This window comes from Rattus norvegicus, chromosome 5 (genome assembly GCF_036323735.1).
Source record: "Rattus norvegicus strain BN/NHsdMcwi chromosome 5, GRCr8, whole genome shotgun sequence".
NCBI classification, from domain to species: domain Eukaryota; kingdom Metazoa; phylum Chordata; class Mammalia; order Rodentia; family Muridae; genus Rattus; species Rattus norvegicus.
In genome coordinates this window covers 131,905,215-132,180,737 of record NC_086023.1, presented here as the reverse complement: position 1 = coordinate 132,180,737, position 275,523 = coordinate 131,905,215, and the positions used below count along the sequence as shown (strand labels likewise).

Sequence of the window (275,523 nt, the reverse complement as noted above, 5' to 3'; positions counted from 1 at the left end):
CATTTTCACCCCTGAACCAGCATATCTCTATATACTACATATTGTGTCACAGAAACCTGACAGTTGAGCTCAGCCTGGCCTTCTACTCTAGCCACCAAGTATCCAGTAGGAGTAGTCACTATCAAATTTTCTCTAGAGAAAAACTAATTGAAAATCAAATCTGAAGCCATCAAGACTTTGCACCCATATATGGCTTAGAGGATCATATCAAATTCTGTGCACAAGGTCTAGTTAATATAGATATTCATCTTGAAATATATTTCTTTTCATCTCCCATTTTAAAAAAAAACATGTTAGTTCACTTTTTCTCTTTAAATGAACTCTAGTGAAGTAGGAAGCCCCAACCATTGAAAAACCCCCAGAGTGGGGAGAACCTCACTCAAGTCTCGGGATGATGTGCCCCCACCAAGAACTCACACAAGACCATCCTTGCTGTGATCACATGAGGTTTATCAATAGGAACCAGTGGACTGGGGTCGAGTCTCGTATCCCACACAGGGGCACAGGAGTTCGACCCCCAGTAGCTGGGAGAAGAGGTATTTAAAGGAAGAAGCCACAACCCAAGGGGGCAGGGATGGTATCATTGGAAAATGTGGAGAATGCCAGTGAAAAATCACAATGAGAAGCTTCCTGTCTCTCAAGATCGTTTTTAAGATTGTAGTCTAACTTTATGGTCAGCTAATTCCTGGGAGAGGCTTTCTGTTATCTTTATTGGTAAGGAATCTCGAATATCTAAGGGCCTTATCTTTAAGCCCTTTTATCTAGTTTCTGGGAGAGCAGGCTCAAGAAATGTAACCTTTTACCTACTTACAGGTAGAGAGCAGGATCTGAAATTTGAGGTATTTAGGGCTTCTTAGGGGTGAGATAACATTTCTAAACTTCTGACTTTTTGGATGTATTTTTATTCTTTCACCATCTCTCTTGCTACTTAAGAACTGTATAGAAGATTCTGTCTGGTATAACTATTTTGGAACTTTGAAATCTATTGAAGGCTATCAGTTTCTGTGATAAAATATGTAAATGATATTAATGAGAAAATATTAGTTTAACTCATAGTGGCAGAGCCTTTATTTCATAGTAGATTAAGTCTACTTTTGTCAGTTATACTAAGAAGAAATATGGACATGTAAATCATAGTTCAAATTTCTAGGAAGTACAGAGAGTAGAAGAAACTAGGATTATGTCTTTTCAATTTATTTTTCCCTCTAGTCTAATTTCTCCAACTGTACACTACTTTCTCTTTCACCCACCCAACCCATTAATGTTATAATATCATGAATTCAGTAAGGTACTGATACAGTGATAAAGGCAGAACAACCAAATTTTCATATTTTTCAATGGTTGAAGCTCAGTTTTAAATAGCAGTTTAGCTGCATGGTATTGGTACAGAGACAGACAGATAGACCAATGGAATAGAATTGAAGACCCAGAAATGAACCCACACACCTATGGTCACTTGATTTTTGACAAAGGAGCCAAAACCATCCAATGGAAAAAAGATAGTATTTTCAGCAAATGGTGCTGGTTCAACTGGAGGGCAACATGTAGAAGAATGCAGATCGATCCATCCTTATCACCTTGTACAAAGCTTAAGTCCAAGTGGATCAAGGACCTCCACATCAAACCAGACACACTCAAACTAATAGAAGAAAAACTAGGGAAGCATCTGGAACACATGGGCACTGGAAAAAATTTCCTGAACAAAACACCAATGGCTTATGCTCTAAGATCAAGAATCGACAAATGGGATCTCATAAAACTGCAAAGCTTCTGTAAGGCAAAGGACACTGTGGTTAGGACAAAACGGCAACCAACAGATTGGGAAAAGATCTTTACCAATCCTACAACAGATAGAGGCCTTATTTCCAAAATATACAAAGAACTCAAGAAGTTAGACCGTAGGGAAACAAATAACCCTATTAAAAAATGGGGTTCAGAGCTAAACAAAGAATTCACAGCTGAGGAATGCCGAATGGCTGAGAAACACCTAAAGAAATGTTCAACATCTTTAGTCATAAGGGAAATGCAAATCAAAACAACCCTGAGATTTCACCTCACACCAGTGCGATTGGCTAAGATCAAAAACTCAGGTGACAGCAGATGCTGGCGAGGATGTGGAGAAAAAGGAACACTCCTCCATTGTTGGTGGGATTGCAGACTGGTAAAACCATTCTGGAAATCAGTCTGGAGGTTCCTCAGAAAATTGGACATTGAACTGCCTGATGATCCAGCTATACCTCTCTTGGGCATATACCCAAAAGATGCCTCAACATATAAAAGAGACACGTGCTCCACTATGTTCATCGCAGCCTTATTTATAATAGCCAGAAGCTGGAAAGAACCCAGATGCCCTTCAACAGAGGAATGGATACAGAAAATGTGGTACATCTACACAATGGAATATTACTCAGCTATCAAAAACAACGAGTTTATGAAATTCGTAGGCAAATGGTTGGAACTGGAAAATATCATCCTGAGTGAGCTAACCCAATCACAGAAAGACATACATGGTATGCACTCATTGATAAGTGGCTATTAGCCCAAATGCTTGGATTACCCTAGATCCCTAGAACAAACGAAACTCAAGACGGATGATCAAAATGTGAATGCTTCACTCCTTCTTTAAATGAGGAAAAAGAATACCCTTGGCAGGGAAGGGAGAGGCAAAGATTAAAACAGAGACTGAAGGAACACCCATTCAGAGCCTGCCCCACATGTGGCCCATACATATACAGCCACCCAATTAGACAAGATGGATGAAGCAAAGAAGTGCAGACCGACAGGAGCCGCATGTAGATCGCTCCTGAGAGACACAGCCAGAATACAGCAAATATAGAGGCGAATGCCAGCAGCAAACCACTGAACTGAGAATAGGTCCCCTATTGAAGGAATCAGAGAAAGAACTGGAAGAGCTTGAAGGGGCTCGAGACCCCAAAAGTACAACAATGCCAAGCAACCAGAGCTTCCAGGGACTAAGCCACTACCTAAAGACTATACATGGACTGACCCTGGACTCTGACCCCATAGGTAGCAATGAATATCCTAGTAAGAGCACCAGTGGAAGGGGAAGCCCTGGGTCCTGCTAAGACTGAACCCCCAGTGAACTAGTCTATGGGGGGAGGGCGGCAATGGGGGGAGGGTTGGGAGGGGAACACCCATAAGGAAGGGGAGGGGGGAGGGGGATGTTTGCCCGGAAACCGGGAAAGGGAATAACACTCGAAATGTATATAAGAAATACTCAAGTTAATAAAAAAAAAATTAACTCAAATAAAAAAAATAAAATAAATAGCAGTTTAGCAAATTTGTATCATTGGAAGTGAAAATTCAAAACCAGATTATAATGACCTGAAACTTCAGTTGAAGGTTTACATAATTGTTATTTACAGTCACTTTCATATTATATAAAGGTACCACCAACCCAAGTCCATCATTTAGTTTAGTAGGAGCAGTTGTACTTGTTTCCCAGACCAGTCTGAGTAGCATGTATGAATCAGGACAATCACAAATACCTATATTTTTCAGTTATTAGAGAGATATTATCTGATGATTGATTATTACTTTCAACCCTATAAGTAGAGACAAACAGGTAGTTAGTTATTTTTGCAACAGCTTCTAATTATAAAAGCTTACCCTGTCCTAACAGAGGTGCCATGCAAGTTGCTATAAAGATTTTAATTTATTTTATTTTTGAAAGAAAACAGTCAAAACTAGAGCATTTAAAGGCAACTGTGTATATGGGGAGAACCAGAAGGTGAATATAAATTCATGGCCAAAGAAACAGATTCTGATGGCAGTCAAGAAGGAGATTTTAATCTTCTTACTGGTTACAAAGATAGATTACAGTAAGCAAAATCCAAAGGCATTCAATGAAAATAATTTACAAGCAAGTCTCCAAGAAGGAAAAAAATCGTAATTTTGAGAGTCTCTGTCTCTGTCTCTGTCTCTGTCTCTCTCTCTCTCTCTCTCTCTCTCTCTATATATATATATATATATATATATATATATATATATATATATATATATATCAGAAAATTGGACATTAAACTACCTGAGGACCCGGCTATACCTCTCTTGGTCATATACCCAAAAGATGCCCCAACATATAACAAAGACACATGCTCCACTATGTTCATAGCAGCCTTATTTATAATAGCCAGAAGCTGGAAAGAACCCAGATGCCCTTCAATAGAGGAATGGATACAGAAAATGTGGTACATCTACACAAGGGAATACTACTCAGCTATCAAAAACAATGACTTTATGAAATTCATAGGCAAATGGTTGGAACTGGAAAATATCATCCTGAGTGAGGGAACACAATCACAGAAAAACACACATGCTATGCACTCATTGATAAGTGGCTATTAGCCCAAATGCTCAAATTACCCTTGATGTACAGAACACATGAAACTAAAGAAGGATGATCAAAATGTGAATGCTTCACTCCTTCTTTAAAAGGGGAACAAGAATACCTTTGGGAGAAGATAGGCAGGCAAAGGTTAGAACAGAGGCAGAAGGAACACCCAATCAGAGCCTGCCCCACATGTGGCCCATACATATACAGCCATCAAACTAGATAAGATGGATGAAGAAGAGAAGTGCAGGCTGACAGGAACTGGATGTAGATCTCTCCTGAGAGACACAGCCAGAATACAGCAAATACATAGGCAAATGCCAGCATTAAACTGCTGAACTGAGAACGGGACCCCCATTGAAGGAATCAGAGACAGGACTGAAAGAGGTTGAAGGGGCTTGAGACCCATATGAACAACAATGCCAACCAACCAGAGCTTCCATGGACTAAACCACTACCCAAAGACTATACATGGACTGACCCTGGGCTCCAACCTCATAGGTAGCAATGATTAGCCTAGTAAGAGCATCAGTGGAAGGGGAAACCCTTGGTCCTGCCAAGACAGAAACACCAGTGATCGTCATAGTTGGGGGAAGTGCAGTAAGGGGGGGAAGCATGGGGGGGGGAACACCCATATAGAAGGGGATGGGGAGGGTTAAGGGGATGTTGGCTCAGAAACCAGGACTGGGAATAACAATTGAAATGTAATTAAGAAATACCCAAGTTAATAAAGATGGAGGGAAAAAGAAAATGGGAAAAAAAAGAAAAAAGAAATTAAATGATAAAAATTTTACCTTTTGAAATATGTTACTTAAATCATTAGAATTTTTTTCCATCTTTATTAACTTGAGTATTTCTTATTTACATTTCGATTCTTATTCCCTTTCCCGGTTTCATGACCAACATCCCCCTAAACCCTCCCCCTCCCCTTCTGGATGGGTGTTCCCCTCCCCATCCTCCCCCCATTACTGCCTTCCCTACAAGAATCACATTCACTGGGAGTTCAGTCTTCACAGGACCAAGGGCTTCCCCTTTCACTGGTGCTCTTACTACCTATGAGGTTGGAGCCCAGGGTCAGTCCATGTATAGTCTTTGGATAGTGGCTTAGTCCTGGAAGCTCTGGTTGGTTGGCATTGTTGTTCATATGGGGTCTCGAGCCCCTTCAAGCTCTTTCAGTCCTTTCTAAGATTCCTTCAACGGGGATCCCATTCTCAGTTCACTGGTTTGCTGCTGGCATTCGCCTATGTATTTGCTGTATTTGGAAGAGATCTACATCCAGTTCCTGTCGGCCTGCACTTCTCTGCTTCATCCATATTATCTAATTGAGTGGCTGTATATGTATGCGCCACATGTGGGGCAGGCTCTGAATGGGTGTTCCTTCTGCCTCTGCTCTAAACTTTGCCTCCCTATCCCCTCCCAAGGATATTCTTGTTCCCCTTTTAAAGAAAGAATGAAGCATTCGCATTTTGGTCATCCTTCTTTAGTTTCATGTGTTCTGTGCATCTAGGGTAATTAGAGCATTTGGGCTAATATCCACTTATCAATGAGTGCATACCATGTGTGTTTTTCTGTGATTGAGTTACCTCACTCAAGATGATATTTTCCAGTTATATCCATTTGCCTACGAATTTCATAAAGTCATTGATTTTGATAGCTGAGTAATATTCCATTGTGTAGATGTACCACATTTTCTGTATCCATTCCTCTGTTGCAGGGCATCTGGGTTCTTTCCAGCTTCTGGCTATTATAAATAAGGCTGCGATGAACATAGTGGAGCACCTGTCTTTGCTATATGTTGGGGCATCTTTTGGGTGTATGCCCAAGAGAGGTATAGCTGGGTCATCAGGTAGTTCAATGTCCAATTTTCTGAGAACCTCCAGACTGATTTTTAGAATAGTTGTACCAGTCTGCAATCCCACCAACAATGCAGGAGTATTCCTCTTTCTCCACATCCTCGCCAGCATTTGCTGTCACCTGAGTTTTTGATCTTAGCCATTCTGACTGGTGTGAAGTGAAATCTCAGGGTTGTTTTGATTTGCATTTCACTTATGACTAAAGATGTTGAACATTTCTTTAGGTGTTTCTCACCTATTCAGCATTCCTCAGCTGTGAATTCTTTGTTTAGCTCTGAACCCCATTTTTTTTATTAACTTGAGTATTTCTTATATACATTTCGAGTGTTGTTCCCTTTCCCGGTTTCCGGGCAAACATTCCCCTACCCCTCCCCTTCCTTATGGGTGTTCCCCTCCCCACCCTCCCCCCATTGCCGCCCTCCCTCCTCCCAGTCTAGTTCACTGGGGCTGAACCCCATTTTTAATAGGGTTATTTGTGTCCCTGCGGTCTAACTTTTTGAGTTCTTTGTATATTTTGGATATAAGCCCTCTATCTGTTGTAGGGTTGGTAAAGATCTTTTCCCAATCTGTTGGTTGTCACTTTGTCCTAACAACAGTGTCCTTTGCCTTACAGAAGCTTTGTAGTTTTATGAGATCCCATTTGTCAATTCTTGATGTTAGAGCAAAATCCATGGTGTTTTGTTCAGGAAATTTTCTCCAGTGCCCACGTATTCGACATGCTTTGCCACATTTTCTTCTATTAGTTTGAGTGTATCTGGTTTGATGTGGAGGTCCTTGATCCACTTGGACTTAAGCTATGTACAGGGTGATAAGCATGGATCGATCTGCATTCTTGATTTTCAGCCTTAGTAGTTCTGTAGTGGAACTTTTGGGATCACTTAATATGCTATCATATCATCTGCAAATAGTGATATTTTGACTTCTTCCTTTCCAATTTGCATACTTTGACCTCCTTTTATTTTTTTGATTGCTATTGCTAGGACTTTAAGTACTGTATTAATAGGTAGGTAGAGAGTGGGCAGCCTTGTCTAGTCCCTGATTCTAGTGGAATTGCTTCATGCTTCTCTCCATTTACTTTGATGTTGGCTGTTGGTTTCCTGTATATTGCTTCTACTAGGTTTAGGTATGAGCCTTGAAAGCCTGGTCTTTGTAAGAGTTTTAACATGAGGGGTGCTGAATTTGATCAAATGCTTTTTAGCATCTAATTTGATTAACATGTTTTTTTATTTATTTTGTTTATATAGTGGATTATGTTGATGGATTTCTGAATATTGAACCATCCCTGCATACCTGGGAGGAGGCCAATTGATCTTAATGGATAATCGTTTTGATGTTTTCTTAGATTCAATTTGCAAGAACTTTGAGTATTGTTGTATCTATATTCATGAGGGAAATTGGTCTGAAGTTCTTTTGGGGGGTGTTTGTGTGTTCTAGGTATAAGCATAATTGAAGCTTCATGGAAGGAATTTGGTTGTGTTCCTTCTGTTTCTATTTTGTGGAATAATTGAGAGAGTACTGGTATTAGGTCTTCATAGAAGGTCTGAAAGAATTCTGCTCTAAAATCACCTGGTCCTGGGCTTTTTTGTTTGGGAGATTGTTAATAAACACATGTTCCTATTTCTTTAGGAATGATGTTTAGATGGTTCATTTGATATTGATTTAACGTTGGTATCTGGCATCTGTCTAAAAATTGTCCACTTCATCCAGATTTTCCAGTTTTGTTGAAAATAGGCTTTTGTAGTTGAATCTGATAACTTTTTCAATTTCCTCAGATTCTGATGTTATATCTCCCTTTCATTTTTGATTTTGTTAATTTGGAAACACACTCTGTGCCCTTTGGTGAGTCTGGCTAAAGGTTTATCTATCTTGTTGATTTTCTTAAAGAACCAGCTCCTGTTTTTGTTGATTCTTTGTACACTCCTTTTTGTTTGTACTTGGTTTATTTTAGCTCTGAGTTTGATTATTTACTGCCTTCTACTCCTCTTGGGTGTATGTGCTTCTTTCTGTTCTTGAGCTTTCAGATGTGTGTCAAGCTTCTTATGTATGCTTTCTTGTGTTTCTTTTTGCAGGCAATCAGAGCTTTGAGTTGAAGGACCTGAAGTGGTTTGCAACCCCTTAGAAAGGACAATAATATCAACCATCCAGATACCCCAGAGCTCCCAGGTACTAAATTACCAACCATAGAATACACATGGAATGAACATGACTAGCCTCATATGTAGCAGAGAATAGCCTTGCCGAGATTCAATGGCAGGATGGGTCCTTGATCCCATGAAGGCTTGCAACCCCATTGTGGGGAAATGCCAGGACGGGGAGGTGGGAGTGAATGAGTGGGTGGGTGGGAGAGCACCATCACAGAAACAAGGTGAGGGGGTGTGATAGGATTTTTTGGAGGGGAAACTGGGAAAGAGGATAACATTTGAAATTTAAATGAAGAAATTAACCAATTTTAAAAAAGGACAGAATGTGGACTGAAATGGATGGGAAGAACTAGGAGGAGTCGGGGATAGGGAAACTATAATCAGGATATAATATATGAGAAAAAAAACTATTTTCTTTTTTTTTATTTCTTTTTTTTATTTTTTTATTAACTTGAGTATTTCTTATATACATTTCAAGTGTTATTCCCTTTCCCGGTTTCCGGGCAAACATCCCCCTCCCCCCTACCTTTCCTTATGGGTGTTCCCCTCCCAGCCCTCCCCCCATTGCCGCCCTCCCCCCATAGTCTAGTTCACTGGGGGTTCAGTCTTAGCAGGACCCAGGGCTTCCCCTTCCACTGGTGCTCTTACTAGGATATTCATTGCTACCTATGGGGTCAGAGTCCAGGGTCAGTTCATGTATAGTCTTTAGGTAGTGGCTTAGTCCCTGGAAGCTCTGGTTGCTTGACATTGTTGTACTTTTGGGGTCTCGAGCCCCTTCAAGCTCTTCCAGTTCTTTCTCTGATTCCTTCAACGGGGGACCTATTCTCAGTTCAGTGGTTTGCTGCTGGCATTCGCCTCTGTATTTGCTGTATTCTGGCTGTGTCTCTCAGGAGCGATCTACATCCGGTTCCTGTAGGCCTGCACTTCTTTGCTTCGTCCATCTTCTCTAATTGGGTGGCTGTATATGTATGGGTCATATGTGGGGCAGGCTCTGAATGGGTGTTCCTTCAGTCTCTGTTTTAATCTTTGCCTCTCCCTTCCCTGCCAAGGGTATTCTTTTTCCTCATTTAAAGAAGGAGTGAAGCATTCACATTTTGATCATCCGTCTTGAGTTTCATTTGTTCTAGGGATCTAGGGTAATTCAAGCATTTAGGCTAATAGCCACTTATCAATGAGTGCATACCATGTATGTCTTTCTGTGATTGGGTTAGCTCACTCAGGATGATATTTTCCAGTTCCAACCATTTGCCTACGAATTTCATAAACTCGTTGTTTTTGATAGCTGAGTAATATTCCATTGTGTAGATGTACCACATTTTCTGTATCCATTCCTCTGTTGAAGGGCATCTGGGTTCTTTCCAGTTTCTGGCTATTATAAATAAGGCTGCGATGAACATAGTGGAGCACGTGTCTCTTTTGTATGTTGAGGAATCTTTTGGGTATATGCCCAAGAGAGGTATAGCTGGATCCTCAGGCAGTTCAATGTCCAATTTTCTGAGGAACCTCCAGACTGATTTCCAGAATGGTTTTACCAGTCTGCAATCCCACCAACAATGGAGGAGTGTTCCTCTTTCTCCACATCCTCGCCAGCATCTGCTGTCACCTGAGTTTTTGATCTTAGCCATTCTCACTGGTGTGAGGTGAAATCTCAAGGTTGTTTTGATTTGCATTTCACTTATGACTAAAGATGTTGAACATTTCTTTAGGTGTTTCTCAGCCATTCAGCATCCTCAGCTGTGAATTCTTTGTTTAGCTCTGAACCCCATTTTTTAATAGGGTTATTTGTTTCCCTGCGGTCTAACTTCTTGAGTTCTTTGTATATTTTGGATATAAGGCCTCTATCTGTTGTAGGACTGGTAAAGATCTTTTCCCAATCTGTTGGTTGCCGTTTTGTCCTAACCACAGTGTCCTTTGCCTTACAGAAGCTTTGCAGTTTTATGAGATCCCATTTGTCGATTCTTGATCTTAGAGCGTAAGCCATTGGTGTTTTGTTCAGGAAATTTTTTTCCAGTGCCTATGTGTTCCAGATGCTTCCCTACTTTTTCTTCTATTAGTTTGAGTGTGTCTGGTTTGATGTGTAGGTCGTTGATCCACTTGGACTTAAGCTTTGTACAGGGTGATAAGGATGGATCGATCTGCATTCTTCTACATGTTGCCCTCCAGTTGAAAAATCCACCAAGATGAACTCTCAATCCTAAATATCTATGCCCCAAATACAAGGGCACCTACATACGTAAAAGAAACCTTACTAAAGCTCAAAACACACATTGCACCTCACACAATAATAGTGGGAGATTTCAACACCCCACTCTCATCAATGGACAGATCATGGAAACAGAAATTAAACAGTGATGTAGACAGACTAAGAGAAGTCATGAGCCAAATGGACTTAACGGATATTTATAGAACATTCTATCCTAAAGCAAAAGGATATACCTTCTTCTCAGCTCCTCATGGTACTTTCTCCAAAATTGACCATATAATTGGTCAAAAAACGGTCCTCAACAGGTACAGAAAGATAGAAATAATCCCATGCGTGCTATCGGACCACCACGGCCTAAAACTGGTCTTCAATAACAATAAGGGAAGAATGCCCACATATACGTGGAAATTGAACAATGCTCTACTCAATGATAACCTGGTCAAGGAAGAAATAAAGAAAGAAATTAAAAACTTTTTAGAATTTAATGAAAATGAAGGTACAACATACCCAAACTTATGGGACACAATGAAAGCTGTGCTAAGAGGAAAACTCATAGCGCTGAGTGCCTGCAGAAAGAAACAGGAAAGAGCATATGTCAGCAGCTTGACAGCACACCTAAAAGCTCTAGAACAAAAAGAAGCAAATACACCCAGGAGGAGTAGAAGGCAGGAAATAATCAAACTCAGAGCTGAAATCAACCAAGTAGAAACAAAAAGGACCATAGAAAGAATCAACAGAACCAAAAGTTGGTTCTTTGAGAAAATCAACAAGATAGATAAACCCTTAGCCAGACTAACGAGAGGACACAGAGAGTGCATCCAAATTAACAAAATCAGAAATGAAAAGGGAGACATAACTACAGATTCAGAGGAAATTCAAAAAATCATCAGATCTTACTATAAAAACCTATATTCAACAAAACTTGAAAATCTTCAGGAAATGGACAATTTCCTAGACAGATACCAGGTATCGAAATTAAATCAGGAACAGATAAACCAGTTAAACAACCCCATAACTCCTAAGGAAATAGAAGCAGTCATTAAAGGCCTCCCAACCAAAAAGAGCCCAGGTCCAGACGGGTTTAGTGCAGAATTCTATCAAACCTTCATAGAAGACCTCATACCAATATTATCCAAACTATTCCACAAAATTGAAACAGATGGAGCACTACCGAATTCCTTCTACGAAGCCACAATTACTCTTATACCAAAACCACACAAAGACACAACAAAGAAAGAGAACTTCAGACCAATTTCCCTTATGAATATCGACGCAAAAATACTCAATAAAATTCTGGCAAACCGAATTCAAGAGCACATCAAAACAATCATCCACTATTTTCAATAAAAATGAAAACAACATTTTGAGAAATAAAGGGCTTGAGAAGAGGAAATGAGAGAGGATGATAGCTCCATCAGCATCCTTGTATTTGTGCATCAACCACTGGACTCCCTAGACAACCTGTTTCTCCTGGCTGTTCACTCAAAGGGGAGTCATGATAATTCAGCTTTGTCTTCTTGAGTAAGCACTGATTTTTGCCAGAGAAATAATTTCAGCAAATAAATTTCCTTCTGTCTAAATGACTTTTATATCACAGTGGCCCATTCCAGGTGAGTTCAACACAGAGAACAGAAGGTTGGGCATTAGTCTAAGCAGAAAAGTGAAGGCACTTCATGCTGAGCATTTGACACTTCAATGAACATCTGACTTGGTGATCTCATGTTGTCACCTGCTGCCTGCTATGTCTCTACATATATCTATGTCCTGGCTGGTGAAAGACTAGCAATGTGTACTCTTCATCCTTTGTTTTTTCTCTTAGTATTTAAGACTAAAGAATTAAAACACTTTAAATTATTTGTTATCTAGAGTCATGACAAAGAAATGAGACTTAGTTGATGAAATGCTTCAATGAGATCTAGTTGTAAGGCATTTTTTCAATTAGTGATCAATGGACAAGGGCACAACCCACTGTAGGTTGGGCGATCCCTAATCTTGTGCTCCTGAATTATATAAGAAAGCAGACTAAAGATTTCATATGGATCAAGCCAGTAAGCACCACACCTCCATGACCTTTGAATTAGCTTCTCCTTCCAGGTTCCTTCCCTGTTTGAGTTCTGTACTGACTTCATTCAATGATGAACAATTCCATCGAAGTGTAACCTAATAAACCATTTCCTGTTCAGTTTGCCTTTTGGTCATAGTATTTCATTGCAGTAATAGAAATCCTAACTAAGACATCACTCAAAGTCTATTTTTTTATTTGGCCACTGACTCATTGCTGAGACAGCACACCAACGTCCAATAATCAAAATGCATTATTTGGCTTAAATGTTCAATCAGGATTTGCTAGCTCACTCTATATAGACTCCTTTTTCTAGTTATAAATGTATCCCTTCATAAAATGCTTCCCCTTGCTTTCTGCTTGCTATTACTGTTGCTAATGCTGCTGCTTCTGTTGCTGCTGCTACTTCTGCTTCTGCTGTTCCTGCTTCTGTTTGATGTCTTTTTTTTTGGAGTACTCCCTAACCCCCTTCTACTACTTGATTTTTCACAGTAATAAAGGTCCTTTGTGCTGAGAATTTGGTGTTTGGTGTTTTCTGTACTAACTCTGAGGTAACTGCTCTCCTTTACACCATTCACCCAAATTCTAAATTTGGACCATCATTCTGCAACCCAGAGGCTGAGGGGCAACATCTGGAGGCATAGCCATTGAGATGTTCCAAGGCTACAAGGTGTGCCATTAATTTCATAAACTATCTGAGCAAACTCTCATTCTGATAAAATATCAAGCAAATATGGAAACCTTTGTTGAGTCATACCCTGGTACTGTTCTATGGGATCAAAAACTGGCATATGAAAGGGGTTCAATGGGACTGTATTCTCACATTTAGGGAAAATAGTGAAACATTCGTGAAACCAGTTGTGCCTACACTGGTTCTGGTTGGTTGAAAAGCTTTGTGTGTCTGTTTTAGTATGGAAAGTGTTTTCTGTGCATTTTTTGTGTATAGATGAGTCTATGTTTTCTGGTCTGTCCAATACTTTCGTTGCAAACATGGAGCTAAGGCAGAAATGGTATAGGTTCAGTTGAAGGTATGAATGTGGGGTTGCCACTGACTATTTTGTTTCTGACTGTTCTTCTTTGATGGTATGAAATTTCAATATACTCTGTTTCTTGGTTTTATATTTGCTGACTCTGCCACTATCAGCTAACAGCCAATATGACTACCATGGCTAATTTGATGACCAGGGCTCACCATAATTTATCTCTGGGGTTTCTAGTCACTAGGATCAGTTTGTTCATTAGAGATTCAAATATCTTTTGAATGTGGATAATGTTAGAGTTGTTTTATCCTACTCTTCTTTATTGAAAATTTGGCATTGGAATTGAGTTGGGGATCTCTTGTTTTCAGACCCAGGCATGCTTTTAAAATATCTGTGTCTGTGATCAAGAGAGACACCCAATGTTATAATATTGAGAAGACAGCAAAGGACAGCCACGAGTTTGCACTCTAGGTTTCAACTAACTGGTTAAAATCTTTGCTGCATTTAAATCTTATCTCAAGAATTCTAAAACTATAATGTGAACTTTCTTTTCCTCAAATCTTGTAAGTTTATTGTGTTTGATTAAAAGTCTATCAGATCTGTGAAAAAAGTTAACTTCAAACTTGCAATATATAGTTGAATATAGTTTGACCTATGCATAGTTAATCTTAAAGGAACCAGGTGGCAGGACATTATTTGGGGATGTAAAAATATGTGTCTTGCTTCCATCTTTAGACAGCTATGTGGCTGGCATCTTTGTTAGTGTTAGAGAGAGCATTCATCATGTGTCTTCACTATCGTCTTAATTAAAGGTGACTAAATGGTGTAGGCCATCCAAGCAGACAATTACAAATTACCAAGATATTTTGGATTAGGTCGGAGATTTGTATGATATTTGCTGTCCTTAAAACAAAGTTTATGAAAGGTTGGATGTTTAAAAAATGCTTGTTCAATAAGGCATAAAACCTGAAATCCATACATTCAAACACAAGAGTAAGCCTGGTGCTGGCAGCCAAACTTTGTAGCATAAAAGTTGCCCAGGTGTTATTGGTTTTAAAGACAGGAAGGGGTATCTGAATGTTGGATGTTTGCTTTGCGATTTATAACAGTGATAAGATTGCAGTTATAAAACAGAAATGATGCTTGGTGGGGGTGGGGGGTCACCAAATTATGAAGAACTGTGTTGAAGAGCTTCAGCTTTAGGAAGGTTGAGAACCACTGACTTAAAGAGTTTCTCTTCTTACCTAAGGTGTATTTGGACTTAAGAATATATGTGTAGCTCTCTTGTCTCTGCTATATTTGTTAAGTTTTATCTATTTTGATAAATGAAATAATACAAAAAATTGTGATATTATATAATGGTATACTATGAAAGAACCTGCAATATAACTAATTTTTAAGGGAGAATATTATGCACCTTTTGCTCCTAAGTTACTGCAGGATATTTTTACACTTTATCTAGTTCATTCTGGCTCCCAAATAACTGATATTGAGACCTAATACTTCTATTAACAAGGTGAAAGTCTAAACTGGGCAGGTTCCATTTTTTCTAACCCTCTAAAGCTACTGATACCCAAATAAATGTTCTAAAACTTGTCATCTGGCTTGGCCTGGCTCCCTTTATCCATTTGCGTCCTCATAGCTGGTCTGTCGTTGTAATATCAAGGTGAATCCTTTGGAAAGTGCATATCATGACTCCTCCTGAACTCTCTGCCTCATGACCACCTCTCCTTTTCTCATTGTACTTCACTCCTACTTCTCTCTCCACCTGGAAACCCCTATGGGGATTAGAAGTTCAGCCTTTCTATCTTCTCTGCCCAAACAGTTCCTTACTGACCAAACAGAGACAATGGAAAATGATTTTTGTATAACATTGCAACTGGGGGTGCTTGACCATACCATTTTCTCGACTGTAATCATATGTCTTGGCATAGAAATCAGACCTCTGAGAACAGAATTCTGAATCTGAAGACACAGTGAATAAGATTGACCCCAAATTCTTCACTTTTTAGCCCAATAAAAGGCTTTCTCTTCTATTAATAAATTATAAACAATAATAACAATTATGAAGCTACCAGATAAGATTTATATTCATAATGTCCACTCCATTAGTATTTAGCAACCTTGGTCAAAGTAGTCAGTTATCTATACTATTCAGATTAGTCCAAAGTTCTGTACCTAAATTATTTTCTAAAAATAAAATGTATATTTATAAACCTATGAATATCTACTTACATCTTAAAATATTTTTTAAAATACTAAACAAGTTAAACTTAATTGCGAGACTATAGTATCTATTCTTCCATCCTATCAGAGACCTGATAAGGGATAAATATTGCCTGAGTATGCAGGAAATAAAACAAAGTAGCTTCTAAAACTATAGAAATGACAAAGAAAGGTGACTGCCTGGAAATTCACACAGAATTTCTCTGAGTCATTAAAGCATCCATGTTTGATACTCTGGTCCAGAATTTTGAGCAAACTTTCTATGAAGCAGAAAATATAAAGAACTGCTTACCCTGTCTTGGCAAAGCATGACAGCCAGCTTCCCTGCATCTTGTTTGTCCAGTTTAAACAGCATTTGTTCTGCACCTGAAGAAAGAACAATTTATTGCGTGGTGGCTATCTTGCCACATTTGGTACAGACTCCATAAGGAAGTTCTTTGATGCTCATCATATCTTTGAAGTAGAGTGAGTGTACTCCCAGTATCAGACCTGTCTCAAATTTTTAAAAAACGCCTTTTATTAACAAACCATCATTAAATGCCATATTCTGTAGGTATCTGAAGTTTTTGAAGACCATGTACCTATGTATATCTACACTTGTTTTTAGTTATTCTCATCTGCTTAATTTTGAAAACATCTTTGGAAACTAAATAAAGCTTGTTTTTGTATGTAACTAAACTAGTATCTAACATGACCATCAAATTTAATTAATTAAATATGAACTTGCATTTCAAAACTATCATAAACAATATGTAATAGCAGCTTTCATAAGGAATTGAACTTAATATTATATCTTTAAGAAATTCATGGTTACAATACCTAAAACAAGAGTTGAAACACACACACACACATACACACACACACACACACACACACACACACACATATATATATATATGTATATATATATATATATATATAGTATGTGGTAACAAAATATAACCTTAAACTGTATCAATATACAAACTCCATTTCAAACATAAAATATTTGCTTTATTGGTGTTCTTTGGTCTAAAAATAGATTCAACAACCTATCCTTTTAAACTATTATTCTTATTTCTCCCTTTTTTTCATCCATTTCTCCCCCTTCCCCTAACATTAGATAGGAGCAAAAAACATATAGATAGGGAAAAAAAGAAATAAAAAAATCTCCAATCTAACCCCCCTTAGTTTCTTCACTGGCAAAGACCATTAACAACTTGTAAAATAAACCTCCTTTACAAGATGACAAAGATACATCACCCTATAACAACCAAAAACCAGCTGACTGAATTTTTGGAAATGGGTCATGCCTCTCTTGAAATTGTGTCCTGCTGTTTAGAGACATGGTTTTTCTTTGGGGATACAGGGAAAATTGAGGTAGTTTCCAGTCTTAACAAAGCTGGCTGCAACACTTTTTGTCCACTCTCTTTGAGCTACAAATACGCAGGATTTAAACCAAGTCCTGTTTGGAAAACTCTTGAGAGATGAGACCAACTGGGGTTAACAACATTGAAGCTGTCTTGGAAGCAAGTTTTGATAAAGTGACTTTTGAGATATTCTCATGTTGAATGGAGCACGACAAATATACCTCAACATCTCGCATCTTTTTCAGCATCCTCAAGGTGAATTTTCTCAGGGTTGATTGTCTGGTTGTTTTTCTCTGTGAACATATAAACTTTCATAGGTAATAGACAGTTCTGCATTAATATATCTATGGAATGTGTAGTGTACACAATGAGCTAAGTATGATTTTCTGTTCTTTGAGCAGGCAAGTAATTTCTCTTATATGGTAAACTAGTTTTGACTGTATAACAAAACTGTAATATAAATTTTTATCTATAGCATTTAAAAGATAGTATGATAAGACTTGAGGATTCCATAGCCTGTAGCCAACATTTATTGGCCACGTATAGCTGAAATCCTGGATGGAGACATTTTCATGTCTCATCCAGTCTCTGAGATGATCCCATGTAGAGGGATCTTCTCCTGTTGAAATAAGAGAATATTATTATCCCCAACAGAATACAGTTCTTACCTTACATTCTGATGTTATTATATATTTATGTTAATGGATTCCAACAGTTCTTTCATAAATCCAGTCCTGTTCAGAAGCTGTGTTGTCTGTCTCATTGGCATTAAAATTTTTTAAATGAATTGAGCATTATTTAAGCTATGTTTGTGATATTCCATATTTCCTTTGGTCCTATGAGTATTTACTTTAGTATTCTGTTAGATTTCTCCATAATTCCATGACCTATAGGATGTTAGGATATTTCTGTAACATTTTCTATTACATAATGTGTAAAAATCTCATTGTACTCTAATGGATATACATGTTGAAGCATCATCAGCTTCAATCTGTAAAGGCATATCTTAGATAGTCATCACCTCTAATAAATATACAATTTAAGAATCATCTTTTACATAATTCAAGGTAGAATTCCATTGGTACCCTGAATATGTATCAATAGTATGATGTATAAACACATGTACATATTTTAGATTTTTTAATTTTACAAAACAAATCACATAAGCTTTTCTATAACTGTTCTAAGATAGAATCACTAAGTAGAATCTATATTCTTAACAGAATATTGCATTACCTTTCTAATTTCTCAAGTCTTTGTGGATTTTTCTTATCTGGAAGTACTATTTCTGTTGTTGCTTTGGGTTTCAGATCGGATTGGTCTGAAAATTCTTTATTCTTATTTAAAGATATTCTAGTCTTTGTTCTATAGCCTCTAATTTAGCATCCCATTTTTCAGTCCTTTCCTTATCTAAGCTGCTCGTTCTTTTTTGATGTTTATTCATTTATTTATTAAAATTGATTCCTCTAGCCTATCTCCTCTATTACAAACCCACAGGTGTCCCCACATTTACTCTGCTCTTTTGATTATTTAGGTTTTATTCCTCTGCCTCTTAATGACAGGATGAAATGACTCATTTCAAGCCACCTGCATTTCAGGTCGTGGTGTCCAACACATTTACATTTCATCTGTTATCTTCCAGGATTTTCCATTTAAATCAGAGCTGTGAATCTCTGGGTGCACAATTAAAACACCTGGCAAGCCTGTTACCATGTGCAATTTCCTGCACTCCACCAAGAGTATCTAAATCATTGCTTTAGAAAAATAGATCCATAAGTGTTCATAATAAGCAGCCAGTACTGAGAAGAAAAATGTCTTGAGAAATTACACTACTCTTGTAGACAGTGGTTAATTATTCTCTTCTTTTGCAGAAGTTCACAAAATCCTGAGTACTTATCCAGGCTAGGTTCATTCTGAATGTCTGGGTAGACAAGGAAGCAGAAAAGTGGGAATGCTGGCAATCAGCTAAATTTCTCCTTCTTTCTTATTCAGGTCTGCACCAACTATATGGTATACTGCTCCAGGCATTCATGTGTGTCTCCCCTCTTTAGTCAATCCTATCTGGAAATTCTTTTGTGTGTGTGTGTGTGTATATATATATATATATATATATATATATATATATATATATACATATATATATGTAATGTAACAATAATATATAACATCATATATATAATTATTTATATATTTATAATAGCATTTATTATTATTATTATTATTATTATTATTGATTTCATTCATGGAAATTCAATTATAAACAAACTTACTCCGTGTATCTGCTCATTAAGGCTGACTTTTTTATTGGATGTTTTTATTTACATTTCAAATATTATCCCCATTCCTGTTTCCCATAATTAAACCCTATATCCTATACACCCTGCCCTTACTTCTGTGAGAGTGTTCCCCAACCCATCCACCCACCCCTTCCCAACTCCCAGCCCTGACATTCCCCTATACTGGGGGATTCAAGCCTTGGAAGGACCAAGGGCTTCTCCATTGGTGCCCAAAAAGGCCATTCTCTGCTATATATGCAGCTGGAGTCTCTCCAAGTTTACTCTTTGGATGGTGGATTAGTCCCTGAGAGCTCTGGTTAGTTGGTATTGTTGCTTTTATGGGGTTACAAACCACTTAAGCTCCTTCAATCCTTTCCCTATCTCATCCAATGTGGACCCCATTCTCAGTTCAATGGTTGTCTTTGAGGATCTGCCTCTGTATTTCTCATGCTCTGGAAGAGCCTCTCAAGAGACAGCTATAACAGTCTTCTGTCAATATGTACTTCTTTTTTTTCTTTTTTTTTTCAGAGCTGGGGACTGAACCCAGGGCCTTGCGCTTGCTAGGCAAACACTCTACCACTGAGCTAAATCCCCATCCCACTTCTTAACATCAACAATATTGTCTGGGTTTGGTGGTTGTATACATATATTGATTGGTTCCCCAACAAGCCAGTCTCTGGATGGCCTTTCTGGATGGTCTCTGCTCCAAATTTTGTAGCCATATTTCCTCTCATGAATATTTTTGTTCCCTCTTCTAAGAAGGACCAAAGAATCTGTACTTTGATTGTCCTACTTCTTGAGCTTCATGTGGTCTGTGGATTATATTTTGTGTAATCTGAGTGTTCAGACTGATATCCACTTCTCAGTGAGTACATACCATATGTGTTTTTTGTGTGTGATTGGGTTACCTCACTCGGGATGATATTTTCTAGATCAATCCATTTGCCTATCAATTTCATGAAGTCATTGTTTCAATAGCTGAGTAGTACTCCATTCTGTAAATGTACCATATTTTCTGTATTCATTCCCCTGTTGAGGGACATATGGGTTATTTCCAGCTTCTGGCTTTTATAAATAAGGCTGCTATGAACATAGTGGAGGGTGTGTTGTTGTTATATGTTGGAGCCTTTTGGGGGTATATGCCCAGCAGTGGTATAAACTGGGTCTTTAGGTATGATGTCTAATTTTCTGAGGAACTGCCAGAATAATTTCCACAGTGGTTGTACCAGCTTGCAATCCTACCAATAATGGAGGATTGTTCCTCATTCTCCACAGCCTCTCCAACATCTCTTGTCACCTAAGTCTTTGTTCTTAGCCATTCTGACTTGAGTGAGGTGCAATCTCAGGGTTATTTTGATTTTGATTTCCCTGATGACTAAAGATGTTGAATATTTCTTTAGATACTTCTCAGCCATTCAATATTCCTCAGTTGAAAATTCTTTGTTTAGTTCTGTATCCCATTTTTAATAGGGTTATTTGACTCTCTGGAATCTATCTTCTCGAGGTTTTTTTTATATACTGGATTTTAGTCCTCTATTGGATATAGGATTGATAAAGATCTTTTCCAAAATTTTGGTTGCTGTTTTGTACTAATGACAGTGCCCTTTGCCTTACAGAAGCTTTGCAATTTTATGAAGTCTCATTTGTTGATTCTTGATCTTAGAGCATAAGATATTGGTGATCTGTTCAGGAAATTTTCCCATTTCTCATGTGTTTGAGGCTCTTCCCAACATTTTCTATTGGTTTGAGTGAGAGTTAGAAAGAACAATTATCAAATTCATCTGGAATAACCAAAGTCTCAGGACAGCCAAAAATCTCCCAACCATGCAGAGCAATAGTGATTTTTTTAAAAAAGTACATGTTTTTGGTACAGAGACAGGTGGGTATATCAATGGAATAGAATTGAAGACCCAGAAATGAACCCACACACCTATGGTCACTTGATTTTTGAGGAAGGAGACTAAACCATCCAGTGGAAAATAAAATAGCATTTTCAACAATTCGTACTGGTTCTACTGGTGATCAGCATGTAGAAGAAAGCAAATCAATCCATTCTTATCACCCTGTAAAAAGCTCAACTCCAAGTGTATCAAGAACCTCCACATAAGCTTGCTTTTGTGAGGATATACAAAATTGTAATCATTACCAAACATATAATTATTCTTATGTTGGCAGTCCAGAAAGAAATTATGTGGAATCCAAATATCTTTTTGTGCATTGCTTTCCAATTTTAACATGGAAAAATTTTGTTTCTTTCTCTCTAATTTTCCCTTTTCTCTGGAGACTTCACTGTCTTGGGAGATGTTGCCATATTTTTCTTTCTCTTTTGTCAAGAGACTTCACTTTGTTTTTCTTCTCTTTCCTTTTTTGAAGACGTTACTTTCTAACTGCATTTGTTATTGTCCCTTACTGTTTTCTAAACTCTATATCTTTTCCTGTATATGATTTTCTCTAAATTCTTTCCTCCAGAAATTTTTAAACATTATTTTATTTTCTTAAGGATTCCATCATATTAATTTTAAACAATTTTTATCTCTGTATGATGTTTATACCTAGTGTTTTTTTTATTTAGCATTAATCATATTTTACTTTATCAGCAGTTTGGCTGCATTTTGATTTCTTCTGTGTCTCTCTGCATTTGACTTCTGATTCCCAAGCTGTGAGTAGCAATAACTTTGCCCTTTTAAGTATTGAGAGAGGCAGTTATGCTTCCTGGCTGACAGGCCTTAGACTGACTCTCGTCCCTTTGGTTTTCCCTAGGCCCAAGTGGCAATCTGGGCTGACTCCTCACTTGCCAAATCATGCCAATCCACTGAATAAGGACTTGTGCTTGGCAGCAGCTTCTCCATCAGCCTTGTATTTTACCCAGCTCACATGATGCCTGTCCCTTCACGCACAGTTTGCTGCTGTTTACTTTGTGGTTAATTTAGTCTCTCTATATGTCCCAGCAATGGGTGAGAGCAAACTTCTTGGTTCCCTTGTGTTTTCTGGCATTTAGCTTCCTCTAGCAAACCTTGGAAAAGATTCCAGTGTCCCTATGGACATGTTTATGATTAATGCTTTATTTTAATCCTAAATGTGCTACAATTCAGAAACTTAAGGCTAAACCTAACAAGGGCACCAATGGGAGGAGAAGCCCTTGGTCCTGGCAAGTCTTGACCCCACAGTGCAGTGGAATGTCAGGGCAGAGAGTTGGGAAGGGATGGGAACACCCTCATAGGAGAAGGGGTAAGGGGAGAGAATAGTGGGTTTATGGATGAGAAAATGGCAAAGGGGATAATATTTGAAATGTAAATAAAAAGCATCCAATAAAAAAAACTAACAAGGGTAAAGAAATTCTAATCTTATAGAACACTATTAACTTACTGTAAATTGTTAGAGATTATTAAGAAATGCAAGTTAATGGTCAGTCACCTTTTAAATTAACAAATTATTTAATGTGTTCAGAACTACACTTGTAGTCATGCTAAATGCTAATATAATTCATTACAAAAATGCTTTATTTAGGCTCATATATGTTTGACATTAAGTCAAAATAAGTATCTAAAAACAAAGAATATTTGTTTAGCTTTTTTATACGTAGTAAATAATGGTCCTCAAGCTTCTTACAGAACTGATGAATATCATATTTAAAGGTTGTGATAAACCAAATCATCAGATTCTACCTGTGACTTCAAGGTCTCCAGAAGGATAGAAAGAGCACCACAGAATCCACCTGGATTGTAATAATGCTAACCACTGGCCATAACTGTCACAATGCCTTGCCTGACACCAGGACCCTGACCAAACTCTGAACAAGAAAGAGAATGGAAAGTTGATTGCACTACTTTTCCCTACAATATATGGTCAGTAACTCAAGTTCCTCCTGTAAAGGTAAATCTTTCAGACATGTGCCTGGCTACTAATGACTGATGCTGCTCTGTGTACTCTGCTCCCAATGAAGCCATGAGGACTGTGGTTCAGTAGAGTAACTGTCCACATAATAGGCAAATCCTTGCAATTTTAATTTCTATATAGACCATTTAAATTATACTTCCTACTATAGTGCAATAGTGATAAAAATTGAATGGTATTGGTACAGAAACAGACAGGTTGATAAATGGAATTGAATGGAAGGTCCAGAAATAAACCCACACATCTATGGATACTTGAATTTTTCAAGGAAGTTAATAGATACATATTTAGCATCATGCAGAAAACTCATGTCCAAAAAGATCACAGACTTCAACATAAAACTTTATACACTAAATCCAATAGAAGAGAAGGTGTGAAAGATACTTGAATAGTTTGGAAATCAATTTGGTGGGTTATTTTTTTTTTCAGAAAATTGGAAATAGTTCTACATCAAGATCAAGCTATAACAGTCCTGGGCACATATACCCCCAAACTGCTCCCACATCACAAAGAGACACTTTCTCAAATATATTCATAATTGATTTTATTCATAATAGTCAAAACTGAAGAAAAAACAGGTATCTCTCAACTGAAGAATAGAAAAAGAAAATGTGGTACATTGAAACAATGGAATACTATTTGGTTATTAAAAAATGAGGACATTGTGAATTTTGAAGGCAAATGGATGGAACTAAAAAATATCATCCTGAGTTAGGTAACCCAGCCCTAAAAGGAGATGCATAGTATGTCCTAAGTAACACGTTGATATTAGCCAAAAAGTCCAGAATATTTAGGAAACAACCCATAGACTTAAAATTTTTAATTTAATTTTACATGGATATTTTATGTATTTACATTTCAAAAGAAATTTCCCCTTCTCCAATACCCCCTCCCCTCGCACACTACTTCTATGAGATGCTCTCACTCCTACCCAACTCCTCCAAACTGAACACCCTGGCATTACCCTACATTGGGAAAACAAACCTTCACAGGACCAAGGGCTTTTTTCCTCCTATTAATGCTGAACAATGGCATCCTCAGATACATATGTGGCTGGAGTCATGGGTCCCTCCATGTGTACTCATTCATTGGTGGTTTAGTACCTGGGAAATCTGGTGGGGTCTGATTGGTTGATATTATTCTTCATATGTGGTTGCAACCCTTTCAGTTCCTTCAGTCTTTTCTCTAACTCCTACTATGGGGCCCCTTGTTTAGTCCAGTGATTAGTTGCAACCATCCTCTTCTGTATCAGTAGGATTCTGGCAGAGTCAGGAGACACCCATATCTGGCACCTGTCAGCAAGCATTTCTTAGAATCAGCAATAGTGTCTGGGTTTAGTGGCTATATACGGGATGGATCCCCAGGTGAGGAAGCCTCTGGATGACCTTTACTTCATTCTCCGGTCCACTCTTTGTCCCTGTATTTCCTCCAGTGAGTATTTTGTTCTTCCTCCTAAGTAGGAATGAATCATGCATATTTTGTGGTTTTCCTTCTTCTTGAGCTTCATATGATCTGTGAATTTTTTTCCTTAGGTTTCCCAAGCTTTTGAGCTAATATTCACTTATCAGTGAGCGAATACCATGTGAGTTCTTTTTAACTGGTTTACCTCCCTCAGGGTGATATTTTCTAGGTCTATCCATTTACCTAAGAATTTCACTAGGTCATTGTTTCTAATAGCTGAGTGGTACTCATTGGGTAAATGTACCACATTTTCTATATCCATAACTCTGTTGAGGGATATCTGGGTTCTTTCCAGCTTCTGGCTATTATAAACAAAGCTGCTATGAACATAGTAGACCATGTGTCCTTGTTGTATGTTGGAGCATCATTTGGGTGTATGCCCAAGAGTGATATACCTGGGTCCTCAACAAACACTAGGCCCAATTTTCTGAGGAACTCCCAGACTGATTTCCAGAGTGTATAGTTCTTTCAGTTTCTACTTGATGGATTTCAGCTCTCTGTTTGATTATTTTCTGCCCTCTACTCTTCTTGGGTGCATTTGTTACTTTTTGCTCTAGGGCTTTTAGGTGTCCTGCCAAGCTGCTGATGTATGCTCTCTCCAATTTCTTTTGGGCAGGACTCAGAGCTAAGATTTTTCCTCTTAGCACTGATTTCCTTGTATTCCGTAAGGTTGGGTATGTTGTACCTTCATTTTCATTAAATTCTAAAAGGTCTTTAATTTTTTCCTTATTTCTTCCTTGACCAAGTTATCAATGAGTAGAGTTTTGTTCAACTTCCATGTGTATGTGGACTTTCTTTTGTTTTGTTGTTATTGAAGACCAGCCTTACTCCATGGTTATCTGATAGAATGCATGGAATGATTCAATCTTCTTGAATCTATTGAGGCCTGTTTTGTAACCAATTAGATGTTCAGTTTTGGAGAAGGCACTATGAGGTGCTAAGAAGTAGGTATATTCCTTTTTTTATAGGATGAAATGTTCTATTCATGTCTGATAAATATATTTGGTTCACAACTTCTGTTAGTTTCACTCTGTCCCTGTCTAGTTTCAGTTTCCATGATTTGTCCATTGATCAGAGTCTGGTGTTGAAGTCTCCTACTATTATTTTGCGTGGTCCAATGTATGCTTTCCACTTTAGTAAAGTTTTTTTTTTCTTTTTATGAATTTGGGTGCTCTTGCATTTGGAGCATAGATGTTCAGAATTGAGAATTTATCTTGGTAGAATTTTTTTGATGAGTATGAAGTGTACTTTCACATCTTTTTTGATAACTTTTGGTTGAAAGACTATTTTTTTTCTATTAGAATGGCTACTCCAGTTTGTTTCTTGGGATTATTTGCTTGGAAACTTTTTTCCCAGCTTTTGATTCTTAGGTAGTGTCTGTTATTGCTAATGAGGTGTGTTTCCTGTATGCAGCAAACTGCTGGGTTCTGTTTACATATCCAATTTGTTAGTCTATGTCTTTTATTGGAGATTTGAGTACACTGATGTCAAGAAATATTAAGGAATAGTGATTTTTTTCTTTTATTTTTGTTGTTAAATGTAGAATCGTGTTTGAGTGGCTATCCTCTTTGTTCTTTGTTTGTTGCAAGATTATTTTCTTGCTTTCTCTAGGATGTAGTTTCCCTCCTTCTGTTGGAGTTTTCCATCTATTATCTTTAGTAGGGATGGATTTGTGGAAAGATATTGTGTAAATTTGGTTTTGTCATAAAATATCTTGGTTTCTTCATCTATGGATATTGAGAGTTTTGCTGGATATAGCAGCTTGGGCAGGCATTTTTGTTCTTTTTGTGTCCTTATGACATCTGTCCAGGATCTTCTGGCTTTCATAGTCTCTGCTGAGAAGTCTGGTGTAATTCTTATAGGTCTGCCTTATATGTCATTAGACCTTTTTCCCTTACTGCTTTTAATATTCTTTCTTTGTTTTGTGTATTTGGTGTCTTGACTACTATGTGATGGGAGGAGTTTCTTTTCTATTCTAATCTTTTTGGAGTTTTGTAGAATTCTTGTATGTTTGTGAGCATCTCTCTCTTTAGGTTAGGGAAGTTTTCTTCTATAATTTTGTTTAAGATTTACTGGCTCTTTTTTTTTCTTTTCTCCATCTTTTTTAAATTGGTTACTTCTTATTTACATTTTAATTGTTATTACCTTTCCTGGTTTCCAAGCAAACATCCCCCTAACCCCTCCCACTTCTATATGGGTGCCCCTCCCCATCCTCCTCCCCTTACCGCCCTTCCCCCAACAATCCTGTTCACTGGGGGTTCAGTCTTCACAGGACCAAGGGTTCCCCTTGGACTGGTGCCCTTACTAGCCTATTCATTCCTACCTATGCAGTTGGAGCCCAGGGTCAGTCCATGTATAGTCTTTGGGTAGTGGCTTAGTCCCTGGAAGCTCTTGTTGGTTGGCATTCTTGTTCATATGGGGTCTCAAGCCCCTTCAAGCCCTTTCAGTCCTTTCTCTGATTCCTTCAATGGAAGTCCTGTTTTCAGTTCAGTGGTTTGCTGCTGGCTCTTTAATTTAGGAATCCTCATTCCCTTCTATACCTATTATTTTTAGGTTTGGTGTTCTCATTGTGCTCTGGATTTCCTGGATGTTTTGGACTAGGAGGTTTTTTGTTGTTGTTGTTTTGTTTTGTTTTTTTTGTTTTGTTTTGTTTTTGTTTTTTGTTTTTGTTTTTGTTTTTTTTTGGCTTTTTTTGTTTGTTTTTTTTTCACTCCTTTGACTACTGTGTCAATGTTTTCTATGGTGTCATCTTGAGATTCTCTCTTCCGTCACTTTTATTCCTTGGTGATACTTGTGTCTATGAGTTCCGATCTCTTTCCTAGGTTTTCTATCTCCAGGTTTGTCTCCCTTTGTGATTTCTTTATTGTTAGATCCTAGATGTTTTTGCTCAATTCCTTCAACTGTTTAGTTGTGTTTTCCTATAATTCTTTAAGGAATTTTGTATTTCCTCTTTAAGGGCTTCTACCTGTTTACCTGTGTTGTCCTGTATTTCTTTTTTTTTCTCCATCTTCATTAACTTGGGTATTTCCTTTTTTTTTTCATTTTTCCTTTTTCCATCTTTATTAACGTGGGTATTTCTTATTTATATTTTGATTGCTATTCCCTTTCCCTGTTTCCTGGCCAACATCCCCCTAAGCCCTCCCACTCTGCTTCTACATGGGTGTTCCCCTCCCTATCCTCCCCCCATTACCTCCCTCTCCACAACAATCCTGTTCATTGGGGGTTCAGTCTTGGCAGAACCAAGGGCTACCCCTTCCACTGGTGCTCTTACTAGGCTATTCATTGCTACCTATGAGGTTGGAGCCCAGGTCATGTCCTGTATTTCTTTAAGGGACTTATTTATGTACTTTTTAAAGTCCTCTATCATCATCATGAGATGTGATTTTTAAATCCAAATCTTGTTTTTCCAGTTGTTGTATCCAGTATGTGCTGGGTGAGAGAACTGGACTCTGATGATGCCAAGTAGTCTGGGTTTCTGTTGCTGAAGTTTTTGTGCTTGCCTCTTGTCATCTAGTTATCTCTGATATTAGGTAGTCTTGCTGTCTCTGAATAGAACTTGTCTCTCCTGTGGGGCTGTGAGCCTGTGAGTCAGTGATCTTAAAAGGAAGAGCACTTCTGGCAGTCCAGCTCTCTGTTGGTAGGTTTTATGTCCAAGAGCTGTGGGATAACCCCAGGTCTGGGAACAGATGGAGACTGGAAGGGTCCTGCCCTATGCTGCCCTGTGGCTCCTATGCCCAGTGTGCTCCCAGCCTGTCTCTTAGAAAGTCAATAGAGAGAAAGTGAGGGTCCAATCTGTGGGCTATGTGCTTAGGAGGGAGAACAGGTTTTGTGTCGGAGGGCTGTGAACCAGTCCCTGCGCTGAGCACAGTTGGAGACTGGAAGGGTCATGTCCCAGGCCACCCTGAGGCTTCTGAGCACTTTGTACTACCAATGGGTCTCTCTTTGGACAGTTGGTAGAGAGAAAGGTGGGTCTTATATGTGGTCTTGGGAGGGAGAGCACTCCTGGCAGACTAGCAATCTGTAGACATGTTTTGTGTCCTAGAGCTGTGGAACAGCCCCAGCTCTGGGTGCCGTTGGAGATTGTAATGATGCTGTCCCAGGCTGCCCTTTGGCTCCTGAACCCTGGTCACTCCTACCTTGTCTCTCCTTGGACTGACCTTAAAATTTTAACAAGAAAGAAGGCTCAAGCATGGATGCTTAAATCTCACTTAGATAATCCCTGACACTATCAATGATGCTGAAACCAGTATATCTTGTTGGCTATCTAGTCCTCAGGACAGTCCAAAAGGATTAGTAAACTTTTATTCGTTTCTCTCCTCAAATATAGAGCAGAGAATCATATCATCTTTATTTGATACATGCACACTGAACATTCTGCACTTATGTTAATGTAAAAAATACATGTTATCTTTTTTATCTTTTTTCCTCCATCTTTATTAAATTGGATATTTCTTATTTACATTTCAAATGTTATTCTTATTCCCTTTCCCAAAAGTTTATGTGTACTCCTCCTCTCACACATTTAGTAAGACGATGGTCTTGAAAGTACCAAACGTAAAATTTTTCCTAAACTTTAACTTCTGTTTCTAGTCTTTATCTGCCACTTTGTCCTGTTAATGGTGTTCTTTGGCTTGAAAAAGGTTTTCAGATTCATGAGTTCTTGTTTACTAATTGTTGATCTTAGTGCCAGAGCTGTTGCTGTTTCTGTTCAAGAGTTTGTTTCCCATGCTAATGATTTTAAGGCAGTTCCCAATTTATATTCAATTAGATCTAGTGTGTTAGGATTTAGGTAGAACCTGTTCATGCAGTCACTCTATTAGCATGTGGGGTTTAATCAGTAAATTGATTCCATTGATACTGAGAGACATAAATGACTAATAATTGCTAGTTCCTTTAATTTTTATGTTGGTGGTATTAGTGTGTGTGTGTGTGTGTGTGTGTGTGTGTGTGTGCGCACGTGTGTGTATATTGAGAGAAACAGGGAGAGAGATTCTTTTCTTCTGACTTTGCTGTAAGATTATAAATTTCTTCAGTGTAATTATCTTTCTTGTGTTGAAGTTTTCCTTGTAGTATCCTCTGTAGGGCTAGATTAGTGGAAAGACATTCTTTGTTTCTCCATCTTTATTAAATTGTGTATTTATTTACATTTCAAATGTTATTCTCTTTCTCGGTTTCCAGGCCAACATCCCCCTAACCCCTTTCCCTCCCCTTCTATGTGGGTGTTCCCCCTACCCATCTGCCCCCCATTACCTCCCTCCCCCGAACAATCCCGCCGTTCACTGGGGGTCCAGCCTTGGCAGGGCCAAGGGCTTCCCCTTCCACTGGTGCCCCTACTAGGCTATTCATTGCTACCTATGCAGTTGGAGCCCAGGGTCAGACCATGTATAGTCTTTGGGTAGTGGCTTAGTCCCTGGAAGCTCTGGTTGGTTGGCATTGTTGTTCATATGGGGTCTCAAGCCCCTTCAAGCTCTTCCAGTCCTTTCTCTGATTCCTTCAACAGGGGTCTCGTTTTCAGTACAGTGGTTTGTTGATGGCATTCGCTTATGTATTTGCCATATTCTAGCTGTGTCTCTCAGGAGAGATATACATCCAGTTCCTATCGGCCTGCACTTCTTTGCTTCATCCATCTTATCTAGTTTGGTGGCTGTATATGTATGAGCCACATGTGGGGCAGGCTCTGAATGGGTGTTCCTTCTTAAATTTGTTTCAGTCAGTGCATATCTTGGTTTTTCATCTATAATGACTGAAAGTTTTGCTGTTTACAATAGTTTGGGCTGACATCCGTGTTCTCTAAGGATCTTCAATACTACTGTTTAGGCCCTTTTCATTTTTTAGAATCTCTATTGAGAATCACGTGTTATTCTGATGGGTCTTGTCCTTGTCCTTTATGTTCCTTGTCCTTTTTCCCTTGCACCTTCTAATATTCACTCTTTTTCTGTACATGTATTGTTTTAACTGTTATGTGGCAGGCTGACTCTTCCTTTCTAGTCCAATCAATGTGGTGTACTTTACGCTACTTTAACCTTTATAACAATCTTTTCTTTTAGGTTAGGAAAAATTCCCTCTATGATTTTGTTGAAGATAATTACTGGCCTTTAATACAGGACTCTCCTTCTTCTCTTCCTGTTATTATAAGGTTTGGTCTTTTCAAACTGTCACAAAGTTCCTGGATGCTTTATGCTATAAATTTTTATATTTCACATTTTTTGATTGATTTATCAGTGCTTTATTTTTTGTTGGTGTTCTTACTTATATTGTTCCTGTTTTCTTCCTAGGTTTTCTACCTCCAGGGTTGTCTCTGTATTTTCTTAATGTTACTATTTACATATTCATGTGTTTTACAGTTGTATTCTTTTCCTTCACCTGCTTTTATTTATTCATATCCTGTTTAAAGACCTGTACCTTTATTATTATGTTTTCCTGTATTTCTTTTTAAAGGATTTATTTATTTGTTCTTTAAAGCCTCTATAATTTTCCTTAGATGAGATTTAAGGTAATTGTCTTGTTCTTCAGGTATTTTAGGATATCCGAAGCTTGCCATAGTAGGAGATTTCAGTTCGGATGGAGAGATTTTGCACTGGCTTTTAGACATCTGGTTGTCTCTGGTTTTAGATAGTCTCAGAGTCCCTGGTGATATCAGTCTTCTTGGACTATGATGTTAGATGGCTAGTAGTCCCTAATAGCAATAGACACCTTTTCTAAAAATATGTTTTTATTGGATATATTTTTATTTACATTTCAAATGTTATTCCCTTTCTTGGTTTCCTGGACATAAGGATCCTATCCAACCCCTTACCCTTATTCTATAAGGGTGTTTCCCTCCCCATCCACTCCATCTTCCCACCCCCATGACATTCCCTTACACTAAGAGTCCAAGGGCTTTTCCTTCTATTGATACTCTAAAGGGCCATCCTCTGCTACATATGCAGTTGGAACCATGGGTCTTTCCATGTGTAGTCTTTGGGTAGTGGTTTAGTCCCTGGAAGCTCTTGCTGGTTGGCATTGTTGTTCTTATGGGGTTGCAAGCCCCTTCAGCTCTTTCAATCATTTGTCTAATTCCTCCAACAGGGATCCCATTCTCAGTTCAATGGTTTGATGCTAGCATTTGCCTCTGTATTTGAAGTGTTCTGGCTGTCTTTCAGGAGACATCTATATCCTGTCAGCATTCATTTTTAGCTTCATCTATCTTATCTAGTTTTGTTGGCTGTATATATGTGGACTACATGTGGGGCAGGCTCTGGATGGCTGTTCCTTCAGTCTCTGCTCCAAACGTTGCCTCCATATCTTCTCCGATGAATATTTTTCTTCCCCCTTTTAAGAAAGAGTGAAGTATCAGAATTTTGGTCATCCTTTTTCTTGAGCTTCATGTTGTTTGTGGATTGTTTCTTGAATAATTGGAGCTTTGGGCTAATATTCACTTGTCAGTGAGTGCAGACAATGTGTATTTTTCTGTGATTGGGTTACCTCACTCATGATAATATTTTCTAGTTTCAATCCATTTTCCTATGAATTTCATGAAGTCATTGTTTTTGATAGCTGACTAGAACTCCATTGTGAAATGTACCACATTTTTTGTACTCATTCCTCTGTTGAAGGGCATCTAGGTTCTTTCCAGCTTCTGGCTATTATAAATAAGGCTGCTATGAACATAGTGCAGCATGTTTCTTTGTTGTATGTTGTAGCATCTTTTGGGTATATGCCCAAGAGAGGTGTAGCTGGGTCCTCAGGTAGTTCAATGTCCAATTTTCTGAGGAACTTCCAGACTGATTTCCAAAGAGCTTATAACAGGTTGCAATCCCACCAACAATGGAGGAATGCTCCTCTTCCTCCACATACTCAACATCATCTGTTGTCCTCTGAGTTTTTATTTTAGCCATTGTGACTGGTGTGAGGTGGAAACTCAGGGTTTTTTCGATTTGCATTTCCCTGATGACTAAGGATGTTGAGCATTTCTTTAAGTAATTCTCAGTCATTCAGTATTCCTCAGCTGAGAATTGTTTGTTTAGGTCTGTACTCCATTTTAATAGGGTTATATGGCTCTCTAGAGTCTAACTTCTTGAGTTCTTTGTATATGTTGGATATTATCCCTCTATCAGAGGTAGGATTGGTAAAGTTCTTTCCCCAATCTGTTGGTTGCTGTTTCATCCTGATGACAGTGTCCTTCGCCTTACAGAAGCTCTTCAATTTTATGAGGTCCCATTTGTCGATTCTTGATCTTAGAGCATAAGCCACCGATGTTTTCTCCAGGAAATTTTCCCCAGTGCCCAGGTGATAAAGACCCTTCCCCACTTTTTCTTCTATTAGATTGAGTATATCTGGTTTGATGTGGAGGCTCTTGATCCACTTGGATTTAAGCTTTGTACAGGGAATAAAAAGGGATCAATTTGCATTCTTCTACATGATGACCTCCAGTTGAACCAGCACCAATTGTTGAAAATGCTATTTCTTTTTTACATTGGATGGTTTTAGCTCCTTTGTCAAAGAGCAAGTGACCATAGGTATGGGGGTTCCTTTCTTCTCAGTGTGCCCTGGATTTCTTGGATGTTCTGGGCTAGGAGGTTTTTGTGTTTTACATTATCTTTGATGGTTATGTCAATGCTTTCTATGGTATCTTCTGCCCCTGAGAATCTTTCTTCTATCTCTTGTATTCTGTTTATGATGCTTACATCTATGCCTCCTAATCTCTAGGTTTTTCTATCTCCAGAGTTATCTTCTTTTGTGCTTTCTTTATTGTTTCTATTTCCATTTTTAAATCCTGGTTGCCTGTGTTCAATTCCTTTACCTGTTGCTTGTGTTTTCCAGTAATTCTTTAAGGTGCTGTTCTGTATTTCTTTAAGGGTGTCATTTATGTCCGTCTTAAAGTCCTCCATCATCATCATAAAATGTGATTTTATATCTACATCTTGCTTTTGGATATCCCATGTGTTTGGATATCCAGTATTTGCTTTGGTGGGAGAGCTGGGCTCTCATGATGCCTTGTAGTCTTGGTTTCTGTTGCTTAGGTTCCTGCACTTGTTTCTTGCCATCAGGTTATCTCTAGTGTTAGCTTGTCTTGCTGTGTCTGACAGTGGCTTGAAACCTCCTGAAGGTTTGTGTCTCAGCACTTATGTATACCTGTTTTCTTTCAGCCAGATCTGGAAATATAGAGCTCTGCTCTTAGTTGTGTAGGCATTCCTGGTGACTGGCTTTCAGCTCTCAGTGCAGGCAGAAACCCAAAGGGTCCTGCCCCTAACTGCTCATATGTCCCTGTGCCCAGGGATCACAGATGGCACTAGGCAATTTCCTCATGGGTCAGGAAAGTGGCCAGAGAGTAGGTTCCTCTGAGTTCTCAGGAGTATATGCACTTCTGAGGGTTCAGCTATCTCCACCTCGGGTTTTAGGTGCAGGGAGCTGTGCAGTTCAATTCAGTTCAGTTCTGGGCACAGGCCTGACCCAAACAATAGACATTTTGTTGTCCTCAGTGGCAGCAGGCCTCCGGGAAGGCTAGATAAGCTGATTGTTCTATGTAGAAATAGTCCTCCAAGTATTTAGGCTGAGCTTTGGCCCAAGGAGTAAAGTACGGATTCACTATTACAGGTAGAGGTATGGACCAGAAAGATAGATTATAGAAAGGATGTGGTGTACCTCACAGAATCTGGGCAGGTTTATACGGAAAGTGCTCTTAGGTGGGCAAGTTCACTGGTCCCAAAGACCAAGGTAAGTTTTATACATTAACTAAGGAAGAAGGTTCAAATTAAAGGTTGTGATTAGAGAGTCAAACACTAAACACTAGACCACCAACGAAGGATGTGTAAATATCACTCTTAAGACTAAACAAGAGTAAACAAAATAATCCTGAGAGGAGGATGATTAGAGGTGGATGATAGAATGAGGAGGGGAAAGGGAATGGGAATTGGTGTAGGGGGAGGTGTTGTAGAAATGGGTTGTGAGTGAGAATGGAAATTGATGGGATACATCTCTGTAGCTGGGGACCTTGGGGATGTTCTAGGGAGCCTATGGTGATGACTCCATCTGGGATTTCTACAAGTTTTGGATATGAAAATTGAAGTGGCCACCACCTGTAGCTAGGTGGGACTTCCAGTGGAGGGAGGGGATATCATTCCACTCACAAAACCTTCAAAGCAAAATTTGTCCTGCCTACAAAATACACAGGGGGAAAGTGGGGACAGATATTGAGGGAATAATGAATGCCCCAATTTGAATCAGATCCCATGTAAGATAGCCACTCCCTGACATTTTATTTATTTACGTACTTATTAACTTACCTATAGACTTTACAAGACAGTATCAGCCCTTTCTCTTCTCCTAGTATCCCTTCATGAAAGTCCTCCCCTCATTTTACATTCTTCTTCTGTTTTGAGAATGGATATACCCTTTCTAGGTGTCAATCCCTACTTTATCTTCCTGTTCAGAACTTTTCCTCTTCAGGTTCCCCAGTTTTTCCTCCCAACTCTTCCATAAGACTCTCCAAGCTCCATTTAGTGTTCTCAGAAGATATACCTGAAGATCCAGCTATAACACTTATGGACACAGATCCAAAAGATGTTCTGCCATGCCACAAGGACACTTGAATAACTATGTTGATAGAAGTTTTATTTGTAATAGTCAAAACACCCTAGAGGTCCCTCAACTGAAGGATGTGGTTACATGAAGGAATACTTCCATGACTCTATTGACAAAACTCTGTTGTGCTTACAGATAGAAACCTAGCTTAATTGTCTTATGAAATGATTCATCCATGAAGGGATAGAAACAGTTCTTGAGACCCACAGCCAAGCATGAGACAGAGCTCAAGTAGTCTTGTGGAAAACTGGAGGATAGAAATGAACCAGGTAGCGGTTTTAAGGACACCATAAGAAGACCTACAGAGTGAACTAACAAGGATCCATAGGAGATTACAGAGATTCTTCCACCAAGCCCTGGATCTAGGCCCCCTACACATTGTAACAGGTGTGCAGCCTAGACTTTATATAGGTACCCTGACAAGTAGGGCTGCCTCCAAATTGGTTATCTGCCATTGGATTCTTTTCTCTTAACTGGACTACATAGTTGACCTTCAGTGGAAGATAATGTGCTTATGACTACTGTGACTGGATGTTACCAGGTGAGGTGTTATTCAAGGGGTGCTTTCTCTCTGAGGAGAAGGCAGGAGTAATTGGAAAAGAGATTTATAAGAGTTAGCTGGAAGAAGAAGAAGGACTGGGGATTCATGCTTATGATGTAAAGTGAGTAATTTTTTTAAGTTTGAGATACGGATCTGTGGAAGGACAATTCTATAGATTGACTAAGATAAATAGGCTCAAGATAAGAATCTTGGAGAGTTCATGCAGCTTGACCATACAGGCCATACCAGTTCCCCAGGCTACTAATCAGCTCCGCTCCCAGACTTCTGGAGAAAACATAGTATGCTTAACCTTCCCAGTTTCCCCTAGTATTTATCTGCAAGCAGAAGTAACTGCATGTCTCCTACATCTCTCCCATTTTAATTTTTCCAAAAGAAGATTATAGCTTTATTAGAGACCAATATGTAATGCTCACTACATGGCTAGTCTATTAGAGATATCCATAGGACAATTGTAAGAACAATTAATACCCTCTATCTGATGTAGATATGGTAAACATCTTTCTCGATCTGTGGAGTGTCATGTTGTTCTATTGACAGTTTCCTTTGTCTTACAGAGCTTTCCCAATTTTAGGGGGTTCTATTTATCAACTGTTGATCTTAGAGCACAAGCCACTACTTTTCTGTTCAGTAAAGTTTCCACTGTGCCAATATGTTCGAGGCTCTTCCTCGCTTTCTATTCTATTAAATTCAGCATATTTGATTTTATGTGGAAATTCTTGATCAACTTGGACTTGAGCTTTGTACAAGGAGATAAGAATGGATCAATTTGCACAGTTCTACATGCTGGCTGCCTGTTGAACTAGCACCGTTTGTTGAAAATACTCTTTTTTTCCAATGGCTGGTTTGGCTTCTTTGTCAATGATCTGATGACCATAGGGGTGTGTGTGTGTGTGTGTGTGTGTGTGTGTGTGTGTGTGGCTTTATTTCTGGGTCTTCAATTCTATTTCATTGATCTGCCATTCTCTGTACCACTCTTTACCAAATCTGCATTCAATAGAGGGCTAAGTAATTTCAAAAATATACAAACAACTCAAGAAGTTAGACTCCAGAGAACCAAATAACCCTACTAATACTTGGGATATAGACGACATCGGGCATGTTCAGAAGGAAAAGCTGGGGGAAGCTAAGAAGGAGGGCAACCTCTTAGGAGGAAGAGCAATCTCAATTATCCTGGACCCCTGAGATCTTTTAGACACTGGATCATCAACCAAGCAGCATACACCAGTTGAGATGAGGCCTCCAACACATAAACAGCAGAGAACTCTGGGTCTGGACTCTGTCAGAGAAGACCCATATAACCCTCAAGAAACTGGAGGCCTCAGGAAATTTAGAGTCTGGTGGGGTGGGTGGGGTGAGGACATCTTTGTGGAGATGTGGAGGGTGTAAGAGGGAGGTATGGGATGTGGAACTCTTGGGAGGTAGACCAGGGGCAGAATAGAATTTGGAGTATAAAATGAAAGAAAAAGGAAAGAAAGGAAGAAAGAAAGAAAGAAAGAAAGAAAGAAAGAAAGAAAGAAAGAAAGAAAGAAAAAGAAAGGAAAAGAAAAGAAGGAAGAAAGGAGAGAAAGAAAGAAAGAAAGAGAAAGGAAAGGAAAGGAAAGAAAAAGAAAACAAAAGAAAGGAGAAGAGAAGAAAAATGGGTACAGAGCTAAAAAAAAATTCTCAACTGAGGAATCTCCAATAACTGAGAAGCATTTAAAGAAACGTTCACTTTTGAAATCAATCGTGGGATTCCTCAAAATCACTGGAAATATTTCTAACTAAAGACCTATGTATACCCCTCTTGGGCATATATCCAAAAGACACTGCAACATATCAAAAGGACACATGCTCTACTATTTTCATTGCAGCTTTATTTATCATAGACAGACCCTGGAAACAATATGTCCCTCAACGGAAGAATGGATAAGCTTTTAGGTATCCATTTACAATGTGTCCCTCAACAAAAGAATGGATACATTTACACAATTTGATACACTTATATAATGGGGAACTACTCAGCTATTAAAAACAATGACTTCTTGAAATTCTTAGGCAAATGGATGGAACTAGAAAATATCATCCAGGGTAAGGTAACCCAGACATAGTAGAACATATAAAAATGTACTCAATGGTAAATGGATATTGGCCAACAACCTCAGAATACCCATGATATGCCACACAAAACCATTTGGAACTTAAGAAGAAGAAAGACCAAAATATAGATGCTTCAATCCTACCAAAAAAATGTAACAAGTTAATCGTAGGAGGTAAAGGAAGTGAGGTACCTGGGAGGGAAAGAAGAAGGGGAGGGAAAATATGGGTCAGGATCAGGAATTGGAAGGGATAGAAGAGAAGTGCAGAGGGCAGGAAATGAAATACAAATATGTAGTATGGTGAGATGGGGAACTGGTAGTAGTTACTAGAAAGTCCCTGATGGCAGGAAAGCTAGAGGCTTCCAGGACACAGTGGGGATGACTATAACCAAAATATCTGATGAAGAGGAGATAGAACCTGTATATACCACTTCCAGTAGATAGGCACGGCCAATAGGTGAGGGATGGGACCACACCTATCTCAAAACTGTTTACCCAAACAATGTTCCTGTTCACGGAAAAGACAAGGACAAAAAATGGAGCAGAGACTGAAGGAAAGGCCATCCAGAGACTGCCCTACTTAGGGATCCATTCCATCTGCAGACACCAAACCAAGTACTATTGCTGGTGCCAAAAATGCTTGCTGACATGAGCCTTGTATGGGTGTTCCTTAAAAGGTTCTACCAGCACTGACCAATACAAATGTTACAGCCAATCATTGGACTGAGCCCGGGGACCACAATGGAAGAGCTACAGGCAGGACAGAAACATCTGAAGGGCATTACAACCCCAAAGGAAGAACATTGTTAAATAACTGGGCCAACCAGAGTTCCCAGAATAAACCACCAACCAATGAGTATACCTGGAGGGATCAATAGATCCAGATATATATGTAGCAAAGGATGACTTATCTTACATTAATGGGAGGGGAGAAACTTGGTCCTGTGGGGGGCCTGATGCCCCAGCATAGGTGGATGCTAGAAGAGTGAGGCAGGAGTTTTTGAGTGGGTGGAGAAGCACCCTTATAGCGGAGGGGAGGAGAGTAGGGATTGAATGGGTTGTGTGCGGAGGGGAAGGGAGATATCATTTGAAATGTAAACAAATAAAATTAATAAGAAAGAGAAAAAGAATAGTTAATAGAGGACCACGAAAAGGGAAAGTCATTTTATTTTGTTCTCACTGTTTCTTCAAGGTCTTGGTTTAATGAGCTTAAATCTTAATGTTTCTCCAAGTTATAAGCTTCATCTTCTTTATTAAAGCATCTCCTCTATATGAGCTTGTTGTACACATTTGTATGATTCATTTGTCTCATGGTCTCTGGAATATTTTCTTGGTTGGAGGCATTGATGCAGGTGCCATTTGGGCTTTTGTTCATTTCCTGGAAAGACAAAAGTATAAACTTAAACTGAAGTTTCTAAAACAGGAGACACTTTCTATTGATTGGTTTTTAGAGCTCTTCACTTAACTTAAGGGTGTGTCTCCTTTGCAAAAAAAATGCTTTGGGTAGCAGAAAATATATTATCCTTTAAAGTGAAAACAAAGTTAACATAGATAAATATAGCATAGTATATAGGGATTTAGGTGGGTGTACGGATATACTTTTTATTTTTAAAACATGCTGTTAAGTGTTTGATGGTACCATTCCACAATAGTTTGATCCTGTGAAATGTAAGGGGTTTCAGTAACATGAGTAGAATTTTGTATATTGTAAAATGTTTCAGAGCATTTGTTAGTACAAGCAGAATCATTATTTGCATGTAGTTATAGTGAGAGCCTTAGAAAATTCATACATAAAGAGCTATTTGGCAAAGTTAAGTTTCACATGGGACACAATGGTATTCTCCTGAAGCCTCCAGTACTGCATATTATGCCTGGAACAATAATATGCATTTGATTATTTAGGAGGTGGCACTATGCATGCCTCAAGTGCATTCCAAGCACAGGTCTCTACACATCTGACAGTAGGGAAGTCTCCAGATATAGAGAGCCATAGTTCCAGATATTATGTGAGAACCACCCATTAATTATGAGTTATGCACTAAAAACTTGAAACCCCTTGTAAAATATGCCTTAGATATAGAATAGTCTCTTGTGAATATCCTTTAACTTTCTACTTTGCCAACATCTTATTTGTTCTTGTCAGAGATAGGGAAAGCACAAAAGTAAAATAAATAAATAAATAAATAAATAAATAAATAAATCGTCCTAATTAGCAAATTAATCAGCATTAATTTCTAAAGAGCTAAGTTTAAGCTTTTATATAACACTTAGGACTTTTAAAGTTTAAGGAAACTTAATTTTGACCTCAAGAATATTTCCTTCAAGGTAAAAGAATATTCAAAAATACCTGAGAAATAATCCCAGAAACTCCTGAAAGATTGGGTTCTTTTTTTATACAAGCATGAAAGTAAATTTTCACCTTATACTGTAAATCAGCCTTTTTCAACCTGCCCAGTGCATTATTGAATATGCTCAAAATGGCTCTGCATTAGTGTTCTTTTAATATAGTTTAAGTAGGAGTCTCCAGAAAGCAATTTAAAAAGTTGTGCCAAATCCTCAGTAATTACAGGCAAATAAGAATGAACCCAATTGACAAGGACCAATTTTTCTGTAAATACTTGAGGGTACATTGTAAAGTTTTAAGTTCAGAGGATAATGAAGAATTTGTTTTTTTTTTTGAGTAGTAATAAAACCTAAATAATTATAAAGTTATAGCTTTGGCATTTATTCTGGAGCTATATTTAAATTTTCTCTTTTAGTTTACTTACCAAAAAAAGCTAAACACTTATTTAAGTATTGATTGAACAACCAGGAGAGGAGAATGCTATTCAACACCTCAAGAAATTCATTCAGCACTGGCTTAAATACTTTATAAATATATAATATTGACAGATATGTGTGCTATTTTCCTTCTTCTATTTTAAAACTTTCAATTGATATTAGGTCATTGGTTGTCAATTTTTTTAAAGAGGGAACACAGAATGAAAAAAATATTCCTTACCCACAGAATGTGAAGAAATAGAGAAAAAGTCTTTTAATTTGAATACAATAATATAATGTCCTTGAGGAGTCATAATAGGAACAGAGAGCCTGCCCAGATTTTCCCCATTGTTTCCATACAAGTATTTATGTCCCTCAAACCATGTAATAAGGCAAAACTTATTCTTTATCTTTTTATTAATTACAAAAATAGGAAATTTCATGAACTAACTGAAGGTTCTTTATGTCCTAGTTGCAATTATTCCTGTAATAAAATAAATTATGTTTCAATTTTTTTTATATTGGGACCTTTGATCAATATATTCCAGAACATTCCAGCTGTGTGGGAAAACACAAAGCTAAGCACAGAGTCAGCTAAGCTCTGAAACTCAAGTGTAGGTTTTGGAGCCCCACTCACCATTCCCTAGAACTCAAGTGTTGCAACAGATGCTGATCTGGCTGGACCTGAACAGTTAGAAGAAAGAATGGGCCTATCAAGACTTGTCAAGATATATCTGAAAGTAAATTTTCTTTCTCATCTATCTTTTAAAATGATCCTTCTGAGAAGATCCAAGAAATACATTACTGTACTCCAGTTTACAAAATAATTGACAGGATTTTATCTCACTTTTCATGAGTTCTCTTCACATTGCCTCTATTTTGCTTCAAATTATCAACAACTATAGCTCCTTGTTTAGGAAACCAATGATTGAATTTAATAGTAACTTGTACAGAGTTTCAGAACTGTTGCTCTGATAATTTTGCTCCTATGAATCTTAACAGACATTTTGATAACTGTATAAAATGCTTGTTTCAATGTACTGAGGAAAAACTATGTTTATTTTGTTTTCTTACTTGTAGTTTTGATCTCTTAGGTGAAAAGAACTCCTATCCACTGTTTCTATTTAATGTCATTTACTTATCTTCTCTGAAGGTCCAGGTCCTCACACTGGGTAACAGATGTGTGTTGGGGAGTCTTGACTAACACTGTTGATGTGTATCATATAAGAATTTGCTTTGGTTCAACACAACTGAGTACTTGATGTTGGATCAATCTGAAACCATTTAGTTTATTTAATGCATGTGTAAGAACAGCTCAATTTGGAAAATGTCTCCTGGAGATAATGTGTCACATGTGCACAACAGAGCCTAAGACATAATTACATCAAAATTCTTGCAGTGTACAGGAGACATTTTCTATGAAGATGGACTATATTACTTAAACTAGGAAGTATGGTCTGGGGGATGATAGTGGTATGGATTGCCTGAGATAAACAGGCACAAGAAATAACTTGGAAAAGCTGGTTCTAAAACTATCATAGTTTTATATTTTAAAACCACATACATACTCTTAAAGGCCAGAACAGCAAGATTTATAAATTTGTGTCTAGGAAGGCTTTATCTTTGGGGATGACTTTAGCTATGACTCACAGCATTAGGGCTATCAATCCTGTAGCTAGGTAGAAACCCTACTGGAGTGATAGGGACACCAAACTACCCACAAAACTTTCAAGCCAAAATTTATCCTGTCTACAAGAAATGCAAGATCAGGGAATGGAGCAAAGCCTGAAGGAATGACCAACCAATGACCAGCTCAATTTGAGACCCATTCCATGGGCAAGTACCAATCCCTGGCACTGTTAATGATGCTCTTGTTATGCATGAAGACAGGAGTCTAGCATAGTTGTCCTCTGAGAAGCTCTACCAGGCAGTAGCTCAGATAGGTGCAAACACCTATAGCCATACAGAAGAGGGAGTTCAGGGACTCTTATGGAAGGATAGGGGGTAGGATTGCAGGCATAAGAGGATAGGAACTCAGCAGGAAGGCCAATATAGTCAACGACCTTGGATCTTTGGGGCTCTTAGAAAATATAGCACCAACCAAAGAACATACATAGGGGAGACCTAGGTCTCCACACACATGTGTAACAGATATGTAGCTTGGTCTAAATTTTTTAAAATTAATGTTTGTAGCCTTTAAATTTTTAATCTAAACTGTAATTGGTTAAATCTTTTAAAAATTATAAATTTCTTGCAAAAGCTCAATATACAGAGGCTTTCCAGGATGTGTAGATAAAATAACTGCCTACCTATATATGAGTGTTACCATAATTGTATATTAAGAGCTGAGATAGTCATTAATCTAAGAGACATTCACACCAATACCAGTAAAAGTCCTAATATTTCCAAAATGAAAATTACAATCTACCAGCCTTTATTCAACACAGTTTTTCATTTAGTTTTTCTTATAATTAATAGTGAAAAAGGATGAGAATTGTCACATTCTAGACATCTGTGCATTAGTCCCATGAAACAGATTTTCTAAGTTGCTACCATCGCCATCATATTTACCTTCTAATCTGAAGTAAATAAATGAAATGAGCTTGATGATAAACACTATCAGCACACACAGGATCACACTAATATCTTCAAGCCACAAAGTGTTCAATTCAAAGTGTTGATCTGAAACTTGGGCTGGGAAAAGAGTAAAGACTCAGGATAGTTGCAAACAATAATGGAACCATAGATTACATATTGAAGGTAGGCTTGCTTTCTGGTCCCATTGCTCCATACTTCCTATATATACAAGAACAATAGAGAAGAAATTGGCCTACATGTTTTTGAGATGAGCCTGTTTGTGTCAAGCCTAATAGAGGCTATGAGAAGGAAGGTACCCTTTCTCCTCAAGAAATATGACTCTTGCTCTTACTAATCTATCTGAAAATCACATAGGTATATTATTTGTTTACTTGTTTTATGAATTTTGACCCATGTAGAATCTAGTTAAACAGAACATTCTTAGATGATCAAGATGAAATGGAAGAGGTCTTCTACTGCTCAAGCATCATATTCCCTGTGAAATATTCTCTCTCCATCCTCATTTGTTTTGACAAAAGTCAAGACAAGATGAGAAATGATGGTTTTCCCAGTTATCTTTTGAGAAAAAACATAAAATATTCTAGATTTCTTCTGTTTGTCAATGTGTTTATAAATAATTTTTTCTAGCCTATAATGTTAGTTTTCATGTGTATAACAGACCCATTGTAAAGCTGAAATATATTGTTTTTATTAGTTTATTAATTTTATGATAAAGTTATCTGATATTAAATTACCACTATAGCCATTTTCTACTTTATAGTTTTATGACATTAAATACATTCATATTATACAACTCCCATCACCATTCATCTTTGTAAATGCTTTTAGCTCCCCAAATTAAATTCTGTATTCATCAAACCAAAATTCTACCTCTTTTTCTACCTCTAGCTCTTGCAAATTTCTATTCCACTGTCTCTCTCTCTCTCTCTCTCTCTCTCTCTCTCTCTCTCTCTCTGCCTCTCTCTCTCTCTCTCTATATATATATATATATATATATATATATATATATATATATATATATATATATGGTCTGGAATATTCAAGGGCTCTATATAAGTTAAAATTACATCTCATTTATTTTAAGGCTGTTGGTATGTTAATTTCACAGGAGGAAATGAATTAAAAACTTCTCTAAAATGTTCGATTCAGCCTTGTGATTCTACAGTGTGACTGGGAATATAGATCTGGCTTAAAATAATGCAGCAGTTCTCAACTCTTGGGGCATGACCATCAGAAAACACATATCTCAAGTGATTTAGGAACACATAATCATAAATTTATTTTTGTTTCTACTTCATAACAGTACTTTTGGCACTTAGTGACATCTCAATCCCTGAGTCCATGGGAAATATGTGTGATCCAATGGTCATGACTCATAAGTTGAGAACCTTTACAGTGAATAGAATTACTTCATCTCATTGATCTAAAATCCTAAAATAAATATTTGAACTTAAAATGATCTTTTTGCAATGAAGATTTGTTATAAAATTTATGTTTGAATCATAACTCATTAAACTATTTAACTTTGACAATTATTATGTGTACTTATTTTGCTTTTGTGAATATATTTTATTTTCACTTTAGTTTAGAAAATTCAGTTTTAATTGAATATACATCTTTCCTTATAATATATTCTGAATGCAAGTTTTTTGTCCTCCACCAACAGTTTTCAGCTTCTCATCTGACTACCAAATCTAAGCCTTCTTTATTCTCTCGCTTTACAAAAGTTCATATTTGATACAATCTATAATGATCATCCCCTTGCCCCCTACTTCAACATCCTCTGAGTTCTTGAACATTCTCTGAGTTCTCCAACATATCTCCCTCCAAAAATCATGTCCTCACTGTTTTGATTGATTGATTAGTAAACCACTGAACTTATAATATTGCCCATTTGTAAGGTTTCAGGTCATAAACTGAGGTATAGGCAATCTACCAATGATACCTGATACCCCCCCTACCACACCCCAACATCTTTTAACTCCTTAACTAGAGTTTCAGCTCAAGAAGCTCTTGTTCTTTTAATGCTAGGATTTTTAAAGGTTTGATCTAGACTTTAAGCCCTTAAGATACTGGAGTTAGAGAGATGTCTCAGCAGTTGAGAGGATGGACTGCTCATTTTGAGTACAAATAATTCACATGGTGGATAATAACCATTTTGAGGAATCTAACACCATCTTTTGGCTTTAACTGGGACTATACATAAAGACAAAAATCCCTATGCACCTAAATAATATTTTAAATGATAAGAAGCTTAATGTATGAACTATTGTATCTTTTACATTAAATGTATAAAATATTCAGAACAATTTACTAGGTAATGGTGAATGCTGAATTTGTGACAAAACACTATGAATTTGAAAGATTTCTTTCTCTGGAATAGAATAATTAGCTAAATCTACTATTATGCTTACAAAATTCAGGGCTCTGGAATCTAGACATTGTGGCTATTCTTTAATGGCTTATTAATGCTAAGGTTCAAGAAACAATCATTTCTTCTTTTACTAAATGTCTTACTGGGAAGTTGGGATAAGACTTTAACATGATGGCATCTCCCTGTATCATACATACCTCTTTGATCTCGGTGCAAAAATAGCATGACTCCTGTAACTGCAAGCACTGAAAATATGAGTACCATTGCACACTTTAACCAATAGCATATTTCCTCAGAGAAGCTACCTACAGAAAAAAAAGTTACATTCACATGATATTTGTATGGAGTTACTCTACATTGAAAAAATACAACAAGAAATCAAGATCTTGTGTGTGTGTGTGTGTGTGTGTGTGTGTGTGTGTGTGTGTGCATTTGTATGTGTGTGTGTGTACAGTACCTCATCAGTGTACAGGTGTAAGGGCTACCTTTTCATGCTGTCTTCTTATATTTATAGAATGAGAGATTTAATGTTAAAATAAAAGAGGATAGGAATAAAAGGAATAAAATTTTTAGGGTGTTGCATATTGGGGTTGAGACAAAACTGGCCAAGTGGAAAGTACCTAATGGTTTCTTTACTCCATCTCACTTGTCATGAGTATGCATTATTAAAAGCAAAAGATACAGTCATGTCTTACTGCCTATCATTTTTTCTCTGGTTTAAGGATACAGAAAAGAGGATAGTTCTGAAGACCTCTAAACTGTGCAATAGACTCTAATTTACATAATGTGAGTATTTACTGCCACAGGTAGTTTCCATTCTTATGCAAGAAAGTTTTAGTCACTGTGGTTGTTTGAAGGAAAATGGCCCCTATAGGCTCATATTTATTGGTCTTCAGTTGGAATTTGGGGGGAAGTATTAAAAGGTGTGTTGTTGTGTGAGGAGATATATCACTGGCCTTTGAGATTTCAAAAGATTCCCTCCATTTTCTCTCTGTCTCTATCTCTACCCCTGTCTCTCTGTCTCTGTTTCTGTCACTGTCTCAGTCTCGATCTGTGTATCTGTATATGTGTGTCTGTCTGTCTCTTAGTTGCAAGTGCGTATGTAAAAATCATGGACTATTATAAATAATAATATAATAATAATATAAATAATTAATAAAAAGAAAACTCCTGAAACTTGTGAGATTGTGGCTTACAAAAGTGTGAACACACATTATATCCCACAGGGGATGTTGAAAATGTCACCTGTTTCAGTCATATAGCAGTGTTCAGAAGAGGAGTTAAAGGAAGAAACGAAACTTCAGAGAAATGCAGAAGCATTCATTTCCAGATGATTAGGAGGTGGCCATACTCCATTCATTGTAGGAGATCTAAAGGGTGTTGTGAATGTGTTCTAGAAAGATAGAACTGTGGCAAAAATATACATGAGTTTGAGAATACTAATTTTATTGGCACATATCCATCCCCACATATCATCACCTACAGTGGTGAGTTTATTTGACATATTTTCATTCATATATGTATTAATCATTTGCTATATTGTCACCCCCCATAGAATCTTTTGTCTTCTCCATGATTCCTTTACCTCTCAGAGACTTTTTGCTTTAGCATTAATATCATGCATATTTTAATAGTTTTTGTATCTATATAAACTCTACCATCTACAAATGAGCAAAAGGGTGATAACTGTATTTCTGAATTTATTAGTTAAAATATTAATATCCTTTTATAACATTCATTTTATACTTTACAAATGACAATTTTATTCTTGATAACTAAATAAAATTTTACCATCAACATATATCACATTCTAATATATATTTTTATGCTCCTTTGTTTACAGACAAAATCTGATCTCACAGTTGATTGACTATTTTAAGAAGTGCCCTAATAAATCAGTATGTGCAATTATCTTGTGTATACTGACTTGGAATTTTTGGGAGAATCCACCAAGTACTAGTAACATTAGATACATCAAAGTTCTAATTTTAGATTTCTGACAGACATTGCTATATGTTTTGTCACAGGGATATATGAACAAATAATCCCATATACAACATCTATAATATAACTAAAAAAGAATTCCATCCAAGTCCAATTTGGTGGACCAATAAGTTTCTTGGAGTTACTTGGAAAAACATGCATGACTCAAGGACAACATTATAACTAAAAGATCATTTACAGGGTAGATGATGAACAATGAATATTGATTCATAGGAGATCTGTGCTCAACATGCAACTTCCACTGAAATAATCTTTTCCTCAAAAATATTTGTACTGATTTTATAAACAGTATTGAGAATGAGAATAATGAGTTACCTAAGTTGCATGATCTACTTGATCCTTTCAAATTTCATTAGCTTCCTCAAGTTTATGAGTCTTCCTTCAATCTCTAAGAAGGACTGTCTCTATTTAAAGGAAAGAACTACATAATCTTTCACCCTTTCACCCATATTTATATTCTTTGAATCATTTTGAAAATAATTTTGAATGTTGGAGAGAGTTGTATAAATGTATACTACTTTTACTTTATAGCTAATAATTGAGTCACTATTTTTATAACAAAAGTCACTTTTGTTCAGGAGCTTGAAAGGATAGCTAAATCCACATAGATTGAAGAAGTCAGAATTCCCTCTACATTCTGGTAGGTGAACTATGCTATGAGTAGAAACACAAGTGTTTTAAATGTGATTTGATGGGCACTCTAAAACTATTTATTGCATCTCTGGCACTAAGAAAGTAAGAATTATACCAGAGTTCTCAACAGAGGCTGTGGAAACTAGAAGATCCTGGGTAGATGTCGCACAGACCTGAATAGAACACAAATACAAGCCCAGGATAGTATACTAAGCAAAACTCTCAATTACCATAAATGGACAAAACAAGATATTCCATCACAAAACCAAATTTATACAATATCTTTTCATAAATTCAGACCTACAAAGGATAATATATGTAAAACATCAACACAAGGAGGAAAATCACACCCACAAAAAAGCAAGAAATTATACTTCTGTCAACAAACCCAAAAGATAGCCACATAAACATAATTCCATCTCTCACAACAAAAGTAGCAGGAAATAACAATCACTATTCCTTAATATCTCTTAACATCAATGGACTCAATTCCCCTAAAAAGTTTGTAGACTGTATACAAAAACAGGACCCAGAATTTTGGTGTATACAGTAAATGCACATCAATAACAACAACAGACACTACTTCAAAGTAAAAGGATGGAAAATTTTTCCAAGTAAATGGTCCCAAGAAACCAGCTGGAGTACCCATACAAATAGGAAATAAAATAGACTTTCAACCAAAACTTACCAAAAAGATAAGGAAGGACACTTAATATTTATCAAAGGAAAAATATACCAAGATGAACTCTCAATTCTGAACATCTATGCTCCAAATATAATAGCACCCACATTCGTAAAAGAAACTTTATTGAAGCTCAAAGCATACACTGCACTACACACAATAATAGTGGGAGAATTCAAAACCTTACTCTCATCAATGGACAGATCACAGAAACAGAACCTAAATAGAGAAACTGTGAGATTAACAGAAGTTATGAACCAAATGTACTTAAGGGATACCTATAGAACATTACATCCCAAAATGAAAGAATAAACTTCTTCTTAACACTTCAAGGTACCTTCTCTAAAATTTACCATATTAATTGGTCACAACACAGGCCTCAACTGAAAAAAGAAGATTGCAATAATTCCATGCATCTGAAGAGATCACCACACACCAAGGCTGGTCTTCAATAATAACAAAAACAACAGAAAGTCCACACACACATGGAAGTTGAACAATGCTCTACTCAATGACAACATGGTTAAGGAAGAAATAAAGAAATTAAAGGATTTTTAGAATTTAATGCAAATGAAGGCATATCATACCCAAACATATGGGATACAATAAAAGCAGTTCTAAGAGGAAAACGCATAGCTTTTAGTGCCTCGAAAAAGAAGCTGGAGAGAACATACACTAACAGCACAGCAGCACACCTAAATTCTCTAGAACAAAAAGAAGCAAGTACACCCAGGAGGAGTAGAGGTCAGGAAATAACCAAACTCAGAGCTGAAATCAACCATGTAGAAACAAAAAGAACTATAGAATCAAAAAATCAGGACTTGCCTCTTTGAGAAAATCAATAAGATAGATAAACCCTTAGCCAGACTAACCAGAGGACACAGAGATAGGATCCAAATTAACAATATCAGAAAGGAAAAGGGTGACATAAAAACAGAAACTAGGACATGCAGAAAGTCATCAGATAATACAAAAACAGCCTGTACTCAACAAAACTGGAAACTCTGGAGGAAATGACCAATTATCTAGACAGATACCAGGTGCCAAAGTTAAATCAGAATCAGATAACTGACCTAATAAGTCCCATGACACCTAAAGAAATAGAAGCACTCATTAAAAGTCTCCCAAGGAAACATAGCCCAGAACCAGACAGGTTTATTGCAGGATTCTATCAGACTTTCACATAAGAATAAATACCAATATTCTTCAAACTATTTCACAAAATAGAAACAGAAGGAACATGACCAAGCTTGTACTTTGAAGCACCGATTATGCTTACATCTAAACCATACAAAGACTCTGCAAAGGAAGAGAACTTCAGACAAATTCCTCTCCTGAATATTGATAGAAAAGTATCCAACAAAATTCTCCCAAACCTAATCCAAAGATCACATCCTAATAAACATTGAATGTGATCAAGTAGGCTTCATCCCAGCAATGTAAGGGATGGTTCAATATATGAAAATCCATCAACATAATCTACTATATAAACAAACCCAAAGAACAAAACCACATGATCATCTCATAGGTGCTGAGAAATCATTTGACAAAATTCAACAACCATTTACAATACAAGTATTGAAAAGATCAGGAATTCAACCATACTTAAACATAGTAAAAGCAGTATACAGCAAAGCAGTAGCCAACCTCAAGCTATATGGAGAAAAACTTGAAGCAATCCCACAAAAACAAGGCCTGAACAAGGCAGCACACTCTTCCTCTCTATTGATTATACTACTTGAAGTCCTAGGCAAAACAATTAGACAACAAAAGGACATCAAAGGAATACAAATCAGAAAGAAATAAACCAAAATATAACTATTTGCAGACAATACGATCATATAATTAAGTGATCCCAAAAATTCCACCAGAGAACTCCTAAACCTGATATACAACTTCAGAAAAGTGGTAGGATATAAATTAATTTACACGAATCAGTAGCCTTCCTCTAGTCAAAGAATAAACAGGCTGAGAAAGAAATTAGGGAAACAACACCTTTCACAATAGTCATAAATATTATAAACTACCTTTGTGTGACTCTAAGCAAGCAAGTGTATGACGAGTACTTCAAGTCTCTGAAGAAAGAAATGAAAGATCTCAGAAGATGGAAAGATCTCCCAACCTTACATATTGACCGCATTAATATAGTAAAAATGGTCATTATGCAGAAAGCAATCTACAGATTCAATGCAATCCTCATCAAAGTTCCAACTCACTTCTTTGTATAGATAGAAAGAGCAATTTGCAAATTCATTTGGAAAAACAAAAACCCAGGATAGTGAAAATTATTTTCAACAATGAAAGAATTTCTGGGGGAATCTCCATCCCTGACCTCAAACTGTATTATAGAGGAATCACGATAGGAACTGCATGGTAATGGTACAGAGACAGACAGGTAGATCAATGAAATAAAATTAAAGACACAGAAATGAACCCACATGTCTTTGGTCAATCGATCTCTGACAAAGGAACTAAAACCACCCAATGGAAAAAAGAAAGCATCTTCAACAAATGGTGCTAGATCAACTGGAGGTCAGCATGTAGAAGAGTGCAAACCAATTCATTCTAATCACTTGTACTAAGCTCAAGTACAAGTGGATCAAGGACTTCCACATAAAACCAGACACTCTGAATCTAATAGAAAAGCAAGTGGGAAAGAATCTTGAACACATAGGCACAGGGGAAATTTTCCTGAACAAAATACCAATGGCTTATATTATAAGATCAAGAGTCGACAAATATGATTTCATAAAATTGCAAAGCTTTTGTAAGGCTAAGAACACAGTCAATAGGACAGAAGGGCAATGAACAGATTTTGAAAATATCTTTAACAATCCTACATCTGATAGAGTGCTAACGACAAATATATACAAACACCTCAAGAAGATAGACTTCAAAGAATCAAATTACCTTATTAAAAATGGGGTACAGAGCTAAACAAAAATTCTCAATTGAGGATTATTGAATGGCCAAGAAGCACCTAAAAATGTTGAACATCTTTAGTCATCAGGGAAATGCAAATCAAAACAACCCTGAAATTCCACCTCAGACCAGTCAGAATGGCAAGACCAAAACCTCAAGTGACAGCAGATGTGAGGATGTGTAGAAAGGGGAATACTCCTCCATTGCAGGAGGGATTTTAACCTTGAGCAACCACTCTAGAAATCAGTTTGGTGGTTTCTCAGAAAATTGGACATAGTACTACCTGAGGACCCAACTATACCATACCTAGGCATATACCAAAAAGATGCTCCAACATATAACAAGGACACATGCTCCACTTTATTCATAGGAGCCTTATTTGCATTAGCCAAAAGCTGGAAACAACAAAGATGTCTCTCAACAGAAGAATGGATATAGAAAAATGTGGTACATTTAAACTATGGAGTACAACTCAGTTACAAAATCAATGATTTCATGAAATATATAAGCAAATGGATGGATCTTGAAAATATCATCCTATAGCAGATACAGGATTAGTAAATTTCTCTTCCCAATCTTTTGGTTGCCATTTTGTCCTAATGACAGTGTCCTTTGCCTTATAGAGGCTTTGCAATTTTATGAAGTCCCACTTGTCTATTCTGGATCTTAAAGCATAAGTCACTGGTGTTCTCTTCAGGAAAATTTCCCCAGTAACCATGTGTCTGATGCTCTTCTGCACTTTATCTTCTATTAGTTTCAGTGTATGTCGTTTTTGTGGAGGTCCATGATCCACTTTGATTTGAGATTCATACATGCCAATAAGAAATGATTGATTTGCATTCTTCAACATGCTGACCTTCAGCACTTTGTCTCCCTATTCCCTCCCAAGGGTATTCTTGTTCCCCTTTTAAAGAAGGAATGAAACATGTGCATTTTGGTCATCCTTCTTGAGTTTCATGTGTTCGGTGCATCTCAGGTAATTCGAGCATTTGGGCTAATAGCCACTTATCAATGAGGGCATACCATGTGTTTTTCTGTGAACCAGCACCATGTGTTGAAAATGATATCTTTTTTCCACTAGGTAGTTTTAGCTCCTTTGTCAAAGGTCAAGTGACCATAGGTATATGGGTTTATTTCTGGGTCTCCAATTCTATTCCACTGATCTACCAGTCTATCTCTGTACAAATACTATACAGTTTTTATGACTATTGTTCTGTAATACAACTTGAGGTTGTATTACAGGGATGGTGGTTCAGTCAGAAGTTCTTTTATTGTTGGGGATAGCTTTTGCTCTCCTGGGTTTTTTTTTTTATCTGGAAAATGAATTTGCAAATTGCTCTAACTCTGTGTAAAATTAAGTTGGGATTTTGACGGGGATTATATTGAGTGTGCAAGATTTCTTTTGGTAAGATATCCATTTTTAAAATATTAATTCTGCCAATTCAAGAACATGGGAGACCTTTCCATCTCCTGAGGACTTCTTCAATTTCTTCTTCAGCGACTTGAAGTTGTTTTCATAAAGGTCTTTCACTTGCTTCACTTGAGTCACATGGAGCTTTTTTGTATTATTTATGACTATTGTGAAGGGTGTTGTTACCCTAAATTCTTTCTCAGCCTGTTGATCCTTCGATTAGAGGATGGCAAATGATTTTGTGTGAGTTAATTTTATATCCAGCCACTTTTCTGAAGTTGTTTATAACTTTTAGGAGTTCTCTGGTGGAACTTTTGCGTTCACTTAAGTATATTATCATAACATCTACTAATGGTGATTTTTTTTACTTCTTTCCAATTTGTATCCCTTTGACCTCCTTTTGTCACCTGATTCTCTAAGACTTCAAACACTATATTGAATAGGTATGGAGAAAGTGAGCAACCTTGACTACTCCATGATTTTAGTGGGATTGCTTCAAGTTTCTCTCATTTAGTTTGGTGGTGGCTATTGGTTTGCTGTATGTTACTTTTACTATGTTTAGTTATGAGTCTTGAATTCCTGGTATTTAGAAGACTTTTAACCTTAAAGCATCTTAAATTTTTTAAATTTTTTTACATCTTTCTTAACTTGAGTATTTCTTATTTACATTTCAAGCGTTATTCCCCTTCCCCGTTTCCAAGCGAACATCCACCCTAACCCTTCCCCCTCCCCTTCTATGTGATGGCATTCACCTATGTATTTGCTGTATTCTGGCTGTGTCTCTCAGGAGAGATCTACATCCGGTTCCTGTTGGCCGGCACTTCTTTGCTTCATCCATCTTATCTAGTTTGGTGGCTGTATATGTATGAGCCACATGTAGGGCAGGCTCTGAATGGATGTTCCTTCTGCCTCTGTTCTAAACTTTGTCTCCCTATTCCCTCCCTAGGGTATTCTTGTTCCCCTTTTAAAGAAGGAATGAAACATGCGCATTTTGGTCATCCTTCTTGAGTTTCATGTGTTCGGTGCATCTCGGGTAATTCGAGCATTTGGGCTGATAGCCACTTATCAATGAGGGCATACCATGTGTGTTTTTCTGTGATTGAATTACATCACTCAAATTGATTTTTTCCAGTTCCATCCATTTGCCTATGAATTTCATAAAGTCATTGTTTTTGATAGCTAAGTAATATTCCATTGTGTAGATGTACCACATTTTCTGTATCCATTCCTCTGTTGAAGGGCATCTGGGTACTTTCCAACTTCTGGCTATTATAAATAAGGCTGCTATGAACATAGTGGAGCACGTGTCTTTGTTATATGTTGGGGCATCTTTTGGGTATATGCCCATGAGAGGTATTGCTGGGTCCTCAGGTAGTTCAATGTCCAATTTTCTGAGGAATCTCCAGACTGGTTTCCAGAATGGTTGTATCAGTCTGCATCCCACCAACAATGGAGGAGTGTTCCTCTTTCTCCACATCCTTGGCAGCATTTGCTGTCACCCGAGTTTTTGATCTTAGCCATTCTCACTGGTGTGAGGTGAAATCTCAGGGTTGTTTTGATTTGCATTTCCCTTATGACTAAAGATGTTGAACATTTTTTAGGTGTTGCTCAGTCATTCGGCATTACTCAGCTGTGAATTCTTTGTTTAGCTCTGAACCCCATTTTTAATAGGGTTATTTGTCTCCCTGTGGTCTAACTTCTTGAGTTCTTTGTATATTTTGGATATAAGCACTCTATCAGTTGTAGGATTGGTAAAGATCTTTTCCCAATCTGTTGGTTGTCACTTTGTCCTAACAACAGTGTCTTTTGCCTTACAGAAGCTTTGCAGTTTTATGAGATCCCATTTGTTGATTCTTGATCTTAGAGCAGAAGCCATTGGTGTACTGTTCAGGAAATGTTTTCCAGGCCCCATGTATTTGAGATGCTTCCACACTTTTTCTTCTATTACTTTAAGTGTATCTGGTTTGATGTGGAGATCTTTGATCCACTTCCACTTAAGCTTTGTACAGAGTGATAAGCGTGGATCGATCTGCATTCTTCTACATGCTGACCTTCAGTAGAACCAGCACCATTTGCTGAAAATGCTATCTTTTTTCCATTGGATGGTTTTGGCTCCTTTGTCAAAAATCAAGTGACCATAGGTGTGTGGGTTCATTTCTGGGTCTTCAATTCTATTCCACTGGTCTATCTGTCTGTTTCTATACCAATACCATGAAGGTTTTATCACTATTGCTCTGTAATACTGCTTGAGTTCAGGGATAGTGATTCCCCCAGTAGTACTTTTATTGTAGAGGATAGTTTTAGCTATCCTGGGTTTTTTCTTATTCCAGATGAATTTGAAAATTGTTCTGTCTAACTCTCTGAACAATTGGATTGGTATTTTGATGGGGATTGCATTTAATCTGTAGATCGATTTCCTGTATGTTTTGGACTTGTAGCTTTTTCCATTTTACATTATCTTTGACAGTTGTGTCGATGATTTCTATGGAATCTTCTGCTCCTGAGATTCTCTCCTCTATCTCTTGTATTCTGTTGGTGATGCTTGTACCTAAGGCTCCTTGTCTCTCCCTTTGGTTTTCTATATCCAGGGTTATCTCCCTTTGTGCTTTTTCTATTGCTTCTATTTCCATTTTTAATTCCTTCACCTGTTTGACTGTGTTTTCCTGGAATTCTTTTAGGGATTTTTGTGATTTTTCTCTATAGGCTTCTACTTGTTTATTTATATTTTCCTCCGTTTCTCTAAGGGAGTTCTTTATGTCTTTCTTGAAGTCCTCCATCATCATGATCAAATGTGAATTTAAATGTAGATCTTGCTTTTCTGGTGTGTTTGGATATTCAGTGTTTGCTTTGGTGGGAGAATTGGGCTCCGAAGATGCCATGTAGTCTTGGTTTCTGTTGCTTGTGTTCCTGCACTCGCCTTTTGCCATCAGGTTGTTTCTGGTGTTACCTTGTTCTGCTATTTCTGCCAGTGGCTAGACTGTCCTATAGGCCTGTGTGTCAGGAGTCTTGTAGACCTGTTTTCCTGTTTTCTTTCAGCCAGTTATGGGAACAGAGTGTTCTGCTTTCAGGCGTATAGTCCTTCCTGTCTACTGGTCTTCAGCTGTTCCTGTGGGCCTGTGTCCTGAGTCCACCAGGCAAGTCTCCTGGAGCAGAAATGATAGTCTTACCTGTGGTCCCACAGCTGAAGTTGCTCATGGGGGACTGCTTTTGAGCTCTCCTTGATGGCGCAAACCAGGAAGGCCTGTGCTGCCTTTTCACAGTGCCCCCATGTACCGGGGTCCCAGATGGAGTTAGGTGTTTTCTTCTGGAGTCAGAAATGTGGGCAGAGTGTAGTCTCTTCTGTCTTTCCAGGCATGTCTGCCCCTTAAATTTTATCAAATGATTTCTCAGCATCTAATGAGATGGTCATGTGGTTTTTATTTGAGTTGGTTTAAATGGTGGATTATGTTGGTGGATTTCCATATATTGAACCATCCCTGCATCCCTGGGATAAATCCTCCTTTATCATGATGGCTTTTAGTTTTGATGCTTTCTTGGATTTGGTTTGCAAGAATTTTATTGAGTATTTTTATGTCAATATTCATAAGGTAAATTGGTTTGATTCTCTTTTTCTTTGAAGGATCTATGTGTGGTTTAGGTTAACAATAATTGTGTCTTCATAGAAGGAATTGGGTAATGTACTTTCTGTTTGTTTTTTGTTTGTTTTTTGGTTGGGAGACTTTTAATAACTGCTTCTATTTCTTTATTTGTTATGAGACTATGGGACTCTTTAGATGTTTTATCTGATTCTGATTTAGCTTTCTTACCTGGTATTTGTCTAGAAATTTTTTCACTTCCTCCAGATTTTCCAGATTTGTTGATTATAGCCTTTTGTAGTAGGATCAGATGATTTTTAAAAAAATTTCCTCAATTTCTGTTGCTATGTCTCCCTTTTCCTTTCTGATTTTGTTAATTTAGATACTCTCTCTGTGTTCTCCAGTTATTCTGGCTATGGGTTCATCTATCTTATTTATTTTCTCAAAGAACAATGTCCCAGTTTTATTAATTCTTTTTGTAGTTCTTTCTGTTTCTACTTGGTTGATTTCAGTCCTGAGTTTGATTATTTTCTGCCATAACCCTTATGCATCCGGTAGAGGGATAAAATACAATATATACAAAACAATTTTTAAAAAGGTTAGAATCCAGAGAATTAAAACTGGGGTACAGAGCTAAACAAGGATTCCTCAACTGAGGAATATCAAATGGCTGAGGAATACCTAATATATGTTCAACATCCTTATTCATCAGGGATATGCAGATCAAAACTACTCTGAAATTCCACCTCACACTAGTCAGAATGGTTAACATCTAAAGCTCAGGTTACAACAGAAACTGGAGAGGATGTGGATAAAGAGGAACACCCCTCCATTTTTGTGGAAATACAAGCTGGTACAATCATTCTAGAAATTAGTCTGGAGGTTCTTCTGAAAATTAGATATACTGCTACCTGAGGACCCAGCTATACCATTCCTGGGCATATACCCAAAAGATGCTCCAACATATAACAAGGACACATACTCCATTATGTTCACAGCTGCCTCATTTATAAAAGCCAGAAGCTGGAAAGAACCCAGATGTCCTTCCACAAAGAACTGCATACAGAAAATGTGGTACATCCACACAATGGATTAGTCAGTTATTAAATGCAATGACTTCATGAAATTCATAGGCAAATGTTTAGAACTAGAAAATATCATCCTGAATGAGGTAATGCAATCACACTAAAACAAAAAACCCCATGATATGCACTCACTGATAAGTGGATATTAGAAAAAACCTCAGATCACACAAGATACAATCCACAGACCACATGAAGCTCAAGAAGAAGGGCCACCAAAGTGTGGATGCTTCAATCCTTGTTAGAAGTGGGAATAAAAATATTCATAGGAAGAAACACAGACACAAAGTTTGGAGAAGAGACTTGAGAAAAAGCCATTCACAGACTGCCCCACCTGGGAATCCAGCTCATATACATACAGTCAGCAAATCCAGACAATATTGCTCATGACAAGAAGTGCATGCTGACAGAAGCCTGATATAGCTGTTTTCCGAGAGGCTCTGCCAGAGCATGACCAACACAGGGAGGAATACTCACAGACAACCATTGATCTGAGAATGGGGTCTCCATTGGAGGAGTTAGAGAAAGGATCGAAGGAGCTTAAAGTGTTTGCAACCCCATAATACCAACAATATCAGCCAACCAGAGCTGCTACTAGGGACTAAATCACCTTCCAAAAAATACACATGGACAGTCCCATGGCTCCAGCTGCATATGTAGCAGAGGATGACTTTGTTGGGAGGAGAAGACATTGGTCCTGTCAAGGATCAACCATGCATTGTAGGGGATTGTCAGGACAGAGACAGGAAGGAGTGAGTGGATGGGTTGGAGAAGACCCTCATAGAAGAAGTGGGAAAGTGTATGGGATGCAGTTTTATGAATGGGAAACTGGGAAAGGGGATATCATTTGAAATGTGAATTTAAAAATATGCAATAAAACCAATTTAAAAAATTTAAAAAAATTCTGAGTGAGGTAACCTACTAATGAAAAAACACATATGATATGTACTCAATAATAAGTGGATATTATCCCCAAAGCTCAGAATACTCCAGAATCAATTCAGAGACCATATGAAGCTCAAGAAGGAAGACCAAAATGTAGATGCTTCAGTCCTTATTTCAAGGGGAAATAAAATTCACATGCTAGGATATACAGGGAGAAACAGTGGAACAAGGAGTGAAGGAAAGGTTATCCAGAGACTGCCCCATCTGGGGATCCATCCCATATGCAGCCACCTATCCCAGACACTATTGCTGAGGCCATGAAGTGCTTGATGACAGGAGTTTGATGTGGATGTCTTTCAAGAGGCTCTGTCAGTGCTTTACTGATACGGATGAGGATGCTTGCAGCTAATGATCAGACTGAGCATGGGGACCCCAATGCAGAAGTTAGAGAAAGGACTGAAGGAACTGAAGGGGTTTTCACCTCCATAGGAAGACACAGTATCAACCAACTAGATCCCCAGAGCTCCCATGGTTAAAGCATCAACCAAAGAGTACACATGAAGGACCCATGGCTCCAAGTGCAAATGTAGTAGAGGGTAGCTTTGTCTGTCATCAACAGAAGGCAAAGTCCTGGTTCTGTGAAGGCTTGTTTCCCCAGTCTAGGGAAATACCAGGGTGTTGAGATGGGAATGGGTGGGTGGAAGTGGAAGCATCTCCTTAGAAGCAGGGTCAGTTTTGGAGGAGGGATGAAAGAGCACAGAAAGGTGATAACATTTGAAATGTAAATACATAAAATATCCAATAACAATAAATGAAAAAAAAAGAAAGCCAAAACTTAGGCAAGGAACTTCCATTTTTCTCCTATCCTGATTTTTTTCATATTATATAGCCAAAGGTTGCAATGTACTTGGTAACATGCATTTATCATCAAGTTTTGGCACAACCAACAGCAGCAGAAATAATCTTGTGGTTTGTGAAATCTTTCGGGCATCTTTGGCCTCAGAGACATTCTAGAGAGTTAGTTCCCCCATTCATTAAGAATATCATCTACCATCCTTTTAGATCCTTTCAATGTCTTTCTTGCTTGTTTTTGCTTACATGTGTTGGCTTGACATACACTCCCTAATTATTTTCACAGACACAAATCTATTAGACACTTATGAATTAGCCTTACATAATGAACTACATTTTGCATGGGGTTAACAGGATCTTTAAATGCTCACCAATATTCACTTTAAGCAAGAGTCAATTGGTTTTGGAGGGGTAAAAGACTAGTAATAGAGAAACATGAACAAGAATGAATACTGCATGAAAAAAATCTCATTCTTTATATCAATTATTGATTATAATAATCCATATTTGTACAAGTGCATGAATGTAAGAGACTAATCATATAGCCATCTACAATCCAATCATATTCCATATTCCATTTGGCTTCCACATTCTGAGATGCCACTATGTCCCTCAGGCTGTTTCACATTGTATTTCTTATCCTAAGGAAGAGCAGGGTAATATTTAGCCTGTCGTGTTTACCACTTCACCTGGCTCTGTGGTTCTAACCAGCTCTGAGCCAACACCAAAACCTCTTTACTTCTGTAAGCCATATCTGGTTATTGAAAGATGATAAGTGAAAATATTTACTTCTCATTTACTTATTTGCAGGGAAGAAACACATATACTCTTCTAGGGGATAACTACCTATCTCTATAAAAAGCTCAATAATTTCTCTTTGTTGTTTTTATCATTTATGGATTCAATGAACTGTTTCTAAGGGGTAAAAGCCTGCTAGAAACTTACTGATACATAACATTTTATATTTTGGTGAAAAGGTCCCCTAGCATCCCAGTTGTCACATTTGTCTTTGAGTTAACTTAGCAGACCCTTTTATCTACTTTGCCCCCTATTAGTCCAATCTTGATTTCATTGGATTTTTAACAACCCAATCTAAATAACAATGTAAGTCACTCAAATCTATCAAAGCCTCTTCTATTTCACAAAGTTCTCATCCCACCATGGGGCTCAGGAGAGCTACAACTGTACCATACCAGGAATTTATGTAGTATTGTGTGTTTGTGTGTGTATAGGTGTAGGTGTACATGTATGTATATGTATATGTATATGTATATGTATATGTATATGTATATGTATATGTATATGTATATGTATATATAACTTAGAACAGTGGGTTCTAAGTTTTCTATTATAAGGGAGATTCCTTACTAAAGATTCAACTAGTTCCTCCCCACCAGCTGTGGGAAATTGCAAGTTGAGATATCCTTTTCATCTTCCTTTTGTTTCTCTTTTCCTGTCAAATCTGAAAGTAGTGTGAAGGATATCAACTTCCCTGTCTTTTTATATCATCACTCATGTGAGAAAATTCTTTCTAGATAAGCCTCAGTTTCATGGCATCATCAATAGACAAGTGACTGTTCACAGAGCTTTCTTATAATTTTCCATAATATCCGATATTTTTAGAGATTGCAGTATATAGTCACCCAGGCATTTGGAATTCATCTCCATAAACCCAGGAAACATACCATAATTACCAATGAAGCATTCCACTTGGTGCAATGTAAGGAAAAATTTCCATTCTAAGGCTGTCATTCTCAAATGATAATCTACTCTCAGATAACTCAATCTCTTCCCAAAGCACATCATCATTCTAGATTTCAGAGGGAAAGTGTAGATATGGTGTTTGGGTGGACAGCTGCGGTATCCTCAGATTGATTGATCAGACTCACATTGACCATCACATAGTGTAGGTAGCCCCTCCTCCCCAATTTTTTTTCAGTTAGACAAAACAAAACAAAACAAAAAATCCAAAACTAAAACAAACAAACAAACAAACAAAAGAAGTTTATTAATTCAGCAATGTACCCATGAAAAAGGATCAATGATTCTATCTAGGTCTATATTAGTGAACAAATGAGCTTATTTGGGATTAATTACAATAAACAGGAGTTTTGAACTTCCTAAAAGAAATCTGGCTTGGGAAGTAATGATTGATTAGCTTTAGCAACTTCCTTCCACTTATGCTTCCCACTCTCAAGCCTACTTACCATTTATGACATGACGCTGAACACAATAAATCATGCAGAAGACTATCAGCATGCATCCTGTTGTAGTCAGAATCATTATCCAAACAGTTTTCCATGAAAAGAGTTTACCTAAAAGTGTGAAGATGATATGATAAGTATATATAAATGACCCAAAAATATCAATTCAAGAAATCTTACAGCTGATAAGCAACCTCAGCAAAGTAGTTGGATATAAAATTAATTCAAACAAATCAGTGGCTTCTCTCTGCTATAAGGAAAAATGGGTTAAGAATGAAATTAGGGAAATGATGTACTTTATAATAGTCACAAATAATACGAAATATGTAGGTGTGATGCTAACCAAGCAAGTGAAAGGTCTGTATGACAAGAACTTCAAGTCTCTGGAGAAAGAAATCAAATATCTCAGAAGATGGAAAGATCTCTCATGCTCATGGATGGGCAGGATTAATATAGTAAAAATGGCCATTGTGCAGAAAGCAATCTACAGTTTCAATGCAATCCCCATCAAAATTCTAACTCAATTCTTCAGAGATAGAGCAAACTTCATATTTATCTGGGATAAAAAAAAATCCAGGATGTCAAAAACCATTCTCAAAAATAAAAGAACATCTTGGGGAAAGACAATCACTGACGTCAAGCTATATTACAGACAAATAGTGAAAAGACTATGGTACTGGTACAGAGACAAACAGATAGATCAGTGGAATAGAATTGAATATCGAGAAATAAACCCACACACCTATAGTCACTTGATCTTTAACAAAGGAGCCAAAACCATCCATTTGGAAAAAGACAGCATTTTCAACAAATGCTGGTTCAACTTCAGTCAGCATGTAGAAAAATGCAAATTGACCCATTCTAATCTCCTTGTACAAAGCTCATGTCTAAGTGGATCAAGGGCCTCTACATAAAACCAGATGAACTGAAACTAACAGAAAAGAAACTGGAGATGAGGCTTGAACACATTGGCAAAGGAGAAAATTTCCTGAACAGAACACCAATGGCTTATGCTCTAAGATCAAGATTTTAAGGTCAATTGAGACTTCTTAAAATTGAAAAGCTATGTAAGGAGAACACTGTCAATAGAACAAAATGGAAACCAACAGATTTGGAAAAGGTCATTATCAATCCTACATCTGATAGAGGGCTAATATCCAAAATATAGAAAGACTTCAAGAACTCCATAGAACCAAATAGTCCTATTAAAAATGGGCTGTAGAGCTAAACAAATATTTCTAAACTGAGTAGCATCAAATGGCTAAGAATCATTTAAAAAGTGCTCAACATCCTTGGTCATAAGGAAAACGCATATCAAAACAACCCTGAGATTCCACCTCACACCAGTCAGAATGTCAAAGATCAAAAACCCAGGTGACAGCAGATGCTGGCAAAGATGTGCTGAAAGGCAAAGACATTGCTGGTGGGATTGCTAGCTTGTGCAACCACTCTAGAAATCAGTCTGGATGTTCCTCAGAAAATTGGATATAGTACTACCTGAGGACCCAGCTCCTGGGCATATACACAAAAGATGCTCCAACATATAACAAGGATATGAGCTTCTCTATAGCAGCCTTATTTATATTAGCCAAAAGCTGGGAAGAATTCAGGGGTCTCTCAACAGAGGAATGGATAAAAAAAATGTGATGTGTTTCAACTATGGAGTACAACGCAGCTATAATTGATGATTTCATGAAATTTGCAGGCAAATGGAGGGAACTTGAAAATACCATCCTGAATGAGGTAAACCAGTAACAAAAGAACACACAGGGTATATACTCAATGCTAAGTGAATATTAGCCTAAGTGAGGCTCAGAATTTCCAAGATACATCTCACAGACCCAATAATAAAGAAGATCACACCAAAGTATGATTGCTACAGTCCTACTCATTAGAGGGAAGAAAATAATCTATGGGAAGTAGTGGGAGTGAATTATCTTGGAAGGAGAGAGGACAGGGACAGGAAAAGGGGGACGAGTTCAGATATGAGAGGAGATGGGGGAGCAGTAAAGAGGGTCAGAATAATCTCACTCTTTCTAATTTTTGTTTGTTTGCTTGTTTGTTCGTTTGCTTTTTAATTCTGGCTGGCTGATTTAATTCAATTGTTCTGCTCAAAACTTCTCTACAAGCTGATTGTTTCAAACTGGCTTCTCTCAGTTTCCTACTGAACTGATCTGATTCAAAAATCTGCCTCTGAATTACATGATCTGAACTTCAGTGACAGCAAATACTGAATGATACTGAATGGAACTGCAGGAAATCAATAGAACTTACTCTCTTCCTATGTGCTGCTTTCTAAGTCACCTCTTTTCAATGTCTCTTCTCATGAGAGTTGGGAATATACTATCTCTGACTCATTTTCTTAAATCTTTCTCTGATAGATTACTTTGTTTCCTCCTGAATTAGCAAACCTGGCTACTTCTTTCTACAAACTAAATTTACCTCCATTGTTTGGTATTGTGCTTAGGGAGCGTCTATATTTTAGAAAGAAGGATTAAAACTGTGTCATTTTAGTCAGATCATACATATCTAGAAGGTCTTTGGATGTGAACTCTTGCCAGAGCAGCCATATTCCTGGATTAAAATCCCTCTACAATATGTGACTAAACATGAATCATTGCTACCACCAGTGTCTGCGAACCTAACTCATACATCTGTCTTGGTACTCCAGTAACACCAAGAATCTGTTAGTGTTTTAAAGTTAGACTTAGCATTATTTCTCTGTATATGTGAATATGATAAAAATGGAAGTCAAATATGACTTTATGAGAAACTGACAATATGAAATTTTACCATAAAGCATAAACATTAAGCTACCTTGGAGTTAACCAAAAGTTATTGATATACTTATTTTATAATAATTATTAGACTTTTGGATTGACTTTTGAGTTTTTGGATGAGAGAAGAAGAGAGAAGTTATAACTCAAGCAAACCTTAGAATTCTGGTGATATTTAAACCCACGAGTTAAAAAGAAATCAATTAGAAGATCCTTGTGAATTTTAAAGACAGAGTTCCAGTTAATTTTCCTGACTTGACACAAACATGAGTTATCTTAGGAAAAAGAAAACTGAACTGAGGAATTGCCTTCATCAGATTGGTCTGTGGCCAAGTATGGAGAGCATTTTTTGATTGATGATTATTTTGGTAGTGGCCAGGTCACTGGGGGTATGTGGTACTACCACTTGGGCAGTTGATCCTGAGTTCTTTCAGAAAGCAAGCTGAAAAATCCAGAGAGAAAGCCAGTGTTCCTCTGAGGTCTCTACTTTAGTTTCTGCTTCCAAGTTTCTACTTTGAGCTCTTGTTCTGGTTTCCTTTGGTGATGAATGATGATGTAGTAGTATATTCCAAATAGACTCTACTCCTAACCCAACTTGTTTATGATCGTAATGTTTTATTAGAATGACAGAAATATGAATTACAATAGTCAAGGATATAGAGTGGGAAAATAAACACACCAAAAAAGTCAGAGACAACAAACCAAGTGAAGAGTGAGGTCTTGAGAAAGAACAAAGTCAAAGAAGAAGCTAATAATAAGTATATGTGACAATGATTGTTACAGAAGAACTAACACAAGATTTACCTGATAGAACAATGCTTATGTTTTCTTCTTGGTGAGTTAGACGGTTTTGAAGATAGCAAGTGACATTCCTGTAAGAGCTGGCTTCAATAAGAAGGGTCATTGTCATGTTGAACAATTTGTTTTCATCCTGTGAATGGGATTTCGATGCAGCTGGAATGACCTTTCCCTTGCTGTCTCTCCATTCCATATGAGGCTGTGGGAACCAACCTCCTGAATGACACTCCAACATTACACCTTTGATATTAGGGGGATGCATGAGAATCTGGATATCTGAACTTGTGGCTGGTTAAAAACCAAAGAGGATAGTGATATTATTAGGTGTAAGTGGAAGAGAAAACAACAGAATCATAAAAGCCCTTCTAAGTTTTAATCATAGTTTCAAAGGCAAATTAATAGTCAAAAACATACAAGACCCTGGTTGCCATAAGAAAGTCACAAAAATATCACAAACCAGGTGGAAATGTTATAATACCATTAGCAATATGTCTGATTTTATCACTTTTACTAGCTACTTTTCAGCCACAGTAAGTAGATTATAAATATGAATTTTATTGTCAACATTACTGAGAAACATTAGCTTAATAGACATTTTGTTTATTTCAATAGTATATATTTTCAAAAAATATGTATCATGTATTAATAGTATAAAAGTACATATTAATTTAGAGAAAATAATCATTTAGAGAAATCATTCAAGATCATAATAGAAATTGAGTAATATATAGGCAAAGAAATAAATATAGAGATTTCAAATATAGTATCAAAAATGCATCTATTAAAATGTTCTTGTAATAACAAAAACATTTTATATCTGTGCCACCATAGTTGTTGTTTGCTCCATAAGACTGCTAAAGATGACAGTAAGCTATATTGATTAGCTTGGTTTTAGACTATAGAGTTGAGTGTCATCTGACATCTAAAGAAGATTAATCATCAGGGTCTAGAGTCCTATACATATATACACACATTTATGGATCTTTTTAGTTCCTTTTTAACTCTCTACTTTCTCTCCACATATTTTTATTTGAATAATTCAAGTGAGTAAAGTAGCACAAAGGCCATAAAGTTCTCTATATTTCACTAGAGTATTATATCTGTATATAGTTATGATTGTATTTAAAATCCTTTGACAAAGACTTAGGAACATTAATTTGACACTAAGTAGTCAGTGAATTGATTTGGAGATAAATGGAAATAAGTATTACTAAAAAGGAATGTTTTTCTTTCTTTAAAACCTTTTTATACAATGTATTTAATCATTCCCCACTTTACATCCTCTATCCTATCATCTTGACCTCCCTACACACCCAATTTTATCGTAAGAAGCACATTTTAAAGATATAGTTCTTTATAAAAATTACTAAATGATTGTCAGAATTATTTAAAAAGATAATAAAAATCTTAAATGTATCTGATGATATGTTAGAAATCTAACATCACATGTTGACATAACAAGAAAATATTTATTGATATAGCCAATTTCTTCACTGTAGTAATTTTATCTTTTGTCTTTCACAGCATCTAATTCAGAAACAAAATTTGCAGAATTCAGCTTGCTATTTGAAATTTTCAATAAAAGTTAAACAACTAAGAATCTTCCAGTAGAAGAGGAAGCCCTTGGTCCTGACAATGTTGGACCTCCAGTGCAGGGGAATGTCGGGTGTTGTGGTAAGGGGGATGGATGGGGAGGAACACCTGTATGCGGGAGGAGGAGAGGATAGGGGGCTTATGGACAGGAAACCAGAAAAGGAAAAAAATATTTGAAATGTAAATAAAGAAATATATCTAATAAAACAAAAGAATCTTCCAACCAGTCAACCCTAGATAGACTTTGGATGCACAGCAATCTGAGAAGGACACATGCTTACCTGTGACCTTGACCTCTGTGATATGCTCTTCATAAAACTCCCCAACTTTGAAAACACAGTGGTATGACCCATCATCATCAGCTGTCAGTTTAAAGATCCTGAGGGTCACTTTCCCCTCTCCAATGGCATCTTTCAGAAGTTCAGTCCGCTCCACATACTTGGAGATAGTTTCCCCATGCAGGTCTTTACCATTCCTGTACAGGTGCACAGGCTCTGTATAGCGATTCCGAAACCAACGAATCTCCATATGTTGTGCTTGTTGTGGTGGAGACAACTGACAACTCAGGTCAACATTTCCACCCAATGAGGCCAGGACTGGCCTCTGTAAGCCAGTCACTGTGAATTGTTCTGTGAAGAATTACAATAATCAAAGGACAAGAGTGTAAATTAGTAAACATGTTCACACCATTTGTTAAAAATAATTCTGTTTATCCCATTTCTTTCTTCTTTCACAAATTTCTACATGTACTTCACTTAGATCACTTTATTCATTCTGAAAACATTTCAGTAATTGATACAGAAACATAAAGTGTTACTAGAAATGGTGAAGGAAATTTTTAAGGAACGATTGGTGGTTCTGAGGCTCTTCAAAACAGGCCCGATTCAAAATAAATCAAGGCAATGAGCAAGACAGAGTCAGGAAAATGTCACAATGTCATGTAGTGGGGGTTTTGATGAACAGATGCTTTAGGGACAGTAGAGAATCAACAGCCATGGATTTGTGATACATACAGTGTTTGTAGATGAGAGTGTGGCAGGCACTGCTGTCCCTTTGTGTTAAATCTCCACTGCTTATGTGATATAGATGAGTGGGGTGATCTTGTGTGTTCTATAATAGGCCTGGGTTTTATGATTTATTCTCAATATAACCATGCATCCAGATGGTCATGATCTGACATGTAGCTATTTTCTTTACATGTATGATTAAGTAGCAGACACAGAAGATTTGCTAACTGGACATGGAATGGATAGATGTGAACATTAGCAAAGAGTTAGATCTAACCATGTGGTGGGACATAAAGCCCAGACTATTTTGTTTGGAGTAGCTGAGAATCTGCCTAGCTAAAGGTCAATGCTATAATAAATATTATAAATCTATGTCATTATTTAACTGATTGAAAGTCCAGGAAGTACTGGTATATTTTGTGTACATTTGTGGGGCAGAAATCCAAATTTAGAACATTAGATTTAAGATTAGGCCAAAAGATCAGGATATAGGAGCCAGATGACATTTCTTAGGAACCATAACTCACTCTGTGAGCAGCTAATGCCAGAACTGCCGAGAGGCTTTAGGGCCTCTGGGTAGCTGATCCGGCACAGCAGCACATGCTTTGGGACATGTGGTGGTGGCCCAGTGCAATGTGCAATAATATTCAGCCTAAGAAATGCCAGCTGCTATGCAGGCCAGCATCATGCCACAGTGGGTGAGTAACAGAAACCATGGAGTGGCTGGAGTTCAGTTAACTACACAAGTCACTTGTAGCTGTAGGTGAGTGGTGCTTAAGAAGACCTGAACAGCAGGAAGTCCCTTGGTTCTCATAGCATACAGAAGCACAGCCCCAGTTGCTAGACAGAAGATGTGGCTCTGTAGTACATAGGAAGCTGAAACCTTGAATTTCAGAAAACAAACAAGCTGAGCTGCTAACATATGCTTATTGGCAACTCCCCAGAAAAAAGAGTTTAGAGAAACTAAGATAAAGAGAGAAGTATTAATTTTGAAAATAATAAGGTGAAGTCTCTGAAGGAAGGAGAGATGAGGAGATTAAAAAGAAAATATTTTAAAATGGAGAACACAATGGAAGAGGGAATTTGGACCTTATTTAACTTTGTTTTAACTCTTAACATGGAATTAGTGACAACATGTTTGGTAAGATTTGCAATGTTCTATGTCCTCTAAGAAAAATCAAAATAAAGCAGATTAAAGTAAGGGGAAGTGTCCCCAAGCTCGATCCACAATTTGGTTATAGAGGTGTGTCTGAGTCAGTTGTTCAGTCAGGCCTCTCAAAGGACATCCACGCTAAACTCCTGTCTGCAACACAACAGAATACAATTAAGAATATCAGGGATTGGGGCTTTTCAATAGGATGGTCTCAGTTTGGGTTAGTTATTGGTTGGCTGTTCCCTCAGTCTCTGCTCAATCCCCAGTACTTTAATTTTTATAGACAGGATAAGTTTTGGGTCAAAGTTTTGTGGGTGGTTTGGTGTCCTTATTTCTCCACTAGCGTTCGTACCAGACCAAAGGAGGCAGCCTCCCCAGGCTCCATATCTCCAGTGCTATGAGTCACAGCTAAGGGTACTCCCATTGATTCTTGGGCACCTCCACTATTTCACATCTCTCTTTCTTCTTGGAGATGCCCTCTGTCTTCACCAGATTTCCATTCATTCTTAAGGTCATTCAGCTCCTCTGCAAAACTGACCATGAATAGGAGGAAGGATTAAAACCCCTGAGCAGATTAAAACTCCACAGGAAGATCAACAGAATCAATTATTGGGGCTCTCAGAGATTGAACCACCAACCAAAGAACATATATGGCTGGACCTAGACCTTCCTGCACATATGTAACAGATGTGAAACTTAGTCTTTGTGATGATTTGTATATGCTTGTGCAGGGATTAGCACTATTTAGGGTTTTGACCTTGTTGAAATAGGTGTGTCACTGTGGACATGGGCTTTAAAACTCTTGTCCTAGCTACCTGGAAGGCAGCCTTCTCCTAGTGGCTTTCAGATGAATATGTACAACCCTCATTAATATAAAAGACAAATGTAATAAATGTTGAAAATTAAACCTTAAAACTAAGGAGAATTCCTTTTATTTTAACTCCCTTATAAAAACCCTGGAAACCCACTTGCAAGGAAATCAAATAGGAGCCTTCAAACTCCCAAATCTGACATCTATTCCCAGTCCTCCAGAATCACCTTCATCACTGTAACAGACCACTTGTTAGACCCTCACTTTCATCCCTACCCCTATACTTAGCAGGTCATGCAAATCTTGTCCTATAGCCTACCTGTGCCACCCCATCCTTTTGTTTCAACTTCCAGTTTCCACAGGCACCCACTGAAAAGAGACTGGAGATGACAGGAAATCAGATAGTCCATGTCTGGTCTCCCTTTTCTCTTCAAATTACAATGTCCGAGCCTTACTAAAATCTCTGCAGCAAAACACTTGTTACAGAAAAAGAGTCTATGCAGACCTTAGCATCATGTCCAGACTTTCTACCTCATTTGATAATTTCAGCTTTTCCCCTTCACCTTATTTACACTCCTAAGTTTCAGATTCCAATACTTAGAAATATTTTTCTACCCAAGAGCCCCAGCGACCATAAATGGAAAAATCTCAGAAAACATTCCAAACATCCAACTCACAATATGACACTCTCCTAAAAACCAGAGACAGCAGAAATCAAGGAATGGGACACAGATGCATTCCACAAAGACAAACCACATATCAGAAGCTACACTTACAATTATGCTACTCCACTGTCTACATATCAGCATAAAAACATAATCAATAAGACTCAAGACCATGTTTCCACTAGAGCTCAGTGACCCTACTATACAGGATGCTAGAATTGGAATATAACTGAGACACAAGACAAAAAAAGTGAAAATAGCTTTAATGAATACATTCAAGTTCTTTAGAGAAAAATGAAAAAAATCTATTGATGAAATCTATGAAGACTCAAACAGTGAAAATAAATAAAGAAAATACGTCAAGCCATAAGATGTGGAAACACATAAAGTGAGGGAAAATGGAAGTGAAAAGTTCAGGAGCTCAAGCATGAGCCTTAGAGGTAAGACTTGCCAGCATAATATAAGAGATAGAAGACAATTTTAGGCATTGAAGAGAAGATATAAGAGAGGGAAACTTCGGTCAAAGAAAATGGGAAATTCTACAAGAAAACTCTTATAGCTGATAAACAACTTTAGCAAAATGGCTAGATATAGAATTAACTCAAATCAGTAGCCTTCATCTACTCAAAGCATAAATAGGCTGAGAAAGAAATTAGGGAAACAACACCCTTCACAATAGTGACAAATGATATAAAATACCTTAGGAGACTCTAACCAAGCAAGTGAAGGATCTCTATGCCGAGAACTTCAAGTCTCTGAAGAAAGAAATGGAAGAAGATCCAAGAAGATGGAAAGATTTCATATGCTCATGGATTGGCAGGATTAATATAGTAAAAATGGCCTTCTTGCTGAAATCAATTTACAGATTCAAAGCAATCCTCATCAAAATCCCAAGACACTTCTTATGAAAATGAAAATGTTCTGCACATCAAAGGACATTATCACTTAGAGAAATATTTTTAGCTTTACATATTTGTAGAGGGTTAACATCTAAAATACATAAAAATTAAAAAGTCTAGAAATAAGAAAACAAGAGCCAAATTAAAAATAACCCATAGATCTGAGTATTCTTAAATAAAATACTTGAAGAAATGCTTGACATATGTCACCACAAGTGAAACGCAAATAAAGTTATGTTTATAGTTCATCTTAGACCTATCAATTAAAATTGCTATAAGAGAAATGATAGATTGTGCTGAGGAGAATGCAAAAAGGCACAAATATTCATTGATAATTTGAGTGCAAACTTGACTAGCCTCTAAAGAAAGAGGTGTGGTAGTTTCTTAGGAAACTCAGAATAGGTCTTTCTCAAGATCTAGCTATACTTGTATTGAGCATACACCCAAAAGACACTTTATCATAATACTGAGATACTTGTACCTCATGTTAATTGATCTTCTATTTATAATATTCAGAAATTGGAAACAGCCTAGATGTCTTTCAATGGATGAATGGATAAAGATATTGCTATACATAATATGATGGAATATTATTACCCAGTCATGAAACAGTATGAAATCATGAAATTCACAGGTAAATGGTTGAAGTGTGGGAAAAAACATTCTGAGCAATGTATTCCAGCCCCAGAAAGACAAGTATGATATGTATTAACAACTTTGTAGATGCTAGCTTTTAAGTCTTCAATAAGAAAACTATAATCCATATAACTACAAAGATTAGGTATAGAATAAGAATTTGGTGACCATGATAGACCTCTCTAAAAAGGGAAAATAATACATGTAGCTATGGATGTACAATTAATGTAAGGGGAGAACCAAACTTGGAAGGGGAGTGAAGAGGGCCAAGAGGAGAAATAGAGGGAGGGACAGCCTGGTGCTATGAAACCTAATATAGTAGAGGATTGCTAAAATTACACACACACACACACACACACACACACACACACACACACACACCATATATATTTCAGAACATTTTCATTTTCATAAGGTGCAAGGTTAAATTTGGTATTTGTTTTTCTTTGTACCTATGCTAATGGTATTATATAAGTAGCTTGTAGAACAAATAATGACTCTAACCAGAGTGGAACACAAGTAAATGTGAGATGTCTATCATTGGACAATCATTTATTGCTAAAATAATCTACACTTTTTACATAGCTTACTTTCTAAGCCCTTTCTTTCAAATATCTCTAAGAATCTATATGAATTTGTGCTTCGTACAAAATGTTACTACAACGTCAAATTCCCCCTCACCTATCCTGTTTCATCTTCCCTTATTTTCCCCTACTATATTTTAACTCAGACAGTGTAATAGATATCTGCAGCCTATGCAATTCCTCAGTTTAAAAATGCTATATATGTCCTGTGCATTTAGTATGAATATTGGTTCCTGAAGGCAAACATTTGATCTCTTTCATTGTACTCTCTTCATGGAAGCTGGAACAAATCCAAGGAAAAAGTACTTGCTGATTAGACATTATTATTTGTTTCTCTAAGCTGGGTACTCTTATGACAGTCTTCATTTCATTGCTACATCCAAACGTTAGGAACAATGGTTTCAGTAGTCTCTTATTTGTTTTATACTTTCACTTTCCTGGGGTAGTTTACATTGCTATGACTTAATAGCAGTTACAAGATTCATACCTGAACTCAGTGCTTCCTTATGAAGGAAGCACAAGATAACACAGTGTGTAGCAAGTACTCCTGTAGCTCCCATTATACCTGTGACGAGACACAAGTTAATGATCAGTGAAAACACAAGTAAAAGATACAGAAATCAAATTACTCCCTTCTTTTCTACTAGCATCCAAGTAGAGTTACTATTAGGCCACAATTTCAGACAATGAATAACTGCACAGCAACATCATTTATCGAATGATATATACCATCCTTAAATTTGTATTTACGAAATAAGGTTGTCCTAGTTTTAGGAATGTTCCATGTAATGACTAGATTACTCCAGATATTTAATCCTCGTTAAAAGATCTCATCTTCCCAGACATGATGTTTTCTGGCTTGCCAACTTTCTTAAGTCTCCTCTCTCTACAAGGTTGTTGAACTGCCAAAAAGATCCAAGTCTCAAAGACCCTGTTGTGTAAATGTCAGTCACATTTAACTGTATTTAATTACTTGAAAAAGTAATAAAATAGATTTGACCTTACAATTATTAGAGTATTGTAGTCTTGTACAAGAGTGCATGAGGTTTTTTTTGGACTAATTGTTTTGAATTTTATTCTTATGTAGAACTTTTAAGTAGAGACATGTTTGTGGGACTTGATATTTAGTAAAAATTTAAGAGGAAAAATTGCCGTAGTCAAATGTCAAAGTCTTTTTTCACTACTGAGCATTTTGGCCTTTTATTCAAAAGTCAATGTAATAATTTTTTTAATTCTATCACCCAGTAGGCTATATACTAGGGTTATAAATGCTAAACTGAATGGGAAGTTAAATCTGATCTATACCTTCATTTATTATATTCTTTACTTTAAAAAATATATAACTGTTTATGGTATATCTTTCTTGAATTTTGAGTAAATAAAAAGTTTTTATATACATGTTATATATGTTTTATAATATTTTAATAAATTATTTTATTTATGTATGTGTTTTACCTGCATATGTGTATGTCAGTGGTTCTGAAACTTCCTAATATTGTGACACATTAATAAAGTTTCTAATATTGAGTTGAGCCTCAAACATAAAATTATTTTGAACTTTATAACTGAAATGTTACTACATTTATGAATTGTAAATAGCTGTGTTTTCCAATTGTCTTAGGTATCCTTGGCCAAAAAAAGTTGGTCAATCTCTAAAGGAGCCATAATCCAAAGTTTGAGAACCTTTGTTGTATGTATATGAGTTTCATTCCTGTTGCCTATGGAGGACAGAAGAGATTGTGACATCTTCTGAAACTGAAATTAAATTAAAGATGGTTGTGAACTACCATATGGGTGCCAGAATTGAACCCAGATCCTCTTTGAGAGCAACACATACTTTTAAATACTAAGTCATTTCTTTCACTCTCTCTTTTATATGTAATAAGTAATATATATATATATATATATACATATGTACATATGTATATATATGTGTATATATATATATATTATTCACCTCCATTGTTATGGTAAAGGTGTGTTTATGAGAAAACAACTCTTTGTGGTTACATCACTAAAAAGCATCTCTGACCCTACCCAACAGTTACTAGCTTCATATATAAAACCACAAAATGGAATGAGATCGGGTGAATGTTTTCTGACTTCCACAATAGCCAATGGTGGGATTAATCCTGTGCATGTCTTTTGAAGGTAACCACAGTTACTAAGAGTTAAAATATTTTCAAGGAGAATTTAATCTTCTACTCAGAAAATATAATTTTCATTTTTACCATTCTATTAATTGAATTATGATAACTGTGTGTTTCTAAGTGTGATATTTCTATATGCAAACTTTTCAAGTTACCATCTATTGCTTATATATTCTAGTTTTAAGTAATACTATAAATAGTCTTAAATTAGATTTGCCCTACTAGAACTATTTCACCTAGATAATTATATTTTGGTATATTTTCAAAAGATTAATTAACTCATTTCTCCACTTTCCCTTTTCTAGAGTCTAGTGATGACAATATTAATCTTTATTATGAAAGCAACTTTTAATTTTTTAAAAGCTTGAAATAAACATATTATTTACCCTGATCATTTCCTCCCTCCAGCTTATCTCACATCACCCCACTCTCAAGATGACAGCAGATTTTTCTTTATTATTGTTACGCACACCTATGTGTTATGTAAAATACACATATTTATGTATAACATAATATAAATATATACAATATTATATTAAAATATATAAATATATCATATATGCAAGTATGTAAGTAGACATGTATGTCTGTGTACATAATGCACAAATAAACATAAAAACTGCATGCTGACTGTGGTTCTTTTTTAGTTTTTGTAAGTTTTCTAGGATGACCACTCTGTATTGGACAACTATATGGAAGCTCATCCCTGGGAGAATTGAATTTTCCTTTTCCCGAGTCATTAGCTGTTTGTAGTTCCCTGTCGAGGATGGAATCCCTGAAAAAAATTACCCCTTCCATATTAACATGTCCAATAATTACATTGTTCCAGTCCTGTTTGTTCAGCTATTTCTAGGATATCAACTTTTTAGACTTCTATGTATGACTGAGAACATGAAGCATTTGCCTTTTTCTGATAACCTCTTTTAGAAATAGAATTTTTAAAGACGCATCTTAAAGACTCAGCAGTGGCATCTCATACATTCTCTTTCTGATTTTGTTTATCACAGCAGAACACAACATAGGAATTATTCTGACTGAGAAAAATTATGGGATGGGTGCAAGTCTCACTGTTATGTGGCCAAGAAATAAGTTATAAGGGCGTATATATATATATATATATATATATATATATATATATATATACATATATATATACATATATATATACATATATATATATACATATATATATCATTAGCCCTTTTGAATCAAACTCAGAATATCAGAATATGAGCTCAGTATTTTCCAAGATTAAATTTCTATCTCAACCATTAAAAAAACTTGTGGATTTTTCCTCCCTAGAAAGTATTAACTTTCCATTCTTCTGAATCCGAAGATTTACTAATCTTAAAATACTTCTAAGTCCTTGATACTTGTCTCTAGGGGCACAGTATTACTCCCATGAAATATAAGGAATAAAAAATTTAGTAGAAATAAAAATTATCTATGAAGGTAAAACCATATCCTAAAATCCCCTTACTTACCTAAGCCAGATGATTCCTCATCAGCTCTCTGTTGTCCCTATGGAAGCATAAGCTGAGACATATGAGTTTTGATAACACTTCAGTAGTTCTTCTGAAGCTATAAACATGTCAGGGAAATTATCTATCAACACCCCTACTCCTACCCTGAAAGTCTGACTACATGATTCTGCAAGCCTGACAGTTAGGTCTCTTTACCAGGGAAGTTCCTACAGGGCCGGTCACATCAACCCATAAATGAAGTCTTTGTTTAACTCAGTGATTGCATCTAGTATTACTCAATCACAATTAAGACTTTCCTCCCCCTGAGAAGAAGCAAAATGAAACATGATACTTACCTGTCATGCATTAAGTGCTGAAAAAAATCATGAATTTTGAATGCTTGACATGTATACAGAAAAGGGAAATTTAGAAACACAAGTAAACATCCTTAAGTTCAAATGAGGCATTCAAGGAAGCTTCAAGTAAATAATAAATGACAGTAACCTCAAAACAGAACAACCAGTTAGACCAGTTAACCAAAAGATCACAATAGTTTCCCAGGCTGACAGAACAACTATATCTTGAAGGCATAAAATAAAGTAAAAATTCAAAAAATAGTCCCAATAGTATTCAGTAGCTTGACTGGGAGTAAGGTTGGGTTGAAAGAACAAGATATGAGCTTCAGAAAGAAATAAGAGAATTTAGGGATCTTTAGGAAACCTATATGATATAATAATTAATTTTATGTGTGTATTCACTCATATCCTAATATATAGATGTATATATTAATGTTTAATATAGATGCCATACTTATAAATGTATAGACTAGCTAATAAAAGCATATAGAAACTAGTACATACATGTTTACAAAGATGTGCAGATAATTAAGACAAGCATGTGCATATATATGTAAAATTTTAGTTCAGTGATTGTGTCATTATATCTCTACAATATTTTATATATTTATGTGCACACTTATATGTAAGAGATGAAATATATATACATGTAAATCTTTATAGATATATTTATTAGTTCTTTGAGATAATTATACAAAGTAGTATGATGATATTCATCCACAATTCTTCCCAGATCCATTATCCTTCACTGCCCAATCAACTTTATGTCCCTTAAAACAAAAAATAACAATAAAAACTGTAACATTTTTATTCCTGTGATGAAATTCCATGGCCAAAGCAACACAGGTAGGAAAAACTTTACTTCAGTCATAATTCAAATAATTCTCTACATTGTGATTGAAACAAACACAGGAACTCAAGAAGTAGGGGATCCTGGAGGCAGGAACTAAAGCAGAAGCCTTGGAGGGAAGACTGCTTCCTGGCTTAATCATTATGAATTGTTTAGTCTGAATTCTTATTGAATGCCCCAGGCTTTCACAACCTAGAGTGTTCATGGGTCTCTCACATAAATAATCAACCAAGACTGTAGCACACAGTCTTGTGTGTGTGTGTGTGTGTGTGTGTGTGCGCGCGCGCGTGCGTGTGTTTGTATGCTATTGAATGGTTTTAGAATGCATTCTTCTATGGAAATATTGTTGCCTTACAAAAGATTGCACTCTTAAGACTCCCTCTCCCTCTCTTAGCAGCTATCAGTTGTCAATGACTCCTCAACTATGAGGGCAACTTCAAACCAAACTTCCTTCTCCATGATGGAATTTGTTCTGGTTTGAACTTGCATAGGTCTTGCATATGATGTTATCAGCACTGTGAGATCAAATGTGCCAGTGTCCTGCTATGTCCAGAAGACATTTTTTCCTTGTGTTACTCTATCATCTCTGGCTCATACACTCCCCACTTTCCCCTCAATGATCCCTAAGCTTTAAGAGGAAGCAGAATGGTATAGATGTCTCATTTAAGGTTGAGTATTTCTTTTTTTTTTTATTTAGAGAATACTTTATTAGTTTTTGTAATCAAACCCACATATATAAGACCTTACATATTTAATACAGTGTGTTACCCCTGTACAAATGGAAAAAACTTAAGTTCAACATTTCTAGAATAATATGGCTGTTAATTTCTGTACAGTGCCAACTAAACACAGTAAACGGGGATACTTTTTTCGAAAGTTGACAGCACAGGTAAAGTTTCAAAAAATTCAAATTATATATCTGTATATATATATATATTTATATTTATATAAAAAGACCAATAATAGCAGTGTGTTATGCATCAACAGCAGCAACAGCTTTTCCAGGTTCTGCAGTCATCTGAACAAAACTGTAGAGACATCCAGCACACTCCATTAAAAAAAAAAAAAGTAAAAAAACAAAACCCGAGAAAACAGCACAGTTCTGTTACTCTTGTGGTACCTGGCACCATTTTTTTTTAAATTAGCTTCTCAATCATCATCTGGAAAGAAAACATTCTGAGCAACATCATTAAAAACAGCTCTGATAAAGCACGGTCACTACTACGTATCATAAAGCAGGTACAAGCTATTTTACATCCACAGAGGTATGATACAGTACTGTCCTACATCTATAATACTAGAGGATACAATTTAAAAGGCATTATTTGAGACTTGATTCTACTTTTCCAGCAGAGGGCCCAAAGGATGGTGTGACACAGCTTTGTAAAGAAACATACTCTAGACAGGATTTCCTTTCACTAGTGGCACACTTCTAAGGATTCATTCTCTCCATGAATGTCAGCTAAAACCGTTATTAAAAAAATGAAATATCCCTAGAACAAAACCGTATAACCACCGGATTCACATGAAGATGACCTAGTGGAGACAAGCTGGACCTCACCTTACCAACAAGCTATCAAATCTGTTATGTTTAAACAGTGAGACCTCCAAGGAAGGAGATGCCAAGTAGTGCTTCAAAGCTTCGGACCACAATCAAACACAGCATCCTTTTCAACAGAAGCAGAAGCTCATCTGAATATGCTCATGGATGCTGACATCAACATTTAATCATCTCCTCACTCATCCAGGAAGAGGGGGAGATCAGTTACTACTGTACTTTAATGTGTTCAACCAAATCACCATATTACAAAAATAGCAAGCTGCCATAATAAAAAATAAGGCTCCTCTATCCAGCACCAGATAGCATCATTTTACTTTCAAGCCTAGAAATTGCACACTTGTATATAAACCAACCGAAGATGAGGATTGAGAGTTCATCTTGGTGGATTTTTCCTTTGATGAATATGAAGTGTCCTTCCTTATCTTTTTTGATGACTTTTAATTGAAAATTGATTTTATTTGATATTAGAATGGCTACTCCAGCTTGCTTCTTCTGACCATTTGCTTGGAAAGTTGTTTTCCAGCCTTTCATTCTGAGGTAGTGTCTGTCTTTGTCTCTGAGGTGTGTTTCCTGTAGGCAGCAGAATGCAGGGTCCTCATTGCGTATCCAGTTTGTTAATCTATGTCTTTTTATTGGGGAGTTGAGGCCATTGATATTGAGAGATATTAAGGAATAGTGATTATTGCTTCCTGTTATATTCATATTTGGATGTGAGGTTATGTTTGTGTGCTTTCATTCTCCTTGTTTTGTTGCCAAGACGATTAGTTTCTTGCTTCTTCTAGGGTATAGCTTGCCTCCTTATGTTGGGCTTTACCCTTTATTATCCTTTGTAGTGCTGGATTTGTAGAAAGATATTGTGTAAATTTGGTTTTGTCATGGAATATCTTGGTTTCTCCATCTATGTTAATTGAGAGTTTTGCAGGATACAGTAACCTGGGCTGGCATTTGTGTTCTCTTAGGGTCTGTATGACATCTGTCCAGGATCTTCTGGCCTTCATAGTTTCTGGCGAAAAGTCTGGTGTGATTCTGATAGGTCTACCTTTATATGTTACTTGACCTTTTTCCCTTACTGCTTTTAATATTCTTTCTTTATTTTGTGCGTTTGGTGTTTTAACAATTATGTGACAGGAGGTGTTTCTTTTCTGGTCCAATCTATTTGGAGTTCTGTAGGCTTCTTGTATGCCTATGGGTATCTCTTTTTTTAGGTTAGGGAAGTTTTCTTCTATGATTTTGTTGAAGATATTTACTGGTCTTTGAGCTGGGAGTCTTCACTCTCTTCTATACCTATTATCCTTAGGTTTGATCTTCTCATTGAGTCCTGGATTTCCTGTATGTTTTGGACCAGTAGCTTTTTCCGCTTTACATTATCTTTGACAGTTGAGTCAATGATTTCTATGGAATCTTCTGCTCCCGAGATTCTCTCTTCCATCTCTTGTATTCTGTTGGTGAAGCTTGTATCTACAGCTCCTTGTCTTTTCTTTTGATTTTCTATGTCCAGGGTTGTTTCCATGTGTTCTTTCTTGATTGCTTCTATTTCCATTTTTAATTCCTTCAACTGTTTGATTGTGTTTTCCTGGAATTCTTTCAGGGATTTTTGCGATTCCTCTCTGTAGGCTTCTACTTGTTCTCTAAGGGAGTTCTTTATGTCTTTCTTGAAGTCCTCCAGCATCATGATCAAATATGATTTTGAAACTAGATCTTGCTTTTCTGGTGTGTTTGGATATTCAGTGTTTGCTTTGGTGGGAGAATTGGGCTCCAATGATGCCATGTAGTCTTGGTTTCTGTTGCTTGGGTTCCTGTGCTTGCCTCTCGCCATCAGATTATCTCTAGTGTTACTTTGTTCTGCTATTTCTGACCGTGGCTAGACTGTCCTATAAGCCTGTGTGTCAGGAGTGCTGTAGACCTGTTTTCCTGTTTTCTTTCAGCCAGTTATGGGGACAGAGTGTTCTGCTTTCGGGCGTGTAGTTTTTCCTCTCTACAGGTCTTCAGCTGTTCCTGTGGGCCTGTGTCTTGAGTTCACCAGGCAGGTTTCTTGCAGGGGAAAAGTTGGTCCTACCTGTGGTTCCAAGGCTCAAGTTTGCTCGTGGGGTACTGCCTAAGTCCTCTCCGCGGAGGCAGCAACCGGGAAGATCTGCGCCGCTCTTTCCGGGAGCCTCCGTGCACCAGGGTTCCAGATGGCGTTTGGTGTTTTCCTCTGGCGTCTGGATGTGCACAGAGTGCAGTCTCTTCTGGTTTCCCAGGCGTGTCCGCCTCTCTGAAGGTTTAGCTCACCTTCCCACTGGGTTTGGGTGCAGAGAACTGTTTATCCGGTCTGTTTCCTTCAGGTTCTAGCGGTGTCTCAGGCGCAGGGATCCTGCCGCTCCTGGGCCCTCCCCTACGGGAACCCAGAGGCCTTATACAGTTGCCTCTTGGGCCAGGGATGTGGGCAGGGGTGGGCAGTGTTGGTGGTCTCCTCCTCTCTGCAGCCTCAGGAGTGCCCACCTGATCAGGCGGTGAGGTCTCTCTCCCACGGGGTTTGGGAGCAGAGAGCTGCTGCGGGCCGGGATCCGCGGGTGTGGGACTTCCGGTAAACACAGGAAGTGCCCGGTCCTAGAGGAATTTTGCCTCTGTGTGTCCTGAGTTCACCAGGAAGGTTTCTTGCAGGGGAAAAGTTGGTCCTACCTGCGTTTCCAAGGCTCAAGTTTGCTCGTGGGGTACTGCCTAAGTCCTCTCCGCGGAGGCAGCAACCTGGAAGATCTGCGCCGCTCTTTCCGGGAGCCTCCGTGCACCAGGGTTCCAGATGGCGTTTGGTGTTTTCCTCTGGCGTCTGGATGTGCACAGAGTGCAGTCTCTTCTGGTTTCCCAGGCGTGTCCACCTCTCTGAAGGTTTAGCTCTCCCTCCCACGGGATTTGGGTGCAGAGAACTGTTTATCCGGTCTGTTTCCTTCAGGTTCTGGCGGTGTCTCAGGCGCAGGGATCCTGCCGCTCCTGGGCCCTCCCCTACGGGAACCCAGAGGCCTTATACAGTTGCCTCTTGGGCCAGGGATGTGGGCAGGGGTGGGCAGTGTTGGTGGTCTCCTCCGCTCTGCAGCCTCAGGAGTGCCCACCTGATCAGGCGGTGAGGTCTCTCTCCCACGGGGTTTGGGAGCAGAGAGCTGCTGCGGGCCGGGATCCGCGGGTGTCTTGAGTATTTCTTAGTCTCGTATTCTCTGTAATTTTGCCACTTCTGGGTCCCTGTGTTAATTATTGTCTACTATAAAGAGAAGCTTCTCTTTTTTTGGCTAAGATGTGGCTTAATTCATGGTTATAGACAGGAGTCATTAAGAGTCAGTTTAGCACTCTGGCTTTTACCAAACTAATAGGAGTGAGTTCTCTACTAACCAATGTGGACTATCTGGCCATAAGTCCTAACCCAGTAATGGCACCATATAACTATTCCATAAAACTGAAAAAGGTAAAATAAATGGATAGATTTAGTGATATATAGTACCTAAATAAGTAACACAAGATAAAATAACCAACCTACCTACAATGCTCAGCAAGGTAAAAGTTATCATTAAAAACCTCCCACTTATTACAAATAATAAACCCAAGGTTAGACAGATTCAGCACAGAATTTTAGCAGTTCTCCAAAGGAGAACTAATATATGACAATCTGTCAAATTACTTTACAAACTAGAAAAAAAAGAAGCAGTTTCATATTCCTTCTATGAATCCAATGTTACCCTGGTACCAAAACCAGAAAAAGGGCCAACAAAGAAAAGAAAATTAAGAGCCAAAAATTTTGATGAACAAAGAAGCAAAATTTCAGAGGAGGGCCCAGGAGCAACAGGTCCGATGAGTCTGAGACACCTCCAGAACCTGTGGGACCGACAAGATAAACAGTTCTCTGCACCCAAATGCCATGGGAGGGAGAGCTAAACCTTCAGAGAGGCAGACATGCCTGGGAAACCAGAAGAGACTGCACTCTGCACACATTACTGATTCCAGAGGAAAACACCAAACGCCATCTGGAACCCTGGTGCACGGAAGCTCCTAGTAAGGGCGGCGCAGATCTTCCGGGTGGCTGCCGCCGTGGAGAGCTCATAAGCAACACCCCACGAGCAAACTTGAGCCTTGGGACCACAGGAAAGACCAACTTTTCTGCTGCAAGCAACCTGGCTGGTGAACTCAAGACACAGGCTCAGAGGAACAGCTGAAGACCTGTAGAGAGGAAAAACTACATGCCTGAAAGCAGAACACACAGTCCCCATAACTGGCTGAAAGAAAACCGGAAAACAGGTCTACAGCACTCCTGAAACACAGGCTTATAGGACCGTCTAGCCACTGTCAGAAATAGCAGAACAAAGTAACACTAGAGATAATCTGATGGCGAGAGGCAAGCACAGGAACCCAAGCAACAGAAACCAAGATTACATGACATCATTGGAGCCCAATTCTCCCACCAAAGCAAACACGGAATATCCAAACACACCAGAAAAGCAAGATCTAGTTTCAAAATCATATTTGATCATGATGCTGGAGGACTTCAAGAAAGACGTGAAGAACTCCCTTAGGGAACAAGTAGAAGCCTACAGAGAGGAATCGCAAAAATCCCTAAAAGAATTCCAGGAAAACATAAATAAACAAGTAGAAGCCCATAGAGAGGAGTCACAAAAATCCCTGAAAGAATTCCAGGAAAACACAATCAAACAGTTGAAGGAATTAAAAATGGAAATAGAAGCAATCAAGAAAGAACACATGGAAACAACCCTGGATATAGAAAACCAAAAGAAGAGACAAGGAGCTGTAGATACAAGCTTCACCAACAGAATACAAGAGATGGAAGAGAGAATCTCAGGAGCAGAAGATTCCATAGAAATCATCGATTCAACTGTCAAAGATAATGAAAAGCAGAAAAAGCTACTGGCCCAAAACATACAGGAAATCCACGAATCGATGAGAAGATCAAACTTAAGGATAATAGGTATAGAAGAGAGTGAAGACTCCCAGCTCAAAGGGCCAGTAAATATCTTCAACAAAATCATAGAAGAAAACTTCCCTAACCTAAAGAAAGAGATACCCATAAGCATACAAGAAGCCTACAGAACTCCAAATAGATTGGACAAGAAAAGAAACTCCTTCTGTCACATAATAGTGAAAACACCAAATGCACAAAAAGAAGAAAGAATATTAAAAGAAGTAAGGGAAAAAGAAATCAACAATCACATTCACTGGGGGTTGAGCCTTGGCAGGACCAAGGGCTTCCCCTCCAACTGGTGCTCTTACTAGGCTATTCATTGTTACCTAGGAGGTTGGAGCCCAGGATCAGTCCATGTACAGTCTTTGGGTAGTGGCTTAGTCCCTGGAGCTCTGGTTGTTTGGCATTGTTGTTCATATGGGGTCTCAAACTCCTCAGGCTCTTTCACTCCTTTCTCTGATTCCTTCAATGGGGGTCCCATTCTCAGTTCAGTGGTTAATGATGGCATTTGCCTATGTATTTGCTGTATTCTGGCTGTGTCTCTCAGGAGAGATCTACATATGGTTCCTGTCATCCTGCACTTCTTTGCTTCATCCATCGTATCTAGTTTGGTGGCTGTATATGTATGGGCCACATTGTGGGGCAGGCTCTGAATGGGTGTTGCTTCTGCCTCTGTTCTAAACATTGCCTCCATATTCTCTGCCAAAGGTATTCTTCTTCACCTTTTAAAGAAGGAGTGAAGCATTCACATTTTGATCATCCGTCTTGAGTTTCATTTGTTCTAGGCATCTAGGGTAATTCAAGCATTTGGGCTAATATCCACTTATGAATGAGTGCATACCATGTGTGTCTTTCTGTGATTGGGTTAGCTCACTCAGGATGATATTTTCCAGTTCCAACCATTTGCCTACGAATTTCATAAAGTCATTGTTTTTGATACCTGTGTAATATTCCATTGTGTAGATGTACCACATTTTCTGTATCCATTCCTCTGTTGAAGGGCATCTGGGTTCTTTCCAGTTTCTGGCTATTATAAATAAGGCTGCTATGAACATAGTCCAGCACGTGTCTTTTTTTATATGTTGGGGCATCTTTTGGGTATATGCCCAAGAGAGGTATAACTGGATCCTCAGGCAGTTCAATGTCCAATTTTCTGAGGAACTCCAGACTGATTTCCAGAATGGTTGTATCAGTCTGCAACCCCACCAACAATGGAGGAGTGTTCCTCTTTCCCCACATCCTCACCAGCATCTGCTGTCACCTGAGTTTTTGATCTTAGCCATTCTCTCTGGTGTGACGTGAAATCTCAGGGTTGTTTTGATTTGCATTTCCCTTATGACTAAAGATGTTGAACATTTCTTTAGGTGTTTCTCAGCCATTCGGCATTCCTCAGCTGTGAATTCTTTGTTTAGCTCTGAACCCCATTTTTAATAGGGTTATTTGTCTCCCTGCAGTCTAACTTCTTGAGTTCTTTGTATATTTTGGATATAAGGCCTCTATGTGTTGTAGGATTGGTAAAGATCTTTTCCCAATCTGTTGGTTGCCGTTTTGTCCTAACCACAGTGTCCTTTGCCTTACGGAAGCTTTGCACTTTTATGAGATCCCATTTGTCGATTCTTGATCTTAGAGCATAAGCCATTGGTGTTTTGTTCAGGAAATTTTTTCCAGTGCCCATGTGTTCCAGATGCTTCCCTAGATTTTCTTCTCTTAGTTTGAGTGTATCTGGTTTGATGTGGAGGTCCTTGATCCACTTGGACTTAAGCTTTGTACAGGGTGATAAGCATGGATCAATCTGCATTCTTCTACATGCTGACCTCCAGTTGAACCAGCACCATTTGCTGAAAATGCTATCTTTTTTCCATTGGATGGTTTTGGCTCCTTTGACAAAAATCAAGTGACCATAGGTGTGTGGGTTCATTTCTGGGTCTTCAATTCTATTCCATTGGTCTATCTGTCTGTCTCTGTACCAATACCATGCAGTTTTTATCACTATTGCTCTGTAATACTGCTTGAGTTCAGGGATAGTGATTCCCCCTGAAGTCCTTTTATTGTTGAGGATAGTTTTAGCTATCCTGGGTTTTTTTGTTATTCCAAATGAATTTGCAAATTGTTCTGTCTAACTCTTTGAAGAATTGGATTGGTATTTTGATGGGGATTGCATTGAATCTGTAGATCGCTTTTGGTAAAATGGCCAATTTTACTATATTAATCCGGCCAATCCATGAGCATGGGAGATCTTTCCATCTTCTGAGGTCTTCTTCAATTTCTTTCTTCAGTATCTTGAAGTTCTTATTGTACAAATCTTTTACTTGCTTGGTTAAAGTCACAACAAGGAACTTTATATTATTTGGGTCTATTATGAAGGGTGTCTTTTCCCTAATTTCTTTCTCGGCTTGTTTCTCTTTTGTGTAGAAGAAGGCTACTGATTTATTTGAGTTAATTTTATACCCAGGCACTTTGCTGAAGTTGTTTATCAGCTTTAGTACTTATCTGGTGGAACTTTTTGGATCACTTAAATATACTATCATATCATCTGCAAATACTGATATTTTGACTTCTTCTTTTCCGATCTGTATCCCCTTGACCTCCTTTTGTTGTCTGATTGCTCTGGCTAGAACTTCAAAAACTATATTGAATAAGTAGGGAGAGAGTGGGCAGCCTTGTCTAGTCCCTGATTTTAGTGGGATTGCTTCAAGTTTCTCTCCATTTAGTTTAATGTTAGCAACTGGTTTGCTGTATATGGCTTTTACTATGTTTAGGTATGGGCCTTGAATTCCTATTCTTTCCAGGACTTTTATCATGAAGGGGTGTTGAATTTTGTCAAATGCTTTCTCAGCATCTAATGAAATGATCGTGTGGTTTTGTTTTTTCAGTTTGTTTATATAATGGATAACGTTGATGGTTTTCCGTATATTAAACCATCCCTACATGCCTGGGATGAAGCCTACTTGATCATGGTGGATGATTGTTTTGATGTGCTCTTGGATTCGGTTTTCCAGAATTTTATTGAGTATTTTTGCGTCGATATTCATAAGGGAAATTGGTCTGAAGTTCTCTTTCTTTGTTGGGTCTTTGTGTGGTTTAGGTATAAGAGTAATTGTGGCTTCATAGAAGGAATTCGGTAGTGCTCCATCTGTTTCAATTTTGTGGAATAGTTTGTATAGCATTGGTATGAGGTCTTCTATGAAGGTCTGATAGAATTCTGCACTAAACCCATCTGGGCTTGGGCTCTTTTTGGTTGGGAGACCTTTAATGACTGCTTCTATTTCCTTAGGAGTTATGGGGTTGTTTAACTGGTTTATCTGTTCCTGATTTAACTTCGGTACCTGGTATCTGTCTAGGAAATTGAACATATCCTGCAGATTTTCAAGTTTTGTTGAATATAGGTTTTTATAGTAAGATCTGATGATTTTTTGAATTTCCTCTGAATCTGTAGTTATGTGTCCCTTTTCATTTCTGATTTTGTCAATTTGGACACACTCTCTGTGTCCTCTCGTTAGTCTGGCTAAGGGTTTATCTATCTTGTTGATTTTCTCAAAGTACCAACTTTTGGTTCTGTTGATTCTTTCTATGGTCCTTTTTGTTTCTACTTGGTTGATTTCAGCTCTGAGTTTGATTATTTCCTGCCTTCTGCTCTTCCTGGGTGTATTTGCTTCTTTTTGTTCTACAGTTTTTAGGTGTGCTGTCAAGCTGCTCACATATGCTCTTTCCTGTTTCTTTCTGCAGGCACTCAGCGCTATGAGTTTTCCTCTTAGCACAGCTTTCATTGTGTCCCAAAATTTTGGGTATGTTGTATCTTCATTTTCATTAAATTCTAAGAAGTCTTTAATTTCTTGCTTTATTTCTTCCTTGACCAGGTTATCATTGAATAGAGCATTGTTCAACTTCCACGTATATGTGGGCATTCTTCCCTTATTGTTGTTGAAGACCAGCTTTAGCCCGTGGTGGTCTGATAGGACGCATGGGATTATTTCTATCTTTCTGTATCTGTTGAGGCCTGTTTTATGATTGATGATATGGTCAATTTTGGAGAAAGTTCCATGAGCTGGTGAGAAGGAGGTATATCCTTTTGTTTTAGGATAGAATATTCTATAAATATCTGTTAAGTCCATTTGGCTCATAACTTCTCTTAGTCTGTCTACATCTCTGTTTAATTTCTGTTTCCATGATCTGTCCATTGATGAGAGTGGGGTGTTGAAATCTCCTACTATTATTGTGTGAGGTGCAATGTGTGTTTTGAGCTTTAGTAAGGTTTCTTTTATGTATGTAGGTGCCCTTGGATTTGGGGCACAGATATTTAGGATTGAGAGTTCATCTAGGTGGATTTTTCCTTTGATGAATATGAAGTGTCCTTCCTTATCTTTTTTGATGACTTTTAGTTGAAAATTGATTTTATTTGATATTAGAATGGCTATTCCAGCTTGCTTCTTCCGACCATTTGCTTGGAAAGTTGTTTTCCAGCCTTTCACTCTGAGGTAGTGTCTGTCTTTGTCTCTGAGGTGTGTTTCCTGTAGGCAGCAGAATGCAGGGTCCTTGTTGCGTATCCAGTTTGTTAATCTATGTCTTTTTTATTGGGGAGTTGAGGCCATTGATGTTGAGCGATATTAAGGAATAGTGATTATTGCTTCCTGTTCTATTCATATTTGGATGTGAGGTTATCTTTGTGTGCTTTTCTTCTCTTTGTTTTGTTGCCTAGATGGTTAGTTTCTTGCTTCTTCTAGGGTATAGCTTGCCTCCTTATGTTGGGCTTTACCATTTATTATCCTTTGTAGTGCTGGATTTATAGAAAGATATTGTGTAAATTTGGTTTTGTCATGGAATATCTTGGTTTCTCCATCTATGTTAATTGAGAGTTTTGCAGGATACAGTAACCTGGGCTGGCATTTGTGTTCTCTTAGGGTCTGTATGACATCAGTCCAGGATCTTCTGGCCTTCATAGTTTCTGGCGAAAAATCTGGTGTGATTCTGATAGGTCTGCCTTTATATGTTACTTGATCTTTTTCTCTTACTGCTTTTAATATTCTTTCTTTATGTTGTGCGTTTGGTGTTTTGACTATTATGTGACAGGAGGTGTTTCTTTTCTGGTCCAATCTATTTGGAGTTCTGTAGGCTTCTTGTATGCCTATGGGTATCTCTTTTTTTAGGTTAGGGAAGTTTTCTTCTATGATTTTGTTGAAGATATTTACTGGTCCTTTGAGCTGGGAGTCTTCACTCTCTTCTATACCTATTATCCTTAGGTTTGATCTTCTCATTGAGTCCTGGATTTCCTGTATGTCTTGGACCAGTAGCTTTTTCCATTTTACATTCTTTGACAGTTGAGTCAATGATTTCTATGGAATCTTCTGCTCCTGAGATTCTCTCTTCCATCTCTTGTATTCTGTTGGTGAAGCTTGTATCTACAGCTCCTTGTCTCTTCTTTTGGTTTTCTATATCCAGGGTTGTTTCCATGTGTTCTTTCTTGATTGCTTCTATTTCCATTTTTAATTCCTTCAACTGTTTGATTGTGTTTTCCTGGAATTCTTTTAGGGATTTTTGCGATTCCTCTCTGTAGGCTTCTACTTGTTTATTAATGTTTTCCTGTGTTTCTCTAAGGGAGTTCTTCACGTCTTTCTTGAAGTCCTCCAGCATCATGATCAAATATGATTTTGAAACTAGATCTTGCTTTTCTGGTGTGTTTGGATATTCCATGTTTGTTTTGGTGGGAGAATTGGGCTCCGATGATGCCATGTAGTCTTGGTTTCTGTTGCTTGGGTTCCTGTGCTTGCCTCTCACCATCAGATTATCTCTAGTGTTACTTTGTTCTGCTATTTCTGACTGTGGCTAGATTGTCCTATAAGCCTGTGTGTCAGGAGTGCTGTAGACCTGTTTTCCTGTTTTCTTTCAGTCAGTTATGGGGACAGAGTGTTCTGCTTTTGGGCGTGTAGTTTTTCCTCTCTTCGGGTCTTCAGCTGTTCCTGTGAGCCTCTGTCTTGAGTTCACCAGGCAGGTCACTTGCAGCAGAAAAGTTGGTCTTACCTGTGGTCCCGAGGCTCAATTTCGCTCGCAGGGTGCTGCCCACGAGCTCTCTTCGGCTGCAGCAACCAGGAAGATCTGCGCCGCCCTTTCTGGGAGCTTCCGTGCACCAGAGTTCCAGATGGCGTTTGGTGTTTTCCTCTGGTGTCCGAGATTGTGCAGAGTGCAGTCTCTTCTGGTTTCCCAGGCGTGTCTGCCTCTCTCTATCCATCCATTTCTAATATCTGCATGGTTAAAGATGGTATTGCATAGCCAATTCCCATCTCTCTACTGAGATATTGTCTGGAAATAAGTGCTAAGGGAATTTCAGTTGCAGATTCCAGCTCAAGAAGTTTCCAAGAAGTATATAATTAAGTGACCTAGAGACTATTCTTGTGATATTTTGACAAAGAATATGACTGCCTATTGCCCTTGTCCAAAAAAATATGCCTAAGGTAAATGGAATAGGTTGGAAGTAATGGTATTAGCAAAGATTTCAAGACAGCCAAGCAATAATTGTTGTACATAGTTATTAGTGGTCATTATTATGCAGACCTACATTGAAATGGAGCAATTGAATGAAGAAACTTACAAAATGTAGATTGAGGAGAAAAAGGAGCCTCAAGAGGTATAGTGAAGCTAAGTCCAGTGCTCAAGGAGATAACACTTTTAAAGAAAAGCTTGATGCTGAATGGAATAATGGAAGTGGTGACCTCAGGACAAGACCCCATCCAGCCGAGCTTCCAACTTGTGAAACAAAATTAAAGAAAAGCTTGAGCAGCAAAGGAAACAACTGAAAACAGAAAACTAATGAACAAACACTTAATTGAAGTAGGTGGCCCTGTTTCAGCCCCAGAAGCAGTAGAATATGGCAGCTTTGGTCATGTGATTCTTGATTTAGAGGCAAGTATGGAAGAAAGGGGTCATGGATTCTTCATCCAAGGCTAAAGAAAACCACTGAGGCCAGATATGTGTCAAGGGTGTCTCTACATGGAAGACATATATTGGCCATTGCCTGAAGCTCTGAAGATGAAGCCTGATTGCACTGAAGACCCCAAAATGTTACAGATGAAAGACCTGTGGGATATCTAGCAAGGAAAGCTTCTAGCGGGGAATGAAATAAAGTCCAAGAGGGAGAAATATGCTGAAGTCAACAAAATTGAAAAGATATGGAGGTCTGAAGAATACTTTGACATCAAACATGGACATACAAAGTTTGGAGTTTGACTTGCTTGTTTTCAGCTTACTCTGATTTCCAGACTATGCTCCCTTTTCCTCCTTTTTGGAATGAAAGTGTATAATTCTTTCCATTGTATGCTGAAAGTATATGATCTGCTTTTTTTCTCCATCTTTATTAAATTGGGTATTTCTTATTTACATTTCAATTGTTATTCCCTTTCCCGGTTTCCAGGCAAACATCCCCCTAACCCCTGCCTTTCCCCTTCTCTATTTGTGTTCCCCTCCCCATTCTCCTCCCATTACCGCCCTGCCCCCAACAATCCCGTTCACTGGGGGTTCAGTCTTGGCAGGACCAAGGGCTTCCCCTTCCACTGTGCTTCCACTGTACTAGGCTATTCATTGCTACCTATGGGGCTGGAGCCCAGGGTCAGTCCATGTATAGTTTTTGGGTAGTGGCTTAGTCCCTGGAAGTTCTGGTTGGTTGGCATTGTTGTTCATATGGGGTCTCAAGCCCCTTCAAGCTCTTTCAGTCCTTTCTCTGATTCCTTCAACAAGGGTCCAGTTTTCAGTTCAGTGGTTTGCTGCTAGCATTTGCCTATGTATTTGCCATATTCTGGCTGTGTCTCAGAGAAGATATCTGGTTCCTGTCAGCCTACACTTCTTTGCTTCATCCATCTTTTTTTTTTTTTTTTTTGCCAAGCACAGAGAGTTTTTAATTAGCAAGTTCGGTCAGAGAAATAACTAATCAAATTGACAAATTAATGTTCTTAGAATGGGGGGTGGCCCCAAATTCTTATATAACAAGCCTCCACATCTATGGGGGGTATTCTAGCAATTTTTTTGTGTGTGCTCCTTAGAAACACGAATTTTCACATCATTTCCAATGTTCTCATTTTTGTTAAGAAATATGTACAATACTAAATGATTTATATCACTTTTAAGTACATGTTCATAAACTGTCCACATTAGATATAATTACAATGTACATGCACACAACATATGTGCAATTGTGTATGGATTTATATTTGTGATTTTTTTTTCAATTTGGAAATAAGACACTCATCAAACACAATACTAAAATTTGCAAGTAAAAATCATGACGGATAAAGGGATAGAATATGTTTTGGGGGGTCTGTGTTTTACTTAGGATGACTGTTATCTTCTACAATAATATCTACATAAATCTCTACTTTGAACATTTATGCTTCCAATTTTTAATATGCTTCCTATATTAGCTCCAGATAGATATAACATTATAGTTATAGCATTATAACTGAAATTTAACAACACTTTGAAGATAACCTTTTAAAACATTATTCTTTGTGCTAAATAAACGTAAATTTTAATATGAACCACATCATACCAGTTAGTAACTCTTTCAGTTTCTTAAATACTTGCACAACTTTGTCCTAATTATAGCATCTTGTATATAGCATTCTATTGTCTTCATTTTCTTTTAGATAAATAACCAAATACAATTCATCCCAGAAAAAAAAGAAGACCATGGATACTCAACCATCAAACTGCATCACAGAACAGGCCTACATTGATCACTGCTTCTAAAATGGCCATTACTGATAAATTTTCAATGTTTTAAAAGAGATGTCGCACATGCTTAAACAAGATCTCGAAACATGAGCTGCATGTGCCTGAATTTATAGATGTTGTTTAATTTACAGATTAATTTTGGAGTTACTATTACAATACACATGTTTTATGATGACATTAGAGCATGTAATCATACTGTACCACAGGAATATGCTGAAGCTACAAGCAGCTCTCCCATTGGAGACCCCCACTGTTCAAAGAGAAATTTCATGCCTTCGGTAAATATCTTATCTAATTGGGTGGCTGTATATGTATGGGCCGCATGTGGGGCACGCTCTAAATAGGTGTTCCTTCGGCCTCTGTTCTAAACTTTGCCTCCCTATTACCTCCCAAGGGTATTCTTGTTCCCCTTTTAAAGAAGGAATGAAGCCTTCACATTTTGGTCATCCTTCTTGAGTTTCATGTGTTTTCTGCATCTAGGGTAATTCGAGCATTTGGGCTAATAGCCACTTATCAATGAGTGCATACCATGTGTGCTTTTCTGTGATTGGGTTACCTCACTCAGGATGATAGTTTCCAGTTCCATCCATTTGCCTATGAATTTCATATTTGATTGTTTTTTATACCTGAGTACTATTCCATTGTGAAGATGTACCACATTTTCTGTATCCATACCTCTGTTGAAGAGCATCTGGGTTCTTTCCAGCTTCTGGATATTATAAATAAGGCTGCTATGAACATAGTGGAGCATGTGTCTTTGTTATATGTTGGGGCATCTTTTGGGTATATGTCCAAGAGAGGTATAGCTGGGTCCTCAGGTAGTTCAATGTTCAATTTTCTGAGGAACCTCCACACTGATTTCCAGAACGGTTGTAAGAGTCTGCAATCCCACCAACAATGGAGGAGTGTTCCTCTTACTCCACATCCTCGCCAGCAGTTGCTGTCACCTGAGTTTTTGATCTGAGCCATTCTCACCTGTGTGAGGTGAAATCTCAGGGTTGTTTTGATTTGCATTTCCCTTATGACTAGAGATGTTGAACATTTCTTTAGGTGTTTCTTAGCCATTTGGCATACCTCAGCTATGAATTCTTTGTTTAGCTCTGAACCCCATCTTCATTGGGGTTATTTGTCTATTTGCAGTCTAACTTTGTGAATTATTTGTATATTTTGTATATAAGCCTTCAATCAGTTGTAGGAATGGTAAAGATTTTTTCCCAATCTGTTGGTTGCCGTTTTGTCCTAACAACAGTGTCCTTTGCCTTACAGAAGCTTTGCAGTTTTATGAGATCCCATTTGTCAGTTCTTAATCTTAGATCATAAGCCATTGGTGTTTTGTTCAGGAAACTTTCTCCAGTGCCCATGTGTTTGAGATACTTCCCCACATTTTCTTCTATTAGTTTGAGTGTATCTGGTTTGATGTGGAAGTCCTTGATCCACTTGGACTTAAGCTTTGTACAGAGTGATAAGCATGAATCAATCTGCATTCTTCTACATGTTGACCTCCAGTTGAACCAGCACCATTTGCTGAAAATGCTATCCCTTTTCCATTGGATGGTTTTGGCTCCTTTGTCAAAAATCAAGTGACCGTGGGTCTGTGGATTCATTTCAGGGTCTTCAATTCTATTCCATTGGTCTATCTGCTTGTCTCTGTGCCAATACCATGCAGTTTTTATCACTATTGCTCTATAATACTGCTTGAGTTCAGAGATAGTGATTACCCCAGAGTCCTTTTAGTGTTGAGGATAGTTTTAGTTATCCTGGGTTTTTTGTTATACCAGATGATTTTGGAAATTGTTCCGCCTGACTCTCTGAAGAATTTGACTGGTATTTTGATGGGGATTGCATTGAATCTGTAGATTGCTTTTGGTAAAATGGCCAATTTTACTATATTAATCCTGCCAATCCATGAGCATGGGAGATCTTTCCATCTTCTGAGGTCTTCTTCAATTTCTTTCTCCAGAGGCTTGAAGTTCTTATCATACATATCTTTCCCTTGCTTGGTTAAAGTCACACCAAGGTATTTTATATTATTTGGGTCTATTATGAAAGGTGTCATTTGCCTAATTTCTTTCTCGGCTTGTTTCTCTTTTGTGTAGAGGAAGGCTACTGAGTTATTTGAGTTAATTTTACACCCATCCAGTTTGCTGCAGGTGTTTATCAGGTTTAATAGTTCTCTGGTGGAACTTTTGGGATCACTTAAATATACTATCATATCATCGGCAAACAGTGATAGTTTGAATTCTTCCTTTCCAGTGTGTATCCCTTTGATCTCCTTTTGTTGTCTGATTGCTCTGGCTAGAACTTCAAGAACTATATTGAATAACTAGGGAGAGAGGGGCAGCCTTGTCCAGTCCCTGATTTTAGTTGGATTGCTTCAAGTTTCTCTCCATTTAGTTTAATATTAGTTACTGGTTTGCTGTACATGACTTTTACTATGTTTAGGTATAGGCCTTGAATTCCTATTCTTTCCAGGACTTTTATCATGAAGGGGTCATGAATTTTGTCAAATGCTTTCTCAGCATCTAATGAAATGATCCTGTGGGTTTTATCCTTCAGTTTGTTTATATAGTAGATTGCCTTGATGGTTTTCCATATATTAAACCATCCCTGCATGCCTGGGATGAAGCCTACTTGATCATGGTGGATGATTGTTTTGGTGTGCTCTTGGATTCAGTTTGAAAGAATTTTATTGAGTTTTTGTGTCAGTATTCATAAGGGAAATTGGTCTGAAGTTCTATTTCTTTTTTGGGTCTTTGTGTTTTTTAGGAATAAGAGTAATTGTGGCTTCATAGAAGGAATTCAGTAGTACTCCATCTATTTCAATTTTGTGGAATAGTTTGGATAGTATTGGTATGAGGTCTTCCATGAAGGTCTGATAGAATTCTGCACTGAACCTATCTGGACCTGGGCTCTTTTTGGTTTTGAGACCTTTAATGACTGCTTCTATTTCTTTAGGAGTTATGGGGTTGTTTAAATGGTTTATCTGTTCCTGATTTAACTTTGGTACCTGGTATCTGTTTAGGAAATTGTCCATTTCCTGCAGATTTTCAAGTTTTGTTGAATATAGGCTTTTGTAGTAGGATCTGATGTTTTTTGAATTTCCTCTGATTCTGTAGTTATGTCTCCCTTTTCATTTCTGATTTTGTTAATTTGGACACACTCTCTGTGTCCTCTGGTTAGGCTGGCTAAGGGTTTATCTATCTTGTTGATTTTCTCAAAAAATCAGCTTTTGTTTCTGTTGATTCTTTGTATAGTCCTTTTTGTTTCTACTTGGTTGATTTCAGCTCTGAGTTTGATTATTTCCTGCCTTTTACTCCTCTTTGGTGTATTTGCTTCTTTTTATTCTAGAGTGTGCTGTTTTATTTTAGGTGTGCTGTCAAGCTGCTGATATATGCTCTCTCCTGTTTCTTTCTGCAGGCACTCAGAGCTATGAGTTTTCCTCTTAGCACAGCTTTCATTGTGTCCCATAAGTTTGGGTATGTTTTATGTTCATTTTCATTAAATTCTAAGAAGTCTTTAATTTCTTTCTTTATTTCTTTCATGACCAGGTTATCATTGAGTAGAGCATTGTTCAACTTCCATGTATATGTGGGCATTCTTCCCTTATTGCTTTTGAAGACCAGCTTTAGCCCATGCTGGTCTGATAGGACGCATAGGATTATTTCTATCTTTCTGTATCTGTTGAGGCCTGTTTTATGACCAATTATATGGTTAATTTTGGAGAATGTACCATGACGTGGTGAGAAGAAGTTATATCCTTTTGTTTTCGGATCAAATGTTCTATAAATATCTGTTAAGTCCATTTGGCTCGTGAGTTCTCTTAGTCTGTCTTGATCTGCTTTTTAATTTTGATTTTTCAGGGGATTTCAATTAAGAGATTGTCATGACTGTCAGAAGAGACTTTGAACTTTAGAGGTTTAAAGAGTTTGAAGACCTTATAAAATATGGGAACTTTTGAAATTTGACTGAGTGAATTTTGTATTATAATATGGCTACAAGCCAACAGAAGCACAGAGAGTGAAATGTGGTAGTTTGAATAAGAATGATCCTGTAGATTCATATATTTAAATTATTGGCCAAAAGAGAATTGCACTATATGAAAGGATTGGAATGTATAATATTTTTGGAATAATTGTATCACTGAGCAGTTGGGCTTTGTGGTTTCAAAATGTCTGTTCTTAGCCAAGGTGTTCTCTTTCTTCTGGCTGCCTGAAATCTGAAGTGTAGTCCTCTCAACTACTTCTCTAGCACCTGCCTGAATGTGTCTATACTCCCTGGCTTGATAACAAAGGACTAAACTTCTGAAACTGCAAACAACCCCCAATTAAGTGTTTTTCTTTACAAGTATTTCCATGGTCATGGTGCCTCTTCACAACAATAGAACACTGTCTATGACAGCATATACACAGAATTCATAGCACCATACCACAGAGAATATTAGAAGGTACTCTCTACCTCTGAATTCATTAAATGTATGCAATGCAATACTATTCAACTGTTAAAAACAATAAAATTATGAAAATTGAAAATAAATAAGTGGAGCTAGAAGCAGTCATCTTGAGTGAATTAGCCTAGATCCAAAAGACTAAAATATTGTATATTTTCTCTTATATAGTTGCTCGCATTTAAGCTTCAGATATGTGTATTTCATAAAGAAATAAAAGGTAGTGTTATGTCTTCTGAAGATAACACTTACATATGTTATCATGCAGATAAAAATTAAACTGGTGGCCAATGCATTATTCCTACTGATTAGTGTTCATGGTGCCAGAAGGAACTATGGACCCTACTGAAATAGAAAAATGTGAAACTGGAAGTATTAACGTGGGAAGGTTTTGGAGGGTAAGGTAACAAACGGAATATAGGTAGGGAAACCATCACTAAAGGCATTTCGGAATGTCACATTGTAACCTACTACTGTAGAAGCTTCCTGAAATATATACAGATACAAAGGGAATTTAAAAGGAATACATTATTACAACCAGTCAGCTTATGCTACCAAATAAAACTCACAGTGGTCAGAATGGGTTACATCTTGATAACTCATTCACAGAGGTATACCATAGACTCCTTCCCCAGATAGCAGAGGATATTCTCAAGGCTATTGGTTACCTTCAACAATATAACAGCAAGCCCCTCTTTCTGAAGATACCACTTATATATGTTATCATACAGGTAAAAATTAAACTTGTGGCCAGTGCTTTACTCCTACTGATTAGTCTTCATGATGATAGAAATAGCTATTGACCCTCCTGGAATAGAAAAATAATCACCAGTGCCACCTAGTTACATGCCCTGGGAATGACAAGAGTTGCCTGCACATAAAATATACTGACAAAACAATGGCACAAATATTGTGGGAGTAACCACAATATTTGGATTTTAAGCTGGTTCTGTGAGATGAAACCCATACGTAACACTGCAAAAGTATCAAAGAGTCTAAGACTGGATAGGTCATGGGCCTAATGGAAAATCTACTACTATTTTTTGATAGTTTTTTAATTGAATTTTTTGGTATATTTCAAATGTTATCCCCTTTCCCAGTTTCCCATCCATAAACCCCCAATCTGATCCCCCTTCCCATTCTACTATGAAAGTGTTTCCCCACCCATCTATGCACCCCCTCCTACCTCACCACCCAGACATTCCCTTACACTGGGGGATCCAGCCTTAGTAGGAAAAAGGGTTTCTCGTCCCATTAGTGCCCAACAAGGCCATCCTCTGCTAAATATGCAGTTGAAGCCATGGGTGGGTCTGTCCATGTGTACTTTTTAGATGGTGGTTTACTCCCTGGGAGCTCTGGTTGGTTGGTATTGCTGTTCTTATGGGGTTGTAAAATCCTTCAGCTCCTGCAGTCCTTTCTCTAACTCTTCCAATGTAGACCCCTTTCTCAGATCAATGGTTGGATGCTAGCATTTCCCTCTGTATTTTTCACGCTCTGGCAGAGCCTCTCAGGAAACAGCTATATCAGGCTCCTGTCAGCATGCACTTCTTGGCATCAGGAATATGTCTGGGTTTGGCGGCTGTATGTATATGGGCTGGATTCCCAGATGAGGCAGGCTCTGAATGGCCATCCCTCCAGTCTCTGCTACAAACTTTGTCTCCATATACACTCCTATGAATATATATGCTCCCTCTTGGAAGAAGGACTGAAGCATCTGCACTTTGGTTGTCCTTTTTCTTGAGCTTCATGTGGTCTGAGGATTGGATCTTAGATAATCTGAGCTTTTAGGCTAATATTCACTTACCACTGAGGACATACCATGTGTGTTTTCGGGTTTGGGTTACCTCACTCAGGATGAAAATTTTTAGTTCCTTCCATTTTCCTAAGAATCTCATGAAGTCATTATTTTTAATAACTATGTAGTTCTTTGTTGTGTAATTATATCACATTGTATAAGTGTATCCATTCTTCTGTTGAGGGACATATAAGTTGTTCCCAGGTTCTGCGTACTATAAAAAAAGTTGCTATGAAAATATTGGAGAATGTGCCCTTTTATATGTTGGAGCATCTTTTGAATATATGCTCAGGAGTGGAATAGATGACCCTTTAGTTAAAATAATTTCTGTTTTGTATTGTTTTTGAGAAATCCCTGGATAAATTTCCAAAGTGGTTGTATGAACTTACAATACCACCAGCAATGGAGGAGTGTTCCTCTTTCTCCACATCCTAACCAGCATCTACTGTACCTGTATTTTTGATTTTGGCAATTTTGATTTGAGTGAGGTGGAATCTCAGGGTTGTTTTGATTTGTATTTCCCTGATGACTAACAATGTTGAACATTTCTTTAGGTACTTCTTGGCCATTTGGTATTCCTCAGCTGAGAATTCTTTGTTTAACTGTGTTCCCCATTTTAATAGGGTTATTTGATTCTATGGAGTCTAACTTCTTCAGTTCATTGTTCATATTTGATATTAGCCCTCTATTGGATGTAGGATTGCTAAAATCTTTTCCCAATCTGTTGGTTGCTGTTTTGTCCTACTGACAGTATCCTTTGCTGGCAGAAGCTCTGCAATTTTATGAAATGCCATTTGTTGAATCTTGATCTCAGAGCATACGCCATTGGTGTTTTCTTCAGGAAAGTTTCCCCAGTGTCTATGTATTTGAGACTCTTCCCCACTTTTTCTTCTATTACATTGAGTGTATCTGGTTTGATGTGGAGGTCCTAGATCCACTTGGACTTGAGCTTTGTAAAGGGTGATAGGAGGGATCGATTTGCATTCTTCTACTTCCTGACCTCCAGTTGAACCAGCATCATTTGTTGAAAATGCTATCTTTTGCCTATTGAGTGGTTTTCACTCCATTATCAAAAATCAAGTGAACATAGATGTGGGTTCACTCTGGGTCTTCAATTCTATTCTGTTGATCTACCTACCTGCCTCTGTACCAATACCATACAGTTTTTATCACTATTTCTATGTAATACAGCTTGAGGTCAGAGATGGCGATGCCCCCCTGAAGATCTTTTATTGTTGAGAAAAGTTTATGCTATCTTGGGTTTCATGATATTCCAAATTAATTTGCAAATTGCTCTTTCTGACTCTATGAAGAATTGAGTTAGAATTTTGATGGGGATTGCATTGAATCTGTAGATTGGTTTTGGCAAAATGGCCATTTTTACACTATTAATTCTGCCAATGGAGACCTTTCCATCTTCTGAGATCTTATTTTCCTTCTTCAGAGACATAAAGTTCTTGCCATACAAATCTTTCACTTGTTTGGTTAAAGTCACAGGGAGGTATTTTATATTATTTGTGATGGCTGTGAATGGTGTCATTTCACTAATTTCTTTCTCAGACTATTTATCCTTTGAGTAGACGAAGGCTAATCATTTGTTTGTGTTAATTTTATATCTAGCCACTTTCTGAACATGTTTATCAGCTGTTCTCTGGTGGAACTTTTGGGGTCATTTAAGTATACTATCATAAGATCTTCAAATAGTGGTAGTTTAACTTCTTCCTTTGCCACTCGTATCCCTTTGACCGACTTTTGTTGTCTGATTACTCCGGCTAGGACTTAGAGTACTATATAGAATAAGTAGGGAGAGACTGCAACCCTTGTCTTGTCCCTGATTTTAGTGGGATTTCTTCAAGATTCTCAACATTTAGAATGAAACGGTTTGCTGTATATTGCTTTTACTATGGTTATGAACCTTGAATTCCTGATTTTCCAGGACTTTTATCATGAAGGGGTGTTGAATTTTGTTAAATGCTTTCTCATCATCTAATTAAATGACCATGTGGTTTACTTCTTGAATTTGTTAATAGTGGAATATGTTGATGTATTTCTGTTTATGAACCATCCGTACATCCCTGGGATAAAGCATACTTGATCATGATGGATGGTGATCCTTTGCATGTGTTCTTGGTTTTGGTTTGTAAGAAATTTTTTTCATCTTTATTAACTTGGGTACTTCTTATTTTCATTTCGATTATTATTCCCTTTCCCAGATTCCCAACCAACATCCTGCTACCCCCTCCCCCTCCCGTTCTCTTTCGGTGTTCCCCTCCCCATTCTGTCTGTGTCTCTAGGAGAGATCTACATCCACTTCCTGTCGGTCTGCACTTCTTTGCTTCATCCATCTTATCTAGTTTGGTGGCTGTATATGTATGGGCCACATATGGGGCAAACTCTGAATGGGTGTTCCTTCAGCCTCTGTTCTAAACTTTGCCTCCCTATTCCCTTCCAAGGGTATTCTTGTTCCCCTTTTAAAGAAAGAGTGAAGCATTCACATTTTGGTCATCCTTCTTGAGTTTCATGTGTTCTGTACACCTAGGGTAATTCGAGCATTTGGGCTAATATCCACTTATCAATGAGTGCATAACATGTGTGTTTTCTGTGATTGGGTTATCTCACTCAGGATGATATTTTCCAGTTCCATCCATTTACCTATGAATTTCATAAAGTCATTGTTTTTGATAGCTGAGTAATATTCCATTGTGTAGATATACCACATTTTCTGTAACCATTCATCTGCTGAGGAGAACCGGGTTCTTTCCAGCTTCTGGCTATTATAAATAAGGCTGCTATGAACATAGTGGAGCACATGTCTTTTTTATATGTTGGGGCATCTTTTGGGTATATGCCCAAGAGAGGTATAGCTGGGTCCTCAGGTAGTTCAGTGTTCAATTTTCTGAGGAACCTCCACACTGATTTCCAGAACGGTTGTAACAGTCTGCAATCCCACCAACAATGGAGGACTGTTCCTCTTTCTCCACATCCTCGCCACCATTTGCTGCCACCTGAGTTTTTGATCTTAGCCATTCTCAATGGTGTGAGGTGAAATCTCAGGGTTGTTTTGATCTGCATTTCCCTTATGACTAAAGATGTTGAACATTTCTTCAGGTATTTCTCAGCCATTCGGTATTCCTCAGCTGTGAATTCTTTGTTTAGCTCTGATCCCCATTTTTAATAGGGTTATTTGTCTCCCTGCAGTCTGACTTCTTGAGTTCTTTGTATATTTTGGATATGAGCCCTCTATCCATTGTAGGATTGGTAGAGATCTTTTCCCAATCTGTTGGTGGCTGTTTTGTCCTAACAACAGTATCCTTTGCCTTACAGAGGCTTTGTAGTTTTATGAGATACCATTTGTTGATTCTTGATCTTAGAGCATAAGCCATTGGTGTTTTGTTTAGGAAATTGTCTCCAGTGCTCATGTGTTCGAGATGCTTCCCCAATTTTTCTTCTATTAGTTTGAGTGTATCTGGTTTGATGTGGAGGTCCTTGATCCACTTGGACTTAAGCTTTGTACAGGGTGATAAGCATGGATCAATATGCATTCTTCTACATACTGACGTCCAGTTGAACCAGCACCATTTGCTGAAAATGCTATCTTTTTTCCATTGGATGGTGTTGGCTCCATTTTGTTTTTAAACGGCTTTTGAATTACAAGAGAAACGATAAGTCTGTCTGTTGTTGTAATCACTGGATATCTAGCATTTAGCTAAATTACTTTTCTTCTGTAACCTTCAGGAATTGTAAAAGTAACTGACTTCCTAGAATTTTGAGCCTGGGTTTGAATTAGCTTTAATGGGAAATGGAAGTTTTCTTTTACTTGCGTTCTCTCTCTCTCTCTCTCCCTCCTACCTTCTCCCTCCTTTCTTCTCTCCATGTTGAGTATTCCTTCCTAGCATAGATATAGCCACTTTGTTCCATGCCTGCCAACTATTTCATATTGTTGCTATAATATGCCTGCCAGTTGACTCAAAACAAAATATGCTTATCATATATCCTGTTACATTCTATATGTGCTGATGTTTGTTAATCTTAAGAGATTTGACACCATAAGTTCCACTGAGAGCCAATCAGAATAAAGGTCAGTTAGAACGGTTCTGTTTAGCTAGCCAAAATAGTTTGAGTAAATCAATCAACAGGCAGCACTTCCTGTACCTGCACATTAGCTCATTGTAGTTATATTTTTTTATATACATGATCTGAGAAATATCTAGGGTTGTAGCCTCAACCCCTGAATTATGAGCTAGGGCCCTGATCAATCAGTCTCTGGGCGTGTAACCAATAAACCCTCTTTGTCTGACTGAGATCAGTGTTTGTGTGGCTTGTAGGGCAACTCCTGAACCCCAAGATTCCTTCTCTTTTTCCCTTTCCTTCTTCTCCCTGTCTTCCTTGTTCTCTCCTTCAACTCTATAACTCACATAGCAGTCAATCACTACTATATGCTGTGTTCTACTAAAGAAAGCATATTGTAAAATAAACTAAGTGCTAATGTATAACATCACCAGAATTTACTCTGGATCAGTGGATTATCTACGTAGCTTTATGCAGCTTCTTGATTATTTGAACATTTGGACACAAAGGCTATGAAGTTGTAAAAAAAAAAAAAACTTCTGAGGGTGTGAAAAGCACTGAACTTACTTGGGAAAATTATACAGAGGCTGCAGCTGCACAAACAATAGGACTCATCCTACTACTACAATACAAACTTTGTAGAACTGAAGAAAACTTTAAGGAAAATTGAGGCTAGGCGTATCAACATGCAAAAGTAACCCCAGGCCTTGCAAGGCTGAGGTAGGTTGACTGAGATTGTATGCCTTTGAAGAAACCATGGGCTACATGCTGAACTCTAAACCAACCTGAGCATATATCACTTGTTCCTGAGTTTGTTTGCTTGCTTGCTTGCTTGCTTACTTTAAGGGAAAAATTGTATATGAACATATTTATTGAGAGCATTACTTTATTTTTGATAATCTTGTATGTGTCTATAATGTGTTTTTCTCTTATCAATACATATTCCCCCTCTAATTCTAATTCTTTCCAGATCACCTCTATCACATCACCAAGACTTCTTAATAAAAATTCATGCTTTTGCTGTTACTGATTTACATTTTAAAGTTTAGTAGTTGCAAAAAGAAACTTATTTGTAATCATTTTTAGTATTTCCAATTTTTGTAACATTATCACAAAGGGTTGTCTTATAAAAGCCTGTGTTACCAATTTGAGACAAAATAGAATGGGATAAATAATAATAGAGTGATTTGTTCTCAGTTCTTAAAACTGAATAATATCCAGTTCAAATAAAAATTAGTGTATCGTCTCAATGTTATTAAAAAGAATTATGAACTGGTATAAAAAAGTGTTTTGAACTGGTAGACCACAGGATTTATGTTTTTACTTGGGTTCAGAAAATTGGCTTCAATAGCAAGCATTACAGTTTCATATTCTGAAACAAAGGAAGTATCTTATTGCCTCTGCTCTACTGTGTTGCAAGAGAAACAAAGAATCTCCTTGACACAGTCTCAGTTGTTGACCTCAGTGAGTCACGGGGGAAATGTGACTCATGCAGAAAGACACTTGATATTAATTCTGTATTACTTCCCTCATTAATGCAACCCAGTGAGTGTAAGTACACTGACTGGGTTGCTGCTATTGGTGGGAGGAACTTAGTATATATTATAAAATTATTATTATAATAGCATACACATTGTCCTAGTATTTGTTTCATTTCATGATAGAATGTTTCTCAACAATGGCGTTTAATCTGCAGAGTGGAAATTTTACACCACCAGTCAGGGGAAATGTCTCACCATAGGAAATTCCAGGGGCTTTTTCTGGGGAAGTTCATGGGGACAGCTACCTTCCCAAGGGTGGTCCCCATGCAAAAATCAGTGAATTCTTTATTTTTTCTAATTTTACTTTTTATTGGATATTATTTATTTACATTTCAAATGCTATCTCCTTTCCTGATTTTCACCCAAATACTTCCTATCCAATCCCCACATCCCCTTCTTGTATGAGGGTGTCCCACCCAACCATCCACCCCTACCCTCCTCCCAGCCCTGAGATTCCCCTACACTGAGGGGTCCAGCCTTGGCAGGACCAATGTCTTCGCCCATTGGTGCCCAACAAGGCCATCCTCTGCTACATATGAAGCTGGAGCCATAGGTCTATCCACGTGTACTCTTTGAATGGTGGTTTAGTCCCTTGGAGCTATGGTTTTTTTTGAATTGTTGTTCTTATGGGGTTGCAAGCCACTTCAGCTCCTTCAAACCTTTCTCTAACTCTTCCAATAGGGACCCCATTCTCAGTTCAATGATTGAATGCTAGCATTCACCTCTGTATTTATCATGCTTTGGCAGAGCCTCTTAGGAGACAGCTATATGAGGCTCCTATCAGCATGCACATCTTGGCATAAGCAATATTGTCTGGGTTTGATGGCTGTGTGTATATGGGCTGAATTCCCAGGTAGGGCAGGCTCTGAATGGCCATTCCTTCAGTCTCTGCTCCAAACTTTGTCTCCATATCTACTCCTATGAATATTTTTGTTCCCCCTTTTCAGAAGGACTGAAGAATCTGCACTTTGTTTGTCCTTCTTGAGCTTCAATTAGGCTGTGGGTTGTGTCTTGGGTAATCCGAGTTTTGGGACTAATATGAAGTTATGAGTGAGTGCACATCTTGAGTGGTTGTTTGTGGTTGGGTTAACTCACTCAGGATGATATTTTCTAGTTTCAACAATTTCCTTATGAATTTCATGACGTCATTGGTTTTAATAGCTGAGTAGTTCTCCATTGTATAGATGCACCACATATTCTATATTCATTCCTCTGTTGAAGGATATCAGGGCCCTTTCCAGGTTCTGGCTATTATAAATAAGGCTGCTATGACCATACTGGAGCATGTGTCCTTGTTATATGTTGGATCATCTTTGGGTATATGCCCAGGAGTGGTATAGCTGGGTCTTCAGGTAGTACTATGTCCAGTTTTCTCAGGAACCTCCAGACTAGTTTCCAGAGAAGTTGAAGCAGCTTGCGATCCCACCAACAATGGAGAAGTGTTCCTCTTTCTCCACATTCTCGCCAGCACACTCTGTCACCTGAGTTTATTATCTTAGCAATTCTGACTGGTGTGCAGTGGAATCTCAGGGTTGTTTTGATTTGCATTCCTCTGATGACTAAGGATGTTGAGCATTTCTTTAGGTACTTCTCAGCCATTTGATATTCCTCAGCTGAGAATTCTTTATTTAGCTCTGCATCCCATTTTCACAGGGTCTCTTGAAGTCTAACTTCTTGAATTCTTTGTATATATTGGATATTAGTCCTCTATTGAATGTAGGATTGGTGAAGATCTTTTCCCAATCTCTTGGTTGCCATTTTGTCCTGTTTAGAGTTTCTTTTGCTTACAGAAGCTTTACAATTTTATGAGACCACACTTGTCAATTCTTGATCTTAGAGCATAAGCCATTGGTGTTCTGTTCAGGAAATTTCCCCCAGTGCCCATGTGTTAGAGGCTCTTTGCCAATTTTTCTTCTATTAGTTTAAGTGTATCTGTTTTTTGTGGAGGTCCTTTATCCGTTTGTAATTCAGCTATAAACAGGACCTTAAGAATGGATTAATTTACATTCTTCTACATGCTGAGCACCAGATGAATAAGCATCATTTGTCAAAAATGCTATCTTTTTCATGTTGGATCGTTTTACCTCCTTTGTCAAATGTGAAGTAACCATAGTTGTATGGTTTCATTTCTGGGCCTTCAACTCTATTCCACTGATGTACCTGCCTGTCTCTATACCAATACCACACAATTTTTATCAATATTGTTCTGCAATACTGTTTGAGGTCACGGATAATGATTCCCCCAGAAGTTCTTTTACTGTTAAGGAAAGTTTTCACTATCCTGGATTTTTTATTATTCCAAATGAATTTGCAAATTGCTCTTTCTAATTCTATGAAGTATTGAGTTGGAATTTTGATGGGGATTGCATTGACTGTGTAGATTTCTTTTGGAAAAAAATGGCCATTTTTACTATAGAAATTCTGCCAAGCCATGAGCATGGGAGGTCTTTCTATCCTCTGAGATCTACTATTTCTTTTTGCAGAGACTTGAAGTTCTTGTGATACAGATCTTTCACTTGCTTAGTTAGAGTCACACCAAGGTATTCTATGGTATTTGCGACTATTGTGAAGGGTGTCATTTCCTTGATTTCTTTCTCAGCCCGTGTATCCTTGAGTAGACGAAACATAAAAATCCCACGAAGAATTACAGGAAAACACAATCAAACAGGTGAATTCTTTATCTTACAAGATGTGGCAGTGGAGAAATCAGAACCCTGCTGGCAGACAGTCATACTCATGTTCATGTCAGTCCCAGGAGCTTCCAGTTAGAGACCTTTTCTTTGGGGACTACAACTGAGACCCTTTGCGATTATATCTGATATAGTTAGAATTTATAGAAAACATCCTTTACAAATGCATTATACTGCACTCTGGCTCAGTGCTTTCTATTCTTAGACTTTCTCATAAAATTTCCTATTTATGAGATGAGAAAGGACCTTTGTTATGAGAATTCTCTCACCTAAGCTCAGGTAACTAGACTTTTACTCAAGTGTGACTCCACTGAAGTAAAATGGAGAGCAGAGTGTCAATGCAACACTTCTAAACCAACCTTGAATTCAGGTTCTACATAAGAACTTGATAGGTACTCTTGCTTTGCTTTTCCTTAATTTAACCGCTCAACACCAGACAACATTTGGAGGAAAACATAGAGAAAGACAAGTCTCAGTAGATCATTCTTGGGTTATGAAATAAGTGAACTTAAACAAGAAATGATTTTTCTGTATTGATGATAATAGCTCACAGTGAGTTTCCATCGTATTTTGGGATAAAAAAATGACCTGCAATACAGAATATCCATTGGGCTGAGCAGAGCTATATTTTTCAGCAGGTATCAGAAGGATTATAGGTAATTTGTAGATCCAAGAATTTCACATTAAATCATTCTGCATTGGCTTACTAGTTTATATCCCCTTTAATTTTCAGTAGATATATATATATATATATGTATATATGTATATATATATATATATGCACAAAAAAATCATGGATTTTACTTTGGAATATTATGTAGGGAATATTTCAAAGATTTGTGACTTCAATCAATGAAGGTTCAAGACTATTCTTGATCTAGCTACAATGCTCACTTACATGCATCTTAAACATAAACTATATTTATATATAAAACTGCAAAAATTAATATATAAGTTTTAAAAATTTCATCATGCTGTTTAATCTAGCATGTTGCCAAGAAAGGCTTGTAGTAGTGAGAGTACAAATACTTCTCCAGCATATCTCCTAGAGACCATTACACCCACTGCTTTGTTTGGCCGCTAGCCTCTTGTCTCTCTTCAGCAATGGTGAGGCAGATTCCTTTTACTCAGGGAGGAGAGATCCATAGTTTGCTGCCCTTGTCAATTGTAGGGAGCAGCACATATAGATAAAAAGATGGCGCTGACATCAAGTGGTCGTTTGTGGTAAACAACCTTACTGCGCATGTGTTGGCATACCTCCCCCATCTGCAAGGCCGTGGTGATATTCATGCTAATGAGGTATTTCATGCTCCACCAATCCCTAGAGGACAAATATACAGCCATAGCCTGTTTTGTATATAAGGCTAGTGCCTTTGTTGCTCGAGGTCCCCGTATCAATAATGAGGTGTTCCTGCAATAAAGGCTGTTGAGAAGAATCCGACAGTGTTGCGTCTTCCTTGCTGGCCGGGGTGGTCGCGACAGCCAATAACAAAAATGTTGGAAAGCCAAGTGGCAAAGCTGCTGCCATTGGCATCTTTCATATGAACCACATCAAAAGAGCCAGGATGTCTCTCTCTATTAGTGATTACACCAATTCCTCCAAAGTTAGTATCTCCAGTCACAATACACAGGTTCCCAGTGTTGAACTTGATGAAGTCAGTTATTTTGCCTGTTTCCAAATCAATCTAAATGGTGTCATTCACCTTGATGAGCGTATCAGAGTATCAAATAGTACAAGCATCATGGGTCACCAGAAGAGGGATTCCTTTTGTGCCCACAAAGATCTTTCTCACTTTGCACAACTTGTACTTAGCCTCTCAGGTGTAATTTTATGAACAGCAAAGCGACCCTTGATGGCATAGATCAGATGGAAGTTCTCTCCAGTCTTGTCAATGCTGATGGCATCCATAAACCCAGCAGTGTAGGTTATATCAGTCCGGACTTTCCCATCAATCTAACAAATCACTGCATGCAAATCTTTTTTTACTTTATCTCCAGTCAGGGTATACTTAAGTTTGTTCCTTAGGAAAATGATCAGAGGCAAGCATTCCCTCAGCTTGTGAAGACCAGTGGGTGGACGAGGAGCAAACATGCCAGTCAACTTATGCAGCATCCAATATTTTCAAGTGGCTACCCACTTCAGATGTTTCTTGGGACCATGAGCCATGGGTGTGCTGGGATCAGAAAGAAAGATAGATAGATAGATAGATAGATAGATAGATAGATAGATAGATAGATACATACATACATACATACATACATACATACACAGATAGATATAGATGTAGATATAGGTATACAGATATATAGATATAATTTTAAGCTATATTTCATATGCATAATTTGTGGGCATATATGTGAACATGTGTGTGTGTGTGTGTGTGTGTGTGTGTGTGTGTATGCCAATGTGCCATGTCACAGGCTTAAGGTTAAGAGGACAAATTTGTGACTCTGTTTTATTTTCTATCTTATATATTTCAGGAACTTAACTCAGCTTTTCAAGTTTGGTAATAAACCTACTGAGTCTTTTGTCTTCTCTCAGAATAATTCAAGAAATACTTTAATTTTTATGATTTTACTGGTATTTGTCTGTGTCTATTTGTATGTGCTCAATATAGACAGAACAGAGATCACCTGAAGTTGTTAGCCCTGTCACAGTGAGGCTAGGATTCAGATTAAGGTTCTCTGGAAGAGCAGGAAGTCCTTGTAACAGCTAAACCACATCTATAAACATTAAATAATTTTTATAATGACATTGGGACCCTCTTGTGTCCTTTAATATTTATGTTATAAAACTATTATTTAAATTTAATATGAAAAGAGTATGAAATATAATTACTGTAGACCCTAATGATAATAACCCTGTTATGAATTTAATGAATGCTCTCTATTTCCTCAAAATATAATTTTCAGTCTCTAAAACTACCTAAACAACATGGCAAAAGGATGTAGAGCTTGCCTATGATAAATTTTCTGCCATAGAATTTCAATTGGGATTTCTACTGCAATTTTCACTGAGTACTGTCATAATTAAAAGAGAATTCAGGGGTTGGGGATTTAGCTCAGTGGTAGAGCGCTTACCTAGGAAGCACAAGGCCCTGGGTTCGGTCCCCAGCTCCGAAAAAAAAGAACCAAAAAAAAAATGAAGAATTCAATGTATCCTTAAAAGAATTCTCAAACATTCAAAGATCTGCATGAAGGGAGCAGTGTGACTAGCATAGTGATGGGTTCCCCCATTCAGAATTATTTCAGTGTATATCTCTGATAACTGAATCAAAAGATAAAGTATAAAAAATTTATCCCAAATTAAATAATTTGCTAAGCGTCGGGGGTTGGGGCAAGTGTTCCCTAAAAGTGCAGGTATAAAAGCTTTATTACCGGGGTTGGGGATTTAGCTCAGTGGTAGATAGAGCGCTTGCCTAGCAAACACAAGACCCTGGGTTCGGTCCCCAGCTCCGAAAAAAAAAAGAAAAAGAAAAAAAAAAGCTTTATTACCAGCACTGTTGGGAAACAAACCTTTAAAAGAAAGATACATCCTCATGAAAGAAAATTAGTTTTGTACATATCCCCAGAGGATTGTGTAAATTCTGTCTCTTTTTGTTTCTTCTTTGCCTTATGCTTCACTCCATGAATGAGCAGATTTCTTTGCCACAGTATCCTTCTAGTATGTGCTGCTTTGCCAACAAGCACAAAAGCAATGTGACCAAACAGCCAGGCACTCAGCCTTTTAAATGAAACTAAAATAAATCTTTCTCCCAATATGTCTGCTGAACTTAGGGCATTAGATAATGCCAAGCTCAGTAGTGCAGTTGTTTTGTTCTCCATGTTATTACAGAAGTCATGGGATTCTCCAAGCCATAGCTAGAATTTAGCCCAAATTATTTACTATATCTGCATTCAGGGAGCAATTACAAATGATAAAGTAAAGTTCACTAAAATACCTGAAAGGTGCAACCTCTGCCATACTAACGGTTTTACTAGATCCCAACTTCTTCTATAAAGAAATTTATAAGTATTCTGAGTCTCTGTGTGGATACTCCATGTATAGACAGGACTACAGAAGCCAGAAGAGAGCAGTGAATCTCCTGAATCTGGATTTACACACAGTTGTGAGTCACTTGATATGTGTGCAAGGAATTAAGCTTGGATCATCCAGAAAATTAATAACTGCTTTTAACCACTTAGCCATCACTGCAGCCTAACCCTAAATTTTAAATAACTCCATATACAGTCATACAACCAGGGACCATTCAGAAACTCAATGCATAAGAGCAAATCTTATCTTTTCTTTATCTGGGCTTACTTTTTGATGGAGACTTCTTAGATACAAAGTATAGCAGAAAGTCTATTTATGCTTATGTTTAACATATCTACTTGCACTTTTGTCTTATGTCATTCTACACTAATAATTGTACCAGAAAGGAGGATATGAGCCCTATGTGGTAAATTTTATGTCTCATCTTGAAGTCTTTTTTTGTATAATTTTTGAGAAAACTTCTGATATGAGATAATATGGAGCCATGTTGCATTTCAAAGAATCTGCGAGCTAGTACTAGTTGCAAATATGTGTGATATGTGTGATGCATTGGAATTGATCGCCAGAGAGGTTCTCTATTCTGGTAAGTAGTAGTTTGACTAGGTTGTGACCTGAAAGAGAAAATTGGCCACCGTGAGCATGTTGTAAAAGGACATAACTTTTCCCAGTTCCTTCCTCTTTCTCTTTGCATCTTTTTTTCTTTTCTCTTTTTTCTTTATTAACTTGAGTATTTCTTATTTACATTTCGACTGTTATCCCCTTTCCCGGTTTCCGGGCCAACATCCCCCTAACCCCTCCCATCCCCTTCTATATGGGTGTTCCCCTCCCCAGCCTCCCCCCATTACCGCCCTTTCCCCAACAATCACGTTCACTGGGGGTTTTCTCCCCTCCCCAACATACATATGGAAGCATGATGTTCTTTGCCAAATACATGCGTCCCAAACACCAGGAACAGAACATACTGCAAGTCAAAATAAATACTCTGCGTATTCATTTCCATTAGACATTTAGTCACAATGTTGAGAAACTTAATTAAGCAACACTTTGTAAACTTTTATCACCCTATGCTTATATTGATTTGGGAATATTGTCTGCTAACACATACATGGAAATCAATTAAACAAAATCAACTTTAATTTGTGTTACAAATAAAGAGACACACTGTTAAAAATAAGTAACTTGTGCTACATTTGGGTATATGTATAAGACGGGAGGATGATAACTATATTTTTAGTTTTCATTTTCTTATGAAAATGAAACTGGATTCATAAAACTAGCAAACATATGTTATAATGTATGTCCTTTAACTTGATACAATTATCATTAATCATATTTTGAATATTTTTAAAAATATAAACACCAAAGACCATGTAGGAGCTGTATCTACATCCCTGACACATTTATAGCAGATGTGTAGTTTGGTCTTCATATGGGTTCCCTAACAATTGGAGTAGGATCTCTCTCTGACTCTACTGCTGCTCCTGGATCTCCTAACCCTAGCTAGACTGCCTGGATAGGTCTCAGTGAGAGAGGGTTGCTAAGTTCTGCTGAAAAAAGATATATTCAAATGGTGCCCAAGAACAGCATTCTCTTCCGTGAGGTGAAGGGAAGTGGATAAAGGGGCAAGGATTTGTAAGAGCAGGACTGAGAGGAGTGGAGAGAAGGAGCTGTAATCTGGATGTAGGGTGAATACGAAAAATAAATGATTGAACAAATCAAATAAATAAATCAAACCTATACTTCCATTTATTGAAGAATGAAAATTTTAGACTTATCTCACAAGTGTTCTCTCCTACCCCTTTTCTCTCCTTTTCTCTTTCTTCGTTCTCCGTCCTATCATATGCAGACAGAGCAACAGCAAAAGATAGCAACATGAAAATATAACACGAAATGTTCATGAATATTATGTTTAAGAACCATTCTTTCTGCATTCCATATATAAATGCATTTCTTAGAAATAAAATCTAATAATATAGTCCTTATTCTACATTTGTTTTGTGAGTCAGAGAGAGAGAGAGAGAGAGAGAGAGCACGATGTTGAGAGCACGATGTTGTCCTGTTTCTGGATTCATATATTTTGCTGTAAATAAGGTAATTACATTCATGACTGCATGAAAAATACTATTTATGCCACAGTTTTCATATTCATCTATTGATAGATACATTGATGGATTCCATGTCTTCAACATTATGAATAATTGTGCAACAAACAGGATGAGCAAGTTATTATCCTTTGGTGTTAAGCAGAAACTCTGGAGCAAAATGGTAATTATATGCTAATAAGTTACTGAGAATTTTGTAGGGCCTCCTTAAGGGAGGTGAGTCTACAAATGTAGGAAACGGGCTTCAGGTGAAGTTCAAAGTTAAATATCTTTAATTCTGACACTGTGAAGCTTCTTTAGAAGAGTATTTTAAAAAAGACAGACTAATTTCAGTAGCATCGCACATAATAATGGAAATTAGAAATGAAATGACACAGTCACATAAGAACACAAAGGAATGCAAACAGGTTATTTTTCAATGAAAGATAGAAAGGAGGTAGATCTAGATGGGAAGAACTAGGAGGAATAGAGGAAAGGGAAACTATAATTAGGATATAATATATAACAAAAAACTATTTTCTATAGAAATGAAAAATAACATTTAGAGAGATAATGGACTTTAGGAGAGGAGGGAATGAGAGTATGGCTCCAAAAGTGTCCTGTATTTGTGCATCAACAATTGGTCTCTCTGAGATGCCTCTGTGTCCCTGGATGTTCACTGAAAGGGGAGTTATGATGATTCAGTCATGTTTTATTTGGGAGGTAATACTTTTATTGATCATTTTATTTACTTACATTTCAAATGCCCCCTTGTTAGTCTCCCCTCCATAAACACCCCATCCCATTCCCTCTCCCTTTGCCTTTCAGGGGGTCCTCTACCAGTCACCCACACACTCCTGCCTCACCCCTCTAACATCCTCCTTTGGTGTGGCAACAAGCCTCTACAAGAGTAAGAGCCTCCCCTCACACTGATGGCAGATAAGTCAATCCTCTACTACATATTTAGCTGTAGCCATGGACCCACACGTGTATACTCTTTGGTTAGTGGTTGAATCCCTGGGATGTTTGAGGAGTCTGGTTAATTAATATTGTTGTTATTCCTATGGGGTTGTAATCCCCTTCAGTTCCTTCAGTCCTTCTCTGTCTCTTCCTTTGGGGTACCCAGGCTCAGTCCATGAATGACCATGAGTGTCAGAATCTGTCCTAGTCAGGTGTTGGCAGAACCTCTCAGAGGATTCCTGTCTGCATGAAGTATTTGGCAGTAGTGTATGGGTTTGTTATATGCAGACGAGATAGAACCCAAGATAGTCTATGGTCTATGGATGGCCTTTTCTTTGTCTCTGCTCTATTTTTGTCCCTGCGTTTCCATGTATATCTCTTCAGGTCTGGGTTACCTCACTCGGGATGATAATTTCTAGTTTCATCCATTTGACTACAAAATTTATGATGTCCTCATTCTTAATAGATGAGTAGTATTCCATTGTGAAAATGTACCACATTTTCTGTATCCATTCTTCTGTTCAGAGACATCTGGGTTGTTTGCAGCGTCTGGCGAATCTAAATAAGGCTGGTAAGAATATAGTGGAACACGTGTCCTTCTGAAATGTGGGAGCATCTTTTGTAGGAGTATTCCCAGGAGTGGTACAACCTCCAGATAGCTTTCCAAAATTTTTGTGCCAGCTGGCAATGCCACCAACAATGGAGGAGTGTTCCTCTTTCTCCACATAGTTGCCAGCATTAGCTGGCACCTGAGTTTTTGATTTTAGTCATTCTGACTGATGTGATGTGGAATCTCAGGGTTGTTTTGATTTGCATTTCCCTGATGACTAAGAATGTTGAACAACATTTCTTTAGGTGTTTCTCAGCCATTCAAGATTCCTCTGTTTAGCTCTGTACCCCATTTTTAATTGGGTTATTTGAAGGCTATTTTTTTAGTTCCTTATATATTTGGATATTAGCTCCCTATCACATGTGGGGTTGGTGAATATTTTTCCCAATCTGTAGGTTGCTGATTTGTCTTTTGCCTTATAGAAGCTTTTCAGTTTCATCAGATGCTATTTATCGATGGTTGATCTTAGAGCCTGACCCATTGGAGTTCTGTTTAGGAAATGTCCCTCATGCCAATAACTTTGAGGCTCTTTCCCACTTTCTTTTTTTCTTCCAGTATCTGAGGACTGAACCCAGGGCCTTGCACTTGCTAAGCAAGTGCTCTATCACTGAGCTAAACCCCCAACCACCATCCCCACTCCCACCTTCTCTTCTAATAGATTCAGTGTATCTGGTTTTATGTTGAGATCCTTAATCCATTTGGCCTTGAGCTTTGTGCAAGGTGATAAATATGGATCCTTTTTTCTACATACAGTCAGTTGAAACAGCACCACTTATTGTAGATGATTTCATTTTTTACTTTGCACATCGTTGGTTTTTTGTGAAAAATCAAGTGTTCATAAAAGTGTGGGCTTATTATTTGGGGCTCTTTAATTCTATTCCATTGATTGACATATCTATCTCTGTACCAGTATCATGTGGTTTTATCTCTATTGCTCTGTAGTACAGTTTGAAGTCAGGGTTGGTGATTCCCCCGGAAGTTCTTTTATTCCTAAGAATTATTTTTGCTATCCTGTGTTTTTTCTTATTCCATATAAAATTGAGAATTACTCTTCCCATATCTGTGAAAAACTGTATTCTAATCTTGATGGGATTGAGTTAGACCTGTTGATTGCTCTTGGAAAGATGGCCAATTTTTTTTTTCTATTTTAATCCTACCAATTCATGAGCATGGAAGATCTTTCCATCTTCTGAGGTCTACTTCAATTTCTTTTTAAAAGAAATTTGAAGTTCCTGTTGTACAGATGTTTCATTTGCTTGGCATGAGTTACAACAAAAAAATCTTATAAAATTTGTGGTTAATGTGAAGGGTGTTGTTTCCCTAATTTCTTTCTCAGTCTTTTTATCATTAAAATAAAGGAAGGCTACTAATATATTTGAGTTAATTTTATATCCAGCCACTTTGCTGAAGTTGTTTATCAACTGTAGAAGTTCTCTGGTAGAATTTTGGGGGTTGATTATGTATATAATCATATCATCTGCAAATAGTGATATCTTAACATTTTCTTTTCCAATTTTATCCCCTCAACTGCCTTTTGTTGTCTTATTACTCTATCTAGAACTTTGAGTACTATATTAAATAGATATAGAGTGGGTAGCCTTGCCCTGTTCCTGATTTTAGTGAGACTGCTTCAAATATCTCTCCATTTAATTTGATATTGACTGATGGTTTGCTGTATATTGGTTTTACTATGTTTAGGTAAGGGCCTTGGATTCCTGATCTCTCCAAGACGTAACATGAAAGGAGTGTATTTTATCAATTGCTTCTTCAGTATCTAAGGAGATAATCATTTGAATTTTTCTTTCAGTTTGTTTATATAGTGGATGATATTAATGGATTTTTACATATTTAACCATGTCTGCATCCCTGGAATAACAACTGTTTGATCGTGGTGAATAATGGTTTTAGTGTGTTCTTGGATTCAGTTTGCTAGAATTTTACTGACAATATTTTTCATCAATATTAATTAGCAAAATTGGTCTGAAGTTTTCTTTCTTTGTTTGACCTTTGTGTGGTTTAGATTCCAGAGTAGCTGTGGCTTCATAGAGTGAATTAGGTAGTGTTACTTTTGTTTTATTTTATGGAATAGTTTGAGGAATGTTGATATTAGCTATTCTTTGAAGGTATGGTAGAATTCTGCACTAAAAGCATCTTGCCCTGGGCTTTTTTGTTTGTTTGCTTGTTCACTGGGTCAAGGGAGGGGGACTAATGACTTCTATTTCCTTAAAGAATATGAGACTGTTTAGATAGTTTACCTGATCTTGATTTAAATTTTGTATGTGGTATCTGTCTAAAAAGTCATCCATTTCATTTAAATTTTCCAGTTTCATTGAGTAAAGGCTTTTGTAGTAGGATCTTATTATTTTTTGAATTTCAGTTCTTATGTTTCCTTTTTCATTTCTGATTTTATTAATTTGGATACTGTCTCTGTGCCCTTTGGTTAGTTTGGCTAAGTGTTATCTATCTTGTTGATTTTCTCACAGAAGCAGCTTTTGGTTTTATTGATCATTTTTGTTCATTCTCTTTGTTGTTAATTGGTTAATTTCAGCCCTGATTTTGACTATTCCCTGCCTTCTACTCCTCTAGGGTTTTTTAAAGTATGCTGTTAAGTTGCTAGTGTAGGATCTCTCCAGTTTCTTCAGGAAGGCATTTAGTGCAATGATTTTTTTCTCTTAGCACTGCTTTCAATGTGTCCCATAAATTTGGGTATACTATGGCTTGATTTCCATTGAATTCTAGAATGTTCTTAGTTTGTTTACATCCTCCCTTACCAAGTTATCATTGGGTAGAGAGTTGTTCAGTTTCCATCAGTGTGGGGGATTTCTGCAGATTTTGTTGTTATTTTGGTCCAGGGTGATCTGATAGGATGCATGGAATTACTTCAATCATCTTGGATTAGTTGAGGTTTGTTTTGTGACTGATTATATGGTCACTTTTGGAGAAGGCATTGTGTGGTGCTGAAAAGAAGGAATATACTTTTGTTTTAGGGTGAAATTGTCTAATATATCTTTAAGTCTATTTGGTTCATAACTTATATTAGCTTCACTGTGTCTGTGTTTAGTTTCTGTTTCAATGACCTATTGGTGAGCAGTGGGTGTTGAAGTCTCCCACTATTATTATGTTAGGTTCAATGCATGTTTTTAGCTTTAGTAAAGTTTCTCTTATGAATGTTTGTGCCCTTTCATTTGCAGCATAGATATTCAGTATTGACATTTCATCTTGGTGGATGTTTCTTTTGATGAATATGAAGTATCCTTCCCCATAATGTTTGATAACTTTTGGTTGAAAGCATATTTTATTAGATATTAGAATGACAACTCCCTCTTTTTTCTTGGAACCATTTACTTAGAAAACATTTTTCCAGGCTTTTACTCTGCATATTATCTGTCTTTGTCATTGGGGTAAGTTTCATAAATGCAGCAAAATGCTGGATCCTGCTTGGATAGCCAGTCTGTTAGGTTTTGGCTTTTGGGTGGGAGGGGCACTGAGTCCATCAATGTTGAGAGATGTTAAAGACAGATAATTGTTACTTCCTGTTATATTTGTTGTTGGAGGTGAGATTGTGTGTCTATGATTCCCTCCTTTTTGATTTGTTGTAAGATGATTTCCTGTTCTTACTTTGGCATAGATACTCTCCTTGTGTTGGAGTTTTCCTTGTAGAATGCTCTGTAGGGCTGGATTAGTATATATATATATATATATATATATATATATATATATATATATGTTTAAGTTTGGTTTTGTCATGAAATGGTTTGCTTTATCCATCTGTGATGATTGAGATTTTTGCTGAGTATAATAGCCTTGGCTGGCATTTGTGATCTCTTAGGATCTCTATGACATCTGTGCAAGATCTTCAGGCTTTTAGAGACTCTGTTGGGAATTCTGGTATAATTCCGATAGGTCTGCCTTTATATATTACTAGGCATTTTTCCCATACAGCTTTTAATAGTATTTCTTTTTTCTGTGCATTTAGTGTATTGACTATTGTGTAATGGAAGAAATTTCTTTTTGGTCCAATCTATTTGGTGTTCTCTAGGCTTCTTGTGCATTTATGGCCATCTCTTTCTTTAAGTTGGGCAAGTTTCATCTATGAAACTGTTGAAGTTTTCTGGCCCTTTGAGCTTAGAATTTTCACTCGCTTCCATTCCTATTATTCATAGGTTTGGTCTTTCCATGTGTACTGGATCTCCTGGATGTTTTGGGTTAGGAAATTTTTATGCTCTGTATTTAATTCTTAGACCATGGTGTCAAAATCTTCTGTGGTACTTTCTATGCCTAAGATCCTCTCTTCTCTCTCTTGTATTTTGTTGGTGATGTTTATATCTGTAGCTCCTGACCTCTTTCCTAGGTTTTGATTTCCAGCACTGCCTCTGTTTGTGATTTTTTTATTGTATCTACTTGCATTTTTATGTCTTGGACCAGTTCATTCAATTCCTTCACTTGTTTGTGTTTTCCTATATTTCTTTGAGAGATTTATTTGTTTCCTCTTTAATGGATTATACCTGTTCTCCTGTGTCTCTTTAAGTGAAGTATTTATACATCCTTAAAGTTCTCTATTAGCTTGATGAGATGGGATTTTAGGTCAGCATCATGCTTTTCAGGTGTATTGGGGTATTCTTGGCTTGCTGCTGTGGGAGAGCTGGATTCCAATGATGTCAAAGTATATTTATTGGCTTCTGTTGCCTATGATCTTACACTTTCCTCTAACCATCTCCTTATCTCTGGTCCTAGCTGACGTGGGTGACTCTTTGTGGAGCCTGCATCCCTTACTCCTGGATTGCTCCTGGAGGAATCTGTGGCCCTAGCTGTAGTCAATCCCCCGGAAGCCCTGTAGACTGATGCCCTGACTACAGCAGATCTCCCAGGAGCTCTTCAGAATGTGTGGTGTTGATAAGAAATGCAAGATACTCTGATCTGCCTCTAAGTAGGTGCAGACCAGAGGGAAGATAGCATTTGTGCATAGTGGAGAGGAATTCTGCTTCTACTGGGCACCTGAGGATCCCAGGTGCTGTGGTTATTTTGGTGGCTCTCCTTCCTGTTACCCTGGCTGCTGCAGATCACCTGGGGACCCTGTAGACTGTGCATTCTTGAAAGAGACAGGCTGGTCTGCTCCCAAGATAACAAGACCACTTAGATATAGAGAAATTAGAATTTTATTCATATTAAACATACAAATAGTTTCAATGTATTATTTCAATTTTACTTAGGTATAATTAATATATTTGAAATATCAAATAGGAAATATTTTAGGGCTATCATAACATCATGATTTCTTGTTAATCATTAAATATGTCAAATAGAAAGTAGTACATAAATTATTACAGAAAGAACAAAGTTAATAAATTCATGAGTCATTTTTTATTGTTCAAAACAATTAGTTTTTGTCATCCATTGTGGAACTGGGGGTTCTGTAATTCCCTGGTCAAGACAGAAGTGGCCAGAGTCTCAGAGCTCTCAGAAGGCAAGCCTGTGCACGGCAGGTAGGCAGGTCCCAGGCCTTGCCTACTTTTGTGGCAGTGGTAATGTTAGCAGCAGGAGGAATGACAGTGGAAGAAGGTGACAACTACCATGAGAGCAACAGGGACATCAGGGTCAGCAGGGGCATGAGGCCAGCCTAAGGTCCTGCGGTGAATGTTTTGGGAGCTAAATCTCTTAGGCAAAGTCTTATACCTCAGGAAGGTAGTCATTCTCAGTTGATTCTCAGATAAACAGCTTGTGCACTTTATTGAATGTGGATAGGGACTTCATAAACACTGAGGAGCAGGGTAGAATTTATGAATAGATGTTTCTCATTGGCTCAGTTTGAGGTGGTAATAATGCTCTAATAGCATGGGGAAAGGCTTCAGTTGTTTCCCTATGTAACTGATTGGCATGGTCCTCTTAGTGAGATGTTGTAGTGACATGTTCCAAAGCAGGCAGAGTTTGGCAGGGAGCTGGCCCTCAGCCTACTGTATTCAATTCTGAGTTTCAAAGGGTTGGGGTTCACTCAACTTTACCAGTTCTTCTGTCTTGCAGCACACTCCACTTGCTCCACAAGTTTTAAGTTCTCAAACATCTTAGTAGGTACTTAACAGAATACATGACTGAAATTTTTGATCAAATTAAAGAAAAGTATACTTAGAAATTTTCAATCGATACAAAATAGGTAATAAAAGAGAGCAAATTAATTTTAATGACCCATGAACTTTCTTCATTCTTGGAGTGCACTTAAAAAAAGTTCTATCAGAATTTAAATCTTAGCTGTATGCATTAAGTGTGTAAATTAATGGGGTTAGTTATATTATTTTTATATTTATAATGTATTTTATCCATATTAACACTCATTTAGTGCTTTTATAAGAATATTTGATTAAAAATAGGTAGAAAGGCTGGTCATGCTTCAGGTACATGCTTGTACTAGCAGCAGTCCCAGAGTAGTGGATGGTGCCCCACTTCAAAGCTCTGCTTTGAGGCCATCTCTAACCAGACACACACAAGAGGCCTACTCAAACCCAAGACAAATGACTCCTCCTGCCTTCTAGGAGGCATGCTTCAATGCTCAGGCCAACTATCACCAGAGACAACTAAATAACAAAGGACAAACACAAGAATATAAGCAACAGAAAACAGTACAATATGGCACCACCAGAAGACAACTCTCTAATACAGCAAGCCCTGGATTTCCTTACACACCTGAAGACAAAGAATGCAATCTTAAATTCCATAATTCCTTTAATGAAATCCAGGAAAAAAAATCAAACATGTAGAAGTCCTTGAAGAGCAAACCAATACGTTCCTTAAGAAATACAAAGAATGCAATCAAATACAGACAAAGGAAATGAATAAAATGGTCTGAAGACCTAAAACTGGAAAGAGAAGCAATTAACAAAAAACCCTACAATTGGAGGCAACTCTCGAGATAGAAAACCTAGGACAGAGAACAGATGCTACAAACACAAACATCACTAATAATATACAAGAGATGGAAGAATCTCAGATGTAGATGATACCATAGAATAAATGGACACATCGATCAAAGAAAATGCCAAACATAAAAATTTCCTAACTCAAAATTAGGAATAATTTTGGAATTTTGCAGAAAATTTCGAATATTACAAAAAGACTAAACTTAAGAATAATAGAAATAGGTGTGAGGGTTGCTTTGATTTGCATTTCCCTGATGACTAAGGACTTCGTGAAATTCATAGGCAAGTGGATGGACCTAGAAAATATCATCCTGAGTGAGGTAACCCAATCATAGAAAAACACATATGGTATGCATTCATTGATACGTTGATATTAGTCCAAATGCTCAAATTAGCCAAGATGCACAGACCACATGAAACTCAAGAAGGATGACCAAAATGCAGATGCTTCACTCCTTCTTTAAGAGGGGAACAAAAATATCCAGAGGAGGGGTTAGGGAGGCAAAGTTTGGAGCAGAGACTGTAGGAGCCTGCCCCACATTTGGTCCATATATATATACAGCCACCAAAACTAGATAAGATGGATGAAGCTAAGAAGTGCAAGCTGACCATAAGAGCCAGAAGATCCTGGACAGATGTCTTTCAGATCCTAAAAGACCACAGTTGTCAGACCAGACTACTAAGCCCAGCAAAACTCTCAATCGACATAGATAGAAAAAACAAGAAATTTTATTATAAAACCAAATTTAAAGAGTATCTTTCGGACCCAACCGCCTGGTCAGGTGGGCACTCCTGAGGCTGCAGAGCGGAAGAGACCACCAACACTGCTCACCCCTGCCCACATCCCTGGCCCAAGAGGAAACTGTATAAGGCCTCTGGGCTGCCGTGGGGGAGGGCCCAGGAGCGGCAGGACACCAGCCTGAGACACCGCCGGAACCTGAAAGAAACAGACCGGATAAACAGTTCTCTGCACCCAAATCCCGTGGGAGGGAGAGCTAAACCTTCAGAGAGGCAGACAAGCCTGGGAAACCAGAAGAGACTGCTCCCTGCACACACATCTCGGACGCCAGAGGAAAAAGCCAAAGACCATCTGGAACCCTGGTGCACTGAAGCTCCCGGAAGGGGCGGCACAGGTCTTCCTGGTTGCTGCCGCTGCAGAGAGCCCCTGGACAGCACCCCACGAGCGAACCTGAGCCTCGGGACCACAGGTAAGACCAAATTCTCTGCTGCAAGAAAGCTGCCTGGTGAACTCAAGACACAGGCCCACAGGAACAGCTGAAGACCTATAGAGAGGAAAAACTACACGCCCGAAAGCAGAACACACTGTCCCCATAACTGACTGAAAGAGAGGAAAACAGGTCTAAAGCACTCCTGACACACAGGCTTATAGGTCAGTCTAGCCACTGTCAGAAATAGCAGAACAAAGTAACACTAGAGATAATCTGATGGCGAGAGGCAAGCGCAGGAACCCAAGCAACAGAAACCAAGACTGCATGCCATCCTCGGAGCCCAATTCTCCCACCAAAACAAACATGGAATATCCAAACACACCAGAAAAGCAAGATCTAGTTTCAAAATCATATTTGATCATGATGCTGGAGGACTTCAAGAAAGACATGAACACACTTAGGGAAACACAGGAAATCATTAATAAACAAATAGAAGCCTACAGAGAGGAATGGCAAAAATCCCTGAAAGAATTCCAGGAAAACACAATCAAACAGATGAAGGAATTAAAAATGGAAATAGAAGCAATCAAGAAAGAACACATGGAAACAACCCTGGATATAGAAAACCAAAAGAAGAGACAAGGAGCTGTAGATACAAGCTTCACCAACAGAATACAAGAGATGGAAGAGAGAATCTCAGGAGCAGAAGATTCCATAGAAATCATTGACTCAACTGTCAAAGATAATGTAAAGCGGAAAAAGCTACTGGTCCAAAACATACAGGAAATCCAGGACTCAATGAGAAGATCAAACCTAAGGATAATAGGTATAGAAGAGAGTGAAGACTCCCAGCTCAAAGGACCAGTAAATATCTTCAACAAAATCATAGAAGAAAACTTCCCTAACCTAAAAAAAGAGATACCCATAGGCATACAAGAAGCCTACAGAACTCCAAATAGATTGGACCAGAAAAGAAACACCTCCCGTCACATAATTGTCAAAACACCAAACGCACAAAATAAAGAAAGAATATTAAAAGCAGTAAGGGAAAAAGGTCAAGTAACATATAAAGGGAGACCTATCAGAATCACACCAGACTTCTCGCCAGAAACTATGAAGGCCAGAAGATCCTGGACTGATGTCATACAGACCCTAAGAGAACACAAATGCCAGCCCAGGTTACTGTATCCAGCAAAACTCTCAATTAACATTGATGGAGAAACCAAGATATTCCATGACAAAACCAAATTTACACAATATCTTTCTACAAATCCAGCACTACAAAGGATAATAAATGGTAAAGCCCAACATAAGGAGGCAAGCTATACCCTAGAAGAAGCAAGAAACTAATCGTCTTGGCAACAAAACAAAGAGAATGAAAGCACACAAACATAACCTCACATCCAAATATGAATATAAAGGGAAACAATAATCACTATTCCTTAATATCTCTCAATATCAATGGCCTCAACTCCCCAATAAAAAGACATAGATTAACAAACTGGATACGCAACGAGGACCCTGCATTCTGCTGCCTACAGGAAACACACCTCAGAGACAAAGACAGACACTACCTCAGAGTGAAAGGCTGGAAAACAACTTTCCAAGCAAATGGTCAGAAGAAGCAAGCTGGAGTAGCCATTCTAATATCAAATAAAATCAATTTCCAACTAAAAGTCATCAAAAAAGATAAGGAAGGACACTTCATATTCATCAAAGGAAAAATCCACCAAGATGAACTCTCAATCCTAAATATCTATGCCCCAAATACAAGGGCACCTACATACGTAAAAGAAACCTTACTAAAGCTCAAAACACACATTGCACCTCACACAATAATAGTGGGAGATTTCAACACCCCACTCTCATCAATGGACAGATCATGGAATCAGAAATTAAACAGTGATGTCGACAGACTAAGAGAAGTCATGAGCCAAATGGACTTAACGGATATTTATAGAACATTCTATCCTAAAGCAAAAGGATATAACTTCTTCTCAGCTCCTCATGGTACTTTCTCCAAAATTGACCATATAATCGGTCAAAAAACGGGCCTCAACAGGTACAGAAAGATAGAAATAATCCCATGCGTGCTATCGGACCACCACGGCCTAAAACTGGTCTTCAATAACAATAAGGGAAGAATGCCCACATATACGTGGAAATTGAACAATGCTCTACTCAATGATAACCTGGTCAAGGAAGAAATAAAGAAAGAAATTAAAAACTTTTTAGAATTTAATGAAAATGAAGATACAACATACTCAAACTTATGGGACACAATGAAAGCTGTGCTAAGAGGAAAACTCATAGCGCTGAGTGCCTGCAGAAAGAAACAGGAAAGAGCATATGTCAGCAGCTTGACAGCACACCTAAAAGCTCTAGAACAAAAAGAAGCAAATACACCCAGGAGGAGTAGAAGGCAGGAAATAATCAAACTCAGAGCTGAAATCAACCAAGTAGAAACAAAAAGGACCATAGAAAGAATCAACAGGACCAAAAGTTGGTTCTTTGAGAAAATCAACAAGATAGATAAACCCTTAGCCAGACTAACGAGAGGACACAGAGAGTGCGTCCAAATTAACAAAATCAGAAATGAAAAGGGAGACATAACTACAGATTCAGAGGAAATTCAAAAAATCATCAGATCTTACTATAAAAACCTATATTCAACAAAATTTGAAAATCTCCAGGAAATGGACAATTTCCTAGACAGATACCAGGTATCAAAGTTAAATCAGGAACAGATAAACCAGTTAAACAACCCCATAACTCCTAAGGAAATAGAAGCAGTCATTAAAGGTCTCCCAACCAAAAAGAGCCCAGGTCCAGATGGGTTTAGTGCAGAATTCTATCAAACCTTCATAGAAGACCTCATACCAATATTATCCAAACTATTCCACAAAATTGAAACAGATGGAGCCCTACCGAATTCCTTCTACGAATCTACAATTACTCTTATACCTAAACCACACAAAGACACAACAAAGAAAGAGAACTTCAGACCAATTTCCCTTATGAATATCGACGCAAAAATACTCAATAAAATTCTGGCAAACCGAATTCAAGAGCACATCAAAACAATCATCCACCATGATCAAGTAGGCTTCATCCCAGGCATGCAGGGATGGTTTAATATACGGAAAACCATCAACGTGATCCATTATATAAACAAACTGAAAGAACAGAACCACATGATCATTTCATTAGATGCTGAGAAAGCATTTGACAAAATTCAACACCCCTTCATGATAAAAGTCCTGGAAAGAATAGGAATTCAAGGCCCATACCTAAACATAGTAAAAGCCATATACAGCAAACCAGTTGCTAACATTAAACTAAATGGAGAGAAACTTGAAGCAATCCCACTAAAATCAGGGACTAGACAAGGCTGCCCACTCTCTCCCTACTTATTCAATATAGTTCTTGAAGTTCTAGCCAGAGCAATCAGACAACAAAAGGAGATCAAAGGGATACAGATCGGAAAAGAAGAGGTCAAAATATCACTATTTGCAGATGATATGATAGTATATTTAAGTGATCCCAAAAGTTCCACCAGAGAACTACTAAAGCTGATAAACAACTTCAGCAAAGTGGCTGGGTATAAAATTAACTCAAATAAATCAGTTGCCTTCCTCTATACAAAAGAGAAACAAGCCGAGAAAGAAATTAGGGAAACGACACCCTTCATAATAGACCCAAATAATATAAAGTACCTCGGTGTGACTTTAACCAAGCAAGTAAAAGATCTGTACAATAAGAACTTCAAGACACTGAAGAAAGAAATTGAAGAAGACCTCAGAAGATGGAAAGATCTCCCATGCTCATGGATTGGCAGGATTAATATAGTAAAAATGGCCATTTTACCAAAAGCAATCTACAGATTCAATGCAATCCCCATCAAAATACCAATCCAATTCTTCAAAGAGTTAGACAGAACAATTTGCAAATTCATCTGGAATAACAAAAAACCCAGGATAGCTAAAGCTATCCTCAACAATAAAAGGACTTCAGGGGGAATCACTATCCCTGAACTCAAGCAGTATTACAGAGCAATAGTGATAAAAACTGCATGGTATTGGTACAGAGACAGACAGATAGACCAATGGAATAGAATTGAAGACCCAGAAATGAACCCACACACCTATGGTCACTTGATTTTTGACAAAGGAGCCAAAACCATCCAATGGAAAAAAGATAGCATTTTCAGCAAATGGTGCTGGTTCAACTGGAGGGCAACATGTAGAAGAATGCAGATCGATCCATGCTTATCACCCTGTACAAAGCTTAAGTCGAAGTGGATCAAGGACCTCCACATCAAACCAGACACACTCAAACTAATAGAAGAAAAACTAGGGAAGCATCTGGAACACATGGGCACTGGAAAAAATTTCCTGAACAAAACACCAATGGCTTATGCTCTAAGATCAAGAATTGACAAATGGGATCTCATAAAACTGCAAAGCTTCTGTAAGGCAAAGGACACTGTGGTTAGGACAAAACGGCAACCAACAGATTGGGAAAAGATCTTTACCAACCCTACAACAGATAGAGGCCTTATATCCAAAATATACAAAGAACTCAAGAAGTTAGACCGCAGGGAAACAAATAACCCTATTAAAAAATGGGGTTCAGAGCTAAACAAAGAATTCACAGCTGAGGAATACTGAATGGCTGAGAAACACCTAAAGAAATGTTCAACATCTTTAGTCATAAGGGAAATGCAAATCAAAACAACCCTGAGATTTCACCTCACACCAGTGCGATTGGCTAAGATCAAAAACTCAGGTGACAGCAGATGCTGGCGAGGTTGTGGAGAAAGAGGAACACTCCTCCATTGTTGGTGGGATTGCAGACTGGTAAAACCATTCTGGAAATCAGTCTGGAGGTTCCTCAGAAAATTGGACATTGAACTGCCTGAGGATCCAGCTATACCTCTCTTGGGCATATACCCAAAAGATGCCTCAACATATAAAAGAGACACGTGCTCCACTATGTTCATCGCAGCCTTATTTATAATAGCCAGAAAATGGAAAGAACCCAGATGCCCTTCAACAGAGGAATGGATACAGAAAATGTGGTACATCTACACAATGGAATACTACTCAGCTATCAAAAACAACGAGTTTATGAAATTCGTAGGCAAATGGTTGGAACTGGAAAATATCATCCTGAGTGAACTAACCCAATCACAGAAAGACATACATGGTATGCACTCATTGATAAGTGGCTATTAGCCCAAATGCTTGAATTACCCTAGATCCCTAGAACAAACGAAACTCAAGACGGATGATCAAAATGTGAATGCTTCACTCCTTCTTTAAATGAGGAAAAAGAATACCCTTGGCAGGGAAGGGAGAGGCAAAGATTAAAACAGAGACTGAAGGAACACCCATTCAGAGCCTGCCCCACATTTGGCCCATACATATACAGCCACCCAATTGGACTAGATGGATGAAGCAAAGAAGTGCAGACCGACAGGAGCCGGATGTAGATCGCTCCTGAGAGACACAGCCAGAATACAGCAAATACAGAGGCGAATGCCAGCAGCAAACCACTGAACTGAGAATAGGTCCCCTATTGAAGGAATCAGAGAAAGAACTGGAAGAGCTTGAAGGGGCTCGAGACCCCAAAAGTACAACAATGCCAAGCAACCAGAGCTTCCAGGGAATAAACCACTACCTAAAGACTATACATGGACTGACCCTGGACTCTGACCCCATAGGTAGCAATGAATATCCTAGTAAGAGCACCAGTGGAAGGGGAAGCCCTGGGTCCTGCTAAGACTGAACCCCCAGTGAACTAGTCTATGGGGGGAGGGCGGCAATGGTGCGAGGGTTGGGAGGGGAACACCCATAAGGAAGGGGAGGGGGGAGGGGGATGTTTGCCCGGAAACCGGGAAAGGGAATAACACTCGAAATGTATATAAGAAATACTCAAGTTAATAAAAAATTAAAAAAAAAAAAAGAGTATCTTTCTACTAATTCATGCCTAAAGAAGACACTAGAAGGAAAACTCCAACACAAGAAGGATAACTACAACCAAGAAAACACAAGAAAATAATCACCTTACAATAAAACCAAAAGAAAAGAATCACACACACACACACACACACACACACACACACACACACACACACACAATAACAACAATAACAACAACAACAACACTTCCAACATCAAAATAATGGGAACTAATAATCATTGATCATTAATATATCTCAACATCAATGGGCTCAGTTCCCCAATAAAAAGACATGGGCTAACAGATTAAACACATAAATAGGATCCATGATTCTGCAGCATACAAGAAACAAAGCTCATCAACAAAGATAGAACTACCTCAGAGTAAGGAGCTGGAATAAAGATTTCTAAGAAAACAGATCAAGGAAACAAGCTAGTGTAACCATTCTAATATCTTTTAAAAATAGAATTTCAAAGCCAAAAGTTCTTAAAAGAAATGAAGAATGACACTTCATATTCAACAAAGGAAAAATCCACCAAGATGACATCTCAATTCTGAAAATCTATACCACAAATGCAAGGGCACCCATATATATATCGAAGAAACTTTAAAAACTCAAACTACACATTGAATTTCAAACATCAATAGTGCAGGACTTCAACACCCTATTCTCACCAATGGACAGGTAATCAAAGCTAAAATATAAACAGGAGGAGGAGGGATGAGGGATCTCTAAGAAGTCCCAAAGACCTTTAATAGGGTAGACTCCCAGAATTCAAAATGGGTGATCATAGCCATGAAAACTAACAGTGGGGACATGAAATCCGAAGAGGCCTCTCCTGTAGCCAGGCAGTACTCCCCAGAGGAGGGATTAGGACACCAACCCCACCACAAAACTTTTAATTCAAAGTTTATTCCCCAATGTAGGGGAATGTCAGGGCCAGGAGGCAGGAAGAGGTGGATGTTTCCCCATAGAAGAAGGGGAAAAGAGGAGAAGATGGAGGTTTATGGAGGGGAAACAGGGAAAGGGGATAACATTTGAAATGTAAATAAAAATATCCAATAAAAATATTGAATTGTAAATAATAATAAGTATTTATCTATTGTTTATCAATATAATTTCTTCTTTATTATCTTGTTTTGCTAACATTGTTCTATGTTACATATATCTTTGGGAAGCATGAATAGTTTTAATTTTTTATATTTTAATTAGCCTACAAAGTAACACATTTATTGTCACAATTTCATTCATGTTTAGTTCTGATTAATTCTTCCATCCCAAGTGTTCATCCCTACTTCTGCACAGCATATCATCTACACTGTACGCTTATCAATATTTCTATTTCCCATTCCATTTTGATATTAAAATATACTCTATTGTGCTGTCTCTCACTTAAAGCATTTTTTTTCAATTTGCTGGCTATTATCCACACATGCCTTGTCCTAAATGCTCAAAATAACAGAAGCTAGGAGCTGCATAAGAGAAAACACATGGTATTTGCCTTTCAGAGCTAGTGATATTTCACTTAACACATTAGTTTATAGATCCATCATTTCTCTACAAATTTCAGTTTCAGATTTTATTTTATGGCTGGGTAAAATCCATGTTCATATATGGATCACATTTTTTGATTGGATGTTTTATTTATTTACATTTCAAATGTTATCCCCACTCCTGATTTCCCTGCCCAAGCATTCACCTACCCTGGGTATCAAGCTTTCATAGGAACATGGCCTTTCCTCCCACTGATGCCAGACAATGCCATCCTCTGCTACATAGGAGGCTGGAGCCATGGGTTCCTCCACGTGTACTCTTTGGTTGGTGGTTTAGTCCCTGGGAGCATTGGCAGGTCTGGGTGGTTGATATTGTTGTTCTTCCTATGAGGTTGCAAACTCCTTCAACTCCTTCAGTCCTTGCCCTTAAGTCTCCATTGGGGTCCCCATGCTCAGTTCAGTGGATATAAGCATCCTGATCTGTATTTGTCAGGCTCTGGCAGAGCATCTTAGTGTCAGCAAGCACTTTGTGGCATTCACAATAGTGTCTGGATTTGATGGATCCCCAGGTGGGGCAGCCTCTAGATGACCTTTCCTTCAGTCTCTGCTCCACACTTTGTCCCCACATTTCCATTAGGCAGGAGTTATTCTGGGTTAAAATTTTGAAGATAAGTGGGTAGTCCCATACCCCAACTGGGGGCCTTGCCTAACCTCTGGATATGGTCTGTGAAGATTTCCCTCCCCTTCGATGTGCATTTCATCTAATCTCATTCCCTTTGTGCTCTGGGAGCCTCTTGCTTTCCTGGCATCTGGGACTTTCTGGTTGTTACCCCCAGGTCACCGTAACCCGTTGCTATACACATCTGTTCAGTTTCTTTTTTTTCTCCATCTTTATTAAATTGGGTATTTCTTATTTACATTACAATTGTTATTCCCTTTCCCGGTTTCCAGGTCAACATCCCCCTAAGCCCTCCCCCTCCCCTTCTATATGGTTGTTTCTCTCCCCATCCTCCCCCCATTACCGCTCTCCCCAAAAAGATCACCCTCACTGGGGGTTTAGTCTTGGCAGGACCAAGGGCTTCCCCTTCCACTGGTGCCCTTACTAGGTTATCCATGGATACCTATGTAGTTGGAGCCCAGGGTCAGTCCATGTATAGTCTTTGGGTAGTGGCTTAGTCCCTGGAAGCTCTGATTGGTTGGTATTGTTGTTCATATGGGATCTCAAGTCCCTTCAGCTCTTTCAGCCCTTTCTCTGATTCCTTCAATGGGGGTCCCGTTCTCAGTTCAGTGGTTTGCTGCTGGCATTCGCCTATATACTTGCCGTATTCTGGCTGTGTCTCTCAGGAGAGATCTACATCCAGTTCCTGCCAGCCTGTACTTCTTCGCTTCATCTGCTTTATCTAGTTTGGTGGCTGTATATGTATGGGCCACATGTGGGGCAGGCTCTGAATTGGCGTTCCTTCAGTCTCTGTTCTAAACTTTGACTCCCTATCCCCTCCCAAGGGTATTCTTGTTCCTCTTTTAAAGAAGGAGTGAAGCATCCGCATTTTGGTCATCCTTCCTGAGTTTCATGTGTTCTATACATTTAAGGTAATTCTATCAGTTTCTTAACCCTCTGTATATCACCCTTTTCTCCTCCCATACCTGATACTGCACCCCTTTTCCTCTCCCCATCCTTTTTTCCTCCTAAGTCACTCCCATACACCATCACTTGTGAGTATTTTCTTTCCCCTTCTAAGAAGGACTGAAGGATCTACACTTTGGTGTTCCTTCTTCTTAAGCTTCATATGGAAGCAAAAATCACTGGTCCTCAATATCTCTTAACACCAATGGACTCAATTCCCCCAATAAAAAGACAGACTAACATACTGGATACATAAACAAGATTCAGAATTTTGCTACATACAGGAAACATAGACAGACACTATCTCAGAGTAAAAGGGTCAAAAAATATTTTCCAAGCAAATGATTCCAAGAAATAAGCTGGAGCAGCCATTCTAATATGGGATAAAAACAACTTTCAACCAAAAGTTATCAAAAAAAGATAAGGAAAGACACTTCATACTCATCAAAGAAAAAATCTACCAAGAAGAACTCATAATTCTGAACACCTATGCTACAAATTCAAGGGCACCCACATTCACAGAAAAAAAAAACTTTGCTAAAGCTCCAAGTGTACACTGTACTTCACTCAATAATAGTGAGCAACTTCAACACCCCACTCTGATGAATGGACAAATGATGGAAACAGAAAATAAACAGAAACATAGTGAAACTAACAGAAGTTGTGAAGTAAATGGATCATATTTTCATTATCCATTGCTGTTTGGGTGAATGTCTAAGCTGACTCCATCCCCTTGCTGTTGTGCAAAAAAAGAATGATAAACATAAATGTGCAGGTATCTCTGTAGCAGAATGTATTATACTTTGTGCATATGCTCTGTAGTGCTATAGCTGGGGCATGTGGTACTTATGTTTTCAGTATGGACATTCTCAGAAAACCACCACTTGCTTCTTATTTTTGAAAGTCTGGATCGAAATTATTTTACTCTTGTGCTTTAAGTCTCTTCTAATTAAGCATTATATATTTGAGAATAATTTTCTCATTTTTATCAAAATCATAGCTGTATATGTTCACTAGTTATATTGTAATAAGTCAATAAGTCAGTGTCTGTATGCCACATATAATGATGAAACCAGGGCAATAAGCATTTACACCATTTCAGCCAGTAATAATCTTGTGTGATGAGAGGTTTGGAATCTTCTCTAGTCATGTTTAAATGTAACAGATAAATCTACACTATCTCAGCACATATAGGGCTTACTAGGCAGATTACCTGAATTGAATACTATCAATATAAAAAAGAAAGAAAAGGGGAAAGGAAGGAAGGAAAGAAGAAAGAAAGAAAGAAAGAAAGAAAGAAAGAAAGAAAGAAAGAAAGAAAGAAAGAGAAAGAGAGAAATTACCCAAAGTCTGTAATCCTACTATTGGAGAGAGGTGGATATAGGAAGAACCCTATGGTTTCTGGGAAGCAACCTTGTTCTACCAGAATCATCAAAAGACCCTATTTGAACATATAAGGTAGAAAAGGATTGAAGAAGATTCTTGATATTGACATTTTATATCTATAAACATGAACATATGTGCATGTATAACACGTGCATGTATATGCATAACAGACATAACAAATACATCATAAAAACATACACAACACACATATGTACATATACCTATCACATTCATACACATAGCACATACATACTTAAAACAAACACCTAAAACAAACAAATGCAGGCACACATATCACACGCATACACAAACACATCACAGCTTGTACAACCAAGAGTTTCCCTCACCTACTTTTTCAGGAACAAAGCTAATTCCTATACAATATCATTGTGCTCTTTGCAAAATTTGTCTTTAATGTTTTTCTTTGTCTTTTAAATATTTATTTATTTATATCTTTTTATTGTTTATTTTATTTATTAACATTTCAAATGTTATCCTCTTTGCTGGTTTTCCCTCCACAAACCACCTATATCACTCCTTATCCTCCTGCTTCTATGAGGGTGCTCCCCTACCCACCCACCCATTCCCACTTCACCACCCTGGAATTCCTCTACACTGGGACATTGAGCCTTCACAAGAACAAGGGCCTCTCCTCCCACTGATGCAAGATAAGGCCATCCTCTGCTACATATGCAGCTGGAGCCATGGGTCCTTCCATGTGTACTCTTTGGTTGGTGGTTTAGTCCCTGGGAGCTCTGGTGGGGTCTGATTGGTTGGAATTGCTGTTCTTCCCATGGGGTTGCAAACCCCTTCAACTCCTTTAGTCCTTGCCCTAACTTCTCTTTTGGGGTCCTTGTGCTCAGTCCAGTGGTGCATGTGTTCATGGATTTGGTTTGTGAGAATTTTATTCAGTAGTTTTGCATCATCTATATTTTAAGGGAAACTGGTCAACTCAGGGCTTAACTCAACCAAATATACTCAAAAAGAACTATACAAAGAATCAACAATCCAGGAGCTGGTTCTTTGAGAAAAATCAACAAGATAGACAAACCCTTAGGCAGACTAACCAGAGGGTACAGAGACAGTATCCAAATTAACAAAATCAGAAATAAAAAGGGAGACATAACAGAAATAGGAAGTTCAAAAATTATCAGATCCTACTACAAAAGCCTATGCTCAACAAAACTGGAGAATCTGGATGAAATGGACAATTTTCTACAGATATCATTACCAAAGTTAAATCAGGATCAGATCAACCTTCTAAACAGTCTCATAACCCCTAAAGAAATAGAAGCAGTCATTAAGTTTCCCAATCAAAAGAAGGCCAGGACCAGACGGTTTTAGTACAGAATTATATCATACCTTAAAAGAAGACCTAATACAAGTACTCTTCAAACTATTCCACAAAATAGAAACAGAAGAAACACTACCAGATTTGAAGCCATAATTATGCCTACACCTAAATCATACAAAGATCCAAAAAGGAAAATGTCTTACATGTTCTAATTAATGTGTTCTGCTCTTCTTGAGGTTCTTACCTGTCTGAATTTATCTTTCTTTTTATTGCTTGGAAATGGCCTTATTTGAACAAAACTGCTTCTTTACCACGTTTCCTTAGACATAAATCTCTATTTTATTACTGACTTAAAACTGTATTTTCAACTCACAAACCTAATACACGAACACATGCAACCATTGGACTGAGCACAAGGATTCCGAAAGAGGTGTTAGGGCAAGAACCAAAGGAGCTGAAGGGGTTTGCAACCCCATAGGAAGAACAACAATACCAACCAACCAGAACTTCCTAGAGCTCCCAGGGACTAAACCACCAACCAAAGAGTATACATGGAAGGACCCATGACTCCAGCTGCATATGTAGCAGAGGATGGCCTTATCTTGTATCAGTGGGAGGAGAGGCCCTTGTTCTTATGAAAGCTCGATGCCACCATGTAGTGGAATTCCAGGGTGGTGAAATGGGAGTGGTAGAGTGGGTAGGGGAGCATCCTCATAGAAGCAGGAGGATAAGGAGTGATATAGGTGGCTTGCGGAGGGGAAACCCGGAAAGGGGATAACATTTGAAATGTTAATAAATAAAATAAACAATAAAAATATATAAATAAATAAATATTTAAAAGACAAAGAAAGACATTATAGACAAATTTTACAAAGAGCCCAATAATACTGTAAAGGAATTAGCTTTGTTCCTGAAAAAGTAGGTAAGGGAAACTCTTGGTTGTACAAGCAATGGGCGCGCGTGCACATGCATGTGTTCATGCATCTATTTGTTTTAGGTGTTTGTGTTAAGTATGTAAATTGTATTAGCAACTGTGTTTGTTGCTATGTGGATCACTGCAATTTTAGTATTCTAACTAGATTTTCAACTTTTTATTTAAATTAAAGTAATTTACTCAAAACCTAACAGTGGAATGCAAACTGTCTGCCAAGGGTTTCTTATCATCTATAATCATCTGGGCATGTCTAAAATTATAGAATCATATTTATTTTCTTTGGAGATCTCAATACTCTAGTCTCTATAAATGCAGTTACAAGTAAGAAAATACATATATTTGTAGTCCCTTAACTTTTGTAAGCAATCAGTCAGGGGAATAATGTTTAGACTAGATACTGTTAACTCGTGTCATATACTAAAAGTAAGGATATTTGAGAACACATGTGATTATATACTGAGGTCCTGTGAGATACCAGAAGTATTTTAGTAAAACAAAAGTAACAACAGAGTTTCCTAGTTTAAATCCATGAGAGGAAAATACACTTAAGGAGGATTCTGAGGGTAAAATGAGCATCTTAGAAAACAGCCTGACTGGATTTGATTATTTCTTTGGAAAATAGAGTAAACAGTGTATTGAGAAAAAAGAACCAGAGATATTTGTTGTCTTTCTGTCTGTGTGTCTGTCTCTCTCTAAATTCTTGGGACTAAGTAAATAACAAACTGCCACAGGTTATGGTTTATTCAGTTTTGCTATTGAAAATAAAATTGGTGCTTTTATGAAAGATATGAAATGTTATCCAGGATGTGTGTAGTTTTTAAAGATTTTATGAAACTCCCTTCATACCCATATACCCTCTTAACTGGAAACTTCCAAAGTAAAAAGTATACAATTGTATTATTAACCCTTCAACATAGGAGAAACATACTGCTTCAGGGAAAGGATATAGAGATTTCACCTACACACAAAACCTCAGACTGTAGCCCAATATTCCAACCAGAACTTTGACAAACTGATGTGAATGCAAGATAATTGCATAGTTACTTTCTTGGCAGAAGATTGATACAGAATGTTAATTTGTATTACAGCATGTATACACATGTCTATTGCCTTCTGTACAGTCCAACTGTTTTGATTTAGTAATACTGAGGCTTTTAAAGTATTCTTATTTTGGCTTCTCCACCTATACACCAGCAACTTCAACAAAAATTTTATAGAAAACCAAGCAAAAATGTAAATATAGCATATTGTTCTTTTGCATTTAATTCATGGGTCTATTTTGCTTAATAACTGCTCTGCATCATTCATAAAACTTATTACAACTTTTGTTTCATTTAGAGGAGAGCTCACTGGAAATAAGATTATAATTTATTAACACTATATGCATATTCTGTGTAATAATTTAGATTGTGGGTTATTGGTAGATCAAATAAATAGGTGTTGAAAATTTCTTTACTGGCTTACTTTTTTCATATCTCTTTCTGCTTCCATAAGGGCAATACATTGTAAAATAAAAGAGAGGCATTTAGCTTTAGACATTAGCTAGGGAATGTTTCCAAGGTGTGAATGTAGGGTTGGGAATTTCTGGCCCCATTCCTTGTAAAAAAAACATGCATATTTCTCACTGAATAAATTATGGCATTGCATTATCATTTTAATTAGTTTATTTGCTTACTTTTCCAGACCAATTTTCCCTACCTCTTCTCATCCCAGCCACCCCTCCCCCTACCTCACTCCCCTACTACAATCAATTCCTCCTCCAATCTTCTTGAGAAAAGGACAGGCCTCCATGAATATCAGCTAGTCGTGGCCTTTTCAGTAGCAGTAAGACAGGGCACCTCCTCTGCTATTAAGGCTGGATGTAGCGACCCAGCAGGAGGAAAAAGTACTAAAAGGAGACAACAGATTCAGAGATTGCCCTTGCTCCCACTGTTAGAAGTCTCACCAGAAGATCAAGCTACACAACTGTAGCATATTTGAAGAAGGCCTAGGTCAGTCCTATTCAGGCTTCCTGGTTGACATCTCAGTTTTTATGAGCCTCTATGAATCCAGGTTAGTTGATTCTGTATGTTTTCTTGTGATGTCCTTGACCCCTTTGGTTTCTACTTTCCTTGCCCTTCCTTTGCAGGATTCCCCCAGAATTCTGAAAAATAGATAATGAAAGGAGATAAGGAGGGGAACTTCATTCTGACAAAGGAGATTCTCTACCTATCATTTACAACTGGATTTCTCCACTTCCTACAATATTTGAAGAATTACTTAATGTTTAGATGTGGTTCTTTGCATCTGTTTCCATCAGTTGCTGAGGAAGTCCCTCTGAGGATGATTTTGTGGCACCAATCTATGAGTATAGCAAAATATTACTAGGCATCATTTCATTGACATTTTATTTCTGTCATGGTTGTTTCTATACTATTTCTCTGGGCTATTCTGCCTTTGGGTCCTGGCCTGCAAGGCAATGTCAGGGTGGGCTGCTTCTCATGTCATGAGTGTCAATCTGAACCAACATTTCCATCTTAATATTTGAGATGAGATGGGAACAAACCTTGCAAGACTTCAGAAAATGGATGAAACATAGTAGTCTTCCCACTTTTTCCTGACCCATTTGTCAGAAGTGCAGATCTGAGTATGACACTAGCATCTGAGGCACAAAGATGACTGTAACTATATTTCCCAGATCTTGAAGGTCATTGCGGAGCACATACATGCTTTCCACTTTTTTGAGTTAAGATAAAGTGAGTAGGAATTTCAACTTTAAGACATCTTTACATCATACCAAAACACACTCTATGAGTCAAGTCAACACACTTCTCATCCCATTTACCTCTCAGTTTGAAGTATGTATAGGAAATGAGCATGGTAGCAGAAACCATCAGTGAACACAGGATTACACTTAAATCTTCCACCCACAAAATGTCCAATTCAAAATGTGCATCTGAAACAGGAACTGAAGAGAGTTGCAAAAGTTAGAAAGGTGGCAGCAGAGATGGTGCAGCTGGAATACAGACTTATGACAGATTCACGTCTCAGGTTGCACTGCTCTGTTTTCTGGATTTATGAATGTGGGAAAGAAGGCTAACATATCCCAATATCTTACAAGATAGACAATTAAAGGAGATAAGGAGGGGAACTTCATTCTGACAAAGGAGATTCTCTGCCTATCATTTACAACTGGATTTCTCCACTGTCTACAATATTTGAAGAATTACTCATATAACAAGCATATTGATGAATTTGTCTGTTAATTCTAGTTTGATTTTTGGCAGTGCCAATATCTCACAAGAGAGGATTAACTTAAAAAAATTACTAAAAATACAGCTCGAGTTTGTGAATTCTGCTTTGGGTTTTGAGCTATAACTCAATTGCTATAAAGAATTGCCCCATCTTCATTTCCTTTCACTTCTTTATATAGCTTCTGTTACAACTATAAAATTAAAGAGTCTGCAAATCAAATTATAAGATAGGTAGGTGAGGAGTCAATGGATCTTGCAATCTAAGCCACCATCACTCTTCTTTAGCTAAGTGCCTTACCAGTGACAAGGCATTTGGGAAAAGAAATATTTGCTAGAAGTGTCCACATACTTGATAGCACCTACCTCTTTGTTTCAAATGTAAATACCCCATGATTGATATGACAATCACCACCGAAGATATCATTATTAATATGCCTGTCACCCAAGGAGCATCGCATGTACACCTACACCCTGGAGAAACAAAGTTATAATCACGATTTATGGTGTAAATATTCTTATGGTTTGGAAAGTATGTCAAGAAAGTAGGAGCTATAATCTGATGTCACATTTCTATGTTCATTAGAACCTAGCATGACTTAAGACTAAAGCTCACAGAACTGCTGGTGACATGATGGAGGGGCAAACTGTTTCTAGGATGGAATGAATTTATAGGATGTTCTGAGAGTGACAAGCACACAGAAAGAAGCTCTTCTTTGCTTTGCTGCCTCTTGTCCATCAGTCTTGGATGTAATAATTCTCATTACAAAGTTAATATTTCCCCCTTGTAAATGATCCATTCAACACTTTCTACACAAAATTAGTAAAATGCTAAGTGTTCAAAGTGTGTCAATGAGAAACAGTTGAATAATGGGAGGAGATTTTTAGAGTAAAACTCTATTTAGAATTATTTGTTCTACTGTAAATCTCTCAAGAGCTTTGGGAAAGTCATATTTAAGCCTTAATACCTGAATAAATGGATACACAGAAAATGTGTTCTACATTTAAAAGAATGTTTTCTATTTTTTTAACATTTTAAACAATGTAAGTTTACCATTAAATATATGAAACATATGCATATGGCATTAGAATCCCAAGGGTGCAATATTAGCATGAATGCCCTCAGAGGTAACTAACATCATAACCTGCTCAACAAGAAGGAATCATGCCTGGTACTGGAGTCCTGGATAAACATCCAGGGCTAGCAAAATTATGTATGTTAAAGGAGAATTTATAAGTGTCAACTTACTAAGCCTCCTTAATTTCTAAATACAGTGTAAATATTTCCTTAAATCTACATTGTGAAAGTATGCAATATCTGTATGCAAATGTAGCTCAGATAATAAAGTGTATTATAGTCTGCACAAAGCCCTGGGATCCATCCCCGACATTGTGTAAAACCATGCTTGCAGCACACACCTATAATATTAGTATTCAGGAGTTTGAAGAAAACAAAGGAAATTCAAGGTCATTTCCAGGGATAGTAAAATTGTGAATAGTATTGGCCACATGCTTCCAGGCATTCCTTTCTACATTCTTTAGATGCAGTAGCAAAAAAATGTGAGCTTCTTGAGAAGGCTGGGAAGCTCAGACTAAAATAGAAATTTTCAATGTTCAGAGGAAATTAATGAACTTACCTTGAATAACAACAATGTTCTCAAGAATACATTGTAAAATGACTTTACAGAGATCACTGATCACAGCAAAGGGATAAGAGACAACAGAGGGAGGTGTACTAATTGTGACATCACAAGTCTGAATTCCTTAGCTGATGGCTAAACTACACTTGGAAGGAAATCTAGGATACCTATTGTGCTCTTCCAAAAGCAATCCCTATTGAAGGCCTTTTAAGTGGAGAGTATCCTCAAATCCGAGACAGCTTTTTATTAATTAATTTATTTCTTCACTTTATATCACAACTTTTCCTCCCTCTTCTCCTCCCAGTCCCAGTTTTTGTTTGTTTGCTTGTTGTTGTTGTTGTTGTCTTGTTTTGTTTTCATTTTTATTTTTATTTTGCATTGTATTTTTAGGGGAAATTCTTCTCTTGAGCACAGCATAGTTGAGAATGTATGCAAACTTTGTCTCCTATAGTAAATTAATAACCTGATATCAAAATTAGCACCCCTCCCACTGTATTCTATTCTACCTTTGCTGAGATGAGTGACCTCTCCATGGTCATTTTGTCACGTACAGTCAAAAACATTGCTCTAACTACAGATAAGGTCATTCGATCCTTGAAGAAGTGAAGTGATAAAAGCATTAAGTGTTAAAACATTTGTCAGGTGGGTTTGAGTCTTCAACATAACCAGACAAAAATATTCCAACAAGACTGAGGTTCTAGAAGACAAACAGCATTGTCAAGAGATCCAGCAGAAAGAGAGGACATGTTAGGAACAAGGAGTAGACAGCTAACTGAAAACACACACACAAAAAAAATAGAGCACCTTAAAAGGGAGCCCTGCAAATCAAGGCTCAGGCAAAATTAGCTTCCTTCCCTTCTCCCACATTGCATTGCCCATCCTTCAGCATTACTTACTGTTATGTTCAGGATGTAGGAGAAAACTAGAAACCAAGATGGAGAGCACCATCACAAATAATATTATACCCAGAATCATTTTCCAAATTATATTCCATGAAAAAAATGCATCTGTAATAAAGGGTTACAAATCTTATAACATAGAAATTAACATGTCTTCAGACCAATGCATTTCAAATGATGAACTTACAAGGCATGTTCCTCTTCAAGATCTCATATCTCTGGCAGATTAGATGTAGTACATTTTGGAGAGAGTTATCATGGGACCAATGAAAAGCACAGCATTGTCTCTAGTAGAGCTAAGCCAGGCATGAATAAGTTCAAGACTGATGCAAAGTTAAATGAGAGCACTTTTCTTATGCATCCCTTCTCACTTCCTCTCAGGAGCTTATTTGGTAAAAGAGAAGAGGCAAAGCTGCGGGTTCCTTTTCCCTGTCTATGGCTAAATCACAGGTTTCCAGGAACCATGGTAAGGTCATTCCTAAGTCCATTTTCCAGCCCTTTGTCTAAGCTCTCATCCTGTGTGCAGTACTGAATTCATATGTGGATTACAATGAATTTCTGATCCTCCAGCCTTTACCTTTCCAATACAGGGATTACTAAAGCACATAGGAAAGTGCAAAGTGTATGGTACTAGGAATTGAACTTATGACTTGTGCATTCTAGGCAAATACTCTACCAACTGCATTAAAACTCTAGACCTCAAACATGTTTTAAAACAGCTTATCTTCTCTAAGGAACTACTGACTCATACAATATACTTTGTGTGATTTACTTAAATTGTACATAAATAAGAAGTATCTCCCTTTTGTTATTTTTTATATATGCATAAGTTTGTAGGTGCATTATACATGTGTCTATGTGAATGTTTCTCTCCATCCCCCCTCTCTCCATATATATATATATATATATATATATATATATGTATGTATATATACATATATATGTGACATATATATATATATAACATACTGTGTGTGAAAGAGAGGAAGTGTGTGTAAGTACATATATATTATATACATATAGGCTATGAACTCTAAAAGGAGGATAAAATATTTAAATTTAGTTCTTACCTTGGAATTATATACATTCCTATTTCTGATGCAACTGTTGTACAAAGATTTACTTTTCCATTGAAGATGTAATTGAATGAGAAAATGCAGTTAACTATAAAAACTAAATTGTCAAAGGCAGAAGGTGAGTTATTCCTATATCTCTTGAGTTCTCAACATATTTCCCTTCATCTCAGCATTCCATTGTCCTCATGAGCACATATAAATGCTGACACATGCATGATTGTTTGGCACTTTAAAAGGTACCCTTTAAATTTTATTTTACTTCAGTTATATACATTGGCTTATATAAATATAAATTAGATAATATGATATGCAGTATTTGAAACAGTTTGCAGACATCAGTATATACAAGTGACAAGTTTAGACTTTTATACTTTTAATAAATAGGTAGATAAGGGACCATAAATAGAATTGTTATACAACGTGTTAAAAGGAAATAATACTAAAAGAATAAGAAATTGAAAAATAACAGCATGCCAGATGTATGCAAGGGACAGATGACATGCTTTTAGGTTGTTTTGTATAAGTAGTCTTTTATAAGATGGTAGACAACTGAACAAAGAACTGTGGAAGAAAAGAGGAAAATAAGTAGTATATGCAGCATTTTGATAGTAAAAGGCATTCAGAGTGAAGATCTCACAGTCTCCACAGATGAGAAGCAGCAGAACACATGTTAATAGATTTGTGTGGACAATGAAGACCCTTAGTGGATGAGATCAGATAAATTAAGGGGCACATACAACACAGAACACTGTGAGGCACTGTTCTGGAAAAAAACATTTTAATAAGTCTTCCCTCCTATTGGTTAATTATAATTAGTCATAGGCAAGAATGGCAATAAGTAATTTCCAGCTTCCTATTGATAAAACTGAACATGGATGACTGTGTCTTAAAATTGAATGGTAAGGGTAATATGGTCAAAGACATGATAAAGAATCCAGTAAACTTGAATGCATTTTTCTCTGCCCTGTTCTTTTATGAGATGCTCTGTCTCTAAATATATCTTAAATGTGAGAAGCAAAGGTTTGACAAACACCTTGTACCCCAGGACTATAACCAGTAGATTCCTCCAGTCCTTAGAAAAGCAACAGTTTTCTTGCTTCCATTACCATGGTATCTTCCTTAAAACTCCTCAACCCTTTCATTTCTTCAATCCCTATATATGATATGACAACACCTGATGCTGCTGGTAGAACATCCATCAAATTTGTCTTCCCACTTTGACTACACAAAAATTAAAGTTACTTATCATGCATTACCATCAAAATCATTTTCTGAATTTTATTAAGCTTATAAATGTGTGTGCATTTCTATGTGTGTGCACATGTGCTCATGCATGCACATTTAAATATCAAAGAACTACTTATGCTAGGGGGTTCTATCTTTTTACTTGTGAGTCCCTGTGATCAAACTCAGTTCATTGACCATCAAGTCCTTTATCTGTTTTTCATTTCAAATATAGGACTGAATTTATGTCAAGTCCTATAATCAAATTTCTGCTTTAACATCACAATAGCAATGAGACACTGGATAGACCTACTGCTTTCCCATAAAGAAAAAAGTCAAGCATTACTTCAAGAATTTTGTTCAGAGAATCTGAATATATGAAGAGTAGTTTGTAAGGCAACGAATTCATCAAGCTTCCCTCGTGGTGGCTAGCTTGTATAGTATTGGAAGTTTCTATGTGGGTGGCTGGGAGAGAAAAGGCATTAATGATCCTACCTAATGCTGAACTCTGAATAATTCAATACTCATGTTTGTGGCAAAATGTGCTACTGGAGCAATGGCACAAATATAAAAGAGTAACTGCATTCTGATTTTGTTTGAGACATGCTCCACAGGAGGGAATTTCGTGCCTGTTACTGGAATCCTACTCAAAAGCACAGAAACTCACAAACACTAGTGTTGAACTTGCTGTTGATATTTTTCTGAGTTGGTGTGTGTTGAATTATCTTCTAAATAATTATGTTTATACCCATAATCATAGACTCCTCTCAACCTTAGTCAGAGAAGCTTCTTGTGTAATGGGCAGTAGTCAATGGTCACAATTAACTGAGAATAAGAAATAGAATATTCTCAGCCCCTAAATATGACATCTATATTACATCTATATTAGTCTCACCAGCATTAGGTCTCTGGGAACATTTCTGAAGTGAGGACAGAAAGACTATGCTAGCCAGAAGATAGGGAGGAGTGCTATAAAGGGATATATTTTGGAAATGGTATGGATTATGCAGTCGTGAACCCACAGCAGCTGTACAAGTCCTCAAAAGATCAAGCAGTCAAAATCCCAGCACAGATAGTGGTAACTGGCGTCCAGGGTTCACTCTGAACTATTTACAGGAGATAGTTGCTGAGAGACAGTAATTCATTCTCTGTTGCAACAGGATCACTGGAAGGTTCCCCACCTTCCAGTGGTGCCTCCACAGCCACAGCCACATGAAAAAAAACTAACTAGATAGAGTACGTTATCAGTAACAAAAAGGACATGGAGTTGGGAGATGTGTGTATTGCGGAGGATACGGGAGGGGGTGGTATTTAAAGGTAGAAAGGGGATAGGTATGATTATATACAACAATATACATGCAAAAATTTTCCCTAAATAATTTTTTAATTGCCATAGAACTCCAATATTAGTAAGCAAAAGTGAAATAAAGAATGTGGGAAAATAGAATAATCGTGGTAAAAGTAATATGATAAATAAAACCAAAATAAAGTAGAGCTTTAGAAGTCAAGTCAAGAAAGAAAATGAATCATTCTGTTTAGCTTTAAACTATCCTGCAATGGCTGATACTAAAAACAATTACACAAACTTTACCTGATAAGATAACACTTGTCCTTCCCTCTTGGCCTGTCAGAGGGTTCTGAAGGCAGCAAGTGATTTTCTGGAAGGAGCTGTCACTAATGAGAAGGGATATCTTCATATTGAACAGTCTGTCTCCACCCTGTGAATGGGATTTTGATGCAGCTGGAATGACCTCCCCTCTGCTGTCTCTCCATTCCATGAGAGGCCGTGGGAACCAACCTCCAGAGTGACATTCCACTATCACACCTTTGGTATTAGGTGGGTGCACATGAATCTGTACCCGTAAGTTTATAGCTGATTGGGAACACAGGAGTAAAACATTATTTTTATGTTACTAAAAGGGGAAATAAAACTGAAAAAGTAAAATTCTCTCTCACATTTTAAGTAATTGCTAAAACCTGAAGAGGCAGGAGGTCTGGTGGCTTGAGTTTTCAAAATAGAAAAGTACCTGATAGAAGTCACAGTACTACTAGCAACATATTCTATATTGTTTATTTATATATTAATTCACTCAAAATGCTATTTTTATATGAACTCACACAAAATGTTTTTATTAAACTGAAACAAGCGTAGGTCCTTGAAATACAATACAAACCAAAATTAATATCCATATACTATAAAATCAATATCTATATACTATAAAATCTATGGTTTAAAATGTTTTCTCTATAGACAACACTTAATCACTGTTGAGACCAAATTTTAAATGATGAAGGCAACAATATCATAATAAAATTTTGATTCTTTAATTGAAACTTCAACTGTTTATTTTGAGTATATAGCTAATGCTTTCGTACAGTATATTTCATATAAAATAACTAATACATTAGTGTTTTCAAAATGCATTATATACCAATTTGGATCAAGTTAATGTCTTTGAAAATGTTAGGACATTATATGGGATATAAAATTTGACTAAAATGTGAGAGGAAAGAACTGCGATTTAACCCAACCCTAAAACAACTCTGTTTTACAAATCTTTCTGGTATAACAAAATTAGCTTATATTGATGTCTGATACAGTCCTATATTCTCCATGAGAAGGTTAAGCTTCTGAAATATGGCAAATGATATTTAAGAAGAGAATGACAAATTTTAAGTTTTATACATACATACAAACATACATACGTACATACATAAATACATACATACACATATAGCTTTGCTGTGATTCTCTCTCTCTCTCTCTCTCTCTCTCTCTCTCTCTCTCTCTCTCTCTCTCTCTCCCTGCTCTACTCTACAATCCTGTCTGGCGTAGAGCTCTCTACATGGACATGAGTCTCTTAGAACTCTGTGTAGACCAAGCTGACCTTGAACTCATGGATATTTGCCTACTACTATTTCATATGTACAGGGAGCAAAGAGCCATGCCAATGCACCTAGCTTTAAAATATAAATTTAATTAATTATATCGCATTCCTTTAGGTTAGTTCTCAATTATTGGTTTGGAAACACATATGAGGTTCACAAATATTATCTATGAGCTTAGAGGCCAAAACACACATGATCAAAGAATCATTTTCTTTTTTCAATTCCTCACTTTTTGTATTATTTTCAGATTCATAAGTTTACACAGTGAGAAAAAATGTAAATGTGATAATACTTGCAGAAATGATTACTCAGGAAAATTATTCTCTCACAAAATACCCAGTGGATTGATTTAAGGAAAATTGAGAATAAGAATTACCACAAAGAAAACTATTTTAAAATTTAAATCACTGGTGGATATCACACTTTATTAACATATTGTTAGAAATCACTAGGAGGATAGCACAAAAGTGTCTTATTGATAAGTTAGAAATCTAGCAATCTGTGTGTACTTGATGTATACACAGACATATTTTTAATCTAAGTAAAAAGCAAAATTCATGATACTGAATTTGGTAATACTAATTTTATTTATACACTGAAACACTGAAAATCTATCTAAGTTTCAGACCATGATGAGTTAAAAATGTTGATTTATAGAAATCTCAGAAAGCTCCATGCCTACCTGTGACCTTGACCTCTGTGATGTGCTCTTCATAAAAATCACCTTCTTTGAACACGCAGTGGTAAAATCCATCATCATCAACAGTCACATTATAGATCCTAAGGGTCACTTTCCCTTCTCCAATCCCATCTTTTAGTAGTTCTGTCCGTTCCACATACTTGGAGATAATCTCTCCAAACATGTCTTTACCATCTCTGTATAGGTGCACGGGCTCCCTATAGAGGTTCCGGAACCAGCGAATCTCCATGTGCTGGGCTTGTTGTGGTGGAGACAACTGACAACTGAGTTCTAAGTTTCCACCCAATGAAGCCAAGACTGGCACATCTGAGCCAGTCACTGTAAATAGCTCTGGGAAGGAAAATAAGAATATAAGGTAGTAAAGACAGGACATAACTTTTGTTTAAATCAGTCTCTCTCCCTGATCCCCCTATACCTCACCTCTCTTTTCCCCTTCCCCTTCTCCTTTCCCTCTGCCTCCTTCTTTTCAACACACTACAGAAACAGAAGCACCCCTTATTTAAAATCAGCTACTTCATCCCAAAGATATCATAATATATACATTTAGCTGATTTTTATATTTGATATACTTTATATTACACTATTGTATATAGTGTCTCTTCTTTTTATCATAGGGTTACACAGAGCTTTTTGAACTGTGTGATTCTTACCTTTGTTTATTTCTGAATAATTCCTATTTATTGAATTTTTTCTCCCTTCTTCATTCACTATGTCTTACCATAGTACCCTCTATTATGTGTCTTCAGAATCACCAGAAAGATATAATAAACTACCATAATCAATCCCATTAAGTACCCCCTAGTTAAAGTGCATCTTTGTTGTTGCTTTTCCTTTTAATAAAAGATGGGAATAGTATATTTCTCTTTGGTTAGAGATTCAGAAATTCTCAACTTTGACATCAAGTACCTGAATGGAATAAAATACACAATACCTAAGCTACACTCCATGTACCCAAAGAAGCTAAACAAGAAGAAAGGCTCAAGCTATGATGTTTGAATATCAATTAGAAGGGAGAATAAAATTGTCATAAGAGGCTAATGGAGTAAGAAACTGGGAGGGAGAGGGGATGGGGAAGGAAATGAAAGGATTTGGGATCAGGTGTCTGGAGGGCAGGAGAGATGGCCAGATGGCCATGAGAATGACCAGTAATTTGTAACTGACAGGGGTATAAAGGAGGGGAGCATCTCTAGGATGAAACAGAGATCTAGTATAAAGGAGGTACCCAAGAATCAATAGGGGTAACTTTAGGTAACCTTAGCTGTGTCTCAGAGAATTGGAGAGATGAGACTTGAAAAGGTCATCTCCTGTAGCCAGGCAAGAACCCCAACAGAGAGGTAGAGACAGCAACCCATCCACAAAACTTTCAACACAAAATTTACCCTGTCTACAAGAAATGCCGGGTGAGGATGCAACTAAGACTAGGAGATTAGTCAACCAATAACTGGCCCTACTTGAGACACATTCTGTGAGCAAACACCAATCCCTGACACTAGTAATGATACTCTATTATACTTTCAGACAGGAGTCTAGTATAGCTGCCTTCCGAGAGGCTCCATCCATCAGTTGACTCATATAGATGCAGACACCCACAGCCAAACAGTAGATGGAGCTCAAGAACTTCTATGGAAGAATAGGGGCAAGGATTGTGGCCTGAGGGGTATAGGATTTCAACAGTAAGATCAATAGAGTCAACTAATCTGGACCAATGGGCCTCTCAAAGACAGAACCACCAACCAAAGAACATGCACAGGCTGGACCTAGGCCTCAGCATACATATGTAGCAGATGAGCAGCTTCGTCTTCATGTGGGTCCAGAAAAATTGTGAGTCTATACCAAAAGTTGTTGCTTATCTGTGAGATATGTTCCTCCAGCTGGGCTGCCTTATCTACCCTCAGTAGAAAAGAATATACCTAGCCCCACAAAGACTTGATGTGCTAGGGTTCAGGAGAGACCCAGAGGAACTCTGCTCAAATAAGAAGGGAAGTGGGCATGAGAGAAGTATTGTGAGTGAATGGGAGGAGAATAGGGAAAAGAATGTAAACTGAAGAAATAAAAGTAAATAATTTACTAGTAGAGAGATTGATAAATAATAAAATGGGACCATAGATGTCTATTCTAATGACCATGTAATAATATTAGTGTGCTTATATAATTGATCATTAAAAACAAATATCTGAGCATTGCTAAAAATAATTTTATTTGCTTGGGGAAAAAATCTGAAGATTGTTACTTGGGAACCTTACATGAAGAAAAAATGAGGCATTTGTTTTCAGTGTCTGGCTTACCTCACTCATTATAACTTTTCTACTTCCATTCATTTTACTGTGAAGTACATGATTTCATTTTTCACAGCTGAATGAATAGTATAGTCTAGTATATAAGTGCCACATTTTCATTGTGGCGTGAACCTCATGACTTGAAGTTCATTTAAGTTGTTTTTATTTTCTCGCTACTGTTAATAAAGTAGCAGTGAAAACAGATAAGCAAGTGTCTGTGGAGCAGGATATTAAGTCCTTTATGCATATGCCAAGATACATATTTAGAGTTATTTTTATCTTTTTAGAGGGGTCTCCACACTGGTTTCCAGAGTGACTGACTGTACCAGTTTACAACCCTATCAACAATGAAGGAGGGTTCTGTTACCCAGTCATTCCTACCAGCATTGGTTGTGCATTGTTTTCTTGATCTTAGTTACTCTGAGTGGGGTAAAATGAAATCCCAAAGTTGTAATGATTAGTATTTCTCCAATCACTAAGGAAAATGAAAACATTTGATATATGTCTTGGTTGTTTTTATTGCTTCACTTCAGAATTCTCTGTTCAGATCCATAGCCCATTTTTATTTTGGCTATTTTTCTTGACTCTTTGTTTTCTGAGTAACTTATACAACTGTATCATAATCCTTTGATTAATAGCTTTGATTAATAGCTGACCAAGAATATCTACTATTTCATGGGATTCCTTTTTGCTCAGTCAGTTGGTTCCTTGTGTGTGCAGAAGCATTCCACTACTACTGTCACTCTCCTAATTCAGTGTAATTCCTAACTACACACTAAATTTGTATGTTTAAACACAGAGGTCAGGTCTAAACCTGTGTCCTGAGCAGACCTGGAATGCTAACCCCCTCCTATAACACCTAGAGGGAGACTGACTCCAGGTCTGAAATGCCCATGATCATAAGAGAGGCCACAACATCTGGCACAATATTCACAGTAACTTTAGGTGCTGGCTCCCCACCCACTCCTGCAACACTCAGAGAGTCTTGAATCCCAGGAACACTGAGACAACAGGAGCTTAGGAGTTTGGTCACACCAAGTCACAGAGACAGCTGGACTCTGAGAAGTTACAGTGCAACCAGGATCACAGGAAGACAGCCTAAAGTCAGAGACAGCAATAGCAGGTAACACTAGAGATAACCAGATGGGAAGAAGCAAGTGCAAGAACATAAGCAACAGAAACAGAGATGACTTGTTATCATCCGAATCAAGTTCTCCCAACACAGCAAGTGCTCGATACCCCATCACACCAGAAAAGCAAGATTCCAATTTAAAATCACATCTCATGATGATAATAGAGGACTTTAAGAAGGACATAAATAACACCCTTAAGGAAATACAGGACAACACAGGTAAACAAGTAGAAGCCCTAAAAGTCGAAACACAAAAATCCCTTAGAAATATAAGAAAACACACACACACAAAAAAAAAAAACAGGTGAAGGACATGAACAAAAATATCCAGGATCTAAAACAATAAGGAAATTACTAAGGGAAACAAGCCTGGAGATAGAAAACCTAGGAAAGAAATCAGGAATCATAGATGCAAGCATCAACAACAGAATACAAGAGATAGAAGAAAGACTCTCAGATGCAGAACATACCATAGAAAACATTGACACAAGAGTCAAAGAAAATGCAAAACACATAAAATTCCTAATTCAAAAACATCCAGGAAATCAAGGACATGATGACAAGACCAAAGCTAAAGATAATGGGTATAGAGGAGAGCAAAGATTCACAACTTAAAGGGCCAGTAAACATCTTCAATAAAAAGTATAGAAAAAAGCTTCCCTAACCTAAAGAAAGAGATGCTCATGAACATACCAGAAGCCTACAGAACTTCAAATAGACTGGACCAGAAAAGAAATTCCTGTCACATAATATTCAAAACACCACATGCACAAAATAAAGAAAGAATATTAAAAGCACTAAGGGAAAAGGCCAAATAACATATAAAGGCAAACCTATAAGAATTACATCAGACTTTTTACTAGAGATTCTAAAAGACAGAATATCCTGGGCAGATGTAATACAGATCCTAAGAAAACACAAATACCAACACAAGCTACTAAACCCAGCAAAACTCTCAATTAACACAGACAGAGAATCCAAGATATTCTGTGACAAAATGAAATTTACACAATATCTTTCCATAAATCCAGCCCTACAAAGGAAAAATAGATATAAAAAAAACTCCAACACAAATACAGAAACGTCACCCTAGAAAAAGCAAGGAATCTTCTTTCAAAAACTTCTCCCAAAAAATAGCCACACAAGAATAATTCCATATCTAAAACAAAAAATAACAATCATTTTCCTTAAGGTTAAGAATATCAATGGGGTCAATTCCCCAATAAACAAGCATAGACTAACTACCAGGATCCATAAACAGAACCAGCATTTGGCTGCATACAGGAAATTCACTTCACTGACAAAGACAGACACTACCTCAGAGAAAAGGCTGGAATTTTTTTACAAGCAAAAGGTCCCAAGAAACAAGCTGGCTTAGCCATTCTAATATCAAATAAAATCGACTTTCGACCAAAAGTTATCAAAAAAAAGTAGGGAAGGACACTTTATATTCATCAATGGAAAAACCTGCCTATATGAACTCTCAATTTTGAATATCTATGCCTTAAATGCAAGGGCACCCACATTCATAAAAGAAACTATATTAAGCTCAAAGCAAACACTGCACCTTACACAATAATAGTGCGAGACTTCAACATCCCACTCTCAGTAATGGCCAGATCATGGAAACAGAAACTAAACAGAGACACAGTGAAACTAACAGAAGTTATGAACCAAATGGATTTAACAGATATCTATAGAACATTTCATCCTAAAACAAAAAGAATATACCTTCTTCTCAGCACCTTACGGTACCTTCTCCAAAACTGACTATATAACCCATCATAAAACAGGCCTCAACAGATACAAGAAGATTAAAATAATCCAGTGGATCCGATCAGATCACCACAGGCAAAGGCTGGTCTTCAATTACAACAAAACCAATGTAAAGCCCACATACACATGGAAGGTGAACAATGCCCTACTCAATAATAACTTGATCAATAAAGAAATAATGAAAAAAATTAAACACTTTTTAGAATTTAATGAAAATGATAGCACAACATACCAAAACCTATGGGACACAATGAAAGCAAGGCTAAGAGGAAAACTCATAGCTCTGAGTGTCTGCAAATGTAAAGTGGAGAGGGGATACATTAGCAGTTTGAGAGCACACCTGAAACCTTTAGGACAAAAAGAAGCAAATACAGTCAAGAGGACTGATGGCTGAAAATAATCAAACTCAGAACTGAAATCAAACAAGTAGAAACAAAAAGAACTAAACAAAGGATCACCAAAATCAGGAGCTAGTTCTTTGAGAAAATCAGCAAGATAGATAAGCCCTTAGCCAACTAACCAGAGGGCACAGAGAGCATATCCAAATTAAAAAATCAGAAATGAAAAGGGAAACATAACAAAAGAAACTGAGGAAATTCAAGAAAATATCAGATCCTATTATTACTCAACAAAACTGCAAAATCAGAAGGAAATGGACAATTTTCTAGACAGTTATCAGGGACCAAAGTTAAATCAGGATGAGGTAAAACATCTACAACATTCCCATAATTCATAAAGAAATAGCAGTCATTAAATTCTCCCAACCAAAAAGGACCAGATGGACTTAGTGAGGAATTGTATCAGACCATCAAATAATACTTAATACCAGTAGCCTTCAAACTATTCCACAAAATAGAAGCAGAAGGAACATTACCCAATGCATTCTTTGAAGCCACAATTACACTTATAACTAAACAAAAACTGAACAAAGAAAGAGAACGTTGGGCCAATTTCCCTTATGAATATCGATGCAAAAATAAGGGAAAGATCAGGAAATCAATGCCCATACCTAAACATAGTAAAAGTAATATACAGCAAACCAGATGGTATGATAGTATAATTAAGTGACCCCAAAAGTTCCACCAGATAACTACGAAGCCTGATAAACAACTTCAGCAAAGTGGTTGAGTATGAAATTATCTCAAACAAATCAGTAGCCTTTCTCCACTCAAAGGATAAACAGGCTGAGAAAGAAATTGGGGAAATGACACCTTTCACAATAGTCCCAAATAATGTAAAATATCTCGGTGTGACTCTAATCAAGCAAGTGAAAGATCTTTGTGACAAGAACTTCAAGTCTCTGAAAAAAGAAATTGAAGAAGATATCAGAAGATGGAAAGACCTTCCATGCTCATGGCTTAGCAGGATTAATATAGTAAAAATGGTCATTTTGCCATAAGCAATCTACTGATTCAGTGCAATCCCCATCAAAATTCCAATTCAATTCTTCACAGAGTCAGTAAGAGCAATTGGCAAACATGTCTGGAAAACAAAATACCCAAGATAGCAAAAACTATACTCAACAATAAAAGGACTTCTAGGGGAATCATCATCCCTGGCCTCAAGCAGTATTACAGAGCGATGGTGATTTAAAAAAAGCTGTATGGTATTAGTACAGAGACAGGCAGGTAGATCAGTGGAATAGAATTGAAGACCCAGGAATGAACCCACACACCTATGGTTACTTGATCTTTGACAATGGAGCTAAAACCACCCGATGGAAAAAAGATAACATTTTCAACAAATGGTGCTGGTTCAACTGGAGGTCAGCATGTAGAAGAATTCAAATCGATCCATTCTTATCACCCTCTACAAAGCTTAAGTCCAAGTGGATCAAGGACCTCCAACTCAAACCAGATACACTCAAACTAATAGAAAAAAAATGGGAGGAGTCTTGATCACATGGGAACTGGGGAAAATTTCCTGAATAAAACAGCAATGGCTTATGCTTTAAGATCAAGAACTGCGAAATGGAACCTCATAAAACTGCAAACTTCTGTAAAGCAAAGGACACTGTCGTTAGGAAAAAACAGCAACCAACAAATTGGGAAAAGATCTTTACCAATCCTATATCTGATAGAGGGTTAATAACCAAAATATACAAAAAACTAAAGAAGTTAGACTCCAGAGAGCCAAATAGCCCTATTAAAAATGAAGTGCAGAGCTAAATAAAAATTCTCAACTGAGGAATATTGAATGGCCGAGAAACACCTAAAGAAATGTTCAACATCTTTAGTCATAAGGGAAATGAAAATCAAAACAACCCTGAGATTCCACCTCACACCAGTGAGAATGGCAAAGATCAAAAACTCTGGTGACAGCAGATGCTGGCGAGGATGTGGAGAAAGAGGAACACTCCTCCATTGTTGGTGGGGTTGTAAGATGGTACAACCATTCTGGAAATCAGTCTGGAGGTTCCTCAGAAAATTGGACATTGAACTGCCTGAGGACCCACCTATACCACTCCTGGGCATATACCCAAAAGATGCTCTAACATATAAGAAGGACACAAGCTCCACTGTGTTTATAGCAGCCTTATTTATAATAGCCAGAAGCTGGAAAAAGCACAGATGTCCTTCAACAGAGGAATGGAAGCACAAAATGCGGTACATTTACATCATTGAGTTTTACTCAGCTATTAAAGACAATAACTTCATTAAACTCATAGGCAAATGAATGGAACTAGAAAATATCATCCTGAGTGAAGTACCCCAATCACAAAAAAGTCTCACATGGCATGAACTCACTGATAAGCTTATATTAGCCCAAAAACCTTGGAATACCCAAGAAACAATCCACAGATCATATGAAGCTCAAGAAGAAGGAATACCAAAATGTGGATGCTTCAATCCGTCTTAGAAGGGAGAATAATACTCATGGGAGGAAATACAGGGACAAAGAGGGGAGCAGGAACTGAAGGAAAGGTCATCCAGATCCATCCCATATGTAGCCACAAAACCCAGTCACTATTGCTGATGCCAAGCATCAGCTGACAGGAGCCAGATATGGATGTCTCCTGAGAGGCTCCAACAGAGCCTTACTAATACAGATAAGGATGCTTGCAGTTAACCATCAGCTGAGTACATGGACCCCAGTGGAGGAGCTAGAGAGAGGACTGAAGGAACCAAAGCAGTTTGCAATCCCTCATGAAGAACAACAATATCAACCAACTAGACACCCCAGAGATTTGGTGGACTAAACCACCAACCAAAGGGTACACTTGGAGGGACCCATGGCTTCAGGCACATATGTACCAGAGAATGGCATTGTCTGGCATTAATAGGAGGAGAAGCCATTGGTCCTGTGAAGGCTCATTTCCTCAGTGTAGAAGAATGCCAGGGAATTGAGGTGGGAGTGGGTAGGTGGAATTGGGAGCATCTTCATAGAAGCAGGAGGAGGGGAGGGGTGTGGAAAATGGGGGAAAGAGGATCACATTTGAAATGTAGATACATAAAATATCCAATAAAAAAAGAAAATATCCAGTTAAAGAAAAGAAAAAAAAGCAAAAAATAAAAACCCAGAGGCAATGTAGCCCTCGCCTCTCGTTGATGTAGCTTTTTTTGCAGAAAGTTATAAGTGGTCAAAGTACAGAAAAAAGTGACCTTCGCCTGCTTAGCCAAATATATAACACAATTCATATAAATAAAACGTAGTGTTTTCTTTATATATTTATATATTTTAAACTATGGATAAAGGAGTCAAAATGATTATAAGAGCAAGAGGTACTAAGAAATCTCCTGTGAAGTTCTATCTAATAGATAAGACAAGAAAACCCCATCCATGAAATCTCAATAGTAAGACTAAGACTAGAACAACATCTGCACCTGTTGACATGCCAGTATGGACGGGGAAATCCCACCGGGCTCCACCCTTAGATGAATAACTACAATCAGTTTATGACAACTGAAAGAGAAATCATTAATCTTCTCCACAGAGAAGCCCAATTTTTGGTAATCCAATTCCAAATGGTCAGGTTTAAAAGCATTTACATATAATCAATACTAAATATATTAAATATTCTATATATACATGCATTTGTGTGAGTGTTTGTGAGTGTGTGCGTGTGTGAGTGTGTGTGTGCAACAATTTTAAGGAAAGAGGTCAAGAATTTGAGAAGAATTAATGGAGGGGTATACTAGGAAGGGTTGGAGAGAGGAAAGAGTGTAAATGATGTAATTATATTTTTCTTAATTTTTTTTAATTTTATTTAATCCATTTTTACACTCCATATTTTATTTCCCTCCTGGTCCACCATCTGACTATTTCACTGTTCCCCATCCTGTACCTCTTCTCTACCACTCCCCATTCCCACCCGGTCTCCATAGGACACAGGAAGCCCCCAGGCCTCCCACACACACCCCACCCTACCAGACCTCTAAACTCCTTGAGGCTTCCAGCCTCTTGAGAGTTTGGTGCATCTTCTCTGACTGAACCCAGACCTGGCAATCCTCTACTGTATATGTGTTGAGGGTCTCATATCAGCTAGTGCATGCTGACTGGTTGGTGTTCCAGTGTCTGAGAGATATTGGGGTCCAGGAATTTTAAAATGTACTTCTTGGGATATATTTTAAACAAATAAATATTCATGACTTTAGTTTGTCGCTAGGCAACTTTAGAGTCAATGGATATTAGTTTAGAAGTAAAGGCAGGAACAATATACAATTCATTAGGACCTAGGAACTAGAGAGAATTACTCTATCAATTAACTATTAAACTTAAATTCTGTTAGTAATAATCTATCTATAATGAACTCATTGTAATAAATGTATCATACTAACTAGAGATGTTAATAATTAGGGAAATTCTATACATTTGAAATAGGTAGAGTTGGATTATTTTGGAAACTGTGTGTGTTTGGTGCATAATTTTCCTATAAACCCAAAGGTGGTCTAAAGATGAAGATTATACAATGCTTTAATGGTAGAGGCCAAAAAGAGAGAGAATAAAAAAGAACATAAAGTTTGTTGGGAGGGAGGTGGGGAAGAACTAAGAAGAGTTGGGGAGAGAAAGGAATATGAACAAAACCTATTGCATAAAAGTGTCTTATAAATTTTTTTAAATTAAATGTTAAAGATAAAAATAAAACATGATTGAGACCTACAGAAACTTTGTCATCAACAAAATTATAAAAAGTCGGAAAAAAAACTCTTCTACACATGTCAAAAGTATTTATCAGTTTTTTGAATTTTGTTAAGACAAAAGTACTTGGATAAAATATAACACAGAAAAGCAAGAGGTTCCCTGGACCCAAGGGGATGACATTAGCTGAAACACCCAAAAAATGGGAGGGAAAACCTGTAGAAACCATATCCAGAAGTTAGGCAAGGCCCCTAGTTGGGGGATGGGACCACCCATGCATCTCCAAATTTTTCACCCAGAATTGTTCCTGTCTAAAGGAAATATGGAGACAAAGTGTGGAGAGAGACTTAGAGAAAGGTCATCCACAGACTGAACCACCTGGGGCTCCACCATCCCATATGTGGCCACCAAACCCAGGATGCCAAAAAATGATTGCTGACAGGAGCTTGTTAGAGATGTCACCTGAGGGGCTTTGCCAGAGCCTGAGAAATACAGAGAGACGGATGTTAGCAGCCAACCACTGGACTGAGCACTGGGACCCCAATGGAAGAGTTAGAGAAAGGACTGAAGGAGCTGAAGGGGTTTACAATCCCATAGGAAGAACAACATTATCAACAAACCAGACCCCCAGAGCTCCTAGGGACTAAATCACCAACCAAAGAGTACACATGGAGTGACCCATGGCTTCAGCCGCATATGTAATAGAGGATGGCCTAGTTGGGCATCAGTGGGAGGAGAGGCCCTTGGCCCTGTGAAGGTTCAATGTCGCAGTGTAGGGGAAAGCCAGGGTGAGGAGGCAGGAGTGTGTAAGTAGGTAGGGGAATACCCTCATAAAAGCAGTGGGAGGGAGATTGGATAGGGGATTTCCAGAGGGGAAACCCACAAAGGACATAACAATTGAAATGTAAATAAATAAAATATCCAATTAAAAAATTAATAAAATATCTGTAAATAACACAGAAGCAAATTAATTCTTAAAATTAAGAGTTGTTAAAAATCAAGGAAAAGAAGATCAGAAATGTAAAGGAAATAAGGCATAAATGTATTTCAGAGAAAATGAAAGACTTTGAAATATACTTGGCATTACTGATTAATTCAAAAAGAAAGTGTAAAAAGAGATTCTATTTTCTCATCTGTAGATGTCATTAATGACTTTGACATCTGTAAGAAATATACCTGAGGAGCTCATACATGGCAACAGTGCAGAATATCATTTCTAATATCATAGTAAAATACTAATATATAGACATGCACTAGCAAATCTACTCACAGAAATATGTGTAAAAAATACATTTAATATAAATGTAAGCAGTGAATTAATTTGGCTGCTGCACTTCTTTATATTATGCTAGTCCCCAATAACCACACAAACAAAACAAAATTTATTTGAAACTGTCCCTCAATCGTTGAGCAGTTAAATGAACTATGTTAACTTTCTATGCTATTCTAGCCACCTCCCAGTCCCATCTTATGATACTTTTATATTTTTATTGATCTGGAACTTTGGGCTTCAAATGTATTTTCATTGTCTCTCTTCGAACCAATTCCTCCATTGTCCTGGCTAATCTGATCCCCCTCTCTCCCTCACTCCTTCCTCTGGCTGGTGGACATCCAGCCCTATTCACTATTTCACCAAGTCATTGGGTGATCAGTATTTATTCACAAGACAGATAATAAATGGTAATAATTGTTTACATGGATTTGAGACAGGAGTTCTTGGTATAAGTACAATAATGCTGTGTTCCAGTTGAAACAAGATATGAGACCAGGGAAATCGACATCTGAATAATACAAGTATAGACTTTATACATTGTTCAAAAAGATTATGCCCACAAATATGTTTATAGCCATATTCACAGTTATGTTCAAAACTCTGTGAAGACACATTTGTGGCAACCTAGTCAAATGTGAGCCCCAACTAAAAAGGACTCAATAAGAATTTTATCACTTAATGTAGAACTTTTACTGGAACATTCTACATTTCTGTGCCATTTACTGCTTCATACTTTGTTTACTGTACCTCCAAAGAAGCTACATGTTGATTGTATAAATTCCCTTACAAATAATTGAGCAAGATTTTAACTTTCCTCATCTCATTGTGTTGATAATTCTCATGTATTCCCATAAAAATCCACATCCTTGACCACTTCCTCAAGATAAAAGTGGTACATGAGACACATTTGCTCGCTGTGAATACTGAGCTCTCAGGAGCAAGAAGCTGATGTTCTTCACCCTTTTTTTCTCCAAAGAACCTGGTACAAATCTAAGAAAATAAGACGTTCCGGTTGGAAAAGACTCATTATTTCTACCCATGTGGTTACTGTGTCTGAAGTAGAGTGGATCCCAGGGCTCATATGTTTGAATACTTAGCCTCCAGTTGGTGGAACTACATGGAAAAAATTAGGTGTGTTCCTGTTGGGAGACTTGTGTCACTGAAGGTTGGCATGAGTCACAGTGAATATTCTGCTCAAGATATGAGTTCTCCTGGATGTAGATCTCTCCTGAGAGACACAGACAGTATATGGCAAATACATGGGTGAATGCCAGCAGCAAACCACTGAACTGAGAACGGGATCCCCGTTGAAGGAATCAGAGAAAGGACTGAAAGAGCTTGAAGGGGCTCGAGACCCCATATGTACAGCAATGCCAACCAACCAGAGCTTCCAGGGACTAAGCCACTACCTAAAGACTATACATGGACTGACCCTGGACTCTGACCCCATAGGTAGCAATGAACATCCTAGTAAGAGCACCAGTGGAAGGGGAAGCCCTGGGTCCTGCCAAGGCTGGGCCCCCAGTGAATGGGATTGTTGGGGGGAGGGTGGTAATGGTAGGAGGATGGGGAGGGGAACACCCATAAGGAAGGGGAGGAGGAGGGGCTAGGGGGATGTTGACCTGGAAACCAGGAAAGGGAATAACATTTGAAATGTAAAAAAGAAATTCCCAGTTTAATAAAGATGGAAAAAAAGATAGGAGTTCTCCGTTGTTCTGGCCACAGGCCTTTGCTGCACCATCGTGGACTCTAACCCTCTGAAATGTTCAGTCCAATTAATTGCTTCCTTTTATACTTTGCCTTGGCTGTGGTATTTTATCAGAGGAATAGAAAAGTAACTAATACAGTTACCTAGGTCCTTAGGAATAATAGTTTTAAAATCCGGCCCATTTTATTCTTCCTTACTATTCCTAACAAGCTTGATATTGCTAAAGCTCTATAGTGAGTGACACATTTATACCTGAGTTTGCTGTATTCATCTGAAGGAGGAACATAACAACACAGTGTCCATAAAAATACAGTCCTGTGGATCCCATTGCACCTGTCAAAAATAAGGAAGCAAGTTACAAAGTATTAAAACGCTAAGAATTTGCAGAAGTGAAAACAGACTTGGGGGAGAAAAAGAAATAGACTGGTCACTATAAGAAATGATATTTGTAAAATTCTACTGCTCTTCACCATTTCCAATAGACCTAGAAAATGGATATAAGAAATGGGAGTTTTCAAATGTTAAAATGGTTATTTGAGAAGACTTTTGGGGAATTAAGCAGTCTATTTTGCTTTGAAGAAATCCCCCCATCTTCTCCGTTATTATAGGAGCTAGTAATAAGACTTAAGTTTGGGTTCTGATTTAAAGATGTGCAGAATTGGGGCAACGTTGAATTTAAATATTTAATGTGCTAAATATTAATCTAAGTTAAGAACAATGAAAGGTAGCCTGAAATTCATAGAACTGGGGTAAGGAAAATTTTGCACAAAAATTAGAGTCTTACATGTGATAACTAACATGCATTTCTTGACAGTCAAAACAATTCATTTCTAACTAAGGTCCCTCATGGTTATCTGGCAGCATCTGCCATAGATGATTAGCCACTTTCCTCATTACCAAATACCAAAATTAATAGAGTGAAGTTTTGTTTTGCGTTATAGCTTAAGAAGTGTTATGGTACACCATATTTGGAAATACATGGTGGTCAATGTGTAAAGCAGTGTGTAAAACAACATTGAGTCTGCAATCAGGAAGCATCGAGAGAATAGAAGTGAGGTCAAGCTATCAAGCCACAAGGCCTGTCACCAGATGACCACCACATCAGAGCTCTACCTACTTAAAGTCACGACTTTCCAAAACAACTCCAACATCCAAGAACAAAGCATTTAGACCTGTGGTCCTACGGAGATTGTGACTGTAAATATTGATGGCCAACATGAGAGTATATAATATACCATCACCTAGGAGATAGCTCTCTGGGCACATGTGAGAAAATTTTGATACCAGGTTATTTGTAGTAGGAAGACCTGGCCTAACTGTGAAACAGTATTCCACGGAGTGTGATCCTAGAATAAATATAAAGAAAAAAGACATAAATAGTCTCCTTCACATCTGTTTACAGTGACCAGCTAGCTGACTCATGTTTCTATCAACATTATTTTTCTTGCCAAGATTGGCTTATTTTTTGAATATTAGGCTGAAATAAACCCAACTTTCTTAAGTTGCTTTCTTATCTGGCATTTTGTGACAACAATAAAGAGGACAGCGTTTCAGATTCAGCCCACATTATTTTCTTGTCCTCATAGGCTCATATTCATCTTACAATGGCAATGCATTTGTTCCAAATCTAGAAGTTAACATAATCTCTAGTGGTCTTAATGTTATTTGAGTGTTAAAAGTCTCTTCTGAGACTCAAGGTGTAATCTCTTAACTAGACCACTCTAAAATCCAACAACAAGCTATATACTTCAAATACACAGTGACGCAGATCAAACATTCCAATTCCAAAAGTAAGGAGCAATGAAATAGAAATAATAGGACAAAAGTAAGACTAAGAGCAAATAGAAAATACTTCAGCTCAATGCCTGGCCTCTGGAGCTCATGGTGTCATTATCTGTTTTCTAAATGTAACCTTTCCCCAGAATTCTGCCCTCTCCAACACACATAACCTTTCTGGTGGGTTAGACCTATTCTGTGCATTTAGGTCTCCACAACTGATGCCTCCTGGGCCTGCCATCCCCAACATCCTGAAGTTTCCATTGAAACTTAAGCTTTCCTTCCTTGTTTACTACAATGTTTTTGTGGAACTTCCTATCAGGTTTTCAAACTTTGCCACATAGAGTCTTTTGTGGGTTTGGGAAACTTCGATACAAATTTCCATTACCCTGCACTGTTGTGTGTTCAGTGCATTCAAGACTGGTACTATGTAGATGATATTGCCAAGTTCTGATGCCACTGGAAAACCCCAATAGAGGAAATAACAACTTATCCTCAACAGATAGATACTCTGTCATTGTATCTGGCTTCCCGGATTATAGCAATTCACATGCATTGATACATGTTCGCTCTTTTCATTCTCATGTTGTCTTAGGCACACTTATTTCTCACCAAGTGATTCCTTTTGCAACTAAGTAAATTTCCAGCACACTGAAGAACAGTAAATTCTCTTGTCATGTCATGTGCAGTTGATTTATGACAATAAATCTATGACATATGATCTATGCTTTAAACCCAGGGCTGACTGTGCCACCTCCCACTGTAGAACGCAAAGGAATCCAAATAATAAGGTAGGTATTTAAGATTCTGATTTCACTAAGTGGGTTTAGAACCTATATTGCCACTTTCTTTACCCTTTATGCTGGATGTTTAGAGATTCTAAGATTCTGAGATCTCACCAGAATATTCAATTAAGAATCTGATTTATTGGAAGCTGAGACTTCTCCCTAGTCATTTGGAGAATCTTACATCAGTGAATGTGGGTCAGATGGGTGTGTCACTGTACCCTGTTGGGAGTGGGTGAAGGCCAAAGTAGTTCCTTGACTGATAATCGCAGTCACTAGTAAACTGAAGTGTCTCACAGCTGCCTGTAACTCCAAGTATCTGATATTCTCTTCTGGCCTCCATAGATATCTGCATTCATGAACCATACAAATAAGAAAACATACAGTCATAAAAGAAATGAAGCAAATATTTAAATAAGAACCTCCATGTCAACACTGAATGTGCAGGTATTATTAATAGTTTGGAGTTCAGTAATTAGCTTACTTGTAACTCCTAGAATAGCGCTTTGTCCTTACCAATGAACTGTGACAAGAAGCTCAAGGCATGTTCTTCACTGATAACTTCAGAGAAGTCACCTCAAGAAAATGACTGAAGAGAAGGCTGACTGATCACCGAAACTATCAGTTACTGGCTTCCATTGACAATGTGTAATGATTTACTGCTGACATTTGTATATTCCTGATGCTGGGTAAGAGAGCTACATATCAGTATCCTGCTTCCAACTTACATCACTGAGGCATCTCTACTGTTCTGTTATAATCAGAACTGTAGTGCTGAGAAGTTCTCACCACATGAGAAGTTCAGAAGCAGTCTTTCTGTGGAGGGTGAGAATGATTGTATACAAAGTAGAGAAGTATCCAGTTATGTGACAATCTTTATGTAATAAAGTTTTATTTAAAGTTAAAAAACAGCTATTTTAAACACTTAACATTTTGGCATAGTTGTTTAAAGTAATATTAGTGGCAGCAGTATAAATTTTAGGCCAGAACTGTGGCCAAACTACTAGTTAGCATGCTAACATCTTATAGGTTCGGAAGTTTGTCATGGTGCTGTTGTAAATTTTCATGCACCTATTGGACAAATCTGAGCTGTGGACTAGACAAAAGTCAAAGGTTAACTATAATGAATAATGTCTTTCTTTATCCATAGTCACTACTCTGAGTTATTTTGTAAAACCATCTCAGTGAAAGCCAAATATCAAAATATTTGCAGTGTTGAAATCAAAGTGATACTCCTATGAGAAAATGTGTGCTTTGGAACATTGCTAAAGAGACCAACAAATTTCATTCTCACTTAGATGAAGATCACAACCGTTCACATGTCTCATGCTGCTGATCGATGTTTAGCTATTTAACAGTAGTGAGTTAGGTGTTTCATGATGTAGAGTTTCAATTTATGGAGATAAAAAGTGTCTAGAAATAGAACATGAAGGTGGTTGCACAGTAATGTGAATATATTTAATACTACTGAACATTACATTTTAAATAAGTGGAAATTTTAATTTATTAAGAAATTTTTAAACTATTTTACTAGTTCTTTTAGAATAGTATATAATATATTGTGATTGTACTCACCCCCTCCATCAACTTTTAACAACTTTTAACAGTTTAATCACCCTTCCCTACCAACCCACTTTGTGTCCTTTGTTGTTGTTGTTGTGGTTGTTGTTGTTAAACCATTCAGTCCTATTTAAGATGCCCATCAAATTTTAAGTCTGGCACCTTCCACTGTACCATGGTCTATCCACTAGGAACCACAACATTGAAGAAAGTTGACTTTCCTTTCTCAACCATTTTCAATTGTCAATATCTCCTCGAATACCACTGGGACTTCAGGCCCACGTCTCTACTCCATGCTTGGATTTTGTTTGGCTTGAGTTTAAGGTGGTGGGTGACTACAATGAGTCAATATTTTCCAAACATAAAAGGGCTGCTGAACTTGTGGACTCATAGCAGTTGTGACAGCCTGTAGCACCTTTGGTACACTGAGCCAGTCAGTTTATTTTTCCTGACATTGCTAAAGATTTTACTGTAATAAACCAAATAAACTTACAATTTATACAGAATTTGAACTAATAAAGGTACAAAAAGTAATGTCAGGAAGTGTAATGTTAGGAAAGAAATTCATTGGCAACATGAACACACTCTAAATTATTCAATGTCTGGGTGACGACTATTCATCCTCTGACTCACAAGATTTCACTAATCTTCAGATGTAGGTCAAGTGACAGAAATTAAAGAGAGCACAGTTCATGAAGCATCGGAAATGGAAAGGAATGAGAGAGAGAGAGAGAGAGAGAGAGAGAGAGAGAGAGATCATCTCTAAGGAAAGAATATATCCCCATATCTTACTAAAAACTCTCACTTACTTGGTACTGGAGATCGTGGGTCAGCTCCTTTTGGTTCCTGTAGAGATAGTCCCAGTTAGATCACTTAGATGTCTGACAATGCTTTTGAGAATATTCTAGAGCAAGGGCAGTATATGTCAGATGCAAATGGGAGCCAGGAGAACTCATTACCAAACTTTCTTTTTTGAAGTCACACCTGGACATACTATTGTCTAACACTGATGTTTGCATTACTTTCCAAGGGAAATTTCCAATAGACTGATTACCTCAGCATGTAAATGAAACAATTATTTAGCTCTGTCCTTACACTTGGCATTACACAAGTACTAACATGACTCTTCTCACTGTGGGAAGAGGCAAAACAAAATCTGACTCATAAATGTCAAGTAACTAGCAATGCAGTCAAGACCTTTGATAATTTGATTTTAAAACCTATATCTGTACTTAGAGACAAAAAAAGATTCCCAAACTAAAGTAGACATTCAAAGAATCAGCGAGCCAATGACCATTGCAAGGAATCTTGAACAAAAAAATTACCTTCAAGGCAGTTAAGTAAAGAAATACAGCAGGTATTCTAGGTTGTGGGCAAAATGTTTTTTAAAATATTGAATGGAAAATTCACAAAAAGTAGATCACTGTGATTGGAATAGGTGAAACGATGGAAAGCAAAGGAGAGAGGCAATCTGTACAGACAAGCAAATATGAAATTTTAAGAAAAAAATTTCCACTTAATTTTATGTTTATATGTATATACTTAAGTCTACTAAAATATATGTATACAAATGTATATATTTGATATTACATAGACAATAATCATAAAGATTTATAATAATTATCTATGAATATGCATATAAGCATATAAGCATACAAGCATATAATATACACATGTAACACAATTATATATATAATGAATGTGTTTATCTACATGCACATAGAAATAAGTTTATGTATAACACATATATAGGTGATAATGCTCATATGTATTGATATACACATGTGGAAATTCTACATGTATACAGATATATGACAATAAGATCATATGTGGATATATTTACTTCCTCATATATAATTCATGAACCATATACACATTATTTATATACATGCATGTTTATATACATACACAAATCTTATCTTAGAAAATATAAATATAACAAGTTATATTACTGTGAAAGCATCTAAAGTACACTTGGAAAAGACTGAACTCTAGTTGGGGTATAGAATTGATAGAATGATAGAGTACAGGAAAATATTACTTAGAATGCCTCTCAGATTTTAGTGTTTTCCAAACAGGATAAACAGAGGGAATACTATGTGAAGTATAATTTCATGAATGAAAAACTCTTAATAAATGAGTAAGTGAATTCTTGGTGTGGAACATATTAACATTTGTGTACCTTGGGTAGTCTATGTTATACTCAAGACAACTTGATTGACTAGGTCTCATGGTATGTATTTTGACTGCACTTTTAGTGATTCAGATAAGGACCATGTCTACAATCATTTTACTTCCAAGACCCTAGAATACTATGCCTTGGTTCTTCTTGTTCACCTGAAGTCTTTGGCCAGATTAACCCCATTCAGACTCCCCACTGAAGTCACTACTTTCGGAAGAATAGCACAATTGGGTTTGTTTTCATATTTCTTTTATTTCTTGGATATTTTATGTATTTACATTTTAAATGTTATCCCCTTTACCCCCTCTCCCATAACCCCTCCCCCTGCTTCTATGAGAATGCTCCCACTCCCATCTCAATGCCCTGGCACTCTCCCACATTGGAGAAATGAGCTTAACAGGACCAAGGACTAAACCTCTTATTGATGTTGGACAATGACATCCTCTGCTACATATGCAGCTGGAGCCATGAGTCCTTCCATGTATATACTTTTTGGTTGGTGGTTTAGTCCCTAGGAGCTTTGGGCAGTCTGGTTGGTTGATATTGTTGTTCTTTCTATGGGGATGCAAATCCCTTCAGCTTCTTCGGTCCTCTCTTTAACTCCTCCATTAGCATCCCCGTGCTCAGTCCTATTGTTAGCTACAAGCATCCTCATCTGTATCAGTAAAGCTCTAACAGAGTCTCTCAGGAGACATTCATATCAGGCTCTTGTCAGCAAGCGCTTCTTGGCATTAGCAATAGTGACTGGATTTGGTGACCATTGCAGATATGCCAACTAGAAAAATCACTGTTTATGTTATGAGTGTCTTACCTTGGCCTCTCTTTAACTCCATCTTTATGATCTCAAAAAAATGAACTTGGAGAAGACATACATAATATAAAACATAGGTAATTTATTGCAGAATTATCAGGGTTAGTAACAATAAAAGTGAGCAGTAGTCAAAGGAATAATTGCAAAGAAAAACACTTTCACTTTGTGAGAATGAACCCTAGTGAAAGGAATAATTAAGTTGAACACACTCTTTGGGGGTAAGAGTAAACAACAGGTCAAGAAACAACTATACCAATTTAAAAGTTAATGTGAGTTTTATACTATTTGTTAATAGTATAAATAGTATAAACAAGACAACTTCCTTGTAAGTATTTTTCATCTACTGATGATTGAGAGTTCATTTCAATTAATTCCCAAGGGAGGGATAAATAATGTGTCCTTGACCTTTACCAGAAAGCATTTAGGTAGATAATAATTTTATACTTTTGGAAAGAATAAAATGTCACAAGTCTACCCATACCACTGTTTCTACCACTAACCAAAGTCCTGATACTTTATACGTTGATGATCATAAGGGAAGTTTCACTATGCAATAATCTTCAAGATTGTATCTAGCTAGCTACCTAAAAATACATAATATTTGTATAAAAGTCATGTCACTGTTTTACCAGTAGTCACATCTGGCCTGCAGGTTGATAGTATAGCATGCAGGGTTAAATCTAAGTAAGATTATTGGTCTCCCTCAGCAGCCTGAATAACACCTTACAGCAATACAAAAGATACCCTACAATGAGAGAGCTTCTAGTTCAGTCCAGCATGTTTTTCTGGATCCTGAGATCAACATAGTCTTATGAAACAACAGCAATGGCAAAGAATGTTTTGTGAGGATTCTACATATTCCTTGGTCAATAAGTCATAAGAGGATCCTCATACCTGGCATAAGGGTTTCACTCAACGACATTATAGATGTTGGTGATGGTATGAAATTTGATTCCTTGAGGATGAAGCAAGAGAGAGTTGTACCACTATCCACTTTGAGGACATCCTCCATATGAAGATACTATCAACTATAGCTCAGATTTTAAAGGAGCCAGAATCTGCCGATCGCACTGTGCTAGGGTTAGAGACTTTGCAACCTGAACCTCTGAAGGACGTTTAAAACAGAAATGTATGTCATTCTACCCCTACCCTCCAAAATGTCCATTCCAAGAGAATCAAAATTACAAATGCCCCAGCATTGCTCAAAAGTATTAAACCTGTAGAACTATAGTCAAACTTGACAGTAAATGAAAAAAAGAAAGTTATACATTTCCACTATATAATGCAGACCCAGGCAGAGGGCAAATATTCCTATACAAAAAGAGAAGGAAAAGGAAATACAAAGGACAAAACTGGTCTAATATTAAAAGTTCTAGCTCTATTTCTGATTGTGGAGGAGCACTGTGGTGGGGTGTGAACTCCCAAGGGCTTGGCTGTCTTTTGGTCTGGCTTTGCCCATTGCATGCAACCTCTCTTGCCTCCATATTGTTGACATCTCTGCTGCTGACATCTTTTACCTTAGCTCCAGTTTCATTTTTTTCTGCCAGTTACCTTGTCCAAGGCTATGAATAGGGATTCTGACCCTTCAACACACAGCCTGTCTTCCCGGGTTGTCTTTGAAATCTTGTTGGAGCTTTACATGACTCCAAAATTCTTACAGTGAACTGGCCTATAACTCCATAAGCATGTGAATGATAAGAATTGAAATAAGAGTGAGTTGTGACCAGTCTTATTTTAAACATATCTGCAATGGCCCTTCTGCCCTTTGCTATTGAATACAGAAAATATTTCCCTGGAAGTTCTCAAGGAACTGAAATGCCGCAGGGATCTCTTGTTACAGCAGCATAGAAAGGTCTTCAAATAAATTTGTAACTCTCCATCTCTGAGCTGTGGAGAAGTAGAGACTCACCAACTTCTGATATGTCTTAAATGAATATTTTCTATCATCTAAGGACAAAGCACTTTGACCAAAATTTTGTATGTTCTCTTTTATTTACCAAGCTCTATTACTCAGGACTCTCTACCGAATATATTTATATGCATATAAATATATACATATACATTTATATGTATATATTACATTTTAATTTTATAAATATATCATTATATTTAATTATATAAATATATAATTATATTTAATTATATAAATATACAATATATTTTAATTAAATAGAATACTATGTAATTATGATTACATATATTTGTCCATGTACATATATACTTATATGATGTATAACTTTTTTCTTTATTAACTTGAGTATTTCTTATTTACATTACTATTGTCATTCCCTTTCCTGGTTTCCGGGCAAACATCCACCTAACCTCTACCCCTCCCCTTCTATATGGGTGTTCCCCTCCCCATCCTCCTCCCATTACCGCCCCCCAAGAATCACGTTCACTGGGGGTTCAGTCTTAGCAGGAACAAGGGCTTCCCCTTCCACTTGTGCTCTTTTTTTTTCTTTTTTTCGGAGCTGGGGACCGAACCCAGGGCCTTGCGCATGCTAGGCAAGCACTCTACCACTGAGCCAAATCCCCAACCCCTACTTGTGCTCTTACTAGGCTATACATTGCTACCTATGAGGTTGGATCCCAGGGTCAGTCCATGTATAGTCCATATAGATGTTTTACTAGCTTGGTTAAAGTCACACCGATGTATTTTATATTATTTGGGACTATTATGAAGGGTGTCGTTTCTCTAATTTCTTTCTTGGCTTGTTTCTCTTTTGTGTAGATGAAGGCTACTCATTTATTTGAGTTAATTTTATACCCAGCCACTTTGCTAAAGGTGTATATCAGGTTTAGTAGTTCTCTGGTGGAACTTTTGGAATCGCTTAAATATATTATCATATCCTCTGCAAATAGTGATATTTTGACTTCTTTTCCAATCTGTATCCCCTTTATCTCCTTTTGTAGTCTGATTACTCTGACTTGAACTTCAAGAACGATATGGAATTAGTAGGAAGAGAGTGGTCAACCTTGTCTAGTCGCTGATTTTAGTGTGATTGCTTCAAGTTTCTCTACATTTAGTTTAATGTTAGCTACTGGTTTGCTGTATATGGCTTTTACTATGTTTACGTATGGGCATTGAATTCCTATTCTTTCCAGGACTTTGATCATGAAGGGGTGTTGAATTTTATCAAATGCTTTCTCAACATCTAATGAAATGATCAAGCGATTTTGTACTTTCAGTTTGTTTATGTAATGGATTACGTTGATGGTTTTCTGTATATTAAACCATCCCTGCATGCCTGGGATGAAGCCTACGTGATCATGGTGGATGATTGTTTTGATGTGCTCTTGCATTCGATTTGCCAGAATTTTATTGAGCATTTTTGCGTCGATATTCATAAGGGAAATTGGTCTGAAGTTCTCTTTCTTTGTTGGGTCTTTGTGTGGTTTAGGTATAAGAGTAATTGTGGCTTCCTAGAAGGAATTCGGTAGTGCTCCATCTGTTTCAATTTTGTGGAATAGTTTGGATAGTATTGGTATGAGATCTTCTATGAAGGTCTGATAGAAATCTGCACTGAACCCATCTGGACCTGGGCTCTTTTTGGTTGGGAGACCTTTAATGACTGCTTCTATTTCGTAAGGAGTTATGGGGTTGTTTGAATGATTTATCTGTTCCTGATTTAACTTCAGTACCTGGTATCGGTCTAGGAAATTGTCCATTTCCTGCAGATTTTCAAGTTTTGTTGAATATAGGCTTTTGTAGTAGGATCTGATGATTTTTTTAATTTCCTCTGATTCTGTAGTTAAGTCTCCCTTTTCATTTCTGATTTTGTTAATTTGGACAAAGTTTCTGTGTCTTCTCATTAGGCTGGCTAAGGGTTTGTCTATCTTGTTTATTATCTCAAAGAACTTCTGATTCTGTTGATTCCTTCTATGGTCCTTTTTGTTTCTACTTGGATGATTTGAGCTCTGAGTTTTATTATTTCCGGCCTTCTACTCCTCCTGCGTGTATTTGCTTCTATTTTTTCTAGAGCTTTTAGGTGTGCTGTCAAGCTGCTGATACATGCTCTCTCCTGTTTCTTTCTGCAGTCAATCAGAGCTATGAGTTTTCCCCTTAGCACAACTTTCATTGTGTCCCATAAGTTTGGGTATGTTGTATCTTGCTTTACATTAAATTCTAAGAAATCTTTAATTTCTTTCTTTATTTCTTCCTTGACCAGGTTATCATTGAGTAGAACACTGTTCAACTTCCATGTATATGTGGGCGTTCTTCCCTTATTGTTATGGAAGACCAGCTTTAGCCCATGGTGGTCTGATAGGACACATGGGATTATTACTATCTTTCTGTATCTGTTGAGGCCTGTTTTATGACCAATTATATGGTCAATTTTGGAGAAAATACCATGAGGTGGTGAGAAGAAGGTATATCCTTTTGTTTTAGGATAGAATGTTCTATGAATATCTGTTAAGTCCATTTCGTTCATAACTTCTCTTAGTCTGTCTATGTCTCTGTTTAATTTCTGTTTCCATGATCTGTCCATTGATGAGAGTGGGGTGTTGAAATTTCCTACTATTATTGTGTGAGGTGCAATGTGTGCTTTGAGCTTTAGTAAGGTTTCTTTTATGTATGTAGGTGCCCTTGTATTTGGAGCATAGATATTTAGGATTGAGAGTTCATCTTGGTGGATTTTTCCTTTGATGAATATGCCGTGTACTTCCTTAACTTTTTTGATGACTTTTAGTTGAAAATCAATTTTATTTGATATTAGAATGGCTACTCCAGCTTGCTTCTTCAGACCATTTGCTTCGAAAGTTGATTTCCAGCCTTTCACTCTGAGGTAGTGTCTGTCTTTGTCTCTGAGTTGTGTTTCCTGTAGGCTGCAGAATGCAGGGTCCTCATTGCGTATCCCGTTTGTTAATCTATGTCTTTTTATTGGGGAGTTGAGGCCATTGATGTTGACAGATATTAAGAAATAGTGATTATTGCTTCCTGTTATATTCGTATTTGGATGTGACGTTATGTTTGTGTGCTTTTCTTCTCTTTGTCTTGTTGCCAAGATGATTAGTTTCTTGCTTTTTCTGGGGCATAGCTTGCAACCTTATGTTGGGCTTTACCATTTATTATCGCTTGTAAAGCTGGATTTGGAGAAAGATATTGTGTAAATTTGATTTTCTCATGGAATATCTTGGTTTCTCCATCTATATTAATTGAGAGTTTTGCTGGATACAGTAACCTGGACTGGCATTTGTGTTCTCTTAGGATCTCTATGACATCTGTCCAGGATCTTCTGGCTTTCATAGTCTCTGGTGAAAAGTCTGGTGTGATTCTGATAGGTCTGCCTTTATATGTTACTTGACCTCTTTCCCTTACTGCTTTTAATATTCTTTCTTTGTTTTGTTCATTTGGTGTTTTGACTATTATGTGACAGTTACGGTTTCTTTTCTGGTCCAATCTATTTGGAGTTCTGTACGCTTCTTGTATGTTCATGGGCATCTCTTTCTTTAGGTTAGGGAAGTTTTCTTCTATGATTTTGTTGAAGATTTACTGGTCCTTTGAGCTGGGAGTCTTCAATCTCTTCTATACCTATTATCCTTAGGTTGGATCTTCTCATTGAGTCCTGGATTTCCTGTATGTTTTGGACCAGTAGCTTTTTCCGTTTTACATTATCTTTGACCATTGTGTGGATGATTTCTATGGAATCTTCTGCTCCTGATACTCTCTCTTCTATCTCTTATATTCTGTTAGTGATGCTCGTATTTACGGCTCCTTGTCTCTTCCTTTGTTTTTCTATATCCATGGTTGTTTCCCTTTGTGCTTTCTTTATTGCTTCTATTTCCATTTTTAATTGCTTCACCTGTTTGATTGTGTTTTCCTGGAATTCTTTCAGAGATTTTTGTGATTCCTCTTTATAGGCTTCTACTTGTTTATTTTTGTTTTCCTGCATTTCTCTAAGGGAGTTCTTTATGTCTTTCTTGAAGTCCTCCATCATCATGATCAAATGTGATTTTAAATCTAGGTCTTGCTTTTCTGGAGTGTTAGGATATTCAGTGTTTGTTTTGGTGGGAGAATTGGGTTCCGATGATGCCATGTATTCTTGCTTTCTGTTGCTTGGGTTCCTGTGCTTGCCTCTCAGATTATCACTGGTGTTACCTTTTTCTGCTATTTCTAGACCATCCTATAAGCCTGTGTGTCAGGAGTGCTTTCGACCTGTTTTCCTGTTTTCTTTCAGCTATTTATGGAAACAGAGTGTTCTGCTTTCAGGCGTGTAGACTTTCCTGTCTACTGGTCTTCAGCTGTTCTTGTGGGCCTGTGTCCTGAGTTCACCAGGCAGGTTGCTTTGAGCAGAGTCCTTGGTCTTACCTGTGGTAGTGCAGCTGAAGTTGCTCATGGGGCACTGCTTTTGAGTTCTCCGTGAGGGCAGCAACCAGGAAGGCTAGCGCTGCCTTTTCCCGGGGGCCCCATGCACTGGGGTCCCAGATGGCATTAGGTGTTTTCTTCTGGAGTCAGAAATGTGGGCAGAGTGTAGTCTCTTCTGGCTTCCCTAGCGTGTCTCCCCTTTGAAGGTTTAGCTCTCCCTCCCACAGGATTTGGGTTCAGAGAACTGTTGATCCTGTCCCTTCAGGTCTGGGCGGTATCTGGACTGCAGGGGACCTGCCACTCGAGTGCCCCTATCTTCTGGTTCCCAGAGGCCCTATACAGTTTCCTCTTGGGCCAGGAATGTGGGCAGGAGTGGGCAGTAATGGTGGTCTCTCCCACTCTGCAGTCTCAGGAGTGCCCAACTGTCCGGCCGGTGAGCTCTCTCTCCCAAGGGGTTTGGGAGCAGTGAGCTGTGGGTCGGGATCAGCGAGGTTGGGGCTCCAGTTAAAAACAGGAAGTGTCCAATCCCAGAAGAATTTTGCCTCTGTGTGTCCTGAGTCCACCAGGCAGGTCGCTTGGAGCAGAAAAGTTGGTCTTACCTGTGGTCCCGTGGCTCAAGTTGCTCGTGGGGGGGGGGGCTGCTTTTGAGCTCTCTGAGAGGGCAGCAACCAGGAGGGCCTGTGCTGCCATTTCCCGGGGTCCCCCATGCACTTGGGTCCCAGATGGCATTAGGTGTTTTCCTCTGGAGTCAGAAATGTGGGCAGAGTGTAGTCTATTTATTTATTTAGTGTGTACATGTGTGTGTGTGTGTATGTGTGTGTGTGTGTGTGGGTGTGTGTGTGTGTGTGTGTGTGTGTGTGTGTGTGTGTGTTTCACACACATATACCATAGTATACATATGGAGGTAAAAGCACAACTTGAGAGAATTAGCTTTCTACCATGTGCATTCCAGGGATCAAACTCAGGTCTATAGATTTAGTAGCAATCACTTTTACCTGATGAGCTTTTTCACCAGCTCCAAGGCTTTAATAAAGAAAACAAAAATGTGAGAATGTCATACATTTATATCTAGTAAGTTATAATATCTAGTTAGCTCTTACTTTTAAATATATTACCAGCCATTGATATTTAGTGGTTAAATGATGAATATGTAGCCATCCATTTGTATCCATGAAAAGTTAGTTCCAGGATCCTCATAGATACAAAAATATACAAATATTTAAATTCCTTGAAATAATATTTTGACATTTACATAAGACAATGAAGAACTTCTCCAAGATATTAAAATACTTCCATATTAAACATAACACCTAATACAATAGACCCTATCTGTCTCTCTGTCTATTTCCCTTCTCTCCAACTTGTGGATAAGATGTAAACTCTATGCCACTGCTCCAGCATCATGCCTGTCTGCTTTAAATTGCAGACCACATAATGGTTATAGGTTTACCCTTGAAACTAGAAGCAAGCCCCAATAAACACATTCTTCTATAACTTGCCTTGGTAATGATGTCTCTTTACAGCAATAAAAAAAGACATAAATGAGGAAAAGGTGTAAATAATGCTCAATAAAGATTAAAACAATAATTATCAGTAAATGGAATACATAAGAGCAGTGTAAAGTCAGCCAGAATACAGCAAATACAGAGGCGAATACCAGCAGCAAACCACTGAACTGAGAATAGGACCCCCGTTGAAGGAATCAGAGAAAGAACTGGAAGAGCTTGAAGGGGCTCGAGACCCCATATGTACAACAATGCCAAGCAACCAGAGCTTCCAGGGACTAAGCCACTACCTAAAGACTATACATGGACTGACCCTGGACTCTGACCTCATAGGTAGCAATGAATATCCTAGTAAGAGCACCAGTGGAAGGGGAAGCCCTGGGTCCTGCTAAGACTGAACCCCCAGTGAACTAGACTGTTGGGGGGAGGGGGACAACGGGGGGAGGGTGGGGAGGGGAACACCGATAATAAAGGGGAGGGGGGAGGGGGATGTTTGCCCGGAAACTGGGAAAGGGAATAACACTCGAAATGTATATAAGAAATACTCAAGTTAATAATAAAAAAAAGAGCAGTGTAAAGTAATCTATATAAAAAACTGTTTCTTTAGAAGATGATCAGATAGTAAGTATTAAAATTTCTCTATATGTTAAAAGAGAAGTATTAAAAAACCACCTCGGATGCACAGTAATGACCCTGTGAATTACTTATGAAAAGACACCATAAAAAAATATAAGCCTGAATTCTCTATGATGACATACTTGCAGTAAAGTACAAGTCATTCATGAAAGAGAAACCTGAAATTTTCCATTAGATTACTAATACATTACTTAAATAAAGCCCATATTCTTCATATATCTTGTTTTGCTTCAGGAGCAGGCAGAACCTTAGATAGCAATGGTTAATAAAATGAGGTCCTATTTAATGTGTAAACTACTCCCTCCATCTGCCTATTATGACTATTTTATCCCCCTTCTAAATGAGAGTCAAGCATTTGGGCTAATAACCATTTATAAATGAGTGCATACCATGTGTGTTTTTCTGTGATTGGGTTACATCACTCAGGATGATATTTTCCAGTTCCATCCATTTGCCCATGAATTTCATAAAGTCATTGTTTTTGATAGCTGAGTAATATTCCATTGTGTAGATGTACCACAAAACTTTTAACACAAAATTTATCCGGTCTATAAGAAATGCAGGCATGTATTATAAAGAAGACTGCTAAGAAGATGTTGGAGCACATGTCCTTGTTATGTTTTGGAGCATCTTTTGGGTACATGACCAGGAGTGGTATAGCTGGGTCTTTTGGTAAAGCTATTCCAAATTCTCTGAGACACCACCAGATTGATTTAAAGTGGTTGTACCAGCTTGCAATCCCACCAGCAACTGGAGTATTCTTCTTTCTCCATATCCTTACCAGCATCTGTTGGCACCTCAGTTTTTAATCTTAGCCATTCTGACGTGTAAGGTGAAATCTCAGGATTGTTTTGACTTGCATTTCCTTGCTGACTAATGAAGTTGATCATTTCTTTAAGTGTTTCTTGGCCATTTCCTCAGTTGAGAATTTTTTGTTTAGCTTCATACCTCACTTTTTAATTAGTCCCAGACATCAAGGATGTGAGAGGCTCCCAGTACCTAATGAGGATTACCTTAGTGGAAATACCCAACAGTGGGGAGATAGAACCTGAAGACCACCTCCAGCATGATCTTCAGTGGAGAGATGGGGCCACCCACCTATCAAAAAATTTTTAACTTAGAATTGCCCCTGTCTAAAGGAAATGCAAGGACAAAATGGAACAAAGACTAAAGGATGGCCATTCAAGACCTCCCCACCATGTGATCCATTCCATCTGTAAATACCAAACCCAAACATGATTGCTGATGCCAAGATGTGTTACAAATAGGAGCATGGTATGGCTGTCCTCTGAGGGGTTCTGCCAGCACCTGACTAAGACAGATGCAGATACATCCAACCACTGGAATAAGGCTGGGGACCCCAATGGAAGAGTTAGGGGAAAGATTAAAGGAGCAGAAGGGAATTGCAACCCCATAGGAAGAACAACAGTATCAATTAACTGAACCCCTCAGAGCTCCCTAGCACTAAACCACTAAGCAAAGAGTACACATGGATGGGTCCATGGCTCCAGTTACATTTGTAGCAGAGGATTGCCTCATCTGGCATCAGTGGGAGGGGAGGCACTTGGTCCTGTGAAAGCCTGATGCATCAGAGTAGGGGGATTATAGGGGGTGAGGTGGGAGTGGGTGAATAGGTGGGGGGAGTACCCTCTTAGAGGCAAAGGGAAGGGGGAAGGGGTGGAGGGTGCATGGAGGGGATATTGGGAAGAGGATAATATTTGAAATATAAACAAATAAAATGATTCATAAATAATGAAAATTTAAGAACCCGCCCCCCAAAAAAAAGAAATGCCAGCATAGGGGATGGAGCAGAGACTGAGGAAACGGCCAACCAATACCTGGCCCAACTTGAGACACATCCCATGGGCAAGCACCAATCCCTAACACTAATAATGATACTCTACTATGTTTGCAGACAGGAGCAAAATGTCCTCTGAGAGGCTCCACCCAGAAGCTGACTCTGACAGATATATATACCCATAGCCAAGCAGTGGGTGGAGCTGGAGACTCTCATGAAAGAAGAGGAATGAGTGTTCCTCTGAAGAGGAAAGGAACTCCACAGGAAGACCAACAAAGTCAGCTAACCTAGATTCTTGGAGCTCTCAGAGTCTGAACCACCAACCAAAGAATATACACTGGACCTAGGCCTTCCTGCACATATGTAGCATATGTGCAGCTTGGTCTTCATCTGGTTTCTGAACAACTGTGGAGAGGGTATCCTAAAAGCTGTTACCTGTTCATGAGATAAGGTCTTCTAGCCAGGCTGCATTGTTTGGTCTCAATGAGAGAGGAAGTGCCTAACCCTGCAGAACCTTGAAGTTCCAAAGTGGGTAGACATCGGGAGAGGGGAGCACCAGCTCAAAGGAGAAGGAGGTATGGGGGAAGGATTGTGGGAGGGGTGAAAAGATGAGGGCAGTGAGTGGGATGTAAAGTGAATTAATTAAAAATTAATAATATTTTTTAAAGATGTAATTAAATCTATACAAGTAGAATATCTCAGTCATGACTTTTCTCATTTTTAGTAAGATTTTTGTTAACATTTGAAATTATAATTTAATTATAATAATCTTTTCACTTTCTTCCCTTCAAACCTTGCCATACAACCATCCCTAAGCATTAAGTCCATGACCTCTTTTTTAAATAATTTTATTGCATGCATATAATACACATGTGGATATATAATGTACATATAATAAATGTAATAATATATATTCCCAAAATAACCTGTTCAGCTTGCATAATGTGACTTTTATGTATGTTTTCAGGGCTAATGTTTTGACACTGGACAATCAGTTGGCAGCTCCTTCCTGTGGAAATTATCTTTCCTGCTCCCAGCTTTTTCTCGGATGTTTTCTATATAGGGTTGAGACTTTATGGGCCTTTCCCAGTCCTGGTTTGCTGTCCATGATGACATCCTTGTTCTTCTACTGTTTATTCAGACATGTGGGTGAAAGTCGCCTTAATATTAAGGCAATGATTGGTAAGACAAAAAATACTGTCAGAAAAAGTATCACAAATAGCAAGTCCTTTATCCATTTGTTGTATAAAGGAAACTGGGGATCTGAAAGAGAGACTAAAGAAGGTGACAAAATTAGGAAACTAGTGAGACTGTGTACAACAGGGTCAACTTTCTTAAAAATAACATTTAATATTCCATTGCATGCTACCAATTGTCTTTAATTAGGGGTGAGTACTGTGATGCACACCTCTATTGTTAGTGGTTAGAAAGATGGGGCACTCAAGAAGTCAACAACAATATGGTCTCTTCAGCAAGATCTGAACAATGAGTAACAGCTGATGGGCCAACATAGTTGGCAGAAATCCCACAAGGCCCTACCCCTAGATTAAGAGCTGCAGGCCATTGTTGGCTGCAGAGAGAAAAAAATCAGTCTTCTACAGAGAGAAGCCCCTGAGAAGTTTATCAAATACCAAATGCTTAGCCCTAAACACATATACATATAAGCAGCACTTAGCAAACTCAGCAAGTTATATTTATGTATTGTATATAAACATATATATTAAGAACCAGTAATTATTAATGAATAAGAGTTCATACGTTTGAAAGGTTGAAGAGCCACAAGAGGATTTGGAGTGGGAGAAAAAAAGTGAAAATGATATAATTATAGTAGTCATGTATGAAACTCTGAAGAAAAAGAACATTTAAATTTAATAAACAAAAATCAAATACAATTCTGAAGCACATATGGCACCAGAAATTTATTCCCAAGTAGGCCAAAAGATCTTGTACATAAAATTCAAATTTGAGGATGTCATAATTCAAACTACATAATTTTGTTTTCAGCTTCAAGGACTAAACCTAGAGTATTATGCTTGCTAGGCTACCTCTATACCTTTGGACTAAACCTCCAACTTCCAAACTCCAGTGCAATGATACAGCATGAAAACAATGCAGCACTGACACAAAAACAGGTGGATTCATCAATGGAACGGCACAGAGAGCCTAGAAACACACCCATTTATTTGTAATCAATTGAAGTTGACAAAGGCACCATATATGTGCAATGGAAACAGAATACTACTGTCAGTGAGTGGTCCTGGGAAAACTAGATGCCCACATGTAAAAGAAAAATGTCAAACCTCTGTATTACGTCACATACCAAAATATCAATTCAACAGATTAAACATGTAATGGTTGGCATTTTTCTCTGCAATGAAACAGAGACAAAAGAAGCAAAACTGGGAGAAACTACTGGAAACAAAAAGCTTCTGGAAAACAAAAAAAAAATAAACCTGAGTAAAAAGACAACTACTGAAATGGGAGGACAAGAAAATTATTTGTAATCTATATATGGAATATATGTGTATATATATATACTCAAAGTTAATACATATGAAACACACAACTCAATAGCAAGTGCTGCCTTTTCTATTTTTAATGATGTGCAAATTATTTGCATCTTAGTAGTTACTTAAGAATTACACATATATTCAACATATAATCCAGCTCAATTTACACTTAATCCTTTCCAAAGTAATCTCTGTGTATTCAGAAAATTCAAAAGATCATTTATAAGCAAGAATAATTCAAAAGCAGAAATGGTCTTTGTCCTAGTCTTTGGCTCCTCACATTTTCTCCTACAGAATATTTAGAAGCAAGAAGAATTTAGTTGAATGCAGATGTTTTGAGGAATTTGGGATTTGGTTTGGTTTGGTTTGGTTTAGTTTGGTTTGGTTTGGTTTGGTTTGGTTTATTCCCACTTTGGATTTGTGTGTTGATATTTTCAATAGCAATGTACTCATTTTAATTGCACAATAATGAAGGATTTCTTTTTCTCCCTTGGTTTCATAAATTCCAAGGTTAGATGCTATAATTTTCAATAGAGATGTTTGACATACCTGTCTATATATATTCTTTTACAGGACCTATCTAGCAAGATAATGGGAAATAGAGGAATAATGAAAGCCTTGCTGGAACCCCTATAACTTTAAATTTCTCACTTCTGCTTGGGATGTCATGCTAAAAATAATAAAATGAAATGAAATATAAAATAAAATAATGAAAATTTTCTTTGCTTTGATTGATGTTAACTCTTCTCTACATGAATCTCCCTGTAAGCCTCTAAATAACGGAGAGCTGCCAAAGCATCAAAAGCAATTAGCATAATTATATCAATAATTAATTCACTTTTAGATAATAGCCACATCTTATTAGAAATGCACCCACAGAAAGATTTCAAAGTTTCTTAAATTCCCCTAAAGGGCATATTTGTTCAGGATATTTATTAGCAGTGGAAGTCATTGGGAAAAATTAAGATCGATCATGGTGCAATGTAGACTGTGAGCACCAAATAGTCAGTAAAAATTGACTTGGTGTCATGGATTCATACTGAAAGTTAAGTGAAACCAATACTTAAATACTTAAAAGTGATTCACTGAACTTGATCATATTTTCTGACCATGCTTTTGTTTCCCTCTTTGTGGTAGAAAGAGCAGGAAGCTCTGATACCTACCACAGCTAGAACCATTGTGGAATCGCTGAGAGTGGCTCTAGTCCTTAACATTTGCAATTTTAATGCTGGAAAATGGTCTTGTGAGATGTCATTAAAAGCACAGGTTCTCCTGGTAATGATGTAATTCTCACATAACTAAGTCTCCAGGAAACAATGTTTTAGCAAAATGAGGTCAAGTAAGGCATATCCCACCACTACTAATCTCATTTACCTCTGGACCGGTGAGGTAAGTATATACCAAAGAGTAGTCCAGTACAGAATAAGAAATTCAGTATTTGAACTGGCCACGAGTTGAACACACAAAAACATTTAGACACGTATCCAGATGCACATCCTAGAACAGAGAAAGGTAGAATATACAACAAGGTGCACATGATTGTATTATACTAGCCTACAGGCAATAACCTGAAAGGTAGGAGTCACTATCTCATGACCTCTTGATCTATTTAGCAGAAATCCATCTGAAAGTTTGGTTTGTAACCAGTGGCAAAACAGAATGAGATAAAGTTGCTCTACTAGGAGATCTATATTTGAAGCAGTTGAATCTATTCCATTTTGAACTGAACTACTTCTGAAAAAGGAAATTATTCCTTTAATTTCAAATTTTAATTTTTCATTCATTTTATTACTTCATTGTATACACCTTTAGAGCTATAGAAGTGACTATGGGAACTAAGAGGTCAGAAGGCATGTCAATAGACACAATCCATAAGAACGCCCATGTCTTGGGAATCTCAATGTTATCAATATGAAATTCAACATTTCTAAGATGAAAAATAATCATAAGTCTGCTTGTGATAAGCATCACATTGGAAGATCAATACCATTTAGCTTTGCCTAACACTCACATGACTTGGAATAAAATTTCTTAAAAGATCTCTTAATTATTCTACCTTCATCATATAATTACCTTGTCTTCTGCAAAAACAGCTGATGAGTAGAAGAAAGCTGATGATGAAGAGTATTATGCATGCAATGATAACTAAAATTTTCATCCAAATATGGTCTTCATAAAAGAGTTCATCTAAAAGAAAGGACAGAATGTCTTAAAGCCAATATGAACACTATAAACCACATCAATGGTTTGGGAAATTGTTGATCCTAAATACCCTTCTTCTCCTTAAAGTCCTGGAATCTGATGTCTATGATGTATTCATTATACAATGTCCCTGTGTCAGATTCATTTTTGTCACCTTGTTATCATTCTAAAATATGTTTTACTGCATATAAAATATATGCAGAAATCTCTAATCTCCACAGAATTTGTAGAATATCTCTCTGTGTCTCTGTCTCTGTGTCTCTCTTTCTCTCTCTCAGCAGGTTTTCACTTTGTACCCTAGACTGTCCTTAAACCCTCCATCATCCTTACCTCAGGGTTTACAGGCATATGTCTTCATACCTGCCTTCAATTCATGAATTTTGCTGTGATCCCAGAAAATTTCTTACATATTCACATATACACATGGAAACATTTATTTTTCTGTTTGTTTTCTAATCTTCTAAGTGGATAGAGAGAGCAAGAGAGAGAGAGAGAGAGAGAGAAAGAGAGAGAGAGAGAGCCTCTTAATATTAAAAAAAGATTCCATGAAGTAAGAAATGAAATCTAAGGTACAGTTACCCCCACACCATTCTCCTAGAATCATCCTTAATAGAGCCTTGTTAGATAAAGATAATTTTTATATACACTATATACAAAATCTTTCTGATTCATCTTTGGTATTCACATATTACACGTTCAAACAACAGACAAGAGTAAGCAGTCTGTGCTTTAGTAACACATGTTACTTACAATGTTACTTACTTACTGATTTTCCTGGATTCTGTAGTCTATCATTCAGCACTACACTCAGATGTAAGAATGCTACTGAATATTGCATGATAATGATAAAACTTTTTTGCTTAAACTCATTTAGGATTCATAATGTAAAAAAAGAAAAAGAAAAAAAACGTTCATACAGGTTGTCCACAGGCACAATGCCACATACTTTCCATCCCAGCACTCTAGGAGCAACAGCATGCAGATCTGAGTACATTCGAGACCAGCCTAGTAAATGATGCAAGATACAGTCCAGCCAGAACTTCAGGATGAGATTTTTTCTCAAAATCAAAAATAAATGAATAGACAAAAGTAAAAATATCATTAAGTGTAGGGTGCAGTACGTAAAACTACTTGCCACAAAAGCTTGAGGACCCAAGTTTAAACCCTGAAACCCAATGTGGGAGAAGAAAAATTAACTCAAGAAAGTTATTCTCTGACCTTTACACATGCTTCATCATGTATGCTCACATGTGTGCACATACATGCACACACACACACACATACACACAAATAAATGAAATAAAAATTAGAAGCATGATGTTAATTATATATTCATTTCCTAGATCTATAGGAATGTAGATAAAACACATAGATAAAATATAAATAGCATAAATAACATTAATAAAACTAAATAAATATATCAACATTCTTAGTTACCAAAAATACATATCTTGTTAAACTTACACAAAAATATTATGTCTACTGAAATAACTCTCAATGTCAATCAAGGTGTTTTTATTATAGACTGCCTTTGTCTTTGTCTACTTGCCTTCTGATACTCATGACATCATACCTCATGACAATACTTGCTTACTAAAACCCAAAGGGAACTCCGTAAAATAATAAGCTTTTTTCATGCTTATTGCCTTCTTGATTTTGTCTTTATGCTTCCAGATCAACAGTCAAACCTGATGAGAGTACTCACTTGCTAGGATGATATTTGTTTGCTTCTCTTCACCTGTTACAGGGTTAAAAATACAGCAAATGATGTTGCCCTGTAACCTGTTTGTGAGAAGAGCCATCTTCATGTGGAAAAATCTGGCTTCATCCTGTGAATATGATTTCATTGAGTGTCGAAGTGTTTCCCCATTACTATCTCTCCACTCCATTTGGGGTTTTGGGAACCACCCTCCTGAATTACACTCCACTATGACTCCATCAGCATCAGGAGCCTGAACATGGATCTCTGTCTCCAATCCAACTGCTGGAGAAAATGAGAAAAAGTACAATCAGGATATTGTGTTGAAGTTGAACTGACAATTTCAAGAAAAAAAATAGTTTGTTCTATGATCTCAGAACTTTAGTGAATTAATACAATACTTGATTTACGAGTTACAGTAACCAGTTGGCACTTGATGTCTATCCACTACACAGTGTATTTTTGAGTTGGCCATATGATTTTTACTCATTACTTTAAAGTTTTAATGTTTTCTGAAGTACCTGCTTCAACAAATGGATCTGAGAAAACTGGATGTTCACATACAGAATTAAATTAAACTAGAGTTGATCACTTTGCACAAAAACTAATTTCAAGTAGATCAAAAACATAACCATGAAACCAGGAACTACTAGAAAAAATATAGGCCTCATACAACATGACAGAGGTTTAGAAAACATTTATTACTACCCCATTTCCCCAGGAATTAAGGTTAATAGTTGATAAATGGAAATTGATGAAACTAAAAGGCTTCTGCACACCTAAAGAGACAATCAACTAAATGAAGAGGAAGAATCATTGTCAGCAATGCAACTGACAGGGGATTAATATAAACAATGAATAAAAACTCACAAATGAAAGAAAGGAAGGAAGGAAAGAAGGAAGGAAGAAACCCTTTCAAAACAGTGACCCCGGGACCTGAACAAACGTTCTCAAAAGAAGAGAAATAAATGGTAAGTAAAGTCTCAAAAAATGTTTATCATCCTTAGAAATTTAGGAAATGCAAATCAAAGCATCTTTGAGATTTGATCTTACTCCATGTAAATGGCAGAGATTAAGAAAAAAAACACCACCAAATGCTTAAGGAGTGGGGGCAACTGATAACCCCGATTCATCTCTGGTAGGACTGAAACTGGTGCAATCATTTGGGAATCAGTATGGAGAATTCACAAAGGTAAAAGTAAATCTACCTTATATTCCAGGTATATTACTTCTTAGCATTTCTACAAATAAGAGATATATGGAAGGATTTGGAGAGAATGAATGGAAGAAGAATATTATGTAATCTTTAATGCAATCTCAAAAAATCAAAGAAAAATTTCAAAGCAAATTGATATCACTGAGCTAGCAGATGAGAGCAATTAGTTTATATGGATGCCTCAATGTTTCAGTGTTATCTTACATATATATAATATATATATATATATTATTTTGGTAAATAATAAAACTTTAATACTTAAAATTTTAAATATGAAAAAAAGAAAATCAAAAATCACCAACATAATTTGCAGGTATTTCAATTTATTGGGCATAAATGCACTGTACATTGTGCTCCACAAGAAACTTACCTGTCACATTGAGGTTCATGCTGGCCACATCAATGAAACCACTATCATTAAATGAACATCGATAAGGTCCATCATCCAAAATGCTGATATTATGAATTCGGAGGGTCACTTTGCCTTCTCCAATGGCCTCCTTCACAAACTGTGTACGATTTGCATATTCAGGAGCAGCTTCTCCACTCATGCTATGGCCACCTCTGTATAGGTAAACAGGTTGGGAATGGCCACTCCTGAACCAGCGCACCTCCATATACCCCACACTCTGTGGTGGGATCACCTGACAGCTGAGCTCAGCCTGGCCTCCTACTCTAGCTAATACGTGTCTTGTGGGAGTAGTTACCATCCATTTCTCTGTGGAAGTACAATGAATACCAATTAGTCTGATGCCAAGAATCTCCTGTCTCTACACTCTGTTTTAAAAATACATACTAAATACTGCCTATTGCACCTAGCTGATCCAATGTTCAGCTCTGGCTATATTCCCTGTAGTCCATCAATATTTTACTTTTTGAAAACACAATACTATTTTATTGTACCTTAGAGATATACTGTGAATGATTGTAGAGCAGAAAGCACCAATAATTTCTTTCTCTACTTTAAAAACAATCATATGGAGAAAGAATCTGCCTGGTGTAATTTTTTTTAATTTTATGGGATATAAAGGCCTTAGAAGAAGTCACTTGCTGGGAACTGTGATGGAATTCCTCAAAGAAACAATTTAAAACAGGGGAGATTTGCTTTGGCTCCTGGTCTCCTAGTCATCTCACTTTTATGGAGCTACAATGATTTTCTGATTTCTGGGGTTTTACTTGTTATAACAATGGAAAGATGACTTTCTGCTCCTCAAACGCAGAAGGAGTCATCAGAAGTGAATCTCAGATCCCATGCGCAGCAAAACTTTGAGTAGAAAAAAGTAAACAAGTTATCTTCAAGTTCCTTCCTCTAAAAATTAGTGCCGAGCAATGCCTTCATCAAAGAAGTTCCCTGTTGCAGGGTGTGTTCCCTAATTCAGAAACCCATGGCTGGCCAGGATAGTGGGATTGAGGGATGCTCTGCTCCAAATTGAACAGCTATATCATTCCCTTCAAGGCTCTAAAAACATTGAAGCAGAGAGGCAAAATGAATAAAGAGGGAAGAAATGTTAATAAGTGCAGGAAAAAAGTCCTCTGGATATAACACCTTGTACTCATGCAGTCATGGCAGCTGTGGTCACAGACACGATCACTGCACATTATCAAATCTGTCAAAATTTCATCGTGGTCAGGGAGGGGATAAAGAGCCCACACACATGCCTGAGTGTCTATGGGAACTGAATGGTTTCTGGGATATAGAGTATCACTGTTTTCAGTAGTGTCAGTGTGGGACTTGAATGGAAGAAGGGCTTTAGTGAGAGAAGGAAGGTAGTGTGAATGGGGAATGGAAGTGAACACAACTTAAATTTACTATACATGTGTATAAAATGGCCAAAGAAAATATGAAAAGATTTTAAAAGGGAAAGGTAAATGAAAATAAGCTAATAAGCTTCTTACCTGAAGAAATTGTTACTTGCAGAAAAAGAAAGTACACACACAATCCAGAAAAGTAAGAGAACTCAGGCTTCATCATATCTGAAAATGATCCCAGAAAGAGGTCATAAGCAACGGGATATAAGGCTTACATTGTGTATATAGATAGATGGTCTTCATATCTATAAAATGGTCAAGCTTATTATATTTACTTTTAAATACTAAGGTTTACCAGTGTTTGATAGAATGTCTCTATCCTCATACATCATTCTGATTAGGAGATATCTTCTCCATACATTTACCCACTGCCCCAAAGTCTTCTATTTCATCATGTTTTATGATTCAAGTATGACTAGACAGGATGTAGACCCTAGGAAAAATCTATTGGGGGAGGTGGTCTGGTGCTTTGATCAGGAGTCTGTGTGTGAAACATTGAAGGTCCTGTTACCCAATTGGTTCTTGATCAATCAATAAAGATGCTAGTGGTTAATGGCTGGGTAGAAAAGGGAGGACTTCCAGGTTCCCGAGAAGACACAGGAAGAAAAAGAGATTCTCCATGCTTCAGAGAGAGAGAGAGAGAGAGAGAGAGGGAGAGATCACCCATGTGAGATCTCAGATGGAGCAGCCATTGGCCGCTTCTCCATCTGGGCCTAGAGTAGCAGGCAGGAGACTAGAAACCCAACTAAGCTGAGGTATTAAGCTGGCAGTAAAGGTAACTGAGCAACTAAACCGAGGGAAGATACAAAGGTGTTAAGTTGGGAGTGAAGGTAAGGGCATATTAGCCATGTGAGGCTTAGATGTCCCCAACTATTGAGCTAAACGTATATTAAAGTAAATTAATGTTTGTGGTAGGCAGAAGCTGGAAACAACCCAGATGTTCCACAACAGAAGAATAGATACAGAAAATGTGGTTCATTTATACAATGGAATACTGCTCAGCTATTAAGAATGAGGGTGTCCTGAGTTTTGCAGGCAAATGAATGGAACTAGAAAATATCATCCTGAGTGAGATAACTCAGGGCATGCATGGTATGTACTCACTAATACATGGATATTAGCCACAATAAAGGATAGAATTTACAAGATAAAGTCCATAGAACTTAGAAATTTAACAAGCCAAAAGGCCCAAGTGAGCGTGCTTCAACCCCACTTGGGAGGGAGAATAAATTAATCACATAATGGGGGAGGGAGGGAGGGACCTGGTGGGGAAAGGGTACTGGGAAGGGAAGAGGGTAACATGATCAGGTGGGGTAATAGAACTGAAGCCCTGAGGGCCAGCAAAAAGAATAGAAACAGGCAACCTCAGGAGACAGGAGGTAGGGGACCCTCCAGAATGTACCAGAGACCTGGGAGGTAAGAGATTTTCAGGACTCAAAGGGAAGGACCTTAGATGAAATGCCCTACAGTGAGGAGAGGGAATTGTAGAGCCTATCTCCAACAGAAAGACCAGGCATCAAGTGAGAAAGGGGGTTGCCATCCCACAGTCAAACTCTGACCCAGAATTGTTCCTGTCTAAAAGAACTGCAGGGACAAAAACTGCAGGAAAAGAAAAAGAAAACTTTGTCCAGTGACAGGCCAAAGTGGGATACAGCTCAAGGGGAGGTCCCAAGGCCTGACACTAGTACTGAAGCTATGGAGTGTTCACAAAAAGGGACCCATCATGACTGCCCTCTGTAAGACCCAACAAACAGCTGAAAGAGTCAAATGAAGATATTTATGCCCAAATAATGGACAGAAGCTGTTGACCCCTGTGGTTGAATTAGGGAAAAGCTATAAGAAGCTAAGGAGGAGGGCAACCCTGTTGGAGGACCAACAGTCTCAACAAACCTGGATCCCAAGATCTCTCAGACACTGGACCACCAAACAGGAAACATACACTAGCTGATATGAGGCCTTTAACTCATATACAGCAGAGGACTTCTGTGTCTGGTTTCAGTCAAGGAGGATGCACCTAACCTCAAGAGACTAGAGGCCCCAGTGTGTAGAAAGGTTTGGTGGGGTGAAGGGGGTGTGGACATCTCGTAGAGATGAGGGTAGGGTGGAGGTATGGGATATAGAACAATGAGAGGGTAGACCAGGAGGCAAATAAAACCTGGAATGTAAAAAGGATTAAATAAAATTAAAGAAATAATAATTTAGTGTGTGTGTGTGTGTGTGTGTGTGTGTGTGTGTGTGTGTGTGTTTCATCCATGCACCTGGGGTGGCTCCTGGATAGTGGTTAGTAGTGTGGTCCACCCAGAACTTAAAGTGGGGTAGTAGAAACTATATGCTATAAAAATGTAGCTTAGTTTGCTGCTAAACTGACATAATATTTAATTGACTCCTAATGATTTATCCTAGCACTCACAGACTATGTCTCCTAATCATCATCTCAGGAGCTGGTATTTTCAGTAGATAGTGATTAAGAAAGATAACTACAACTGGCCAAAGTGTGGAAAATAAGATACTGAAAATGATTAGCACTAAAGGAACGTATATTCCTCGTTTCTCTCCCTCCCATGGCTCAAGGATCATTCGTTAAGGGGGTTCAGAAGCAGTATAGTAATCAAAGATGGTAGATGATTAAAAGGAAACACCTTCTGCACACACTAGGGCAGATGTATCCATGATACTGTGCATATAACTTGTGCACACCTAATACATGTCAAATGAAAAAGAAAATTGGGCACATAAATTCGCCCCTATGCTTAGAACAATTGACAATTGGTAGCATCTGGAAAAAAGTGCTATATTTCTCAAAGAGTATAAGGATTAGAAAGTTGACCACACTCCATTGGAGGACTGTACTTGAATGTACTTGACTCACTTGATTTTTGACAAAGGAGCCAAAACCATCCAATGGAAAAAAGATAGCATTTTCAGCAAATGGTGCTGGTTCAACTGGAGGTCAACATGTAGAAGAATGCAGATCGATCCATGCGTATCACCCTGTACAAAGCTTAAGTCCAAGTGGATCAAGGGCCTCCACATCAAACCTGATACACTCAAACTTATAGAAGAAAAACTAGGGAAGCATCTGGAACACATGGGCACTGGAAAAAATTTCCTGAACAAAACACCAACGGCTTATGCTCTAAGATCAAGAATCGACAAATGGGATCTCATAAAACTGCAAAGCTTCTGTAAGGCAAAGGACACCATGATTAGGACAAATCGGCAACCAACAGATTGGGAAAAGATCTTTACCAATCCTACAACAGATAGAGGCCTTATATCCAAAATATACAAAGAACTCAAGAAGTTAGACCGCAGGGAAACAAATAACCCTATTAAAAAATGGGGTTCAGAGCTAAACAAAGAATTCACAGCTGAGGAATGCCGAATGGCTGAGAAACACCTAAAGAAATGTTCAACATCTTTAGTCATAAGGGAAATGCAAATCAAAACAACCCTGAGATTTCACCTCACACCAGTGAGAATGGCTAAGATCAAAAACTCAGGTGACAGCAGATGCTGGCAAGGATGCGGAGAAAGAGGAACACTCCTCCATTGTTGGTGGGATTGCAGACTGGAACAACCATTCTGGAAATCAGTCTGGAGGTTCCTCAGAAAATTGGACATTGAACTGCCTGAGGATCCAGCTATACCTCTCTTGGGCATATACCCAAAAGATGCCCCAACATATACAAAAGGCACGTGCTCCACTATGTTCATCGCAGCCTTATTTATAATAGCCAGAAGCTGGAAAGAACCCAGATGCCCTTCAACAGAGGAATGGATACAGAAAATATGGTACATCTACACAATGGAATATTACTCAGCTATCAAAAACAACGGCTTTATGAAATTCGTAGGCAAATGGTTGGAACTGGAAAATATCATCCTGAGCGAGCTAACCCAAACACAGAAAGACATACATGGTATGCACTCACTGATAAGTGGCTATTAGCCCAAATGCTTGAATTACCCTAGATGCCTAGAACAAATGAAACTCGAGACGGATGATCAAAATGTGAATGCTTCACTCCTTCTCTAAAAGGGGAACAAGAATACCCTTGGCAGGGAAGGGAGAGGCAAAGATTAAAACAGAGACTGAAGGAACTCCCATTCAGAGCCTGCCCCACATGCGGCCCATACATATACAGCCACCCAATTGGACAAGATGGATGAAGCAAAGAAGTGGAGACCGACAGGAGCCGGATGTAGATCTCTCCTGAGAGACACAGCCAGAATACAGCAAATACAGAGGCGAATGCCAGCAGCAAACCACTAAACTGAGAATAGGACCCCCGTTGAAGGAATCAGAGAAAGAACTGGAAGAGCTTGAAGGGGCTCGAGACCCCATATGTACAACAATGCCAAGCATCCAGAGCTTCCAGGGACTAAGCCACTACCTAAAGACTATGCATGGACTGATCCTGGACTCTGACCTCATAGGTAGCAATGAATATACTAGTAAGAGCACCAGTGGAAGGGGAAGCCCTGGGTCCTGCTAAGACTGAACCCCCAGTGAACTAGACTGTTGGGGGGAGGGGGACAATAGGGGGAGGGTGGGGAGGGGAACACCGATAAGAAAGGGGAGGGGGGAGGGGGATGTTTGCCCGGAAACCAAAGAATTATTATTATGTATTAAATAAATTTAAAAAAAAATTAAAAAAAAGAAAGTTAACCACACTCCATTGGAGGACTGTACATCCAAGACAATCTAGGTAACATAAAATTGGTCTTGAAAGGCTTAAAGTGGACAGATAAAAAAAGGGATGGAAGAACCTCACTGATCCCAGCCCACAGCTCACTGCTCCCAAACCCCTAGGGAGAGAGAGTTCACCGCCCAGACAGGTGAGCATTCCTGAGACTGCAGAGAGGGAGAGACCACCAATACTGCCCACCCCTGCCCACATCCCTGGCCCAAGAGGAAATTCTATAGGGCCTCTGGGAACTGGAAGATAGGGGCACTCCAGCAGCAGTTCCCCTGTGCTCCAGACACCACTCAGACCTGAAGGGACCCAGTCAAAACTCCTCCGCACCCAAATCCCGTGGGAGGGAGAGCTAAAGCTACACAGGGGCAGACATGCCTGGGAAGCCAGAAGAGACTACACTCTGCCCACATTTCTGACTCCAGAGGAAAACACCTAATGCCATCTGGGACCCCAGGGCACGGGGGCTCAAGGAAAAGGCAGCACAGGCCCTCCTTGATGCTGCACTCAGGGGGAGCTAAAAAGCAGCACCCCATGAGCAACTTCAGCTGCAGCACCACAGGTAAGACCAACTTTTCTGCTCAAAGCAATCTGCCTGGTGAACTCAGGACACAGGCCCACAGGAACAACTGAAGACCAGTAGACAAGAAAGACTACACGCCTAAAAGCAGAACACTCAGTTGCCATAACTGGCTGAAAGAAAACAGGAAAACAGGTCTTCAGCACTCCTGACACACGGGCCCATAGGACAATCTAGCCACTGTCAGAAATAGCAGAACAAGGTAACACCAGAGACAACCTGATGGCCATAGGCAAGCGCAGGAAACTAAGCAACAGAAACCAAGAATACATGGCATCATCGGAGCCCAATTCTCCCACCAAAACAAACACTGAATATCCAAACACTCCAGAAAAGCAAGATCTAGATTTAAAATCACATTTGATCATGATGATGGAGGACTTCAAGAAAGACATAAAGAACTCCCTTAGAGAAACACAGGAAAACAAAAATAAACAAGTAGAAGCCTATAAAGAGGAATCAAAAAAATCCCTGAAAGAATTCCAGGAAAACACAATCAAACAGGTGAAGGAATTAAAAATGGAAATAGAAGCAATAAAGAAAGCACAAACGGAAACAACCGTGGATATAGAAAACCAAAGGAAGAGACAAGGAGCCATAGATACAAGCATCAGCAACAGAATACAACAGATGGAAGAGAGAGTATCAGGAGAAGAAGATTCCATAGAAATAATCGACACAACAGTCAAAAATAATGGAAAATGGAAAAGCTACTAGTCCAAAACATACAAGAAATCAAGGACTCAATGAGAAGATCAAACCTAAGGATAATAGGTATAGAAGAGAGTGAAGACTCCCAGCTCAAAGGACCAGTAAATATCTTCAACAAAATCATAGAAGAAAACTTCCCTAACCTAAAGAAAGAGATGCCTATAAACACAAGAAGCCTACAGAACTCCAAATAGATTGGACAAGAAAAGAAACTCCTCCCATCACATAATAGTGAAAACACCAAATGCACCAAAAAAAAAAAGAAAGAATATTAAAAGCAGTAAGGGAAAAAGGTCAAGTAACATATAAAGGCAGACCTATCAGAATCACGCCAGACTTCTCACCAGAGACTATCTAAGAAGGAAGATACTGGACAGATGTCATAGAGACCCTAAGAGAACACAAATGCCAGCCCAGGTTACTGTATCCTGCAAAACTCTCAATTAACATAGATGGAGAAACCAAGATACTCCATGACAAAATCAAATGTACACAATATATTTCTACAAATCCAGTCCTAAAAAGGATAATAAATGGAAAAGCCCAACATAAGAAGGAAAGCTACACCCTAGAAAAAGCAAGAAACTAATCATCTTGGCAACAAAACAAAGGGAAGAAAAGCACACAAACATAATCTCACATCCAAATATGAATATAACAGGAAGCAATAATCACTATTCCTTACTATCTCTCAACATCAATGGCCTCAACTCCCTAATAAAAAGACATAGATTAACAAACCGGATACGCAATGAGGACCCTGCATTTTGCTGCCTACAGGAAACACACCTCAGAAAAAAAGACAGACACTACCTCAGAGTGAAAAACTGGAAATCAACTTTCGAAGCAAATGGTCTGAAGAAGCAAGATGGAGTACCCATTCTAATATCAAATAAAATCGATTTTTAACTAGAAGTCATTAAAGAAGATAAGGAAGGATACTTCATATTCATCAAAGGAAAAATCCACCAATATGTATTCTCAATCCTAAATATCTATCCTCCAAATACAAGGGCACTTACATACATAAAAGAAACCTTACTAAAGCTCAAAGCACACATTGCACCTAACACAATAATAGTAGGAAATTTCAACACCCCACTCTCATCAATGGACAGATCATGGAAACAGAAATTAAACAGAGACATAGACAGACTATGAGAGGTCATGAAACAAATGGACTTAACAGAAAATTATAGAACATTCTATCCTAAAACAAGAGGATATACCTTCTTCTCACCACCTCATGGTACTTTCTCCAAAACTGACCATATAATTGGTCATAAAACAGGCCTCAACAGATACAGAAAGATAGTAATAGCCCCATGCATCCTCTCAAACCACCACGGGCTAAAGCTGGTCTTCAATAACAATAAGGGAAGAATGCCCACATATACGTGGAAATTGAACAATGCTCTACTCAATTATAACCTGGTTAAGGAAGAAATAAAGAAAGAAATTAAAAACTTCTTAGAATTTAATAAAAATAAAGGTACAACATACCCAAACTTATGGGACACAATGAAAGCTGTGCTAAGAGGAAAACTCATAGCTCTGAGTGCCTGAAGAAAGAAACAGGAGAGAGCATTTATCAGCAGCTTGACAGCACACCTAAAAGCTCTAGAACAAAAAGAAGCAAATACACCCAGGAGAAGTAGAAGGCAGGAAATAATCAAACTCAGAGCTGAAATCAATCAAGTAGAAACAAAAAAGACCACAGAAAGAATCAACAGAACCAAAAGTTGGCTCTTTGAGAAAATCACGAAGATAGATAAACCCTTAGCCAGACAAATGAGAGGACACAGAGAGTTTGTCCAAATTAACAAAATCAGAAATGAAAAGGGAGACATAACTACACAATGAGAAGACATTCAAAAAATCATCAGAGCCTACTACAAAAACCTATATTCCACAAAACTTGAAAATCTGAAGTAAATGGACAATTTCCTAGACAGATACCAGGTACCGAAGTTAAATCAGGAACAGATAAACCATTTAAACAACCCCATAACTCCTAAAGAAATAGAATCAGTCATTAAAAGTCTCCCAACAAAAAAGAGCCCAGGTCCAGATGGGTTCAGTGCAGAATTCTATCAGACCTTCATAGAAGACCTCATACCACTACTATCCAAACTATTCCACAAAATTGAAACGGATGGAGCGCTATCAAATACCTTCTAGGAAGCCACAATTATTCTTACACCTAAATCACACAAAGACCCAACAAAGAAAGAGAATTTCAGACCAATTTCCCTTATGAATATTGACGCAAAAATACTCAATAAAATTCTGGCAAACCGAACCCAAGAGCACATCAAAACAATCATCCACCATGATCAACTAGGCTTCATCCCAGGCATGCTGGGATGGTGTTAGATATGGAAAATCATCAACGTAATCCATTATATAAACAAACTGAAAGAAGAAAACCACATGATCATTTCATTAGATGCTGAGAAAGCATTTCACAAAATTCACCACCCCTTCATGACAAAAGCCCTGGAATGAACAGGATTCGAGGCCCATACCTAAACGTAGTAAAAGCCATAACAGGAAACCAGTAGAGAACATTAAACTAAAAGGAGAGAAACTTGAAGCAATCCCACTAAAATCAGGGACTAGACAAGGCTGCCCACTCTCTCCCTACTTATTCAATATAGTTCTTGAAGGTCTAGTCATAGCAATCAGACAACAAAAGGAGATCAAAGCGATACAGATTGGAAAAGAAGAAGTCAAAATATCACTAATTGCAGATGATATGATAGTATATGTAAGTGATCCCAAAAGTTCCACCAGAGAATTACTAAACCCGATAAACACCTTCAGCAAAGTGGCTTGGTATAAAATTAACACAAAAGAGAAACAAGCCGAGAAAGAAATTAGGAAAATGACACCTTTCATAATAGTCCCAAATAATATAAAATACCTCGGTGTGGTGTAATTTTAACCAAGCAAGTAAAAGATCTGTATGATAAGAACTTCAAGCCTCTGAAGAAAGAAATTGAAGAAGACCTCAGAAGATGGAAAGATCTCCCATACTCATGGATTGGCAGGATTAATATAGTAAAAATGGCCATTTTACCAAATGCGATCTACAGATTCAATCCAATCCCCATCAAAATACCAATCCAATTCTTCAGAGAGTTAGACAGAACAATTTGCAAATTGATCTGGAATAACAAAGAACCCAAGATAGCTAAAACTATCCTCAACAATAAAAGGACTTCAGGGGGAATCACTATCCCTGAACTCAAGCAGTATTACAGAGCAATAGTGATAAAAACTGCATGGTATGCGTACAGAGACAGACAGATAGACCAATGGAATAGAATTGAAGACCCAGAAATGAACCCACACACCTATGGGCACTTGATTTTTGACAAAGGAGCCAAAATCATCCAATGGAAAAGAGATAGCATTTTCAGCAAATGGTGCTGGTTCAACTGGAGTTCAACTTGTAGAAGAATGCAGATCGATCCATGCTTATCACCCTGTACAAAGCTTAAGTCCAAGTGGATCAAGGACCTCCACATCAAACCAGATACTCTCAAACTAATAGAAGAAAAAGTGGGGAAGCATCTCGAACACATGGGCACTGGAGAAAATTTCCTGAACAAAATGCCAATTACTTATGCTCTAAGATCAAGAATTGACAAATGGGATCTTATAAAACTGCAAAGCTTCTGTAAGGCAAAGGACACCGTTGTTAGGACAAAGTGGCAACCAACAGATTGGGAAAAGATCTCTACCAATCCTACAAATGATAAAAGGCTTATATCCAAAATATACAAAGAACTCAAGAAGTTAGACCGCAGGGAGACAAATAACATTATTAAAAAATGGGGTTCCCAGCTAAACAAAGAATTCACAGCTGAGGAATGCCGAATGGCTGAGAATCACCTAAAGAAATGTTCAACATCTTTAGTCATAAGGGAAATGCAAGTCAAAACAACCCTGAGATTTCACCTCACACCAGTGCTAATGGCTAAGATCAAAAACTCAGGTGACAGTAAATGCAGGCAAGGATGTGGAGAAAGAGGAAAACTAGTCCATTGTTGGTGGAATTGCAGACTGGTACAACCATTCTGGAAATAAGTCTGGAGGTTCCTTCAGAAAATTAGACATTGAACTACCTGAGGACCCAGCTATACCTCTCTTGGGCATATACGCAACACATGCCCCAACATATAACAAAGACACATGCTCCACTATGTTCATAGCAGCCTTATTTATAGTAGCCAGAAGCTGGAAAGAACCCAGATGCCCTTCAACCGAGGATACAGAAAATGTGGTCCATCTACACAATGGAATATTACTCAGCTATCAAAAACAACGGCTTTATGAAATTCATAGGCAAATGGAAGGAACTGGAAAATATCATCCTGAGTGAGGTAACCCAATCACAGAAAAACACACATGGTATGCACTCATTGATAAGTGGCTATTAGCCCAAATGCTTGAATTACCCTAGATGCACAGAACACATGAAACTCAAGAAGGATGACCAAAATGTGAATGCTTCACTCCTTCTTTAAAAGGGGAACAAGAAGACCCTTGGGAGGGAATAGGGAGGCAAAATTTAGAACAGAGGCAGAAGGAACACCCATTCAGAGCCTGCCCCACATGTGGCCCATACATATACAGCCACTCAATTAGATAAGATAGATGAAGCAAAGAAGTGCAGGCCAACAGGAACCGGATGTAGATCTCTCCTGAGAGACTCAGCCAGAATACAGCAAATACATAGGCGAATGCCAGCAGCAAACCACTGAACTGAGAACGGGACCCCCGTTGAAGAAGTCAGAGAAAGGACTGGAAGAGCTTGAAGTGGCTCGAGACCCCATATGAACAACAATGCCAACCAACCAGAGATTCCAGGACTAAGCCACTACTCAAAGACTATACATGGACTGACCCTGGACTCCAACCTCATAGGTAGCAATGAATAGCCTAGTAAGAGCACCAGTGGAAGGGGAAGTCCTTGGTCCTGCCAAGACTGAACCCCTAGTGAACATGATTGTTGGGGGGAGCGTGGTAATGTGGGGAGGATGGGGAGGGAAACACCCATATAGAAGGGGACGTGGAGGGGTTAGGGGGATGTTGGCCCAGAAACTGGGAAGGGAAATAACAATCTAAATGTAAACACAAGTTAATAAAGATGGGGAAAAAAGGGAATGGAAATGGGATGCTTTTGGAGGTTAGTATGATCAAAATTTATTATATAAAACAGAAAAATCTCAAAGTAATAATAAAGCAAAGACATAATGATAGATGTTAGATAGATAGATAGATAGATAGATAGATAGATAGATAGATAGATAGATAGATAGATAAATGATAGATAAAACATTGGCATTTCCTAAATTTAAACTTCATATTTTACTCTAAATTAACCTTTTATGCAAAAGCATTGTACATATTCAAATTTAATTTTAAAGAAATCAAGTTTTATATGAATATAACTGACTCTTTGAATATGCCATATCAAAATGAATAAAGTACTTCAAACTTAACTGATATCCTGCATTTTAGGTAAACACAAATCACCCTAAAGTCATGGATATGAGTTTATTCACTGTGTTAGCATGCCAAGTCAGCCTGCTTACTAACAACTATGAAGAGTTTCAAACAACACATATACTAAAAAGAAATACAGGACTTTGTTAAAGCCTTAGCCATATGTACTAGAAATGAGTCAAAATCAGGAGGTGAAAATTCCTATGGCCATGGAGATTATCAAAATCCCTCTGCTACTGAAAGGTCTACTTGGCCTTTTTGTGTTTAGAGTACATTAAAGCTAATTATATATTTTTTACATTTATAAAACAAGTTATATAACCTTACTTCATCATATGATGTACACACATGCTGTGGGTAGGTGATTGGTTGGCTTATTATCTGGAAGAGCAGGTTACAGCAAACAAGGAGACATAACAAGAAATGTAATCTCTAAGTGACTGGTATGATTCTGGTATCACCTTCCATTACGACATCACAACTTTCAGAACAATTAACCTAATGATTGAATTTATTAAGGATATTTATTCTTAAAAGAAAACTGCAAGAGAAATAAAAGTGCATAAGTCTTGTATATAGTATTGATACATTAAAAGCCAGTAGCTGAAAATAACCATTTTTCTGACAATAAAATGGATAAACAATCTATGGCTAGTCATATAATATATACATCATTAAGGGGAGCGAACCATTTCTGTAAATGTCAGATATCAATCTCTAGAGGATTTGGTAGCATTGAGTCAGATGAGATTTACTCATATGGTATAATAGCACGTACACAAATGTCTAGAAAATAAATAATCATTATAAAAACATATGAGTGGGTTTTTTAGGGACAAAGAAAGGGGACAGGAGGAAATGGTCCCAAAATTTCAACAAGACAGTTTTGAGGTCACGGTTATAAGTTATGTAGACCATAGGTGGCAATTTCTTATATGTATATATCTAACAAATTATTTCTTTTAAATATAATGCAGGCTTCATTGCATTTAAGTTAAACATTAATGAATCTCTTTACAAAGAGTACCTTTTAAATAAACAAAGTATTGATGTGATCTTTTGGTGAATATTTATGTGTATACTTTATCATATATGTCTTACTATATAACTTAAAGTTAGTAAGCAGACCTTACTAACTGAATACACCTCTACTGGTGAGTGTCGAGTCTAAAACACTAGCCCCACTACCTTCTCTCTGATTCTTTATTTTTACAAAAGGCTGTGGAAATAGTATAATTTCTGAAATTCAGAGCACACCAGACCACATCTGCCATCTTAATAATGAAATTTGGAAACAAACCCTCTCTTTTGAAGGACTTAACTTCCTGACAGATTTATAAGCTCCACATATAATGAAGAGCTGTCTAGCTATTAGCTATTAAAGTTAAAACCATAAGACTAGACTTACAGAGGCAGGAAATACACTTGTCTTCAAACAGCATCCATACACAGATCACTTACTTGAGCTCCAGAATCTAGGAAGAATTTCTTCCCTGGTCTTTCAAAAATCCTGTGTGCCTGCAGGTGGCTCATCAAAGCTCCTTCATCAGTATTCATTTACACATCCTCTAGCTCAGTGTTGTGTGCTCTCCAGGCTCAATCAGTTTCCTCCAAGGTGATGTTATCACTTGTCATTCTCGATTACATATCTGTTCAGAGAGAAAACTGGAAGATTTCTACTATGCTTATTTCTATAAAAAGCCGCGTGAGCTCACACACACTGCAGCACTCCTGAGCTCTCTGTTGTTTACAGTAGATCTGTTCCAACATGACTTGCTTGTCCAGTGATGATATCTGAAAGGAGGCATGGCTTTTCACAATATTTTCCCTAAATTTTGCTTGAGAACACTAGAAAAACTGAAAGCAAACTTGTTTGTATTGATAGTCATATACTGTTGAAAGTACCACTTTAAACATTGATGTTATTTAGATTTTTCCAAATACTTTTGGTACTTTTTGATACAAAATATGTTCCCTTTCTTATTATTTGCAATATTCCGTTTAATGGAGGACACAGAATAGGGCTGGAAATAATTGCCAAAGCTTTATAATAAAGTAGATAGTAGGATTTTTATTGAAAATTATTTTTCATACAATGTATTCTGATCAAAGTTCTCCTCCCTGAACTTCTCCAAAATTTTTCCTCCCTCCCTCCAACTGTATACTTTCTTTCTGTTTAGAAAACAGGCAAACATCAAGTAGCAAACCAGATTTAAAGATCAACAATGACAAAAATAATGTTTAAAAAGAACAAGCAACACACACACCATAAAAACAGAAAATCAGAAAACGTAATATAAGGAAAAGACCAGTAAGACAAAAATGATCAAAGTGATATGAGACCAAAAGTCTAGAAAATTACCATTCAGTTCATTTTGTGCTAGCCATCTACTTCTAGGCATGGTGTCTAACCTTAATTGTAGAACTCCATTGTAGAAAATTATTTTTTTTCCTTTGCAAGCATATCTCAATTGAACTGAGAAAGATTCTTAGTTAGAGACGGGAGCTTGTGTCCACTTTCGCCTAAACCTGGACAGGCCTTGTGATGCTGCCACAGGATCTATGATTCACGTGTGCATCAATCCTGTTGTGTCTGGAAAGCAACAGTTTCTTTGGTGTGATCCATCCCCTCTGGCTATCACAATGTTTCTGCTTTGTCTTTTGCATAGTTCCCTGACCCCTCTTGGAAGGGTGTGATGATAACATTCCATTTAGGATTCACTGTTTAAAAGTATTTTAGTCTCTGCATGTAATCCAATTGTGGGTCTCTGTGCTCATGCCAATCTACTGAAAAAGTAAGGTTGTCTGATGATGGCTGAGCAAGGCAATAATTTGGAGGGTAGGAGAATGTTTTAAAATAGTAAATTTGTATTTATTTCTGCTATTTATGGTATATATTAAATGATAAACTAGTATGTTTCATTGTGCCATTTTCATTCACATATAATGTACTTTGGTTATATTCATCTCTTCTTTTGTCTTCCTCAACTATTTCTGTGTTCCCCCTTCTACTTTACAAATAGTTCCCCTTCTAATTTCATACCCTTTAATTAGGGTATATTCTGTAAGGGAAATTCTTTTCTACATAAACATATACAAAAGATTAATGTACAGAACACCTAAAGAACACAAGAAGCTGTTTATCAAAATAGCAAACAACCCAATTAACAAATGGGCTAATGAAAAGAACATAAAGTTCCTCAAAGATGAAATGCAGATCGTCAATAAATAGGAAAAGTATTCTGGGGGTTGGAGATTTAGCTCAGTGGTAGAGCGCTTGCCTAGCAAGCGCAAGGCCCTGGGTTCGGTCCCCAGCTCCGAAAAAAAAAGAAAAGAAAAGAAAAGTATTCTGCATCTTTTGCTATCAGTGAGATGCAAATTAAACCTATACTAGATGTCATCTGTTAGAGTAGCCATCACTAAGAAAACAAACAGCAATGAATGCTAGCCTATACGTACTTCCAGCTGGAGGCATCTAAGGCATGGAAACGATTACTCCCCTTCTCTGCCTAAGAACTGGCTTCAGAGTTTCTCATGAGAAAGAAAACCACCCTGTTTCACAATCACAATATCCTACCACAGAGATTGGAAATGGATGTTGAAATGGAACAGCACAAATATGCTTACTATAATAACCTTTCTCTTCCCCTAGATCAGATCCACCTTTTCCAGGAGCACATGTCTTTTAGGAGTTTTCTCACCACTGGCTGCCCAGTTCAAAGCTTTTTTTTTTCTCTTTAAAAATCCAGTTCCTTTATTTATTTATTTATTTAAATTTTAATTACTTTATTTATTTACATCCTAAACATTGTCCCCACATCCCTGTCCCTCCTCCCAGAGTTCTTCACCCCCTCCGCACTCCCCTTTGCCTCAGAGTTCCATTAAAACTCTAAAATCTCTTGTAAAAGATAAATGCCCTTTCAGCTGGTGGCACTTGTAAAACCAATATAAATAAAATACCTTCTTACTTCAAGAAGGAAGAATCTGGGCAAAGTCACCATATGAACAAAGCAACATAAACTGAAAACTGTGAATAATCTAGGAGCCAATGGCTGGGATTCCCTGAAGATCTTCTGGGCACCTGAAAAGGAACTGGGTTACTTCTTCAGTTCTACCCTCTACAGTACAGTACAGTACAGTACAGTACAGTACAGTACAGTGGTCTCAAAGGTTCAGCCCAGTTCTCCATGGCTGCTCCTGTTCTTGGCAGTTGTCCCATGATATTGGCACCTCATAAAGGTCTTCAATGGCAAGTGCACTGATCTTTCACTGGTAGCCTCTTCACCAATAGCCTTTTACCAGTGGCTTTCTTCAGGGACTCCAGCATTTCCACACAGTGCGAAGCCCCAGCTATTACCCATGACCATTTCATGGCTTCAAAACCAGTACCACTGGGGTGACTCCTACACTACAAAGTTCAAATGCGATCATGAGATACAAACTTGGCCTCTTCTGGAACAACTATTATTTGTGTTGACTCTGAGAAAACACTTTCCAGAAGATTTCACTTCAGTGATGCTGGCCTCCTCTTAATTACCATCAGTTTTCAACTCTAACTAACCACCACGAATTGTTCCAGTAAAACAAAGGTTTCATTCAGTGGTGCTAGTCTCTTCATAATCAGAGCTAGTTCTTCAGCCACAACTGACCATAACCACAATTTCTTAATTCAAGATATTGCATAAATAGTCCAGATAGTCTTTGCTTTCCCCTGAAAAGTTACAAGCCAGGTATCCATTGTCTGCATTTCTTTCAAAACTCTTGTCTTCTGAGCTCCCACAGACTGGCTCATCAATCTTTCAAGGCTCAGTGGGCTTTGTAGTCTTAATTTCCAAAGTCCTATCACAATCCTGTAAGAAACACAGTCACCTCACTCAGTATGTTTTAGATTTAGCTGTTTTCCTGAAAAGTTCATTCTTCTTTATAGCTGCGTAGAATTCCAAATAGACCAAAGACCTCAATGTGAAACCTAAAATAGCTAGAAGAAGACATAGGCAGTGAGTTACAAGATAGGTGTAAGGAAAGAACTCTCTGAATAGGATTCCCTGCACTCAGGAATTGTGGCCAATGACTATAAATGACCTCAGAATTTAAATGCTTCTGTACACCAAAGAAAATTATTGAGTGAAGAAAAAGCCCATACAACAGGAGAAAATGTTTCCTAGTTATTCACATGATAGAGAATATCTTCAGAATATACAAAGGGCCTATGCATCCAGAATATAAACACAAAGAATCAAGGGTGGGGGCTGGCAATTAAAACACAGGATATGAGTCAGAACAAAGAATGTCTAAAGAAATAAAAATGGCTGTGAAATATTCTTTTTTCCTTTTTATTGGTTGTTTTTATTTATTTACATTTCAAATGTTATCCCCCTTGCCAGTTCCCCCTCCACAAATCCCCTATCTCTTCTTCCCTCCCTCTACCTCTACGAGGGTGCTCCCTGACCTGCCCATCCACTCCCACCTCTGTGCACTAGCATTCCCCTACCCTGGGTCATCGAGCCTCCTCAGGACCAAGGGGCTTCCCTCCCTTTGATGCCAGATAAGGCAATCTTCTGCTACACATCCAGCTGAAGCCATGGGTTCCCCCATGTAAACTCTTGGTGGTTTAGTCCCTGGGAGCTTTGGAAGGTCTGGTTGGTTGATATTGTTTTACTTTCTATGGGGTTGCAAACCCCTTCAGCTCCTTCAGTCCTTGCCCTAACTTTTCCATTGTCATTCCTGCACTCAGTCTGATGTTTGGGTCCATGCATCCACATGTGTAGGGACAGCTTATACCAGGCTTCTGTCAGCAAGTGCTTCTTGGCATCAGCAATAGCATCTGAGTTTGGTGTCTATAGATCGGATGGATCCTTAGGTGGAGCAGTATTCATCATCCTTAGCAACTAGGGAAATGCAAATTAAAATTATTTTGAGATTTCATCTTACTTCAGAGACAATGTCTAAGGTCAAGAAAAATACTGACAAAATGCTCGAAAAGATGGGGAGAGTGTTCACTGTTGATGAGAGTGTAAAGGGGTACAGTCACTCTAGAAATCAGTGTGCTGGACTCTCACAAAGCTATGAGTAGGTGTACAAGACTTGATATCCTACTCCACTGACACTTGCTCAGCCATGTTCACTGCTGCTCTACACACAGAAGCTAAGAAAGGGAAACAACCTTCAATAAATGAATGGATGATGAAAGTAAGGTACATATTCACAATAGAATTCTACTCAACTGAATAATAAAAGCATGACCTCCAAAGTTATTATTTCCCCTTTAATATAAAAAAGATTTCTACCATAAACATATAAATGTTTAATGAAATTTATACGCTGATCCTTTTATAAATAAAATGAAATTTACATACATAAATATTTATATGTTAATCTATTTTTTCACTTAAATTCTTCCACTCAGATGAAAGAGGTTTTAACATACAGATTTAAAAGGTATCCTGTCTCACAAGCTGGAGTCTCCTCTCCTTTATAGTTCTCTGTGTGGGTTTGTTCCCTGCTTATGACCCAGTCACTAAAGTTAGCTTCTTGGAATCCACATTGGTTCTGATATGAAAGAACACACCCATTTCCAAAATAGGTGGTGCCTTTGAAAAGAAAATTCAGTCCGTCTAAGATGAGGCATGTAGTATGTGTCTGTCATGTGCAGGGGATATTATAACAAGCAAAATGTGAATCATCATTGCTCACTGGAGTTATGGAAAGAACACTAATAGTGAGAGTCAAAAGCAGAGGGACAAGAATAGGAAAGTTCATTGAGCAAAAGCAATGATAGCAGGAAAAATATCCAGTCTGAGAATAAAGCTAACACTGGGGTGATTACGAAAACACAAAGAAGTGAGGGATGAGATCAAACGCACCTGCAGAAGCAGTTCACTGACTGGTAAACTGAACTAAGGACTTCTGGACTCATTTGAACAGTACTAGAACACCACTGAATGATTTTACCAGAGTGTAAAACTTTAGAGTGACATATATGAAGACATGCATCACTTTTGCAAAGCTCTCTCTGACTTTAGCAAGAAAGAATTGAAGCAAGGACAGATTAACAAGTCCCCATCTGGCTTGTTCCATTCCAGACCCTGAGGCAGGACAAATCAGAGACAGGAAGGCCTGTTCTATCCACCCGTCTTTTCTTGTCCATCTTTGCCATTAGCTTCCTTTCTTCCATCAAACTCCCTCCATGTGGAAGCTTGGTGGGAAAAAAAGCCTGGGAATTGCAAGAAATTGCATGTTTATTTACAGCCAGCCTTCACTTTTCACACTAGCTCTCTAGAGTGTGGTCTCCAGTTCTAGCACCATGAACGTTTGCGCCACGATTGCCCAGCATATCATGCAGGTGCGTCAACATCATAGACCTCAGAGTTGTAGCTGGGTTGGAGGTTACCTTTCTTCTCTGGTAGTGTACAGAATACCTTTCAGTACGTGAACACTGGTCAGTTGGCAGCGGGGGGTGGGGGAGATGATTGGGAGGGGGAGACTCTAGCCTAGTTAGACACTGATTTGACTTCAGTGAGATGTGTAAGTGTTGTCTTCAGCAATAGGGTCTTGCCATCAGTTTATGAAGAGTAACCAACAGCCTTGTCAATAGCCTGAGTTGTTTGGGGATTTGCATGACTGCTTTAGCCAATGATTCTATTAGATGTAAACTATTCCTGGCATTAGACGGTTCTGATTCACCTGGTGGCAAGCATCATCTCTCCTGATATTTTGGTGATTCCATTCAGATTTCTTTCATATATGTATATATTTTGAGAAAATTCTACAGTAGTATGTGTCCATGTCACTCCTCAAATAGTATTAGTTATCCCTCCATCTTTTCCCTCTTTTATTCCTTCCTGCTCCCAGTTTAGTCCTCCTACTCCAGCTCTTACATAATTATAAATTCTATTTCCCCTTCCTGGGGCAATTCTCCCCATGCCCAGTCCTTTACTTGTTATTCTATCTATGTGTTTATATGGATTGTAGTAAGCCTATTGAAGGCTTAAAAATTAATATCCACATATAAGAGAATACATATAGTACTCCTCTCTTTGGTTTACCACTCAGACTGAGGTTTGGTTTTTTTGTTTTGGTTTGGTTTGTTTTTTTTTTTTTGTCTCTATCCATTTGCCTGTGAGTTTTGTGGCTTTTTTAAAGAGCTGGATAGTATCCAATTGTTGTGTAAACATGCAATATTTTCATGATTTAGTCACTAATGGACATCTAAGTTGTTTCCAGTTTCTGTTTATTAAGAGTAGGGAAGCAATGGACAGGATCAGTCCTGTGTCAACAAGTTCAAGACTATTCCACACTTTTTCCTCTATAAAATACAGAATATCTGGCCTTGTGTTTAGGGATTTGAATTGTTTAGAATTGAGTTTTGTGCAGGGTATAAACTTAGATCTATTTATATTCTTCTACATGAAGCCATCCAGTTAGCCTAATTCTTTTAATGAAGACAGAATTAACCAGATATGTAAACTATACAAAGACACAACAAAGAAAAAAATTACAGACCCACTATGAACATACATGCAAACATCCTCGATAAAACACTTGCAAACAGAAGCCAACTAACACTTCAGAAAGGTTATCCATCATGATCTGTATGATAGCATTTAACAGAGGATTAGTTCTGATGACTCAGCACATTTGTCAACATTTGGCCAAAAACAAAGCTAAATTGTTAGGTTGGTGGGACGCTGCTCCAGGTTGCCATGGTAGTATAAAACACTACAATTTTCATCAAGTGTTTCCCAAATGATTCTGGAGTCTTCTTCCTGCCTCTTCTCCTCCGTGGACTGCAGAGCCTTCTACCTCCTATGGAAATCTGTACTTTCTCTCCCACGCCAGTAATTTGAGGTGACATTCTTCAGGAAACATGCCTTATTTCTTTTATTATAAGTTCACACTTTCTGTCTTTAGAAATTTTCCCAACATGTCTCAAAATAGATACAAAAGTTCCTCAGCACCAGTTAATAGTGTCACTGTGCTGAACTTGTTAGTGCATCTCTTGGTCATTGCCCCATAGTCTATATTCACTTAGGACCTATGTCTCCACCTTTTAATGAAGCTTTACTGCATTATCCCTGCCCATCTCAAAGCCAAACCCCTTCAGTAATTCTCCCGTAGCAGGCCCACTGAGTATGGTTTATTCCTATTGTAAACTTTTATCAACCTTATGAAGAAGAGGGTAGCTTTAGACAGGGACTTAATTTGCATACCACAAATAAAAAGCCATTATGCCATATTGGACCATAGTTTTCTCCTTTCCAAAGCATCATAGGACTGCTGTTATGTTAGGCCACCTTAGAAATAAATTTCACTTGGTTAGTGCTCAGAAAAAAAGACAACAGTAATTTCTAGCTCTTACTGAAATTAGACGACTTGCTTGTATTACTGTGTTATAAATCTATCTTTCCATACTCCACCACTTCTCCTGCCTCACCAGCCCCTTGCCACCATAAGAAACATAGGAAGAAAATTAAATTTAAAAGTCCAAATTCTAAGAAGCTAGAAAAAAATCTGAAATACTCTAGATTTCTGTGCTGTACAGGCCAGAAACTATTAGTACAGTTATTTATATTTTACATTAGTTAAAATATGCACTCCTTTGAGACAGCAACCAAACCTGAAGTATTCACATGTAGTTAATTGCTATCATTTCAGACACACATTTACTGAAGAGGGGTTCATTGAATGATACTGGTCTACACACTAAACACAATGCTGTCTTATCACAAGACAGCTCAGACTTCCTGCTATCCAGCCAATCCTATCTAATGCTAAACTCTGCAGGTTGATAGGCTCATAGATACTATCTCTACCATTTAATGCGATTTCTTTTCTCAATGTGTACAGACAGTGCTCAAGCCTGTTTTATGGTGCCACCCTGTGTCCAATACTTAGTATTGCACTTGCAAAGTCAGTATTAAAATCTAGAGTCCAAAAGAATGTATGTATCCAGAGAGGATATGCAATGGACTTATACAATACACCTTCTAAAATTCTAGGGACTTTCCAAGTTATTCCACCTTTCTACCAAATGGTATACAAACTATAAACAGAAGCTCTTTGTTTCCTTATTTCTTAGCTTGTGGAGAATCATGAGTCACAGGTGCTTACCCAGGCATTTGTCATTTAGCAACCTCTTCTGAGCCACAACCACAAAGCCAAGGCCTGAGGATTGCTCCACTGCTCGGAAAACACCCATAGTATCGATGATTAATTTCTCTACATCACAAAAGAAAATTTTGAAAGGAGACAAGCAATTTTCTAAAGGCCACACAAACAGTATCAAAACAATATGGAATCAAACTTTAGAAAGACTGACCCCCAAATGCCATGCTCTTTTCTGCTTCTAACTTGATCTTAACATATTTGGAAACTACAGGTGCTTGTGAGCATGAAGATTTTGTGAAACCAGTCAGTTTCTTTGATCAATATCCATTTACCAAATGATAGGCTGTGGAAGACAAAGGACTGGGTCTCTGAGGTTCAGAGAGGATACTGTTTCAAAGAAAAAAGGAAGTGGGAGAAAGATTTCCAGAAAGATCTAGACTCAAGAGATTTAACAAAGCTTATCTTGAAGCATTTCTGAAAGTTTTAGAGAGATACTAAGGGCATCCCTAAGAAAGTTCCCCAAAACTTCAGTTGTAGAAACCTGTAAATTTTGAAAGGAAATGGAGAGAAAGAAGAGCAAGAAGGGGGAAGGGAGTGGGGGAAAGGAGAAAAGAGGGAGAGGGAGGGGAAGAAGGAGGAAGAAGAAGGGAAAGAAGATATAAAGAAGGGGGGATTTGAAAAAATCACACAGATAACGGAGAATATCAGAGCAAATTTGGGGAAAAATAAACATCATATGTGGTCAAATACCACCAGGAATGTCTCAGGCTATTTAGCACCCTGATTGTAAATGAAAACCCACAAGGGGTCCCTTTATCACCTACAGATTCTGCATATGGGCCTATAGCCCCTCAGACAGAATAAGATATGGTGAGACCTGGAGTGGGACACTGAGTAGAAAAGTTGCTGTTCTGTTTCACTTTTTGTGACTGTGACTTATACTGATGTTCTGAAAACAGCTAGTTTTGCTTTAAAAAAATACTAATACTGATTCTCAATTACACTCTGCACCAAGGCCCTATAATAGAACTCACACTTGAACACTCTCTCCTAACTGACTTTACATGGACGTATGTGAACTTATGCAACCATTGTTACCACTAACATAAACATGCTCCAGGGAACTTACTGGACTTTCACACACACAGAGACAGAAAGAAAGAGAGAGAGAGAGAGAGAGAGAGAGAGAGAGAGAGAGAGAGAGAGAGAGAGTTAGTTTTAAATGTTTTTAAATGACATATATGACTATTATATTTACATCATTTCTTCCTTTCTCCCTCATCCAATTCCTTCTGCATTCTACTACTCTCTTTCAAATTCATGCCCTATTCTTTAATTATTGCTTTACACACACACACACACACACACACACACACCCCTATGGAGGTCATTTAGTGTGGCTTGTACGGATAAGTATTTAAACCTGACTGCTTTGAATTAGGTAACCTACAAGTGATCTCATTCCTGGAAAAGACTGACTTCCTCTTTCTCAGCAGCCAACACTTGACTGTAGCTCTTCATCTAGGGATAAGATCTTTGATGTTTTTTTTACCCATCCTTGTTGGAATATCAACTGGTATTGTAATAGCTTGGGTTTCGTTTAGCAGCCATATTGTTGCCATTTCATGTGGAAGACAAGGGACTGTGATTCCCTAGAGTTTCCTTGTTATACATGGAAGACACTATCCCACACCTGACATCTGATCCCCTGGTTTTTAGGATCTAATCCATTCTCCCCTTCATCGGTGTTCCTGAGCCTTAAATTTGTGTTGTACTGGGTACCCCCTTGTAACTAATTGTGGGTTTCTGTAATGATTTATGTTTGCTGCAAAAATAAGCTTTTTTGATGAGGCATATCTTTACTTATCTAGGGGTATAGGATAACAATTTTTAAAGCAATTTAAGAAAAGGGCAGTATTGTTTTCAATGGTACATGACTTCAGTAGTCATGGATATTTGGTTAGGTTTACAGAATCAGGCATGAATTCCCTCTTATTAAGAAGGCTTTCAAACTCAATTATGTGGCTATTGCTTATCTCCCAAACCTAAGTGACACAATTGCACCACTAGGGATTTCTTGCTAGACTGGCCATTGTTATGGTTCACAGGCTTTACAGTTAGGTAGGACTATTAATTTCTTCCCCCCATTGATAGTTTACATAGCAACTTCAAAACCTGTGAGAGCTGGTCCTCAGAGAGAAGTCTTCCAGGTCAGTTCCAGTTCAATTTCTCCAAGTCTTGTGACTTGTGTATAGTAGTACCTTCAGCAATAGGGACTTACCTTAAATTTCTAGTAGAGAATTTGGAAGAAAGGCACATCCTATGATGTTTTGGAGTCTCTTGAATACTGCTTCCAGGTGTCAGCCAGAAGTGAGAGACAGAAAAGGTCCCATTTCAGCACACTGCACCTTACCTACTATCATATTTAATGTTTGAATCAGATTAGGAAACATGTGTTACCATCCCACTTTACAAATGCATTGTCTTGGACATTGTCTCAGTTAAGGTTTCTATTCTTGTGAAGAGACAACATGACCAAGGCAACTCTTATAAAGGAAAACATTTAACTGGGGCTGGCTTACAGGTTCAGAGGTCCAGGAAAGCATGACAGGAGCATGCACGCAGACATGGTGCTGGAGAAGGAGCTGAGAGTTCTACATCTTGATCCTTACACAGCAGAAAAGAAACAGCAACACTGGGTGTGGCTTAAGCATCTGAGACCTCAATACCCTCCCCATAGTGACACAATTTCCCAACAGAAACCACACCTTCTCCAGCAAGGCCACATCTTTTAATAGTGCCACTTATTTTTGACCTATGGGGCCATTTTTATTTAAACCACCACAGACAATATGTATAAGGTACTCCTCCTAGTTCCACATAGAATTCAGTTTTCTGCTTCTCTAAACTGCAGTTTCAAACCATAAAAGAGGCTATAACCTTCCATCCTGGAATCCTGATAGGACCCCAGGAAAGGCATAACTGCTAGGGAAAACAAAAAACACATTCTTAACCACTTTTATCTTCTTCCAACAGCTTTGAGATGGTAATTATCTTCTTCTAAAAGACAAAAAGGAGAGAGAAAGGCAAAGAGCTTTGTACCCCTGGCCCAAGGGACAGGTTTAGGGAGGAACTCAAATGAATCTGAACTTCTTCTACTTTGGACTCACTTTCCCTGAGCAAGCTCCCAGTAGCTGGAGGAGGAGAGTGCTTGTGGAGATACCTCTCACACCTGTGCCTGAGCTGTGGTCCAATCCCAACACTACTTTGAATATCCTAACTGCCTGTATTTCCTTTCAGCTATCACTGCAGCATGTTTTGAGGGAGACAGGAGAGAATTTCACTTAGTTTCTCCGGCCTTATGAAAACAGCTAACAGTCAGTTCTGGTGGCAGCAGGAGTACTAGTCCTGCCCTTGCTGGCCCAATAGAGGCCCAAGCTGACCAACTCAACTACCATCCAGGCCCACATCCAGAGCTTTGAGTTGGTCCACTCCAACATCTACTCCATTGGTACTGGTGTGCTGTGGAATCTCCATGGTTCCAGGCAACAGCAGGATATTTGAGATGAGTCTCCACTAGGGCTTCAGAATTGATGGTGTAGTAGAAGCCAGAGGTCTTAGACCACATCAACAATGATTCCATATTGCAATGAACATTTGCATGTAAAGCTAAACAGTGCCACTATAATGACCGAGAGGAGAAGTGGGAAAGATGGAGGAGCACACTGGTACATGCTTGATGAACTTGACTCAGCTGTGATGGGTGTAAGAGAGGGCTGTAGTTCATGCAAGAACAGGTTGTTACACAGTAAGGTCAGCAGGATGATGTGAAACAACCTGGAGCTTGTGCACACTCATTCCTTGAAGAAGTTGCCCAGCCACATGATCACCCTGACTTGGAAAAGTGAAAGGATATTTGAGATGAAGAGTGATTAATTTACTGGCTTGAACCTCTTTGAAGGACCTCCATGGTTGTACTTCTCCCAGAAGCCATGCTGGCCCATGACTTGTGCTTTGGCAGAGGACCATGTTGATGTCCAAGGAGGTCCATGGTAACTGCTGAGGTTGGAGACCATGTGGATATCCTGTGGTCTGTTCTATTTGTGGTCTGTGCTGTTGCCAGAAACCATGTAGAAGCCCAGAATTTATGCTCCTGTGGACTATAAAGAACAAGAAGGACACTCTCACAGTGATATTGATGACTACAGATGAACAGTTGAGAAAGAGGAAAATAGAAATCCTTTCCTCCATCCTACCACTACCCCCCAAAAAATAACAACCTACAAAGGAAGCTATCAAATAAAGTCCTTAAAATTTGTGGTAAGGATAAATGTAGCTCTTCAAAATTGATGGCTCTGGAGGGGGTACAGGTCGAGAAGGACTCAGTTTTCCTTAGTGGGCTGGCCACGTAGAATTTGACCATGCTCCAAGTGGGTATATAAACAATATAAAATGGACTTTACTTTTTTCTTTCTCTTCTTTTTTTTTCCTTTTTCTTCTTTTCAGGGAAGGTCACAAGAATGGAAGAGAAGAGAGGAGAGATGAGAGGGGAGAAGTGTGATTGGGGTACATGATGTGAAGTTCAAAGAATCATACAGATATGCTAAAAGAAAAACATAGTTAAAAAATTATAAATTTTTTAAATTTTAAATTTTATAAATTATAAAAGAAATTATAAATCATGATATGGTTTGATGGAGTTGTGTAACTTTTATAACTTTATATTATAGAATGATTGGCTTCATCAAGCTCACATTTGAAGCATGAGATGAGAATGCACGAGCTATACTGCTCATTGTGTTCCAAGCATACAACATGATATGATCAAGCAAAGATACCACGCTATTCATCAGAGCCCAGAATTTGTTCTTCTGGAAACTGAAATGCTGTCTTCCTGCCTTGAGAAACCTGTTTGCCCAGGTGTGAGAACAGACTGTGACCACAACAGTGACAGAGCCTCATACTGAGCTGTGTCTCCCTTCCCACATCCCCTGGGGGCCTGGGCAAATCTGAACCCAAACAGTGTGTTCACTGTATTACAGAATCACACCTTACCACAAGAGCAGACACTGTCTCTCAGAAACCAAGGCCCAGTGACTGGAGTGAAATTCAGGGCCTTTCCTGCCACCCTTTGGAGAAGAAGCCAGGGCTCCTTCTCAGTCTTCTGTGATTGGGGGAAGTTGTTAAATGCCACACCTTGGCACTGAAGAGCTTGAGGCTCAGACACTAAACCCAGGATATTTTGACTAGGCCAGGCTGCACAGGTTGTTTTGGGTGAGTAAAATATGAGTCTCTCTCTCTTTCTCTCTCTCTCTCTCTCTCTCTCTCTCTCTCTCTCTCTCTCTCTCTCTCTTCCTTCTCCATTTCTGGTACTCTGTTGCCATCTTTCTCAGACTTATACATCTACATTCTTTCCCCTTACAATTAAGCATCAATCTTGTACACATAGGGTCTCCTTTTTTCTTCAGGAACCATCTGGACACTGGAGACCCCCAGAAACTTTGCCTTCGACAGTTGGAGAGAGGGACCAGTGAGCAGAACAACAGGTATCCACTCTGGCCCTGCAGACCATGTGATCTCCTTGCCAGGATCCAGACCTGGCCCTGTGAGAGTGTCTTGTTCTATGGTGGGATGCTGCTGGTGTTGCTCTCTTAGGGGTAGCGTACTCTGCAGTGGTATGGCACAGCCTGACCTGGGCCTTACATGGTTAGTGAATGAGATCTGGGTTTGAACTGAACTGAACATGGGCACGTGAAAAAAGCATCCCCAGGCCTGAAGGTCTGAGAATTACAAAAGGCAGGGCGGAGGACTGAGTGAAGACTGCAATGGTAATCACTGGCATGGAACCAAGACCCAAACCTGGGGAGCCTCCCATTCCTAGTTTAGCTGCATTTGCAACCTGCTCTGAGCTCAAGTTGGAAGGAACAGCACAGAGCAGATCTCTAGCCAACCACAAGCAAGAATAAGTCCTTCTCTGTTCTCTCTCTAGAGACAGAGGGTAAGGAGAGAAGGGAGCATGGTCCTGAGCACCTTTAGAGTTATCCAAGCCCAGAGTCAAAACCCAAACAAGCCCAGGAGTTAACTAATATTTTTATGCCTGAAAATAATAATAAATCCATGTCCAGATGCCACTGTTTGTTATGTAAGCGACCCAGTATTATAAGCGGTAATCTTAAACATTAGTCTCTATCCTTTATTGTTGTCAATAAGGAAGTTGTCAGTAGGGATCCTGGCAAGGACTGGTTTTACAGGAAGAACTTGTATGTAGCCTGGGTACAGGCCAGTAGGAGGTACACAGAGCCTGCCCAGCATTACCAAAGTAAGGAACCCTACAAGGAGACAGGAGTCACGTAGGCAGCTTCATGAATGGTCCTTCCCTTTCATGAAAGAACTGATTGTATAGTGCATGGAAAGGGAAAGGCTGGGTACTTCTCTGATTCCATGTACTCTAAGCCTCCCATCAGCAATTCCTCTGCTTGGTCAAAAACTCCAACTGACCTTTATTGGGGGAAAATATCAGTCCTTTGGGTTGAATCAAAATTGAATATGTTTCACATTAATGGCACTAGGGACTACGTGAGAAGGACTCCAGGTGGTTGAGAAGACCCTAAGGGAAAGAACCATGCAAGTCAGCACACATCTTGCTTAGTAAGAACAGCTAGGTATGACCTTTTCATCTCCCCCTTGCTCTATGCCCTGCTCTGTTTAACTATAGCACCAGCTGCCTCATTCTTGCCTATCACACACACTGGCCTCAAGAGGAATTTCTAAAAGACCAGTCTCATCACATCCCTTCAATGGCTTCGCTCTAATCATGAATAAAAATAAGACCGTTCGAGAATCCAGGATCTCATGTCTAAGGCAGTCAGGCCCCAAACCAGCAGTTACATTTGGGAAAATGAGCAAGGCACTCTGGAGCTCAGGATGTCCCCAGGCTTCTGAGAAAAGAAGGTGATGGAGGACACAGCACTCACAAATTCCAGAGATGAGGCAAGCATGCCTCACCCCCATCATATAGCCCAGCAGCGAGGAAGCACAGGAAGGATTTTCATCCCAACTCTGAGGAGTGTGGGGAAAGGAAGAGCTCCCAGAAGGTGCCCATAGGCCAGTGCACTATGATAGCTGGCAAGGCAACCTGTTCACTTGTGCCCGGTAGAATGACCAAAGGGGAAATGACATGACAGACACAGCAGGAGAGGCTAAGAGTATGTGCCACATGAACTGTCCAAAGTGACTGAAATGATAGTGATCAAGAATGGTGAGCCTGAGAAGTTATGGGATTCAATACTCTAGCAAGGATTCCAAGAATTCCAAAGTCTTCATTAAGGACCCAGTCAAAAACCCAGCTAAGATGCAGGAGATGGGTCCGATCTCCCATGTACTGTGAGCTGTAGGTGAAATAGGCTGGACTCAGGGAAGTGATCCTAAAGGCAATTTTGTTAAGCTGCTTGTTCATTGGGACATTCTTCTCACATACCTAACTTAGAATTCGGGTCATTTCCTGGTGATAATTGCATGGAAATTCTGACATTTTAGGATTGAACATATAACCTCAATTCAAATATTATTCAGAAATTGTAATGCCAAGTACCCCACACTGTTCAATACTTCATTTAGTCTTTATTCAATAGTTAGACTTCTCTACCCTGTGCATCCTATCCTCTCTAGAGTTGAGTTCTCAGAAGTGCTGCTGCCAAGTCTGGTAGCTACAATCAAAGGAAGAAGAAGAAATGTTCTTGGTACAGAAATTTTGACTTGAGTAGGGCACCCCTGAGAAGATTTTGCTGGAGAACAAGCAGAAAGCTGGCTTTTTTTCTAGGGGCCCCAAGACACTTCAGGTCCTTGGCCTCCAGTATTCAGTGTTCACTGCCATGTTCTGATAGCTTTGATAGTTTGTGGCCAAACCTGCTGGTTTAGGATTAGACCAGCTACAAAACTTGTGGGCTCAACCTCAGGCACTTGTGAGGAGACAGCTGAGGACAGGTGTAGGGTGATTAGGCAGGAGATCCCTAAGGACCCAGATGGCCTTTGTGAGTGGAGAGAACAGAACATTCTGGGTTCAGCTCTCTTCTCCCAGCTATACCCTCATCCTTCTCTGAAGAAATGAGCCACAGAAGCACTGTGCCATTCTCAGGGTCCTGAACTCACACCTAGCCTCTATCCCTCTGGAACAACATCCATGCAATAGCAAGCCTAGTTACCCCTCTTCAAGCAGTGCACCAGGAGCTGTCCTTCATTTGTTGCTTATATTGCTAACAGTGACTGAGCTCCTTACCCCTCTCATTTACCTGATAAATACTTATTTACATGTAAATACATGCCTCTCTGCCCTTCTGTCCTGTAACCCAAATGAATGTTATACTCTATTCTACCTACTCCAACTGGCTACCCTGGCAGATCCATGCCCAACTCCTTGTGGCTCTGGATGGCCTATACTTGTTTTGGGCTAAATGGCCAACCCAAAAGAGGTGCACACCTCTGCTTTTTACTTGCTTTATTCTCTAATTAAAGTCAAAGAGAATCTGTTCCCTACACCCAGGTCTGTGCTTTTCCACAACACACTGAGGTGGGAATTCATGGTCAGTGGGGCCCCTTTACCAACCCCCAACTAGAAACTGGCCTGCTTATGCACAGGAACACAGCACTCACAGATCACAAGGTCTAAATATAACTATTACAGAATGATATTCACAGGCATGCCTCGTGCCTAGTTTTAGGACCCATTGGGTAAATAGTGGCTAATACTGGTTTTTCTGTCTTAGCACTGACCACCCAAATAGCCCAGAGTTTGAAGGGGAACTTGGGATCATATTGGTACCTCCTTATTGCAGTAAGGTAAGCAGGGTACAGGGTGCACATTTATGAGAAGGATGCCTAAGTTTAGAAACAACAACTTGCCCAAAGTCATCACAAGTGTGGTAAAAAGACATGGTAGGGACAAGAAATGCAGCTGCCTAAATCTTAAAAGATGATCTTCTTCAGTGAACGCTACCTTTTCCCAGGTAGACTCTGACCTCAACCATTTCACCTGTCACAGCCAGGGACAGGAAGTGTGAATTGAGTACAGCAAATGTAAAATTGGCCTGCCTTGACACAAATGACCCCATTCTTTGCAAGAAAACTTAATTAAGCTTTCCCTAGGTTTCATTTTCCTCCATTGTAAAAGAGGGAACCTTGGTGAGGGTTAGAAGTGAAGGTCTATGAGGTAGCAATGGCTTTACAAAGATGATCATAGACTCTTCTGTCTTCCCTCTTCAGCCTCTTATTGAGTAAAGGAAAGTTGTATTAAACTGATGACTAAGAAACTGAAACTTCAGCCTCGGATCCACAATCACTGTACTTAGTTCCTCTTCTACAAAGCAGATGCTTGAGTACCTTGATTTCTGAAGTGTGTGTGCATGCAAACACATGTGCATGCAGGTCTATACAATGGCAGCAGGCAAAGAGAGGGAGGGTACAAAGTATGCAGGGGAAGGCACTGCAGCTAGAGGAAATGTGGGCAGGACCTCACATGCCAGCAGAGCTCCTCCCTTTCTCAAAGGCTAATAATACTTGGGTTTGTCTAATCATTAAAGGAAAGGAATGAAGTCAGCAAGACATCAAAGTCCAGCCTTCTGAGAACCAACAGTAACAGATGAGCAAGGAGCTAGCAGCAATGGAACCTGGAGCTTCAAGGGATGGACTCAGAGCTGAGACAACACACCAAGCCCTGGGCTCTGGAGTCAGCCTGCACACCTATGACATCGTGGTGGTGGTCATCTACTTTGTCTTTGTCCTTGCTGTGGGAATTTGGGTGAGTGGGAATTAAGTAATGCTTAAGCCTGACAGGGAGGAAGAAAAGGCTCTTATTTTGAGCTTGGAGAGAAGTAAGAGAGAGATGACTGAAGCCCAGAGAGGCCTATGGCCTGCCTGAGCGATGGATTCATGGTGAATGAGGCAGGTCAGACCAGGAACTCTGACTCCTCTCCCCTTTAGCTTCTGTGAGTCTGACTCTCCTCTCTTCTGCCTCAAGATTCCTAACTCAGAGAAGGCTCATTCCCTAGCCTTCCTCTATTTCTATTCATATCTTGAATAAGGAGCTGGATGCATACTATCTTGGGGAATAGCACTTTCCAGATTCCAATGTTCCTATTGTTCACAGAAACCACAAAACTGAGGCCAGGTACAGAATGTTGAGGTCAGAGGACCCTGAGCCCAGAGCAGTCAGAGCCATATGGCCCTGGGGATGTGGAAACCTTTTAGCTCCCCATGTATTTGCAGTTGACTCTATTGAAAGTTATAATCATTCAGTGACAGGACACATACAAGCACCTGGCACAGTGCCTGGCATGCAGGTTCTGGGCAATAAACAGCGACTCTTATCAACACAAGATTCTGTGGAAAGGTCAGTACCTACTGACTACCGTGAGGTGGATTATCACTGTACTCTGTTAGTCAGGAATTCCTATGGACCTTAGTCCTCTCCTCTGGGGAGGGGTTAGCCCTTGTTTCACAGGCTTTGTATGGGGGAAGAGGTCACTAGGCAGGAGCTCAGCAGCCCCTGTGAGATGGCCAGCGGGAGACCCCTAATTCCTTTTCCTTTTCCTTCCTCTACTTCAAGGATCTCTCTTGTCATATAGAGTCAGATTTGTGGCCTCCCACTCTGAAGTAACTTTTACACCTGTGTCAATTTCCAGTTGTGACAAAATGTTGTAAATCAACTTAAAAAACTAAAGGTATATTTAGGCTCCAGGTTTCCGAGGCCTCAGACTGCAGTCAGCTATTATAATGGATGCATGGGAAGGCAACAGAAGCATGGAATGGAGGAGCATCATTATCTCATGGGTACTGGGAAACAGACAGGAAGAGAGGACAATGCCGGTGACGAGACATAACCTTCAAATTCACACCCCCTGTGACCCACTTCTTTCTAATCTGGACTCATTTTCCATGGTTTCTACCACCTCCCAATAGTCAATTCAATTTTTAATCCATCAATGTATTAGCATACTAAGCCAGAGTCCTCATAAAGCAAACAGTTCCTGGGGCTGGGGATTTAGCTCAGTGGTAGAGTGCTTACCTAGGAAGCACAAGGCCCTGGGTTCGGTCCCCAGCTCCGAAAAAAAGAACCAAAAAAAAAAAAGCAAACAGTTCCTAAAATCTCCATGTCTGATAGTACACTGGGAAGTATTTAACACAAATTGCAACACACCTTTACCCACTCTCAGCCCACATCACAATCTTTCATCATACCCTAACAATCTCTAGACACCCTGAGCCTAACTTATGCCCTCTTCTCCACATCAATACCACAGATTTGGAGAATGCATAGCTATCATTCAAATTCTGCTGGTGTCTTGACCAAAACATTGGTCTCATGTCCCCAGAGAAAGTAGTTACACTCACATCCCAAAACAGGTTATTGACTGACCACCTACTGGCTCCTTCCAGGATCCTCACTGGTCTCAATGGTATGCTCCAACTCCAGGCCATATCAACAAATGGCCCAAATAGAGTTCTTCATTCTGCCCAGTGTTCACAGACCTTGGCCAGACAGCTACGACAATGTCTTCTTCAGTGTAGAAGTCCACCTGGGAAGAAAGAAGAGGCTAGCTCAGGGAAGAGTTGGTCATTATGGCCCTGAAACCGATTCCAACCCATCTTTTGGAAGAAGCTACTAAAAGAGGGGGAAATAAGGAGAACCTGATTACCATCCAGAATGTTTTCACGGCATTCTGTTCTTCCTGAAGACCCTAGAGAGCCATTGCTTCCTTTGCTTTTCCCATCAGTCCTGAGAAATAGATGGTAGGCAAAAGTAACAAAGATAATGTGGCTCTCCCACAGACTATAGTTTAAAGATACTGACACCATCAGTATACAGACAGCTTTACTCTACCTCAGTTCTAGCCTTCTTTGTTCTCACAATGCCTGCACCAAGCGGCCAGTTAATTGGGGATGAAAGGAGAGGACTGTAGAAAGACTTGGAAAATACTAACATATCTGCATATTCTTTCCAGTCGTCCATCCGCGCAAGCCGAGGGACCATTGGTGGCTATTTCCTGGCTGGAAGATCCATGACCTGGTGGCCAGTAAGTAGACCTCCCACCCTCCTCTCCTAGGATATATTCTCAGCTTTCACCACCTATGACCTCCTCTCAGCTTTTCTTTCCAGAATTACATCATTACCCTCCAAATGTTTTTCCCAACTCTGGAATCCTCTCTTGCCCCAATCCACCAGCAGCCTGAGATGTCTCTTGTGTGTGTCACAGATGGCTCTCTAGGGGTTCTTTTGTTCTACCTAGTAAGAAATCAAAGGTAAAAGGGGGCACTTTGTTGATAACACTCAATTCCAGAGGTTTGTAAGCTGGGATTCCAAACAGAAGCTTACAGCTCTATACACTAGAACTGAAGTCTCATGGCTCCAAAGAGTTCTTGTTCTAGGTACAAGGCGCAGGGGTTGTTGTTCTTAGCTTGAAGTTCCAACAGCCAGGGAGTAAATAGAGTTATGTCTCTGAGCTTTGGCTGTTGGGCCCCTTTTGGGTCTCAAACATTTTCATTGATCGAGATTTATAGTCCTGTACTCTCAGCTACCATTCAGCACTTAACAGCCCCTTTGGTGCTCAGTGGTCCCACTATAGTTTTAAGTTTCTTGCAGTGTTTTTTTTTTTTGTATAAGTTTTTAGCCTAAGGTTCTGTGTCACAGCTTTGAACATCAGGGTCATTAGCTCTCAGACAGTTCTGAAACTCAGCTGCTTCCTCACCACTAAAGCTGGTATGTGGTCTAATATCTACTTTTCATGCAACAAAACCAGTATGTTCCCTGAGTAGGAAAAGAGATCATTCGGGCCAAATGTGTCAACACTGAGATGCAATTTGGAGTTTTGGGGGATACACAGGAGAGAAGTCTCCCAAACTAACAAAACAAAAAGTGACAACCGATCAATTTATAGGCCAGAAAAGAAGTGAAGGACATTTTACTCAGAATATAGTTCCCACAGTTACATCATTGTACACACACAACTTCCCGGTCTACTAATCACACTCATTAGATAAAGACCAACCACAAGTCTCACACTGTACGAATACAGACTTTTCCTGTGCCCCTGAAGAGATTCTCCTCCTCCTGTGTTATTGAGTATCTATAGAACAAGTAGTCATCTATCATCCACAAGTCTAGTCTAGCCTAAAGTGTGGTCTTCCCAATTTGGTGCATGCTTTCTAAAGTGGTCATGACCACAGCACAGGCTCCTAAAGTAGCCATGTCTATGGCATCATAGTTGCAGCATCCATCTGAATCTTCAGTGTTAGTCTCTTCAATGGATCCATAAAGCGTTTGAAGCAGCTGAGATAGCATGATGACAGTCTGGCCAATCACGCAATAGGAGCTGCTCAATTGACAGCTGCCCAATTAAAGCATTCAGGCTTAAGAGAAGAATTTGTCAGCTGTCAGTCTAAGTACAAAGCAGCCCATACTCTCATAGTGCCACTCATTCAGAGGAGAAAAGCTTTAAGACTTCAGAAACAAATATCCTTAATAACACTTGATGTTTTCAACCTTGTATCCACATACCCAGGGAAAGTTGAGTTTCCCTCCTCTGTTTTCAAATGTGGGTCTCACAGTGGGCACTGAATCTATCAAAATATATCTGGAGTTTTCTGCTATAGAAATGCACAGAGCTATGTGGGCATATAAACTCATGTAAACAATATAATCAAACCTGGAGTAGAGGAAGCACTGGGGTTACCCATTGCTTAATGAAGTTGCTGGGTCTCAGGCAATAAGTAGATAGGAAGTAGGAATTATTTTCTTGAAAGACTGACACCTACACTTAATACTAAAGAATAGTGATGTGAGACTGCTTCCAACAGTCTCCAAAAACGAATCCCAAACATTTTTAAATCTCATCTCTCTCATCAGACCACACCCAAAATTTCTACTAATCCTTGAAAATTAACTTCCTCTTCCCAAAGTCAGATGAAAGGAGGTCAGGCCTATGTAGAAGCCCAGTCACATCAACTATACACACAGATTCTCACATGCTCATTCATGTACTCATACATTCTCACCTTCTCTCAGTCACACACCTACACCTTAAGGCAGAAAGATGCACACACAGACATTCATAAAAGCCAATGTTCACCTATACTTGTACCGTGCGCCCATTCACACAACCAACATTCACATATACTTGCACAGTGGACACATGTACTATCCCCATTCATTCTAACACACTCATTCACATAATATTACATTTAACAACTCAACTCCCACATACTCTCACATACTCGATTACTCACTCACTCTCTCATTTGCTCACATGTGTAATGCCTGCTATGTTTGCACCTGTTGATGCTCACCATGCCTGTTTGCTTGACACTGCTAACATTCTACTCTTGCTTTAGTCTCTCTTAGAAGGGGGAACAAATAGTCACAACAGTAAGTACAGGGACAAAGAGTGGAGCAGAGACTACCCAATATGAGGATCCATCCCATATGCAGCCATTAAGCCCAGTCACTATGCAGATGCCAAGAAGTGTTTGCTGACAGGAGCCTGATATGGATGTCTCCTGAGAGGCTCTGCCAGAGCCTCACTGATACAAATGAGGGTGCTTGCAGTTAACCATCGGACTGAGCACAGGGACCCAATGAAGGAGTTAGAGAGAGCAGAAGGAGCTGAAGGGATTTGCAACCTCATAAGAAGAACAAAAATATCAACCAACCAGAACCCCCAGAGCTGCTGGGGATTAAACCACCAACCAAAGAGTACACATGAAGGGACCCATGACTCCAGCCACATATGTACCAGAAAATGGCATTGTCTAACATCAATAGAAGGAAAAGCTCTTGGTCCTATGAAGACATTCCCTAATGAAGGGGAATGCCAAGGTGTTGAGATGGGAGTGGGTGGGTAGGGGGGAGAGCATCCTCAGAGAAGGAGGGGAAGGGGTGATGGGAGAGGAGGGAATCCTAGGGCTAGCATTTGAAATGTAATTAGATAAAATATCCGGAAAAAAAGAGTAGAGAAAACCCTGACAGCCTTCAGGAGCCTGTAAATGTTTTGGTTATCTGGAGCAAGAAGTCTAAGGACAAGGAAACTTATGTCTGTTTAACATGATAGACTACCTGAGCTGGGAACCTAGAGTCTCACAGGGCTAATGAGAAATGGCTTGTACTTCTAGTTGCACCCTTATGAGGAGAAAGAAGAACCTTTGGAAATGCTTCCACTTACTTAGCCAATGCCTCAAAAACCTCTAGCTGCTTCCACTGTGAATGGTCCTAAGCCCAGATGGCTTCAAACTAACTCTGACACCTGACCCTCAACCTCACTTGTACCTTGCAGATTGGAGCATCTCTAATGTCCAGCAATGTGGGCAGTGGCTTATTCATCGGCCTGGCTGGAACAGGGGCTGCTGGAGGCCTTGCTGTGGGTGGCTTCGAGTGGAATGTAAGGAAGCTAACCTGACCGCTCCAGAGGGTTGAGGGTCAGAACCATCTTCTGTGCCTGACCTTAGAGATGAAAGATCTCTTGGAAGAACTTGGGCAGCTGTGTGGTAAACAGAAGACCCATTATCTTGATAATTACATCAAGGCCTTAAGAGTTTTTTAAAAAGATTTAACTGAAGTTATTCAGAAAAGCTAGGATGAGGACCCAGGTCCTTCATTTCCTTATTTGGGGCTTTCCCATACAAAATGCTATCCTCAGGTGGGAAGGTCAACTTTTCTACAATCAAAATACCTTCTCTGTGTTCTTCCAGGCAACTTTTCTGCTTCTGGCCCTGGGCTGGATCTTTGTCCCTGTGTACATCGCAGCTGGTGTGGTCACCATGCCACAGTACCTGAAGAAACGATTTGGGGGGCAGAGGATCCAGGTGTACATGTCAGTCCTGTCTCTCATACTCTACATCTTCACCAAGATATCGGTGGGTATGACTCCAAGTTGGATTCCTTACTATGGGCATTATACTGAGCTCACTGATAGCAGGGAAGGAGGGAGGGGAAAGGGGGAGAGGGATGGATGGTGGGAGGGAATAAAAGGAAAGCATGTATAGATGAAATGAGGGATAAAAGAAGGATCCATGAATACACAGAACCTCAGAGAATGCCTCCATCCAGAAATGGGGCAGTCAGAAATGAAAAATAAATGGTTTAAGGGAATATTGATCTTTCATTCAAAACACTATCAAACAAGAGTACATGGTTTCACCTTTACATTAATTGCTGCTTCTTCATTCAGCAACTATTAGTAGCCTAGAATGTTGGAATCAGAAAGATTTCTACTGTCACTTTATTGAACTAAATTCAGAAAACAAATCGAGACATGTGATGTGAATTATCCAAGTCTACACAGAGGAATGACTAGATCTGGAATCACAATTGGATCTTGACTGCCATACCACCAGAGAGTACATACACACATACACACACACACACACACACACACACACACACACACACACACATATTATAGATTCTGAAATCAGTTTATTAAAAAAGTCATGTGATGTGCTGAGTAAATGAACTTAAGGGAACAGAATCAATCACATGCTAGATCTAGCAATCAAATTCCTTTGAGGACCAACATTGTGAGCTGGTGCAAAGCCTATACTTCAAGTCCCACAATAAACCCAAGCACATAGATTATCCAGAATCGATGATTGCCTGCCCAGCCATCCCAACATGCTTGTGCTATGTCACAGAGCAGCCAGCAAACTGTGTGGCTCCTATTCTCCCCTCGCATATGCTGTCTTCTCCATTCCCAGCTCCTAGCTTTACTTCCTCCACCTTCCACTTCCATTGTTAACCTCCTACGTATGATAGACAAATAATTCATGTCTAGATGGTTTGTTTTTCAATCAAAGCATTATACAGTACTATTTTCCTCTAAGTTCTACCAAGCCTTCATGTCTGCAAAGTCATTCCCTAGTGTGGCACTTTAACATCAAGAGCAAACTCATCAGCATGGCACTTCAGTCTTGTCTTCATTGTTTGATGACAGCTGAGGACAGGCTGAGGACACCGACTGAGGTAGGTGACACCCACAGCAACCACCCTGGACGCTTTGGGTGCCATGGACTTGTGGGTGCTGGCTTTCTGCAGACTGATATCTTCTCTGGAGCCCTCTTCATCCAGATGGCCTTGGGCTGGAATCTCTATCTCTCCACAGTCATCCTGCTGGTGGTGACAGCTGTCTACACCATTGCAGGTAAAAATGGGGAAGAGCCATATTGAAATGTAGAGATGATAGGTGAGGAAGGATGCTTTCACTGGGACAGATACAGAAAGATAACGATATAGACATGCAGAAGACTTGTTATCCTGAGAGAAACAGTAAGAGGAAGAGACACAGAGACAAGCAAATGAAGACAGAGGTCTAAGATGAGAGAGCTCACAGAGAAAGATTAAAAGACAGAAAAGGAGTAGGGAGTACATAACGAGGTAGGAAGTACAGAAATGAAAAATCCACTCCACAAAGACAGAGAATGAAAGAGATGTGGGGTGCTGCTGAGGACAGGTTGCACAGGAACAAGGTAGAAGATCTGTAAACTGCAGTCTGGGTCATAGTCACTGTCTCAAAAGCCATGAACCCACTCTGCCCTCTTTCCTTTGAGTTATAGAACTGGTATTCTGCCACACCAGCCCAGGACATAACAACTTAGGGCTCCGTTACTTGTCTTTGAATGATGGGGCCATCTATGTGGGCTTGGAGAGGGAAAGCAGAAAGCCTTGGAATATTAATAGCAAGAACAATGGAGTGTTGATGGTGTGGTGACCAGACCTGGACATGGACAAAGATAGTAACATCAGAACTCACTGGTCTGTAACCAGCCTCCATTTTCCTTGGGTGGGATAAAGAGAGAGAGAAGAGAGGGAAAAGGGTTTGTCACTAAGGTTCCCTGCTAAGAGGTCTCTGTGTCTTCTCTGGTCTCCCAGTGTATATAAACATAGAGGTAGGCCACAGAGAGAGCTCCCATTGATGCTGACTGATGTATTCTCTTCTTGGGTACCCAGGGGGCCTCACAGCTGTGATCTACACAGATGCTCTACAGACCGTGATCATGGTTGGGGGAGCCCTGGTCCTCATGTTTCTGGGTAAGAAAAAGGTCTACACATACCCACCTTGACCCCTAGAACTTTCCATAGCCCAAAGCCATATAAATTTTCTAGGTCAACATTCCATAAAATCAGGGTTCTGACTACTCCAAAACCCAAAGCCCAGCTCCCTTGCCTATTCCCAATCTTTCTATCAGTTCAAACCCAGAGGTTCACATGGGGCTAGGAGTAGGGCCGCAGGCGATTTCTCATACTCTGTCTCTCCCACAGGCTTTCGGGAGGTCGGCTGGTACCCAGGCTTGCAGCAGCTCTATAGACAGTCCATCCCCAATGTCACAGTTCCCAACACTACCTGTCACCTCCCACGGTCTGATGCCTTCCACATGCTTCGAGATCCTGTGAACGGGGACATCCCCTGGCCAGGTCTTATTTTTGGCCTCACAGTCTTGGCCACCTGGTGTTGGTGCACGGACCAGGTAATGTCCCCAGCCTGGCTTGCCCCAGCAGGGGCTTCCTGAAAACCAATAAACAAACACTTCAGTATTTAGAGGATTGGACATTTTCCTGGGACTGAATGAAGGCAAAAGTGGCAAGTTGTAGGGCTCACCTGCACTGAACTAAGCCCCTCTCTGACCTAGCGGCATCCCCACTGCTACTGTTTCAGGTGATTGTGCAGAGGTCTCTCTCGGCCAAGAGTCTTTCACATGCCAAGGGAGGATCAGTGTTAGGGGGCTACCTAAAGATCCTCCCAATGTTCTTCATTGTCATGCCCGGCATGATCAGCAGGGCCCTGTACCCAGGTAAGAGCTAATGATGCTCTCTGTGCATTGTGGGTTTTACAAGTCATTTACAGAGAACTATTTCTGGGATGGGTAAGCTACAGCAGGGGCTGGCAGGATTTCTCTCCTAAGAGAACATTCAAAAAAAATTTTAGACATGTCTAGACATAATGTAGCTCCCTTCTTTTGCAGATGAAGTCGCCTGTGTGGACCCTGACATCTGTCAGAGAGTGTGTGGGGCCAGAGTTGGATGCTCCAATATTGCCTACCCCAAACTTGTTATGGCTCTCATGCCTGTGGGTGAGTCTCAGCTCCCACACCCCTTTCCAGCACTCAGTACTCCTCTAAGACTCATACCTAGGATGAACTGAAGGACAAATAGATGAAAAGAGTGAAGAAAAAGACCCATCTTCATGATCACTCTAGCACATGCACACACAAACACACACCTACCTACACACCTACTCCCTTAAGCTTCCCTAAGACATCTGCTATGTGTTCCGGGTATGGTAGGTACAATGCTAACAGGCAGTTTTCTGATCCCGGGCTTTATATAACTGGGCTTCCCCAAAAGTATAAGTCATGGTGACCAGAAGAGCTGAAAGGAGGTTTGACCAAGCCTAGAGAGGGTCACAAAGAATTATCCAAATGAAGGCAGCATTGCCAAGTCATAAGAAATACCTTGTCAGAGACCGAGAGCATGCGAAACACCATTCCAGGAAGATGCTGCATCTGCAGATGACAAGGGAGGAAAGACCATGCAATGTACCATCAGCAGAAAGGATGAATGAACAGAGCTTTCCATGGGAATGCTATGGCCAAACACCACGCAGAGAAACAGCTTTTGCTCTGAGAGCAAAGAAAAACACTGGATACTGGGGGATTTTAATTCAAACATGAATGATTAGATTTGTGCTTCCATAGGACCACTATGCTTGGAGAATTCAGCATAGAGACAGAATATGGGGGGGGGGAAGTTTGAAGAAACATAAGTGAGGATTCCACAATGCTCCAGATAAACGGCACTGATGACCTGACCTGACCAGGGTGGTTTTAGAGATGAAGAGAAAGCATTAAGTCATTTGTGAAGTAATATTTGGCTGGATTTGATTACTCAGTATCCATTACTGACTAGAAAGACAAAGACCCAAAGACAGTTCCAGTTCTTGATCTTTAGAGGTTGTACTTCGTCAAAGAACTGGAAGGCAGTATATGAGTGGTTATTGCTTCCCTCTAGTAGTTACAGACAGTCAGAGAAATAGCAGAGATAGTGAAGATCCACCTAGGGCCAAGCAGTTAACAAAAAAAAAAAAGGAGAGGAGAGAGACAAGAGAAGGGTCTAGGATAATGCTGATATCTGTGAGGGAAAACAGTAAGGTGTTTTATTTATTTTTTTCTCCATTTTTATTAAATTGGGTATTTCTTATTTACATTTCAAATGTTATTCCCTTTCCGAGTTTCCTGTCCATCTGCCCCCTAGCCCCATCCCCTAGCCCCTCCCCCTTCCCTTCTATATGGGTGTTCCCCTCCCCATCCACCCTCCATTACCGCCCCCCCAACAATCCCCTACACTAGGGGTCCAGCCTTGGTGGGACCAAGGGTTTCCCCTTCCACTGGTGCTCTTACTAGGATATTCATTGCTACCTATGCAGTTGGAGCCCAGGGTCAGTCCATGTATAGTCTTTGGGTAGTGGTTTAGTCCCTGAAAGCTCTGGTTGTTGGTATTGTTGCTCTTATGGGGTCACAAGCCCCTTCAGCTCTTTCAGTCCTTTCTCTAATTCTTCCAACGGGGTTCCCATTCTCAGTTCAGTGGTTTGCTGCTGGCATTTGCCTCTGTATTTGACATGTTCTGGTTGTGTCTCTCAGGAGTGATCTATATCCAGTTCCTGTCAGCCTGCACTTCTTAGCTTCCTCCATCTTATCTAGTTTGGTGGCTGTATGTGTATGGGCCACATGTGGCACAGGCTCTGAATGACCATTCCTTCAGTCTCTGCTCTAAACTTTGCCTCCCTATTCCCTCCTATGGATATTTTTGTTCCCCCTTTAAAAGAGGAGTGAAGCATCTGCATTTTTGTCATCCTTTTTGAGTTTCTTGTGATCTGTACATCTTGGGAAATTCGAACATTTAGGCTAATATCCACTTATCAATGAGTGCATACCATGTGTGTTTTTCTGTGATTGAGTAACCTCACTCAGGATGATATTTTCTAGTTTCATCCATTTGCCTATGAATTTCATGAAGTCATTGTTTTTATGGCTGAGTAGTATTCCATTGTGTAGATGTACCACATTTTCTGTATCCATTCCTCTGTTGAAGGGCATCTGGGATCTTTCCAGCTTCTGGCTATTATAAATTAGGCAGCTATGAACATAGTGGAGTATGTGTCCTTGTTATATGTTGGAGCGTCTTTTGGGTATATGTCCAGGAGAGATATAGTTGGGTCCTCAGGTAGTGCAATGTCTAATTTTCTGAGGAACATCCAGACTGATTTCCAGAGTGGTTGTACCAGTCTGCAATCCCACCAGCAATGGAGGAGTGTTCCTCTTTCTCCACATCCTCGACAGCATCTGTAAGGTGTTATTAGCCAGAGGGAAACAAAGAACTGAGGAGGAAACTCGAGTGCTCTCAAGGTTTCCAGGGAGACACTAGGACTTAGTTAACCATGTGCATTTAAGAGAAAGAGGCCCTGGGTGGGCAGGAGAACTACTGCTACTGGGATCATCTCCACAAGGTTAAAAGGTTATTTCCAGAAGCTTGACCATCAGAGGTAGAGACTTTAAATATTAGTGCACCCTCTAATATTTCTTTTGTCCAAATGGAGAAAATGGAAAGTAGAGGAAAGAAAAAAGTAGGAAAGGAAAGAAAACAAAACAAAACAAAAGAAAGCTACTAGTCCAAAGATCATCCATTTAGCCAGCTATCTACCAAGTGAGGAACAAGTCCAGGTTTCTGTCTCCAAGGCTGAGACTTCAGGTAATGACTATAATGTGATTTAAAAAATCACTTATTTTTCAAAAGCATAGAAAGCAAATCACAAACATTTAAAAACACTAACAGCCACCCTCTTACTCCCAGCCTCAGAGATCCACAACTGGAAAACAAGACTGCAGAAAACCTATCAGCTTGACTCATGTACGCTTTATGGTGCACAGGGACTACCCAGGGCCACAGAGCAGAGGACAGATCTTGGCTTCAAGCACTGCAGGTCTCCTGATGCTATATCTCTCCTAAATGGAACCTCACCAGCACTCACAGTTTCCATTTTCCACCCTAAGATTCCTGACTTTGTGTGATTCTGAGGCAACTCACCATGTCTTGGTAGAGCCCTTAAATAGACAACTTTCCACCCAGCTCTGTCTCTCCCCAGGTCTGCGAGGCCTGATGATTGCCGTGATCATGGCTGCCCTCATGAGCTCACTCACCTCCATCTTCAACAGCAGTAGCACCCTGTTTGCCATAGATGTGTGGCAGCGAGTCCGCAGGCAGGCATCGGAGCAAGAGCTGATGGTGGTAGGCAGGTATGTGACCTATGCCTTCAGAGAAACTCTCTCTCTCTCTCCTCTCCCATCCCTGCTTCCTGGGAAGACTGGCTAGGCTAGAACCCAGGCTGGCACTCAGAACAGTGGGTTCTGTGTAACTTTGCATTAAGCCCCACCCCAGAATAATGCCACCTCTCCCTCTTTGGAATACTGGGTGTCAGGGGGTGTCTATCCTTACCTATTTTACTGCCTCTTGTACAAGATCTCCAAGGTCACTGTGAGATAGTAATGGATGTCAAGCAATGGTTCTCAACCTAGCTAGTGCTGTGACCCTTTAATACAGTTCCTTGTATTGTGGTGACCCCCAGCCATAAAATTATTTTTGATACTTCATAACTATAATTTTTCTACGATTGTGTATAAAGTAAGTATTTGATATGCTGGATATCTGCTCGGTGACCCCTGTGAAAGAGCTGTTTGATCATGAAAGGAGTCATGACCCACAGGTTGAGAGTCACTGATGTAAACCCAGCCTGACAGTATAAGAACAGGGATATCTCAACCCCTGAAGTCTTTCGAGCCAGCTCTGGCTGTTATACAGGACATGAGAATGTTATTAATCTAACCCACCAGATAGACCTTTAACATACATCATTCAACACACTCTTGTACTGGGGACACAAGGATACATGGTATAGCCCAGCTCTCAGGGTATCCCCAGCTTACTGGGAAGAGGGAACTTCAAGGGACAGTGAAGGGCAGTCTTATGGAAGATGTTCATAAAGAAGTTGTCTCTGAATGACCCACAAGCCTTGAATATCAAGCTATGAACATTGAGTTTCACCTTGAAGGTAGCATTTTATGTTTTTAAAAGAGTAACTTAGTGGCAAACATTCTTATTCTCTGTAGACTAGGGATTGATAGTTCACATAGTGTTAAGGGGGTTGTGTTCTGAAATCTCTGCTTCACAATTCACGTCTACCTGGTTCTGGCTTTGGAACTAAAGAGCACATTCCATCCTCCTTGGTGGTTAGAGATCTGAGATTAGATACCGCGCTCTGCACGCTCACTCTCCGTTCCTCCCCAGTGTTTGGTTTCTGCCCTACAGTCTGCCCATCTGGATACTGCCAGACGTGGCCCAGACTCTAAAAGTAGGACAAGAGAGGGAACTGGTAGCAAGGAGGACACATGGGTAGTTACCTCTCTAACAGGGCCCAAGAAAGGCAAAGTGGGAGTAAAAAGAGAGGAGAGAGAAAGTTATTTCAGAAGTATTCCTCTCTCTGCACACCAACAGGCTTATCGTTCTCAATTAGTGTGAGTTTGGCGCCATCTGCTGACCATATGCATTACTGCATCGAGTCCATCCAATAAAAGTCCATTGGGTTTGTTTTTATAAAACCAGTCACCAGGAGTGAGGATCAGCTAAGGGGGGTAAAAAGAAGAAGCAGAGATTCTGGGGGCTGATGAAAGGCTGGAGCCATTCTAGAGAAGCTAGCCACTCTAGACAGTGCTGAGTGCAAAGAAGAAAAAAGGAATCCTAAGCAGAGACTTTTCAGTGCATGACTGGGGTGAAAGGGATGTTTATTCCTCATCGGTGGACAGAATAACCTGAAGTCATTTAGTATGTGAAAACGAAGATTTCTTGAATTCTGGAGTTCTAACTTCTAGGATCTTAACAATCTAAATGTCTGCATTCTAATAGTTGATATGGTAGCCTCCAGACCTTATGTGGCCCAGGGAACACTCACTTTTTTTTCCTGATTCCCATGCACACTCTCATGATCACAGGCGTGGCACTCCCATAACCCTGTACTCTTCCCACAGGTTGTTTGTAGTCTTCCTGGTACTCATCAGCATCCTCTGGATCCCCATCATCCAGAGCTCCAATAGTGGGCAGCTCTTTGACTACATCCAATCCATCACCAGCTACCTAGCCCCGCCCATCACAGCCCTCTTCCTGCTGGCCATCTTCTGCAAGAGGGTCACTGAGCCTGTGAGTGAAACGCCCTGCCCCTCCCCCACACACAAGGTCTGGGGTGACACTCTGTCACTCTTCTTAGCCCAGAGCCTTAGGACCTTTGGCTGAGCCACTGCCTTCTCTAGGTTTTTAACTATTACCTTCAAGTTAAGATTCTCTCAAGCGCCCAGTAAATACTTAATCAACCCAAGTATGACATCTGCAAGAATGTAATAGTTTACAAGGTTCACATGGATCGGCCATCTTGAGCAGACAGGAACAAAAAAATTATTAAGTAAGCAATAACAGCAAAAAAGCTATGGTCTCTGTGAAGTGAATAGCCAGTGAAGAGGCTCCTAAGAGAGGTGCAGGAAAGACTTCCTGGAGGAAGCAGCATTTGAGACAATTCCCAAAAGGTCAATGGTAGAGGAAGAGACTGCTGCAAAAGAAAGAACTGTGAAAGCTCAGGGCAGGCGGAGGTTCTGTGGTCTCTGCTCCAACTCTAAGCCTGGATCCTTCTATGCATAAGCAAAGCAGCAACAAGGGCGCCAATGTTAACCCGGTGAGTGTGAACTCTTGGGATGATGCGCACACAGCTGTCCCATAGCTACACTGAATTCTGACAAATGTGAGAGGGGGTTAGAGATGCCAGGATGGGAACTGTGACTACATCTCAGGATAAAAAGAAGACACTGGACCGAATCTGCTGGAAGTGCCTTGAAAAGTTAAAGGATGTCATGTTCATGACTCCACACAAATGAAAGAACTCAAGGTCATGACAAAGGCCATCAAAGGAACCCTTCCCTTTATTCCTCCCTAAGCAGTATGTCTACTACTTGCAAGATTTATTCTTGCTGACATCCACAGAACACAGAAAGAGCCCATAGAATTCTGGGTGCTCATGCTCATCCAAAGAACTGAAATAAAGATCAATATCTCGTGAAAAATCTCAGTCATCTGACCAGTTCATAATGGGAATGGAATTATAATTAATGTGAGGTCTGAGACTTTCTTTTGTAAAAAGGAGGGGTGCAGCTCTGCTCTAATTTCTAATTCTCATAACAGAATTTGGCAAACAGGCTCCTGGTGTTCCTCGATTAATAGAAAAACACAGCTTGTTCGATTTGAATATTGAGCATCTGCGACTCAGTACCTGCTAACCTTTCTTTCCACTCCACGTAAGAAAAACTCTGAGCCAGGCTCTGGAGCTCATCTCCATCTCAGTATACTGCTCCGGTTGCCTTTTAAGTCAAATCAGAGTGTTGACGGGGAGCTAGAAACCAGTAAGAAGCCAGTAAGAGAGAAAGATTAAAGCAGGGTGTCTCAACTTCCTAGGAACTCCTCCACCTCACCCCAGTCTCACTCCTCCCTGTCCATTTCTCCACTCTCTCCTTAGGGTGCCTTCTGGGGCCTCATGTTTGGCCTGGTAGTGGGAATACTGCGTATGATTCTGGAGTTCTCATACTCAGCCCCAGCCTGTGGGGAGAAGGACAGGCGGCCAGCTGTTCTTAAGGACTTCCACTACCTGTACTTTGCCCTCCTCCTCTGTGGACTTACCGCCATCATCATTGTCATAATCAGCTTCTTCACGGAGCCCATCCCCGACGAAAAGGCAAGTTGTGTGTTCAGGATGTGGCTACTGGAAGCAATTCCTCTGCTTCTCATGCCTGGAATGCCCCACTGGGTTTTATCCTGCTGGATTAGGGTCTCACCAGCTGCTAAGCAGATATCTTTTGGAGGACATGTTCACTGGGGTATGAATTTCCAGGCAAAAAGTAACACATTGAGTTCAAAATTATTCATTGTCTACCCACTATGAGTAAAGTGTGGTGCTGGGGTTACAAAGATAAATGGTCCCTGCCAACAGTTATCCCCAGGAGAGCAGATGCCAGCATAAACTATTAACTACACAAAAAGGAAGTACAGAAGTACTAGGCTTAATGAGAGGCACTAAGCACAGCTATCCAGAAACAGGTACACTAGCAATGTCTCCCTGAGTTGGACTTAGAGATTACATATAGAGAGATATTAATATGTGTACATAGTACACTGGTTAAGAGAGACATACACGAGAAAGGAACCAGAGAGTATCCCATCCTCTGAATATTGATGTGATCTCCTCCAGCTTGTTTGGTTTACTAAGGCCACCAAAATTGCTTATCACTGACTAGACAGCATAAACATCAAGAATCTATCACATCACCATCTGGAACCAGGAATCCTGGAAGCCTGGGGTCAAGGGAGAGAGGCAGGTTATTTTCATCTGAGGGCCCCTCTGTGGCCTGGACATGGCCATCTTCTTCCTGAGTCTGCACATGATCTTCCCTCTGTCTGCGTTTGGGACCTGACCCCAGTAGGGCTTTCCCATGCCACCTGATCTTGCATGAATTATTTTCTAACAATAGTGTCACCATATGTAACTATAATCCGAGTTATAGGAGTTAAACCTTCAACATAGAAAGTCTGATAGAACATGGTGTGGTCACTGACAAAGCCTGTAGTAGAAGTTGAGCCCTAAAACATTGAGTGGCAGTCACTGATAATGCTCTCACCTGTGTGGTACCTGTGAGTTTGTACAATGATCATATGACTTTTCCAAATAAGAGGGGCTCTAACAGATGAACAAGTGAGGCTGGCTCTTGATGTGGCAAGACATGACCTCTTGCTAATGGGGGTCTCTGATTTTCCCTTGTCTAAATTCTCACTCCACATATCAAAGCCATTCCCACATTAGAATCCATCCCAAGGACCATCTCTGTCACCACTGATGCTGGCTATAGAAGTTGTGTTTTAGACCTTTGGGCCACTGAAAAAAAGGGGTGGGGATAAGAAAAAGTTCAGGGATACCATCTTTTTCTCTGGTGATGGTTTCTTCTCTACTCCCTCTCTCTACAGATAGTGTGGATAAAAACCAGTCCTCATTCCAAGTGTCCATTCCTGTCTGCACCCCCTCAACCCACTGCTGTCCCCAGAACACCATTCAAGTTGTTCTCATTGAAGCTACTCATATTCTTGTTGCTCAAATGAATGATTAATTCTTATCACTCTCTTATGTCAGTTCTGAGGAGAGCTAGACACCACTGACCATATCCTGACTGTTGAAGGCTCTTCTCTACTGATACCTGGTATATTTTTGCTCCTGACTTTCGTTTCATTGTTCTTATCTTCTGGTCTTTTCCTGGGCTACTCTTTTACTTTAGAAAAAAATCTCTGTGGCATGTTACCCTAAAGCACCTGTTATCAACCTGCTAATCACAAGCCTTTGGAGGGGAGGTCATGTGTCAGAGATCCTGCACATCAGCTATTCACATAACAATTCATAACAGTCCCAAAAAAAGTATTGATAAAATAATTTTATGGTTGAGGGTCACCACAACATGAGGAACTATATCAAAGGGTAGCAGCATTAGAAAGGTTGAGAACCACTGTCCCAAAATGTCCCTGGGCTATCAATTTAACAACTATTTATGGCTCCCATTTCTGTCTCTTCTCTATTCACTCTCTTAAGACTGAAGCTAAAAATCTAACTGCCTCCTGGGGACATGAAGACACGCTGCCTATGTGCTGTTAGTGACACGCAGAGTGAACATGAAGTTCATACATTTTGCAGAGATGTGTAGAAACAAACAAACCTCCCAGTTCTCATAATCGGAGACAGGGGCATACTTGAGCCTGACAGAAATAGTGCAAAGTAGGGCTGCAGAAACAGGCAGGTGGCACCTGGCTCTGCATGTAACAGACTGCTGGGGCAGGGAAGGAGTTTTGTTAAAAGAGACCTTCAGAGGCACAATCATGTTTGGGGGGGGGTCTAACATCACTGATGTGAGATAGAGAAGCTGCATTTCAGTCTTTTGGACCACAAAAAATGGAGATAAGTTGCCATCTCCATCCTTGGATAAGGACCATCCAAGAGGTGTAAGGTTTGGTTTTCCTTACTGAAGATCTCAGAAGCATTACAGACACCTCAAGCTCACCATCATATTTGTGTGCACATTTTCTCAGTCTTCTTCTCTCACAAAGCCCCAAACCCACTCTTGCATCTCTTCCCCCTTGGAGGGGCTTTAATTCCCCGTGTCATCATCTGAGCCAGGAAACAAGACCCATGGTAGTCTCTCCTCTTCACTTGATCATTCTGTAAGTCACCATATCCTGTGAGTTTTACTCTCCTAACATCTCTGAAGGCTGCCACCTCCTGGAATGGGGAGGTCAATGGGTGGTTGAGTATTTGCCTAAGTAAATGTTTGCCTGGGTAAGGCCTAGGTCTGGCTCCAGGCAATGCAAAGGGAATCAATGCCTAGATAAATGCAGAGATCTTTCCCTCCTACCTGTTTTCTCCAGCACCTAACATTTCTTTCACTATTTCTTGTTTCCCTTTTCAACCATTTCCAGGCTGGAGCATTTCAATTCACTTTGAGAGAGCCTTGAAAACTCTAGCCTACAGATCTTTCTCTTTGACTAAAGGCTGCAATAGCTCTTGCTGGTTTTCAAGTTTGTTCTTGCCAGTAATCAGCTCCTCCCCTGGGACCTTCCATGCTTTTGATTGGTGATCAGGCATCTACTTAACTGTCTAGGCTTGTTTCTCCCAGCTGCCAGGGAATTCCTGACTCAGATCTAAATTTCAGCACCCAGCGTAGGCCTGACAGAAAGAAAGTGGCTACTCCAGAAAGGCTCATATTTGAAGATAAGAGAAAGCAATGGCTTTCCCACCTCACCTTCTTCTTCTGTCTGTCTTCTATGGTTCTGTCACTCCCATGGATGAGAATTCCTTCTCCACAGCAGGACTGTCCTCTGACTCCAAACTTTGTTTCTTCTTGTTCTAGCTTGCTCGCCTGACCTGGTGGACAAGGAGCTGTCCCATATCTGAACTACAGAAGAAAGTCTCTGTGAGTGTGAACAACACAGAGAGTGACAACTCTCCAGCACTGGCAGGGAGGCCAGTGATGGAGGGCACTGCAGGAGATGAGGAAGAAGCAAACACCACCTCAGAGCCTGAACAACCAGAAGGTAGGTTAAGTGCATTTTGGGCAATATAATGGGACATAGAGGAGCTTGAGGACAAACATAATGTTGAGGATCCCCCAAGGACCAATTTTGTGGTTACTGGGGATGTAGGACGCTGAGAGAATCCAATCAAAATCACCCTTTCACTTTCCCATGTTCCTATTAAACCAGTTAAGACAGGTGAGAGTCTAAAGATTGACTTGATAACTCATGAGGTGGCTAGTTTTAGATTCTATCCACAGGGAGGTGTACTTTCTAATACTGAACCCATCATTAAACAAAGATGCTCACCCATTCTCCAGAGGAACTAACCAACAGCTCAGCAGAAGAAACCTATGGGCAGGAAACTGAACAGCATTACAACTCTTGAGTGTACTCCATGTGGAAGGTAGCATAGATTTCCTTCCTGGGACCTCGTGGGACCTCGTGGAAAGAGTGTAGAGCATGTCCACACACTTGTGTTGTCATAGGGATATTGCAGAAAAGTGGCTACTTTGCTGCCAGGTTCTTAGAGCTGCTTATGCCTTCCCACAGGTTGTTAATTGTGTTAGGATAGTACATTAATTAAATCAAAGCCACAGTGTGCCAGTTGACAATATAATGAGGTCATAGCCTTCCTGTAGTGAGATTAAATAATAATATTAAGGCATCACATGATAGAATGACATAGATGATAGAATGACATCATTATTGAGATTTTTCAGTTATAGTATTCCCAAGGAAAAATTTAAAATTCCAAAAGTCACATCAGTTGCGAGTTAAAGTCCAAAGTCAATTATCTTTCCCTTATGAAGCAGAAATTTAATAAAAATGTAAGTGCTGTGTTTATTTCCATTGTTAGTTAGATAGTCTCAGTGCCTGGATGGAGCTGGGATCCTCTTGCCAGCTGTTTGACATAGAATTGGGCAAAACTCCCTCAACCTTCAGAAAGCCTGGGTGTTGTATCTGCCTCTGTGGTGCCCACCTTTTTGTGTCTACAGGAAGTTAAGCCAGACACCTCGCAAAGCATCACTGCTGGACCCCCACATTTGTCGATGTTCTGCCTCCCAGTTCTTCTGCATTCACTGGGTCTGAAACCCTGCACTGCCCCTCAGGCTTGAATGGATCCCACTTTTTGAGGCCCTTCACCTTAATTCAAGGTCTTCATGCTATACAAATGACCACTATCTAGTAGCTAAAGATACCAGGAGCTCCAGAGCTACCAACATCTAAGGCTCAAAACTTCTTGCCCAGGCAGTGGTGGTCAAAGGTCAGTGAAGCAGTCTGAAAAGGAGAGATACTTAGTAGATATAGAGATGGTCATTTCAGAGGCATCAAAGGCCAAAGCCACTCTCTCTGGTCTTAGCAGTCACCTCACCTAGGTTCAGTGTACTTTGCTTGGCAAAAAAAAAATGTAGCTTCATTTTTCTTTTGCAAGTGTTAATACATTTTGAGTTTGTCTTAAAACTGCTTCCCCCATCACTGCAAAGACTGGCTTTGGCTCCTCAAAGTTTATGGGCTGGAAAGAACATCCTTCAAGCAGTCATGTAGGTGAAGCAGCTATGAGGGAAGAGAGGAAAGAGTGTTTCCAGAGGAGGGGGGAAGAGTCCATGGCTGGACCCCAGAGCTAGATAGGCACACAGTTACAAGTCAGACTGGCTCCTTGCTGGTCCCTGTGTTCAGGACAAATAGTTCCTGTTGATACAAAGAAATGCCTGCTCCCTGTGAACAGCTGCACCTAAGAGAGGAAAGTGAGAAATACAGCCCCAATGCCTCAAGCATTGGTGGTTACAAAACACCACTGTGGAGGAATGAGAGGGACAGAGAAGGCACCTGCTTATGGAGTGGATCTTGCTGAAACAAAGGAACCTCAAAAGAGGAGGGAAGCAGCCCCTTTAAGCTTAGCTTATGTAGTCACAACCTCAACAATTCCCCATACTGCTGGCCTGGCCGGAATTCCTAAGGCACCTGAGCATTTGGATGTCACTCACACACCCTCGCCCAGTCCCAGCAGCCATAGCATTTATAGTGTTTTAACCGCCATTCTCCCTTAGAATACTGCAGGACATGTCATAAGGCATATGAGGAAGAAAGTGCCTGCCATTAAAGATTGATTTATTGATACATGGCCTTAGGCAAGGCAGAAGGCAGAGCTGGCCTTACTGCTAAGTTCCTGACCTCCAGCTCAATGCCAGGCCCTATATGCAGGGAAATGATTCTATCTGGTTTAGATATTCCCCCTTTCTGGGTAAAATAGGCTTTGTTTGTCCCCACGCTGCACTGGTGTTCTGAATGACAAAGCATGATGCTAGCTTCAACATACTATCCCCATAATAAAATGTTTCTAAGCTGTGACCATTTGGATGCTATTGCCAAGGTCACAGTTCATCCTAGAGACTCAACTTATCACCCATCCTATGCCTTACAAAGTGTCCTCCCCATGTGCACCCCACTCCTTCCTTCCATGACTTACCCATTCCTCACCCTCTCATCCCTTGTCCAACATTCCCTTTTTCCTTCCTTTCTTCTTCCCCTGTCCCTTCTCCTCCTTTTCTCTTATGGCCTGTCGTCCAGTCCTACACAGGTCCTGGGGGAAATGGCTGTGGAACTGGTTCTGCGGACTCTCTGGAACACCACAGCAAGCACTGAGCCCAGCTGAGAAGGCTGAGCTGGAGCAGAAGCTGACCAGCATCGAGGAAGAGCCACTCTGGAGATGTGTCTGCAACATCAATGCCATCATCCTGCTGGCCATCAACATCTTTCTCTGGGGCTATTTTGCATGACTCCAGAGACTAGGGTTTAGTTGAAATGAGTAAAACCACTGAACCCTGGTCCGTCCCCAAGACCAAAGGCAGGCTCTCTTTCCAACTTGCTGTGCTAACTGCAGACCACAGAGACTGAGAGCAAAAGAGCCTTGAGGAGCATCTGTTCTCATATGCTTGTAAGGTGGAGATATGAAGGGCTAGAGTGGTCACTAGGATCACCCAAAGTCATAAAGCAGGACTTACACTAGGTCTCCAACTCCAGCTCTCTTTCTATTTTACTACCCTGTAATCCTACCTCAAAAACACTATCCCCTCCATCCAATGAAGATATTCATTGTATGTGTATCTTCCAGTTAAATACATAGTAAGAAAATGGGTAGAGAATTCTATAAAAATTATTCTTGTATACTCGTTCCCTTTCTGCTTCCTGTTTCCCTTTCCCTCCTTGGCTCTCAGTAAGATGAGTCCAGTGAGAAGGGTCTTATCATGCCGTTGGTTTCCATTGTGCCTGTCAATCCCATAAGAGCAAAGAGCACAGATAACATGACAGGTGTGGAGACAAGTGCTCCAAGACCAGGATCCTCCTTGGCACAATTCTAATTCCACTTATGTCCCCAACAACCTTTCCACATCCTAGGAACTTGGAGCCTAGCTTGAGCGATGTATTGAAAATAACAGGAATCAAAGAGCCCTAGGGAGCAGAGAGGACAGCCTGGGGGTGGGCACACCATGACATTCACCCCTCTGCCTTTATTTGCCAAAACTTCTTCCCTGAAATATATTGAAGACCATGTCTTTGAGCAACTTCTCAGGAAGATTTCCAAATGCTGCACACTGGATCAAGGTCCCACTCAGACCCTACAATGCATATGCTGCCTCCTTGTGGCCCTATCATACTGCCCTGCAGTATACATTCCCTTGTAGATGGTGCATGCCTAGGAGCAGGGATCAATGGTGATGTCCAAACTGGCTTTGTACCTATCAACAAAAGAAGCCAATAGATGCTTGTTGGATTCATATGCACTTCCAGGCCCTGTGCCTTTTGCTCTCTGGATGGTGAGGAAGAGAGTTATGGAGTTGGCTTCTGGAGAAGAGACTCTGTGAAGTATCATGAGCAGCTGAGTCTCAGGCATATAGGCTGAATGGTACAGATGCAGCCAAGAATGGCCCTTCTCCCTCTCCTCTGGTCCTCTGCAATGCATTTTTGATCACCGTGTCAATGACTGCTCATTCTAACTGAAGACAAATAAAATTCCATTTCATTAACCTGCAGACACAGCTGCGCGTCTGAACCTCTCCTCTCGTAGCTGCCTCCAAATTTTTCTTTCAGTGACTGTCTGACCTCACTGACCCTTGCTTTGAATCAGAGAGTACACTAAGTGGGTCCATCTGAGAGGCCGTACTCTTGGACTGCACTGTAGGAGTCAGAACATTTTTAATTCAGCTCTTATAATGGAGTGCAAGGTGTGCAAGAGCCCCATGGCCGGAGTTCTGCTCCCAGCTCTTCACATCTGAATGAACGAGGGAAATTCAAAAAACTACTTGTTCATGGGCTAGTGAGGAAAGATGGGGTCAGAGGCAAACAATAAACTGCTGTGGCAAAAAGCTTACAGGTGAATGTCTGCTCTGAAAAGAAACTTAGATTTAAAAAAAAGAGGAAGATGCTTTCAGTGGGGTTGGGACATAGTCAAAATCCCACAGGGTGTCAGCAATTACCACTGTCCGTGCAAAGGTGATGAGCAGGTTGGTTTTGACACAGGTGGGTGCAGAGAATCGTGGAGTTAGCCTGGCTACTTTGAGAAGCCATGGGTTTTTCAGGGTAGAGTCCATGGCTCCTGGTGCACAATGTACCTTCCATTACCTGAGAGGCCAAGGCACTCCCTCAGGCAGTGAAGCTTTCAGACTGCCTGATGTTTTTTCTGTATGTTCCCTTGGAAACTGAGGAAACATGGAAGCTTGACAGGACAATTGGTTTTAGACATTCATTTTGTGCATTCTGTAAAGTTTGAAAACATCATTGTATCCTGGCAACAACTCTATGGATCCTTTTTCAGGATAAAGGTGTAAAAAGTCTAATTGCTCTCAATAAAACTATCACGGCCTCAGTCTTGCTGTGGCCCCTCCAACTGTCCTGGCTTAGTTCCTGGAGGCCAGTGTCAAGTATCCTTGTCTCAGTAAGTAAGCCCTGGCTGTCACTTACAGGTGGAGCTGGAAGACAGGAATGCCGAAACCACCCAAGGTCTTGGGTGGGTCTATCGTGGCCACACAAATTGCCAGTGTGTGTGTGTGTGTGTGTGTGTGTGTGTGTGTGTGTGTGTGTGTGTGTGTATCTATTGGTAAATGTGTTTGTCTCACTTTTGCCAACTAAAGGACATTAGAGTTTCTCCCACCAAACCATCCTTCCTCTGTCATGTGGCTCCCTCCATTTGGAACACAACCTTTGACTTCCTCCCCTGCACCTCCTAGCTCCTGCTCATCTCAGGAACCATCCCTTCCAGTGACTTACTGATGCCTCTCACCCAGGGGTTTGTGTCCCTCTGAGTTCTCACATGCTGCCTTTCAACCACAAGAATCTCATGCTCATACCACAATGTCTTTTCTGCTCTTTGTTATAAATCGATGCTCTTTAAAGTTGGGCTGTGGGTTCATACAGGGATTACATATATCAGGAAACTTAGTAAATGATAAAAAAATATCCAGTGAATGAGTGAATATTAAATTATGGCATATATTTAAAATTCATAAATTCAATTCATACTATATCTTGCCTCTGTTAATTTTTCCGACTTCTAATCATAACTCAGAGCAATAATTAGGAGCAACTGTCTTTGGGGCTATAAACTCCTGCTGGGCATGAAGCTTCACTAAATTCCTACAAACTTCTAGAGGAAGGTAGGCAAGGATTGCCACCTTTTCAGAGAGGATGGCCACTGCCATGTGAGATTCAGACAGCACAAGGTAAACATGAAAAGCAAAGAAGCTCTCACATTAGGAATGCCAATGTATTTGGAGGCACATCGGCTATAAATAAAACATTTGAAAGTGGTAAGGAAGCCAGCGTTGACGTATGTGGGGCTGGAGGACAGGACATTTGGACCCACACCCAAGGTCTTGGGTGGGTCTACCATGGGCACACAAATTGGCAGATAGTGCCTAAAGTGGCACATCAGCCTCCCACACTAGTGCTTCTGTGTCCCCTTTACAACCTTGTCACCCCACCATGCTTTCTGCTTCTAGCAAGGTCCTGTTCTCAGTCTCAGACTCTGCCTGCTTACCTGTGAGTAGACAAGAAGTCACCCAGCCTGTATTATATGGTGCTTCAGCATTGTCCTAGGCTTCAGTATCTACACTGTGAACGTGTGTGTGTGTGTGTGTGTGTGTGTGTGTGTGTGTGTAGTGGTGCTGGTGGTGGTGGTGGTGTATGTGTGTGTGTGTCTGTGTGTCTGTGTGTAGTGGTGGTGGTGGTGGTGGTATGTGCATGTGTGTGTGTGTGTGTGTGTGTGTGTGTGTAGTGGTGGTGGTGGTGGTGGTGGTGGTGTATGTGTGTGTGTGTGTGTGTCTGTATGTAGTGGTGGTGGTGGTGGTGTATGTGCATGTGTGTGTGTGTGTGTGTGTGTGTGTGTGTGTGGTGGTGGTGGTGGTGTATGTGTGTGTGTGTGTGTGTGTCTGTGTGTAGTGGTGGTGGTGGTGGTGGTATGTGCATGTGTGTGTGTGTGTGTGTGTGTGTGGTGGTGGTGGTGGTGTATGTGTGTGTGTGTGTGTGTGTGTGTGTGTAGTGGTGGTGGTGGTGGTGGTGGTGGTGTATGTGTGTGTGTGTGTGTCTGTATGTAGTGGTGGTGGTGGTGGTGTATGTGCATGTGTGTGTGTGTGTGTGTGTGTGTGTGTGGTGGTGGTGGTGGTGGTGGTGGTGTATGTGTGTGTGTGTGTGTGTGTGTGTGTGTGTGTGTGTGTAGTGGTGGTGGTGGTAGTGGTGGTGGTGTATGTGTGTGTGTGTGTGTGTGTGTGTGTGTAGTGGTGGTGGTGGTATGTGCATGTGTGTGTGTCTGTGTGTAGTGGTGGTGGTGGTGGTAGTAGTGGTGGTGGTGATGGTGATAGTGGTGGTGGTGGTGGTGGTGGTGTGTGTGTATGTGTGTGTGTGTGGGTGTGTGTGTGTATGTATGTATGTATGTATGTGGTGGTGGTGGTGGTGGTGGTGTATGTGTGTGTGTGTCTGTGTGTCTGTGTGTAGTGGTGGTGGTGGTATGTGCATGTGTGTGTGTGTGTGTGTGTGTGTGTGTGTGTGTGTGTGTGTGTGTTTATAAAGATAGTAAAAAAAATTCTAGCAGCCCACTTGAAAGAAAACTGCTTGTCCATTGTGCCTGTTGGTGGTTCTTACAATCATTTTCGAGGCCTTACTTCAGCTAACCTCATCTCACTGCAGGAGAAATAAAAGGCCAAGGGTCAGAGCGGGCATCATAGTTTGATTTTGCTACTTGCTTTGTGATACTCCATGCCTCATTAACGTCCATCTCTTTATCCCTTAATCAAGAGTGAGTATAAAGGTTAAGTCTTTTCAAACATGACATCATATATTTTTAACTTGATTCCAAACATAAAGAAGGCCGAGTCCATGGGACAATAAGGAGGTAAGCAGGAAAAACAAGTCCCATGACAGCCAAGGCAGTAGCAGCACAAACAATGTCACAGTGGAGAGTCATTTTCAGAATGGAACTGGCTTTGCCACAAACAATACGAACATTAAGTAGGAGCTTTGTACTGTGAAAGGACAGTTTCAAAACAAATAGTGTGCTTAAAAGCATCAGGAAAAAAATGTCTTTAAGATGATTTGCAATTGAGCTTGAACCACAGAAAGCCCTCTGTTTAACATGGGAGACTTACAGTGATGTCGCCAGGTGTGAGAGTTCACATCAGTCAGAAGAGGTGCAAGCTGCTGGAAGGCTAGGAAAAAAGCAGGGTAGGTTTTCCATTAACCTAGAAGGAAAGCCACTCTGGACTTCCAGCAGTGAGATGACTGCAATTTTCTCCTTTCTCTGGGGTAAAAAGTTGGGAGAACTTTGAAGGTTATATATAAATATAAATCCTAGTGACTTAAATTGAGGTAGTTACAGTTTATGTTCATATTTCAAAATCAAATCTCAGCTTTAGCCCAGATTCACAGAGTAGAAATGTTGGACTTTTCACTATGATCTTATATGAAATCTACAGCTTTTGCTGAAAGGGAAAAGGGAATACGCTATACCTTACCTCTTGAATAGAATGTCAAGTACTGCCCCATCTCTTAATGAGGTCTGCATATAAATTTCAGAATTATAGATGTTTGGAATGGGAGGTTCTCTGGAGGCCCCTGCTATAGCCCTCCTGTTCTCCTACCATGGGTCAGAGCTTTTCTGACATCTTCCCCACTCTGTTTGAAGCCTCTCTTTACACACTTCTGTAGAGGACTGACAGCCTCCTGAGGGACAGCATCCACCACCCACCTGGGTCACATTTGCAGTTAAAGTTGCAGTTTTCAACCCAAACAAACAGTATGAAAGAGAGTTCAAGGGAATGACCTATTCCAAAATTAGATCCCTATTACTGGTGATTTCTTTCTGAAAAAATAAAAATAATCTAGGAAACTGCGAACTTGTTGCAGAAGTACCTGTTTATCTAAGATTAAAAGTATAGGCACAGAAAGATAACTGGTGACTTAAAAACCTCCTTAATTATTGTCCAGAGAGCACCTCCCATTTCCATACCATCCCTCTCCTGCTACTCTCAACCTCGTTCAGAGATGCTGTCCTTTACAAAGAAACAAAGCCCTGTTTCTTGTGCCTCCACACTAGTCCTTGAGCCTGGACTTCTAGCTGAACATTCAGCCCCACACCCACTGCAGTATCCACTTTCAGGGCTGTTCTTTGCCAGGCTTACATAACAACAGTAAGAGAGATAGATATTGCCATTATAGAGAAAATATAGGCCAGGCAAATAAAGACAGCAGGCATTGAAAGTAAAGAGCAAAACACCTTGGGAACACATCAAAGGACTAGAACCAGAGATGTCTCCATGGGAGAATATTTATCTTGACATTTAACTCTACTTTGTGAGATTTCTGGGCAACAAAGTACAGTGAATTATATTTGACCCCAGGTTGGGGTGCAAAGCAAGTAAGTAAAATGACATGCATTTGGGGGGGCAGTGAAGAAGCTGACCTGGCTGACACACAGTGGGAGGAGAATAAGCCAGATGAGGTGGGAGAGGAGCAAGTCAAGTCACTGATGACCTTGGGGACCAGCATGACGATGATAATGATGATGATGCAAGAATGAGACTTATAAAACACTGGGCTTGCTGCTCTAAGCCAGACAGACAAATATGGCATGATTCCACTTACACAAGATACATAAGACATATAAAGTCAGAGAAGTTGCCAGAAAGAAAGCAACAAAGGATATGTCAAGAATACCCAAAGAAGTGACTATGGGTATCAGCCATGGGCAGAAGAGAGAGCTTGATTTTCATCATAAACTGAACTATGCTCTTTGTTACCATTAACTAAAAATAATAAATAAATAATAGTATAACTACTTTATCTTATGTCCAATTAATATGTAAATTTCATGTACAAATTTGAATTTAATATGCTAGTAAAAATTTAAAAAATCAAAATAAAATTTAAAAATTAATGCACATAAAAAAGATATCTTTCTTTGAATGGGAGCTTAGATTGAGGCAGTAGGAAGAGGGGGCAGGGAGAATTGAATTAAATGGAGCCTTCCAAAGCAATCCACAGTTTCAATGAGCAATAGAAAAAAGCATTGAGAAAGGTCTTCAGTCCTGGAAAGTGCTAGATCCTCGGAGACGCGGGATTTGGTCCTGGATGGGGAAGAAAAAGCACAAGTTCACATGAGCCCATCGAGTCATAGATACTGTGAGTACCTCACTGGTGTTGCAAAAAGATGCCTGTGTCTCCTTCTGGGGCTTGGTGAAGAGGTCAAGGTCGTAACTCTTCATGAACTCTACTTGGGAAAAACACTACCGATCTCTGGATCTTAGCTCTGGATCTGCAGCGTTAGTAAAGGAGAGTGGTGATGTTCTTTGGTGATGTAGTAATTGGAAGAATAAGAGATACTTCAGACATTATCCTGTGAAGGAAACCGGAAGAGAAAGTGGAACTCTGTTCAGCCACACTCTAATGTGTTTGTATCAAAGTAGTATAATAAAACTTAGTGTGGAGTGGGAATAGTGACACTGGGAATTTGTCACCAGGTTCTCCAAGAAAAGATCTGGAGGCCTGGAGAGACAGTTCAATTCCTAGCACCCTTAAGGTAAGTAGCTCAGGATCTATTTAGTTTCAGGGGAATCCATCGCCCTCTTCTGACCTCTTCAGGTACTGCATGCATATGGTGCACTTTCTCACATACAGGTAAAACTCATTTGCATAAAATTTAATTTAATTTAAAAAGGAGAAATAGGAGGCCCGGAACCGTGGGTACTGGTGGCTGTATACAGGGGCAGCCATCACCTACCAGACTGGTCAGGACTGTCCTAGCTGCAGATCCTTCTTACTAGAGGACTGACCATGTTAGAAGGCAGCACAAATTCCAGAGGCTAATAAATACAAAGACATTGACCACGTCAGCCTCACAAAGCAACTCTGAGATCCTAGCTATTTATCAAGGCCACCATCAGACCTGGATCTCAGTTCGACATCTCTACCCAGCTCTTTACTCCTCCCTCCCCCACACTGGGAGGGATGCAGAAATATTCCCTAATCAGCACCCTTTACTTTCAGTCTCAGAGGCTGAAACCAGAGTCTGGGACCAGAATGGGGAACCAGGATCAATCATCTTTTCATCTGATGCTTTATAATACTTGCTGCCATCCCATGCCATGGCCCTGTGATTTCTGAAGATAGGCTCTAGCTGAACCACAAGCTTTTCCATTTCCTACGTGTTGTGGGAAGTAGCTAATGGCTATTTTCCGCTCTTTAAGATAGAGTAGTAATGGGTTTCAATTAACCCAGTTGGACAAATAACAAAAAGGGTATCATGTGTTCTACACATAATTCCTTCCAACCTGCCCTACAGACTCCCGCAGCAGAAACCATTAGTCCTTGTGTGTTTTATTTTCCTCTGCTGCACCCCTGAAGTGTTTGCTGATATTTGAAATCTGGTAATAATTGTTGGCCCCTAGCTATGTTCCTGAATCTTCAGCCAAGTTCATGGTCATCCCATTTTCTGAGTCAGACAGTATAATCAACTTGCTTCTAGACATAAAAAGGAAGGAAAAAATCTCTTTAAACTTCAGGGCCACAAAACTGTTAGGAAAATGTGTCCAGTGAAAACATTGCATGGTCACAGAAGAGAGGATGCAGATCAAAATAAATATATTTGGGACTTCTATGCAAGGATGTGCATGGATAGAATGAGCCAATATTGGGGAAGGGGAAGCTCCCATTCAGAACATTTTAGGGAGCTCATCTTCATTAATTCAGTTGTCTATGGCTTGTTTCTGTCTTTGAATCACAGCAAGCTAAACACCACATATTCTCATCTCAGGTCTCTTAAGAAAGGTAAAAATACACAAACTCTTATAAATAAAAGAAATTTTAAATGAACTAATAAGTTCTAATGAGAGCTGTGTGATTAACAGAGGCCAATATCCACCAGGCACTCACTCACTGATGGCAGCCATGTTTTAGCCTCTCCATGGTATGAATGCCTTGGTGCACAGTAGGAATGGGGCTCCCACAGGGTGTCCATAGTAGCCCTACAGTTTAACATTATTTCTTCTTTTCCAGATCAGGGAAGGGAGGAAAGGACCAGTCATCCAACAATGAATACTGTCTGTAGAAATGCGAAGGTTCTGATGAAGCCCATCTCTACTCCTGTACAGCTGTAAGAAAAAGAATTCAGTCTCATGGCCAGATAGACAGGATGGGAATAGTAACCCGACCCTGAGGATCCTCTATAACACAGCCAGATAATCTGGAGAGGAAAGTCAGGTTCTGAAAAGAAAAGACAAACACCAAAACACCAGGTAGAAAAGATGAGAGAACCAAATCGAGACAAGCTTGTAACTTTAATTTTTCAAAATTCTAATGATGGTCCTTAAACACGTTAACCTCCTTTCCAGCCCATCACCCACCAGAGGCAGTGGAAAAGAAAGGATACGGGGGAAGTGGGCCTGTTTAGAAATGGTTCTTTGGAGCAGATCCCATCTGTGTTGTCAGGAAATCAGCAGGTCAGCTGACAGGTCAGCAGTGGCAGCTCAGTCCACTGGCAAACACTTCAGGGATACACCTGAAGTCCAGTTCTGTAGTGATGGGTTAGCAGCAGCAGTGGTTCATCCTAGCAGAGACAGCCAGGCCTCCACCAAGTTGGTACAAGTCCCCGGGAGGGACCAGGGCCAACAGGAATGCCAGGCAAAGTTCTCAGCTGAGCCTCTTTCAGCAAAGATTCAAGACCAAGAAGCATTTAACTGTGCAAGCAAGCCAAGCTTAGCTCTTCACTGTCTGTTGAGTCCTATTTATATCCCTGTGAACACCACTGGTCCTCCGCAAGTCTTGCCTCAGCATGTGCGTCTGCCTCAGCTAACATCACTCTGCCAATCAGCTTGAGTCTGCAGAAGTGACAAAAAGCTGCCAGCACACCACGAAGAGTTTTTTTGGTGCGTTTCTCTCTCTGGAATCCCAACAAATGCAGCTCAACTATGCAAAATAAGGCTGACCAATATATGCATGCTGTTAGCGAAGAATCCTTTATCACGAGTCCTTTCACTTGCTTGCTTTAGCTAATCATCTTTCACCTGTGTCTGCTTCAGTACAATGTTCCTTCACGTGTTTGCTTTAGCAAAACACCCTTTCACTCGTGCCCACTTCAAGAAAACACTCCTTCATGTGTTTTTCCAAGCAAAACGCCATCCAACACTTTGCAAAGAAGCCTTAAGTTTCCACTCCACAAGCAAGCTTACAGGAGGTCATGCCACTGATACAAAGGTCTCTTCTCTAATCCAAAACTGCTGTCCACACTGGCAAGCCAGAATTTTGTCCAGTGACTATAAAGAATCACATGACATTCCTTAAATATAAGGAATTTTCAATAATATTTTAGTAAATCTGAAAATAAAATATGTTCAGTATATTTCAGGAGACTAGGTAAATAAATTGCTAGAATAAGTTAAAATATAATTATTTGAGAGTTTCAGATATTAAGACTTCACTTATTAGAGGTCACATAACAGACAGTTTAGTGCTTTGTGAATTTATATTACACAGAGCTCAAAGCCTATTCTGACAAATATTTTTCTTCAAAGGCAAGAAAGCCTCCTAATGTAGGTTAAAAATTGCCTTTTCCAGATTCAACAGAAACATCAGTGCTTTTCAGCCAGCTCAACTTCTCTTAATTTGCCCCGACTGAGGCCTAACAGTTTTTCTTAAAAACATGTGTGACAGCGTGGGCGATCGTGTAGAGACTTCGAGAGAGCATGAGCAAGGCATCATTGCTGAGAATACAGGGGCGGTGGATCCTTACACCCTCCCAAGCCCCAGCCTGGACTTTAATAGTTATATTAAAGAACTGCAATTTCTGCCACCTGTGTTGTGACTAAACACCACCAAATCGTGACCGCCTCATAACCATCCACATGGAGCAAGAATTGAGGTCTCATTCAACACATAACACGCACACATCGGAGCTTCTGAAAGTCCGCAGCGTCCTCTGATTCTCTGGTCACCTAACACGCAAGTGTGCTGCAGTCTCCGGTCCGCTGACACACCAGCCGACAAGCTTCACAAATGAGGCTGGAACAAGACGAACGTGCGTTGCATACAAGATGCTGTCTCCATAAACGCCAGGAAGGAAACAAAATGAACAGCCGGGACATATGGCAGTGAACTGACAGCGTACCGAAACTAGTCCCACTCGAACAACAAGGAACATCTTGAAATGCTCCAGACATATGTGTTTTGGGGAGAAGACTGAAGTGTTTCATAATAAAAGCAGGACAAAGTGAACTGTGAGTACTGAATAAAGTTTTAATTGAAAATGAGTTTCTAGCCTTCAATGTGTATATGCAATATGCTTCACAGATGGGTTTTTTCTTTTTTTTTTTTTTAATTTAAGCCTTATCCAAACCAAAAAAGGAACGTGAGGTAAATAAAGCTTCTGAAGATGGCATCAAGGCTAGAATGTATGTAAACACTAGAAAGTTCTGGAACAAACAAACAAGGAAGGAACAGCCACGCTTCTGTCAGCCACTTACTGCATGCACCCTGCATAAGCTGGTCATGTGACTCACATTTGTTGCAGACATGCGTTTTTAGAAGTTTAAACATATACTAAAGGAACGAGGAAACAACCTAGTCGCCAACAAAATGTTTAATTGTTAAATTAGGTTGTGATATATCAAGGCAATAGCAGAGGATTAAGACAATTATTATTATTTTTGGAAAATAAACAATATATGAAAATGAATATTACATTAAAACAGTAGGATATAATATCTTCAAAAAGAAAACTGAATTTTGTAATTTTATATCCGTGCCCTGTGGTTGTTTCATTCTGGTTAATTTTAAAATTAAGATTGGTGTTTCCATTCACCATGATTAAGGTGGGCCGTTTGGCAATAGGGATCTGAGCCAGACTGGGACAGACACTGGCAGAGCTGGTCGTGGGGTGGTTGGCTGGAGAGCGATCTCCAAGCTCTTGAGAGGCAAAGCCAGAGTTTGTGGGAGAGGCACTGGTAGGAGGAACAGGCCGGGAGGCGGTCAAGGTCTGGGAACAGAAGACCGCCATTGCCTGCACCTAGCAGGATTTAGCATGGATTTTTAAAATTACATGATACAAGTAGCCAACAATGATTAATTGTTAAATTACGTTGTGATATATCAAGGCAAAAGCAGAGAGCCAAGACAAAATTCTCATATTATTTTAGAAAAATAAAGAATATATGAAAATGAATATTACATTAAAATGGTAAGACACAATATTTGCAAAAAGGGAATTTTGTAGCAATATATAGAATTGTGAAAAAAATTTAATTTCTTCAAATTACATCCACTGTTTTTTGTTTCTTTGTTTTCATGTTTACTAGTTTCTTCACTGATCTTAATTGTTCCTTTTATTTTGCTTATTTTGAAGTTTGGTTTGTTCTTGTTTTCTGAGGCCCTAAAATACATCATTAAGTTGTTAATTTAGTATCTCCTAAGGTTTATGTTTTTCCTCCATGGCTGGTAGAATTGCAAACTGGTACAACCACTCTGAAAAGCAATTGGAAATAGTTCTACCTGTAGATGGAGCTCATGGGCATATACCCCCCAAAAATGTTCCACCATACCACAAGGACATGTGCTCCACTATGTTCATAACAAGCCTTATTCATAATAGCTAGAAGCTAGAAACAACCCAGATGTCCCTCAACTGAAGAATGGATACAGAAAATGTGGTTCATTTATACAGTGGAGTACTATTCAGCTATTAAGGATGAGAACATCATGAATTTTATAGGCAAATTGGATGGAACTAGAAAGTATCATCCTGAATGAGGTAACCCAGACCCAAAAGTCTCCTGCATGACAGGAGCATGGCTGTCCTCTGAGAGACTCTACCAGCATAAATTCTGCCTTTTATTTTGCAGTTAATGTGTTCTTATGAATACAATCAGTTCTGTTTGGCTACCTGAGATGCTGGAGTTCTCTGAGAAGCACAGTGTGAGGCCTGGTGCTCCACAAACCCCAGTATCATTTGAAAAAGCATGTAACTCAGAGCTCTAGAATATTCCCTAACTTTAGGAGGATGCAGCCTGAAATAGATGCAGATACCAGCAACCCAGAAGTCCTTCAAAACCAGATGGACACTGGCAATGCACCTAGCCTTGTGGACTGAGCAGTTTCTGGGTTCTCAGTCTTCTGGAATGCAGACACTTTTAGATTACTCAACTTGCATTATGTAAACTAATCTAATAAATACCTTTGTACTCAATTTGTCAATTCTGCTTTTCAAGAGAACCCGCACTAATAAATACTGTATGTAGGAAGAATAGAAATAATATAGCTGTATAGCAGTTTCCTAAAAGGTTAAGCCTTCCTTTTTGAAGGGAAATATCCTAAGACATAAACTGTAAAGAGAAAATGAACCAAGATGGTATCTTAGAATGTAATGTTTATAAGGAGGTTAAGCAAGAGGGTGTTCTAAGACAGTGGTTCTCAGTCTGTAGGTTGTGATACGTTGGGGGTCAAACCCTTTCACTGGGGTCGCATATCATATATCCTGCATAAAAGGTAATTACAGTATGATTCTTAATGATGTCAAAATTAGAAAGCAGAAATGAAAATAATTTTATGGTTGGGGGGTCACCATAACATGAGTAACTGTATTAAAGGGGACACAGCATTAGGAAGGTTGAAAACTACTGTTCTGGAGTAAGGTGACACCCTTCTCTTGCAGGGAAGTTTCATTAAAATAGAAAGTAAACACTACAAAATAGTTTCAGGAAATACCTGAATCTGAGCAAATTCACAGGGGTTCACCATCCCCAGAGGAATGTAAACAGAAAAGGCTGCTGAGTCACTCTCAGAGGAGACAAGCTGCTAAGAAGACTCTTGGACCAGCCAAGCAGCCTGAAAGAAACAAAGACAAGGCAAACTGCTTGGAAGAAACAAAGTCCAGCTGAGCTGCCAGGGAGAGGACACTCTTCAAACTGTTGAACTGCTTCTAGTTTTCAGCTTTGGTGGGCTCTCAACTCATGCAAGAGTATGAAAAGCCAGCTTCAACACCATAGGACAAGCTGAGGCAGGGCACAGAGTTAGTGACTTCAGATCAGCACAGATAGCAGGTAGTGACTAGAGAAAAATAAAAAAGGGAAAGAAAACATACACAAACACACACACACACACACATACACACACACTGATGAAGCAAGGCAAGCTTCAACAATTTCACACATACATACATACATACATACATACATACATACATACACATACAAACATACATACACATACATATATACATACACAGATACACATACATATTCACACATTGAGTGGATGGAGCGAAGCTCCAACCAAATTTTATACATATGCACATATACACAGATGCATATGTACATATTGAGTGGATGGCATAAAGCTCCATTGAGCAGGCTCTAACAATTTTCATACATATATGAAAATTTTCATCTATACACACACACACACACACACACACACACACTGATGAAGCAAGGCAAGCTCCAACAATTTCACACATATGTACATACATACATATATACATACATACATATACAAACATACATAAATACATACACACACAGACACACATACATATTCATACATTGAGTGGATGGAACAAAGCTCCAACCAAATTTAATACATATGCACATATACACAGATGCATATGTACATATTGGGTGGATGGCATAAAGCTCCATGGAGCAGGTTCCAACAATTTTCATACATATATGAAAATTTTCATCTATAAACACACACACACACACACACAGGCACACACACACACACACACACACACACATTTGGAGGGAGCAAACTACAACAACTTTATTCTTCCTCTTGGACTTTTTATAGCATCTAAGACAAAGTTCTCTATGTACGGAAAAGATTACCTCGTAGCCACAAGTTACATATTCTCTAAAAACAATCACCATGAAAACATATTCTTCAAAAACAGATTAAAATCATTACACAAAAGGAAATTGCAACAGAATTATTGATTTTGTATTCTTATTTTGAAACACTTACCTAGTGTTCAAAACATTTCCTGTCTACTTTTCTCTCCACAAGTTCATCCTAGCCACAAAGCAATAGTTCTTTTGTCATTAATATACAAAGTTTAAGCAAGCCAGTCTACAGTAGCAAGTTTTTTCTTTGCTAAGCTGATGACAATTAGTATTTACCAAAAACCAGATCATCATCTGTCTTACATCTTATTTTTGAAGTCTTGTTCTGCTAAACTAGCTAATCAACTACCTTCTTCTCTTGCACTCGTAATAGAATTATTTACACTTTATTTTATCTATAGCCCTGTCTTTTCATGGTGCACCCTGAAACCTATGGCCATACCCCTAAATCACAAGATCCAGGAACTCAGACCAACCTACAATGAATGTTTTCTTTGAATATTCACTTGTCCCAAGTCTATTTTTCTCTTCCTACTATATTTACACACTTGTAACACATGAGAACTCATGGTACTCCATTTCTAACTTATTCTCACTACAAAGGAGGAGGCACATTCTAGTCCTAATTATAATTTTATTATATTAAATGATCTCCTTAAACTTCCTATCAGTTACCCTAACTTCCCAAAAGTATTTAAATCAAATCAAGAATTCTGTAAAATCACTAATTCATCTAAACAATATTATTTTATGGATGTCATCTTCATATTGATCTGCACAAAAATTGCCCAACAGAGTGGGCCTTGTCCAGGAAGCTCACCTGACCACTGCAGCTCCTGTTGCATGGCATCTGCCGATAGATGCAGCTGTCTTTGAGTCATTTCTGCTCTTGTAAGTAGCCTGCGGTCCATACTCCTACAAGTAACCCCAATGAAGGTCATTAGTTCATCAAGCTGGACTTTGGCCTATTCTTAATTTCCTTTTCAGGGTAAATATATAAGTGTATGTCACATCTCTCCAGGACACGTATCTGTCACAACAGTACTCAGCAGAAGAATGGGGGAACCAGACAGAACCATCATCATCATACACCCTAAGGGGGCAACATATATATTAACTCAAGACTACTGTGAGATTATTGTGCAAGAAGAAAGATTCTAAATAAAACACATATGTATATATAATTATATATTATGTTATTACATATTATTTATATTATGTATTTTATATTTATATTGCTTTATATAAGTATAGTTTATTATAAATTTATATATTATATGTTTATTTATTACGTATAATTTTAAAAATTAAAAAATAAGGACAAATATATTAGACTTTAAAAGTTATTTCAACCAACATTTCTTCCATGGTGGGATAGGTTTTACCTTCTCTCCCTGTGATGTTTTATTCTCTCCGTGTGATGTTTTAAGTAGTGAACTGTGATGACAGTAGTGTGCATATAATTTTACATTCACCTCAAACCATCTACACCAGACTGGGATACATATTGCTCCAATGGAGCTTTGACTGCTTACCCTTTGAGTTGTTTGTGTCAGGACTGCACTGAATCAACAGTGTAGCTCTCAGTTCCCAACTTAGTCTAGTTCAAACCCCACTGTATGAGAGGGAGAATTCCCTTTTGGAGGGTTCTTGCTGACCTCTGCAATAGCCTTAGGAGGAAACCTGCCCCAACTTCCCAGTGTCACACTCAAGGCCCCTTGCTTTATGCCCACAGAGGTGTATAGTGACCTCGGTTCCACCGCTCAGAGCTTATAGCTCTTCCTCAGCCTGTTCTGTGGTCCTGGTGTATTGAGGAGGAGAAGAAGGTATAAGCCATTGTCAGGTGCTTCTTGGGGACATCAGCCATATCCATGGTCTGCTTCAAAGTTTCAGCTCCCATGTAGTCCCACCAATTGGGTATCCATCTTTGGTGGCCCAGATGACTGTTCTGCAGCTTTGCTGTAAAGACATGTGAAGGGAGGAACTTCTCAATGGTTCCAACCGTCATGCTGGATTCCATATACCAGTTCCCAGTTGCCCCTAGCTGCCTACTTGCTCAGATCTCACCTGGCTTGATAAATTAATTCATAGCTATAATCCTTTGTAGGGACAGAGGCTGGAGGCATCAATGAGAGTTCTAATCTCCCATCTTCCTTGGAAGCTCACTTAGTAATTCTTTACAATGACTTTTAGATCATTGAAAGCCCTTGCTATAGACCCATCTCAGTCATTTGTGAAGGTTTGTCTTCTCCATCTTCAGAGACTCACCCACATCTTCAGCACGGTTGCTGTCACCCAAATAGGACATCACCAGAATGTGCGTCAGAGCTAATGGCCTCATGGAAGCTGCACCATGAAGTTCCTCAAAAGTACAACTGAAGATTAAATATTTATTTAGAAAATAGTAACACATATATCAGAAAGAGTTTTTACTAATGTTAGGGTCTAAGAAATGGTGCCTATTATTCATATGATTTCAGTCTTGGACCAGAAGCAAGAAGAATGCAAACCTAAAGGTATCAGGCTATACACAGTGAACAATATATTCTGTTCACTAAAAATACAGGCACCTTACAGATAATACGGTGACAATAACTAGGTATGCCATTCTTTTCTTCTTGAAAGAAAAAAAGTTTACACCAAATATAAAGAACTATCAAAAGTCTTTCCTGTGCATTCAAATAGCAAGAGTTTCAGCTGAAAAATCTCTGGCAATAATTTCAGGGTTTATTGCCAGAAAATACTTTTTATATTACCAGTATTTATTCTCAAAAGTGCACTTGAAGTTTGAGGCTTTTTATTACTTTAGATATTTTAATTAAATTTAAGTTTTAAGTTTATTTTTTTAGATTTATTTTTAAAGATAGATTAAAAGTCAATTCCAGAAGTACACACACAAAGGCTTTTAGAAGTTCCATTCATTCAGAAGCTATACTGATTGTGAATACTCTTTGACATTTTTCTTCATATGAAACTTCAGATAAGGGATCAGCTTGTCACCCACATTCACAAACCATAAAACTTCTAACCTTGGCTTTACTATGTTCTTTGGGATTCAGGTACACCTAAATAATACTATGAGAATCAAATAGCATTGTTTAAATGTCCAAAGATGTTTTTTGAAAATAAATTCCAAGTTCAAGTGTTATAAGAATCAAAGTAAAAGATTTGGATGGAATCCAGCAAACATTACAACCCTTGGATTCAATATCACCATTTGCCCTTGTCCTCTAACATACTCTACATTCTCAGTTTCTGAAGACACTGTGTTTCTTTGTGACTCTAAGCAAACTCTAAAACCCTGCCCCTCCTCTCTGATAAAATCATCCTTAAGGATGAAGGGCTGACTCTCTAATTTTTTCATTCACTAAGAAAATGGTACCATCTGTGGTCCTCACCTAAAGCATCCACCTAAACATCTTCAACATGCATTGTCCATGTTATATATACCCATGGTTTTTAACCTTTATAAAATTATTCTTTGAAAAGTTCATACAGTTGCATAATACATTCTGGTCCTATTCAATCCCATTCCTTAGCCCCCTCCCTAATGGCCCAACCCCCCTACCTCTCTCAACAAGTCCCCTGGTTTTTTTGTGATCCATGAGGTTTAACCAGGGACTCCTGTGCTGGTATGGATGTGGAGATATCCACTACAGCATTTACCACTTAGGGTAGCTACATGTTACCGATGTGGGGAAAGTGGGGTCTTTCAGACTGATGGAAGCTTTGTCTCTCAAGTGAGCTTGGGTGGAGGCAGATGAGCTGGTCAGTGTAGCTTGTCCATCTATAAGCTGTCCAGTCTTTCCTGTTCATGCTCCAATTCCTTCCTTTTGCACTGAGAATGTCTACTATGCCACTGTGTGCTGGATGCTTATCTTGTCTTTTGTCTTATTGTGCAGGCACTCATTGTTAAAGATTGCCTTGAGCCTCAAGAGAAAGATTTTAAACAGTACTGATTTGGCTGTAAAATAAAATAAATGATTTCTTTTATCCTGCACTAGGTCCAGCTCTGTAATGCCCCAAGACATCTATTAGATATTTTCATCTCAGGCAGCAAAGCGTCTCCCCCACTTTGCTCCATCCCATATCACACTGCCAATGGCTACTCTCTGAGCCTGGCAACAATCTCTCTACCCATCTAGTTCCCAAGGCAGCTTGCCACCATACCAGACATATACACCCCAATTCCGTGACAGCCCAGTGTGTCCAGCTACCACACACTCTATTGATATCAATTAAATCATCACATGAAAGAACACACAACACAGTAACCTCTGATCCAGTTGATAAGATATAATTGCCCACCTAGACATACAAAGCCCTGTACACATCCATCCCATAAGAATATTCATAACAACCTGTAAATGTGCAGAGAGGAATCTACACATCTGCCTCCATGCTCTCTCACCTGCTTCTCCCTCCTCCCTCCAGTATCTTCCTCCTCTAAAACTTTTCTCCCACCCATCTTTTCTTCTTGTCCAATGGCAGGTCTCATTCTCTCTTGTACCTGCCTTCACCTGCATAATGACATCATTCTACATACTGAAACTACTGAAGCTGTGTGGAGCTATGAAAGAGGAATAAATGCATTGTGCATTATAAGATGGCCATGAGCTTTTGGGGCCAGGGACAGAAGGCCGTGATCTAAGTGTGAAATGTCTTCTATGTGCTTGTATTTTGAGCTACTTATCCCTCAGATGACAATGGGCCTTGATCTGGAGATGGAGGAGTGAGTCCCAGGGGATGAACCTCAACATTTTTTGACCCAGTCTTACTTCTTATGCTCCCTCTACTCCCTGAAGATGGCATTGTTTAAATTTCCCAAGATGGTTTTTGAAAAAAATACAAAGTTCAAGTGTTATAGGGTTCAACATTTGTGAAATGTGGTCAGCAACCTCTAGCTTTTGCCACCATGTTCCCCCACTGTGATGAACTGTGTCCCCTAGAAGAATTATGCAGACAAACCTCTTTTCCCTTAAGTCCCTTCTTATCAGATACTCTATCACAAGTATGAGTAATGAATATACAGACTATATAAAACCTAAGTTCTTATAAACTATAAACCTTAAGCAGAAATAGGCCTTCCAAGTCACTCAGTGTTGATAGGTAAGAATCCACTAGAGTCAAATATTCTCTTTGTTCCATGCTCCCAACATAAACACTTGAAAATACTTTGTAACTCAGAAATGGGCATCTTTCCTCTTTTTTTGGCTCTCTCTCTCTTTCTCTCTCTCTCTCTCTCTCTCTCTCTCTCTCACACACACACACACACACACACACACACACACCAAACAAACAATAGTAAAAAACTAAAAACAGATCTCCTCTCTGTTTCCAATAGAACCAAGATGGTTTTGACTGTTTTCTGTTTAAGATTATCAAGAAAATCTTTCCAAACTTTGCACCCTCCATGCCAACACACAGTCCTTATGCAAGACAACTGTAGAAATGAATCGTATGTGAGTCACTGATAGAACACAGAAGAGAACAGGGAAAGCATAGTTGTTAGTTTGGGTTTTGTTTTTGGTTTTTCTATTCTTTGGAAATTTTAAAAATATTTTTAAATGGCTATGTTATGTGAAATGGTGGATTCCCTTACAAAATAACTTTCTATTAAATAACATAATTTATTCATGAATGCTGGAAGGAGATATAGTAAGAGATTATTTTAAAATAAGCATTTTTAAATGAACCTAACAAGTTGCCAATTTGATGATGATGGTAGTGGTGGTGATGGTGGTGGTAGTGATGATGGTGGTGGTGGTGGTGATGCTGATAAATAACTTTGGTCTAGCTCTTAGCAGGTTCCAAACAGATAAAGACTGATATTGGGCCTGCCTTCACTAGCTCTTATTCAAAACCTAAAACAGGAGAAAGGAGGCTCTGCTTTTTCTTTTTTTTTTTAACAAGTACTGAAAGGACACATGAAGGATACTTTGTTAACAACATGCATGTATTGGTCCATGTTACATTGCATAGTTGGGCTGCATTTGTTGGGACTCCATAGAAAGAAACATACCAAAAACATCTGGTGGCGTGTGGCACTTTCTTGCCACCTCTTCAGACTTAGGCTGGTTGGCAGAGTGGTGTCAACTGAGGCAAGACCAGTGGAATACACGTGATGTTTGGAGGATCTAAAAAGGACTTACAGGACAGTGCCAGAAGCTGAGCTCGGCTTACTTGTAGAGCCAGCTGTGCAATGCTTGTGGGTCTTGAGTCTGTGCTGTTCTTTGCTTCCCTGAGAGAGGCGTTTCTCCTGGAGTTTCTCCTGGTCCCTCCTGCTGACTGAGCTGAGGCTGAGGCCTGGCACTCTCTGCTAGTAGTGCTACCATTGCTGATTCATGCTTGCTATCTTTACTCTACCGAACTGGTCTCCTGGTATATCCCTGAAATATTTGCAAGTGAATTGAGCTAACCTGTGAACTGAATTGCCAATTTCAAACAACACAGATGGGAGTTGTTCCAAAGAACCTTTCTAAACAGGTCTACCTCCCCACTCCTAACCCTGTATCCTTTCTTTCCCACCACCTGTGGCGGGTGGTGAGCAAAAAGAGAGGTTAAAATATTTAAGAACTATCGTTCTACCTTTAAAAATAAGTTTCAAAAAAATTAAAGTTACAGATGTATCTATTTTCAATTCTTTTAACTTGTGTTCTATGATATTGTCTTTCATAAAAGGCTTTTCTCTTTTCTCCGAACAATATAAAAGCCATGAAAACCAAACTTTTATACATTCATATACCCAGAGAAATGTAGCAATGCTCAATGTAGCTGAAGAGGACGACTGAGTGTCCCAGGAAATACCCAGGTCCTTTATCAGGGATGTTCTCTGTGAACTCTCGAGTAGTAAAAATGTGTCTCTGCTGACATTCCATACAGACATTTCCTCTTCCTTAGTTGATGGCTTGATCCCTTCTGAGCATTTGGATGTTAGAAGCTTGCCCTAGATTTTAACATATTATTATGAACTCACTTCTACTTTAATCCATTAAAGTTCTTCCTGAAGAGATACTGGCTCTACTATTTGAAACATAGGAAGAAGAACAAGTGGAGGTTAAAGTTTAAGGTTCGCCGTTTTGTGTCTGAACTTATACAAATGAGTCAGAGCAGTTTGGTCCTCAATTTCTAATCTGTAAGGTTGAGATTACATGTCTCCTTTAGCCCACAGGTATGTAACAATGTGAGATTATGTGCACAAATACTAAGTACAAATAGGGACCCTTAATATAAACTGAATATTCTTGGTTTCAGAACTTTAAATAATATGCCATGGTGTATAAGAAGTGTGTAAAAGAATAAAAGAAATAAGCACACACTTCTTTCTTCATCAGATGCCTTCAGATGGATCAAATGGGAATGGGAAGAGAGGTGAAGGAGGGAAAAAAGGAAGGGGCATTTAAAACCTAGAGCAATGCGAGAGCGATTATGGAAACTTAAAACAATAGAAACTTCCAAAATATATACATATTTGAAGGCAATCTAAATGAAATTGCCAAAGTAGTGGAGAAGACAGAGCCCCAACTGGACTTCTCTTGTCACCAAATGAAGCTTCCAGTGCTGCAACTGGGCTAAATTTGAGTCATTGGCCAAAGGAGTTTTATGAGGACATTCAAACAACCTAGGTTATTGCTAAGGGTATTGGTTTCTTTCCATAAACTGACAATAAGGCCCTATTGCTGAAAATAATGCCATTGTCTTCTCTGTGTACAACCCATTGAACAGAGAAGATGAGCTGTTGCCTATCTAGAGCCTTCACCTCTACAAACGAGTGTTCATAGAAGTAAAAGTGCTTTGTATGTTACCAGAAGAGAAATGTAAATACTAACCCAGCTACAAACCTTTCTATATGCAATGCCGATGGTACCTAATGCAATAGTGGCATAAAGCTTGTGGGAGTAACCAACCAATATCTGATTTGACTTGAGACTCACTCCACGAGATGAAGCTCAGAGTGATGCTGCTTGGGTGGCCAAGAAGTTGAGATTAGACAGTCCAGGGACCCAGAGGGAAATTACTACTGTTCCACTAAATGAGCATAGCAATAAGTGACTTCTAATGGCAGTTTGATATACTCATAGAACATCAGTACCTTGTTCAATCAACATCAAAGAAGCTCCCTCCTCCAGTAGACAGAAACCATTATAGAGACCCACAACCAGACATTATGCCGAAAGTGAGAGAGCTTGGAACACTCTGCCCTAAATGGAATGTCTCCATCAAATTCTCACCTGCCAGGGATCATTAAACTCTGCAGAAGAAGGGTCAAATGTAAGAGCAAGAGGTATGGAGGACAGGAAGCAAGCAAGACACCTAGACATAACAGTGCTGGCACAAATGTAAACTCTCAGAGCCTTCACAGGGTGCACCTTCTGTGATCTTCTTCAATCTCTTAAAAGTTTTTATCATGCAAATCTTTCACTTGCTTGGCTATAGTTACACCAAGATATTTTATATTATTTGAGGCTATTGTGAATGATGTTATTTCTCCAAGATTTCTTTTCAGTCTGTTTGTCATTTTTATGTAGAAGGATGCTGCTTTTTGTGAGTTAACTTTGAAAGTATCAGTCATAGGAGTTTACTGATGGAATTTTTAGGTCGCTTGTATATACAATCATATTATTTGCAAATAAAAGATACTTTGACTTCTCCCTTTCTAATTTGTGTAACTTTGATCTCTTCTAGTTATCTTTCACTAGAAATAGACGTTAAATACTACGAGTATGGAGAGAGTGGACAACCCTGTCTTGTTCCTAATTGCTTTGAATTTCTATTATCTATGGGCTTGCTGCAGACTGCTTGGTTATGTTTAGGTATGTCCCTTGTACACTTAATCTCTCCAAGACTTTTGTCAAGAAGGGGTGTTGGATATTTGTGCAAGACCGTTTCTCCATCTAAATAGATGATGTTTTTCAGTCTGTTTATATGATAGATTACATATATTGATTTACATAAGTTGAATCATACCTGTATCTCTGGGATGAAGCCTATTTGATCATGGTGGATAATGCCTATGATGAGTTCTTGGATTTAGTTTGCAAGTATTTTTTTTGAGAATGTTTACATCTATGTTCATAAGGGGAAATGGTTTGTAATCTCTGTTGGGTCTCTATTTGGTTTGAGTATCAGGGTGATTGTGGCTTCATAAAATGAGGTTGACAGTGTTCTTCTTGCTTCTATTTACAAAATAATTTGAGAAATATTACCATTAAATCTTCTTTGAAATTTGGGTAGAAAAACATCTGGATTTGGCATTTATTTTTTATTGCTAGATTTTAATTGCTGCTTCTATTTTACTAGGAACTATAGTTCTATTTAACTTATTTATATTATGATCTTGTGATAAGTCATATGTATTGAGTAAATTATCTATTTCTTTTATGTTTTTCAATTTGGTAGAGTGTGGGTTTTTAAAGTATATTCTTATGACTCTCTGAATTTTTTCATTGCCAGTTGTTGTACCCCACCCTCCTTTAACCTCTGATTTTGATTTGGATCTTCTCTCTGCCTTTTAGTTAATTTGGAATAGGGTTTATCAATCTTCTTAATTTTCACCCAAAAAAACCTGTTTCATTATTCGTATTTTATTAATTTCAGTACTGTTTATTTCTTGCTGTCTACTCCTTTTAGACATGATTTCTTCTACAAATTTTAGTTGTGCTGTTAAGTTGCTAATATGAGCTCTTTCCACCTTTTTTTTTACTGTAGGTACTTAGTGCTATGAACTTGCATTTAGTAACTACCATCTACTGTGTCCCAACCTTGGGTATCTTGTGCATTCATTTTCATTGGCTTCTAGGAAGTCTTTCACTCTTGACCCATTTTTCATTTCATAGTGATTTGTTCAGTCTGCATGAGTTTGTAAATTTTGTTTCTGTTGTTAATTACCAGCTTTAACCTGTGGTGGTCAGATGGGATGCAAGGTGTTATCTCAAGTTTCTTATATCTGTTGAGCCTTGCTTTTGTGTCTGAGTATGTGGTCATTTTGTAGAAAGTTCCATCATCTGATGAGAAGAAGGTATGCTCTTTAGTGTTCTAGTGAAATGCTCTAAAAATATGCTAGGTCCATTTGAGTTATAATGTATACTAACACCAGCATTTTTCTGCTTAGCTTTGTCTGAATGGCCTGTCTATTGGTGAGAATGAGGCATTGAAGTCTCCTATTAGTGTGTGAGGATCGATATATGAATTTTAACTGTAATAATGTTTATGAACTTAAGTGACTTTCTGTTTGGTATACAAGTGTTAAAAATTACAATGTCCTTTTGGTGTATTTTCTCTTTTAGTATGTAATATCCTTCCCTACCTTGATAAGTTTTTTTGAAGCCTTTCTCATATTAAAATGGCTACATAAGTTTGCTTCTTAGGTCCATTTCACTGAAATATATTTTTCCATCCTTTCACCCTGAGGTGATGTCTACCCTTGATGTTATTATGGTGTATTGCTTAGAAGCAGTAGAAAGATGGATCATGTGATCACATTTATTCTGTTAGTCTGTATCATTTAATAGAGGAATTGAGACCATTGATGTTGAGAGATCATCAATATGCAAAATTTGTTGGTTATTATTTTATTATTGCTGGTCTTGAGTTATTATTCATTTTGTTTTCTTAGGTGTGGTTAACTTCTCTAGGTTGGAGTTTTCCTTCTAGCACTTTCTGTAGGGCTAGATTTGTAGATAGATGTTACTTAAATTTTGTTTTATCATAAAATATCTTATTTTCTTAATCTATTGTGATTGATAGTTTTGCTGGGGTCTCTGTGGCCTCTGCAAGTCTGTATAACATCTATACAGCCTTTCTATATTTTAGAGTCTCCACTGAGAAGTCAAGTGTTATTTTAACAGTTCTGGTCTTTTCCCCTTGCAGTTTTTAATAATCTTTCTTTGTTCTATGTGTTTAGTGTTTGACTATTATGTGCCAATAGTACTTCATTTTTCTGGAATAGTCATAGAAGAAAATACTTTCTGTGCCCTTGGCCATTCTTTTCCTCCCTCTGTTTCTATTATTCTTAGTACCCCAGATTTCCTAAATGTTTTGTGTTGGAATAATTTGAGATTTAACCTTTTCTTTGACAAAGCTATCCATTTCTTCTATTGTTTTCAATGCCTAAAATTCTTTCCTCTCTTGTGTTTTGTTGCTGAAGCTGTCCTCTGAGATTCCTGTTGGATTTTCCAAATCTTTCATTCCAGATTTCCCTTAGTTTGGGTTTTCTTTATTGATTCTATTTCTACTTGAAAGTCTTGAACTGCTTTATGCATTTCCTTCCACTGTGCTTCACAGATTTCCTGAAGTGATTTATTCATGTCTTCTTTAATGACCTCTAGCATATTCATAAAGGATATTTTAAGGTCTTTTGTGCTTCGGCTGTGTTGAGACTCTCTCAGCCTACTGTAGAAGGGTTTCTGTGCTCTAGTGGAGACACTGTCCTGGCTGTTACTGTTTTTATGCTGAATCCAGGCATCCACGTTCTACTATCTAGTCCTGCCTTTGTTGGGTGGTTATTCTGTTCCTTTGTTTCTGTTGCCCTCTCTCATTCTTAGGAGAACATGGTGGCTGTGGGTTGCCTGCTAGCAAATCCTTCTGGGATCCTGAAAGGTGTGACCACTGGAGGTTCCAGGTTTCATGTGTTTCTAGGCATTGGGAGCTTATCCTTAATAGAAATGGGGTGGGAGCTGAGGGTGTTCACAGGATCCCAATCAGGATGCTCCACCAGGATGTGCTTAGTTCCCTGGGAATGGGGACAGAATGTGGGGAGAGACCACGATAGGTAATCTGCTACAAAGCTGAGATTGAGACTGTGGGGTTGGATTTGAAGCAGAGGAGGAAAATGAAAATTTGAAGTTCGCCTACATGCCTACTGGCCTACTGGCCTACTTGCTTCTTTTGCAGGCTCGACTGCTGGATTCCCTGGGAATGTCTACTAGTTTGGGTCTTCAGATAGAGTCCTTGGCTTGTCCCCTCCCACGTATGGTCCAGCAAATTCCATTTCCTCCCTCTCCTTCCAATCCCACCTACTCAGAAAAGCCTCTGAGCAGAAAAGGTGCAAAAAAGTCAAATCCCGCGTTCCTGACAAGTGTCCCAACCCGCTCACCTGAAGTCACAAGCCATCCAAGTGTCCTCCCCTCACCCAATCAATAAACGGTTCCCAAACCATAATCTTCCTGCGATTTCTTCCATTTTCACCTCCTGAGATTGATCAACTAAGTCGGGAGCCCATCCCCAAATAAATCTGCCTTTTTTAGACTTTTAGTTTGGCCGAATTGGCTTATTTCTTTGTCAGACAAAACCTATCATTGGTGGCTGGAATCAGGAAGGGAGGTTAGAGCAGAAGATCTGCCAGATCTGCTAGAGAATAGGCCAGAGAGTTGAGACTGGGGGATTGGATTTGGAGGAGTAGAGGAAAAAGTGGAGACACACAGGCTACTTGTTTCCCTGATCTGAGTGGCCCATGGTTCCCACATAATGTCTGCTGGAGTTGGGAACTGGGATAATAGGCAGAGTTGGAGGAAAGTTTTGAGGTAAAGATCTGTGTGATCCATTAGACATGGGGGTCAGGAGGCAGGAAATGTGCAGCAGGTGGTCTGTTAACAGAAATGGGGTTGAAACTGGAGGAGTGGATTTGAGAAAGGAAGAAATAAAGATCAGCTTTTAGACTATTTACTTCCTTGGTTAGAGAGACCTGAATTCCCAGGGAATCAAAATACCTACTTTCAATAAATGGAAAAAAATGAACTGCATTGTAAGTGAACAAAGATAAGCTACCACACTGGGGAAAGAAGTCATTTTCAGTTTCATTCCAGGAACTAAAAAATTTGCATTTTATGGAAGGGAGTTAAATTCTATTGGTACAGAAGCTCCTCAAACAATCCCAAGCCCTTCATCCTGAGTCTGCTGCATTCCACTGGACTTACTTTATGCCCCTTGCAACAAAGGTTTAGCAGCTGGCCTTTGTTAGAGCTTCATAGAGCGTCCTTAAATGAGCTCTGAGAGTCTTGGCTTGCCAAGCAATGAGTGGGAAAGTCAAAACAAAACAAGGCATACTATGAAACCTCTATAAAACAATGGAAGCTTATGCATCTTTAAAAAAAAAACTGTATAAACAGCTCTCTGAAAAAGAGGGACCATTGCTTTCTTGTTTGGGAATATGATCTTCAACCAAGATTTTCCCTGTATCTTTTCCGTTTCTCTCTTGGAATGGAAACATACAAGCATAGATGTACTGGATGACAGCATTTGTCAGAATTTCTCATCTCAAATCCAGAGGGAATTTAGGATTTGCCTGGCTATTACTGGCCCTTCATCTAGTTTTGTCTTTTATGTAGTCATTTTACTGAGCCATGGAATAGAGAACTACAAGCCCTGACAAAATCGACCAGTTAGAAAGAGATGAATTCATAGTTCAGTTTGTATATATTAAGATATGACCAGTTTGTGGAATTGGGAATACAAAGATGAAGAAAATTGCTCATGAGAGAAGAGTCCACATGGAATATGTAAATCGTAGATCAATTTTTAGATATTATATTACCGTTTTAATTTTTCTGTTCCATATTAATATATAGAGTAAGTTTCTTAATTTCATGAACTCTAAACTACTATACTGAGGCTCATGTTTAGCACTTTCATTGAAGTAATCTACTAATATAGCAATATTTCTTTCTTATTCATTCAAACAATTGAGTTCAGTTAAAATAAAATTATATGTATTTTAGATGTATAGGCATACTGTTAGCATTCTAAGCTCCACCCCCACCGTTACCTGGCAACAGCCAGGCATGCCTGACACTCTAAAAGGGGCTGCTTGCCCCCTCATCACTCTCTTGCTCCCTCTTGTTCTCTTGTTCTCTCTCTTCCCCTCTCCCCCTTTGCCCTTCTCTCCCCATTCCCCTCCCCCTTCTCTCCACGTGCTCATGGAAAGCCTCTATTCTTCTCCTTCTCTCCTTCTCTCCTTCTCTCCTCTCTCCTCTCCTTCTCTCCTCTCCCCTCTCCTCTTCCCTCCCCCTCCCCCCCCTCTCTCTCTGCCCCTTCTACCCTCTTAACTCCCTTCCCTATGCCCTGAATAAACTCTATAATACACCATCCCCATCCTGTGGCTGGTCCCTCGGGGGGAAGAGATGTCTCAGGTGAGACACCCCCTTTCCCATACTTCACCACACCTGCATAGAACATAATCCTTCCTCTCTTTATACTGTTATAAACACAAAACATACACCATAAATGAGCATATAAGTCAAGTTAAATAATGAACTTTCTCTACATTGTTAACATATTTGTGTTGAACTTTATAAATTCTTAGCAAATATTAGATAACAGATTATCATCACCAGGCTGTGCATTAATGCCCCAAATGGCTGAAACTTTGTACCCTTTGATCGCTATTACACACTTCTTCTAGCCTATGTCAATCACTTTCCTACTTTCTCCTTTTAACTATTTTGGATGCCCATATGTGAGATCATGCAGTATTTTTCTGTCTTATTTCTCATCATTTATGAGGTCAGAAATAGTAAAGCTTCTTGTTAAAGGTTACTGTATGATACAACCAGTTTTATACAAATAAATATATTTGTGCTATGCTTTATACAGTATATATTTATATATTGAATATATAATATACATTGAATATGCAGAATTACATTTTAAATAGATGTAGTATATTACTCTACATATTAATAGATGTCAAAATATATTACATATATATTAATATGTAAAATATATTGAAATAACATGTATTGAAAAATATGTATATATTTCATGTTGACAGGCACATATGATGGTGGTCTCGTCCCTTTGCTATTATAATATAGTGGAGAATATATGAAAGCAGAACTCTGTGATTCTGATTCTTCTGCATGTATGTAACCCAAGTGGGGAATATTAGATTATAAGGTAGTTTGGGTGTTTTGTGCTTTTAGATGATTCAGTTTTCACTGTGCTGATTTTTCATATTTTTGCTCTTATTGCTTGTGTGTTGAGTGTATCAATCTGCTGCAAAGCAGCTCAATTTCAAGGAACTTCTGAAAATCTTAGTTTCAGGTTGATTTGTGTAAACAGAATAGGATCTAATTTTATTTTGTGTCTGAATTTAATCCAGCTTGCCAAACTAATTTACAAAGAGCTGATTTGCCATTTCCAAGACTTGACATCTTTGCTGAAGGCTAACCAATCGTGTGGTCCACTTCTGAGCTCTCCACTCTGTTCCTTTTGTCAGTGTTTGATTTTTGTGCGAATGCATGGTGTTATACTATAGCTTTCAAATGTAATTGAAATCTGAAAGGGTAAGTACTTCCAGCTTTCTTCTTGCTCAATTGCTTTGGTTATTTGAAGATATTAATGGTTCCATGTAAAACTGTATTTAGACATTGCTATTAGAGTTCTGAGGAAGGCTGTTTTGATTATGGACGTTGCTTAGGGTGGTAGTCATTTAACAATGTAAACATTTCCAAACCCCAAATTTATATGTCTGTTGATCCCCATCCTTAAATTTATCAGTTTCATAATTTTCATGTAGTTTTTCATCTCTTTAATAACTGTATATTTATTCTTATTACAAATGTAAGTGGTATTACTTGTTTAAAATTTCCTGTTTAGGTCACTGTCATATCTAAAATGACACAGATATTTGTATAGTTTTTTGCAACTTCTTTGAACGCAATAGTTCCATCTAAGAGTTTCTGAACAGATCTTTATTATTTCCTATGTATAGGATCATGTCACCCCAACCTTACATTTCACTCTAACATCGAGCACATTTAAACTTTTACTACGACTTTCAGGAGGATGCTGATCCTAACAGGGGAGAGTAGTCATCTTGCCTCATTCCAGATCTTACAGGAAATGTTCTCAGCTTTCACCTCTGGTTACATCATAATTATACTTTGTGTCTAAAGTCTCCAAAAGGGCTAAGCATTTTAACTTACTGTTTCCCAGAGCTCAACTCTTGGGAAATAGTGGGAACAAAAATTTGGATCTAATGTGATGTCTGAGCTCCTTAAAGGAGCTGTGGGACAATCTCTTCCGCTGTCTTTCTCACATAGGTAGGAAGTTAATCGGCTTTGCTCTGTCACATGCTGCCTCATCACAGGCCCAGAAGCAAGGATCAATATCCCATAGGCTGGAACCTTTATGAACCTTTGCTGTTTTAAAGTCATTGCCTATACACTTTGTTATAGGAAATGGGAGATAAGGTTTTTCATGGACACACGTCCCTTGTGTTTCTATTTTATTATGAAAAGCTGCTGAAGTTTGACAAATACTTTGCATGTATTGAGTGATCACTTGCTTTTGAGTTCCATTCTGATTCTGTGGTCCATCATAGTAGCTGATTTTATTCCAAACTGATATAGATCAATGGATATATATCACTTGGTTGCAATGTATGATTCTTTTAATGTCCCCATGCACAAAGCCATGAGGCATAGCAAGGATAGAAAATTGGGATTGGGATGAAGCCTGGGATTGGAATTGGAGATATTGAGAGTTGATTTCTTTAAAACTCCCAGTTATGTTATATGAATGTTTGTTTTGATTCCACGTGTGGGATATGGGCTGCTTCAGTTTGTCCACAGCTGTTACCTATGATTGCCTTGTGCTCTAGGAGGAACATGATTCTTGCCAGCTGCAGACAGTTTCTGGGTCCTCTGGAGAAAGCATAAATGAGGAAGTCCTGAGACAGCCTGGGGGTGGCTGTTGCTCCCACTGCTGATTGGTGCTGTTCCAGTTTCTCAAGTGGTCATGAGCAAAGAGACAAGAAGAAACTGGATATCCTGGTGATTAAGATTGGACTTGCCCCAAGGACCTAACACCCCTAATCATCAGGGAAAAATCATTTTACCTCTAACCTTTCTCTCCTACCCAGCATTGCACCCTTTTTAGAAGGTATTAGGGCAGAATAAAGGTTGGAAAGGTGGTAGATATAAAAACTCAGTAAAATATCTTTTTTTAAAAAAGGTCATAAACAGAGTAATTCGAGTGAGGGATACAGGGGCCAAGGCACCTAGGATCCATAATGGCTAATACCAAAACCATAGGAACTCATAGCAATGGGGAGAAATCTTGAGGGTTTCTGTGGAAAAGACTAATAGAGTCCCCTTAAGAGGTAGGTGAGTGTACAACATGGTGGCACTGGTGCCCATATGACAGCAATTCAAACCCTAAGTATATGACTAACAAAATGTGTGAAACTGCATACCTACAAAAACATTCACATATTCAAAATACATCAAAAGTGGGAAAGCTTTGCTGTCAATCAACAGAAGGGATAAACAAAAAACTGGTCCCCATTGGATTACTTAGTAAAAAGGAATACATACTGAAACAAGTTACACACATGGGCAGACCTTGAAAGCATCACGCTACTTGAAAGAACCCAGACAAGGCAAGGAGCACATAGTATAATTCCATTTATATGATGTATGTGGATGAAGCAGAGAGGAGAGAGAAGAGAGAAGAGAGGAGAGAGAGAGAAAGAGAGAGGAGAGAGAGAGAGAGAGAGTGTGTGTGTGTGTGTAGATTGGTGCTTTCCAAGAATTGGGGGCAAAGGGAAGCCGGAAATGGTTAGGAAATGGTTACTATTCACTTACAGGAATTGTTCTGGGATGATAAAATATCTGAATTTAGTAGTTACGGTTGCAAAGCTCCGGGAACAGTGTAAAAACTACTGAACTTTCAAAAGGCTGCATCTCAGTAAATCTATTTAATAATTAAGTACATTACCAGACCTCCGTATTTGCTCCTGGCTTTTAATCCCTGAAGTCAGAGTGCATCTCTCCTGCAGGGACTTCCTGGTTATTCACATTAATTCATTAAATAATTACAGAGAGCAGAAGACTATTTTAAGTTAATCCCTTTATCACCACATGTCTGAAAATTCAAACATGAGCAAGATTATATAACTTGAAATTATAACTAGGACAAGGGATTTTATTTCTCCATTGACTTTAACATATTCTTTCCTAAATTGCCTAGGGTTTTGTTTTGAGACAGGGTCTCACTCTGTTGCCCAGACTGGCCTCAAACTTAGAGGTCCTCCTATCTCTGCTCCCTCCCTTTAACTTTAAATGGGAAAGAAATACATTAGAGAGAAAGAACTTGGAAGGGGGGCAACATTTAGAATGTAAATAAATACAATAAAAAAGATTTTATCACAAAAAGAGAAAAATCTAGTTTTTCTTTCAAATTGAGCCTAATGATTTTAGATCTTTATAAAATACAATAACGTTCTATAAATGATAAAATACTATTAGTCTCTGAAGGCATTCCTCTGTAAACATGATACAGCTTAAGGACCCAGAGCCATGGGGTAATGAACTATCCTTCCCCAGGGAACAGAGACAGGCAGACAGACAATCATCAAAGATGCTACTAACTAGGAATTTTCCCTCATCCTTCAGAGAGATGCCAATTTCACCCCACAGCAAATATCTTCCAGAATACGTTTCAGAAGCTCCCTTTGGAGCACTATCTTTGTCTGTCCTCATCATATCTAAAGTCACCACAAGGGCAGCAAGAGCTTATTTGTTTGGGTATTTCTATAAAATAGAACATTTTTAAATGAAATGTTTTCCTTCCCATCAAACTTTTTCCTTTTTAAGACAAAGTATCACTGTGTAGCCCTTGGTGGCCAGTGAGCTTGAGAGGTCTTCCCGCCCCAGCACTGGGGTTACAGAGGAAAACTGCTGCACCAGCCTTTTCATGCATGTTGGGGGTCTGAACTCTGTCCCCTGCTCACATATCAAGAACTCTACCAACTGATCTCTCCAGTCTCCCAACATGAATTTTAAAAAGATTATTCATGTTAACCTTTAAAACATGTTGTCCAAATCATAATATAACCTATGTCAAGGAATTCAGTGCTCACACACTGCAATGTTTTGTTAGCCTATGTCCAAACACATCTGAGAATGGCATTTGGAAACGTGGTACAGAACAGCAGAGGTGGGAGTGGCCACTACACTAAATGTTCTTAGGTTAGAAAATGCTGAGTTAACTCACTAAATGATTACAAAACATCAATTGAGCATCCAAATTTCTGCTAGAGCACATCATGGGCACTAAAGCATCTAACATATAATGCTCCTTGTAAGTGTGGGAGCCTATTCCCAGGGTGAATTTACAAGCACTTTTTCCACATCTTCAGCACTCTCTATTCCCAATGGCTCTGAGCGTGTGTGTGTGTGTGTGTGTGTGGCAAGCAGACATGGGCAATAAAATACATCTATGTTCCTATACCCATCTCATAGAATTTTGGTTCCCATCCATAGGACATGGTTTGGGGGCTACTCCACATTCTTCCTACAGCAGCAAGGGAAACTAAAAACATTATTCAAGAGACTCAGCTAGGAAGTGGCAGAGGTGAGACGGGAGCCTAGATGAAATGTGCTTGCCCATGATGCTATTTTTGACGTAGTGCAGATTGCCAAGCTGAGATGTCTTAACATGTTTAAGGGTTCTATTATGTTATGACATAAGGCTATGTCACACTCTAATCTCAGAGCTAAACAGAATGTGAGTCCGAGTTCTGACTTTCTTTATAAATCAAAAACGTTGAATTAACAAGTGATCGAGTCAAGGAGAAAGCACTGCCTTGTAGTCAGCTCCTGGAGCTTCTTCTGAGTCCTAGTTCTCTCATTTCCACTTTACCTTCCCTCACTGTGGG

The 275,523-nt window shown here is 38.8% G+C and overlaps 4 protein-coding genes and 1 pseudogene across 7 annotated transcripts; 1 reads left to right on the top strand and 4 right to left on the bottom strand.

The window, feature by feature from the left end:
* Positions 1-65,506: 65,506 nt before the first annotated feature.
* Positions 65,507-73,464, bottom strand: Skint2 (selection and upkeep of intraepithelial T cells 2). Its single transcript, XM_006238600.5, has 3 exons — positions 73,392-73,464; positions 67,431-67,778; positions 65,507-65,844 (listed from the first exon to the last, which is right to left on the bottom strand). The coding sequence occupies exons 1-3, from the start codon at positions 73,462-73,464 to the stop codon at positions 65,507-65,509; spliced, it is 759 nt and encodes a 252-aa protein (XP_006238662.4).
* On the bottom strand, positions 108,443-109,668 carry Rps4x-ps3 (ribosomal protein S4, X-linked, pseudogene 3; annotated as a pseudogene).
* Positions 137,589-165,857, bottom strand: Skint1 (selection and upkeep of intraepithelial T cells 1). 2 transcript variants are annotated; one of them, XM_017593636.3, is made up of 8 exons: positions 165,772-165,857; positions 161,094-161,174; positions 147,580-147,927; positions 145,600-145,881; positions 141,706-141,816; positions 139,536-139,643; positions 138,764-138,886; positions 137,589-138,082 (listed from the first exon to the last, which is right to left on the bottom strand). In XM_017593636.3, the coding sequence occupies exons 2-8, from the start codon at positions 161,167-161,169 to the stop codon at positions 138,042-138,044; spliced, it is 1,089 nt and encodes a 362-aa protein (XP_017449125.1). In that variant the 5' UTR covers positions 161,170-161,174; positions 165,772-165,857; the 3' UTR covers positions 137,589-138,041. The 2 variants fall into 2 exon arrangements, with proteins under 2 accessions (XP_017449125.1, NP_001129388.1); NM_001135916.1 differs by lacking the exon at positions 137,589-138,082 and adding an exon at positions 138,194-138,280 and having other exon boundaries at positions 165,772-165,833.
* A 13,185-nt stretch (positions 165,858-179,042) lies between these two features.
* Positions 179,043-200,868, bottom strand: Skint8 (selection and upkeep of intraepithelial T cells 8). The gene is made up of 7 exons (XM_008763957.4): positions 200,607-200,868; positions 187,725-187,802; positions 186,199-186,546; positions 184,619-184,897; positions 182,785-182,898; positions 182,086-182,208; positions 179,043-179,476 (listed from the first exon to the last, which is right to left on the bottom strand). Exons 2-7 carry the CDS (start codon positions 187,798-187,800, stop codon positions 179,328-179,330), a joined length of 1,089 nt encoding a protein of 362 aa, XP_008762179.2. The 5' UTR covers positions 187,801-187,802; positions 200,607-200,868; the 3' UTR covers positions 179,043-179,327.
* A 13,464-nt stretch (positions 200,869-214,332) lies between these two features.
* Positions 214,333-243,370, top strand: Slc5a9 (solute carrier family 5 member 9). 3 transcript variants are annotated; one of them, XM_063288113.1, is made up of 16 exons: positions 214,333-214,526; positions 214,721-214,798; positions 218,828-219,045; positions 221,249-221,320; positions 224,573-224,677; positions 224,988-225,152; positions 226,330-226,435; positions 227,242-227,322; positions 227,554-227,759; positions 227,948-228,083; positions 228,255-228,362; positions 231,431-231,581; positions 233,367-233,535; positions 234,896-235,111; positions 238,320-238,503; positions 241,054-243,370. In XM_063288113.1, the coding sequence occupies exons 3-16, from the start codon at positions 218,887-218,889 to the stop codon at positions 241,260-241,262; spliced, it is 2,067 nt and encodes a 688-aa protein (XP_063144183.1). In that variant the 5' UTR covers positions 214,333-214,526; positions 214,721-214,798; positions 218,828-218,886; the 3' UTR covers positions 241,263-243,370. The 3 variants fall into 3 exon arrangements, with proteins under 3 accessions (XP_063144183.1, XP_063144184.1, NP_001382057.1); NM_001395128.1 differs by lacking the exons at positions 214,333-214,526; positions 214,721-214,798 and having other exon boundaries at positions 218,816-219,045; positions 241,054-242,522; XM_063288114.1 differs by lacking the exons at positions 214,333-214,526; positions 234,896-235,111; positions 238,320-238,503; positions 241,054-243,370 and having other exon boundaries at positions 233,367-234,441.
* Positions 243,371-275,523: the final 32,153 nt, after the last annotated feature.

What these genes read in the sequence shown, in the direction of transcription:
- Skint2 (XM_006238600.5), bottom strand. Translation starts at nt 73,464, where the DNA reads ATGGGAGCTACAGGAGTACTTGCTACACACTGTGTTATCTTGTGCTTC. An exon ending in TAAGGAAGCACTGAGTTCAG is followed by an intron (nt 67,779 to 73,391) that starts GTATGAATCTTG and finishes AATTCTTCACAG; the next exon opens with AACAATTCACAGTGACTGGC. An exon ending in CACAGAGGTCAAGGTCACAG is followed by an intron (nt 65,845 to 67,430) that starts GTAAGCATGTGT and finishes GTTTTTAACCAG; the next exon opens with CCACAAGTTCAGATATCCAG.
- Skint1 (NM_001135916.1), bottom strand. Translation starts at nt 161,169, where the DNA reads ATGGGATCCACAGGACTGTATTTTTATGGACACTGTGTTGTTATGTTC. An exon ending in GATGAATACAGCAAACTCAG is followed by an intron (nt 147,928 to 161,093) that starts GTATAAATGTGT and finishes TTTCCTTCCCAG; the next exon opens with AGCTATTTACAGTGACTGGC. An exon ending in GACAAGTGTTATCTTATCAG is followed by an intron (nt 141,817 to 145,599) that starts GTAAAGTTTGTG and finishes CCTTTATTACAG; the next exon opens with ATGCATTTTTTTCATGGAAT.
- Slc5a9 (XM_063288113.1), top strand. Translation starts at nt 218,887, where the DNA reads ATGAGCAAGGAGCTAGCAGCAATGGAACCTGGAGCTTCAAGGGATGGA. An exon ending in GGTGTTGGTGCACGGACCAG is followed by an intron (nt 227,760 to 227,947) that starts GTAATGTCCCCA and finishes CTACTGTTTCAG; the next exon opens with GTGATTGTGCAGAGGTCTCT. An exon ending in TATGGCTCTCATGCCTGTGG is followed by an intron (nt 228,363 to 231,430) that starts GTGAGTCTCAGC and finishes GTCTCTCCCCAG; the next exon opens with GTCTGCGAGGCCTGATGATT.
- Skint8 (XM_008763957.4), bottom strand. Translation starts at nt 187,800, where the DNA reads ATGATGAAGCCTGAGTTCTCTTACTTTTCTGGATTGTGTGTGTACTTT. An exon ending in GCAAGTAACAATTTCTTCAG is followed by an intron (nt 186,547 to 187,724) that starts GTAAGAAGCTTA and finishes GTACTTCCACAG; the next exon opens with AGAAATGGATGGTAACTACT. An exon ending in CATGAACCTCAATGTGACAG is followed by an intron (nt 184,898 to 186,198) that starts GTAAGTTTCTTG and finishes CATTTTCTCCAG; the next exon opens with CAGTTGGATTGGAGACAGAG.